General features: G+C 43.8%; 3 protein-coding genes across 7 annotated transcripts; 2 read left to right on the top strand and 1 right to left on the bottom strand.

Annotated features, from left to right (window-relative positions):
• Nucleotides 1-54001: 54001 nt before the first annotated feature.
• On the bottom strand, nt 54002-63678 carry CKAP4 (cytoskeleton associated protein 4). The gene is made up of 2 exons (XM_039230482.1): nt 63053-63678; nt 54002-56493 (listed from the first exon to the last, which is right to left on the bottom strand). The coding sequence occupies exons 1-2, from the start codon at nt 63491-63493 to the stop codon at nt 55171-55173; spliced, it is 1764 nt and encodes a 587-aa protein (XP_039086413.1). The 5' UTR covers nt 63494-63678; the 3' UTR covers nt 54002-55170.
• Nucleotides 63679-100728: 37050 nt separating this feature from the next.
• On the top strand, nt 100729-139798 carry TCP11L2 (t-complex 11 like 2). 4 transcript variants are annotated; one of them, XM_039230466.1, is made up of 12 exons: nt 100729-100864; nt 102010-102183; nt 109049-109144; nt 109353-109544; nt 113763-113898; nt 117722-117842; nt 119367-119587; nt 121926-122062; nt 130643-130830; nt 131040-131221; nt 132936-133108; nt 137991-139798. In XM_039230466.1, the coding sequence occupies exons 4-12, from the start codon at nt 109388-109390 to the stop codon at nt 138233-138235; spliced, it is 1560 nt and encodes a 519-aa protein (XP_039086397.1). In that variant the 5' UTR covers nt 100729-100864; nt 102010-102183; nt 109049-109144; nt 109353-109387; the 3' UTR covers nt 138236-139798. The 4 variants fall into 4 exon arrangements, with proteins under 4 accessions (XP_039086397.1, XP_039086396.1, XP_039086395.1 ...); XM_039230465.1 differs by lacking the exon at nt 102010-102183 and having other exon boundaries at nt 109052-109144; XM_039230464.1 differs by lacking the exon at nt 102010-102183.
• A 7600-nt stretch (nt 139799-147398) lies between these two features.
• On the top strand, nt 147399-249900 carry POLR3B (RNA polymerase III subunit B). 2 transcript variants are annotated; one of them, XM_039230476.1, is made up of 28 exons: nt 147399-147685; nt 150601-150633; nt 153396-153452; nt 153646-153710; nt 156380-156455; nt 159039-159139; nt 161659-161750; nt 162925-163042; nt 165479-165587; nt 173470-173592; nt 178299-178418; nt 180207-180341; nt 188383-188544; nt 191270-191470; nt 193431-193593; nt 194751-194904; nt 197878-197952; nt 198749-198847; nt 203179-203306; nt 211801-212010; nt 214699-214857; nt 216464-216581; nt 218417-218559; nt 236452-236555; nt 237122-237288; nt 241122-241235; nt 244060-244233; nt 249285-249900. In XM_039230476.1, the coding sequence occupies exons 1-28, from the start codon at nt 147614-147616 to the stop codon at nt 249412-249414; spliced, it is 3402 nt and encodes a 1133-aa protein (XP_039086407.1). In that variant the 5' UTR covers nt 147399-147613; the 3' UTR covers nt 249415-249900. The 2 variants fall into 2 exon arrangements, with proteins under 2 accessions (XP_039086407.1, XP_039086408.1); XM_039230477.1 differs by lacking the exon at nt 147399-147685 and adding an exon at nt 148976-150040.
• Nucleotides 249901-263643: the final 13743 nt, after the last annotated feature.

Here is a 263643-nt window from a genome sequence, read left to right as displayed (position 1 = left end):
AAAAAATTTTTAAATAACAAATGTGAAAGAATGAACCAAACAAGGAAAATGTAGCATGCTTCATTCTGTCTTTCTGATAACATCGCAGATGGTTAAGCTATTGCATTATTATGTCCAATTCACAGATGAACAATGTGAGGCCTAGATCATCCACAGAATTTTGTAATTCAAGCCAAGGTTTTCAATTTTGGCTTCCGTTTGGGCCTCTGTTTCCAGATCAATTAAACAGGTATAATTGTCGAACCCATCTTACTGGGTTGTAAAAGGCATCCAATGAGAGGAGGCAATGTAAAAACACTCTTTTTGTGGCTGTTAAGTGTAAAGGTTCACTCTCCGAGGAATGTACTTTAATAAGATGCAGATTACCTGTTTCACTTTAGCCAGAAGGATGAAATTCCAATTGTAGAATTAGATAAGCTTGAGAAGTGTCGATGTAGGTGGAGAACTGTCTGTCAGTTTTGCAAATAAGTGGCATATGGCGTTGATGACTAGAATAAGGTGACCTTGTCCTCTGAGGGTGTTTTCCCGGATTTGTGGAGTCCAGCACCGACTGTGGCTCTGGCCTATTGAGTGAAACCTACAGATGATATTATTACAGAGACAGCATTCTCCACAAAGTCTGCACCCCTTTAACAGAAGTATGTGGCATAGTCCCCATTTACAAGCACTGTGTCAGAGCCACTGGGATCTAAGGCTACATACAGTGAGTTGTGTTTCCTTCACTCTGCTGGCCTTGTCGTAAGTAGAAAGCCATCAGAGTCCACTTTTTAGACCACACACACACACACACACACACACACACACACACACGGACTATTTAACAAAAAAAGATCTTCCAATATAAAATTATCTAAACTGACTATACTAAACCTTCCTATTAATGTACATGCATATATTCCTTTGGGATAAAAGGCTTAATCAGTGCCTTAACATCCAGGGAGGTACCTGTCAGAATCACTCACCTGTAGGAATAAATGGATGTTTTCGCACACGCCTCACTAGCTGTCTCCACCATCACCATGGGTTGGATGCAATATAAGTGTTCTCATCAGAGCATGATCTAGAGCCTCTGGCCAAAGGCCTTCAGAGTTACTTAGGGCAGTGGGGAAGGAGTGCAGAGGCCACAGGACGGCCAACCAATGTCGTCTAAGAAAGCTCGGTTCCTGGCAGTGAGGAGCTCCCTTTCCGATTGGTTTCCCTAGGGGTGTTGCTGTTCACACTCTCTCTCTGATTGGCTACATGCAAATAAGCAAACCCTAATTTGTTGATCCTAGAGATACTGATTAGCGCTGGCTGTGCTTTCCCCACCCATCTCTCTGCCTTGTATGTTGGTGTATAAATTAAGCTACATTAATATGCTGATGCTAAAATGATGCTGGTCCTTGCTGGGAGGAAGCAGCCCTCAGGTGCTGATGTCGGATCCAGAACTGGGACTTCCAGTTGAAAGCATACATGGACACATACTCCACACACCCTGTAGTAGGTGTTCAATAAGCATTTATTCTCTTTCCTGGTTTGATTTGCTCTCCCCCTTCACCCCCGACCCTGTGGTTGGTTCCCTTCCTTTGTACTTCCTACCATCATTGGCCTTTCCATTTTGTGGAATTATCTGTTCATCTATTTGTTCTTCTCCCTAGACTGTGAGCTTGTCGACCACAGGACCTGGGTCTCTTTTTCAATGTGTGCCACTAATGCTGTGACACAGTTGGTACTAAGTAAATTTTGAACTGAGCTGAGCTGAAGCCCAAGAGTGTAACTATAAAGCAATGAGACTGGTGTTTTAAAAATGCATAAATCCAAAATTAATGGTGTCCATATCAGAGTGGTCACCATTAAGAGGGCGTACACTTGCTGTACTTGTTGGAGGAAGAGGCTTCTTAGCGTGTGGCCCATGTTTTTGAACAGCCTTAGTGAAGGTGCACCTTCCTCCGATAATGGGAGGGTTTCCATGAGAACGCATTTAGTGACAAGGGAAAAAGTAAAAACAAGAAAACATGACCTAAGCAATGAAGACATGTTATTATCTTTCATGACAAGAAAGCCAGAGGTAAATCATTCCAAGGTTGGCTCAGCAGTACAACAAAGACATCAAGAACACAGGCTCCTACTGGTGATATATGGACGTGTTAAATGACCATATTGAACACCCGAAACTAATATAGCTGTCTGTTAATTAGCTTGAATTAAAATAAAAACTTAAAAATTAAAAAAAGGAATCCAGGCTTTTTCTATTCTTCTCTACCATTCCTAACTTGTTGGCTGTTTTTAAATTCTAAGGGTTATTATCTACCTCATGGTCACAAATGGTTGCCATGGTTCCAGACATCGCATCCTCATACTACTGCTTGCAAAGAAAGGAAGAAGGGGTGGGGTGTGAACTCTTTCAGGGCAAAGAAGAAGTTCCCTTCACATGTCTTTCTCTCCCTTTATAGGAGGTGAAAATACTTCCAAGCACACCCTATCAACCAGAGTTGGTTCCATAGTTACACTTAGCTGCAAAGCAGTCTAGGGAAGCAAATACCTGGCATATTCAGTCTCCATTGCAGGAGGCAAGGAAGGAGAAAGGAGGTGGGGGATGGCTGCTAGGGAGGCAACCAAGAAAGGTTCTCAAAGACTTGATTTCCATTAGATGTCAAAATTCAGTTAAAGCTCAACCCAGGGAATCAAATGGTTAACCTTAAGGAGGAACTGTAAGTACCAATAACCTGTCAAACATATAGACCAACTTAGGATTAAGTATTTCCATACATTGTCTAATTAATCTTCATAACACCCTTGAGTGACCTTGAGCCCACTGTTGTCAGCTCCATTTTATCAGATGGAACTGAGATCCAGAAAGTTTGAATTACTCACCCCAAGTCACACAAATAATAAATGATGAATTCTTGACTCAAGTTATGTCAAGATAACTCATAGGAAGGTTCATACCGTTAACATTATGCTTGACAGTTTACAAAGCTTTCCTACATACCAGGTCATTTGATTCCCAGAACAACTTGTTGCGGTTAAGAAATATTATGCTGTAGGAGAGTGTTTAGTTTTTCCAACCATTCCACTTCTCTTCATTCATGGTGGTAGAACTCATGGTTTTTAACCTGGTACATGGCACCCCAGAATAAAGATTGTATTTCCCAGCCTTCTCTGCAGGCCAGTTGGCCACATAGGTTCTAGAGAATGGGATGTGAGTAAAAGAGATACAGGCAGCTTTGGGGTCATGCTTTTAGAGAGAATGGAGTCCTACCCCTTCCACTGTCTTGAAAATGAATCAGGTAATGAGTCATAATGAACCACCTGGAAGATGAAACTACAGGTGGTAGTCACCAAATAAAGGCAGGTCAGCCAGCTAGTGCTGCAGCGGTGGTCTCTCTTCCCTTTACTGCTTATAACCGAGCTGCTACACAAGAAATATTTATCTTGTTTCTATCTTATGTAAGTCACTGCATTTGGGGTCTCTGTTAAGCAAGTGAGTCTGTATTCTAAGATATTCCTCTAGATGAATAGATGAATTTTGGTGTAACTATCCTGCTTATAGCAGGATACCTTACCCATATGATTGTTCCTCAATGATGTTTATGCTCAATAACCCTCATTTCATGGCCATGGGAGTGGACAAAAACCCAAGGAAGACCAATCAAAGCCTCTCTTCTAGTTATCTGAAATGAGTGCTTAGTGATTCTCGATCAGTCTGGGATGATTACTTGAATAGAGAAGATGTAAACTCACGAGCAATGAGGTAGCCACCTTCTGCACGATATATGGACCAAAGCACAGCAAGTCAGTCTACAGACAAAGAAGGAAGCATATGGGCAGAGACAAGCTGTGTGATCCCAGATGAATTTTACACTCCTGGTCTCCTTCTAAGGCCCAGCTGTATCTCTTTCTTAAGTTCTGTAAAGCATCTCTGTATCCTTACAATAATTCCTCCTTTTGCTTCTATAGTTCCAGTAGGTTTTCATTACTTGTCCAGAGAATTCTACAGAACGCCATGAGGCCAGTAACACGAACCAAGTGGTAGAACAGAGACCCACACTTACCTTCTCTAATTCTGGGTCCAGTGGTCTTCCTATAGCAAACCTATTATTTAGTAGCTTGACTCCGAAAACTGGTCTCACTTCTCTTCTCCTTCCCCCTTTTCAATAGGCACATCCAGGTAGGACAGTGTTCAGGACCTAAATTCCAATTTGGACCTGGCCCCACTAAGATCCCCTCCCCCCTACCTTACTTAAAGTAGGAGCAAGGTCTCAGCTTTCTCTCTGCTTTTCAGACCTTTTGTAATTACTCAGGTGGATGAGTTAAAGTTCAAATTGTATTCACACCGCTGTCCTAAATAACCCTTCAATAATTCACATTTCCTTCAGTCTCACTCCAAAGACCTTGACCACTGCCGCCTGTCCTCCTTAGATTGTCCCTTCCCTGCTCTCCAGCCTTGAATCCCATTGTGTTGCTCTAGTCTCCCTGAACTACTTGTGGCTTCCTGTCCTTGCCCATGCTCTTCTTCCCACTTAGTGGTCAAGGGATGTCAGCCAATTACACACTTTTAGTCGTCAGCTTTTCCTGCGGTGACAAACAACCCCCCAAATCTCCGGGACTTACAACAAGGAAGGTTTGTCTCTTGTGTCTGTGCTTCCCTGTCTTCTGTGGCTCTGCTGGACACAGCTGGGCTCAGCCCCCAAGCTTCAGGCCAGGTTCAAGTCTGCTGCACCTGTCTTTTCATCGCAGGACCCAGGCTGAAAGAGGAGTATGACGGCTATGTTGATCCCACGACAGAGGCAGATGCTCAGGAGGCCAAGTCAAACAGTAGCACATGTCAAGTCCTGGACCAGATGTGACAGACATCACCCTGCTCCATTGTGTTGGCCAGTGCAAGTCACACTGGGGCCGGGGGGGTGGGGGGAGGCAAACGTCATTGAGGGAGGGGTGTGTACATTTCCCATGGAGAAGTGGAGGGACAGTGAAGAGCCGATAGTTAAAAACGCCGTCTGCTGGGCCACTTCTCATGTCTATGTGTGATCAAGAGAGGTTTCCCTCATCTCTTGGGAAAGAAGACTATTGAAAAGCCACTTCCTCCCTCCACAATCCCTAGCTGTCTGAATGGAGACACGGGAAGATGGGCCGTGTCTCATGTGGGGTTTCTCCCGGGGAACCCGTGTGCCTGCATACTACTCAAGTTATTTTTCTCCTCTCCTCCTGCCCTGGGATAAACCCACCAGGGCAGGACTTAGCCCCTGAAAAAAGATGAGTAAGCCAGTCTATTGGAGTAGCCAAAGGAGCGGGAACGGCACACCAGCCTCAACCCCACGCCGAGGTCTCTAGTTCTAGTTCGGTATGAAACTGATCTCACCTCTACATGATTTCTGATTGCTGTGTTCATTTCTCAGTGCACAATATGGGGTGGGGGGAGTGAGTAAGGTCTGACCAAGCCCCCAACACCAAGAGTGCTGTGACCTCTCCCAGGACCCCATCTAACATCTACTAATTATGAATAATAATAATCACAGCTCACACTCATATAAGGCTTATTATGTGCTGGTCATTGTTAGAAGAGCTTTTCAAACATGAGTTCGTTTAAAACCCATGCAAACACTATAAGGTGGGCACTACTTTTAACATCCACATGTTAAAGAGGAGGGAACTGAGGTACAGAGAGGTCAAGTGACTTACCCAAGGTCACACAGCTATATCAGTGCTGCATTTCAATGTGGGCGAAATGGCTGGAAACCACGACCATAACTATTCCACTTACTGTCTCTAGCTCTGCTACATCTGACCCCGCTTCCAGGCTGGATGAGGGAAGCCCACATCTTACTGCTGTTTGCAATATCCCCCACAACTACCATTACCACACTGACCACACTATTAGAATGACCCACTTATGAGTCTGTCTTCCCTCTTGGCTCTGAGATACTTGAGGGCAAGAATGGCATCTTATTCCTACCATGATATTCTCTGCCTAATAAGATGCTTTTATGTATTTATGCAACATTTTCATGACTAATGGCAAGCACTGTGCTGAGTGCTAGCTCATTATTTCTCCCATTCACGTAATGTCCCAGATGATAGCAAACTTGTGCAGTTAGAAAGGTAGATTGTTTTGGGGGGGTGGGGGGAAGGTCTGCAATCATTCCCCTTCTTGAATCTGGGCTGACTAAGATTTTCTTTGGCCAATAAACTACAGTAGAAGTGCTGTCCAGCTAGTTCCAAGCTTGGACCTCAAGGGGTCTTGTCCACTTTCATTCTCCCGGGGCTTTGGGCCACAGGAACAAGCCTGGGCCAGCCTGCTGGAGGATGGGAGGCTGCATGGAGCAGACACGAGCCAACCCAGCTGATGCCATTGTAGACCAGTCGGCACCCAGGCCATCTTGGAGACGACCACTGATGCATGAGCCAGCAGCTGTGAGCCCCACCTGCCCGGAGAAGCAAAACCACCAGTAACACACAGTCTCATGAGCTAAATAAATGGCTGGTGTTTAAAGCCACACAGGTTAGAGTCACTGTTAGGCAAATACAAACGGGGACCCTGGTGTGCACAGGATGGTGGTGAAAGGTGCAGTAACCACACACAGACCCTGTTAAGGATAATATGGGGCAACAACCAGACCACCTGCTGCCCTTGGCAATTAGGTCAAAGACCCCAGTTCTGTCCCTTCCTTTTGTCTCTCCCGCCAAAGATAGTCACGTGTTCTGCAAGATGAGAAAGGACCACAATGGTTCCGAACGCTCTGTGAAAAGGAGTCAAACAAGCAAACAGGTCTTTCATTCCCATCTCCGAGGATTTTAATGCACTAGCTCTCAAACCCTCCGATAAATCCTGCTCTACCAAGAAGAGATTATTGTGTATTGCAGAATTAGAGCATCTCAAAGGAATGTTCAATGAATAAAACGAAGTGCCAGGAAAGCCTCTTATGTAATTCAAAGGGAATGAAGCCAGCCCCTCTGGAAGTGACTTGGATCTTGGAGAGGACGCTTATCTGTTTTCCTGGTTAGTGATGAAGGAGTCAGCATTTGTAGCAAGGGATGAGAACTTTGCTATTTTCGTGCAAAGTCCTGGCTCCTCTGCCCCAAAGCTTTTGAATTTTCACCTAATGGGCTCTATCTCAATAAACTCAGATAGCTCTGACCACTCTGGGAGGGAGGGGCTGTCTTTTTTTATTAGCTTCTTAAATGCTCTGCTGCTTTTGTGTAACCTGCCTGCTGCCTGAAGATGCATTTCTAGGAGTGTGAGTAGTAGGGCAGAGACAAGCCTCTCCTGGGAATAGCCTTTGTTGTTCATTCATTGAAAAAACACTCCAGCATGCTGGCACTTTGGTAGGTCCTGGAAATAGAACAATGCAAAGGCAGAGGACCCGCCTTCCAGAAAAAGGAGATGGAGAAGGAAGACAGAAAAGTAGAGAAGACGTTTTTTGTTTTTTTTTTTTTTGAGAGAGAAAGAGAGAGAGAGCAAGCAGGAGAGGGGCAGAGAGAGAATGGGAGAGAGAGAATCCCAAGCAGGCTCTGCACTGTAAGTGCAGATCCCTGTGCGGGGCTCAAACTCATGAACCATGGGATCATGACCTAAGCCAAAATCAAGAGTTGGACGTTTAACCAACTGAGCCTCCCAGGCGCCCCCCCCCCATTTAAATCATTTTTAAGCGCACTGTTCAGTGGCATGAAGTCCATTCACAATGCTGTGCAATCATGACTCCCGTCCATCTCCAGAACTTTTTCATCCTCCCCTCCCAGAACTGTGTTCCCCTCACACACGGATTCTCTGTTCCCGTGTCCTCCCTCAGCCCCTGGCAGCCATCATTCTGCTTTCTGTCTGTATGAATTTGACTCCTCTAACTACCTGATATAAGAGGAGCCAACCAATATCGGTCCCTTCACGACTGGCTTATTTCACTTAGCATAATGCCTTCAAGGCTCATCCATGTTGTACCTCCTGCAGAGTTTCACTCCTTTTCCAGGCTGAATAATACTCCAGGGCATGTGCCCACCACATGGTGTTCACCCATTCATCCATCAGTGGACACCACTAGCTCCCACTTTGGGCTACTGCAGATAACGCTACTCTGCACCTGAGTGTGCAAATATCTCTTTGTGTTTCTGCTTTCATTTCTTTGGGGCATGAACCCAGAAACGGGATGGCTGGATCCACGGGGTCACTATGTTTAATTTTTGGAGGAACCGCGTGAGTGCACGGTGGTACATTCCCATCAGCAGTGCATAAGCGTTCCATTTTCTCCACGTCCTCACTAACACTTATTTTTTAGATATTTTTAAAATAATAGTCATCCTACTACTGGGGAGAGGGTGATAGCTCATTGTGGTTTTGATGCGCAGTCTCCTAATGATTAGTGATGCTGAGCATTTTCTCATATGCTCATTGGCCATTTGTGTATCTTCTTTGGAGATACGTCTATGCAGGGCCCCTGGCTTTGTTTTCCATGACCATATACTGCTCTCGTGACCATATGTTTTGTGCCAGGCATTCTAGCAAGTTTCTCAGGTGTGTTATGGTATGTAACCTCACTGCAAGCAAATTTGAGAATATTATTCCCATTTTCCAGGTGAGAAAGCAGGCTGTCTTCAAGACCTGCAAAGTGGCAGGGAGAAATGTGAGAAGGGCCTGGCTAATCTCACTGAGCCGCCCTGCATTTCCGGCAGCAGAGGCCTACGTGAAGGCAGGGGCTGGTGCCCACCTGGCCCTGGGAGCTCTGTGTGTCTCACACATTCCCTGTGCTTCTCTGTCACATCTCCCCCCCCTCCTCTTACTTCCTTCCCTTCCCTGGTCTCTCCTTTCTGATCCTGAGCCACTAAATGTCTCCTGCCTGCCAGCCAAGATCTGATAAATTCTTAGCACCTCAATGAGAACAGCTCCCTTCCCAGGAGGATTTTTCATTTTCAAAGGCATAAATTAGAAGCAAAGTGCCCAGAAAGACCCTTTGGAGGGTCACCCCCGGAGATCTGACTGGAAAAGTGGAATCTAACCTGGGGTGAGCCAACCAGACTATAGCCCCCACCCCATAACCCAGTGACTGGCTCTTCTTATTTTTTTTTCCCCATAAAGTGATATGATGCAACTACTCCTTTGTTCTTAATACAATTCGACAAACTGAGCACCTACTATGTGCCAGGCACTGTTCCAAACAACTTACACAGATTCACTCATCTAAGCCTCCCAACCACCACTTTGAGACATTGAGAGATGGGGAAACTGAGTGTCCGAGAGGTCAGATAACTAACTCAGACTCCCACCACTGTGAAGTGGTCCAGACCCGATCCCAGCTCCTGTGCACTGGATCCAAAGCCTGCACTTAGCTCCTGCTTCACACTGCCTAAAGTATTCTCCTACAGGAATTTAGAGACAGATATACATGCTAGATACATGGATGGATGGATGGATGGATGGATGGATGGATGGAGAGACAGACAGGCAGTTGAGTGAGGGCAAGGGAAAGGTTCTTCTCCATCCTTGACTTTTACTTACTCGTTAAGTGGCTGTACTATCAAAATCAGCCTCCTGCAGCTCCTCACCCACCCCTCCCCTGGAAAGCAAGTCTCGATTGTCTGTTCCTTTGCACCTCTCACCACCACCAATCCATTGTGTTCTTTCTCTGGGAAAGAATCCCAGTGGTGCTGACCCCTGTAGGCTACACCACCAGGGCGCCCTGGACCTCTGGCTTTCAGAGGGTACAGCCAATGGAAGGACCAGCAAGGGCCAGAGGGTGCACTATTGCTGGCAATTTCTACATCCTCCTACGGCCATGCATCCTGCTCTGTAGCCCCCACTAAGGCTACAGCCTCTCTGAATGGAATCCCTCTCTCCTCCTGGCATCCTTAGGGGACACACGTCCTTCAGCCATTGCTGGCCTCAAAGTGCCACACACTGTGTATTTGTTCCTTCGCCCTGCCCACACCTCTGTGATGTTCCCTTCTCTGCATTTAGACCTTCCCTACCAGCTCCGCAGACTGTCTTAAGATGTTCAGAGAGCAGGTAGGGGAGAGGACTGTATTTGCTGGATCCTATAAGCACATGCACAAACATATACATATATAGACACATGCACACAAACGCACATGTGTGCTACGCAGTGCACATGCGTGCAGACATGTGCACATGTATATACATACAGACGTACACATGCACACGTGTCATATGAGTGCACATATATACATGTGTACAAACCCATGTGCACCCGTGTGCATGCGTGTGCACATGCACATTTATGTGCACATGCATGCATGCACACACACCCTCAAATACCAGGAGAACACAGCCCAGATGCTCACAGTGGTTTTCTCTGGGCAACAGGATTATAAGTGGTTGTTTTGTTTTTTATTGGTGCATTTCTGGGTTTTCTATGATATTCATGACTCTCAAATTTTGTGTGTTCTCTCCGTTTTCAAAGAAATGCTGATCCATGGGTGAGAAGGCAGAGCCAGTGGTGGGGGAGGCAGCTGTAACCACATTTATGGGGCAGAGTTCTTGTTTCACCTGCAGTCACACTGGTGGGGGAGGACTCTCCCGCCTTTGCAAAGACCCCCCTCCCTCAAGCCTTCCTGTGGCCATCACGGAGCTCTGAGCCCACCTCTGCTTTCTCACCAAGGCTACCTTGAGGCTTTGAGATTAGGAAAGGCCCTTAAGAGCCCTTCCATGTCTCTGAAATGACCAGAAGTGTCATCTAGCCCTCTGCCTAGAACCTTGTCCCCCTGGAGTCTCTGCACTCGGTGTGAAGCCTCCCCAGGCCCTGATTTCTATCTGTGGGACCAGGGCAGAGGCCAGGCCTGCAGAGCTCAGAGGCCCGCATGGGGGTCGTGCCGTGAGAAAAATGTGTGTCCCACAAACCAGGTCCTCACTTCCTTATTCTCCTTGTCATCCCACCCCCACCCCCGCACGAGCTCCATCCAATCCTCTCTCAGGACCTGCCCTGAGATCTGAGACACTCCCAAGCAACAATAGCAGGTCAGATGGAAAAATATTTGTTAACATTTTAAACAGAGGAGTTCTAGAAAGGCCTCTCGTGGAGGCATTTCAGGCAGTGGTCAGGGCAGCCCGTTGAGCAACTGAGGGTGTCACGCTGCCCCTGCACCAGAACATGACCAGCTTTCGATTGCATTTCAAAGTAGGGCCAACCCAGGTCAGCCAGGTCACTGCCCACGGCCGCCTCCGAGGGGCGGGTAATCTAACAAGGATGTAGCAGTGCCAGAGGGAGGAAGCAGTTATTGAGATGTCAAATTGGGTTAAGGTAATAGTCCAGCCCTCTGCTCCGCTCCCCAGCCCTGAGAAACCTCTGAGGTAGCTGTAGTGCACAGACTCCATGGATGGTAAACAGACCCAAGCCCAGAAATTTAAAATTCCTATGTTCTGCACCTAGCCGGCTCCCAATCTGCTGTGTGATGTTAAGCAAAATTCTAAACCTCTCTGAGCCTTGTGACATGGCTATCAATACAAAGAGGTTGGATTGGGTGGCTCTAAGGTCTCCTCCAGCTCCAATATGCTATGATGTCCTGCCCTTCTCTCCCCACTCCCTTTCCCTCACACAGACACACACACACACACCCCAGTCCCAAAGAACAAATCCAAGGCAGAGGCAGCGTTTGGATCAACTCAGCCCAGAGAATTCTGGGAACCGCAATAAACCTGCAGCTCGCATTTGGCCAACTCTCTTAGGGACTGAAAGAGCTTCTCTTCCCAAGTCAACCAAAGGTCCAGGCCCAGATAAAAGGACTGCTCCACGCTCAGCTAGTTGAGTTGCTCAGCCCGCGTCCAGGATTAACCAAGGCTCCTCACTGATGCTCCGGTTTCAAAACAAAGCTTTGAAAGAGAACTGCATTCATTGGAAAATCCCCCAGTAACAAGGCCCCCGGGAGCATTCTGGGAACACCATCTGTCAGGCATCATTCCCACAACCTGTGACCAGAGCAGCCTTTCAGTGTCAATACCAATCATGATCATCACATATCATGTGTTTAGACAGTGGTACTGACCTGTAAAGCCCTTCATCTGGGCTCAATTTGGCCGCGTACAACTCTCTGACGTAGGCAAAGTGAGGGACTTTCAAATACCTTGTCCTGTGTTAGAGATGAGGACATTGAAGCCCGGAAGGTAACAGAGGTGGAAAGAGAGATAGTCAGAGCTGGAACGAAGTCTCCTCGGCAAAGTTCAATGAGTTTCCACACGCTAGCGCATCCCAAATGCCCCCTGCAGACGGCTGTGCGCCTGGCTGTACCACAGCCATCTGGGCACCCCCACAGTGATGTTAGAGGGCTTGGATGTTACCCCAAACCTGTAGTTTTCGTTTTCCCTAGTGATGCACAGATTTGGGGACCACTGCCCACCATGCCACGTGCAAAGAATCTGGGAATCCTGGAAACTCCAGGCTTAGAAGGACCATCAGTTCTCACTGAGGGCACTCGCCTGCCCGCCGCAGATTGTCTCTCTGCAGCGTCCACCACCGCTGAGGATACAGGTTGTGATGCAGTGACAGAGACCACCTATAGTCACAGCTTGAATAAAAGGGCAGCTTCTTTCTCACATGACACTTCAGGGCTGATAGGGCAGCTCCTCAGGGTTGGGGACACAGGACGCTTCTGCTTGGATTTTTAGGGTGTATTGCAGTTTGGGCACCCCAGGGAGCACACTCCAAGGTGGAGGTTAGCAAGCACAATCCATACCTGTGGAAAGAGTACAGGCTGGACTGAGCAGACAGAGGAGTTGGGCTGTGATAGAGTCACAGCCAAGGCTTCAGCCAACGCCTTGGGGACCCCTGAAGCTGTGATGTCCTTTCAGGGTTTTTCACGCTGAGGCAAGGGGACCAGGCCTTGATACACACACAAGGACTTGTCATTGGATGCTGGCTGCCCATGGGAAAGGGTATGACCTTGGGCCAGAAGACTCCCTTCAGCTCAGGGCAATTTTCAGCATTGGCTGATAGCTGAGGGCAGGCAGCTATGGGAATGAGCCTTTCGTTCCTAAAAGGTAATCTGAGCCTCACATCACAGTTTTTTTCACCTCTATTTTTCAGGAAAAAGATGAAAATATATTTGACTGTCTCTCTATGACTCCAGTGAGTCACACTAAGATCTCTGCACATGTTTCTCAGAAATATGTATTTTGTGTCATTAACACAAGTGGAGCATATAATACTTGGAATATTACTATAAATAATAGTCATTCAATTACTGCACCATTCTTGTTGCTTAATACTAATTTTAAATTGCTAACAGGGACCCATTAAAGCCACGTCAATTGAAATTTTGAAATTATGATCTAATATCATCCTTTTGATAGTAGTTTCCCCAGGGCACTTCATAAAAATACCACCTCCCCAGGGGTGCCTGGGTGGCTCAGTCAGCTGAGAGTCCGACCCTTGGTTTTGGCTCATGTCATGATCTCAGGGTTGTGGGATTGAGCTCCGTATCAGGCTCCATGATGAACATGGAGCCTACTTGGGATTATCTCTCTCCCTCTCTCTCTCTCTGTCCCCTGCTTCTAAAATAAAATAAAAATAAATAAATAAACATACTTATTAAAAATACCACCTCCCCCTTCAAAGCAGATTTCCATGTGTGGATGAATCTCTCTGGTCTACCCCAACCCAAGCTGGGAGATCTCTTAGACAGATAGAAAACAAAGTCATGTCCCAAGCTGAAGACTGACAGTGGTGTGGCAATAGCCAAATGTTGTTCCAGGCTGATACAAAAGGTCAGGAGAACAATCTTTGAGTGGTTCCAACATCTCCTTGTGTCCAGAAGCTTCTGTTTTGTTGCTTAATTTGAAGGATTAAAAAGCTGTGCCCAGTCTAGATAATGAATGCACCCTGGATTTCTGGGAGCTCCTAATACTCTCAGTGTGCACTCCAAGGGGCCTCACCCCAATCAGCGTCATCAGTGTTTCCACCAAAAAAGAAGTTCTCTCCCCAAATGGAATTCTCATATCAGCTATTAGGATACAAGCTTTCCGCAAGGTTTTTACTACCACTTTACCCAGGCAGCCTCCACTGCCTCAAGCAAAGCTCTATAAAGGTGCTGGAAACAGTTCAGTGGCTGAAACCACGAACATCAAGGCCAACTTAGATTGTCTGGTGGTCAGGAAGAACACATCTCTCCCCACCTCCAAGACTTCCCATCATACAAGGGTCTGACAAAGGCACTGCTTTGTTTGGATAAAGTCCTATTCTGTCAGTTATCTTGTGCTGAGGGGTGCAAAGAAACAAGTTGGAAATTCAGTGCAGACTGGAGGCCAGGGTACCCTTGGTTCCTGGCGGGGGCGGGGGGGGGGGTCTGGTTGTGACTTGAGTTGGGGCTGGGATTGAAGTAGGAAGGAGGTGGAGAGCCAACAGACAAAGTACCAAGACAGGCTCAAAACATACTTTTTTTTTTTTTTTTTTTTTAATTTATTTCTAGGAGAGAGAGAGAGACACGGCGTGAGCAGGGGAGGGTCAGAGAGAGAGAGAGAGGGAGACACAGACTCTGAAACAGGCTCCAGGCTCTGAGCTGGCAGTCAGCACAGAGCCCGATGTGGGGCTCGAACCCACCAACCGCGAGATCGACCTAAGTGAAAGTCCAACGCTTAACCGACTAAGCCACCCAGGCGCCCCTCAAAACATACTTTAAACTAGGACCCAGGGAGGATCTGTGTGCAAATCAGAGCATACTAGCCTTTGTGGAAGTTTGGGAAGGAAACATGACCTTCCCATGTCCTCATACACCTTTCAAATAACGGTGATTGCATCACTCATTCCTTAACATTCAGAGAAGCAATAATTGCCTCATGGGCAATACTGCTGGTGGCAACATTGTGCCCCCTCTGGAGTCAGATGGACCTGAGTGTGAATACTGGCTGTGGCTCTTATTACCTATGTGTCTTGGGCAAATTGTGTAACCTTCTGAGCCTCAGTTTCCTCATATGTTAAAAAAAAAATGGGGGTAGTAATACCTCCCTCAAAGGACTGCTGTATGGATGAAATGAAATCATGAATCAAGGCACAGTACCACACATATTTGCTTTTCATGAGGCAACCTAAGATCCTCCCACTGAATCCCCTTTTTGCTTAAGCGGCTCCCTGATGCCCAATCTAAGGCATCCATTCCTTCGGGTCTCCCTCAACTCGCCAATTCCTCTCCCTCCCTCTGGTTATGGGCATCCTGGTTCTTCCTTCTGCAGATGACAATGTGAGATTTAGAGAGCTCCGGACATGTGTCTGGTAAGCATTAGGGTGAGGACTCAAACCTCAGTCAGTCTGTCTCCCTGAGGCATGAGCATGGATCCAGGAGGCAGAAGAACGTGGGTGGAGGGATAGTGCTGTCAGTCACCAGCCAGCTGGCCCAGGCCAGTCACTTAGTCACTGAGTATCCCACCTGCTCTGTAAAATGGGAATCATAACACGTCTTCCCCCACCCTCCGGGGTTCTGGATAAAATACCAGATGTGAATGCACTTTTGAATGGCCAAGCACACTGTACAGACCCTGGCCATTATTCATTCATAGATCTTTCTATATCTTTGCCTGCCTCATGGGATTAGATTTGAGATAGGAACCATGTCTACTCGAATGCCCCCCAAAGCACTTGGAAGTCTGCTGGCCCTTGGAAAATGTTAAATAATTTCAAGTTGAGAAATCGCAAACACATTTCTTTTTCTAAACCAGAGGATGCAGATTTCACAAGGAAAATAAATATGTTAAGAAGTTACTCAACTTCTTAACTCACGTTCCCAGCTGTTCTTTGGAAACACTGTGGATGGCATTTGGGGTGATTAACAAAGAAGAAATAATTTATGTGATTGTCTATGTGCTGTTTCTTAGAGTAGCTATTAAAAACACAACTGAAGAGCATGTGTTTTTCCATTCTCTGGAAAGCAAGAAATATAGAGCTGTTTTTACTCAAACTTTTCCAAAGCAAATCACCTTTTGTGATGGAAAATGTTGCCCTAAGGAGAGAAATTTTCAGAAAAATTATGAGTGAGTGAAAGAAAACAGCACCAAAGAGAAGCCCTACTTAATGAGAACAAGAACCTTGCTTAGCAGGCCTGACTCTGTTTGCAGCCTGTGTTACTCATCTGTCTCTCATCTGCATGAGTGCTGAAGTCACACAGACCTGGGTTCAAATCCAGCTGTGCTTGTTGTTAGCTGAGCAGCCTGGGATATATCATCACCTCGCTAAGCCCCGGTGTCCTCAACTGTAAAATGGGGATGAAATACTTTTCTCACAGGCTTCTGGAACGATTAAGTGAGGTTATGTATTTAAAGTACCCACCATGTTGGGGCACCTGGGTGGTTCAGTTGGTTAAGCGTTTGACCTTGGTTCAGGTTGTGATCTCATAGTTGGTGAGTTTGAGCCTCGTGTTGGGCTCTGTGCTGACAGCTTGGAGCCTGGAGTCTGCTTTGGACTCTCCCTCTCTCTCTTTCTCTCTCTCTCTCACTCTCTCTCTCTTTCTCTCTCTCTCTCTCTCAAAAATAAATAAACCTTAAAAAAAATTTTTTTTTAGTACCCACCCTGTTGTAAACTTTGAATACTGCGCTGTTTCTCTAGCTGTTCCAAAGGTGCATTATCCCAGTGAACAAATAACGCCTCTCTGTAAAGCACCTCCTGGGTCTAGGGAGCATGCTCTTTCTAGAGGTGCTTACTAGAATATTCTAGACATCAAAACTGAGACTTTTGGTCTCTCATCCTACTATCTAACCAAACAGGGATTGGATATAGAAAGGTAAAGTTTTTTCTCTCATTTTTATTGTCCAAAACAACAGTGCCAAGTATAAAAGAAAGATGGGAATGAAGCCCCATCTAAACATGTTACCAGCACCTACAATGCATAAGGTGCAAATGTGGGAAGAAGAAGGAGGAAGGGGGAAGTGGACTGGGAAAGAAGGGAAAAGAGAATCTCGACTTTCTCTGTAATTTTTAAAAATCTAATTCATATAAAAATATTTAAAGCAAATAAGATAAAATGTTAATAGCAATCAAGTGATAGGTACACAGATGTTTGTTATCATATTCTTTGTACCTTTTCTGTATTATTCACTGCCAAAATTATTTCCAACTACACAAATTATCCATTGTAACCATAATAGGTTTTTAATGTAAAGAACTTCACCAGGAGTGCCTGGATGGCTCAGTCAGTTCAGTGTCAGACTTTTGGTTTGGGTGCAGGTCACCATTCATGGGTTTGAGCCCTGCATTGAGCTCCAAGCTGGCAGCACGGAGCCTGCTTGGGATTTTCTCGCTTACTCTCTCTGCACCTCCCCCAATTTCTCTCTCTGTCTTTCTCTTAAAATAAGTAAATATACTTAAAAAAAATAATAACTTCACCAGTATCCTGACTTCTCTAACAACTAATGTCATTTATATCCTGGTGTCGTGAGTGTGTGTGTGTGTGTGTGTGTGTGTGTGTGTGCGTGTGCGCGCGTGTTACTTGTCTTTATGCACGGGCATAGCTATTTTACAGAGTGTAACATATAATCCATTTCCACTTAGGGATAGGCAAGGATGGCAGAGTAGCAGCCCTGGTGGGGAGTGGGGGTTGGGAAGGGTTCATTGGGCAATTTGCTTAACATACATGAAAGAGCAGAAACCCGATTGTTCTTGTTACAAGCATCCTGGCACCTATTGTCTCAAGTGCAGACAGTCTCAAGGGTTTTTGATGTTGTTTTACCAACCTGGTCCTTAAATATGTAAGTTCTGCATCACAGTGTACCATCTTCCTGCTTTAGCTCATCATTGGTCATTGATCTATTGATTCATGCTAGAATCTAGACATCTGTTGAGCACCTCTACATACCTGGCCCTGTGCTAGGCTCCAAGAAAGCGAATGGGTCAAGCCAGGTGGTCCCCCTCCAGTAACTCAAGGACAAATGTGAGAGTCAGACAGATAAGCAGCTCATGAGAGGTTATGCAAGGTGACGAGATGCAGGATGGAGAGAAGCAGCGGAATCACTGGAAATGAGGGGTCACTCCCCAGGACGGGGATAGCTGGATGAAGTCTTGAAAGGAAAGTAAGGGTTTGCTCACATTTCAACCTTGGGAGATCACTTTATATTTTTAAATCCAGATGTTTTGGCTTATCCTTCAAAAATCTGAAGATCTGGCAGGACCGGGAAAGAGCCCCATGGGGCAAACATCAGCTGGACATGAGCAGAGGGCTGTGAGCCTGAGCAGAGGAGACTGTGAGGTGAAGGAACTCGGTGGCCAAACCTCATCAAGCCTCACTGGCACCATCTGTGCAGGGACCTTCACACACCCCTTTGGATTCTCACAGCTTCAAGAGAAAGGGTGCGTTGGCTCCTCCAGGCAGAGGAGACTTGATTCAGAGAGGCTCTTTCAGGACAGAGACAGAATTCTGAGTGCACTCTCTGATAATACGTCCAGGGCCCCCGCCTTCAGGCCTCCAGCCAGAGCCCTTCTCTAGGCCGGAGGAATCTGCCTAATGGGGGAGATGTTGGGTGCCAAAGGGGGCCACCCTGGGAGATAGCTTAGGAAGACAGAGAAGCTGGTTCTCTTTCGAGTATGCCCCGTGGCCCACTTCCTTCTCTGTAACCTCATAGAGAGGTGTGCCTGGGTAAACAGAGAGACAGAAGAGGCTCGTTAAGCCATTCCCAGGCCCAAAGTGAAAAAGAGATGACAGCTGAGAAGGATAATCAAAGAGGCCTTGACCTATTCTTGGTGAAAAGCTATGAATGTCTGAAATGTTCCTAGACTCAAACACAATAACAGGATATGTATTGTGGTGGGGGCTGGGGGTGGTTCAGTACTATGTACCATGCCTCATTTCAGCACTTACCACTGGATCCTTATAGTCCTCCTGGGAAGGAGACTTTCTACCCATGTTTTAGAGATGGGAAACCACAACTCTGAGAGAGTATGTGATTTATCCAGGACCATCCAGCTACTGACAGATGGAGCTGGAATATGGGCCCTGGTTGTCGGACTCAGATGCCTATGATTTTTCCACTAACCATAGTCAACTGCTTCCAACTTCTGGGAACCTAGCCTAAGAGGATAATCGCAAATTCAGAAAAAAAAAAACCTTTGTTATGTATATAAGTGTTCACACCAGGACTATGTATACTATTACAAAAATGGACACAAGCTAAGTGCCCAACAGTTCATATAGTGCCCTGCCCAGCCTGGGCCTCAGCAAACATCTTTCAATTGAGCAAAAAGAAAATAGTTAAAGTATGAGTCATCAGTCTTGATGCAGTATTAGACGCCCTTTACTAAGTGCACTTAAGAAGAATCTGTGATGTAGGGCGACTGAGTGGCTCAGTCGGTTGCATGTCCAACTCTTGAATTTGGCTCAGGTCATGATGGCAGGGTCGTGGGATCAAACCCCTGGTCAGGCTTTGCGTAGAATATGAAGCCTGCTTAAGATTCTCTCTCTCTCTTCCTCTGTCCCTCTTCCCCACTCAGGCTCCTTGCTCTGTCTCTCTCAAAAATAAAAATAAAGTATTTTTTCTCCACATCCTCGCTGGTGAGGATGTGGAGAAACGGGCACCCTCCTACACTGTTGGTGGGAATGTAAACTGGTACAGCCCCTCTGGAAAACAGTGTGGAGGTTCCTCAGGAAACTAACAATAGAACTCCCTTATGACCCAGCAATAGCACTGCTAGGAATTTACCCAAGGGATACAGAAATGCTGAGGCATAGGAGCACATGTACCCCAATGTTCATAGCAGCACTCTCCACAATAGCTAAAACATGGAAAGAGCCTAAGTGTCCATCAACAGATGAATGGATCAAGAAGATGTGGTTTATCTATACCATGGAATACTACATGGCAATGAGAAACAATGAAATCTGGCCATGTGTAGCAACATGGATGGACCTTGAGGGTGTTATGCTGAGCGAAATAAGTCAGGCAGAGAAGGACAAATATCATATGTTTGCACGTATAGGAGGATTAGGAGGAACTTGACGGAGGAACAAGGGGGAGAAGAAGGGCGGAAATGGTGGGGGAAAGAGAGAGAGGCAAACCATGAGAGACTCTTGAATGCTGACAAAAACTGAGGACTGATGGATGTGGGGGGGAGGGGGGGATGGGCATGGAGGAGGGCACTTTGGGGATGAGCACTGAGTGTTATGTAGAAACTAATTTGACAATAAACTATTTGTAAAAAAAAAAAAAAAGCAATACCAAAAAAAAAAAAAGACAAAAGGTTATCTGCAAAAAAAAAAAAATAATAAAGTATTTTTTTTTAAAAAGGAGAGTTTGTGATAATATCTTAAGTGCTTTTCATAGTTACAGAAAATAGCAGGATACACAATTATCTGTATTCTATGGTCCCAAAAAGACAAAAAGGACACGGGAAAATATGAGATAAGGGCTTCAGTCTCTGTCCTTGGCTCTTAGTTTTAGACTAATGAGGATTTCATTTTCTTCTTCTTTCCCTATTTTCCAGATTTTCAGTTGTGAGTATGGATCACTTTTATAATAAGGAGGGAACACCAAAGTGCTATTTCAAAGGAAACCTGACTTCCAGGATTCCCATCTCAGGCAACGAGGACGTGGGACTAGAGCATGCTGGGAAAACTGGGAAACTGGCCCTGCCAAATGGTGGGTCCAAAAGTCAGGTCCGGAGGGAAGGCAGCCCCTCTGGGACTAAGGCTCAAAGGAGAAAGCAGAGTGGACAAGGGAGAAGAATGTGTTTGGTGAGATGGATGTTTGCGGTGAGAAAGGGCATGGGGTTGGACAAGTGTGGGCAGCTGCAGTAACACACACAGTAGGTGGACAGGCATTGACGGAGGACCTACCTTGTGCTCCTGTTTTCTTATCGAGCATTTCATATGGACAGAGCACTGTTCATTCACCTTATCTCACGTAACGCTCTGGACAGAGCACTGTTCATTCACCTTATCTCACATAACGCTCACTAACGAGTCTGCACACAGGTTAAGAAGGTAACTGATACTGGGGCACCTGGGTGGCTCAGTCGGTTAAGTGCCAGACTCAGTTTCGGCTCAGGTCTTGATCTCAGGGTTCATGGGATCGAGCCCTGCATCTGGCTCCATGCTGGCAGCTCAGAGCCTGCTTGGGATTCTCTCTCCCCCTCTCTCTTTCTACTCCTCCCCCACTCATGCATTCTATCTCTCTCAAAATAAATAAACTTTAAAAACAATTTTTTAAAAAGGTAACTGATATGAAACCACTGAAGAGGTGGGAAACACCTGAGAGTTGATTGGCACCAGGGATTTCTAGAACTAACTGCATCACAAACTCTGGGACAATACGTTTTAAAAGTAGGTGATGTCATTTGGCCACTCTGCTAGCAAAGTGGCCAGGCTGAGACTCAAACCTTTGTGTGACCACTATGCCACATGGTCTTTGCAAGGTGTGGCATAGGAGCTGCGGCGAGCACTGATTCCCTGAGGCTGTTGTCAAAGGAAGCCTCCACCCCTGATAACCCCCAGACCCAGCCCCTCAAGCCTGATCTCACCAGCAGTCCTGAGTTTTTACTGTATTTATGTACCCTTCCACATATGATAAGCTCATGGCTGTGGAATATGAGAGTCAGAAGACTCTAATGCTTAACTAAGCACTTCTTAAACTTAGAGATGACTTAGTTCAAACCTCTCTTTGACAAATGAAGACAATGACACCCAGGGAGATAAAAAGGACTTGCCCAAGGTCACACAGCCATGCCCTAAGTCTGTCTTCACTCCACTGGGACTAGAACATGAATAATTTGGCTTCAAGCCCACTTTCTATTTTTCCCTTTCCGCACTAAATTTTCCCCAGTTCCATTTCATTCTTCTAAGGAGAATCAGCAGTCTCAAATAAGCGAGAAAGCAAGCTTTTATTTTTGTTCCCTAAATATTTTATTTCCAATTTTCAAGCGATTATTGCAAATGACAATAATATTAAGTTATTAAAGCAACCCCATGTAAAATGAAAAAGTCACTTCTCAGAAACCGATTCCAAAGTCATTTTTCTGAAATTAGAAGAACAAAACAAAACAAAACAAAGACTAGAACAAGGCAGGAATATCACAATCAATCCAAACTAAACACATATAAGGTCCAGGGCCAAGCCAAAGGAGGCTGAAGTAGCCAATTTCTTTCAATTACCCCCATTTTCCATCCCCTAATTTAAATGAAGACTGTCATTTTATTGGCTTGTCGCCCTTTAGGATATTTGACCCTGTTCATTTATTCAGTTGTTTCCCTATCTCCAACACTGTAGAGGAAAGCAGATGGCCCGGCTAACTCACGTGTTCCCCTGGGCTCCTCTGTTTATATCTCTGCCAAGGAGCTTCTCATTCCTCTATTTGATTACTTTTCACTTTCCAACATCCCTAAAATCCAACTTCTACCTACCACTCCAAGAGCATAAACTTTTGAGTCAGTCTGAACTTGGGTTTTAAGCCCAGCAAGACCATAAAGTACCTGGGTAGCCTTGAATATTTGAGCTCTCTGAGCCTCTGTTTTCCAGCCTATAAAACGGGGTTATAAACTTAAACGCAACTTCTGTGAAAAAGAAATAAGATTATGTGTGTAAAGTAACTAGCACATTGTAAGTGCTCGCTCAGTAAATGCCAGTTTTATCCCACACACCTCTTTGTGTGACACACTTATCAATCAACCCTTTAGCTTGGGAAACCTTCCTGGTTAAAACCACAAAAGATTCCAGGTACTTAAAGACTCAGAGGACACAAAGGGGAAATAGTTACCGAAAAATAAATGGAAAAGTAAAGTTTTCCCTTAAAAAGGAATCAGAATTAGTAAACCTAAGAAACATGAACAGAAATGGAATTGGACAAGAGCCCAGTGAATGGCCCCCAGAAAGAAATCAATATCTCTTGCTTAACTAAGCATTTCCTAAACTTCTTTGGCCACAGAAACTTTTGACAAGTAATACCTATTAATTCCCAAAGAACCTACATTTTCTTAACACGCGTTTGGAACTGGTGTTCATTATTTTAAAACTATTAATAGCCATCACTGGTCAAGTTGACTTCTCCAGGTTAGGTGTTTCAACGACTTCATCTCCACTCACAGTACATGAGAGCCGTTGTCTGTAAGGGGGGGAGGGCAGTCACTAAGGAGTCACCAGCATCAGCAGGCAGTAAGGGAGAATCTGTCCCCAAGTCTGACCAACTCTGAAGCCCATGACCTTTCTCCATAACCGTATGCCCTCCCAATTTTATCTGATTTCTACCGCCTTCTCCCTAAATGGAGCGACAGCTAGTTCTTTCTCCTTAAGTTCCGTTGACTCAAAATTTTACCCAATCCCCACAATGTAAAATGTTCAAAAGTTCTCCTTTAGTGAGCAAGTACGTGCTGTGAGCTCACAAGGCACTGTCCAGGCTTCACTTGCCTCTAGAAAATTCTTTCACAGAATATCTCACAGGATGCAACTCTGGCAATGCTTCATTGGAGTCTCCATCAGAAGCCAGAGAAGATGCGGAATTCTGGTTGTTTTAGCACAGTTGGAGTCTTGATTTTTCTTTATTTGTGTGAGTGAAGTCGAAGTCAGGGACCAGGTTCTTACACAGCTCCATTTCCGGTCATGAGTGCTGCACATCCCTGAGCAAATCCTCAAAACTCCTCTCAAGGCTTCTAACGTGCCAGCTGGGAAATAAACAGGGTATTCTAGAAAGCTAACCCCTGGCATCCCCAACAAGCACTTAGGCAATGAGATCACCTGAGTTTATTTCATAGAGACTTAGGTTCTAAAGTTCAACTGCTTGAATTGGAATTCAAGCTCAACCACTTACTGTGTGACCTTGGACAAGTTACTTAAACTCTCTGTTCCTCAGTTTCATCATCTTTCAAATGGGGTTCAATCACAAAACCTACTTTGAAGGATAAAGCAATGGGAACAATGACTGGCACACTAAGTGCTTGATAATTGCTATCATTATTAGCCTGAGCCTTGTTACAAAGTGCTGCCCAAGATGTTATGAATTCCCAAATGCCCCCTTCCTGGACAGAGCCGACCTGCTGCCCAAAAGTTCTGTTCCCTTCTCCCCTTTTCTCCCCACTCCTCCTCTCCATTCCTCCTCACTCCCCCCCCAAACCCTCCCAACTCTGAGTCTGAATCCCTTCAAGAGGAGTTTCTGAAGAGTCTAAATAGAAGCTTCCCTACCTGAGGGGTAGAGAGGCCAACCTCCCACAGCTCGACTGGGCCCACAGTGACCAGTTGGGCCACACAAGGTCAGGGGCAACAGCAGGGTCATCCGAGAGACTGAACGGGTCACCGGCCCATTCATGAACACCTGGTCCCTGCCTGTTCTCAAGCCTTGGGGCCTCGGGCCTGCTGCAAGGTCAGAGCTCTCCTGCTCCGCTGGGCTCGGCCACCAGGACCTCACAGCACCTGGCTGCCCCCAGCTACCTCCGGAAGGGGCTCACAGTAAAAGGGGGTTCAGTGCTGCATCTGGACCAGGGAGGAGCTGGAGGAAGGGGGGGATGGGCGATGGGAAGGGCAACTGTTAAACGCGCTAGGGATTTCTGCCAGGAACAGACTCTTTGCAGGATGATAATGCACAGGCGCTGGGAAGGGAAACAGGTGAGCTCAAACAAAGCCACACCACTGTGCCACCTACGTGTCCCTGTGTCCCCTAGTCTGCCTGCGCCTCGGTTCCCTGGGACGATAAAATGAAACAATATATGGAATACTCTTAGAAGGATAGTAAGCTGGCGATAAATCTTAACTATTTTTTATCAACCATTACTTGTTTATTCCTCACAACAATCCTCTTAGATACTACCATTTCCATTTCCCCAGTGAGAAAACCAAGGTTCACAGAGCCCATAAGCTTTGGAGGCTGGGTTCAAATGCAGCTCTGCCCCCGCAAGTCCACGATGTAGCAATGCCACCACCCACCCCAGGGCGCCACACTGCCCCCTCTACACACATTCTCCTCCGGTGCAGACCAAAAGCTCTAAAGTTTGTCAGTGCAGCCAGTATCTGGGATGTGCGGGGCACCGACCACGGGGTCAGGGATGCAGTGGGAAGGAAACGACATCGTGTCTACCCTGGTGGCATTTAGGGTCTGTGACCGAGACACAAACCGATCGAACCAAAAGAAGCGAAGGCGTCATCATTCCAACACGGCACGAACACTCCAGAGCTTTGCCACCTGATGTGGTGGTCGCCTGCCACGTGTGGCTATTGAACTTCAACTTTGAACTAATTAAGGCTGAGCAAAATGAATGATTCTGTTCTTCAGTCCCGGGAGCCAGGAGTCCGACAAGCAATGTGGCCAGTGGCTACCCGGCTGGACCGCAGTATCAGGGAGCTTTCTCATCCTCACGGGGTCTTCTGTCGGAGAGCATTGCTCGAGAGGAAAGGAGCCAAAACTCTGAGCTCTGGGAGCTCAGACGCGAACAGCCACCCTGGGGAAGAGGCATGGAGCTGGAAATGAAGGATGAGGGGGAATCCAGGGGTGAAGAAGGTTGGGGAAGGTGCGGGAGAGCAAGCTAGATGGGGGGAAGAGCACCCATAAAAGCCTGTGCCAAGGGAACCAGGAGACTAGGGTGCAAAGAGAGGAAGGCCAGTGGTTGAGATCAGTAGCTCCCAGGGGCTGGCTGCCTGGGTTTGAATCCCAGCTCTAAGTCTTCCTAGCTGCATGCTCTTGGACAAGTGACTTGACTTCTCTGTGCCTTCCTTTCCTCACCTGCAAAGCAAAGGATAATAACAATACTTCCTTCCCAGGGTTGTCCTGAGGATTGAAAGAGCCTGGCACGTGTTTAGCGCTGTTGTTTACGTGTTTGCTGTGATGATGATGATGATGATGATGATGATGATGATTCCCGGCACAAGATGAGGTTGGTGAGGTAGGCAGGAGTCAGGCTGTGCAGGCTTGCAGGCCACAGGAAGAATGTGGGTCTGTATCCTATAAGCAAGGGGAAGCCTGAAGGGTTTTTTAAAAATAATTTTTAAATGTTTATTCATTTTTTTGAGGGAGAGAGAGATACAGACAGACAGAGACAGTGGGGGAGGAACTGACAGGGGAAGAGAGAGAGAATCCCAAGCAGGCTCCACACTGTCAGTGCAGAGCCCATCACAGGGCTTAAACCAACCAACCAAGAGATCACGACCCGAGCTGAAACCAAGAGTCTGATGCTAAACTGACTGAGCCCCCCAGACGCCCCCAGCCTGAAGGGTTTTAAACAGAGGGCAGAGGATGACTGTGGGCCACGAAGAATCCCAGCCCATCCGAATGTGGCAGCGGCCACCACCCAACCCCGACCGACAGAGGAATGTGGGACAGTACCTCTAGGCCTTGCCATTTCCCGCAAGAGGCTGGAAATCCAGGTTTGTGTATGTAAAATGCCCTCACTTTTTAAAAGCAGGCCTCTTACTCTCAATGTTTTAAATGTCTTGAGGGACAAACCACCCACCTGCTGGGACCTCTGGTCTACCCACTATCTGCAGATCCCCAGACTTCAATAAGCCAAAGTCTATAACTGAAGCCACATCACCTGGTGAGCCAGCTGGCTCCAGGAAGGAACCAATGGATTGCCTCGAAAAAAAGTGGCCCCTCAGAAGAGTCGCCAAATGAAATCTGAACCAAACTGCTACACGGCGGGGCTAGAGGCTCTTGGGGCCTGAATATAAAGGGCCCAGTGGTAAAAGTGTGCACTAACGGCACAGCCTTTTTATTTTCATTTTTTAACCTTTTGGTAAAAAAAAAAAAAAGAAAATATATGAAAGCCAATATTCTCTACTCTCTGAGGTTGTTAATGTTTGATCAGCCCTTCCACTGAGTTCTTCCATGCTTCCCTTCAAAAAATATACGGAGCAGGTGTTCATTTGGGAGGTCGGTGGTCCATGTCATTTCCTGGTGCCTGGTTAAAAAACAAAACCACCTAATCAGGACATGGCACAGGGTGGGAGAAAGGGAGAGCGTAAAAAGGAAAGACTGGTGTAATGAAGAAAAACTCGAATGAAAGCCTCAGGCCTGAGCAAGAATTGGGTGTTTTAGGTTCTCACCCTGGAGAGCTTAACCTTCAGAAGGATAAAAATCTGATGGTCCCTAGCATCTTATTAAGTCCCTCCCTCCCTGTGCAATCCCTCAGTCAGGAAAGCAAGATGGGCATTGGGTTCCTCAGGGAACAGTTTTTGAACATCAGGATTAGGGCGGAGTTACTAACCTGGGCTCTGTAGATTGATGTTAGAGGCTCCTTGGCCTTGGACGAGAAAAAAAAAATTATCCAGATTTTCACTAACCTCTAACTGAAACGAAGCATGCCTTTCTATTACGAGCACAGGTGACAAACCGCAGTGGCATTAGCAGGACCTGTGACCTTTCCACAAACTGCAATCACAGATATTCTCATATCACATTTCATTTGTGGCACAAACCTTGAAAGAACATCTATGTGCATCATTCCAGCAAAGCCATGGTCGTGATTAGACTTGCTGCTGGATCTTGTTATGAAATGCATTAATAAAGAAGCACGCATATGACTATATCACTACTTCATTTTTTAAACATAAGTTCCAAAGCATAAAAGGATTAACAGCCTCTGGACTAGGTGATGCAGGTGTGATCTTTTGAAGGCCTGGTTGCTTAAATTTATTTGTTCACTTATTTATTTGTTTGCTTGTTTTTTAAAGGTTATTTATTTATTTTGAGATAGAGAGAGCACAAGCAGGAGAAAGGCAAAGAGAAGGAGAGACAGAATCCCGAGGAGGCTCCACACCATGAGCATGGAGCCCAGTGTGGGGCTGGAACCCACAAGCCCCGAGATCATGACCTGAGCCAAGATCAACAGTCGGATGCCTAACCAACTGAGCCACCCAGGCACACCTTAAATTTAAAGGGCATGAATTTAAAGGGCAGGCAAAGGACAGGGATAAGGGAAAGGCATCTCAAGCTAGGGAACAGCATTTGGAAGAGCACATGTTTTTCAGATGCTGTAAATATTTGGTGGGGAGAGTGGAGGGGTCAAGAGGTGGAGAGTGTGACTAGAAGCCCCTTTGGCTTGGGTCTCACCATCATAGAGGGCCCCAAATTCAGGCTTCTGATCCTAATCATCAAATGAGATTGTATGACCTTTGAACTTTTCATTCATGTGTTGAAAGTGTTAATTAACCAAAACATTTAAAAACGTACCCCAATATGAGTGCACCTGCATGGCTCAGTCAGTTAAGTACCCGACTTTGGCTCAGGTCATGATCTCACAGTTCGTGAGTTCAAGCCCCTCATTGGGCTCTGTGCTGTCGGCTCAGAGTCTGGACCCTGCCTTAGATTCTGTGTCTCCCTCTTTCTCTGCACCTCCCCCTCTTGTGTTCTGTCTCTCTCTGTCTCAAAAAGGAATAAACGGTAAAAAAAAAAAAAATTAACTAAAAAAAACGTACAGTTCTCCCAACCCTGTTTTGACATGTCCTCGTTTTTCTTCAAGGCACCTCTCTTAACCTCTGAGGGAATGAAGGTGGCCAAGAGCGAAGGATTTACTAGAGGTGGGTAAGAAGATGAAGTCAGCAAAGTGAGCAAGGGCCAGATGAAATAGTGGGATTTGAGCCTGAAGATAACAGGATGTTTCTCTTGTTTTGTTTTGTTTTTTTAAGTTTTTTTTGTTTGTTTTAATGTCACACAAGTGACATAAGTAGTATACCACTCATTTGCTGACTTCCTTGCGAACATACAACCCCTTTCTCCTTGCAATACTAGCTCAGATTTCTTTTGGAGAACGATCCCTCTACAAATCTTAGAGATGGGGAGAAGGCCATGTGATCCAGACCTGGCCAATCAGAAGGTCACAGAATCCCTAAGCCACAGTGACTGACTTATATGTAAGCCTATCACAATAACTCATCCCTCTGGTCTTATAGGGATCATTTCAGGGATGGGTACTCACCCAAGATGGTACAGTTGGAGTAAATCTTGGGATTGCTGGCAAAAGAGTCCTTTACTAGGCTGGATTGGATCTAGGTTTAAGCCTAGAGTAGGTAGCTCACGTGGTGATCTTGCTACCATAGAAAGACCGAGAATGAAGCCAAAAATAGGAAAGCACAGTCAGGAGACAGACAGAGGTGGGATTCTGGTGATAACACTTGCACCTCTGAATAAAGCTGGGCCAAATCTATTCTGAACTTCTCAGTTAAATTAATTAATCAACTCCTTTTGTTTGTGTCTTTGTTTTGATCTTGTGCTGGTTGGGTTGGGTTTTCTGGAAACTGCAACCAAGAGAGTCCTAAGGGATATAATCAGACCTGATTTGAGAATGGACATGCCATCTTCTGGGAGAGGAGTGATCAAGGTCATCCTGCATTGGATGTGAGAGAACCCAGAACTTCAAAGTTGGAGACTACTAATCCACTTTTCCTGGGTCAGGCTGCAGTAACAGATGGCCCCAGCTTCCAATGACCTACAACAACAATTTACTTCCCACATTACTTGTAGACTGTAGGCTGAGTCTGGCTCTGTGGCTCAGCTCCAAGTTACTTCCCCATTCAAGGATCCGGGCTGGGGAGTAGCTCCTAACTTAGCTTCATGGCAGAAAGTCACAGAACAGTAACTGAACCACACAGTGGTTCTTAAAGCTTCTCCCCAATGGGGTCATATCTGTCATGGCCATACTCCACTGGCCAAAGCAAGTTATGGCCAATTCCAGTATCAATGGAAGAAGAACTGGATACCATGTGGCAATGAGTAGAGATGTGCAATCCTCTTACGAGAAAAGCAGTGACTAACCGGAACAATAATAGGATCCACTGTCAAGACTTTGGGGGTGGTTTAATTCAAGCACCTCATTTCATAGAGAGGAAACTGAGGCCCGGATTAGGTAAGTAGCTCACTCACAGTCACGTGGGTCACCAGTGGCAGAGAATGGATGAGGATCCTGGTCTCCTGGCTCCCAGATACAGCTCTCCCCTGGCCCCCGGCTGGTCTTCTGAAGTTCCACTTTGGCAAGTGCAGAGAGATTGTCCACAGTACCATCTGCCTGCCTCCATCCACTCACACGGTATATCTCCCAGCTCAGAGAGCTGGATGATAGTCAGGGCAAAAGAGAAAGTTCTCCAGAATCTTTCTTTGAGCTTGTTTCTCCCTGGCGTCCAGTAAGAACAAAAAGCTGGTTGGCAGTGATCGAACAGAGCCTTGGAAGCAAATGCAAGAAATTATGATTCTGCAACATGTTTGGATTTTGATTTGGAATTGGGGATTTGGGATTCCTTCCTTTTATTCTGATACTTTTTACCAGCTTCTAATCCCACAGAGAAGAATAAAAAATAATGGTTAACCGGATATCTAGAAGGTATCAGACACTAATAGATCTGGCACATATGTAACTTTTGTTACATCATGATTTCTCTGGCAATTTGGAATATTTAAAAATATTTCTCAAATGCTTCTCTTCCCTCTCTAGCCCCTTTTTAAACACTCCTGAGAATACACAAAATATAAAAGAAGCCTTGTTATTATGTGGGACTACTATCTAGGCTTTTGATCTGCCAAATATTCCGTAAAATATATTCCAAACTCTTACTATATGAACTGATTACAGACACAAAGAATTTTGGAGAAGTCACGGTCTGCAAAACCCACTCACCTTGGTGCAATTGGCTCTGAGCTTCAGATCTGGGTAGGACATTTCGGTTTGTGTTTAGCCTCCCACTGTCCTGAGATTCCACTGGACCCAGTGACCTGCATCCTGTCCCTGAACTATTCCCAGTAGGAATTCCCTCAGTGGAGTGAGGGGGCCTTCTATACCCCAGGCTCAATGTAGGAGCCAGGCAGGAGCTTTAACCAGCCTCCCTAGCAGGACCTCTAAGTCTCTGATCCAGAAAGACAGGGTGGACTAGACTGCCAGTAGTGGCTGCTATCACCACTGAGGAAATGGATGAACTCGATACTCTTCACTGGCCCTCACTGTACCTTCTCCCCTAATTCCCTCTTCCTACCCTCGTCCCTGTGCCTCTCAATTCCTTTTTCCCAGAGTCGCCATGGCTTCTCCAAGGGGCTCTCTTTACCAGATTTCTTCATTACCTCATACATTAGCTTATCCGACCCTCCAGATAAACTCTGTGTGACAGATGCTGTCATCTTCATTATGCAGAGGAGAAAAGTGAGCCTCAGAAAAGAAGATTATCGATTTTGGACACGTGCCTGTGGAGCCAGCATTTGAAACCACATCTGCCAGACTCCAAAGCCACAGATGCTGAAATCCTGTCATTCCCCAATATGATAGAGCACCCACCATGTCCAAGGCCCGTGTGGGACTGGAAATAAATGGTGGATAAGAAGAAGCCCTCGTGTAGCTTATTCAAAATTCACTCAACAAATATTGTCTGAGCTCCCTCCATGTGCCTAAGCCACAGTGGTTTATAATCTATTAGTAAATGCAGAAAAATTCACATGTCACTGGCAGTGTAATTTGCTAAGTGCTACAGTACTGGTGAATAAGGGGTAGGTGAGAACAGAGAGGGTGTGTGAGAGACACAGTATCTCCTACTTGTCTAGTACTGGTTTTGACAAACCTTGGGGCCTACCCAACCCCTCTCTCTTTATCTAATCATCCCCTTACTTAATAGCTCATCAAAAACAGGGACCTGCAGGGATTTATGATATACTGCCCTTTGTCCTGTTCTTTGCAGCTCTAAGAGAAATGCATTGGAGTAGTGCCTTAGGCCAGAATCCATTTTCATCCAAGCAGACACACGTATACTTGCAGTTTAGTAATGAGGGGGTGCTTGGAGAAAGCCCAAGACGGTTCTGGAGAAGTCCAGAACTGGTTCTGCAGTCCATTACTGATGGTGAGTGAGAAATGAGGTCAGCTCCCTAACAGCACGGCCTGGGAGAAGCAGCGAAATACCACAGACCCCCCATTCTCTGTGGTCCCCAGGACATGCATCTAAAAATAGACATACAATACCACTGGATCTGCTGTAGATTTCACCACTGCTGGCCCAGCACAAAATGTTTGGCTGAGGCCAAGGCAGGATGCGATGCAAACCAGCCGGGAAGCTGAGCATGACCAAGATCAACATTCACCAGGACAACAGCAATCCCCCTGTCCATCAGGCCTTGACCATGAAGCTAAGTCACCCACTGCCCTAAGTCCTTGTTTAACTCGCTCTGCAACTTACAGAAAACTTGCTGTGCACGCCAGGGACTTTCTAAAGCATTTTATATCAAGGACACTGGGGCAGAGGTATTTTGTGGAAGTTTTCCCTGAGAACTAGAAAATTAGTGAGAAATGTCCATGATTCCAGTGGAAGGGGAAACATAACTGCAGGCGTGGGAGGTGGGTGGGATGGGATAAGCAAACATTTTAAAGAGAAAATAATTACAAACACATAAGAGAGAGAAAGGGCATGGCCCGGGCTAGAAATGTGCAAGAAAAGAAAATGAAAACAAGGAAAGATTTGGCATTATACGTGTGGGTTTAAAACCAATTGTAATGTTGGCAACTCTGCTCTACTGGCAGATGACTATTTCTGTAATTTATGAGATAGTATTTACTGAGTAGGTAGCATGTACCAGAAGCTGCTCTCCAACCTCTCATCCAGTTAAGTTTCTCTCCACGGTGGACTTGGGACTGGCTCGGCTCGGGAGCTGCAGTGGAGGAGGTGATTGTGTGCTCCTTTGCTGGTTCTTGTCTTTCTCCCTAGCTCACTGTCCTTCTTTGCACCCCTTGGAAATGGGGTGTGGGGTGGAGGAGAGCAAGGGACAAGGAGCTCAGGAATCACTAGGCAGAGATGGGAAGGGTAAAGAGGTGAGGAATTATGGAGCCAGGGTCATGTCTCCTAGTCGAATTCTTACCAAACTCTGGTTCTTTTCCCCCAAGGATTTCCCCCCACTCCCTTCTGCCATTGATAGAATTGGGCTCCTGCAATTCCCTGATGATGGCCATGCCTCCTGCTGCTGACCTCTCATGCCCTGCCTTCCACTTTCTATCCTATTCACACATTCTTTGTCAGGGTCACCTTATATCTTGCAAGGGATCTCTTGGAAGGGGATTCCTTTCAAAATGACCCAAGTCTGGGTCTCCTTCTTGGGACCATATCCTGGCCCCCATTGCCATTGGTAGGACCATTCCTACCAGTGTGTGGTCCATCTTTCTATCTTTCTCAGAGAGGCAGCTCCAGTTGGCCTCTCTCTAGACCCTCCAGGCATGAGTTGTACACCAGTCATTGAATCCTTTCAATGCCAGGGATTTTTCCAACTGATTCTCAGAAGTCCTCTTCATCTAGCTTGGAGGGAGGGAAGAGAGGCGCGCCCCTCCCTTCCCCCACTCTGACTATGTACTCTCCAGCGTCTCTCCATCTGATCCTCCCCATTGTCTTCCATGTGGGTGATAATCTAAGAATTCTTTTCAATAAAAACTGATTTCACAATCCCTTAGCATGCACTACACAGATGGTCTCAATTTTTAGGGTTTTGCCAAAACACCAAAAGTCAAACTTCACATCCTGTGAATTATGAATTCAGGGTACCAAGGGAACATAACAGTAAAGGCATTTGGGGCCAGCCCACTTTCCCCACTCCTGAGGTAAAGTACCAAGTCCCTGCTTTTCTAGAGCCTTTCCAGAGGGCAAATGAGTAGTTCCCTTTGCTATGGCTCACAATTCACCCATCTCACTTCACCATACAGAGTATATTTGATACTATACACATCTCAACAGTGTACTTCTGTCCCATGGAGGTAGTCTAGGACATCTCTAGAATGATGAGGATGTTGCCAAGGATAGTGATGATGTCAATTAACAATAATGATAATGATTGGGGTGAAGGAGGAAAGAGAAATTATTGGTTTATACCTCTTATCTTTTTTATTAATAGACTGTCCAGCCTTCTAGATCCAACTCAAAAATCTATCGCTTCCATCAATCCCATTCCAAAGATGTGACATATTTTATTGAGTACTTTCTGTGTGTTAAACAGAAAGCCAGCCTCCAAGGTAATCTCCAGTTATCTTTGCCTTCTGGCATTCACACCTTTGTGCAGTCTCTTTCCTCACTGAATACGACTGACCTATGTTACCAAAAGAATATTGTAGAAATGATCGGGTGTGACATCTGAGGCTAAGTCATTTAAAGAAAAAAAAACCCTACAATTTCCCCTTGGCTATCTCTTTGAACATTCACTCATTAGAAAGCCAGCTGCCATGTTGTGAAGAGCACCCACCCAGGCAGCCTTCTGGAGAGGTCCATGTGGTGAAGAATGGAGGCCTCTTGCCCACAGCCACGCTGACTGCCGGCCATGTGCACGAGCCTTCTGAGAACTGGGCCCCCCAGCTTCAGCTCAGCCTTCACGTGACTGCAGTCCCAGCTAACTCTTTGACTTTAACCTCATGAGAGACCCTGAGCCAGAATGAGAGGCTCTTTGTGGCCACGGTAAACAGCTCCCCAAGTCCTTACTCACAGACACTGTGTAAGATAATAAATGCTCGTTGTTGTTTTAAGCTGATAAGTTTTGGGGAGATCTGTGGCATAGCAAGAGAGAAACAATATAATATGATGGCTAAAAGCAGAGCCTGCATTTACAGGGCGTGCACTCCAATCTCACCTATATTAATCATGACTGTGATTTTTTAAAAAAGTTTTTAGTTTATTTTTGACACAGAGAGAGAGACAGTGTGAGCAGAGGAGGGTCAGAGAGAGAGGGAAATACAGAATCTGAAACAGGCTCCAGGCTCTGAGCAGTCAGCTCAGAGCCCGACGCAGGGCTCGAACCCACAAACCGAGATCATGACCTGAGCTGAAGTCAGACGCTCAACGGACTGAGCCACCCAGGTGCCCCATGACTGTGATTTTTGAACAAATCATTCAGTGTGAATGAGCCTCAGTTGCCTCATCTGAAAAGTAAGGGAAAATGATAATTGCTTCATAAACTTTTGAGAAGATCAGATTAAGTGTGCCTGTAGCACAGTCAGCCTAGGGACTGGCATAAAGAAGGCCCCAAATAAACATTAGCTACTATTGTTAAACTCCTCAAAAGCTTTCCTGACGGCCCACATAAAATGAGCCCTGCCTTCAGAAAGGGAATGAGGATGGAGAAGGCAATGACTGAGCATGAGTGACTATACTGGGGACCCGACATGTATTGTCATGGTTGATCTTTGCTCAGTCCTTGGGGTAAGGGACTTGCAGATGAGGCAGGTAAGTCATGTTCAACCTAGTTTTTTGCCACGTGTGGCTTGTCCAGCAGATGGATGACAAACGTCCATTTGCATGAGGGACCAGGGAGCCCTAAGGAACTATGCCACCTTAAGGGAGCAGAACTTTAGCCAATTAGAGATAATCATAAATCCTTTGATACTCCACCCACTGAGAGGTGGGATCTATTTCGCGTCCCCTGGTCTGTGACTGTTTTTGACAAGTAGAGTGTGGTAGAAGCGACACTGCCCCGATTCTAGATCTAGCCCCTGAAGAGGACTCACAACTTCTTCTTTGGTCTCTTGGAGCCTCCAGATCAGAGCAGCCATCAAACAACTGCCACCTAGTGCTTCTGGTTAATACCAAGAGAGCAGCAGAATCGCCCAGGAGAACTGTGGCCAAATACCTCTGCACAAATTTATGAGATATAATAAAATATTGTTGTTTTAAGCCACTAAGTTTTGAGGTAGTGTAGTTTGCAGCATAAGATAGATGTGGGATGTCTGGAGTCCACTTATTCCAAAGCGCTTATTGATGAAATTCAGGGAGTCTATAAATTTGGAGAAGAAAAAATTACATCTTTATTTACACAACCTATAGCTCAAATATAGCATCATATTTTTATTTAGAATGTAGACAGCAAACTACAGAAGGTATCAGCTGCCATCTATGAATTTGACACTGAGAAGGGATTTATGGGCTTTTTCCAACAGCCAAATGGGTTCATGGAGCATGCACATGTGCACATGCATGCACACAGGTGTGCACACACACACACACACACACACCACACAGTTTAAGAATGTTGGAAGAAAAAGGAGAAACACACAAGCGAGAACCCAGGGCAATGGACCAGTGTTACGTGGAGAACAAGGAGTCTGAGCATGAGACTCTATTCCCAAACTGTCTCTGACTCAATCCCGAGCCCTGGAATCAGGGAGGCTGCATCAAAAGTGGACCAAGGGGCCACTTTACTGAAATAACAGTGAGACTGAGTCCAAGGTGGCCCTGACACAGCAGCTCGAGTCATTAAGTAGACAAGTCATCAAGAGCCAGGGAAGAGAGGACAGTATGGTCAACATCATCAGATCCCTGAAAAGGATTCTGTGAATACAGGCTTGAGTCTTCTTGGGGGCTATTCAGAAATAGTTGGGGATAATCATGAACCCATCTATAGTTTCACCAAGTATAAGGGGGGAAAGAGTAGAGATGTTTGTGGGGCACAGCTTGGTGATACCATTTTCCCCCGTGTTGAAATGGCTTTGAAACCATGGCTTGTAAGGCATAGGCAAAATGATCACCGTTTGGCAGGGACTCAAGAAGAGTCAGAACAGAAGAGATCGTGGTGGTCAGTGGCAAAATGAGATTCAGACTCCGGAGTCCACATTATTCCAGCACAGTTGGTCGAGTGTCTCCTCCCGTCACTCCTTCTCAAGGCTTCTTGGTCTTCCTAACACATCTTGAGTTCCCAAACACCTGTGTTGCTGCTACGTTGTCCCCTCTGCTGATCATTCTCCCTCGGTCCCTCCTACCCCTGATCACACTCCCAAAAATCCTTTCCCTCATTCCATCAGAAGAGTTAACTCTTCTTTTCTCTATGTTTCCATAACCCTTCATTCAGTGTAGACTATCACATTGTGAGATTTGACCTCTGTCTCCCTGCTAAATTACTAATAGAATTATTAATAACAATAGCCAACATTTACCAAACTCTTACGAGGTTCTATTCCAAAGACTTAATATTTAGGTCATTTAATAACAGCCCTACAAGAAAGGCACTACTATTATCCCTATTTTTCAGACATAGAAACTAAAACAGAGAGTTAGACCAGCTTTCCCAAAGACACCCAGCCACAAGAGAGCATATCTGGGATTTGAGCCCGTGTCTGCCTCACTCCCCACCTCACATTCTTCACCACTAGGTTATAAGGCAGAGATCATGTCATATCGTTCTCTGCTTTCTCTGCACCCAACACAGGATCTGGCCCTCAGTGTAGACTCAGTAAGTAATTGCTGGAGGAATGATGGCATAAACACATCATCTTTGTTTGTGTACTGCTTCTGCCAGCTCTGGGTCTGGTGCCTAGAGCATGGGAACGTGCCACTGGTGTTTGTTGACTGACTGATCAACCAAATAAGCTGGTTTTCTGCTCTGTGCCTTGTGACAGCGGGGCAGGGATACAGAAATGAAATCATCTGTCCAGACAAGAATTGTCAGAACTCTGGATTCTGAAGTCTCTGTTCTTTCCTGGGGTCATCGCCACCAAAAATACTTTTGACAGACCTAACGAGGGGCACTGGGCAGCTCAGTTAGTTAAGCGTCCAACACTTGATTTTGCCTCAGGTCATGATCTCGCTATTTGTGAGTTTGAGCCCTCCATTGGGCTCTGGCTGACAGTGGGGAGCCTGCTTGGGATTCTCTCCCTCTCTCTCTTCCCCTCCCCCACTTGTTTTCTCTCTCTCTCCCTCTCCCCCTCGCCTCAAAATAAATAAACTTTATTTTAAAAAAGGAAAAGAAAAGGAACGGAGAGAAAAGAAAAAAAAGAAAAGAAAAGAAAAGAAAAGAAAAGGAAGGGAAGGAGAGGGGAGGGGAGGGGAGGGGAAAGGAGGGGAGGAGAGGAAAAAGGAAAGGAAAGGAAAGGAAAGCCTAACCGAACCCAAACCCCCTGCCAAGTTCTTGGACTGACTCCCTGATATACTGGGGAGCCCAGTAAGCAGAACAAGAAGCAACTGAACGTGTAGCCTGTGGCATTCATGCTACACTTATTTTCCAAACCAGACCCAGAGGCCTGGTCTCGAAGCAAGCCAAAACTCATAAAAAGCAGGCTTAGCGTTCTCAAGCCACTACTTCAATGAAACAATAATCATAATGAGCTGACTGCTTCTAGGCCATTATTTATGAGCCCCTGGGCCAGCCAGGCTATTTCGGTGTAAACCCTTTCAGGTGTCACAGGTGACAGGGAAAGATGAGGTGTGAAGACAGATTGAAAAGGAGGCCCATTCACCTCTTCTGGCTTTGCTGGAGGTGCGGGCCCCAGCCAGAGCCACATGGCAGCCCACTTTTCCTAACCTGTTTTTAATCACTCATTGAGGTCCTGGGAGCACCTTTTTACCTGCCAGGTGCACAGCTGAAGCGGGTGCAGGGAGAGGTGGGGAGAGGTCCAGAGGAGAGAGAATGTCAGGGTGTGCAATTCAAGTTTATTTTGAAATAAAACGAGATAAGCCATGAAGTTAAATTAAATAATGGCTACAAAAGGCCCATCCCAGGACCTGGCACACCACTGAATGCTAAGAAGCTATGAGTTCCCCTTCCTTCTGCTAATCACAGAGACACTGGCTCTGGAAAGGCCTGCTCCGGGAACGTGCCTAGCACACGGCAAAAGACACACTGCCTTACTTTCCCAGTCAGGGTCAACCTTCAGCCAGTATGTCCAGTAAGACCATATCAGTTTCCCACAGTAAGTCTCCATCCCAGTTGGGTCACGCTTGTGCTTACTGGTTCTGACATATTTTGAACATCACAACTGGTTTTCAAATATATATATTTGAGTCCCTACCATGTGTCAGAACCCAGTCAAACAGCAGTGAAAGACTGGGTGGAAAAAAAAATTGAAAATGTTTTCTCTCAGGGTGTCTGGGTGGCTCAGTTGGTTAACCATCTGACTTCAGCTCAGGTCATGATCTCGTGGTTCATGGGTTCGAGCCCTGCGTCGGGCTCTGTGCTGACAGCTCAGAGCCTGGAGCCTGCTTCAGATTCTGTGTCTCCCTCTCTCTGCACCTCCCCTGATTACACCCTGTCTCTTCTCTCCCTCTCTCAAAAATAAATAATCATTTAAAAAAAGTTTGTAAATGTCTTCTCTCCATATGGCACTTACATTCCAACGTGAGGGACAAACAAAATAGTGTAATATGTCATTGGTGAGATGGTGACAAATGTTGTGAAGAAAAAGTAGAAAAGGCATAGCAAGTACACGAGTGCCATGTTGGCAGTTTTTCTTAAAATATGTACATGGAAAGAGAAGTGAGCAAATCATAAGAACTCAGCTCAACAGATTTCCTTAAAGTGAACCTACCCATGTAGCCTGCACCCAGATGAAGGCATAGAACAAGACCGGGGAGGTGTGGGGTTCCTTCTGGTGGTCAGAGTCTACTTCCCTGCGATGTGGGAGCCACGAGGGATGCTGAGTGCATATGTCCAGCCTCTAACATTTAGAGGCCACAGCCTCTAACATTTAAGGTGAGTGACCTGACACGCTAGCAGGTAGTGCAATCTCTAGCAGAGGGGAGAAGTATAAACACAGGGCTTTATTACTCAGGGGCCAAGGGTCACTGAACCTTCAATAGACCAGAGCCGGATGTCACGGAAACTGAACCGGGAGCTTCAGAATCACAGCTCCCCAGGACACCCCGAGCCTGAAGAAGGTCAAGGAATCTAATGATCTTTCCAACAAATGCCCCTTATGCTTTCCACCCTTACTCAGGACCAGAAGATTTTGTCTCGACCAGATTCAGCCCAGCGGAAAACGGGACCAGCCACAGGAATTTAGCATAGTCGTGGCTATTTCACATCCAACATGAAAAGCGCTAGGAAATGCAAAACACGACAGCTTCTTTCCAACCAACTCCGGCAAAAGTGCGTTCATCCTGTGCTATGACCCGTGTCATTGTTGGGTTCGTGTGTTTCTCTTTTTTCTCCATAAACAATGTAACTTGCCCTTGCTTTTGAGAAAGTTCCTTGGAGAAAGTGCCAAAAGAAAAGGGAAGGGGCCTTCTCGGGATCTCTCCCTGTGGTTTAAAACTGCTAGGCTCCAGGTTTTTCTGCAGAAAAGTTCATAAACATTCTGCCACGCAGAAGGCTCTTGCCTTCGGCATTGACTTTGGCATCCAGGCGGGTCACCGGGGGGCACCTGCTGAAGGCAGCCCTCTCTTGCCCTCAGCAGAAGCTGAAGCTGTATGCAGAAGGGACTAGGGGGGGCCCCGGCAGGTGTGCAGGGCAGAAATGAGGTCTGGGGGTGGGGGCTGCGGGACCCCTCGGGCTTAATAGGACACACCTGTTGGAAACAGCCTCACACGGGAGCCGTCCAGTCAGCCGCGTACTTCTGGAAGACCATGGGCTTTGCAAACGTGGACCAAGAAAGAGTGATCACAAAGAAGACGAGAGTCTAGTGTGAGGAGAAGGGAGGGTGGGTTGGTGGAAGTGGGTGAAAAGGAAAAAAAGGAAGGGAAAAAGGAGAGAGAGGGAAAGGAAGAAAGGGATGGAGGGAGAAGGAAAGAGAGAGAAACCACTAATGAAGGGATGATACATATTATTTTTCAGAATGTATGGCTGGAAAAAAAGACTCACCCCCCTCCCCCACTCCCAAACTCTGATATCTTCTGAGGGATTCAGTGGTCTGTGTAGCTCAAAGTCTTCTCTTTTCTAGGACACTGGGGTGGGACAGCCAGCCCCCCTCTTCCTAGCTCACCCTCCACTGCACACTCCAGGCTCGGTTGGGAACCCCCTCAAAGCTGCTGCCCAGCCTCCTGCCTCTAACTACTAAAATGTGCCCACCCTCGGCAGAGGCTGACCAGAGCCCACCGTAGCAAGCTGCTGGGTCAACCGACAGTGTGAAATGCCCGGTAGGCGATTCGGGACTCAGCTAGCTTGTAGCTGATGGGTAGCTGGGGAGGAAGGCTTGAAAGGAACATTTGAAGGTAATGGAACTGGTGATCCTTGGCTTGGGTGGGTCACAGAAAAGGCAAAAGGAAAAAGTGTGGAGAAAAAGAGAATGTTGTGATGTTCTCGTAAGGAGAAGAAAGAGATGGCCGAAGGAAGGGCTAGGTACAGAGCCTTTACAAAAAAAGATTTCCTGGCTTTATCGTTCCCGTCTTCATTCTGGAAAACATGGGGGAAAATGAAGAAGATGAGAGCGATTCATAATCCTGCCATCAAGAGGTGTGTTTTAAACTTTATTGAGTATAATTGACACGCATAAAGGGCATGTTTAAAGTGTACTATTCTACTGTACGTCTACACCCGCAAAACCACCACCACAATCATGCAGTGATCAGTTTTGTCAATCCACAGAGTTTTCTCTTACCCTGTTACAACCCCTCCCTTCCATTCCCTTCATACTCTATCTCCTGTGTTGACTTATTGGCTATAATTTGACTCTTGGTGGTGTGATTTTAGCGGATGCTCTAGGGTTCTTAACATACATCTTGAACGTACCACAGTCTCCCTCCTGGGAATGTTTTTTACATACATTAGCCTTTGTAATATGCATGTATGTATATGTTCAATAAATCTTTAACCAGAGCATAGGAGAGCCAAGTACTGTAACAGTGCTGAGGATACAGTGCTCACCAAAACACACATGACATATTCTAGGAAATACACCAGGTGAACAAATAACTTTATGATTACCATAGTTCTGGGGCTCCTGGGCAGCTCAGTCAGTTAACCATTCGACTTCAGCTCAGGTCACGATCTCACGGCTTGTGAGTTCAAGTCCTGCATAGGGCTCTGTGCTAACAGCTTGGAGCCTGGAGCCTGCTTCGGATTCTGTGTCTCCCTCTCTCTCTGCCCCTCCCCCACTTGTGTGCGCTCACTCTCTCGCTCTCTCTCTCAAAAATAAATAAACATTAAAAAAAAATTTGTAATTATCACAGTTCATCAGATCTAAGATGGCGTTACTCATAAGTTACACCATTATTTTACATACCACTCAAAAAGAGGGATGCTTGGGTGGCTCAGTGGGTCAAGCATCTGACTTTTGCTCAGGTGTAGATCTCGAAGTTTGTGAGTTTGAGCCCCACATCGGGCTGGTCTGCTGTCAGCACCAAGCCTGCTTCAGATCTTCTGTCTCCCTTTCTCTCTGCTCTTCTCCCTTCTCCAAAATAAATAAACATGAAAGAAAGAAAGAAAGAAAGAAAGAAAGAAAGAAAGAAAGAAAGAAAGAAAGAAAGAAAGAAAGAGTGTAAGAGTATAAGAGAGAGAGAGAGAGGGAGGGAGGGAGAGAGAGAGAGAGAGAGAGAGATTCATTCCAGCATGAATTTAGGACTCCGGTGTGATTTAGGACTTTACCCTCAAAGCAGCACAAGGCACTGTAGGTTTTAAGAGAGATTCAATTTGTCTTGTTAAAACATTGCTCTGGCTTCTGGGTGAAGGATGAATTGGGAGAAGCAACTTACAAGGGTCAGGAGGCAATTACAAGGGTCAGGGTGAAAGAAGGTGGTGGTTTGGACCATAATCATGGCGGCAGAACACAGGAAAATTTCCTGGGAGCTATTAAGTAAGATGCATCAGTCGGATTTGGTGACTGGATGTGGACGGTAAGGGGAAGAAAGGTGTAAGATCCCATGCTTCTGACATGAGAAACTAAGTAGATGGAGAAGCCATGTACTCTGACACAGTACCTGGAGAAAGAGAAGGTTTCAGAGGAGTAGATGACGAGCTCATCTGAAGCACAGTGAATTTAATGAGATTGTACTTTTCAAGGGTCTTGGCTGCAATCAATACAATAGCCAACACAATCAACCCTTCTGGCTTGGAAGGGTATCTGGTGGCTCACCACTTCATCAGAAAGACTGGAGATGCAGTCACTGAAAATATTCAGACAAGAGAGAAGCAAAATTCATGTGAAAACATCCTGTTGTGGATCCTGCCAGGGACGTCATGACCCCAGGACATTCCTCACCTCAACCTGGACACTCAATTTCTTCACCATCGATGTAAATAACCCCTGATTATCTCTGTACCTCAAAGACGTACAGCTCTACATAAAAAGCTTGTGACTGACCGAGAATATCTGTGCCTCTTCCACCAAATCGAAAGCGTATTCCGATGATGGGGAGTCTGCTGTGAGGGCTTTAGTCAACAGGTAGAAATATCGAGTACACGTTTCTGTTGGAGAGAACTCAGGAGAGAGGTCGGGGCTGGAGATAAACCCGTAGCGTCCTTGGCTTTGGGAAGGGGCATGTTGAGCTCAAGAACAGGCGGCCTCCCCCAGGGAGACAGACCAAGGGGAGAGGACTGCCCATGACCGAGCCTTGACCAGGGTCTGGTCAAGGAAGAGAGGCCCACACAGACCCCAGAAGGGAGTGGCCAGAAGTCTGAAGTCCCATGGACACCAAGGGAGGGAGTGGGCATCTGTAGTAAACACAGGCATGAGGTCAAAGGAGAAGAGGACAGAAAAATCTCGGATCTTGGAAGTCTTGGCGACTTCAGCAGAAAGCACTGTGACAGCAAGGAGGGGAATTCAGGCAGAGGGGAGCGAAGAGGGCAGAAAAGAAGACAAGCCTGGGTGACTCATTCAAGAATTTTGCGTGTGTCTCAGAGGTAAGAGATGAGATGGGCCCTGGAAGACTTTTTTTCTCTTTTTTTGCCTTTCCTGAACAGGAGCGAGATGATCATGTTCAAGACTTGACTGGATGGGCCAGGAGAGAAGAAGCCTCAGGAGAGGAGGGGGGAGATGGAGAGTATCTCATTCTGGGTGGTCAGGGTCATTGACTCAACAATTACTACTGACCGCTGAGCTGCGTGCTCACGCAGGAGAGCACAGCGGTCCAGAACACAGACCCTGGAATGTTCAGATCTTGACTCTGCCCTGACTAGCTAAGTGACCTTGATTAAGTCCTGTAACCTCCACACCTCACTCTTCTCAGCTGTAAAATGAGACTAAAAATAGCACATAGTTCACACATTTGTTGTACAAAGAAACGAGTTAGGGGGCATCTGTCCAGCTCAGTTGGTAGAGCGTGCAATTCTTGATCTCAGGGTAGTGAGTTTGAGCCCCATGTTGGGTGTAGAGATAAAACTAATGTCTTTAGTTAGCTAACTAAGATTTAAATTAAAAATAAAGAAAAAGAAAATCAAATCTTTTTTTTTTAAAAAAAAGAAAGAAATGAGTTAAAGCGCAAAAACAAGAACACCAGTAAAAATGTAATAAGCATGTGTTATGTGCTTAGTATATAGTTGTTTCAGACAGGTGGGTAAACTCAGCCCCTACTCCCCACCTGAGCCTGACACAGAAGTGAAGATAATAATTTTTTTAATGTACTTCCCTTCTGGGATTTTCCCCCCTCTGGATACATTAGTTTCTATAATGTAGACATGAATGCAGTATTTCAAAAATCTGTATCAGGTGCCTACTTATAATGTGCTAAGCACTTTAATCCTCCCAAATACTATGAGGTGGGTCCTATTATAATCCCTCCCATTTTACAGGTGAGGAACAGAGGCCACAAGAAGTTAGGTAACTTACCCTGAGTCACACACCCAGACAGGGGAGCTCCAGAGTCTGTGTGTCTAGCCACTGGGCTACCCTACATCCCCCCCCCCCCCCAGTAGCTCTAGAAAGTCCAAGGGTAGTAACAGAGAGTGAGGCAAGATGTCCACAGCCAACAGAGGCAGGGATAGTCTGGAGAATGGGAGGCAGGTAGGAGACTCCCAAACAAGGCTCACCTACCCAGATTTACACTTTCACAGCTGGTTTTTGGGTGAGGCTGGCAGCATTAGAGGCCAATAGAGATACATAAAACCAAACCACCAAAAATACCCATTCATCTCTTAGTGACAAGCTAGGCCCCTAGCGCTCTTTTAAGACACAATCTCACTGTCCCTGGCTCCTGGGACATCCACTCTAATGACTCCAACAGAAAAAGACCCTGCCCAAAGCCTGTGGGGACCCCCAGGACTCTGATGAGGCTTCCAAAGCATAACAAGTCATGTCCGTGGGAGCTGGGCTGAGCCAGAAAGGGGTTTGCCTGGGGGCTTCATGTTGTATTCCTGCCAAGGGGCACCCCGAAGACCACAGGCTGTGCGTCAAGCCATTTCTGGAAGGAATTTCCATCAAGAAAAAAATAGACTCTGCTATTACAAAATGTAGAGATGGGCAAACCACCAGTGTGTAACTCTAATGGCTTCTTTGGGATTATGCATTCACTCCAACAAGGACCTGAGCAGACTATAATGCTGGATTCCAAACTATATGGTGTGGTTTGACATACAGCCCATCCAGAGCAGGTGACCCCTAAGAGTTTAAGGCTCCTGTTTCAAGGCTCCCCCTCCCCACCCCTGCTGGATTCTCTTAGAGAGATCTGAGCCGTTGCAGAAGAAAAGTCCCAGCTGCACACACCACCACCCCAACTCTCATTCCTTTCTCACCCTCCCCCTCTCCCCCACTTCTGGTTTCTGCCTTACATACACCTATTTGGAGTTCTTGGTCAATTCACTCCAATTCTCTCCCGACTGGATCGCACAACCTTAGAGCTAGAAAGGACCATGAGGAAAAGTGGGGCCAAGCTTTTTTCGCACATCACTGCTACTTCCCAGCAGAGTCTGTACTAGAACACCCAGCTCCCGGGACCGTTTCTCCTCTGTCCTCTGCGCTACACTGCCCCCTTCTGGCAGTGGAGGGAAATTGCCTTTTTGGTCTGTGTCTCATTTTCATGGCTGTCTGGATGCTCTGACCTGCCTCCGCGGGGCGGACCTTCCCTGCAGAGTGACTCCAGGGCTTGAGGCTCTAGGCTGTGCCTCTCTTGGCAAATCTCACTCACTCTCTCTTGCACCCTCCTTACCTCAGGGAGCCCAGTTCCTCCCTGCGAAGGATGCGAGGAAGACAGACATCCGTGCAAGGGGGTGAGAAAGGACAGTGGAGCCGGGGGCCCGGCTAAGGAGAGGAGCTACCCTGGGCCTTAGTTCTTGGTTAGAAGTCCCTCTGTTCTTGGCGGGAGAAATGATACTGCACGATGACAGAACCCAGAGATCTCGTCTGATAGAAAACTGTGAAGTCACAGGCCTTCAAAGAGATTCACAAAGAGCCCAAAGCTTCCATTTCTCAGCATCAGGATTTCTATTCATTCATCTCATACGCTGCAAAGATCAAAACTCCAAATGCGTTTGACAGCCAGACAACTGTCCTCAATGGATGCAGATGCAGCTCTGTGTGCACGGTGGGAATGGTGAGAATCTACAAGACACAGGCCCACCTGAAGGTGCCCAGACTCCAATTCTAAACACTCATTTTACTAGCCAGCTATAGGCAGGCTCAGGTCACCAACCTCATAGTTTCTACCAACTGCCTTCCAGTCAGTTTTAAGTGATATTTCCTGAGCGCCGTATCATGTGGCAGGCACTGCTCTGAGCACCTTAGCTGGTAGTAACTATTTGAGGCAGGTGTTATCATTAGTATCATCCCCGTTTATAATGGAAAACTGAGGCATGGAGCGCTTCATTACCTTTCCCTATGCCAGACTGAACGTGGTATGGCTAGGATTTGGACTCAGTCTAGCTCCAGAACTCCACCTAACCACCAGTATTATATACACAGTTAAAGTATATGGAGTTGTATCCTTGGACATTATGGGGTGCCGATTTTATCTCTCTAGAAAAGGGAGTGTAATTTTTAGTGGACAGAGAGATAAACAAATGTGAATCCCGGTCCTACTGACTGTGTGACCTCAGGCCAAGTTAATGAAGCTTTCTTAGCTGTATTGACTGATCAGCAAATCAGAGATGGCCATTATTGCTACCTAAACTAATTGCCAGGAGTAAGTGAGATACTATGTGTTCAACCTGACTCATGATATAAAACACGGATACACGACTATGGGTGGCTACTACTTATGTTAACCACTAAGCACACAACACTGGGCTGAGCCGCGCTAAGGGTCAGTGCCTGCCTTTCTGAACTAGCTGGGCATGGGAAGGATAAAGGCCCTTCTACTAACAAAAGAGTCCAATTAGGGGCGCCTGGGCGGCTTAGTCGGTTAAGCGTCCGACTTTCGCTTAGGTCATGATCTCGCGGTTCGTGGGTTCGAGCCCCGCGTCGGGCTCTGTGCTGAGTGCCAGCTCAGAGCCTGGAGCCTGTTTCAGAGTCTGTGACTCCCTCTCTCTCTGACCCTCCCCTGCTCATGCTGTCTCTCTCTCTCTCTCTCTCCTAGAAATAAAAAAAAAAAAACATTAAAAAAAAGAGTCCAATTAATAAAATCCTTTATCATTATCTAAGTTTTCAGAGGGACCTCATTAGAGGGAGAGTGTACCTATTAGAAGGGTGTTTATGTCATATAATAATACATTCGTTGGTCTTTTAAGTAGTGTGTTTTCTTGGTATGCTTCAACGGTACGACTGGATTTATCCCTCCTTTCTGAAACACAATAGCTAAAAAAAACTTTTTTTTTAAATAAATCGTTCCTGTAATCCTAATTTAGACACCAGATGGCGCTAAATTCTCGTTTCAAGCGGCATCTCTGGTTCTCACAGCCACCAGAACTACTGATTTGGGCGACTCCCCAGCTGAAAGTTGAAGAGTTTGAACTACCTCCGATTCCTGGCATCCAGGCAACAGTCGGTATGAGGTTATACAAGATGTCAGCCCAGCCTGGCAACTCTCCCCAGCAACAAATCTAACAAGTCACTTGCCCCATCCCAGTAAGAAAGGAAAAATTTGAGCACCTGTGAGTGCCAGGACCATCCCAGCAAATGAGAAAGAAAGTGCTATGTTCCCGAGTTTTTAAGAGTGACCTGTGTTCCTGAGTTCTAAGCAGGATGGTAAGCATCTTAAAGCCCGCCAGATGCACCCGGTCGCTAACAGGCATTTCAACAGAACATTACCAGGTATTTAAACACAGGCCACGGTTTCCCCATCGCTAGTTGCCCAACAGGTATTGCCCCTGGGTGTAGACGACCACAAGCTAGGCCCCTCCTCTTCCACCCAGAATGCAGTTCACAGCCTGCAGGAGCTCAGCTGTCCTGATCCTTTGCTGGCTCTGGGCATTTGGGAAATTTGCTTAGCTTGGGAAGGAGCCTAAACAAATACTGGGAAAGAAGAGAAGGAAGTAAGCCCTGTCTTCTCGTTAGTTTGTGAGCAGGCGGGGGTGGGGAAGGGAGCAAGGTCCTCTCTCTGAGATTCAGTCTCCCCATCTGTAAAATAAGGGAGTTGGATTGAAACTGCTTTTCAAAGACCCGCCACACGGCTATTTAGCTATCACTGTTATGAAAAGGAATGAACAAGGCTGAAATATCGCACTTCATGAAGTATACGGAGGTCATCGCCTGTGTTCTGATCTATCCTATTTTAGACAATAAAAATGTGACTTTTCCAGGCAGAGAAGGAAAGATAACCATATGTTTGCACTTATAGGTGGTTTAGGAGGAACTTAACGGAGGACCATAGGGGAGAAGAAGGGGAAAAATAGTTGGGGAGAGGGAGGGAGGCAAACCATGAGAGACTCTTGAATGCTGAGAACAAACTGAGGGCTGANAGGGGAAAAATAGTTGGGGAGAGGGAGGGAGGCAAACCATGAGAGACTCTTGAATGCTGAGAACAAACTGAGGGCTGAGGGGGGTGGGGGGAGGGGAGGGGGGAGATGGGCATGGAGGAGGGCACTTGTAGGGATGAGCCCTGGGTGTTATATGGAAACCAACTTGACAATAAACTATTTTTCTACTGTATTTCTCCCCCTCCCTTTTAAAAGGCTTTAATTACAAAATATTTCTGGCATACAAAAACAAATCAAGAAAATGAGGAGATGGTAGTAGGTATATGAGTGCTCACTGGACAATTCTTTCAACTTTTCTGTTGGAATTTTCATAATAAAATGTTGAGAGGAAAGGCACTAAGAATAATATCATGAACATAAATGCCCAAGTAGCCCCTAGAAGTCAAATTACTGGAGTTTGGATATTCTGTGTCCTGGTCATTTGTGGATACTTTTACTATACTATTACTTTTATTACTTTACAGGGTTTTTTTTTTTTTTTTTACAGGGTTTTTAAATTCTATATGCAAGTTTTCGTACCATAAGCAGTGTTATTCTGTCCATTCTTTACATGGCTACATGTCACCTTCTGTACATATGAAAGGTGGTACCACAGTAGGGGATTCTGTGTAGTAAAAAACATGGCCTGTGGAGCTTCAGGCACAGATGGATCCAGGTGTTCAAAGTATGTCATCAGGAACCTGTCTGTTACCGTGTCTACGCTCTGCTTTCTTCTATACTGGCTTCATTCTCAGTGGTCTCTCCCTAGTGGTGCTGGGCTTATGTCCTGCCAGCTTGGCAGCCCCAATGGACAGAGGGCACCCCTCTCTAGAAAGTTCCAGTAGTAGTCAACAGGTCAGATGATGACATATATCCACCCTGAACAAATCAGACTAGGAAAACGGGATTTTTCATTGGCCAAAACCGGGTCATGTGCTTGTGATGGTCATTCTCCTCAGAGCCAAATGGACTCAGTGTGGGGTAGAGGTGATTCTCGCAAGAAAACTAGGGGAATTATTACCAGTCAAAGGATGACCAGATGCTGGGCAGACCACAACCACGGGGGCAGGCCTTCGTCAGTCCCTCCCACATGCACATGTCATGCTGCATGTGATCATATACCATGTCCCCCGTTCGGCTGGGAACCTCATCTTTCATCCCGCCTCCCAGAGCAGATGCAGCTGGTGCACAGTTCATAATGGTCACTCGTGGAATCAGTCCCTGGACCAAACACAGTTTGAGGAGGGGCAAGGGCATTCGAAACCTCTGCCTCTCTGGCTTTCGTCTTGTCTCCTGTGGACCCAGCCTGAGAGATGAGCGGAAGAACATGCCCACCGTGCCACACCCTCCCCTTTCTCTCCGTCGCCCAGCAGCAAGATGGAGATCCCAGAACGCACTGTCCAGTTCAAAACCCTATGTGTACGCAAACATCTGCTGTTTGTGGAACACCTATGTGCCACATAATTTTCTATGTGCAACAGGGGAAAGATTTGCCAGAATAGGAATGTGCCCAGCCTTCTGTGAATATACTAAGGACAGGTGTACATTTTAATAGGGTGGACTTTATGGTATGTGAATTATATCTTAATAAACTTGATGTGTTTAAGGAACACCAAGTGATAGACGGCATGATTCCATTTATATGAAACTCATAAATGGGCAAAAGCAGCCCATGGTGACAGCAGCCAGAATAGTAGCTGTCTTTGGGGGTTAATGAATGCTGGACACAGGAAGTCTCTGAAGTGCTGGAAATGTTGTATTTCTTGATCTGGTGGTTCGTATGTGATGTGACGTGTGGAGAGCTTCATTCAGCTGTGTACTTCAGACGCGCACGCCAGAAAGTGCCCGAAAGCACGCATGTTGTACCTCAGTGAAAAGTAAACTCCCCCAAATGCTGGGTGCTTTTAAGCGGAGAAAAGAAGCCAGTCTACAGCAGTTCAGAGCACAGGTTTTTAACTTAGACCACTGGGTTCTAAATCTGTTTACCTACCGGCTGTAACTAGTAAGTATCTGGAACAAGATACTTAACCTCTCTGTGCCTCAGTTTCTCCACCTGAAAAATGGGGATAACGATACCTTCACTAATGACTGCTGTAAAACTGAATGAGTTTGTCCTTACCTACCCTCAGAACGGTGGTTCTGAGTAAGTACTCAATAAATGTTCGTTATTTTTATTGTTACTGATGTGGGCGAAGCACAGTGATATCGCAGTGGGCACAGAGATAAAAGATACAACCTGTTCATCCATGGAGTACAACATCCAGTGGGAAGACGGGCAAAAAGCAGTCATAATGCAAAGGGAGGAGCCCTTTCATAGCAGGAGCCTGGGATGTATGAGCTTGTAGGAAGATCTCCCCAGTTCAGCCTGTGTTCAGGTTCAGGGTGGTAGGGAGCTCTGAGGAGAAGGCAGAAGAATGTGCAAAGGCACCGAGGTGAGGAATGGTTCAGTTGATCAGTCCACCTGCCAGCAGAGGACATGGAAGATGAAGCTGAGTGGCAGGGAGAGAGCAGTCAGAAAGCTCGTTTGGAGCTGGGATTTTCCCCTGAAGCCAAAGAGAAGACATTGGAGGATTTAGCAGAGAAAGGTCATCGGCAGATTTGCTTTTGAGAAAGATCACACTGGTCACCCATGGAGAATTCCTTGAATGGGAGTCAGGCTAGAGACAGAGAGGCCACTTGAGCTGCTTCTGTCCCTCAGGACACATACTGCAATTTGCACACTTATATCCATTTCCTTTCATATTTGCTGCTGGTTTCCTCCCAACTAGACCATGAGAACCCTGAAAGCAGGAAGCCTATCTTTTTTTTTTTTTTTTTTTGAGAGAGAGAGACAGAGAGAGACAAAGAGCAAGTGGGAGAAGGGCAGAGAGAGAGGGAGACAGAATCCCAGAATCCCAAGCAGGCTCCATGCTGTCAACACAGATCATGACCTGAGCCAAGTCAGGAGTCAGATACTTAACCGACTGAGCCACCCGGGTGCCCCAGAAGCCTATCTGTCTTGTTCTCAGCCATCTCCTTGGTGTCTGGCAGAGCCGTGCTCTCCGAAGGCTGCTGAATGAATGCTGAGTGCACACCCCATGTTCCTGTTCCTAGTTAGTAGGCAGGGGCGCTGATTCAGACACCATCCGGTGGTGGAGTGGAGAGAAGCTAGAAGCGGGATGAGGCAGCTGTGTGAGGGCTGCAACAGGAGTGGACACGGAGAGGTGGGGAAACAGGGATCCCCTGAGCTTCTGGCTCAAGTAATGGCGGGAGCAGTGACCCCATTTACTCCTGGGGGAGATCATGACTTCTGTTTGGACCCCATGAGATGTCTGGTGGTGGGGCGGGGGGGGGGGGAGGGTGCCCAAATATTATGGGAAAAACAGATCGATAGCTTGGAGGCATGCTTTGAGGAGGACATGGGGTGACTTCAAAATATTTAGCGACTGATAAAGCATGGGTGCCCACTCATCAGAAGTAACACTGGCCATGGGGCTGGTCTTTCAGGACCCTGCTGTGCCAGGGTGTTAACCTGTTCATTGCTGGACTGTGTGTCTAGTGGTCCCTGGAGAGAGAATTGAGAGCCCAGGGTCACAGCTATTTACCAAGCAGCACAGAGCTACTTTAATCTTTTCACTCCGGGTGTGACGGCGCCCGAGCAAGCCCCCGAGCTCTCGCCACGTACCGGGTGCCGTGCTAGGCCATGCCCTCTCCTCCCGTTCTGCTGTCACAGCCACCCTGTGAGTCCTCCTCTCCAGCCTCGGGGATCCGTGTGCTGATAGTCTTGCCTGGGGAATTTCACCGCAGCCTCTTATCCTGGTGTGGGAGCACCTGCAGTCTAATCAATGCCTTGAATAATTTGTGCTGCTGTTCCCTGTACAAAGCGCCGGGCAGCCGGTTTGCTGCCGGACCTTTACCCCTGGAAGTGCTCCAAGAGACTTCCCACAGGCCTGTGGGAAACCCATTTTAACCATTCCAGCTGAACCCAGGCAGCACCAGGCAAGCCCCCTCTGTGCCCCATCATACCTGCTTAGCACCTGTGATTCCCTGGCGTGTCTACCAGTTTACATGACCATCGCCCCCATCGAGCTGTAGGCCCCTAGGCCTCTGGGCCCAGATCTGGACAAGAATCCCGTCACGTGTGTCCTGAATTCACATAGTGAAACGTCTGGCTGTAGGGTCCGTAATGTTCCCTGAATGAAGGAATTGGGGGGGCGGGGGGCACATGAGCACCACTGATCTGTGATTGTTGTCTGGGGTAAAATCTGCCTCTAGCTGCCCCACCATCATGGGTACATGAATTTGTAATACATTCTTTTTATTTTCACCACCTGAATTTAAATTTGGTCACTTCTCTGACCCTGTGAAGAGGTTTTCTACTACAATATTAAAGAAGCATCTGTAAACCACTCTGTGGTCTGAGATTAAAGACTGAAGAAATGATGGCAAGAGGAAGATCAAGAAAATGCCTGATACAAGAGATCAACCTGAAAAGAAGCCAGAATTTAATTTTCTCCATGCATGGAAGTTCAGCACCCTCCCCAAATGAGGGCAAAACTGGCCATTAAACTGGTTATACCTAGTAACTCTTTCATTTTAAAATAAAATCACAAACTGGGGTGCTGGGGTGCCTTAGTCAGTTGAGTGCCCAATTCTTTACTTCAGCTCAGGTCACGATCCCAGGGTCATGGATGGAGCCCTGCGTCAGGCTCTGCACTGAGCATAGAGCCTGCCTAAGATTCTCTCTCTCCCTCTACCACTCATGCGGTCTCTAAAAAATATAATTATTAATTGATCTAATTACAAATTATTTCTAACACCAATAAAGGGTCCATCCTGACTTGCAAACTGCTTTGGAAAAACATCAGCTAGGAGTTGATGCCTTAGGACGCTGACTCGGGGACCCAGAATGACTGACAAAGGAGTTCAGGGACCTCCAGCCAGAAAGGAAGACAAGAGACCACATGGGCACTCAGGTCCTCATCTCCCTCTGCGTCCTGGGTGGGAAAGGAGCCCCTGCAGCCTCTGGTTCTGAAACAGCAGCAGCAGGTGCTGCACTGGTGCTGGTGGGGGTGGCGTTCGCTGTCACAGGTTAAGAGCAGGACTGGGCTCAAATCCCAGCCTTACCACTTCTAGCTAACGTTATTACATGATGCTTCCCAGCCTGCTGCTCCTCTGGCAAACAGGGAATGATACTGCCTGTGTCTGGGGAATATCAGGAGGAAGCTGCAGGGACCTAAGGGTCTGGCATGAAGCACAGCTCACAGGTGCTCAATAAACAGCATCTGATATCAGGTGGGAGGTGGGAGGTGGGGGGCAACCTGGGAAGGAAACCTGGGCTGAAGGTCACGAAGACGGTCTGAGACAGTGGGTGTCAGGCCTGGCTGCACTTTACAATCAGCCGGGAGCCTTGGAAATGCTAGTGCCAACCCTCTTTACACCGGTTGAATCAGAATCCCCGGGGAGGTGTGGGGGTGGGGTGGGGGGCAGGCAGGAACTTGGTCTCACGGTCCCAGAAGATTCTATCAGGGAGTCAGGGTTGAGGCTCTCTGCTGTGACTAAGAGTTGAGTCAAGCAATGACCTACAACCAAACCTGCTAACAGTCCATCAAAAGTATGTCCCCCAGGCCTAAAAGCGAAGCACTCTTGGTTCCAGAATTAAAGCAAAGTCTAAAAACTGAAAACTTCCCTATCTTTCTAGTCTAATTAATATTTCGGAATTGCTAAATCTTCAGAAAGCAACCACTCCAGAAAAGTCGTAACAAAGCTCAAGTGTTTATTAAGAATTAAAAATACTGTAAATAAGCCATACAGTTCATTTCACAGTAAACTAAACAAACCTTTTTTTCTCTTAATTTTCCTTTTTTTTTTGTTCTTTTTTTTCTTTTTCCTTTTTTGAAGGGCAAGACAGCCATTAAAGAACAGTACAGCTCGAAGGTAAAGAGAAACAGCAAAAAACTACAGAGAACGCACATTCCTCACTGACTGATGGGGGCCTGCCCTGAGGGCAAACCTCTTCATGGACACCATGGTCAAATAAAAACTCTTGGCCTCCATTCCCTGGGGAGAGAGCTCACGCTTTTGTGGACACATTTCCTGAAAGAATCCAAGGAGTCCCCTTTCTCGGGATTTGCAACCTATGCGTTATTTGGGGACCCTACCAAGGGGTGACACAGGCTGGTCACACGGGGACTCCATGGGGTGCTGTGCCTTCACATTCAGAACCACCTGGATTCTTTGCATAGTTACCTTGGAGATCACAGGATGATTCAGGAATGGAAAAGACACCCCACGCCATCGGAGGTGACCGTCAAGTCAAGCAGCTGGTTCTTTTCAACCTAAAGCCCGAGACGCTTGCTCCCCACCTGATGGAGAGCTGACACTTGTGAATTTTAGCTAGTTTAAAGTGGAAGACGAGAAGTGAGTGACAGCTCATTAAACTTCGGCCAGAAGTATTTAAGAAAAAAAAAAAAGGAGTAAAACTAATTTTCCTTAAAGACAATTAGAAAAAAAAGTGCCTCCTCCCCCCACATTTTTCCTTGAAATCTGCCGGCCAGGCAGGGTTTTCTGAGGTTACAGTTAATCTGCTTCTGTTAATCCTCAGTCGGAGCCATTCTTCTCGGACATGAGACACATCCCTTGTAAAAGGTGCCCCTGATTTGCAGGGGCCTGGCCTTCAGCCAACCAACCAAAAGCAGAAGCAGAAAATTTGAGAAACCAATGGCGTGTGGTAATAATCGTAAATAAATTAAGTGGGCACAAGAATATAAAATGCCTTGGTGTTCGGGCCGGGGGCGGTGGGGTGTCCACTGCTTTATCAGAGGGGACAAGAACGTGGGGGGAAGGAGATGCGCAGGAGAAAACAACACATTTTTTGGTCATGAGAAACTGGACTTTAAATCTGCGCCCTGCACACGCGATTCACTCAGACTTTTTCATGAATCTTTTCCACTTTCACAAACAACCTATCCAGGTCATTCCTCAGGTCATCTAGCAAGCCCCTGGCTGATTCCAAGTTGTTCTCGTTGGTTTCTATTTTCACCGAGTAGGCGACCAAGCTGTCCACGGCAGTCCTGAGCATCCTCAAGTCCGACTCCAGCTGGCTGACGGAGGCTCTGAGGTTCTCTAGAGAAGAGAGTCTGTCCAGGAAGTCCTGAGGAGGCGAGGGAGCCGCCCGGGCCGGGTCCTGCCCCAGCAGCGTGTGGACCTGCTCCTGCACCTTCTGGAGAGCCTCCACGGTGCTGGGGAGCTCGCCCAGGCTTCTCTTCAGCTCCTCCACGTCGCCGTAGAGCGAGAGCTGGGCCTCGCCCAGGCTCCTCACCGTGGCGGCCAGGCCACCCGCGGCATCCTCCGCGGGGCCCAGGCCCGCCACGCGCTCCTGCAGGGCGCCCAGGCGCCGCTCCTGCTCCTCGCTCTTGGCCAGCAGGGCCTCCAGGCTCTCGCTGTGCCGCGCGGAGGCCGCCTGCACGGCGTCCACTCCCTCTTCCACGGTTTGGAGCCTCGAGTCCAATCCCTGACTCTTTTCCTGGAGCGCCTGGAAGGCATCAGAGTTTCTGTAAGCCCCTTCTTCCGGCCTGAGGGCCTCGGTCTCCAGGCGGCGCAGCTCCTCCTGGAGTCTCCTGACCTCCTCGGGGAGGTGGGAGGTGGCCCCCTCTGCCTGGAGAACCTTCTCCGTGAGGGCCTGCAAGGTGAGGTGCTCCGAATTGGCCGCCTCCTGGAATTTCTGCTGCTCCTGTTTGAGGCTCACCAGCTCCTTGACCTCCGTGTAGACGTCAGACTCCAAGGTCTGGAGGGTGCTTCTCAAGGCCTCAATGTCCTTTTCTCTGGACTTCACCGAGGACTGGGTTTCCTTCACAACTTCCTTCAAGGCTTTCAGATCCTGCTTGTACCCCTCGGAGTCTTCCAGGGAGGCGACCTTCGCCTTCACATCGTTGATTTCCTTCTGGCTCCTCTTCTGGACGTCAGTGAAGATGGCGATGTTGTCATTGATGGACTTGGTGAGCTCTGTCAGCCTTTCCTCCACCGTGTTCTCAAGAGACGTGAAGTCCCGCTCCCGGGCATCCTTCACCACGTGGATGCCATCAGAGAGGTCTTTGAGGATCTCATTCTGGAGCTTCTGCAGAACTTCACTGATCCGGTTGATCTCACTCTCCCCTTGCTTCACAGCTTTCTCCGTGAGATCTTGTTTATGCTGGGAGCTCCTCAAGATGGACTCAAAAGTTCCGAAGGTGGCTTGAAGAGACTGCACCTGCAACCAAAATCCAGATGTTACCTACTGAGAAGAGCTGGGAAGTTCTAGGCAACACGGCTATATTTCTTTTTGTCTGCGCAGTTTCCAGGACCCTCTTCTTACAGAACAGAATGATAACTGTCCTTGGAGAAACTTCCTTCCACACAGAGTCTACATGGTTTGGAGGCCAACCTGAAGGCCCCTTCCAAGTGCTCCAGGGGTGGTTTGTAACCAGTCTGACCAACCGGCACTTTCCGTCTACATACCCCTCCGTCCCTTCCAAAGCCACAGTGATTAGCCCAGGGATGGGCACGTGGCCTAAGGCAGGCCAGCAAGTCAATTCCACGACTTCTGCTAAAACTACTAGTAAAGAGGGGAGCCTGCGTGGCTCGGTCAGTTAAGCGTCTGACGCTTGATTTTGGCTCAGGTCATGATCTCATAGTTTGTGTGACTGAGCCTGTCAGGCTCTGCACTGACAGTGCAAAGCCTGTTTGGGATTCATTCTCTCCCTCTCTCTGCTCTGCCCCAACTCTCGCACAGTCTCTCTCAAAATAAATAAATGAACTTAAAAAATTGGTAAAGAAAGCCTTTTTCCACAGGGATTGAGAGCTCTAGGAGGAGGGAAGCCTGGAGAGCCTCAAACTGCACACGAAGTACGCCGTCTATTGGGTCAAAAGAGGCAGAACAGAGACATGGCAAGATCAAGTTCTGAAGACACAATCTGAATCTCTGGGTACAGTTATACCTTTAGGAATCTGCTTTTGAACTTTTTAGTTTAAGCCAATAAGTTCTCTCTCTCTCTCTTTCCCTCCTCCCCTACCCCTTTAGGCCACTTAGGCTGAGTTTCTGGCTCTTGAAACTGCAAGTCTTGCAACTTGTCACAGGAAAAAAGCTGAGGCACAGGGGAGACGCTGGGCTGGGAGGCAAGAGACGAAGGTATGGGCACCTTCTAGTTGGGTGGCCCTGACCAAGTCGCTGTCCTTACCTGAAAATAGGACGGGGGGGGGGGGGGGGGGGGGGGGGGGCAGGAGATCCCTCAACATTCTCGGGCTTTCTGAGCACATTATGATCCCATGTGCCATGACACACTCATTTGAAACAAATTCTCCCCTAAACAAGGTCTGACCTGGGAGCCACTCCAGGGAGCGGTTTGATGTGCCGAGGCTGACAGTGAAAGGACCACTGGCCTGGGCTTCGTCCCGACGTGGTGCCACCCACAACACTTTCTTGCAAAAAAGAAAAAAAGGGGAATCTGAGTCTCTCGAGTCTCGAGTTCTAACCACCAGTTCACAGGAAACGTGCAAGAGGGAAACTCGCTAGGAGGATGCAATCAGCCAAACCCACAATGTGGAAAATTCTACACAACAGATCAGCGGGCCCTTCAAGAATTAAATGGCAGTTTTAAAGGGGGAAAGACAGGAAACTATTGCACATTAAAAGAACTTCAAGAGATTTATCAACCAAACATATTGTATGGCCTTGTCTGGATCCTGATTCAAGCAAAGCAAGACGTTTTTGAGAGAGCCAGGGAAATCGGATTTTGAACTGGGAATCAGATGAGCGTCAAGAATTACTGGTAACTTTGTTAGGGGTAATAAGCTGTGCTCTGCCAAGAGGAAAGGGAAGAGAAGAAGCTTCTATCTGTTGGAAATAAATGCTAAGATACTCTGGGGGCACTAACGAGTCAGTCAAAATTAGATCCTGGTTCCACATCCAGTGCATCTGCCGGAGCCACGTGGGCCCTTCGGAGGGCCGAGACCTGAGCCGCCAGCTTCTTCTGTGCCCACCGGAGGTGCCCACCAGAGCTTCTGAGTCAGGACACGACAGCCTTTCCGCCCAGCCTACGGTCATTCAGCAGACCTGGGCTGCTTCCCAACGCCGAGGGCATCTGAGAACAAGAGAGCCCAGGTGGACACCCCCAAGGGGCGGAAGAGAAGGCTTCAGAGTCACACTGCTCTGACCCCAGCCCAAAAAGGACAAAACAAAATGGGAGGGAAGGGGAGGGGAAGAAATGAAACAAGAAGAGCAGAAGAATGAGCATTACTGCAACTGGGGTTCATCGTGTTGATCTCTTCTGTTTATGCCTAAATACCTCCATGATTAGAAGTTAAAAAATAAAAAAGAAGGGGCCTCTGGAAGCAGACTGCCTCTGTTCAAAGCTCAGCTTGGACACTTCCTAGCAGTGTGATATTGGGCAAGCTACTTAGCACATCTGTGCCTTGGTTTCCTCAGCTGCTGGAAGGGAACAAAAACAGTCCCTGACTCATAGGCTCGTCTCTCAAGGATTAAGGAAATTGACATACATAACAATTCAATTGTGCCCGACACATAGTAAATGATCCACCAACAGCAGAAATGGTCTTCATTATTGTTTAATCTTTCTTCTGGAAGGAGCTCAGAAGTCTGGAGATCCTGAGACCATCCTTAGCCCAATGTCAAAGGGGAACACTACAGAAATGAGAACAGGATGCCTGGGCTCTAGTTACAGCCCCCTTATAACCAGCTCTGTGCGCACGAGTCAGTCACACTCACTTTCCAGGTCCCGAGCTCCTCGCGTATTAACAACTAGGTTTCTAAAGTCCCTTGTGGCTTCCAGCAGTCTGTGATTTTAAGACAGATGAGAATAAGGTTCTCGGGGACTCCAAAATACTAGACAATTTCCCTGAGTGACACAGGACACTTTGAGAAGGTACGGGAGAGAGCTCACCTCTGAAGCTAGTTATTCAGTCACAGTACCTGCCTGCTCTGCACTGTGCTCGGGAGCGGCCCCAGGGGCGGGTGAGCGCAGTACCTGCGACACGGCAGGTGTTCGTGCAGCGTTTCCTGAATGCATCAGGAATTAAGTTAATTAACTGAGCAGAGCCTGATGAAGAAGGAGCTGGTCCATTTCGCCTCTGATCCCTGTCACCTCTAACCTGGGCTGACTCTTTGCAAATGGCTAGAAAGGGGACTAGATCAGAAATCATGGAGGAAGCTAAACGCCCCAACGCTATAAAAAAGAACACAGAAATCGCCCCCCTCCGGATGGTGCTGTGTGCTGTTCATCTTTACATGCAAAGACCTCATTACAACCAACAGGCAATGGATGCATCTGTTTCCCCAACACATGTGGGGTGCCCACTACATGGTGGGCAAGATACCAGCGAAAAACAACGGCTAGAACAGGATCCCTGCACTCACGGGGCTCACCGCACGCACGAGGGGAGACCGTGGCAGCTGACGTTCAACAAGGCACTTACCGTGTGCCAAAAATCATGCAAAGTGCTTCCGAGACGCCATCTCATTACACCCTCGTAATGCTCTCCTGAGTTGGTGGCTGCCACTGATCTCCAGTTCACAAATAAGGAGGCTGGGAAGTGGTCATGCTGAGCCTCAAAATCCCGGAATGTGTGACTTCACAACCCAACCTCTTAACCTCTAGGGATGAGCTGGAGCAGAGGCATGTTCAAAGTGCTCTGAGGGCCTAGATGCTGCCTATGCCAGGAGCCCGGACTCCTCCAGAGTCAGAATCAGAAAACAAACACAACCAGAGAACTTGCTCTTCTACGAACAGCCGCTCCTCTCATTCAGCTGTCCCTCCGAGGCTGCTCCTACAAGCACTTTACGCCACCCTGCATCCGCCGGGGCAGCAGGGGCCCTTCAGGGCCTCAGACTGAACTGCCAACATCTTGAAGCCCGCACACACTGTGCCCGCTCAATTGTCCACCGAAGGACAGACCAGCTTCTCTGCCCAGGCTCCAGTCATCCAGCAGGGCATCTGCAGACGGAGCGCAGGCAGGTACCCACTCTACCCAGAGCCTGCTTCAGCTGCTGCGACTCCAGTCCCAGTTCCAAACTTAGGGTCTGCGTGTGATGCAGACCCTGAATGGGAGCACAGCCGCTCTAGGCCCAGGGGCCCATGTGTGAAACAGTGCTAATAAATGGGAGCTGCCTCAGAGGGTAGCTGGGAAGCACTTAAAAGGCTGCCTAGCCCACAATGGGGGCACCCGGGTGGCTCAGTAGGTTAAGCGTCTGATTCTTGGGTTCAGTCAAGGCACCATGTCACGGTTCCCAGTGCGGAGCCTTCTGCCTGCTTGGAATTCTCTCTCCCTCTCTCTGCTCCTCCCCCACTTGCACTCTCTCTCTCAAAATAAATAAATAAACTTGAAAATAAAAATGAATGCCTACCCCATAATGAATAGTACTTATGAATAATAATATTGTAGGTCTATGTTCCCGCAAAGAACCAAACCCCACTCCACACTGAGCATCATACAAAGTTAAAAAGGGGCTCGAACTCAGGTTGTCAGAGAAGCCGGCACTACTCTCTCTTCAGAGCAAAATAACTTCTTCACTGGTCACCTCAGAGGTGCAGACAGAAATGGCCACACACCATGACAAATTCTAATGCTGTTCTGGGCACGTTCTGAGTTCCACGTCACTGGAAGCAGCATTAGCTGAAGACCTACTATGAGCCTGGCAAGGCATGGGAAAGACAACAAAATGAGCAGTACTTGGGAGTGTTCCACGGAGCTGACTGCAGGATGAACCCTAGCCCTGCCACTTACTAGCCATGAAAACTTGCATTACTCTGCCTCCGTGGGTCTCACTCTCCTCATCTGTGAAAAGGGAGTATAGTAGTGCTTACCTCTTAGAGCTGCTGTGAGTCAAAAGACAGGGGTATACAATAAATACGAGGCATTACGTGACAGCTGGAATACACCGCTAAATGAAGAAGAAAGGTCACTATCTCAATGGTCTATGGCCAGGTGCGTTCTTAAAACTCTGGACAGAGCCCTCCCCTCCCTGTGTTGATGACAACATTGAGCCCCAAAGTGGAAAGTAATCTGCTTACAGTTTTGATAAGAGGAGAGGTGGGAGCCAGAAAGGAGGGAAAGAGAGAGAGGCAGAGAGAATAAAGCCCGATTTCTTCGACATCGATTCAAGACCTCAACTTCATGTGGGCCTCAGCTTCAATCTCCCGTCTTGCTACAGGCCGGGTAGCTCTGCTGTCCCCACACACTCAAGATAGCCCCCGTTCCTGTGTGTCTTCTTTCATTTCTTGTCTCAACAGTTACCGACCACCAGCTATCTAGACTGGCACCACCCCGGCCATGGGGTACAGGCCAAGACAAACTCAACATGCCCTCTCCTCTGAACTTTCGCAGCAGTGACCCTCAACTGAAACCCGTCTGAGCTGCTTCGCAAATCGAATGTGTGTCTTTTCCACCTCTGTACCCCCCACAGGGCCAACACGCAGCCCTATCACTATCAGACTTCAATAAGTATCGTGATGGATCGTAAGTGGGTGGATGAAAGAGAGGAAACAAAGGGTAGTGATTAGACTCCAGCAGTTTGTCTACTTCTTAAGAATGATTTGACATTCAGGATAGGCAAAGCAGCGCTGCCTACTTCCATCCCTTCGAAAAGTCACCTCCCTTGGCCTGCAGCACTGAGCAGGCTGACTCATTCCAGTTGCTCTGCCAGTCTTAAGAAGAAATTCCTAGTCCTGCATACTCCACAAAAGTCGATAGAAACTTGGCAGGGCAGGCAGCATGCTGGGAAAAGGAGGCAGCAGTTCCGGGCTCAGAAGTGGTGGCGGGATTTTTTGTTTCGATCATACAACCAACTTTCATTGATGACATTAGTGGAGCACGGTGGAGGAGGTATGAGGCCGAGGGAGCTGCACTTGGTGGGGAAAAACACGGACAGGCTGGAACGTCAGAAGCTTTGGGGTGAAAGTTGGGTCCATCCACACCTGAGAGAGGCCTCCGTGGACCCCCAAGTGGGCAGTGGCCTAGACATTCACACGCAGCTTGCCACTCACCAGCCGGGATCTTTATCAATTCACTTCATCTCTCTAAACCTCAACTTTCTGGTCTGGAAAATGGGAGTCAAAACTGCTAGTCCTCCCTCCCCGCCAGGGTTGCTATGATGATTAGATAATGAGTAAACCCTCTTAACATCATGCGAATGTGCCTTGTGATATTACTCACCAGTACCCTCTAGTATTGGGGGCCTTTCCTTTCCTCTAAAACTGGTATATGCTACTTCAAAGGCCCACATGGGGACACTAGTCCACTACAAGGCCAGGGGCCTGATGGCATGTAATATTTCATTTGAACTTCGCAAATGAGTATGATTACTTGCTTTTCCTTCCCCGGGGTCTGGATCTATTCAAACCTGGCTCCCACGGGGTGAGCCCAGGTGCGGCCTTGCCCGAGGCTCCCAGGGATGCGCTGGTGTCCCTTCCCACCTCCTTTTCAGACAACTCTGCCCATTCAGCGGTTTCTAATCCAGAAAGAATGGGCTCCCCAGAGCCTGGAGGCTTCCTTACAGGTCACCGCTAATGCCCTGTGACAGGCCCTTGGCCCACCCTCGTTCGCCGGCCTGACCATCCTCGCTGCGGCCCATCCCTCGGGGCCCATTCCTCCGCGGCCATTAACAAAGAGGGTCTGGGGACCGCCCGGGAACTGGGGGCCCGGGGACGCGGTATCCCCGGGCGGGGCCGGCCGTGGAGAGGGCCCCGCTCGGGCACCGAGGCCTGGGCAGAGCCAGGGGCCCGGCCGTGGCGCGGGGGGGGGGCCGGGGTACCCACCTTCTGCTCGACGCCCTGCAAGCCCTGGCCCAGCTCCTCCCTCTGCCGGGAGAAGTCCTGGTGGCCGCGCCGGACCTGCTGGACCTCCTCCAGGACGTGGTGGACACACCAGCCCGAGAAGGCGGCCGCCGCCACCAGGGCGAGGTAGAAGAGAAAGTTGAGCGCCCGGCCGAGCTTGCGCGAGCAGGACGCCGAGGACGAGGCGGCGGCGGCGGCGGCGGCGGACTTGCCGCCGCGGTGGCCGCCCTTGCCGTGCGCCTGGTTCTGCGGATGCTGCGGCGGGTGCTGCTGCGGGTGCGGCGCGGGCGGCGGCGGCTGCTGCGGCGCCGGCGGCGGCTTCTTCGCCACGTCATCCGCGCCGCCCGACGGGTGGGCGCCCTTCTCCGAGGGGCTCGCGGCGCCGTGGCCGCCCTTGGAGCCCCTTTGTTTGGCCGAGGGCATGGCGGGCGCGGCGGCGGGTGAGGCCGCGGACTGCGAGGCGAGAGAGCGCGGCGCGCGGCCCGGGAAACTTCCTCGGGCTCCCCCGGGGCTGGGCGAGCGGCACGCGGGCGCTGCTGGCGTCGGAGCGGCCGAGAGAGAGCCGGCGGGCGGGCGCGCGAGAAAGGAGGCCGGACGAGGGAGGAAGGAGGAGGGGGCCTGCCGCCGCCGCCGCCGCCGCCGCCGCGGCGCCGACCCCGCCTCCCGGGAAGGGAGGCCGGGAGAGCCGAGCCGGGAGAGCCTGCCACGCACGCGGGGGCCGGCGCGGCCCCTCCCCCTGCCGCCACGACCCCAAGGAGGGGGGGCCGAGCGGGGGACGGCGCGGCGGGGGGCGTTGCGGCGGGGTCCACGCGGCCGGGGGGGGGGTGTCTACGAGGCCCCGGGAGGGAGGGCCGAGGCGAGGGTGGTGGCCGGACGCGGTCTGGAGCGGCTGGTGAGGGGGTCGGAGTGGCGAGGGTGTCCCGGAGGGGTCTACGGAGGCCGGGGCAGGCGACTGAAGTGGCCGAGGGAGGGAGGGCAGCTGGCCTGGGTCGGCTGAGGCGGGGACGGGGAATCGAGGTGGCCAAAGCGGGGAGCGCAGGGCTGGGTCGACCGGCGGCCGAGACTGGCTACTGAGCGGGGGCCACGAAGGCCCCAGCGATAGGCGGTTAAAGTGAGGGTGGCCATGCGGGTCGGCGGGAGGAGAGCCGGGGATGAGCTTTTGCCTTGGGCCGAGTTCGAGTCCCCCTTGCTTCGACCTGTTCAGAGAGACGAAATGAAGGGGGGTGGGGGGGGCGCGCCTGAGAGCCTGGCCTCTGGGAGTGGGAGTAAGGAGGTGGGAACCGACGACTCCCGAACTTTACCCCCGAGAGTTGGGGAAACCCCCCCCCCCCCCCCCCCCCCCCCCCATCGCATCCTCTAAGCCCGCCATGGGGTTGGGCCTTGACTCTTTCCTGGGCATTGAAGGCGGAGGCAGAAGGAGCTGTCGAGAAACCAGTTGGCTCCGCAGAGGCATGTTTAAGGAGAGTTAGCAAAGATTCTTGGACTGCGGGAAGTCTATTCAGGGAAACATCCCACTTGGCATCCCACTTAGCCTGGTCAGTCCATGTCCATGCTGTTTACGTTTCTTCTGAAGCCCTTTCAACCCCCGTGTTCTCTCCATGGCCCTGCTACGGACAGGTTCTGTGCTGTGCCCTGGGAAACCGGCAGGGAGGCAAATGGGGGCTCGTACCCCTACTCTGGGAGAAGGAAATAAAACACAGCGCTGCATTTATCAAGTTAAATATGTTCTTAAAACCTCACCAAAAACAAACAAACAAACAAAAAATCTTGTAAGGTAAGATTATTCTACCCATTTTATAGGAAGGAAACTGAGCCCCCACCCCAACTGATTGGATCAAGATCACATGGCTGTGATTTGAACCTTGATCTCTTTCTTCCAGAGCCTCTGCTGCTTTGGGGTGGGAAGGAAAGGCGAGGGGGCAGGGAAGTTAAGCAGCTTGCCTGCTCTCGCTGAGGCTCCCTGGTGCTGGAGCAGGGACAGAACTCCACTGCTTTCCCCCTGAACCTGGTGTCTGGTGTGTGCCTGGCACTGGGTGTGCCCGACAGGGTGCTGCAGGAACACCTTTTCTTTTGCCCATTTTGTTTCTAAAATGACATTCCTTGTCATTAAGGCCTAGTTCAAATGCCACTTCTTTCACGATGCCTTCCCTATAACACCACCTCCCATGACACTTAGAGACAGCAAAACATTGCAATAAGAGGCATTATATAATTATATATAATCATATAGTTCAATATAACAAACCTTTGTTATATATATATGTTATGTGTGTGTGTGTGCGTGTGTGTGTGTGTGTGTGTGTGTTATATAACATATATAGTTCACTACAACAAACCTGTATGCAGGGTCCCCTCTGTGCCGGACAGATGTCTACAAACTAATAGTCTCCCCTCCTTGAGGGCAAGAAGCAACCATTGCTTCTATTTCTCTTCGTATCTCACCATATAAGGTGCTTTTAAAACTCTAGTGAACCAATGAACACATGGGCCTGCCCTCAAGGGGCCTAAATTGCATTTGAAGGAAGGTACAGAAACATTTCGAGGCCCAAATTGTGTACTTGAAAAAATAAATGTAAAGGGAGCTTTGGAAAGCATATTATGGGGCTGTAGGTACATGGGGGAATCTTCTGGGACAGAGAGGTCTAGGCAAAGCTGAGAAGAATGGATTTGCATAGGAGGAGATCAGGGATGATATTTCTGTGGCAGAAATGGGGTGAGCCCAGGACTCCGATCTGATATGAAGAGAGTGTGTCACAATAGGGAAGAAGAAGAGTTGGGTGGAAGCAGAGGTCAGTAGAAGCCAGGCGGGCAGGGAGAAGAGGCATATTAGTGTGGGAGGCCCGAGTAAATTACAGCAGGTTCTGAACTAGAAATATAATCATCTGCCCCAGACAGAGGAGCACCCACTCCAGCTAAAAACAAGGAGTAATAGTAGGAGTCTCCTAGTTCAAAAGAGCACATGACCTAGGAGGAAGGAAAGGAGATAGCAGAGACTTACTCATCAGAAGGTGCTAGAAAAGCCTTGTTTAAAAACTGTTCGGCTGAGTTCAGCTTGTGTTTAAAAATCTCTAGGATGCAAAAAAGCAATCCTCCTCCTCCAAGCAGTCATCCATTAGGGCAGGGAAATGATAACCCTCGAAGGAGATCTGGGGGCCCAGCCCCACCTTGGCCTGGGAGGCTGGAGCACTGCCCTTTTGACCTTAGTAGTGCCACCTGGAAGAACTTGACCTTGAGAAGTGTACTTACCCTTCTCTGTGGATTTCAAGGTCAGCTCTTTGCATCTCTAAAGACCTTTCTTATTCTGTTAATTTTGTTCCTAGAGAAAAATAGGCATCTGATATCAGAAATAGTTATTTATATATTTTTTTAAAGTTGATACAGCCCAGCTGGGGCGCCTGGGTGGCTTAGTCGGTTAAGCGTCCGACTTTCGCTCAGGTCATGATCTCGCGGTTCGTGGGTTCGGGCCCCGTGTCGGGCTCTGTGCTGACTGCCAGCTCGGAGCCTGGAGCCTGTTTCAGTCTGTGACTCCCTCTCTCTCTGACCCTCCCCTGCTCACGCTGTCTCTCTCTCTCTCTCTCCTAGAAATAAAAACCTTAAAAAAAAAAATTAAAAAAAAAATAAAAATAAAGTTTAAAAAGAGTGGGGAGGGCAAGGATCTGGATAGATATTTGTCCAGAGAAGTCATACCACTGGCCAACAGGTACATAAGAAGATGTTCAATATCATTAGTCNCTCTCTCTCTCTCCTAGAAATAAATAAAAATATTAAAAAAAAAAAAAAGTTGATACAGCCCTTAGGCCAGAAAGCATGGAAGGTTTCTCAATTTTCTGCCTCTACAGAGCACCAGAAGCAAAGTGGGTGGGGGAGGGGAGTGTTACTATTTTCAATGTTTCCCTCTTCACCCTTTCCTCTGGGAGGCAATGAAGTATAATAGTTAAGACACACAGGCTCTGAGGGGCACCTGGGTGGCTCAGCCAGTTGAGCATCCAACTCTTGATTTCAGCTCAGGTCATGATCACCCAGTTTACGGGTTCGAGCCCTGCATGGGGCTCTGCGCTGGCAGCATGGAGCCTGCTTAGGATTCTCTCTCCTTCTCTCTCTAGCCTTCCCCTGCTCACCGTCTATCTCGAAATAAATAAATACACTTAAAAAAGACACAGGCTCTGAAATAGACTGACTTGGTTTCAAATCAGCTCCATGACTGACTGGAGAGTGTGACCTCTCTGAACCTCTGTGTCTTCATCTGTGAGAGGTGGGCAATCAGAACTATCTCACCAGGTTGCTGTGAGGGTTAAATGAGAGACACCGTATGATACTGGGCACATAGCAGAGCTCAGTGACTAGAGGGTAGTTAATACAGCTTGCAGTGTCACTGAGCAAAAGTAGACCTGTACAGAGCTTCTATGTGTAGATTTCAACCATTTTCTTTCATCATTATTTCTTGGCACCCCCCAGCACCCAGCATATGTGGCTTACAGACCACAGGCTCTGATGTGTTTGACTTGAGAAAGCAGGCAGTGTTTTCCTCTGAAACGTGGTTCCACTGCGGTGTTTGGCTACACCCAGAGATCAGTGTGTAGTCATGGAAGTGCATCTTTTAGGGCCAGAAAGCAGCAGCGGTTCTTGGAGATTTCCATTCTCCTACCCCGTTTTCTGAATCAGCACAGCATGCATCTAAAGGAAGTCTCCCTTCTCCTTTGCCTTCTGATTTTTTTACCTCTATCCCTTGTCCTCTTCTTTCCCCTCGAAGCATATTGGATGGTCAAGAACGTGGGTGGGAAGAGGAGGAGGAGCTGGAGACATCTCTTCCTTTCCCCCAGCCTGTGCAAAGACACTTCAGAACGCCCTCAGACTGCACGGACCATAGCTTATAAGGTAGAGATTTGTAGGCCTGCAGCGCTCTTAGTTTTCTGCATTTTGGTTGGGATGCCTAAGTAGAAAGCCCCTAGCACTTCCTGTTGATTGCCTCTTGGTTCCAGGTTGACTAGAAGCCCCGGAGGCTAGGACAGGCACCTGAATGCCCTGCAAATAGGGCGTGTGTTAGAGGTGGTGGCCTCGTGTGTAGTCGGCTCTGGAGTGCTAGGACACAGCCTCTGTGGTTCCCACCCCCAGGAGTTCCCCAACTCCAAGCGCTATAGCTCCATGCAGCAGGGGAATTCTTTCTGGGAGCTCACAGCACCGTACGTGGCTTCTGGACCACAGGCTTCACCTCAGTGAGTCCCAGTTTTTATGGAACACAACCATAGTACCTACCTTAGAGACACACAATGTGAACATTAAGTTGATTTTCTCCTCCACCCCTGCTGCACTCAGTCTTCCTCATCCCAGCAGTAACATCCATCCAGTTGTTCAGGAATCATTCCTTGACTCCTTTGTCTCTCACCCATCCCCTCTCCCAACATCCAATGCAGTATATTAGCAAACCTTATTGGCTTTACCTTCAAAATCTATCTAGCGCCTCCCACTTCTTGCCACATGTGCCATTGCCACTGATCCAAGTCGCCACCAACTCGCACTGGCCTCCCTGCTGAAGTATTTGCTGCCCGTGGTCTGTTTTCAAACCGAAAGCCAGAGCAGACCCTGAAAATATAAGCCGGGTCATGTCACACCTCCCTCTAAAACCTCCCAATGACCTTTCAAGTCAGAGTAAAAGGCAGAGTTTTTACAATGACCTCCATAGCCCCATGATATGGCTGCTGCTGCGTCTCTGATGTGAACCCCTCTTAACCCCTAGATCCCTGACATACAGCCACACCAGCCTCTTTATCGCCCCTCAGTAGGCCAGGTATGTTCCTACTTTGGGGCCTTTGTAATTTTAGTTCCTATGTCGGATGAACTTGACCTCCAAGTATCCCCATGGTGGTGTCCTCCACTTCCTCAATTCAAATGTCACCTGTAGGTGAGCTCATCCTTGACCATCTCATAGAAAATAACAGCTGCCCAAACGAAGACACTGTTTATCCATCTTCCCTGTTTTTCTCTGACAAACTACATATTTGCCTATTTATGTATTTATTACTGTCTGCCTCTTCTTACTAGAGTGTGAGTCCCGTGCATGAAAACTTGATTTAGTTAACTCTTGTATCCCCTATTACCTAGAATACAATGTCTGGCACATAGTAGGGGCTCAATAAATGTTATGAGTTTCATAAGAGTAAAATCCTCTATGTAGGGCCTTTCCTTTCATAAGAAGACCACGAGGAGGGACAGTGGAGGGGAGGAACCCAGTGAGGAATGACCTCCTAGAATGTCGATAGCATTATGGTGATCTCAGGAATGATGGAGGGTGTGGTGGTGATGATGGCAATGAGGATAAGAATGACAGAGAGGGCGATTGCTGACACCGTTAGGCTGCAGGGGACCTGCCATATCACAGCAAGTTCACAGCAACATTTACTGATCACTTACTGTGTGCCAGGCGTTATGCCAGGGGCTTAACATGTGTGCCCACCTTCCCTCCTCAGTGAGCCTTTCATGGAGCGGCCACAGTAGCACTGATCCACCTTACCAGTGAGGGTGGGCAACTTGTACAAGGTGACACAACTTGAGAATGTGAGAGTCGAGGCTAGGATTTGAGAGCTCACATTCCTACTTAGCACATGAGTGTATAGACAGAAAAGGAAACGAACCTAGTCTGATGGAGTAATTTATCCAAGGCCTTCTGCTCAAATCCAGATGTTTAATAAGCATGATGAACCTTGAACTGGGAAGGAGAGGACAGGGTTCTATCACTGGTAATTCACGTTCACAACTACTTCTTCCCACCATGCTGCTGATAGATGTGTTTCACCCTTTAGGTGTGCCATAGGGGAAAAAAATAAAAATAAGAATAAAATAAATAAAAAGTATATATCTATCTATCTATATATCATATATAGATAGATATATAAATAGATATCATATATCATATATATCATACTTATATATGATATATGATATATAGATATATAGATATATAAATCCTTCACAATATGACCCTTGCTTCTCTCCCTAGCCTCATTTCTCCCTCAAATCCCTTTCTACTCTCTGTACCCAGACTGAGCTTCCCTATAGTTGCCATAATTTGTCATATTCTCTAAGGAACTTAGCTTTTCCTTTTCCTGTGCCCCCCAATCTGCATAAGATGTCACTCCCTAGTGCTCCCCCAATTACTGGACAGTCATAGCACCTACCATGATGTATTGTGATTGCCTGTTTTATGCTGTCATCCACACTAGAGCTTTCAGGACAGAGACTAATCTGTTCCTTTTCTTATCCCTAGTGCCTGGCGGTTTGCCTGGATTGTAGGAGGCACTCAAAACATGCTGGATGAATAATTGCGTGGATATGACAGTATGTAACGTACAATGCCTTCTGATTCTCAGCATCCTGCACTGTCAGAGTACCCACTCTTCAGGGGGTGAAATGTTGGGAGGGTCTCAAAGTTTTGAAAGTTTAGTAGAAGTGGGTAATGTGTGGAAATGCAATGTTTTATGATAGGTTCAGACAGCATGTTACAAACGTGTGTTGCTAATTTAGCCAGATAAATATAAGAGGCATGTGGCTATGGTGGATTCCTAAGTAAACAGGATAGAAGAGTTGCTGTAAAAACTCAGCCCTGCAGAAAACATTTTCATATTTTCATTCCTGCCCCAGCCTTGCTCAAGAATCTCCCAAATCTCCTTATCATAGTCAAAGCACAGGATGGGGGTGGGGGGAGGATGAGGGTGTGGAAAGAGGGAACCTCCCTCCCACCTAGGATTCTATTCAACCCACCTCTCCCTGCTCTACAGCCACCTCCAAGCCTTTGTTCTTTGTTCAAGCTCTTCTCCCCAGCCTTCCACTCTGGAAGTCCCAGCAGCCTCCTTCTAGGAAAATCTAGTCCCTGACCACCTATCCCCTGCCCCCATCAGTCCCTCCATCATGTGGGCTCCTCAGAACGAGAGAGAGTGGTAAGGATTGGTTTTGATCCTGTCTGGAAGATATACTTGGTTGTGTGGTGCTGGAAAGTTACCTAACTTGTCCTCAGTTTCCTCATTTATAGAATAAATGAGATGAATACTTAGCAGGATTCATGGGAGATAACAAATATAAAAAGACCATTACAACTATAAGCTTCGTATACATAATTATCATTCGTGTGTGCCAACTAAATAAAGCCAGCCCTTCTATAATTCAGAGCCTAGCTGGATATTTTCAGCGATAGAAAAAAAAATAAAATAAAATAGTATCCATACACTGTGGCTTATAGTACCAATGGCCTAGGGTTGTGGTAAGATTTCAGTGAAATAATATCCCTAAAGCACCCAGCATGCTCTGTTTCAGAAAATGGAGATTATTATGTAATTAGTGTAATATCCTATTCCCACCAGGCCCTGGCTCTCTAGAGGGCAAAACCTTGTCTGCCTCATTTCACCACACCATCCTTAATGCTATTGTTGCATGGGTAACTGACCCAGAAAGTATTATTTTCTTCTAATTGATGCGTTGAACAAATTTGAGCATCTGACCTAGGCAAGGGGGCTACAGCAGTGATGAAGCAGTTCAAAATCCCTATCCTTGAGCTTTTATGCCAGCAAGGGAGACCAGGTAATAGCACGTCAGAAAAATACAGTATGCTAGATGGTGCTAAGGGGGGGAAAAGTAAAGTGGAGAAGGGGAAGCAGAAGGGCTGTGGGACTGGGGTTGCTATTTTAGATCAGTTGGTCAAAGAGATCTCACTGAGAAGATGACATTGACATAAAGACCTAAGGGAAGTAAGGGAGCCAGCCACACAAATATCTGGAAGAAGAGCCTTTCCGGTAGAGAAAAAAAAGTGATTGCAAAGGCCCTGAGGTTCATCTGAGGAGTAGAGAGGAGGCCAGGGTAGCTGGCGTGAGTGAGTAGTTCATCCAGCAAGTATTTATGGAGCTCCTACTCTTTAGGGAATAAATGAGCACAACGTCTGGCACATAGTCAGCTCTTAGCACATGTTACTGTTTTCATCATTGTCATTATCACTCTTATCTCTGGATCTCTCCCACCATCACCACATGTAGGATCCAGCCGCAAACCTGACATCTAATAAGAGCTCAGTAACTGCCTGGTGAACTGAATCTCACTGTCCTATGTAGGCTGGGTCCCTAACCATTAACACCCAGTTATCCCTTGAAATGTAACTGTACTAGAGGCTTATTGTTTCCTTACATTGGCCTTTTGCCCTGAAAATCCTTAGGTCTTAAAATGATATCAGAACTGTATGTAAATACAGTATTATATTGCTTTAGTTGAATTCCTTAACCCTGAAAATGGTAGAGAGGGGAGTCCAGCAGCTGAGATTCTGTGACTTCTTATAAGCCTTGGGCCACCTCATTTTGTAGGGACCCCTTAGGGAAACAACATGTTCTGGGCTTATCAGCTTTGGGCTACCACGTGGGACTCAGCAGCGAGGACTAGGAGCCTGCTGTTTACAACCTAGATGAGCCTCAGGAAAGATTTCACCTAGATGGGGGTGGATGAGAATGAGGCCACTAGGTGCTCACCAGGAAGCTTTCAAAGACAATGATAATCACAGTAATTCAGGAGGCCTGTCCAGTACGTGGAAGAGATTGAGTCAGTAATGAACTAATGAACTCCCCTCTGAACCTCTGTCAGCCAGGAGATTTCAAGTCTCTGGAAAAGCCAGATCCTTAATAACTTAAAGCCCTCTTGCTCCAATAAGCCTATGTCCTGTTCTTTCTTCAAGCAAAAGAAATACCACCCTTCTTTTTACCTATTTGTCAGAAGTGAAGGCAAAGCCGACAAGCACTCAAAGAAACCTTCAATTCAGTTGCAGCATGACTTTGGTGCATTCATCTCCCATCCACCCACCCAGAAGCTCAAGACCTTCCACCATCCAGAAACATCCAAGACCCTACCTTAAAAGCCTGGGCTGTTGGGGGTATGACCAGTGTACTGAGCAGAATCACCCTTCTTCCACTGTCACAATGTCACCTCTTATTCCTAAGCACACCCTCCTCATGGGCAGGCTGGCCTCTCTCTCTCCCTCTCTCTCTCTCCCCTCGCTGGTACCATGCAGGTTTCTTTTCTTTTTTTTTTTTTTATGCTTATATTTATTTATTTTGAGAGAGAGAGAAAGCTAGCAGGGGAGGGAGGGACAGAGAGAGAGGGAGAGAGAATCCCAAACAGGCTCCACACCATCACTGACACAGGGCTCAATCCCAGGGATCATGACCTGAGCTGAAATCAAGAGTCTGCCACTTAAGCCACTGAACCACCCAGGTGCCCCACCATGCAAGTTTCTATCTTCTAGAATGAATAAGTTTGTTCCTGCTTTCCACCTACGAAATCTGCTCTTCCAGGAAGAGAGCACTGGCTTAAGAGTAAGAAAGACATTCTCATTTTAGAGAAAAGTAAGACCTGAGCCCAGTGTGTTTCAATGATTGGCTTAAAGTCACACAGTTTATTCCTATCAAGAGTCAGGGTTTGAGACAAGTACTTCTGATTCCAAACTCTTTTCCTCCCCCCCCCCCATCCTCACTGTCTCTTGGATGGGTGACCTCCAAAGAATACTGATTAGCATTCTAATTAGCATTCCTCCAAGGAGTACTAATTAGCACCCAAAAATAAATATTTGGTGTTAACTTGTAGACAGGGCAGCATGGAAAACTGGTTTTAAGTGAGTACTATGTAGAGGCCAGCTCCAAAGTACTTGTCAAACAGAAGTGGTGTCAATAAATATTTGTCAGATCGCTGAATGAATGCCAATGGTGGATCTTCAGAGAAGTAATGGCATGTTCCATTCTGGAGAAAGGAGATTCTTTGCTCTGTAAACAGATTTGCATGAGAATTTTCTTTCATAAAAGTGACTCTGCCTCCATTATTTTCATAAAAGCCGTCCTTGGTTTACAAACTAAGCTGCCTAGGAGCAGGGTTTATCTTTGCTGCTGAGCCAAGGTGGCCAACAGAGAAGCTAGATTTTGCCAAGTTTATGAAGGCAAGGCCTTTGTGAAGTTCAAAGCTTCTCTCCGTTTCTTTAAGGAAGGAGGGTTTCTTTCCAAAAAGGTACAGCCTCTGGGAAGGCTTCTGAAATGTCTGGAACTAAAGGCCACTTGGACCTCCCTTTGTTTCTCATCCTTACATGTATTTGCATGTTTTCTCTAGAAATATCTTGCATCAGTTCATCCCCAAGGCGGCCATGAAGCAGGCCTGTCGTGGGCCAAAGGCTCGGTCAAGAAGAAGAAAGGAGAATTAATTAAAATGTCAGGTGCTGAGCCAGGCATTTTATACTTGATTTCCCACTGATTCATCACCATCTTTTGAGGTAATTGTTAGGTTTGTTTAGGACAGAAAATTAAGACTCAGAGAAGACCAGTGATCTGCCCCAATCACAGAGCCTGCAAATGGCATAAATGGGATTAAAACCTACATCTTCCTGAGTCCAGAGTACATGCTCCTTCTACACTCTCTCAGGGGCTTCCTGGACCTACAGTTCAATTGAGCTTGGCATTGACACCTCCCTCAGTCTGCTCCCTACTTACCTAACTAGATTTATCCTCCACAGTTTCCAACATCAGCAGTGCCTAGGAAGCTTTTTAAAAAAAAAATAGGTAAACCCTGGTCTTCTATCAACCTACCAGTGGAAGAGCCCAGACATGGGTACTTCTTTAAAGCTGCCCAGTCAACAGGCATGTCCATCCCTGGTTAAGAACCACTGCAATATATGGACCCTTTATTCCGGAAGAACTCTACCCCACCCCCATTTATGCCCATACTTCCGCCTTCCTCACCATTTTCCACAGATTCCCTAACCTGAGCAAATCCAGTGTCCCTTCAGCAACCCCCACCTCACCTCTCCAGTGATCAAAATTCACTCTGTCATCTTTACAAATCAACGGAGAAGGGAAGACTTCAGTCAGTCCAATGTTGGCAAAAAAACGACCCATTTAGATACTCAGCTCACCCACACACTATGATAAATTACAAATAAATCATTCAGTACAAAAGTTTCAAGCCTAGGAAAACAGGAAGTAAATAAAATGAATGTTATCTTAAAATGTGGGTCGGGGAAATGGAATTGTAAGCATGGGAGAAAAAGTTTTTATTAGAGGGAAAGTAGATCCGATTTAACTATGTAAAAATGTAAAACTACCTATTAAAGAAGAAGGAAAGCATACGGGAGGAATGTTTGCTGTAAATATGACAAACAAAAGTTAGGGATATTATTTTATAAAAATAATACAAATAGGACAAGAGCTCTGAGGATGGAAAACTCTCTTGTTTGGTCTTGTATCCTCTGCGTCTGTAGACACTTGGCCTATAGTAAGGTTGTGGGATATTTTTTTACCCCAATGCCCAGGGTTTCTTGTCTCACTGCTTCGAAGAATGAAGAGGAGGACACAGAATAAAATGAGCTGTAGGCAAAAGTTTATTAGAGTATACGAAAGAATAGTACGATGGGGCGCCTGGGCGGCTCAGTCGGTTAAGCGTCCGACTTTCGCATGATCTCGCGGTTCGTGGGTTCGAGCCCCGCGTCGGGCTCTGTGCTGCCTGCCAGCTCGGAGCCTGGAGCCTGTTTCAGTCTGTGCCTCCCTCTCTCTCTGACCCTCCCCTGCTCACGCAGTCTCTCTCTCTCTCTCCTAGAAATAAATAAAAATATTAAAAAAAAAAAAAAGAAAGAAAGAAAGAATAGTATGAAAAGTCTCTTTGCAGAAAGGGTTCATTCAAAGGTGAATACCTGGGGCACCAGGCAAGGGACCTTGTTTTATAAGGTCTGGTCAGCCCTCCCTTCCCTTCCCCCTCGTTCCTTCTCAGGCCCTACTCTTATTGGCTGGATAGCTCTAAGTGCTGGGTTGTCCATTCCTGATTGGCTCGATTCCGTTGTATGAGGGGTGGTCTATGGCCATATCATTCCTTGTGGGTCACCCGTTTTATGGTCTACTTATTTTTAGTTAGGTCTTTCGTCAAATTCCAGAGGGAAACTTGGAGAGGGAGTAGGTGGTATCTGTTACATTCTTCAGAGGAACCTTACGTCAGAAGGGGTTTGGCCTAGTCAGATGCTCCCAGTGTTGTTCCAAAATAAGTGCTTTTCCTTACCCGGTGACCTCAGGTTCTAAGCTTTCCCTCTCTGCCTACTGAATCCCATCTTTTCCTATCATACTAATACTTGTTGAAGAAGAGATTTTTTTTAAACCTGAAAATCTCAGGAGATTAAGTGACAAAAAAGACATAAAAATCAGTCACCAAAGAAGAAATATGATTATTCAACACATGGAAACATATTGCAAACCTCACTTGGGATATGAGAAATAGAAGTATTTAAAGTACTGGTGGGTTATTGGTTTTGTCTAAGAAATTAGCTGAGTCTACGGCCATACCACCCTGAACGCGCCCGATCTCGTCTGATCTCGGAAGCTAAGCAGGGTCGGGCCTGGTTAGAAATTAGCTGAGATTTTTTTTTAACTATAAAATATAATGCTAAGGTGGGTAGGGTGAAACAGCTGTTTCATGCTGTCATTGATTCAGCCACTTTGAAGACTCGTAGAAACGGGAAACCAGGTTCTGGTAGTATCTGATAGTATCAAGATGGTCACTGTAGTGGTTTTGTCTGACTAGAAACTCAACCTCCCCCTTCTGACAGACCCCAGGATCCCCAGAAAATGCACCTATCCTGGTCAACCTTCCCTGGGATTCTTCAAACCAGCCCTGTCTGGAAGGGAAGCCTTTCCCCTCTGGACATGGACATGATTGAGGACATGATTCTGGAAGCTGCCAGAAGTCATGTCTCTTGTAATATGGAGGGAGTATATTCGTAGAAGAAAAAAGAGAATAAGTTGGTCTGCAGAGAATCCTGTTAGCGTTAGTCTCCCTGGTCCTGCCCTTCCTGAGGTCATTTTCTGTGTCTGGGCTCTTCTCGCAGGTTAATGACCTGAGTCTGTCATCTCTCCCACCCTTAGTGTACCAGAGTAGGCTCCTTCTGGCTTTCAAGAGCCTATTGTTAACTTCTCAGAAACTCGGTGAACTGGTTGTTAACCAGTTAGAGCCTGAAGTCAGCCCCTGGTAGAAGTATTTACTCTATAGCCATGGAGTGTTTCTAGCCCATGGAAATCTGAAAACACTGCAGATCAGGGCTTCTAACCACCCCACCCCCTGCCTAGCCCCACCCAAGAGCCAGTTTTTAAACATTTACCAGCACATCCCTTTCCTGGGCTGGATTTCTGTCACTAGCGGTCCAGAGAATGTGGGACATTGCAGCCAGAGATGCTGGGACCCAAATCCCACCTGAGACTTTTATCTCCAGTTTACAAATGGAAACCCCTCCCCAGTCGGTCCCCACCAGAGACAAAAGCCACAGGGAGCTTTATTTTTAGCTGGGCTTTAGGCTGTGCATGCAGCTGTTCTGCAAGGTCACAACTAGACACTTAGGATATTGGGTAAGCCATTTTGCAAGCAAAGGTGACACAGTGCGTATCTATCCACGCTGGCTGAGATGCAGCCACAGAGAAAGAGATCCCAAGAGAAAGTATATTTGCCTCTGAACCCAGCAAGGAGCCTGGGAAGGAGCCAGGGAAGATCCCAAGCCTACTTGCCATAGGGAAGAGAAGAGAGCTGAATGAATGAATGAATGAATGAATGATGTCCAGAACTCCTCCTGGAGTTCATGCTCTGGGGTAAGCTTTTCTCTCGGGCTACATTCAACAGAATGACTCAAAAAAAAAAAAAAAAAGAGAAACTATCTCCATCTCCAGACTTCTTTCTGCTCACCCTGTGAGCTTTGAAAAAGCATTGATCCCTTCTGCATCAGTGACTTCATTTCTAAAAATTGTTTCTAAAGAAGTAATACAAAATAGAGGAATGGTTTTATGTACAGACTTGTTTATTACTGAATTATTTAGAATGGGGGAGTAGGGGAGAAAAGCCTAAAATCCACACAAATGTCTAACAATAGGAAAATGATTAAGTAAATTACAATACGCCGTTAGAATGTATCACAGTCATTAAAAATGTTTTGAGGGATTATAATAATATGAAAAAAACTTACATTAACTAAATAAAAAATTAGGATTTGAATTTTATGTTCAGAATGACTGGCAATAGAAAAAGAGAAAAGGCCAAACTAAGCTGTGCATTGACTGAAAACTGGAAAGATGTACTCTAAAGCGTTAACTGTGGTTTTCTTCTTTGGGTAGTGAAACTATCAAAGGTTGTTAGTTCTGCTTTTCTTTGTATTTTCCAAGCTATGTTTAATAAACTTACATACAAGTGGATACCGCTTAGTATTTCTCAGTGTTTACCTTGTACCAGGCCCAATACAAAGCACATTTCATAGGTTATTTTATTTAAATCTCCCAGCAATCCTCTTGGGTGAGTACTTTCATTATGTCCAATTTACAAATGAAGAAACTGAGGCTCAGACAACTTCAGTACCTTGCTCAAAGTCACACAGCTGATAGCCAGGTTTCGAGCTTGGTCTGCTTGATTTCAGAGCCAAAGCATCGTATCCAGCCCACTCTCCTCAATAAGAGAAGAAAATAGGTAAATAATTTACATATAACTATTTATAGAAATATAGATATTAAACTTCTTTTAGCAGTAGATCCATTCTTCAAGGCTAATTCAAGGCTGACCTCCTTTGTGAGAATTTCTACTTCCTGTCACTAAGCTCTTACACTGATGTTTGCTCCCTCCTTTACTGTTTTTTTTTTTAATATTTTTATTTATTTCTAGGAGAGAGAGAGAGAGCGTGAGCAGGGGAGGGTCAGAGAGAGAGGGAGATACAGACTCTGAAATAGGCTCCAGGCTCCGAGCTGGCAGTCAGCACAGAGCCCGACGCGGGGCTCGAACCCACGAACCGCGAGATCATGACCTAAGCGAAAGTCGGACACTTAACCGACTAAGCCACCCAGGCACCTGCTCCCTCCTTTGCTCTTATGCTGTCCTACATTGTTGGCAGTCTTTCCGTATATAGTATTTACACCTCAGGTAGACCAGAAAGCCAGAGTTAAGGAAAAGCATCTTCTCATTCTCGTTCTTTTCCCCCTTTCTTACCTCTCCTTTGTTTTGCACCATACACGTATCTGTGATCCCTCTACACAGTAAGATCAAACCAGCTAGGACTCCCAAATTCATGTCTAATGGGAAGTTGGAAAGCCTTGCCCAAGATTTTTGCTTACTTTTGTAAGTAAGTTACTTTGCTATGACTGCTGCTACCTCCAACTCCTGGTTCCACTGACCCAGTTCATTCAGAAAATGGTCTCACCTTGCTGTCCCTGACCCAGATGGACACTCAACCCCTTCCTCCGTTTCTACAGTGAACCCGCACTACAGGCCCATCTGAACATGTTGACTTTAGCAAGGATGTTGGAGGGCAAGGACAGGCTTACACTGTTGCAACTCAAACAACTTTACCATGAACGTTAAACATCCCTGTGAAAGCAAAACAAAACAAAACGCTTTGGCTGCCAGGCCCTGGAAAAGTATTGTTTATTGGCTGCTTTGCTCTATGAGTATCTCACTTAATCCTCTCCCTTCCTCCCCATTGCTTTCCTACCCCACCCTCACTCCACGCCCAACTCCACACTCCTCTCTCTATAGTGCACAGCTATCCTGCTCACTCAGGCCCCGAGCTGCAGGCTCTGCTCCACCTTTCCAGCTGCCCCACTGAACAAAAGGACCTTTCACTGAAACCAAATCCCCTCTTCTTGGACTGTTGTGTTGGTGAACGGCAAACATTTTATCCTGTATTACTTCACATATATAAATTTCACTGAGAATCTGCTCTGTGCCAGATGCCGAAGATACACGAAATTGGAAAAATACACAAGCAATAATCCTTAAGAACCTAATCATTAAGTTCCTTAAGAACTCACAGCTTATAGAACAGGTAACCACCATATCAGACCATAGGTGCTATAACTGAAGAAGAGGCAAAGGACCATGGGTCTCCAGGGGGTGGATCGTCCTGTAAATTTGGGCCTCTTAAAGAAGCAAGGGCCAGACATGCAGGAGTCTTGAGTTCTGAGTTTTTTTCTCTAGCCCTGGGTTCAGCTGGCGTTCCTCACATTTCCCTTCGAAAAGCTTCTCTTGGTCTGCGAAGGTTCTTTCCATTGCGTTACACAATATACAGCAATGTATGACTGACACTAATCCAATAGCCCTAACTTGACCATAGCTCTTATTTGAAATGTGCAGCACATTAGCCCTGCACCACCCGTGCCCCACCCTGCAGGGCACCATGGGCACCTGCAAGACCACCTGGTGGTTTGAGCAACAGAGGATATTGAGGGTTCTCCAAAGAAAGTCAACACGCACTAAATGTTCAATCAAGTCCGTTTTCAACCCAAGTTTCCTGTTTCCTGTTTCCCCCCGCTTTCAGAACCAAATGCAAACCAGAGCTCTTCTTTCAGACTCTTGAAAAGTAAATGGGGACAACGGAGGGCTGATGATCTCTGTTATCACAAAGGATGTTGCCTGTCTCGACACTGGCTTCAACAGTTCCTTTACAAATTACTGTGACTGTGCTTTATTTGAGCCTTTGCTTGAATTTTGAGCGTTGAACATCTGGTTGTCAAGAGACTCAAGCTGCTCATCACAGAAGTTCTAATATTTGTAGAACCCGTGGTACACGCTATTTCTTGTGCATGCACATTACAGTATCAGGCTTAATCCTCATAATGAACTTATGCGATAAGTGACATGTCTTTTTTTTTTTTAACTGAAGCTTTCAGAATTTTCCCAAGAACATAGGACTGATAAATAGAAGGGCTATGAGTTTTGAAGCCCAATTCATTTGAGTCTAAACTCATGGTGTCGCTCAAATGCATTCATCAATGGAAATAAGAATCATAATGTTTTTGAGGACTTTTCCTAGTATTGAAACTGGAAACCAAATATGTCATCCTTTAAGGATATAATCAGGATTTGCATTTACCCTAGCATAATATACTGCTATTGAGTTTAAAGTTCAAGTTGTAATTATTGTATATTGGGTTGAGAGATTTTAAATTTTTTTTTAATTATAAAAGAAATGTATTCTCATTGTAAAATTTAAAACTTTATGAAGTGGGGCACCTGGGTGGCTTAGTTGGTTAAACATCCAACTTCTGCTCAGGTCATGATCTCATGTTTCATGAGTTCAAGCCCCAAGTCGGGCTCTGTGCTGACAGCTCAGAGCCTGGAGCCTGCTTCAGATTCTGTGTCTCCCTCTCTCCCTGCCCCTCTCCTGCTCATACTCTGTCTCTGTCTGTCTGTCTCTCTCTCTCTTTCTCTCAAAAAAAAAAAAAACTTTAAGAAGATAAAGTGAAATATAAATGTCAGTAGCCTACAAAAATTTGAATAAACACTTCACCAAAGGAGATCTACAAATAGCAAATAAGTATATAAAAAATGTACAGTGTTAATCATTAAAGAAATGAAACTTTAAGCCATCCATTAGAAGAGCTAAAATTTGAAAGTCTGATCATGCCAGATACTGGCAAAGATATAGACAAACAGCAATGCTCATACAGTGCTGGTGGGATGTAAAAAGGTGCAACCACTTCGGAAACCAACTTTGCAGGTTCTTAAAAAATTAAACATTCACCTACCATATAACCTAGGCAGTCCACTCCTATATGTTAATAGAAGGGAAATGAAAGCATATGCAAACACAAAGACTGGTATACAAATGTTCTTAGTGGTTTTTGTTTGTTTTCTGGGTTTTCTTTATAATAGCCCCAAGCTATTAATAATCCAAATGTCCATCAGCAGATGAATGATAAGCAAATTGTGAAACATCCATACAATGTAATGCTATTGAGTAATTAAAAGGAATTGTCGATACACTTAATGTGGATAAATCTCTAATTTTGTTCAATGAAAGAAGCAAGACCAAAAACAAGACATATTGCATGATTCCATTTATGTAAAATTCTGGGAAATGCAGACCTTTAGTGACAGAAAGGAGATCAGTGGTTTCCTGGGGACAGGGAACAGGGAAGAATGGCAGGGAGGGCTTACAAAGGGGTGTGAGGAAACTTTTGATGGCAATGAATATAGTCACTATTTGGATTGCGGTGTTGGCTTCATAGGTGTATACGTATGTCAAAACATTAAATTGTACATTTTAAACATGTGCAGCTCATTGTATGCCAATTATACTTCAATAAAATGGTTACACACACGTGCACACACACACACACTCACAATTAATAGCCCCCAAACCTTCTCTTGAAATTTCCACTAATATCAATATTTTCATCATTTTTCTAGAAATTTGCACAGCAAGATCATATTATACACTATTTTACAACTTGCTTTTTTCACTTGGACATTTTTTTTCACGTGAGTATTTATGAAGCTACCTCATTCCTTAAATGGCTTCTCAGTAATCCGGTACATGGATGTTTTGTGATCTTATACAGGTTCTCGATCTGTGGACGTTTAAGTGATTTCCAGCTTTTTCTAAAGATTTTTTTTAAATCAATAAAGTTATTTCCAGAGTCGTGAACACCTGACTTAGAAGCTTCCTGTTCTTGAAAACAGTCTCTCGCTGGTGGTTTCTCGTGCTCCACCCCACCAGCCAGCAACCAAGCTGTTCTGGCCTGCTTTCTCCACCTGGTGGACAGAGTAGGAACTGGGCAACCTTTATTACTTCTCCTGCGTGAGTGGTTCTCCTGGACTCCAGCTTGCCCTTCTGAAATCCATCTTGTCCTGAATGCCACAGTGATCTTTATTAAAACAAATCTGTTTCTCTTAGTCTCCTCAGGAAAACTCATCAACTAAAATTAGCCTGAGCCCCTTGTTGGAGCATACAAAGTGTTACCACTCTGGCCCCTGCCCAGCTTTTCAGCCTCAATTTCAGTATCTCCCCTCCTGGTGCTTTGTACTCCGGAAATACATAATCAGCTGTGGTTCTCTAACTACACTAGCACTGCTTTCTACATCCATGTGTTTGTACCTGCTGTTTGCTTTCCCGGGAGTGCCACTGTGCTGTCTCCTATTCAACGGTTGCTTGGAAAACTCCTTTTCACCTTCAAGACCTACTTAACGAGTCCCTCACTTCTCTGCAGTCTTTTCTGTTTCCTCGACAAGAAATTGATCACTTCTTCCAACTTTGCCTGGTATATACATCCAATTCCATGCCTATAACATTTGATTGTAATCACCTATTTTTATCTTTGCCTCCTGCACCAAACTGGCTCCCTCACTCACTTTGAGAACCACAACTGATCTCTTGATGATTGTTGTGCACAGAATAACAACCCCCCCGCATCTTTCATGGTGCACAGAACAAAGGAAGGGAGGCTTCATAAGCAGACACTAATAAAATGAACGGACCAAAGGGCATGGTGCCGAGTCTTCTTTTTCTCATAAATGTAGAGCCTGCCAAAGTTGGGTTGCTATTGTTCAGGACAAAAAGTCCAGAGGCTGAGACCAGTCAGAGGGACCACACACTCTTTACTCTTTACCAAATACATTGTCAAGTGATATCCGCCACTTGGTTAAGCCTGAAGATCACTGGAACTATCCTGAACCTGGCATTCCGCATTCAGCACTTGGGGAACAAACAATGGGGTATGGTTTGCAGTTTACAGCCTTGTGCCTTTGTTGCCACAGGGAAACAGTTCCAATAAATGCAGTTCCCTGACTTTTCTTTCTTATGTCTCCAGGAGAGAAACTATGGGGCCATCATGACCCTCCTTGTGTCTCATTTGGGATCCAAAGGAAGATATTTCTTTTCTTTTACTCATTCATTCAACAAATACTTATTTAGTGCATCCATGGGTTTCAGGTACCATTCTGGGCTTTTAAGATACGTAATACATATCTTATTAAGAAACGTAATAAACAATGATCCCTGCCCTCTTGCAGCTTAATTCTTTTTTTTTTTTTAATGTTTTATTTATTTCTAGGAGAGAGAGACAGAGACAGCATGAGCAGGGGAGGGTCAGAGAGAGAGGGAGTCACAGACTCTGAAACAGGCTCCAGGCTCTGAGCCGGCAGTCAGCACAGAGCCCGACGCGGGGCTCGAACCCACGAACCGCGAGATCATGACCCAAGCAAAAGTCGGACGCTTAACTGACTAAGCCACCCAGGCGCCCCTCTTGCAGCTTAATTCTAATGGAAGAAGAAAGACAATACTGAAAACATAATAAGTAAGTGCATTTCATAGTGCACTGGAAGTTAAGTGTTGGGGGAATAGAAAGAGTCAAGCAGGTCACGGGGTACTGCCTATGAAGCTACTGATATCAAAATGTGCAAGCAAACAGAGTACCTCTGGATGTCCTGTATGGGAGATGATTGCCTCACTGCGTAAGCTCATTTCAGCAGTATTTCTGTTCCTCAAAGCTGAAAGCATCCTAACTAAACTGAAGTAGCCACTGTGGTATGCCTTCCTTAAGAAGAATGATCTTCCACAAGTCCTGCCTGTTTCCTGGACACGGGAAAAGAATTACAAGGAGATGCCAGAGTCTCAGGTTCCATTTGGGGATTTTCCTGAGGGTCTCCAATGACCCTAGGTTCTTACTCATTCAATTGTGTCCATCCCAGTTGATCTTTTTGCTGCAAGACATGGAAGTCAGAGAGCTGCACCTCAAAGTATATACCCCCAGGACAAGATCCAAGATCCAAGATTCACACTCATTTGCTATTCCGAGGCATGCTCCATCCATAGGGACCAGGCCACCAGCCAGGGCCCCAGGACGGCCAGCACCATCTCCAGCCTGAATAATTGTCACAGCCTCTTAGCTGGTGTCCCTGCTTCCCTCTTGCCCACCCATGCTTGGTTATCCTCACAACAGCCAGCATGGTTCTTTTAAAACATATGCCACAACCTATTACTTCTCTCTAGTCGCTTCTTACCACCTACCGGCTGTGTGTGATCTGGCCTGGATTAGCTTCAATCTCATGTCCCACCCCTTACCTCTTCCTTACCAGCCACTGTTCCTTAAGTATGCCAGCATGCTTCCATCTCAGGCCCTTTGCACTTGCTCTTCCCCCTACCTAGAACATTCTTTCTTCAGACACCTGCAGGGTTATGCCCTCACCTCCTTCAGATTTCTGCTCAAGTATAAGTTTAGCACTAAGCCCTTGCCTGACCAAGCTCCCTAAAATAGCATGCCACACCTGTCTGTCCATCTCCTTGCCCTGCTTCACTTTTCACCATAGCACTGGTCACACTTGAAATTATCATATGGATCCATTTATTTCTGGGCTCCCTCCCTCTGCTTACTAAAATAGGAGCTCCTTGAGGAGAAGGACTTTGCCTACCTCGTTCACTGCTCGGTTCTCCAGATACCAACAGTGCCTGGCACACAGTAGGTGCTCCATAAAAATTTGTTGAATGAATTAATGATAACTTCCCTGACTCTACCTCACTCAGTGGCCAAGTAGTACATTCACATAAAGACACACATCCCTTTAAAGCCTCTTCTTCCTTTCCACTCCTCTTCTGATTCTTTTATTTTTAGGAAAGCCTGCCTCCCATCTTCTGTTTTCATTCTCTTGAAGAAAAAAAAAAAAAAATATATATATATATATATATATATATATCTCCTTTCAAGAGTCAAGTCTGATTAGAATCTGATTAGTGCTACAGTTACTGGGTTGCACTCTGACAACTGTCTCCTGGAGACCAAGCTGTGTGGGAACTGATAAAGACAGACCTCGTGAGGCCCAAAGCATGAACAGCCAAGAGTCTATACAAGGTCAGGGAGAGAGGCTGACTTCCATCAGCATGGAGCCTAATACACGGTTCAGAAGCTTCGGAAGCATCCAGAGGTTGTCTATCTGGCATGGATCCTGGCTGTCCTATGGCTTAGAGGCAGACGTGTCCAACGATCTCTGTGAGTAACGGATATAGACAGGAATCTGAAGAGGAGAGGACAAGCGGGGTTAGTGCCATGCAGTTTTTGTAAACTCAGAGGCACATTTAGCTGCTCAGGAATACCTGGGTAATGCTTTAAAGAAGATTCATTTCCAGCAACATCGATGGTAGGTCCCCATGCTGCCATAATTTAAGAACAAGAAGGAAGTGTGGCATCATTTTCCACTCCCAATCTTATGAGTGCTTGCACTCCAGGCCTATACCTTAAAAAAAAAAAAAAAAAAAGTGCAGAGCTGGAGATCAGAGCTAGATATAAAAACAAACCAGATAAACCAATGTTCAAAATCACGGAAAAGGTCAAGAAGTCTTTAGTAAATATACCCCCAAATTCTGCTATTACTTCCTCATTTTTCTTTCCTTAAATTAGCTTTTTCCTTCAAACATCAGCATGCTTGAGAAGCTGTTTCAAAATGTATAATCATTTTTTTAATTTTTATTTAATTGCTGGCATTGGTTTTTTTTTTTCATTATAAGCAACTGCCATTTTGAAGACATTATTGCTTGAATAGTATTTTGTGAGTCACCTAAGGAACTTTAACTAGATATTCTTGCAAAGTAGCCATTGAAAATTTTTGGAACATCACCGGTTTATAAATCAAAAGTGCTCAACAGGAAGTTGTTTGTTTGAGCACTGATATTTACTATGAGCAGAATGGTCTTGGTTAATCTGTTTGCTGCGGCCCAGAAACTTCTGCTTTTGGAAAAGAGAAAGTCAGAGAAGATGTCTGAAAGGATGGGCTGAAGGGTGACCCTTGTCTGTTTGGAACAATAGCATCAATCCTCTCCAGGAAAGTGGTTATTAGTTGGACAGTAGCCATGATAAAGACCATTAATTCTGACTGATGGCATCTGGTGAATTAAGAGCATTTTATGCTCTTTCAGCATTTGGAAGTATCTCTCCCAACTACTCCACACTGCTTCAAACCAAGTATTACCTAGTCAGTAGAAAACTAGCAAATTGGCAAAATATGCACAGGAGTGTGTGTGCACGTGCATGTGTTTGTGCATGTGTGTTGAGGGAGGCAGGCTTATTTATTTCATTATCCTTCCTTGAAAGCCTGCTGTGGCCAAAGTGGTGCTGGAAGAACTGTCTGTGGAAGGGTGGGGAGTGGTAATAAAAGTTAAACTTGGGGACGCCTGGGTGGCTCAGTCAGTAAAGTGTCCAACTTCAGCTCAGGTCATGATCTCGGGTCTGTGAGTTCAAGCCCCATGATCTTGGGCCTGTGAGTTCGAGCTCCATGCCCCATGTGCTGACAGCCCAGAGCCTGGAGCCTGCTTCCAATTTTGTGTCTCCCTCTCTTTCTGCCCCTCCCCTGTTTGTGCTCTGTCAAGAATAAATTAATATTAAAAAATTTTTTAATAAAAAAAAGTCAAACTTGGTCCCTACTTTCAAGACAGGAAAGTACTACTACTTCAGAGGGGAAAAGAACATGAATAGGAATAAACTCATAAAGGATGTTCTAAGTAACACTTAAGGTCACTTTCACACCTGAGATTTTATTATTCTGTTCTGTTTACCTGTCAACAGATAGGTATTCAGGTCACCTAAGGGAAATTGAAACAGAGGTTCACCGGGCAGAACAAAAAAGGTGTAATTACTTCCAAGTGTGGGGCTGTAAAAGGTTATAATGCAGATGGCATCTAAGCTGAATCTTAAATGGTGAGTAGAAATTTGGGAGGTTAATTTGTGGACTCAATGGCACTGCAAGGAAAGGGTAGTGTATAGAAGCATGGCCACAAATTGAAGGACCTGGGTGGTTTAATGTCCCTAAAGCATTAGTGGGGTTTGTGGTAGTTTTAAAATGTGTCTACAGGGATGCATGGGTGGCTCAGTAGGTTAAGCATTGGACTCTTGACTTTGGCTCAGGTCATGATCTTAGGGTTTGTGAGCCCTATATCAGGATTTGCACTGATAGTGCAGAGCCTGCTTGTGATTCTACCTCCCTCTCTCCAAGCCCCTCCCCTGCTTGCTCTCTATCTCTCTCTCAAAATAAAAATAAATAAATAAATAAAATATGTCTACAAATTTTTTGAAGCCCTTCCCCCAAAGGGCAGTTCTAAGCATGTTATATATTATATATTATATATACTATGTTATATGTTATATATACTGTAAAAGTGAAGGCATATAATATAGCCATATTATTATATATTCTATATATTTGTATATCATATATAATAAATTAAGGTATATAATATATTACACATAATAAATGATGTATTTATGTTTATAAATATATATATAAATATATCACTTATTTTATATGCTACATATAATAAATGAAACTATATATAAAATTATATGTGTGTGTGTGTGTGTGTGTGTGTGTGTGTGTAAAATAGGTGAAGGTAAAGTCAACTATTCCAAATAACAGCTTACATCTTACTGTCATAAAGTCCAAGTGGGTATTTCTGATCAGAAGACAGCCAGGGACCCAGATTCCTTCCCTCTTGTGATTCCTCTCTTCTAAGACTTCCACATTATCTGCACAATCCATGGATGGGAGAGTGGTGTTTAAAAGTCAGTCTGGGGGCACCTCAATGGCTCAGTCAGTTAAGTGTTCAACTTCAGCTCAGGTCATGATCTTGCACTCCGTGAGTTCGAGCCCTGTATCGGGCTCTGTGCTGACAGCTCAGAGCCTGGAGCCTGTTTCAGATTCTGTGGCTCCCTCTCTCTCTGACCCTCCCCCACTCACACTCTGTCTCTCTCTGTCTTTCAAAAATGAATAAATGTTAAAAAATAAATAAATAAATAAGAGCCAGTGTAGAAAGTGGCACAAATCACTCCCCTGCATTCTATTGGCCAGAACTCAGTCACAAGCCAATACCTAGCCGTAAGAGAGGCTGTGAACCAAGGGGAAGAGAAAATGTATATCACAGCTTGTCAGTCTCTGGCATATTTTCATATTACCTACATTTCATTTTGTTTTTGCAGGATTTCTGAGTAGCTAGGTATTGTTATTTCTATTTTATAGATAGTGTAACTCAGACTCTAAAAGATTAAGCAGCCTGCCTAAAATCATCTAAATAGATAGACTACAATTCAAATGTAGATTTACGTTAATAAATCCAGACTCTTTTATGCTAATTTCTCCCACTCTTGATATTCTCTAAAGGAAATATTTTGATTTTTATGTCTTTATAAATAGTTACAACTATTTGAAACACTGCTTGATCAAACATCAGTTTTCACAAAGTTCTGTGTAGTCCTAACTTGGCCTTAAACTTTCTTGGTTTGCCTAAGATTTATTTCAGCTTATCCTAGCTCCAGAAAATCTATATATCTAGATTTTCCTTAAAACCTCTACATTCAGCATTAATGTAGCTTTTTCTTCTTTGATGAGACAACCAGATTTTTTCCAATTTAAACAGATAATGGAATACACTTCCTTCTTCAATTTCACAATTAGCTCTCTGATCCCTCTGATTACCTTGAATATTTCCTGGTTTTATTTTTCTTTTTTTAAAGTTTATTTATTTATTTTGAAAGAGAAAGGGGAGAGAGAGAGAGAGAGAGAGCAAGAGAGAGAGAACGAGCGAGCATGGGAGGGACAGAGAAAGGGAGAGAATCCCACACAGGTTCAACGCTGTCAGTGCAGAGCCGAATATGGGGCTTGATTGCACAACCTGTGAGATAATGGCCTGAGCCAAAGTCAAGAGCGGAAGCTTAACCAACTGAGCCACCCAAGCACCCCAAATATGTCCTGGTTTTCAAGCAAAGTAAAAAGAAGAACAGTTATAAAGTTTATCAGAGATAATTTTCCTCCTAATTACTGATCTCTCATCAACTAGCTTTCTGCCCTCCCAACCAATATTTAGAAGTTTTGCCTATAAGATCATCTCATCAATCACTATGCACAGCACTGAATGCCTGCTATGGGACATGCACTGTGTAAGAGATTATAGACTGATGTAAAGATAGATTATTATCTGACAGAAGATTTGGGGCAAATATCAGCATAACTTACTGCAGGCTTCAGTGAACCACAGAAGTACCTCCTGTTCTCTTAACATCTGAAGAGAGGTGCATTTGGATGAGGGCACAGCTGAATGTGCTTCAGAAGAAGAACCCCCATCCCTGACTCTTGTGGAGCAAACATGGCAATGACCGTACTCAGAAGACACAGGGTGGTCTCAGCCATGGCCACCAGGCAGTCTGTGAGTAGGATGTATCTGTGGAGAGGACCACCAATAAACACGAGTAGCCCAGGCAGACCTAAAGTACTAATGAGTTTGAGCACAACCCCTCCTGCTCGTGAAGAACACCTCAAATACCAATCGGTTCACAGTCAAGCAACATGGGATGAGCACCCCAGTACAGTAACTGGATATTCAAACTTCCTGTCTCCATACTTATGAAGATGGATTGGAGGGGCACCTGGATGACTCAGTCAGTTGAACGTCCGACTCTTGATTCCAGCTCAGGTCATGATATCATGGTTCGTGAGTTCGAGCCCCGCATAGGACTCTGTACTGACAGCATAGAACCCACTTGGGATTCTCTCTCCCTCTCTTTCTGTCCCTCCCATCCTTGCTCTCTATTTCTCTCAAAATAAACAAAAATAAACTTAAAAAAAAAGATGAATTGGATACAGTCCTTAAACATAAGAAGTGCCAGTCTAAAATGAGCGACTTTCATGTAATCAAATCATTACAGGGCATATGTGATTGATACATGCTTTAAAAGCTTGCCTGAAGTCTATTTTTCCATCTAGTAGTGTTTAGCAGATTTCTCAGGTGACAATATTGCTAACGTCTGGCCCTGAGTTTTCTTCATGGAGATAGCAGAAATGCCTAAAGGGCCAGTGAATCATGCAAATGAGTGAAGTCGGCCACATGAGAGCCCAAGGGTGTGTGGCATGCAAATTATGACAAAATGTATCTGTGGGCTGAAATCCACTCCTTACAATGCCCTCTACACCAAGCTTACTTTTTTCAGTTCTGGGCCCCTGCAGAAATTCTCAGCCTGTCTGCCTAGATCTAGAAAACGCAGTGAACTTCTCATCTCATTTAGCAGGAATGATGAACTTCCCAGTCTGCATGTGGCACCAAAGTAAGCCATTTACTGCCATTTTTGAAAACTGTAAAAACACCCCTGAAATAGTTTAAACTAATCCAGATTTTTGGCTAAGCAATGCCAAGTTTCTCTCACGTCAGTTAGGCTGACTTCAACCACATTTTTCTACAATAAAGTTAACTCAAATTCTGGGTCTATGGGCTTGCATCTAATCCACTGAGTAAACTTGAGAACTTTTTTTTTAAAAATTTTTTTATTGTGTATTTATTTTTGAGAGAGACAGAGACAGACTGTGAGTGAGGGAGGGGCAGAGAGTGAGAGAGAAAGAGAGAGGGAGACAGATTCCAAAGCAGGCTCCAGGCTCTGAGCTGTCAGCTCAGAGCCCACAGCACAGATGTGGGGCTCAAACTCACGACCTGTGAAATCATGATCCTAGCTGATGTCTGACGCTTAGCCGACTGAGCTACCCAGGCACCCCATCTTGAGGACTTCTTATCCCTGTCCTTCCTTAGATACCACTTTTTCTGGGAAGCACTGCCTGGTCCTTGGGTCTGCACTGTATGCTCCCCCATGGCAGCCTAGATTGATCTCTATTTGTGAAGGGACAATTTTCCAAAAGTTAAAAACATGACTATAAAATAGCACAAGCATAAGGTTTAAAAGGGTATTCATTTTATTAATTAAAGGGGTAGCCAGTAAAATGATAAAATGCATTTAAGGAGCAGTTGAGCAACAGAGGTTTATATAACTCACCACAAAGGCATTTAAAAAAAAAAATCTTAGAAGAAGATAACTGGTTTAGGTACCAAGTTGGCTAATGTCTTACAAGGCAATAAACAGTAACCCCTAGGGTTATCTCTTCTATGGAACAGAAATCATTTCATTCTTATTGGTAATAGACAAGAATCATCTGTGTTGTTATCATTTTCAATAAGTTAACGTCTTCTTTTCTAAAACTGTAAAATATCTGAACCAATAGTAACTAGAAATTCCAAAAAAGGTGCACAGTTCTAGCAAATCAGTTAATCCTTGAATGGGTCTGCCATGCTGTGCTGCACAACACTATATTAAAAGGACAGCCAATAATCCATTTTGGCTATTTCTTTTTAAAAAAATTTCTTTAACATTTATTTAGTTTTGAGAGACAGAACACAAATGGGGGAGGGGCAGAGAGAGAGGGAGACACAGAATCTGAAGCAGGCTCCAGGCTCTGAGCTGTCAGCACAGAGCCTGACTCAGAGTTAGAACTCACAGTGAGATCATGACCTGAACTAAAGTTGGATGCTTAACCAACTGAGCCACCCAGGCGTCCCCTGTTTTGCCTATTTCTAAGTTTTTGGACAACGTTTCGATATATATATCCACATCTGGGGCGAATTGTTCTTAATATAATATAGTGTATATTATTATTAGCTAATAATAATAATAATTGCTAACCTTTACTGAGCACCAACTGTATCGGGCACATGCATTTTCTCATGTGCTTAATAATAAGGAAAAGTATCACTACTCACCTATTTTACAGATGAAACTGAAGCTTAGCCAAATTAACTTGCCCCAAATCACTCAGCGTGTGAAGAGTAGGCATTAGAACCCAAGTCTGCCTATTCAGTTCGATATCTGTGCTCTTAGCCACTCATAGCATTCGTCACATAGCAGTAAAATAGTCCACTTATCTACCTGTCTTCTCTCTGGACTGTGAGTTCTGGAAGAGCAAAGATCATGGTTTCTTGCACATAATGAGCACTCAATAAGTATTTCTCAAAATTAAGTTAGACATGTAAATCCAGAGAATCAGATTCCAGTTCTAATACACTTTTTATTAGCTCTTTTTCACCCTTCTCTTGTAATTAAAATATCAGTTACAGTCCTTATTTTCACCTTTTATTCTCATCGGTAATAATGTCCAGAACAATGGTGAGGGTAAGGTGCTTAACCAAAATTGTCTTTATTCATGTATAAAATTGTTTATAGGGGCGCCTGGGTGGCTTAGTTGGTTAAGCGTCTGACTTTCACTTAGGTCATGATCTCGCGGTTCGTGGGTTCGAGCCCCGCGTCGGGCTCTGTGCTGACTGCCAGCTCGGAGCCTGGAGCCTGTTTCAGTCTGTGACTCCCTCTCTCTCTGAGCCTCCCCTGCTCATGCTGTCTCTCTCTCTCTCTCTCTCCTAGAAATAAATAAAACATTTAAAAATTTTTTTAAAAAATTGTTTATAAAATAAGCATTTGTTGAGTGCCTCCTACATGCCAGGCTTTGACTAGGCATGGTAAGAATTGCTCCCCCACTAAAATGCAGCTTTATGAAATAGAATCGTGTCTTTTTCATTTAATTCTTTTTTTTTAATCTCCAGTACCTGGCAAAGAGCCTAGGACATATTAGGCACTTAATCAGTAGTTGCCGATTGAATGACTGAGTAAGTGTTGAATGAGGGATTACTGCAAGCCCTAGGCATCTTCCTGGGGTATTTTTTGAGTGTCCCAATTAGCAAATATCAATCTAGAATGTAGGTCTCCTAATAAAATGCCATTAGACGTTAACTTTTAAAAAATATAATGAGCCTTTCTTACCCTTAATGAAATTTACCAAACTGGTCATCTGGTTATTTCTCTGCTTGCTCAGAGTTCCTTTCTCTTCCCTTCCCCTGCTCTGCTGTCTGTTGTGGGAGGGGGTGGGCGTGGGGATCCTGGATACCCCATTTCCCAGCCTCCTTTGCTAACTGGCTTCAGGCTAGGTTTGGCTAATGGGTGGCCCTGGAGGGAGATAGGGTGAGAAGAAGGGAGAGGCCCCTACTCCCAACCCTCCTTGTCTTCCCCTCAAGGCTCAACCTCAACCGCCACCCCTTTGAGGAAACCTCTCCAGTGGTGGCTTATTTCCTCTAGGGTTTTATCTTCTCCTCAGTCCCTCCTTCTGTGATCTCACCTCCCACTGGGCAGTCCCAACTCCCAGGCTCTGCTTTTGTCCCTTTGCTCCTTTAGCTCTAGGGATGGAAGTAACTTCTCACTGATTCTATAATATGGGTTGTTTCATCATCCCATAAAAGGACTTTTAGCTCTTCCTGTGTATAATTTCTTCTACTTATTGAATTCCCTCAGCTGAGCTAAGTAGACTAGACTTGTTTTTCTGAATGGATGCTGACTTACTGGCCTAATGAGTAGGGAATAGCAATATTCACATTGATATATAGATATTGGGTGATTTGTTAGGCTCCCTCATTAGCTAAGTAAATGGCTCCTGTACCACCAACTTGGTGGATTCAAATTAGTTCCTTGGCGTAATTTTAAATGATCACATGTCTCATACCTTTAAGTTGCCCAGGACCAATAAAAACTTTCAATATTATATCAGCAAATCACAAGAGTATAATAATAGTAGCTATAGTTTATTGATCCATACAGTGTACCTGGCACTCAACTCGTTATACATATTATCTCTTTTATTCTCCAACAAACTGTGGGGTATGTGTTCTAGTCAAGGTGCCGAGTGTCAAATAATAGACAACTACTTTGAATAAACATCTCAAATGCTCTTAGGTAGTTCATGGAGTTTAGATGAAGGCTGAAAAACCAAACTTGTGAAAGAACTAAAGGAAATCACCCATAAGACCACACCATAGAGAGGACCTGCTAAGGACTATCATTTGGGATGCTAGGCCACCAAAATGACAAATGGCCCCCACAATATCATTATCCTTATTTTATACCTGTGAAGATAGAGACATATGTATAATGAGTGCTAGAACATGGCTATAAACCCTCTGGTCTGCCTGAATCCAAAGCACTCCCTCTTTCCACCATACGACATTTGTTTTTTATATATGATTAGTTTGTACCTTAATTGATTTGCTTTTGAAAGTTCTGATCTACATAAATTTTAAAAAATGTTTAACTTACAAATATAACCATTATAGCCTTCCTTTAAATAAGTAATTCAGTTTGAGCATTAATACCCATGTGTATACACTTATGTTATACTCAGCTTTTCAGAATTTGCTGATTATGTACATGCAGGTGAACTTATAACATAAACAATGTCATGGCTGGGAATGCCTCTCAGAGAATTGGCCAGAAATGCCTTGTAATTGTTCTTTACTCGAGAATTTTCTTGTAGCAGAATTTATTTTTCTCCTTCCTCTGACTGCTTCATGTATACATATGAGAGAAACATAAACAGCTTCATATTTTAGGAGAATTGGCAGCAGTCCATTCTCCGTGCTTTCTGGAAGACACAAGCACCCTTCTAGAGTAATGGAATGTGATTATAAATACTTCGGGCACTCAGCTGATACAGCACTGGTATGCTTGTTGACATGTTGTTATGGAAATTAGATAATTATGCCACCAATGGGTAATATGTTGCATGTGACACTGCATGTGCGCATGTGTGTGTGTGCGTGTGTGTATACGTGCGTGTTTGTACAGTAGCCATGAAATGAGTTCTGGTTTCTATTCTTGACCTGCCAATTCAGTGAGTCACTGAATATCCTTTTGGTCAGTCATAAACCCTCAGTGCCCTCATATAATACCTTCCAGGAGGACACACAGGAACTCAGGTAAAAGCTACAAACATCAGAATGTTCAGGGCTCTCAATTTTTCATCCTTAGAAGGTAGTATAATTATTTAAGACTCACACCACTTTGGGAAAGAATGCCTGTCCAGTTAGCCATCAAAAGAAGAAAAGCTGTAAAGGTCACATGTTGGGGTATAATATGTATTTTAAAGGAAAGTAAACTCCATGTACCTGGACTAAGAACTGGACTTGAAAGGAAAAACCTAAAAAGTAGTAATTTTTACTTTTACAGCAGAAGTAATGCAAGCCCCTTTCTATAGTTTATTTGAAAAGTCCCATATCTTATCATGACTTTTAAAAATATGAATAAAATAAGTATTTACTGGGTGGTGTTAATAACCCACCACCACTAAGGTATATTTAAGAGGACACACAGGGGCGCCTGGGTGGCTTAGTCGGTTAAGCGTCCGACTTTCGCTCAGGTCATGATCTCACGGTTCATGGGTTCGAGCCCCGCGTCGGGCTCTGTGCTGACTGCCAGCTCAGAGCCTGGAGCCTGTTTCAGTCTGTGACTCCCTCTCTCTCTGACCCTCCCCTGCTCACGCTGTCTCTCTCTCTCCTAGAAATAAATAAAACATTAAAAAAAAATTTAAGAGGACATACAATGATAAGGGTAGAATCATCATATAGCAGAGTGGATTATAGACTAATATATGAATAAATACATTCTCAGTGTAAAAGAAATAAGCCATTGGTGTATATATAGAATACATCAGGAACATCTCCCAACTTACCTCCTAAACAGTTTGGAGGGTAACTTTCTAGTCCATTTCTATGTATTCTATAAATACAGAATATATATATATATGCTCTCTCTCATACAAGCTCTCCCTTAAGCAGAAATGATATCAACCCGATAGTCATTATTCTATAACTCATGTTTTTATGTTACACAGTCTATTTAAGGAGTCACATTCTTAATCCTTTATGTCTTCTGGGTTTTGCCTCTTATTTTAGAAGTTCTTCCTGTACCCCACTGGGTATTCCCATTTATTTTTAAAGTGGGGGCGTGAGTGTTCATCTATGATTGGACAGAAGAGGCAGGCACTTAGAGAGTGACAGCCGGCTGGCCCAGAGGTGGGGCAAAGACAGGGACTGTCTTGGCCAGGGCTCTGTGCCGATACCTCTTTGGTTTCTCATAGGTGCTCCTTAGAGCTTCACCTCTTCTTGGCCCCTCCCACTCCCTGCCCAGCCTTGTCTTCATTCCTGGTCCTCACTCTCTTTGCTTTCCAGGGGACAGCAGTGGTTTCCAGGTAAGTGGAGGGGGCCCATGGAGGGTGAAGGGCAGCAGGTGCTTACTAAAAATGCTTTTCCTTTTAGTATGTGACGGTAGAGGGTCTGGGTCTGTATCTAGATGTGAGGGTACAAGCAACTGAAATGAGAAGTAACCTCCAATTTTATGCTAATTCAGTTCAGAGAAGTCGGGGGGCGGGGGAGGTGGAACTGTTTCCGGTGCTTTGGAAACTTAATCAAGCACCAGCATTTTGAGAAGAAACTGGTCAATGATCTAAATCTCCTTTATCTTCAAGACCAAAAGAAAAAGAATGACAAAAGCCGGTGAGAAGGTGTGGTTAAATTTTGAACATTTAGTCACCAGTTTATATCAGCCAAACTGTTTTTTCTTCCTTCTACTTTCTATTGCCTTTCCCCCCAACTCTTACTGCTTTTTAGTCCTTTCTAGCACCTTAAGATGGACAGGGGAGAGAAAAAGAGATGGGATTCCATGTAATCAATTTTTCTACTGTGGTGGAGTCATATCTTATGTGAAGGGGTTAGTTTCTAAAGGGGGAGCCTAATGTCAAAATTATGTGCAGTCAAAATTATCTTTCTAGGGCCTTTGATGGGCCGTAAGACCTGGGATATACCCAGTTTTGTTTTGTTCTGTTTGCCTGTGGCATTGAAACATATTCTTCAACTGAGCACTAATTCAACTGATTCCTCAACTGAGCAGAGGAAATAATTGCTCTGCATTTGGAAACAGATGAATGGCTTTGAAAGTTATGTATTTGAGCTTTAAAATAAATGCCATGTCTATCGGAAACAAGTACCTTTCAACTCTAGACTGATGTTCCATGTGGTGAGATCAGACCAGCTATATAATTTGCAAAGTCCAGTGCAAAATGAAAATGTGGGCTCTTTATTGAAAAATTATGAAGAATTTCAAGACGGTGGCAGCATTAAACTGAGTATAGGGCTCTTCTAAGTGTAGGGGTTTCTGCATCGCCACAGTTTGAGACACCCAGGAAGCCAGCCCTGTGTCAGAAGCTTGGAACCTAATGAGAAGCTTGGAAACTGAGATCAACTCAGGAAGAGAAGCCTAAAAACTCCATGGAGAGAACAAATGGCAAGATCACTGCCAGTGTTTAAATTATTCTGTCTTGCCCTCTGCACCCTATCCTATCTGAGCACATATAGTTGAATTTACGTTATGCTCAGTCAGCACAAGATGCAGCCCACCGTACAAGTTAAATGGTTGAGACGTTGCAAGTCCATATTAAAATTGCATTTGGAGATTTTCTGATTTTTTAAGGACTCATTATAATCTAAACCTCAGATGTAAGATGTGTAAAAAGAAAATGAGTATTTCTATGTCTTCATCCAGCAATAATTTTGATCAGCCCTTAGTCATGTGCCAAAGGCAACAGAACAGATTTAGACTGTTGTGTAATTTGTAGGTGGTAAACCAACTGCATTACTATGAATTTTCTAAGTGGTTCAAAAATGAATGTTAGAAAACTCAGGTGTGAAAATAAAAATCTTACTAAAGAGGTTGCCTTTTAGACCTTTCTTCCCAGAAGGTCATGAACATAATCTAAGCAAAGAGGATTTTATTCCATGACTGTCTGAGCTCTCTGAGCAAGAATGTGATATAAGGCTCATTTTTTTAAGGGAACTGCCTAATATTTTGTAGTACTATATTTTTTTCAAAGTGTCTTTTGAAAAAGACAAGCCAGACGGAGGGCAGTTGGCGAGGTATAGGTTTCCAGATAGCAACTTATTTAACGTCAAAGTAACAGTGGATTGTGTTTCCAGGATATTTCCTCTCTGAGCTTGGGTCTCTGAGGTTACCCCTCCCTCTCCCCCTTAAGGTTCTCACTCCGGCGCATGCTGAAACTTGACTCATCTGCTTGGACAAAAAATTGCTTCCTTGTGGCTTTGAGAGTTATGTATTTGAGCTTTAAAAGAAGTGCCAAGCCTAGAGTCAGGCAGCTGGTCACCCAGGTAGACTGGACAACTTTCCTGACTCATGCTCACCTGCTCCAAGTTATGTAAAAACACAAAAACAACACTCAACAAGTGCCTGTAAAGCTAACAAAAGAAGCAAAACTGCAATGTGTCATTGTCACAGAGTCCAAAAGTTCAGGAGATGTTTTTAGTTAATCTATTGTGGAATTTTTAGGGTGGTGATTGCTATTTGGCAAGAATTGAAATTAGAGGCTTCTGTTAATCCTGACTGCTGATTCCAACAAACAATACAAACAAGAGCATGTTCACAAGAATGAATCTATGGGTGGCAATAGCATTTTCGCCTTAATCTCTTGGTTTGTATCAAGCTGTATATTTTAGAAGAAGGGAGGAGAGAGTGGCATAAGGAGACACAAATACAAAGATCAGCCAAGTTTGTTCAGAGTGATTTGCCTAATAGTTTCAGTAACTAACACTGACTAGAGCTTACCGTGTACCGCTCTAAGCACTTCACATGCTATATCTCATTCCATCCTCACCATAACCCAATGAGATAGTTATCATTGTTATCCGTTGACCAAGATCTCATGAGTAGTTAAGTCAGAGCCAGGGTTGAACCCAAAACTAGATCATGTTGTAACACTGAATAATTCCATCTAGGATAACTGGCTTTTTTTTTTTTTTTAAACATTTATCTGTTTATTTTTGGCAAAGAGGGGGAAGGGCAGAGAGCAAGGGAGAGAGAATCGAAGCAGTTTGTTTATTTGGGGGGCAGGAGGAGAAGAGAGAGAATCCCAAACAGGCTCCTTGCTGTCAGCACAGAGCTGGTCTCTGGGCTCAATCTGCTGAGATCACGACCTGAGCCAAAATCAAGAGTCAGAGCTTAGCCGCTTAGCCTTAGCCTGACTTAGCCAGGAGCCCCAAGGATAACTGGCTTTCTATCCTCCTTTAAAACATTGCCTGTCTGGTTCAGTTTTGCCTCCACAATTCGGACATGATTTCAGTACGAAATTGAAATACTTCAGCCTATGCAAAATTCACTGCATGATACTATCTCTCAAGTGTTGCCAATTTACAGAAGACACAGTGGTTTTTATGCCTCTGGTTGGGAGAAGGTTGTTTCTTTACATCCTGAAGCACACCCGGAAGTATTGAACAGCGCCCACCCTGGGACTGCTTATTTACATTAAGCGGTGTGAAACAGAGAGGTGCGGCCAAGAACTCTAGAGGAAGTGAGATGCTTTATCTTTTGCATGCACACGAAGTTTACACGTCTTCAGAGAGCCTGGATGGGGTGTGACTCCCAGAAGCTAATCTTTCTGTCCAACCATATGCAAATCTGCGCCGGTGTTTATGTGGAGGTCCAGACACAAACGTAGGTGACACGGTTGGTTGCTGACGCGCGTGGGAACGCGTTTGCCCTGTTGTCTATTGGGTTGTGTGTGCGCTGAAGGCGTGATGGCGGGCACCCAATTTAGATCGCCCAGTCCAGATGAGGGGTGTTCGAGTACAAGTTCCACCCGTGAGGGGTAGCTTGTACCATTATCCAGGCGCCCAGGACCCCAAAACAGTCCTGAGCTTCAGGGGAGGAGCCACGAGTAGAGCAGCGCGCAGCCTCGCCCCGCCCCCAATGCCCCGCCCCGCCCCGCCCCGGGCCCCCCGTCTCCGCCCCGCCCCCAGCTCCCGACAGCCCCGCCCCCAACGCCGGGAGCTCCCAGTGGCTCGGCTGCCCCAGTTCCGTAAACACTTTTCTCCCCGCCCCTAGCAGGTCTCCGGACTGCACCACTCGAAGCCCGCGGCGGGGGGGAGCCGTTTCCTTTGGCATACAAAGCACTGTCAATCCAAGCTCTCCTCGGCTCTTTCATCCGAACATGAGGAAAAATATACCGTAGTAAGTCATATGTGTCAGAACTCTGCTATCAGAGCCTGAGGTGACCTGGATTTCTCCTCTCCCGTGGTCCGTCGTCCCCCTCTCGTCAGTTACACTGCTACTCCGAGGCTGCCTCTTCAAAGTCCCTCCCGGCCCTTTAAATACTGCGTGGGGGGGCGGGGAGGTAGAGCCGGGACAGGGAGGTTGGGGGTTGTTGGACTGGTGAGCGAGTTTTTGAGGTGTTTGAGCAGTGTTCGTGAGGGGACACCCAGAGACCGCTGACACAGGCTCACTCAGCCGCCTTTCTCCTCCGCCTGTCTCCGCGCCAGACCTGGTGCGTATCTATCCCGGGGAAGGGGTAGCGGTTTCTGAGGTCCCGAGCCTGGGTGGGCAGACGGGGACATCTCGCCCCAGGGCAGCCGAGGGCCTCCCCCAACCCACCTCGGAGCTCTGTCCTGGGACTCGGGTCCCAGGGGGCGTTAAAGCCCTGCTTCTTCCTCCCCCCATCTTCTTGTTTGACCTCGAACCGCCGTCCCGCGTGGGAGCGGGGCGCGGGCACTGAGTGGCCGCGGCGGGTGTCAGGGTGGCAGCGGGCTTCGGGTCCCGGAGGCGGCGGGGTCGCGGTCGCTTGGCCGTTGTTTACATCCTGCTGGACCGGTGCCAGCGACTGCTCTGCGAACGGCTTCCCACCATCCGGGCCCCGGGAGGGGATCCCCCTTGCTTGGGACCCCGCAGCCCGTCTAGGGTGGGCGAGCCAGGTCGCGGTGGGGGCAGGGCGCGGCCCGAAGCGTGTGTTTGGGGTTTGTTGCCGGGGTTTCCCAGGCACTCTGCTCAGCCTCCGCCGTCCCCTCCCCCAAGGGTTTGTTTTGACAGGAAACGTGCTGCTGGAGGGGAGGGGTGGCTGGAAGACTCGGCTTGGGGGCTCTGCAGACTCCTGGGGCGTCCCTCTACCGTCGGTTAGGGGGAAGAGGCGGGAGATGCCAGTCAGGTCCGGGCTCGAACCGCTGGCCTCTCGGGGATGGCTTGTGCTTCCCAAAACTGCTCCTCTGGGTGGCACCCGTTGGGGGAACAGCGCGGATTGGAGGTGGCACGTGGACGAACATGGTTACGTGTTTTCGTTAGTATTAGGAAAAGCTGTTCCATTAAAGGAGCGATTTCGCAACGATCTAAAGTTTCCTTTTAAAATAAAGGTATTTAAATGCAAAAATCTAGTCGAGAGAGGTGATTGACAAATTAGGGTAGAGATGTGGAAACAGGTGTCAACAGTGGTACCCAAATGACTGAAGTTTGGGAAATAATTGTCTTAGGTGGTTGCCCTGTGACTTTAACCTTGAGAAACCAGACAAGTTGTCCTTGTCCCCAGTGGGGCCCTCAGCCCCCAAGATCCCTGCGGGTCCCATGGTCTCCAGCCCAGCCAGTGACCTTGCTCTTTGCTACCTGCAAACCGTAATCAGGTTATCTCCGTGGTTCACCCTTTAGGAGGCTCCCTGCCTGCCTTTCCCTCTTGCCTCCAGGGATTTCATACATCACTCTGGCAGCGGGTGGAGGTTTCCTCACATGCAGTGGCCCAGGGCTGAAGATACCCAGTCACGTATGGAAGCAGCTTCAATGCCATTTTGTGAGGGGTTGAGGCCCCCAGAGGAGGAATCACAGGTACTAAAACAGGCCAGCCAGGGGTGTGAGAAGTGTTTCCAAGTGTGAAAAGTGCCTAGAAATCCTTCTCTCTGATGCTGTAATGTTATGTGTTGCGTGAACATCTGTTTTCTTAGACAATGACTGGCTTGTTGGCTTTTATCTAGCTCTTTGTTGGCTCTGGTTTTTGAAGACCAGTATTCTCTAGCTGAATGGAGCAGGAACCTATCTCTCTGCTCTGTGGTTTATGCCTTGCTGCATATGAATAACTTTTCAGCGCTGCTGTCTGGGCCTGGTTCTAAAGCAGCATTTTGTAGGAGATGGAGATGTTCCACACCATCTATGATCTTTTTCCATCTGCAGAGCCCAGTCTTATTCCTCTGACTCCTTTCCCTTTACTACACATATGTGAATGCTTGTCTTGTGCATCTGATCTTGATCTGGCCTTCAAGGATGACATTCGTTAGCTATTTCGTGAAATTTCTCATTTCCACCAACCACCTTAACTGGATGGATTCTATTCCTCATTTAGGGCACTGCTGGAAAACCTGAACAGTTCACCTAAAAATGTTTTTGATACTAGTTGTAAGCAGTTAAGACTTGTGATGATACTTGGGTTTTAACTAGGGATTTTGCAGCACTTAAAGAATGGCTCCCTGATAGCAGATTTTCCTTTAGTGGAGTATTTGAGAATTATTTTGGACAATTGACGCCCTTCACGGTATAGCACTTTGAGCAGCCACCCCGGGATAAGGTCACCTCATTACCACATATGTCAGTATCCACATGGTGTTGGGTAGATCGATTTGGCAGACTGAGAGCGGAAAGAATGAAAAGCACACTAAATTTTCTCCAGCTATCCTAGGGTGGTAGAAAGTATAGGCTTTAGGTATCCATGGCCTCGATTTGAGTTGTGCCTCTGCCACTGCTATGAACCTTAGAGCAAGTAATTTAACTTCTCTGAGCCTCAGGTTCTCATATACAAAATGGGAATAATAGCAATACCTTAGCTAGCAAGGTTATAATGAAGACTCAAGGAGCTAAAACACTTAAAATGCTTATGGGGACTGGGACATAATAAGCACCCAATAACTATTAGCTCTGATTGTTATTATTTGCTATCAGTGAGCATTCAGAGAATGGAAAGGCACAATGTAAATGTTTCTTTAAGCTCTGGCCCTGTAAGTCTTTGCTAGTTTGAATTACTGGTACCTGGGAAATATGTTGAGTTAGGCACTGGGAATTGGAAAGGGAAGGCATAGCCCTTCCTATAAGCAGCTTAAAATTTAGTGGGGAGCCAGTTATGTAAACAGCAACTATAGTACTTTAAGTGACTGCATAATCGTATCATGAGCAGTGTGAGTGAGGCAGAAGGGAAGAAAAACCGAAATTGTAATATGAATAGCGGTGTGGCCTAATTTGTTCTTAAGCGGTATTTTTTGAGCTCCCCCACTATCCCAGGCAGTGTTCCTGGCTCTAGTTGGCTGATTTAGATGGAGTGGGGATATCAGGGAAAGTCACTTTGAAGTTGTAGCATTCAATTTCAAATCTGAATGACAACAAGGAGCCAATCATGTGGAGCTCAGGGAGAAGAACGTGCTGGAGGGGTTGGGGAGAGAATAGCAGGTGCAAGTGTTCCAGAATGGGGAGTTTGGCAGGTCTGAGGAACCTGAAGAAAGCCATTGTGTCTGTGGCAGGACGGGTTAGGGGGAGAGTGATACGGAAGGAGGGGGCGGGGGAGGCAGAAGCCCGATCACAGAGGAGTATAAACCATTGCCAAGAAACTTCTTAAGAAAAGAGAAACCACCTGGAGATGAGCACTTAAAAGGGATGATTTGCCTCTTCTGAAGGGCTCTGGCCTATTTCCTGTTTTATCCTCTAGGCACTGTTCAAGAAGGACATTGGGACAAGTCTGACTATCTAGAAGAGGTTTTGTGATAGAGTGGTATCTAAGTTATCCCAGCAGTGGAACAATCAAAATCTAAAAACTCCAGGAGCCCGGACTGTCCCAAATTAGACTTGAAGTTTTGGTTTAGTGCTTCTCTTTTCATCTTCTGCTTGGAAATAATTTCAAACTTACAGAAAAAGTTGTAAAAGCCATACAAAGAACTCCCTATCGTCTATCTTTTACTCATATTCACCTTTAACATTTTGTTCCATGTGCTTTATTGTTTTCTCTTTTTCCCTCTCGTTAAATTAGTTGAAAGTTGCATACATCATGGCCCTTAATTCCTACATATATAATCACAGTACATTTATCGACTTTAGTAAATTTAACATTGTCACACAGACAGTAGTTTCAAGTATTGTTACCATGCTGTCATTTGACCCAGTAATAGCATTTTTCCCCCCTCTGTACAGGAGCCAGCGTGGGATCATCTGTTATACTCAGTTGTCAAGTCTCTTTTCATCTGTAACATGTCCTCAGCCTTTCTTTGTTTTTATAATATTGACATGTTTGGAAATCATAATCTCTTTTAGTAACAATGAAATAACAGTTGGCTGTCAAGAACTTACTAGGAGCTCAAGTACTTGACATACACTATTTCAGTTAATCTTCACAGCAATTCTACGAGATAGATCTATTATTATCCCCATTTTGCAAATGGCAAACTGAAGTTCCCTCTCTCCAGTCAGTAGTCTAGGTCAAGAGTCAGGGTCAAGAACCCAGTCCACCTGACTCCAGAGCCAGTGTTCTTAACTGCTTGGACATGGACATGTGTGTTGTCACTGGTGGGTCTTCATAATCCTGGACCCGTGCAGGACCATTTGCAGATGAGTTTGCCACAAAAAGGAAATAAAGAAGTAATGTTGGTAGCATGGGACAGACTAAGGAATCAACCCCTTTCACCTCCCTCTGTGGTGGGACATAGGACTAATTTCTTCAGGTACTTGTTCCCATTCCCTCCTCTGTAAAATGTCAGTGGTCATATTGCCATTAATTCATCAATAAATATTTAAGTATCTGCTGCAACCCAGTCATTGGTCTTGGGAGGAATTCTATAATATTGAATTTATTATTATTAAATGAAGAACAATGCAATGAAAAATGTGATTATTCTCCTTGATGGTGACCCACTGTAGTGTTGGAGGCCTTGCTTGGAGTTATATGCTGTTTTCACCTGTGACTTTACCTTTGGCCCGTTGAGTAAGTCCTCCAGAGGATGAGATGTGGTGTTTCTGAAAAGTTGTGTGGTTTGATTGTAATTGCCAGTGGTGAAGTTTAAGTAGATCTGTCTGTCGGTATGAGAGGCATTACCTCTCTTAAAGAAATAGACTGGTTTTATTATCACTGTCCTGAGAATCCAAAACAGTTTTTAAAGCAGTCTAATTACCCTCAAGGCCTTTTGAGTCAAGCAGCTTTGTCCCCAGATGACTTATATGGAAACCAGAGACCAAGAAAAGTAAGAACAGATGTGAAGGAACTTGAAGAAGACCATTTACAGTGGGATGGGCCGTTTGCTTTTAGCTTTTATATTTCAGACAAGTGCAAGAGGTCTGTCCTAGGTTAAGCAGCAGTCTTATTTATGGGTAGGGGAATCTGCTTTTATCATCATGGGATAAAACAGTTCTCCCCTCTAGAGTAGTTTTTAATTCCTGAAATGATGATGACAGTAACAAGAAAAAAATGCAAATGATGCTAATAATAGCCATCATCTGTATCCAGTTTTCTTCGTGTCAGACTCTGTTCCAAGCACTCTACATATGCTGACTAAATGAAGTCTCACACCAGCCCTATGCATTTGGTGTTATTAGTATGCCTCGAGCAAACAGTAGTTTCCTTATAGAATAATAATGGACATTTGGGCTTCAAAGAAAAGTTTCTCCTTGGATGCACTAAAGCCCATTTGTGCTGTGGAGGCCGCTACCAGCCAAACAAGAGTTTCTAAACATTTTGAAGCCTTTATGTTTTCTGGTGCATCCCCCATGCCAGAAACTCCAGTGAATTGTTGGACGGAAGCACAGTTGCACATTAAGTATGTCTGCCGTAAGCACACTTAATTTCTCAGAACTTCTAGTGAAGCCTCATGGAACTCTGGGTTTATAGCATTTTAGCAATTCCTAGTCGAAAGGGGCCATATAGCCAGCCCAACCTGCTCAGAAAAATTAGGGGAAGAGAGCCGATGTGATGTGCATGAAGCCACACAGCAAATTACTGACAGGCTCAAGCCTCAGACTCTAGACTTCTAACTCCTAACCTACATCTTTTTAATTTTAACTCTTTTACTTTGCTGCCTCGTTAAACACCATTAAGGAACTTACAAAGTGTGCCGTTCGGCTGGAGTAGAAAACTGAAATGGACAGTTATAACTATTAACCTAGTTCATAAATTCCAATGGATGAAAGCTTTTATTCACCTTTACTTGGAAAAACAGCCAAAGTGAAGAAAAATTAAGAGCAGAGCATACAGAATGCAGTTGTTATGGTGGGATAACTGAAAAAATAATAAAATGGAAACCAAAATAAATAAGAGTGTGACCAGTACCAGGGAATATTGAGTCTGAAACCTACTAAAGTAGGTTTAGGTGGTAGGTTCCCTGCCCCCGTGCTTGAACTTTGGCAGTACCAGGCCTGCAAGGGTGTAGTGATATCAGTTTGCAAATGTTCTGGTTGAAGCTGTACCAGATGGGATTCAATGATTCCGATTCAGCTGACACCAAATGAATACTTGTCACACACTTGCCACTGGCGATGGACGAGACACAGTCCCTGCCTTAGTAAGGAGAGTCAGAAGTAGCCATGGGAGGAAAATAACTGTACAAGGGACCCAGCTCTGTGGTGGAGATACAGGACATGTGCTGCAGACGTACAAAGAGGAGTGTCTGTCATTCACTCTGGCCAGAGGTTAAAGGCTTCCTGAGGAAGGTAGCGTTTTCAAGAAAGGCCATCAATGAGACATAAAATATTGGCAGAGACAGGGAGAAATGTAGACAGAAGGGAAAGAATCCCATTTAGGATTGGGGTGTGGTGCAAGTGAAAGAGTTAGGGGAGACCCTTTGCTGCTGTGCTCTATTCCCTTCCCCCCAGCAGATGGGAATTAAAGCTCAAGTAGAAATGGGGCGCCTGGGTAGCTCAGTTGGTTAAGCATCCGACTTCTGCTCAGGTCATGATCTCACAGTCTGTGAGCTTGAGCCCTGCATTGGGCTCTCTGCTCTCAGCACAGAGCCTACTTTGATCCTGTCTCCCTCTCCCTGTGTCTCTTTTTCTCTCTCCCTCTCTCTGTCAAAAATAAACATTAAAAAAAAAACAGCTCAAGTAGAATCTAGTTTGCATCTGGTAAAGGAGGTTATCTCCCCACTGGAGATGCAAAGGTCCAGGCTGTCTTACAGCCTATGTTTATGGTAGTTGGCATTGGGACCGTAGGATAAGGCAACTGTCTCTACATGGTAGCTTCCTGGCGGCTTCACTCAACTCCTTGCACAGGCAGCCTCCGATGAGCGCTCTTCTGCTTGTGAAAGTGGTGGGTCAAACAAGGGCGCACTTTTACAACTGGCAGGACTGAAGAAGGTTGTTTAGGTGAGGCCAGGGGCAAGTGCCCTTGGACGTTTGACCTTTAGTAAGTCCCTCTCAGGTTCATCCCTGTCTCTGTTACCACCTAAGGGATAAAAAAAAAAAAAAAAAAAAATGGCACCATGTTTTTCAACGAAGGCTAGATTCCCCCACAGTCCCATGCAGCCTCTCCTCATGCTTCTTCAGCAGTGTCTTGTTTCCCCTTTTCTTGTGTTCGAGCCTCCAGCACACACAGTTGTAGGTGACTGGACTTGAGAGCCGGGAGAGTAGGACCCTGTCTCTTTCATTCACTGTTACCTTTCCCGGTGCTGCTGCACAGTAGACACTCAATAAATACATAAGGAATCACTGAGGAAACTGCTCAGGATGTCCACACATATTATGTGTAGCCATGGTCCCAAGTTCTTGCAGCTTTCAGAGCTCTGTATCCCTCATTGCACGGGCTGGTTCAGGTTTAAAGAAACTCCGTGAACCCTTACTATCGTCATTGTCTATTCAGGATTTGAGGTGCCTTCCTCCTCGGGCCCAGGTTTCTTCTCTGTGTCAGCTAACACCACACATACCAGAGCCAGCTCCCTCCTGGGCCTTAGCTGAGGCTGCTGGGCTAAGGCCGGGTCATCCCATGTGCCCAGGATCTTCTTTCTAGAGGGTGACTGGGCCCAAGTACCCTGCCCTTACCTGGGAAGCAATCTGATGTCCCAGAACAGCACTGGATGTAGACAGAGTCAAGGGACTGGTTTTATCATAAGTCCCCTTGTCCCTCAGTCTGTTCCCCTGACCTGTGAACCAGAATCTTTGATGGTAGTGGATCCTTAGTCAGCAGTCAAATGTAGACCCAGGGTCAGGCTTTAGTCTTTATACGATGGCAGTCTGTGGAAAAATGGAGAACATGCAGACTTGCCAACCAGAGACTTTAGTCTTCTCCTTTCCCCAAGGGGCTCACAAGGAACCAAAGAGGCTGATTTCAGAAATATTTTATTTAAAACAAAGCCATAGGAACGATAATAATAGCTAAAATTTGAGTGCCATGCTAAGTACTTTAGAGACTCTTCAATGTTGAGAACAAACTGAGGACTGATGGGTATGGGGGGAGGAGGAGGGGGGTGATGGGCATGGAGGAGGGCACTTGTGGGGATGAGCATTGGGTGTTATATGGAAACCAACTTGACAATAAACTATTAAAAAAAAGATTAACCCTATTTAATATTCAGAACTGAACCCTGTAAGTTCAGTCTTTCAGCCCAGTTTTAGTCACTAGGTAGGTGGGTAAGTGACTTCCCCAAGGTCACATGGCAAAAGACAGCACCAGCCTCTAACTTAGGTGGTCTGGCCCCAGTGCCCCATCCTCTTATACTCTTGACTTTTCATGTTTTAGCAGCCCAGGAAGAGAGAGACCGTGTGTCTTCTGTACACTTCTAAAGGATCTGTTCTTGCTGAGAGCTGCTCCACGTTCACACTGCATACGTCTTGAGTAAGTTCCCACTCTGGGCCATGGGGTCCCTTTTCCGGAAGGCGGGCTTGGTGTCCTGGCCGGGCTGCTATGGGAAAGGTGAGGTTATCTTCTGGGGCTTTCCAGAGCTGTGACACGTGTGGGCAAAGCCGTCTACGCTGGAAGAAGCATCTGTGATGCCAGTGGAAATACCACAGAGCATTGACACAGGGTCTGTTTGTCTACGCAGGTGCTGTCTTTGTACCCACACTCGAGTGACACAAGATGCCCTTCAATGGTGAGAAGCAATGTGTGGGTGAGGACCAGCCAAGCGATTCAGACTCTTCCCGGTTTTCCGAAAGCATGGCTTCACTCAGTGACTCTGAGTGCTCCAGGCAGAGTTTCACAAGCGACTCTTCCAGCAAATCCAGCTCTCCTGCTTGTAAGCTGAGGGAGGCTGGGGGGGCAGGGCCTAGGGGTGGAGAGGCGGTGGTTCTAGACATGTGTGTTAGATTTTAAAACTCATAATGAGAGCAGAGTACAGACACCCCCCCCCCTTTCTAGACATACCGTAATAGCACTGCAAAGGCAGGAGAAAGGAGCCACTGAAGTTTACAACCTGACCATTTTTATTTTCATTACCATCCCTGATCTGCTTTGGTTTGTCTATAAATCAGGTCCATAAACCCCACCTGTCTTTTCTCTTAAGCAGTAGAAAGCCACTCCCTCTTGAGATCACTTCTTGGGCCACATTCAAGGATAAATTCAAATTGGTCTTCTCTGATCATTGCCCATTTAAATGAAAGGAAACATGCCCCAATTCAAGGGTCAGGCAGGAAGTGAAATAATCTAAAAGGTTTCCTGCTGATTTCAAAAACTGTTGTGCAAATCGCCCCAGAAAAGTGCTCGCGAGGAGAATTACTACACTAGGGGCAGAAGAAAGAGTTTAGAAAGTGGCCATAGTGAGAGAGACGTCTTTTTCCTTTATTGTGTGTGAAACCTAAAGGTTGTCAAGCAAGTGTTTTTTTCTTTTTTAGCTTTTTATTAAAAAAATTTTTTTATAGTTTATTTATTTTTGAGACAGAGAGACGCAGAGTGCAAGTTGGGGAGGGGTAGAGAGAGAGAGGGAGACACAGAATCTGATACAGGCTCCAGGCTCTGAGCTGTCAGCAAAGAGCCCAACGCAGGGCTTGAACCCATGAACTGCGAGATCATGACCTGAGCCGAAGTCGGACACCTAACTGACTGAGCCACCCAGGCACCCCTTTTTTTAGTTTTTTAATTGACATTTTGTATAGGAAATGTAGCACCTTAAACAAAGGAAATGCAGAAAGAAACAACTGGTGTTTAATATAATCAAATCCCCACTTCAAAAAGTTTGTTCATTTAAGTATTTAAATTTGTGCAATCTCATTTTTATTTTTATTTATTTTTACTTTTTTACTTTTTTTTTTTTTTTTTACAAATAGTTTATTGTCAAGTTGGTTTTCATATAACACCCAGTGCTCATCCCCACAAGTGCCCTCCTCCATGCCCATCTCCCCTCTCCCCCCCACACCCATCAGTCTTCAGTTTGTTCTCAGCATTCAAGAGTCTCTCATGGTTTGCCTCTCTCCCTTTCCCCCACCATTTCCGCCCTTCTTCTCCCCCATGGTCGTCCGTTAAGTTTCTCCTAATCCTCCTATACGTGCAAACATGATATTTGTCCTTCTCTGCCTGACTTATTTCGCTCAGCATAACACCCTCAAGTTCCATCCATGTTGCCACACATGGCCAGATTTCATTCTTTCTCATTGCCGTGTAGTATTCCATCGTATAGATAAACCACATCTTCTTGATCCATTCGTCCGTTGATGGACACTTAGGCTCTTTCCATGTTTTGGCTATTGTTGAGAGTGCTGCTATGAACATTGGGGTACATGTGCTCCTATGCCTCAGCATTTCTGTATCCCTTGGGTAAATTCCTAGCAGTGCTATTGCTGGGTCATAGGGGAGTTCTATTGTTAGTTTCCTGAGGAACCTCCACACTGTTTTCCAGAGGGGCTGTACCAGTTTACATTCCCACCAACAGTGTAGGAGGGTGCCCGTTTCTCCACATCCTCGCCAGCATCTAGAGTTCTCTGATTTGCTCATTTTAGCCACTCTGACTGGCGTGAGGTGGTATCTCAGTGTGGTTTTGATTTGTATTTCCCTGATGAGGAGGGATGCTGAGCATCGTTTCATGTGTCTGTAGACCATCTGGATGTCCTCTTTTGAGAAGTGTCTGTTCATATCTTCTGCCCATTTCTTCACTGGTTTGTTTGTTTTTCGGGTGTGGAGTTTGGTGAGTTCCTTATAGATTTTGGATATTAACCCTTTATCTGATATGTCATTGGCAACTATCTTTTCCCATTTCGTTGGTTGCCTATTAGTTTTATGGATTGTTTCCTTTGCCATGCAGAAGCTTTTAATCTTGATGAGGTCCCAATAGTTTATTTTTGCTTTTGATTCTTTTGCTTTTGGGGATGTGTCAAGTAAGAAATTGCTGCAGTAGAGGTCAAGGAGGTTGTTTCCTGCTTTCTCCTCTAGGGTTTTGATGGTTTCCTGTCTCACGTTCAGGTCCTTTATCCATTTTGAGTTTATTTTTGTGTATGGTATGAGAAAGTGATCTAGTTTCATTCTTCTGCATGTTGCTGTCTAGTTCTCCCAGCACCATCTGTTAAAGAGGCTGTCTTTTTTCCATTGAATACTCTTTCCTGCTTTGTCAAAGATTAGTTGGCTGTATACTTTTGGGTCCACTTCTGAGTTCTCAATTCTGTTGCATTGGTCTATGTGTCTGTTTTTGTGCCAATACCATACTGTCTTGATGATGACAGCTTTGTAGTAGAGGCTAAAGTCTGGGATGGTGATGCCTCCCGTTTTGGTTTTCTTCTTCAATATTACTTTGGCTATTCAGGGTCTTTTGTGGTCCCATACAAATTTTAGGATAGTCTGTTCTAGTTTTGAGAAGTATGCTGGTGCAGTTTTGATTGGGATTGCATTGAATGTGTTGTGCAATCTCATTTTTAAAACATGAGGAAAATACATGAGTACAGAGAAAAGATTTTGCGTATAGTGTCACCCAAAGGTGACAGCTGGCGGCACTTTGTCACATTCATTTTTCACTTTGACATGTGTATATGTAGGTGTAGACTGTTTTCACTTAGAATTATAATGAAAATGTTTACCCACGAGGATATACTTTTAAAACATTAAGGGCGCCTGGGTGGCTCAGTCAGTTAAGCGTCTGACTCTTAATCTCAGCTCCGGTCATGATCTCACAGTTCATGGGATTGAGCCCCACGTCGGGCTCAGCATTGAGCATGGAGACTGCTTAAATTCTGTCTCCCTCTGCCCCTCTCCTCTGCTTACTGTCTCTAAAATTAAAAAAAAATAGTTAAAAAACCTTTAAAACTACTTCATCAAATGAATATACCACTAATTTATTTAACCATTGATTTGTCATTGGACATTTAGTTAATTTCCTCTCTCTTTTTTTGGGGGGGGGGCTCTGTTACAAATAGTGCTTTATGCTGTATAAAGCCTTTCCAGGAATTCCTTTGGATATAATTGGATTATTGGACCTCAGAGTACAGATATTTTTTAAAAGTTTCTTAATAAGCCAGAGAATTGAGAAAAGAACTCGATAGCAGTCACCCACCTTTCTGCACTTTTTCCATTTTTTTTATATTATATATATAGGGTTGATGCCTCTAACAGGGAACCTAGGCATCTGGACAAGGGACTGTAATAATTCCCTATATCACCATTTTTCCCTCTTCTTCGCCCTCTCTTCCATATGGTCTTCTTCTTTCTCCTCCTCTCCTTTTAAAAATTATTTTAGGTAGCAAAATTTTGCCAGTCAGTACTGTTGTTTGAGGTAATGATTTTTTATTAATTGAAGAGTCCCAATTGTGATTTTTAAAAGACATTTATTAGAACAATTTTCTAGAATAATCTTTAGAAATAATCAGAATAATTATTTACTACTTCTGACTGAAAAATAGATTATCAAGTTTACCCAATTAATTTTAATTATCTGCATTTATTGAGTTCTTGCTATGTTCTTCTTTACTTAAATTATCTTATTTAATCACTTCAAGGCAGCCCTATGAAGTAGTATGTTATACCTTAGTAAAGTCAAATGATAACTACCAAATGGCAAAAATTGGAACCAAACCCAAACATTATGCTATACTGCCTATCCTTTTAGAAGTTATAGTTCTAAGAAATCAGTTGTGTTATTCTGAGTGTGCTTAAATTAATGAGCTATGAATTACAGGGGCGCCTGGGTGGCTCAGTCGGTTAAGCGTCCGACTTCAGCTCAGGTCATGATCTCACGGCTCGTGGGTTCGAGCCCCGTGTTGGGCTCTGTGCGGACAGCTCAGAGCCTAGAGACTGCTTCTGTTAATAAGATAGTCTCTCAAACATATGAGAATTTTTCATCATTAGAGTAACTGAAACTATCAAAGGAGATCTTCTATTGTTGAAGTCTTAAGTAGTAAGTAAGCAGAGGAATCTGCCCAGTTTGGTATGTCTTCTTACTTGTAAGGCCCTGCATGTGTATGTTGCATCTGGAGCCTTCATTGGATGACAGCTTTTCCTCCGTGACATGAACTGGATTTTTTTGTTTTTCTTTCAGCAACAAGCCCTCCCAGGGTAGTAACATTTGATGAAGTGATGGCTGCCACAAGGAACTTATCAAACATGACGCTTGCTCATGAAATTGCTGTAAATGAGAACTTTCAATTAAAACAAGATGGCCTCCCTGAGAACAGGTAACCCAGAGACACTTACGTGTGAACCGAGCTGCAGATTCTCACACACTCGCTCACACACACACACACACACACACACACACACACACGTACACACGTTCACACTGATTCCTAGAAGTCTTGTAAATATCCACTGGGAGTAAACATTGGTTAGTTCTCTAACAAGGTCTTATACTTGTTTTTAAAACCATTCCTCTAGGGTACGTGTTACCCATAATCTTTAGAGCTCACTGTGTGTGTCACTTCCTGTGGAAAGCTTTTCCTGACACTCCTGAACATACTAGACCACATTAGATCCCCTTCCTAAAGACTCCTGTTGCCCCCGCTGTCTCCCTTTGTTAAGAAGACTTTATGTTCAGTGTCTTTCTCTCCCATGTGACCAAAACGCCATCAATGGAGGAACTATGTCTATATAGTTTGCTGCTCTATTCCTATTTCCTAGCAGAATGCGTGACATATAGTACATGCTCAAGAAATGTTTGCAGACTGACTTTAAAAAAACCTGATATTCAGGTTGTGAAAGATAAATGTAGCTGAGTTGCCAAAGTGCAAAGAACAGGTGATCCAGAAGCATCTGGATGTAGGAATCACAACCTCATGGGCACCCCTGGTTAACCTCAGCCCCTGCTCCCTCCTCAAAACCCAGGGACCCCTACTTAGAGCCACACCCTATATTCTACCTCAGCCTCTCTGACTTAGTTGGCTCCTAAAACCCCTGGGACAAAGAAGAGAAAGGGCTTGAGGCCATAACTACAGGTAAATCATCTTTAGATGCAAAGTTAGTTCATGAATAATGGCAGTAAATCTTCAACCTCACAGTATCATTTATAAATTCAGAGACATTCCTTCAATCGATTACGACAGCATATATTTGATTCTGTTTAGAGCTTTTATGCTTATTTGTTTTAAAGCAAGAAAATAGCAAACATCATAATTTTCCTTCTCTAAAATGTAGATTGTAGCCCTCCTGCTCCTGGGGATATTATTCATAATCATCACTAATATTTTTTAAGATTACTGGCCAAAATAGGTAACAGGTATATCTGTTTGGTTTTCTATGGTAACTACATTTCACCACGATCCTTCATACCAGCTCTCCTGCTACACCCCTAGGCCAGGCCACTGTCATTCTCTAACTCTTTCAGTCCTAATGAGTTGCCCTGTCTCCATTCTTGGCGCCCCCTAGTCCGTCCTCTCCATTCATGCGCTAGCTGGAGTGATCATTCTAAAAGTTACTCAGAGAAGGTCATTTCTTAGCCTAAAATCCTTCAGTGGCTTTCTATTACACTTAGAATAAGAAACCCAAACTACTACAAACCCTGTCGTATGGCAGTGAGGCCCATACGTGTCTTTTACTCCTGTCCCTCCTGCTTGCTGTACATCCGCCAAACTGGCTTCCTTGCTGACCTCGAGTACACCAGCTCAATCCCGTCCCAGGGACTCTGTCCTTCTTCTTCCTTCTTTCTCAGTGTGGTCCCCTAGATTTTCACCAGCTGCTTTTTTTTTCTCCTGATTCAAGTCTCAACTCAAAGGTCACTGTACCAGAGAAGCATTCTTCAACGTCCCAGTGAAGTCAGCACCTTCTCCATCACTATGTACCACACTGTCTTATTCTGTCCTCCTCACGGTTCTAAAATTGCCTTATTCATTTTTAATGTGTTTTGTTTTTATCTTTCTGTCCCTGCTAACAATAAGCTTTTTGAGAGCAGACAGCTTTCTTTTTTACTACACTAACCACAGCACCTAAAACAGGGCCAGGTACATGTTGGATGCTGTATAAACATTTATTGACTGACTAATAAAAATGAGTGTTTGAAGTTAACAATGTGGGAGTATTTGTGCTTTAAATTCAAAAGTTATGAATACAGACCAGAGCAAATGCAGTTTAGGATCAGACAGACTCTGGATTTGAATCCTGGCTCTGCTGAGACCATTTCTGAGTTTCACATTCCCCAAGGATGTGATGGGGACTAAAACACAAATGCGTGCTCCTGGGCATTCGAGCGCCTGGAATATAAGCATTATGATACTATGAGAAATAGGAATGCTCTTTTCTTCCTTTCCTGCCTTAGCTGGAAAATGCAAGCAAGGAAAGCGAAATGCAAATTTAGGACAGTTAGTTTTATTTAAAAATGAAATAGCATATTATGAGCTGTTGATTTTTCAGATGACTTTCCACAAGTGGCCCGGTTGTTACTTTTTAGAATATGGCTGACTCAAATTTTACCAAATATTGTCTTTGGGGGGAAAGACTTGGCAAAATATGTCTAATTTCTGATGCCTAGTAAGAATGCTTGTAAATGATGTGATTGATCTCATCCCCCCCACCCCCTGCCCATCCTCCAGAAAATTAAAACGCTAAAAAGTATCTTTCAGCCTTTAGGAAACCTTTCATTTAAACTCCGATGTCCCTGCAGGAGCCATGAAGTTATAGCTCATTCTTGGTCGATCCATTCAAGCCACATACATAAGGCTTGTAAAGTCACGAGTGAAAGCCCATCCCAGCAGTGTTTGCCTTTCTTATTGTTCTGTAGTTGCTCAGGGGGGTCAACATGGGAAATAGCATTTATGTTGAGTAAACCTAGTCAGGCAAGAGAATAAGTGTTAACATTTAAAGTTGCTGAGTAGACCATAGCATCTGCAGTTATGGAAGCAGTTTTAACTTACACTGCTCAGAAAGCTAATTTCAATTTCTCATAGCATTATTGTATGTTTAGCTATTTATACTCCAAAAAGAAAAATTAGGAGATGCATGTAACTATCAAATTATTAATTCGTTTACCATGCATTCATCAAACGCTCACTGTATGCCAGGTACTGTGCTAGGTACAGTGGCAGGTACTTAGAAGGAGAAGTTACGGCCTCTGCCTGGGAGAGATGTGTGCCCCCTATAGCGAAAGGAGACACATAAGTACAGAGCAGGGAAATATGTGCTTTTCTTAAACCTGTTGCCAAATGGTGTAGGAGTTCAGGAGGGATGCGTACTTAAATGTATATCTGTTGTAGGGCACTGCCATTAGGGGGGAGACCAAGTGGCCATCTCTTCTCCCATGAGCTCTTCCTAGGAAGGTTCTATTTCAGCAGCTTGGTCTGGCTAGCTGTGAATGGGACATCTAGGCTGCGGGTGGCAGCCTTTCCCATGCGTACTTCCTTGGGGCCAATCTGTTCTATTCCGTGCAAGGAAACTCCAGCTATTGAGGAAAGAGCCACGTTGCCATCTCAAACCAAACATGTAGAACACGTCTAAACATCTAAAGAGGAGCTGCGTAAATTATGGCCTCTCCCAAAGATAGAATTTTAAGAACTTCTTGAAAGCTATAGCAAGAAGGCATTTTTAGAGTCTAGGGGAAACTCTTAGAACAGAATATTAAATGGGGCGCCTGGGTGGCTTAGTCGGTTAAGCGTCCAACTTTCGCTTAGGTCATGATCTCGCGGTTCATGGGTTCGGGCCCCGCGTCGGGCTCTGTGCTGACGGCCAGCTCAGAGCCTGGAGCCTATTTCAGAGTCTGTATCTCCCTCTCTCTCTGACCCTCCCCTGCTCACACTCTCTCTCTCTCTCTCTCCTAGAAGTAAATAAAAATATTAAAAAAAAAGAACAGAATATTAAATGACACAAGTATATAATGTACCTATTGATGATTCTCAATTGTGTAAAAACATGCATCGGACACAGGAAATATGTTAAAAGATTGAAATGAGATTATGGGCGATTTTCATTCTCTGGGGGTTTTCTTTCTGCATTTTATAAGATTTCTACAATGAGCACATTTATAATCAGGAAAAATAATGCTTATTTTTTAAAACACTTGTTTCCTTCCTGCAGCTTGGCGAGTCGAGTGAAGCACATTGTCCACCAGGCCTTCTGGGATGTCTTGCAGTCAGAACTGAATGCGGAGCCTCCCGAGTATGAACATGCCATCAAACTGTTTGAAGAAATCAGAGAGGTAAGTTGATGCTGTCTGTATTAATGAGTAGTTTTTTCCCCTAAAGACTATTTTCATGTCCTCCAAAGAGTGTTGGAGATTTTCTTTCTCCCTTTCTTTCTTTCTTTCTTTCTCCCTCTCCCTCTCCCTCTCCCTCTCCCTCTCCCTCTCTTTCTTTCTTTCTTTCTTTTTGCGCGAGAGAGACAGCGTGAGCAGCGGAGGGTCAGAGAGAGATGGAGACACAGAATCTGAAGTAGGCTCCAGGCTCTGAGCTGGCTGTCAGCACAGAGCCTGATGCGGGGCTCAAACCCACGAACCATGAGATCGTGACCTGAGCCAAAGTCGTAAGCTCAACCAACTGAGCTACCCAGGTACCCCGAGTGTTGGAGATTCTTTTTGGAAACTGGAGTAAGTCCGGTCACTGGAAGGGTGTTTTCCAAATTACACTTCCTGGGGTGGGGTGGAGGCAAGGGAGCTCAGGCAGTGGAGGGAGCACAGGGCAATGCTTAGCACGCAGAGTGGTGGTCAGAGCAGTTAAGAGCACAGACCAGGACCTAGAAACTGGGTTTAGCGATGGCTTTTCCCTCCTTAAGTCTTAGTGTCCCAAGATATGATATGATATGACATATGATATGATATGACATGATAGTTTTCATGAACATTCACAAAGCCCTTGCTCTATACCATACACTGGATTATTCATTTATCGTTACCATAATGCTGTGAGGTAGTTACCACTGTTACTGAATAAAAAGGAACCGAGCTTCCTCACTTTCCCACGGTTTCCCAACTTTGAGGGGTGGAGAGGGATTTGAACTGAAACACTCTGGCTCAGAGCCTGAGCTCCTGACCGTGTGCTGTGTGTACAATCACAGTGTCTGCTGTGTGGTGAATACTCAGGATAGGTTGCTTATAGGATATATAATAAATATTTTATGTGTAAAATATACTAATGTAGTCCCTGGGGTGTTTCCATTTGCTCTTCTTTAATTTTTTTTTTTTAATGTTTATTTATTTTTGAGAGAGAGAGAGAGAGCGAGTGGGAGAGGCGCAGAGAGAGGGAGACACAGAATCCAAGGCAGGTTCCAGGCTCTGAGCTGTCAGCACAGAGCCTGATGCAGGGCTCAAACTGTGAGATCATGACCTGAGCTGAAGTTAGTTGGACGCTTAACAGACTGAGCCACCCAGATGCCCTCCATTTGGTCTTCTTTTGGAGCCATGATCTGCAACTTATTCTTTCTTTACATGGTTTATTTGTAAACTTTTTGAAGTTATCCCAGTAATACTGCTTCCTTGCCAATTGCTCTTATTCTGAAAGTTTCAGTAACTTCCCATGAGTAGTGGTAGGTACCTTCTTTAATACAGAAGGTAGAGTTGAAACACTGGAATGCTCCTCTGACCCACCACCAGTCAGTGTAAACTTCGGTGGCATTCAGGGCATTAAAATATGGACAAAGAGCTTGGTCATCTAGACATTGAAATAAAAAATGACAACCCTTATTCATGTAAGAATGCCAGTGACTTTTCTTTCCTTTTCCTGTGTAGATTCTCCTCTCTTTTCTGACTCCTGGCAGCAACCGGCTTCGCAACCAGATCTGTGAAGTTTTAGACACAGACCTAATTAGACAGCAGGCTGAGCACAGTGCTGTTGACATTCAGGGTCTGGCCAACTACGTCATCAGTACAATGGGAAAGCTCTGTGCTCCCGTGCGAGATGATGACATCAGAGAGCTGAAGGTTACCAACGACATCGTGGAGGTGTTGAGGTTAGCACTTTTGCTGCTTGCATTTCCTTTCTTTTTTTGTTCATCTATTTATTTATTTTTGAGAGAGAGAGAGAGAGAGAGCACAAGCTGGGGAGAAGGAGGGGAAAACAGAGAATCTGAAGCAGGCTCCAGGCTCACGAGTTATCAGCATGGAGCCCAACCTGGGGCTCGAACTCACGAACTGTGAGATCATGACTTGAGCCAAAGGCGGATGCTCAACCGATTGAGCCACCCAGGCACTCACTGCTTGCATTTTCTGAGAGTACCTTTGAGTTCATTCAAAAGGGATGGGGATTGAGGAACACAGAATAATAACTGGTCTCCCAAAGGAATCCTTGACCCTAGAAGAAAATCAGAGAAGCAAGGAGCAAGTCAGTCATTTACTGCGTACATAGAGTTTTCAGACAGGACGACCTAACGAAGTTGTTAGTTGGTGTGTGGTGGGCCCTGGGGATGGAGTGAGGAAAAAAATATAGCCTCTGACCCCAGGGAGCTCACAGTCTAATGAGAAGACAGACCTTGAACAAGGAATTGCAGTCGTGGTATGTGCTATGGGAGGGGATGTACTGGGGATTAATAGAGCTTCTAGCAGAAGGACCTAATCCAGTCAAGGATCCAGGAAGACGTCTTTATGAGTTAGGGTAATGGTAGCTACTATGACACATACACCCTCAGTTCTGGGTGATTTAACCAGTATAAGTTTCTCACTCATGTCACAGTCTGAATCAGGGGTTCTTGGTCAGGCAGCCTTCCCCATGTTATTTGGGGACCCAGGCTCCCTCCTTCCTTGGCCCCACCATTGCCCAAGGCCCTTGGAGTCCTGTACATTCAGCTAGTGAAAGGGAGAGAGATCCTGGGGAAGACATCTCCAGTGTTTAACCACCTCAGCCCAGAAGAGACACATTCCACTGACTGTAACCAGTCTCAGGGTCGCACCTAGTTGGTTGCTGTCTGGAAATACATTTCCCTAGCCTCAAATATACACTGTGGAAAAAGAGCACAGACCCTTGGTGGGTCAGCTAACCATCTCAGCCCCTGCTTCCCTGAGGAAATGAGGTACACTTTAAAATTGTAAGGATCTAATTCTGGCTGTGTAAACAATAACTTATTTGTGATCCCAGAGGAAAGGGGAGTCTGTAATAGTTTTCACATATGAGAGAAACTTTTCTCCCCAACCCCTCCTTTTTTGTGAATACAGCCACAGTGAAAATTAAGTTTTAGTGTTGGAAAGGTGGGAGAAAGAAATTGGTCTGTATATAGCAGGTAACTTGCTTTACTCACTTGGGCAAGTTGATAACCTCTCAAAGTCACACTTTTCCCCATCTGTAAAATGGGCTGCACGTGTCCATAGAGTTGTCTTCGGCTCTGGCATACAGTGACTCTTCAGTTGCAGAATCCATGTTTTGAATCATCTTCTTACCCATGTGTGGTGTCAGATCTGTGTTCTTCATCTTGGCCATATATTGAGCACCCCCTGGGTACCACTGTTCCCTCCATTGTGCCTTCACTCTCTCATTGACCCTCTACAACTTCCCTCCAAGACTGGTCTTGCCTCTTCTTGCACAGGTGAGGAAACTTGCACAGAGAGATTGAGTAACCTGTGCCTGGCCACAGAGCTGGTCAGCTGCAAGGCTGCATTTGAGCCCAGGTGTGCCCAATTCGAAACTGAAGTATTTTTTTCCCCGTTCCTTGCTTCCCTGTTCTTTTTCTTCTTTTCCCTCCCCCCCCCCCCCCCCCCCCCCCCCCCCCCTTAGGAGTAGAAACCAAGTACACTATGTACAGACTCCTTAAAATTTTAGGGCTTTCCAATGCAAATTCCTTCTTGAATCTTTGTCTCATTGTTTATGCTTCTTAGTGACTACCAGTTTCCTGCTGGGTGTAATGGATCAGGTGGAGATATTGTATTTGCTAAAGCAAATACTCTTGAGGTCTATGAAGAATACATTTAGAATGCATGTGTACCTTGCCAGTGGCAGTTGGAATTTGAAAACCATTTGGGGGCTGTTTATATTTTCCAACCTGTAAAATAAATCACAGTTAATGAATTTCAGCTTAATTTCTTTCTTTTTATTTTTAATGTTTTTTTAATTTATTTCTGAGAGAGAGAGAGACGGCACAAGCAGGGGAGGGTCAGAGAGAGAGGGAGACACAGAACCCGAAACAGGCCTCAGGCTCTGAGCTTGCTGTCAGCACAGAGCCTGATGCGGAGCTTGAACCCACAAATCATGAGATCATGACCTGAGCTGAAGTCGGACGCTTAACCGACTGAGCCACCCAGGTGCCCCTCAGCTTAATTTCTTAATCACCTCTCTAACTATTTTAACTCTACAACTTTTAGACAAATATTTCATGTTCTGGACCTCATGAAAATGGACATGGTCAATTTTACAATTAGGAGTCTTAGACCACATCTTCAACGCCAGTTGGTGGATTATGAGAGAACCAAGTTCCAAGAAATTTTGGAAGAAACTCCGAGTAAGTACAATATAATGTGTACATATTGAAACTAAGCGGAAATAAGATGTTATATTTTGGTACCTTAAGGAGTGTCACTAAAGAATTTTGACTTTTTTTTTAACTTCTAAACTCGATCACAAAGTTATGGCTGTTTGCTGTGTCCCAAGAACTGGGCCAAGCACTATTCATTTCTTCATACATTAAAAAATATATATATTTATTGAGCACTTGCTGTGCCCCCGACAGACACTGCTTAGTTGCCGTGGATACTGACGTGAGGAAAACAGTGCTGTGACCCCTGCAGAGCTGACATTCTAAGAGGCATGACAGGCAAACAAACATGTATTGTCAGATGTGTTAAGTGCTGTGAAGAAAAGCAATAGGAAAAGGGCAGACGGCAATGGGGCAGGCGTGGGGGGAGTGGTGTTTTTTAGGACAAGGTGAACTGGAAAGATCTCTTTAAGAAGGAAGAAAGCAGAGTTTGCAAAGGGAAGAGGAAGGGGCATATGAAGGTGTGAGAGAAGAACATTCCAGCCACAGGGAGCTGCAAGGACAAAGGCGCTGAAGCAGAAGCGTGTGCATGAGGTTGGACAGACACACCCCAGACAGTGTGGCCGGAGTAGAGCAGGCAGGGAGAGAGTGGGAGGAGACGAGGCCGAGAGGTAGACAAAGGCAGGTCATACAGAGCCTTGCTAGGAAATGAGAGTTTTGACATTTATAGTAGCTACAGCTGTTTTAAATTTGGAATGGGCCTCTCTATTACTAACAGTACTCAGTGCCACCTATCATTTTGTTGAGCACTTACTATATGCTGAGTCCTTACTGTGTGCTTTCATTTTGTTGAGCACTTATTATATGCTGAGTCCTTACTGTGTGCCCAACACTCTGATTAGCCCACTCAAGCCTCACAATAGCTCTATGAAACTGGTACTATTATCACTCACTGTTTATAAATGAAGAAATTGAGGTTAAGGTTCTTGCCCGAGGTTGCTGCTGAAGCCTGGATGACCCAGACATGTCCCTGCCCCAAAGCTTATACGCTCAACTGCCTCATAACACTGTCTCTCTTCAAATAAGATACTGACCGTCTGTGGGGGGGTCTCTAGCAGGGGGTGCTGGCATTGGGTGGTGGATATGACTCTTGTTGTGGAAGGACCCTTGGAAGTCACCTTGGAATCACATGAAATGAAGTTCTATGAGACTATTTGATCAGATATAAGATATTATCTAAATAAATAAAAACCTTTTCTTGCTGAGTATCTTAGAAATTACCTGTGGCCTGGCCCCATATGATTTCAGGTGACTTCCAAGGGTCCTTCCACAACAAAAATTCTGTGACTTCAGGGCTGTATTGTTTTAGCTCTAAAGGGAGAGAGATTAGTGGAAACAGAACCCTGCAGAGAACCCGAATCTGAAACCTGAACTACAGTAACTATGTTCATAGCAGGGTTTTCCTTTCCAGCGTTTTATTGGTTGGTTTCATTTGTGTGCCTTTGTACACGTGTGTGTACACACGTGTGCAAATGTCTCCATGTCCTGACTCAAGCTAGCTTGTCATTTGGAGCGAATTCCTTAATATTGGGTTGAATGACCATTTTGCTCGTCTTAAATGATTTGTTTCTGTCCTTAAAACTCAAGCTTCGTGACCTGCATTTATACTTTTCACATTGACTTGGATATTTCCAGAGATTTAAGAATAGAATATCTCCAGTTGTGCATATAGGTCATTATTTCCCAACTCTAAATATGTTCCCAGAGAAATCAAGAGTCCAGGAAGCGGCATGTATGTCAGCTGTTAATTATATCCTCAAGTCACTCTGCCAAAAGTCGGCCACTGTGCCCTAATATCAAAATAAGAGCCTCACAGGAACATGCAGAAGGACAAAAGAGTTGGGTTTTTGTGTGTACGTGATTTTTATAAAATAAGTATTGGAAAATTAATACAGAGGAGTACTCTAGATTTCTGAATTGATTCCAGAAAAGATTTTACTTTGCCAACAGGGAGAATTTATGTAATTGCCTGATGTAACGTACACCCAAGAAAGCCTTAGGCACTGATTGGGCACATGTAACATCAACAAGATCACCACCTCAGGTCCAACAACTCAATTACCTGTGGAAAGAGTAACAGACTACCCCGAGGGGGCCAGGCCACAGGTAATTCTAAGACACTCAGCAAGAAAAGATTTTTATTTATTTAGATAATATCTTATATCTGATCAAATATTCTCATAGAACTTCATTTCATGTGATTCTTTCAAAACTCCTGTGGGACATAACTATTTTTCAAAAACCCATGAAACTGCATTGTAACTGTCTTTGCCTGGCACACGAGGCATTCCGGAACTACTAACGGAACATTCCAAAGATGAGCAAACTGATGTTCGGCAGTGGCTGCCCAAACGCAAGAACTCCTAACGAGTAGTGCAGCCAGGACTGGGAGCCAGGCCTCCCACATCCAAGCCAAGATTCAACCAAGCTGCTGCTTTGGCTGCTTGCTTTGGATTTTTCACTTTTGTGTTATATCAATGGGGTTGTATGGCAAGCAACAAACACTAACTCTGGCTGATTCAGCAAAAAAAGGAAGTGAATGGAAGGATGGAGTCAGTTCACAAAAAGCTAAAATACCTGAGCCTGAGCAAGGCCAGAAACCCAGAGAGCATCAGGAATCTGGGCAGAAAAAAGTAAGGGAAAGTTCCCAGCTCCATCATCAGAACTGTTCATTTGTGCTTTAAAATGGGCCGTCCTTGGGGCGCCTGGGTGGCTCAGTTGGTTGGGTGTCCGGTTTCAGCTCACATCATGATCTGATGGTTTGTGGGTTTGAGCCCCCAAGTCAGCCTCTGTGCTGAGCCTGAAGGCTGCTTCAGATTTTGTGTCTCCCTCTCTCTCTGCCTCTCCCCTGTTCACACTCTGTGTCTCACTCTCTCTCAAAAAAAAACATTAAAAAAATAAATAAATAAAATGACCCATCCTTGAATGCTATAGTCACCCTTCAGGTACCAGGAAGGTCTGATGGGCATGTGATTCAACCAGGCCAACCCAAGGGGTTGGGGGCTTTCCTGGTCAGGGGCCTGTTAACTGATATTCACAAAAGAAAGCATGGAAAGAGGAAAAATGATTTCTCAAAGAAATCAGTACCAAGGGACACCTGGTTGTCTCAGTCTGTAGAGCATGTGACTCTTGATCTGGAGGTTGTGAGTTCGAGCCACATGTTGGGTGTGGAACCTACTTAGAAAGAAATCAGTACCAAAAGAAAGGAGATGAGGTGTTGCTAGGCATAAGAGAGCAGGTGTCCTGGATAAGGGAACTATATTCCTCTAACTGAAAATTGGGGTAGTATGTCTGAATATTTTCCAGAATATTGAAAAGGGGAGCCATCTTTGCATAATACCGGGGGCTCCCATTCACATAATCCACACCATTGTCTTAGTTTATGTGAATACTGCCTGCTCAGAATTATACCAGCTGTCCCCCAGATCCAGGATGTAGAGTTGCTGCCTTTTTAGGGGTCACTCAGAGTTCAAGCTTAGGTACCAGATTTCATGCTTAGCTACCATATTAGAAGGCAGCAGAGATGGGAATTGTATTCCTTGAAGAATCTATATATGATTACCCTTGATACATTCATCTTGGAGGCTCAAATACTAAACTCATTCATACTAAATGGGGAAATTTTACCGGGCATTCCCTTGACTGCTATTTGTAATATTAAATAACACAATCAGTGGCTCTTACATAATATAAATATTTGTGTGTGTGTTTAGTGTTGATGAAGTATTATGCGACTTCAGCCTTCACTTGCCCGGGTTAGATTCAGTGACTTAGTTGGCAAACCCATAACCTATATCTCCCTCTTTTAAACGTCATTGGTGTATGCTATTCATGCAATAAAAGTGCCCACTTTAAGCGAGTAGTTCTGAGTTTTGACCAAAGAATATGCCCCTGTAACTACAGCTACAAGCAAGATATAAAGCATTTCTGTCACCCCAAAAAGAACCCTCTTGAGCCTTGTGGTCAGCCTCCCCCATCAAGGTAAACACTGATCAAATTTTTGTTATTGTAGATTAGCTTTGCCTCTTTTAGAACTTCATATTAAATGGAACAACACTCTGTGTTCGCTTTTTTGTCCAACTTCTTTTACTAAATGTAAGATGTTTGGGATTCGTCCATGTTGTGTATGTATCAATAGTTTGTATTACTGAGAAGTATCCTATTATATGATTGTCGCATACTTTGTCCATTTACCTGTTAATGGACATTTACCTTGTTTCTGGCCCTAGGTTGCTATGAATAAAGCTGCTGTGAACATTTGTGTACCAGTCTATGTATGTGCACATGTTTCTAGTTCTCTTGTATAAACACTTAGGAGTGGAATGGCTGGGTCATTATGTTAAATATATGGTTAACTTTATAAGAAACTAGTAGTTGTTTTCCAAAGTAGTTGTACTGTTTTATACTCACCATCAATGTATGAGAGTTCCAACTGCTTTACATTCTCACCAACACTAGTTATTACCAGTCTCTTAAAGTTTACCCTTTATAGAGGGTGTGAAAGTAGTATCTCCCTGTGGTTCTAACATACATTTCACTGATGATGAATGATGTTGAGCATCTTTTCATATGCAAAGTAGCCATTTATCTTCTTATGTGAAGTGTCCATTCAGAGCTTTTGCCCTGTTTTTAAATTGGGTTGTCTTCTTACTGAATTGAAGAGCTCTCAATATATTCTGGAAACAAATCCTTTATCAGATTTATGTATTGTGAAAATTTCCCCCCATCTGTGTCTTGCCTTTTTCATTTTCTTAACACTAACCTTTGCAAAAGAGAAGTTTTTAATTTTGATGAACTCCAAATTATAAATTTTTATTTTATTTCTGAATTTAACAGTGTGTCTACAAAATCTTTATATATCCCAAGGTCATGAAGATTTTCTTAAATGTTTTATTCTAGAAGTTCTATAGTTTTAGGCCTAGGAACCATATGCTTATACAACCATCATCAGTATTTAATTCCAAAAGATTTTCACCACCTTATGAAGAAACCCCATACTTATAACCAGCTTCCCATTCCTGCCTCCCTTTGCCTTTGACAACCACTGATCTATTTTCTGTTTCTACTCTTTATGGATTTGCCAATTACGGGCATTTCATATAAATCGAATCATGCAATGTGTGGCTTTTCTGTGTCTGACTTCTCTCAGTATAATATATTCAAGATTTACCCATGTAGGGGTGCCTGGGTGGCTCAATCGGTTAAGTGTCCAACTTCGACTCAGGTCATGATCTCACGGTTCGTGGGTTCGAGCCCTGCATCAGGCTCTGTGCTGACAGCTTGCTCAGAGACTGGACCCTGCTTTAAATTCTGTATCTCCCTCTCTCTCTGACCCTCCCCTGCTCCCGCTGTCTCTGTCTCTCTCTCTCTCAGAAATAAATAAAACATTAAAAACAATTTTTTAAAAGACTTACCCATGTTGTAACTGCCTGCAAATAAAGACAGTTTTACTTCTTTTTAAAAATCTGTGTGTCTTTTATTCCTTTTCCTTGCCTTATTGCACTGACTAGGACGTCCAATCAGATGATCAATAGTAGTCATGAGAGAGGGCATTCTTGCTGTTCTAGGGGAAGAATGTTCATTGTTTGACTCTTAAGTATGATATTAGCTGCAGCTTCTCACAGATGTTCTTTTCTGTATTGAGAAAGCTCTATTTCTAGTTTGCCGAGAATTTTTAAATAGGTCACGTGTTAAATTTGGTCACATGCTTTTCTGGTATACTGAAGTGATCATTTTTTTCTCCTTTATTCTGTTAATGTGCTGAATTACAGTGATTTATGTTTTTCTTTTTTTTTTTTTAAGCTTATTTATTTATTTTGAGAGAGACCAAGACAGTGTGAGTTGGGGAGGGGCAGAGAGAGAATCCCAAGCAGGCTCAATGCAGAGCCTGATGCAGGGCTTGAACTCACAAAACTGTGATATCATGACCTAAGCCAAAACCAAGACACTCAACCAACTGAGCCACCTAGATGCCCCAATATTTTTCTAATGGTAAACCAACCTTACAATCCTGAGATGTTTATCCCACCCCTTATTCATGGTATATTACTTTGCTAATACTTTACCTAATTAATGCCTTAAGGATTTTTTGCATCTATATTTTTAGAAAGAGATCATTCTGTAATTTTCTTGTAATGCCTTTGCCTGGTTTTGGTATCAGGACAAAGCTGGCCTCATAAAATGAATTGAGAAGTGTTCCCTTTTCTGCTTTCTGAGTTTACAAGAAACACCTTGCACTGTTGACATCCAGTAAACATTTTACTGGATGACGGTGGGGAAGGAAAGATAGCTTCAGGCCTATAGGACCAATCAATTTGTCAGTCAGAAGGAGACTATTTGGGCCATATCCTAAGCCCATGGTTCCTTCCAGAGATGGTGAAATAAATTGGAAACCTACCAGGTCTCTCATGCCAGCTACAGAGAGGAGAGGTTTTTGAGCACCCACTATGTGACAAGTACCACCGGGAAGATATCTGAGTAGTTTCCACAGCAACGGGTCTCCCAAAACAGAGCCACATTCCACACACCTATCAAGTTGTGGTATGAATTAAGGGAAAGAGAAATAAAAAATACAGATCATAGGTTGGACTCAGTGATCTCACTAGTAAGATGAAATTGAGATGAAGGCACATGAAACATTTAATGACAATTAAAAAAAAAACAAGCTGGTTTTCAGTTCAGCTGTTTAAGAGAAATGACAGCCAGATGAAAAATTCAAAGATGGGTGCTCCAAGAAGGGAGAGAGAAGAATGAGTCCATGCGACCAAGAAAGGCTTCCCACAGGAAGAGATCTGGGCTAGACCAGTAAGGACTGGCAGGATTTAGATTTAGAGAACCAAGGATAGTTTCAGGGAGGGGAGGGTTAGGCCAAGCCTCTCTGGCAGGAAACCAGGAGCATGTATTGATGGGGAGGAAAGTCAGGTGCTGTGTCTCCAGATACTGGGAAATTCTTGGGTAAATGTGCCTGTAAAGCCATTGCTTGTTCTTGTGTTTCTCCTTCCTAGTAGACCAAGAACTTCTTCCATGCAGGGAACATGTTTACCCTTAGCACTTAGTATGGTACCTAGTGTATGCTCAGTTATCATTGAATAAATGAGTGAATGGAGAGAATTACTGCCCACGTGAAAACCAAGTGTCTCATGGGGTTGACCTTCTTTGGAGCTACATAGTGTTCAGTGTACTGGCTTGTGGGAGTGCTAACTCAGCAGATCCCTCCGAGGAAAACTGATGTTTCACTCTAAACCTGTGCTTTTTCTGTTTTACCAGTCCTACTCAATTCTGGCTGTGGACTAGGATCACCTGGAGTGTTTAAACACAGATGCCTGAACCCCGTCTCAGGCTGATTAAGTCATAATCTCCAGGAGCTCTGCCCAAGATCTTTTTTTCTTTTTAAAGCTCCCCAGGTGATTCTAAAATCAGCCACTATTGAGAACCGCTATGGTACACTGTTGCTTTTGTTTGAGATAACTAAATGGGCTTTTAAATGTGTCAGCTGTAAATGATTAAGAGTGCAGTATAAATGCTTATTAGTGCTGCATTATAATTATATCCATGAAGATTTCCTCTACCCCCTCCCTCCCCCATTGGATATCTTTTAAATAAAAGACTACAAGTCTTTTACATCCTTATGAAAAGAATTTGAAAAACCAAGAACAATATTTGCCCACTGAGGAGAAACAAAGTTGTGAAATTCTGGCGTGGTGTTACTCCAGTGTAGCAAACAGAGCTGTTCATAAATTACCCCCGTTCAGGCTCTGGGTCTGAGGAAGAATTTCAGGGTCATTATTCTTTATTTCATTCTCTGATGCTTTTAAATAAAAATCTGCACCTGTGTTCATACTGCATTTTTTTTTTTAGCAGTTTCCACCTTATAAATTCTACTAAATATACAGTGTTAAAAGGAATGTGGTATAAAAAGCCAATCTTTTCTACTGGGAAACCTTAGAACTGAGTTGAAAGTAAAGTGCATGCATGTGCATTTTGGGAAAGGCATAGCTCTGAATCAGACACTCAGGGGGTCCAGGACCCAAACATGTTTAATAATCAATGCCTTTAGTCTAACTACCTTCTCTGCACAAAATTCAAAGTTGAGTGTGAGCTGGCTCCTGCCTACCCATCCAATGCCACCTGCTACCACTCTCTTCCCCCTGGTTTTCTATGGATCAGTGATACAGATTTGCCTGTAGCATCCAGAAGGTGCTATATCTTGTCTCTTTTCTGGGATTTTGTATGGGCCACTCGCCTATCCTGGAGTGACAGCTCTGTCCTCTGTCCGTCATGTACCTTGAGGCATCAGTCACAGAGCTCTTCCTTAGAGTCTGTCCTGGACAACCTCTGCTCTTCACTTCCATGTGCCTTCTAGCATTTATTAGATCTGCTGTAATTGTCTGTTCACGGTTCTGTCTCCCCATCTGGGCTCGAAGCTCCTTAAAGGGTGTGCCTGTCTTCTCATTCATGCCCAGCTCCTGTCATGACATCTGTCATGTAGAATGCACACACGGAGGATCTATCAGCCGTGGGACAAACATGTGGCCTTTTCACTTTCAGATGCTCTTGATCAAACTACAGAATGGATAAAAGAATCTGTAAATGAAGAAATACTTTCTCTTTCTGAGACGGCTTTAACACCTGGGGCTGAAAATAGCTCTAAGCCAAGCCTGAGCCCTACTCTGGTGCTAAATAACAGTTATTTAAAACTGTTGCAGTGGGATTATCAGAAGAAAGAATTACCGGAGGTGAGTGATTTTTTTCTTCCCTCAAGTTTTCCAGTATTTCAATTCTTCAGTTCTATCAGTGTATCAGCTAGTCTGTCTAGTGTTGCGTGTGGTTTAATGACTTTCCTGAAAGCAGATGAAATGGGAATTTGGATGTAACATTGTTTGTTTTATATTTTCATGGTATTGAGCTTCCCTTTCTATTTTTACATTTAAAATAAACATGCTAGACACTCATGACAGATGGAGCACGTCTTCAGGAACTGACAGAAAAGCTGAATCAGTTGAAAATTATTGCCTGCCTGTCCCTAATTACCAACAATATGGTGGGTGCTCTTACAGAAGGCCTTCCCGAGCTTGCAAACAGGTTAAAAAGGATTTCAGCTGTTCTACTTGAAGGCATGAACAAAGAGTAAGTTCCAAGTGTTTTTATCTGCTCATCCTCGTATTAAGGCCCTGCATGTATTTCAGAGATCGTGAATAACCCTGGATGTCTGCGTGTGGTATTCAGGACTGCACTTTAGAGAAGCTTATCTTCCAACTTCTTTTTCTAGAATTTCTTTTAATATCTCTGAAGGTGTAGATGTCCTTTCATAGGGAAGGGAGAAGTCTTTTCCGTGACAAGTGCCAGGGTGAGTGTCCTGTTTCCACTTGGGATGGGCATGGACAAGAGCTCTTCTTTGCCAGTCCTGTGGAACCCAAGGCCTCTAAGGAAAAGAAACCTCTGGGCTTGCAGCTGGTCTTACCTTAACATTTCCCCACACTGGGTAACTTACCCTCCAGAAATTTGTTTTTTATTAGAGAACCCACAATGCTGCCGAGGTATTAATATAAAGCAAATAGCAAATAGCAAAGTGGTTACAGAGAAGACAGGCTTCAGGTCAGACAGACCAGGGTTTAAGTCCCAGCTCTGCTGTTGACTTGTTAGGTACCCTCGAACAAGTTCCCAAATGGCTCTGAGCCTCATTTTCTCATTTGCAAAAAGAGATAGTTGTGCCTACTTACAAATGTGGGACATTAAGATGGTTCCTTGTGAAGCACTTAATGCAGGTATGGAGTGCTCGGTCCGTGTTCACTTTTAATGACTTGTTAATTATCTCCTGTGTACATTCATGCTCTGCCTCTCTGATCACTTTGTTTTGTTAAATCCCTCACCTCCACCCCCGTTCTCTCACCCTTTAATTCCAAGTTTGCACATGGTTATCTTGAAGACCATTTCTAGGGGCACCTCAGTGGCTCAGTTGTTTGAGCATCCAACTCTTGATTTCAGCTCAGGTCATGATCTCATGGTTGTGAGGGGATTCTCTCTCCCCTTCTCCCTCTGCCCTTGCCCTGCTGGTATTCTCTCATGCGCGTGCTCTCTCTCTCTCTCTCTTAAAAATATTTTTAAAATGACCATTTCTGGACAGCAAGAGACCATTTTCAATCATCATTCCCCAATAGTGTGGACCCAATGCATGCCCTTTCTCATTACCTCTTTTTTCTTACCTTTTAAGTAACCCCCTTCCAATTACTTTTCACGATTTTCTGGACCCTATGTATTTGGGATTTTTGATTGGTTACTTGAAAGTAAAAATAGGAAGGAGCTTCTTATCTTTGACCATGAAAGGTCAAGAATTTTAGGTAATTTGTCATTATGATGTTAACCTCTGAATATTTTCATTTCTTGTTTTTGATTGGCTTTATAGATTCACTGTTCAGGCATGGACAAAGGAATTGATTTTACCTCATTGCATAAACATAGATTTAACAACAACACATCTATAAATAAATCCATGCAGACCAAAGGGTTTAGTCTAAAGAGTAAATAGGTATTTTCTTTTCCTTTCCAATGGTCCTGCATGAAAATAAGGATGCAGACTTTCTTTCCAGGACCACACTTTTTGACTGCTTTCCTAACTAAACACTACCTACAGAATTGGGTGCTTTAACCATTTAAAAAATCTGCTACATATGAAATTTGGTGTTTAGAAGAGTTGCTATATTCTAAGTTCATGCTAATGGAGGTACTTATTTGTGTAAATGAAAAGTGATAGACATTTGAAACAAGTTAGTATGTTAAAAAAATAAATAAAAACTGATGAACAGAAAAGCTGTTACTGATGCAATTTTGTTTTGTTTTTTAGGACCTTTAACTTGAAGGAAGTCCTGAATTCTATCGGTGTTCAGACTTGTGTTGAGGTTAACAAGGCCCTGGTGGAGAGAGGTTTATCCATTTTAAATGCTGAGGTCCAAGCTAATCTTATAGGTCAATTTTCAAGCGTTGAAGAGGAGAATAATCCTATCTGGTCCTTGATTGGTGGGTCCTCGTGTTTTTATTGGTTTCTGCTTCGATTCCAATTTACTTTATGGTTTTGACTAGTGTCAAGTATCCATTACATTTTAGGCTCAAACAGATTACCTGTTCCTTTGGAAGAATAAATATTAAAAATATAAAGAAAGAATCTGTACTTTGAAAGGTTTGGGACTCATCACTTCTTCTCTGTGTATATGTAATGGGTGGGGCAGGGGCGGGGGGTTATAGAATGTTCCTGGGCCTTCTATCTTACTATCCAGCCAATAGATTTTTTTTTTTGATGTTTTATTTATTTCTGAGAGAGACAGCATGAGCAGGGGAGGGTCAGAGAGAGAAGGAGACACAGAATCTGAAACAGACTCCAGGCTCTGAGCTGGCTGTCAGCACAGAGCCCGACGCAGGGCTCGAACCCATGAGATCATGACCTGAGCCAAAGTTGGACGCTTAACCAACTGAGCCACCCAGGCGCCCTAGCCAATAGATTTTTTTGAAGAAAGTAACATAACACTACCAGTAGTGTTAAAATCCTAGATCAATGCAACAATCGAAACCAGCTGGCAATATGTTCACAGGAAAGAGGTACCAGTTCTCCTGTGAGCTTTGCTCAGCAAGTGACTAACTTGGTGTCAGGTTGTGTTGGTGAGTTGAGAAAATGGAGAATGCATCAGTTAGGACTCTTTCTGTTTACCTGTGACAGAAGTGAACCAGCTTAGGCAAAAAGTGTCGCTGGCACTAGTTTCCCCACCTCCGTCCCTCAGCACTGCCCGCCTTTGGGCTGGCTGTCTTCACAGATAGACTCTTTCCATCCAGGCAAGACACCTTCAGCTCTAGCCTGCATCTTTCCACCTCGAAGTCCAGTGAAAAACAAGGTGTTGGCTTCCCTGTGAACTCAAAGAATGACCCCAGAACTGAGTCTCGTTAGCTCCACTTGGCCTGACTATAGGTCGTGTCACGTTCTTGAATCCGTCATGGTTTCAGAGGGGAGGAACTTGAGCCCGAGACGTGTGTTCAGTTCCTGGAACCAGAGTGAGTCCACTTTCCTTACAATACCTGGTCTGAGAGTAAGGAAGAGATGATTTCCCCCAAACGGAATCCGGGTGCCGTGGCCATAAGGAGGGGGGAAGGGTGATGTGGGGCACAAGGCAAGTGTCTGCTACCGAGAGTGAGGAACAAAGACCTGAAAGAGGAAAAGAGCATAGAATGGGAACGTACTAACATTCTAGGACTAATCTGCAAGTTTTCAAAGTATAACACTGACTTCCCTAAGAACACAAATACTTGTTATTATTTATTTGAGGCTCTCACATAGTTTCTCTCACCCTTACTCCCTGGGGACATGGAATGCTAGAGCTCTAGGCCCCATAAAGCTCAAGGCTTCAGCCCCTCCCCAGAAAGGAGCAGTGCGGGTGAGCAGAACTATGTGCTACTGGGAGGTGACCGTGGATGACAGTGACAGACACAGTGCAGCTGCAGCCACCTGTGGCTGAGCCCTTCCCTGATGACTTGTGTCTGTCCTCATAGCCCATGGTGTCCAGCAGAACAGCCAATGCCTGGGAGATTGTGTTCCCGGGAGGAAGGGGGCAGACTGTCTGCAGTCTGCCACATGCCCCAAGCCCCCACCGGTGTGCAGGCCTCGTGAGGGTGGGATGTGTGTCTCTTCTCTGCTGTATCCCTGTACCAGGCTGGACCCACAGATGACATTTCATAAATACAGGTGACCCTTGAACAACACACATTTGATTTTCTTTGATAAATACAGTACAGTACTAGAAATGTATTTTCTTCCCCTTAGGATTTTCTTAACATTTTCTTCACTCTAGCTTATTTTATTGTAAGAATACAGTATATAATATATATACGAAATATATGTTAGTCAACTGTTATCAGTAAAGCTTCTGGCCAACAGTAGGCTATTAGTAGGCTTTTGGAGACTCAAAAGTTAGAAGCAGATTTTTGACTCTGCGATGGGGGAGGGCCAGTGCCCTTCACCCCCATATTGTTCAAGGATCTGTCTGTGTTTGTGGAAGGGGTGAGGGCCCTGGGGACTGAGACTGGGTGAGTGTCTCTCCGGGAACCAGCTGGTTGCAGACCAGGGACTCTCAACGACACAGTCTTCCTCTGGACTCACATTCTTAACTACTCGTGGAGGGCACTCCAGTCAGAACTGGAGCCCTGCTACTGATTGGCATGATGGCCAAAGCCTCCAAGTGTCCCCTGTGCCCTTGCTTCAGATAAGGGAAGTTCTTGCAATTTCAGAAGGGAGAGGGAAGCTGTGATGCCCTAGCTGGATGGCCCCACCCCATGGTGGCCTCTTAAAATCCAGTAAAGCACCTTTTTTTTTTTTCACTCAGCTCTCCCCAGTCCAACTTTCCTGCTCTTTTGCAAATTGAAAGCATTTTTTAACCGCAAAGTATCGTTGCCTAGCTACTCAAGTGACTCACTTCAACATCTCTCCTTCGATTCTGGAAGCCAAGGGCACGCCTTTGGCAGGGACTCGGTTTGGCTGCTCCTAACTGGACAGACGCTTCTGTCATTTTAGTCTTGGCCTAAAAACTGACTCGTTCACAGAGGAGACAGAGCCACTTGTCAGCATAATAACAGTTTTGAAAGAGTCTTATTCTTTGAACAATCTTTCAGGAAGGTGTTCGGACTGGATCTGTGATGAAAACAGACCTGGGCTTCTAAGAGTTAGGCAACCAGTCTAACAGGAAATTTAATTCACTCTTAATTTCCTGCCTGCAGAAGAGTTGGAGTGAATTAAGCACTCAGAGGAATCCCGGGGACATAAGAAGGACCAGTTAACCATGGATTCCCTCCCCTCTTCCCAGTACCAGTAGTCTGCCCTCCTTTGTTCTTGAGGGATGCGCTGTTTATTTACAACAGGATACAACTCCCACTGTGTTCTTAGCCTTTTAAAAAGATAATTAGAAAAGTTTTCTTTCAAGCCAGATTTTTTCAAGTGTGTATGGAAACCAGATAAAAATTATTTATAGATTGCCTGCCATGTAGGCTATTTGCATGCTTGGAGCCATTTCTGGTTTTTTTTGAAAGTAATTTTCAATTGTACAAGTGATGCACACATGAATGATTTCTTCTTGACAAATTACAGGTCAGGCCAAGTCCTCTTTGATTGCTTTCGCCCACCCGGGGTCCTCCGTGACTCTATTGTTTTCAACTGGGTGTATTCATCTTTTAGGAGCTTTTTCATTCCATTCTCACCTCAATTCAGTCAGCATCTGTGATGTGCCTGCCACGTGCCAGACCAGGGATATAAAGACCCCTCACCCTCAGAGAGCTCTAGAACTCAGAGAGCTCTAAGAAGGGAGAGAGACACACGTTCTCAAGTCATAGTAATCTAGCATGATTATCTGACAAATGTTAGGGAAAGCTACAGAAAGGAGGTAACTTTAGCCTTGGTGTTGAAGGATGCTTTGGCCTTTGGGCAAAGATGAGGAGAGAGAGAAGAGCATTCTAGTAAGGGAAGACAGTTCTGGCTAAGACAAGGACATGGGGACATTGGAACTTAGAGTTCTAGGTCAGATCTGGTTGCAATATGTGACTTTTGGGAGAATTGTTTGGAGATAAGAGTTTCATTCATACCATCATTGTCCATATTCGATGGACTGTGTTCTCCTTAGCAAACTTTTCTTCGTGAAGTTTCTGTTTCCAAGGCCAAAAAAAGTCCTTGGGGCAGCATGGCCTGTGGCGGATCTGGTTTGTGTGGTACTAATTGCCTGATACTGTTGCAGCGCAATTTATTTATGCATTTGCATCCTTCTGTAAAGTCACCTCACATGCAAATGCATTGAAGCATGGATTAGGAGGGCAGAGAAGATGGCCAACTGGAGTGCCAGATAGGGCAGCCGCTCCTCAGTGCCTCCAGACTGTTGGCCACAGGTGGGGTAACTGTTTAACTTACTGTCCAAACCAGGACACTTTTTAGAGCACGCTTGTTAATTATTACAGGACAACAGGTGTAAACTTTGACTGTTCTGGGAAATCCTGGAAGTGTGGTCCCCCTGTCATGTGGTATTTTGGGCCCCCAAGTTTGCCTGATCTCTAGATCTTCTAGAGGAACCAGAAGTTTGGATTTTTATGTGAAATCTCCTGATTTTAAATGGTTTCTATTCAAAAAAGAAAACAACACTGTGGGGGGCCAAGCTGGCAGTGCTAGTTTAAAACACAGCTGTTGTGTCCATAACTAAAATTATGGACATTAAGTACTTAGTTCTTGTAAAAGAGGTCCTGTCTTGCTCCAAGTGTTCTACATTTTTTGTCAGTTAGCCACTGCTGCATAACAAACCACTTCAAACTCCATAGCTTAAAAAAACACAAATAGCGTTGCTCACAGGTCTGTGGGACAACTGAGTAGGTCATCTGGTCTTGCTGGACTTGCACCGGCATATGCAGTCAGCTGGGGCTTGGGTAGGGTGCTCTGCTGATCTTGGCTGGACTCTCTCAGTGTTGCCAGCTTGTTGGGTCTAGGCTAGCCTAGGATGGCCTCAGATGGAATAGCTGGGCTTCCTTCGATGTGGTCTTTCATCCAGCCCTAGCTTGTTCACATGCAGAGGTGAGTGGAGAGAGCAGATGTGGACCATGGCTCTTGGGGCCTCTGCTTGGAACTAGCATACCGGCACTTGTACCGCATTCTCTACCAGCCAGAACAATCCATAAGGCCTCCCCAGTTCAAGACATGGGGAAATAGTCTCCAGCCTTCCATGGGAAGAGCTGCAAAGCCAACTTGTAAAGGGCATCGATACAGGGAGGGCAAAATATTGGGAATATTAATTGCAACTCACCTACCATAATGAGTGTTCTCATTTCTTTTTAAAAACTCATCTTCTTTAATGAAAGGTCAGATCAAGATTATTTTCTTTTTCTCCAGATAAACGAATCCACCTGTATATGAAAAGCCTACTTGGTCTTCCAAGTCTTCAAAAAGGCATGCCTCCCGTGCCAGGAGGCCTTGCAGTCATTCAGCAGGAGCTAGAAGTGGTAGGCTCTCAATATGCAAACATTGTGAATCTCAACAAGCAAGTGTATGGACCATTTTATGCAAATATACTTCGGAAGCTGCTCTTCAGTGAGGAAGCCATGGGAAAGGCAGATGCTTCATCTTCTACTAACTAAAGAGGAACTGACATTGGATGCGAGGTTGGAAATCTAGCACTTTGGTAGCCAGTCTGTTTCTACCAGTGGCATTACAGATGCTGCACATTCTCAGCCCTGTTTGTGGTGCAGTGTTAGCCTGAATTTGTGTAACCCAGTGATATTTGCTTTGCAGAAGACATGCACATCATAGAGACCCTATTCATGCATCGTTTTCAAGTTCAAAAGAGATGTTTTTTAATGGAAAGAAAGCAATTTATAATTAATTATATGACCTACATAATACTTGTAAATGTTTTCTTAAGCATTTATATTATGGCTTGTTCATTCAGCCCTTAAGGAGTTATATTTCCTCAGTCGTCACTGTCAAGTCTAATGATTTTAAATTTTGTTACAACTTCTTAAAAGGGTTGAAAGCCATGAGAATAGCCAAGGCGATTGATGTTCTGAATAAATGATGTGAAGTAAGCATAATTGTATTTGAAATGTAGGATTAAATGTTATTAATGTGTAAGAGAAACTTACATATAAGTCCAGAGATGTACCAAATCACATTTTATATTACCAATTGTCAGTATTTGTCTAGAATTTGAATTTACTAAGAATATTTTAAAGCTATGTACACATTTTAGTAAAACCTCTATTGTTCATTTAGTGAAAATAGAAAAAAAAAATCCCTTCTAATATTTTATTCTAGATGTTGGTTTCTGTCTGTAACTTACCCTACTCTCTGAGAGAAACAAGTTTTGCACAAATATCTTAGTGAATGTCCTTACATTTCTCAGGCCATTGGTAAGGTTTATGTAAGATTTTAATATTTTTATGTAAGGCAGGAGTGGTTTGAACTAATTTATCTGGAATAAGAAGGGAAGTTAACAATAAATGAGATCCCCAGGAGATTCCTATTGTCAGTGAAGTTCACGTGTGAAAATGAAATAGTTGAAGTTTGGATTTTTTGAACCGTATAGATAAATTGTTAGCAAATGCCTCCTGTGCTGATTAGATTCTTACCCAGTTATGACCAAGGTGCCCTTCTAAGTGTCATCGTCATTTGACATTCTTGAGCATTAAGTCAAAACTTTGCCAAGCTGGCACTGGTTGTCACTGGGATTTTGGAGAAATCTGCTTGTCTGGGAATTACGTACTTCTTCTAAAATGTTAAGGGAGCCACTACAGTCTGGGCAGACTCCATCTAGAAAGTAGGAGGTAAAAAGGAGTGAGGATTCCTTTCTCCTTACCTCCTTTCCCTCCCTATGACCACCATTATGGTGCTACTTAGTTGTTTGGTAAAGTTCTAGGAAATGATTGTGTGAATAAACTATTTCCAATCTTTACATTTTGGAGGGATCTGCCAAAACTTGAGGAAATTTTGAAAGTCTTTTTTCTCCCCCCTCACAATGACCAGTATATAAATCTGCCATTCTACCTGTCTAAGCAGCTGTGTATGAGTAGAATTTTCCTCAAGAGCACATCACTAGTCTTACCCATTTCCCCCATGTCCCCTTCCTGTATTTCTCTTCTGCCCATGTTTTCCTGTGCTTAGAAACCATAAGGTGCTGGAAAAACTTTTTTTTTTTTCATTTTCTCTTAAGTTGAAGTAGTTTTCAACTGTGTTCACTTTGGAGCATGGGTGGCAGGGGGTTCTGACATGGAAAAGTACTATGTAGTGTGATTTTTTTGTTGCTTTCTGAGGTAAACCGCATACTTCACAGGAAGACCAGGTGGTGTACTTTCTTATTATCAGATTGGAATCCAGCTGGTATTCTTGTATACTTGATTACACGGCAGTTTCCAGCAGGAAAACAATGTGCGGACATTTTTTAAAAATGCATTTAAAATGAAGGGCATTCTGCTGCTTGTTTTTTTTTTTTTTTTCTTTTTTCTTTTTTTAAGTCCCAAGGTAAATCTCAATGTCTCAAGTCTGGATTTAGTCAACTACATTTATTAGGATTGTAAAAGCATATCCCTTAGCATGTTGGGTTTTTGTGGGGTGGGTTTTTTTTTTGTTTTTTTTTTTTTTTTGGTTTTACTTAAATGTTTACTTCTACTTTTGAGGTTTTCTTAAAATGGTCTTGTTTTGTAATGTCAGTTTTATTAAACACCCTATACATATGTTCCTTCTGCTAAAACATGTATTGTGTGCACTAGTTAAATTTTAAAACATTAAAAATTATTTCAAGATAGCCAGTGTCTCTTTGTCTTTTTGTAATTTTTTTTTATTTTTTGAGAGAGAGAGAGAATGAGTGGGGGAGGGGCAGAGAACAAGGGGACAGAGGATCTGAAGTGGGCACTGTGTGGACAGCAGAGAGCCCAATGCAGGGCTCAAACTCACAAACTGTGAGATCATGACCTGAGTCGAAGTCTGAGCCACCCAGGCACGCTTTTTGTTTTCTAAACCACCTTTGGGTAGTTCAGGGCTGGAATACTGCACAGTCTTTATTGTGGTTCTTCTAGAATGATTCTTCTGGTGATTGTCAGAGCCTTACAGAGATCAGGTCATGTTCACTTAGTGAGTCAGCAAATACATACTAGGCATATACTATATGCTCAAAAGTATCCTAGGTGTTGTGGTACCCAGATGACTAGATAGACACTGTCCTCAGGAAGCTTATAATCTAGGAAGCAGGAAAAACTTGTGAACAAAGTATAATAAAGACTAGAAAACAAGTACATACAGTGCTAAAGCAAATACCATCAAATTCTATTTTATGGAGATCATTCTTGAGCTACAACAGGACCCATCAGGAATTGCCAGGAGGCTAAGAAAGGGGTAGGCACAATAGGCCAAGTTCATGGTGAGTATGGTGGTATGGAGAAATGGAAAGCCAACGACCAGCATATGGTAGAAGAGTGGGAGTGAGGAGAGGTGAAACGAGAGAGGTAAAAAGGTTCTTGGATGTTATGCTAAAATTTGTGGGGTTTGTCCTGAAATAGATAAAGAATCAGAATCTTTTGAAATAAGAGAGGTTATATTTTAGAAATTATGTATTTGGAAATTATGTTTTGGAAAGATTACCCTGGCAAAGAACACCCGCTGTTGGTGCTGGAATATTCCTCTGTGTGGAGTGTGTATACATATATGCACTCACACATGAACACATGGGATAAACAACGGAAATGGACCCAGGTCAGCTGAAGCAGAAAGGGAGCTTATAGCATAGGTATTAAATACCTCATGGAATCTTCTTAATCTGGGGAATCAGGCTTGGAAAATGGGTAGGAACCAGGGCAATTTGAGCTGCAGGACTCCGGCCAAGCTGGATGCAGTCCTATGGCTTCAGAAATTGATTTCTCAACTGTCCTTCCTTCTTCACCTATTTGCTCAAGGTTCAAAGTACCTGGAATGAACAAGCTGTTAGAAGAATTTAGGCCAAGTGCCCAGGCTTAGATTTGCAGGAGATGGAATGAATGAGTAGCTGACCCTTAGACTCCCATGGTCCCACCAAGGTCACCCAACTAGAGACTGCAAATGGAAGAGGGTTGTTGATGAGCAGAGAGAGAAAAAAAAATCCACAAAGTATACATTTGTAAGGTCTTTAAAATTTGAATCTGAGAAATGTGTGTGACCACCCACCCAATCCAGCATTGCCTCTGAGAATAATGCTAAAAGATGATTCAAGGAAGGGCAGAGGCATGTGAAGTCAACCATTACTGGTGTGTGTGTGTGTAGATGAACTGCTGAACAAATAGCTTCCAGGTCTCAGTGGCCTCATATACCCACATTTCTCAAATTATAGTTTAAAGCAGGGGATAGGGTGGTGTGCTGGGAGGAGGTGCTACTCCATTCAGTAGTAGAAGAAGCCCAACTTCCTACTGTCCTGTGACTGCTGTCTCCTAAGCTCTTCAAAGTCTCCATTTCCCTCAGCAGATAGGGAAAGAAAAGGATTACCCACTTTCACTCATTGTTCATTGGCCAGAACTCAATCATGTGGCCTCATCTCACTGCAAGGGAGGCAAGATTATGGGTCAAGAAAGAAGAGGCTGATATATGGGTAAGCAATAGCAGTCTCTACCGCTGGTCCCTCTAGCTTTCTTAAATAAGCCCCATGAACCTTCTTTTCGTGAAAATAGGTTTAAAACCATGTGCCTGCTTTGATCTTTTAATAGTAGTTCTCCAGAGAGCCACGTTGAGAGGATTTTGAAGCCAGATCCATGGTGAGCAGTAAAGAGTTCTGTGTCTGGTTGGCAAGTATGCCATGGGTGTAGAGTGTGCGATCTTTGTGCAACATATTTTTATTTCTAACTCAAACCCTTCTCGAGACTAAAGTTCAGCCTGTTCCACCTCTGGGGATGTTAAGTTCCAAAATTTTCTACTCATGGTTTAGTAAAAGTAGCATGGGACTGAGAGTCACAAGCCTGGAGTTTGAATTCACTTCCTTTACTTAACAGCTCTCTGAACTCAAGCCAGTGTTTTAAATCTCCTTGAGCCTCTGTTTCCTACCCTACCTCTCAAAAGATGTTGTGAGAATCAAATGAGATAATGTATTCAAAATCATCTGCAAATTCTAAAGCATAATGTAGTCAGAATACATTAAAATAACTGTAATTTATTAGTCCTAAATCTCTTTCAAGCTTCAGGAGGTTTTAGTATTGTGAGATGTGATGGTCAAGTACATAAGTACATAAGAACAGAAATTGTCATTCCTCATCAGAACCATGGTTCATTAAGCCCAAGATTGTCATTGGCAGAGAAACACAAGGGTATGTAGAAGGCTGCAGTTATTGTCCTTAGTGTCAACTGCAAAGGAAAGTGACAAACCCAACATGTTCTTATTTTATTTAGTCACTTATGACTTTATCCCCCACAATTAATCTGACCTTTTAGAGAGGACGTTTATATCACCGACTTGTGTCTTCTAGTTCTCTATTTCTGGGGTGAAGCTTTATCTTTTTCATTTCTAAGCTTACTATGTTAGCATCTTTCAGATTTCAAGGAAAAGGAACCAAGGGATTTATTGCAAGGCTTTAAAAAGAAAGAAAACACAAGAATCTGTCTCAACAGCTGCGCTCGTAGGCTTGATGGAGAATCTGAACGTAATTCTTTATTTTTTTATTATTTCGAGAGTGTGAGCGAGAGAGAGAGACAGACAGACAGACAGACAATCCCACACCCCTGGGATCATGACCTGAGCTGAAATCAAGAATTTGACGCTCAACTGACTGAGCTACCCAGGTGCCCCTAGTTCTTTTTTTCTTTCAGGATAAAATAATAATAGCCACTGAGCACTTACCATATGGCAAGGAGCACCCCAAGCACTTTATACACATGATCTCCTATAACTGCATGACACCCTGGAGGGAAGCTTTATCTTTATTTCTGTAGATGCAAATGAAGCTCAGATTAGCTACAGAAGTTGTCCAAGGTTACAGAGCTGGTGGTTGTCTTTAAACCCACCAAAGAGTCTAACCCTGGAATGTGTGCTCTTAAACTATTTGCTATATTGGTTTCCTTAAGTCACCCAATCAAAAACATTTCTCACTGTCGTGATGCTACCAAATGCTTCCTTGGTATTTTGCTTCTCTGCTTTTTTCTGTGGCTGCCCTCCCTTTTGGTACCTCTCAATAACATCCCAGGAGAGAAGTGATTGGGTCTAATTGCCATTAGTCAGTACAGACATTCATCTACCCGACTCTCCTGCGTTGGGTCAGATTCTCATGCATGACAAGCCACCTTGGCTCCCCTACATGGCTGGCTTTGGCAGGTTCCTGGCCCAATCAGTTCTCAGAGCATGGTTGGGTCCCATGACACAATGCAAGGCTTTTCAGGGAAGGGCTTTGTGGGCATGTCAGGTAGCAAGAGGTTTCAGACCATCCACCCTTGCTCAAAATGCAAGCTGTTTTTTTCTGATTACAGTAGTTAGAGACTTCAGTCCATGTCCCCCCCCCCCCCCACCTTGCTGTTTATGAAGTGATAGGCTTCACAGAATCCCTCTTTGCCCTTGCCTTTTCAGACTGAAAAGCCCATATTCTTTCTCCAACATTGTTCTGGCCTTTTCTAGTTCTGTTATGAATTTATTCAAGTTTGGAAACCAGGATCACACATGTTTTCTCCCAGTCTGGATGCATCGAGGTTTTGAAGAAGAGAAGATAATCCTTTTTTGTTTATAGTATCTTCATGTTGAAGCCTCTCAGAATAAGGTCTTATTTTTTTAACGTGGCATAAAGGCTAATAATGGCCTAGCCCCAATGGATCTTTCTAGTGTCACCTACAGACACTTCCTTGTAGACAAGCCCTATGGAGGACCACCTCAATTGCCAGAATATGGTTTTTGTGTAAAGTCTTCATGCTATTGCTCATGCTGTTTTTCTCTGCTTGAAATATCTTCTGCCACCCATCCATCCAGTGTGCTATTATGATAGAGCAGTTGAAAGCATCTTAGATAATTATGGATTTAAATTCCAGCTCTGCTTGGCAAATTTCTTAATCCCTATGAGCCTTAGTCTCTTCGCCTGTCAGGTGGAGATAATCATACTTACCTCCCTGCAGTTGATCATTAAATCAGAGAATGCACATGAAGTGGTTATTCCAATGCCTGGCAAAGAGTAAATGCTCAGTAAATGGAAGTTCAGCTTGGACACCTCTGCTTTCCCCTTTCTTTTTCTGTCCTTTAACCAATGCCCCCATTTCCCTACCCACTTGTCCACGGCATCAGTCACCTTCTCATCTGGCTACCGCAACATTTTATACTTAAGTGATAGTGCAGTATTCCAAGGTGTCAGCCATTTTTCCCTTTGTGATTTCCCTTCCCCAAATGCCAGCCTTCTATTCAGACCATGAATTTTTTTTGCACTAATATCTCAGAAAAAGGATGTGACAGCAGAAAACAGAGAAGTCAGTAGACTGTTCCTGGATTTTTGGTTTTTAAATTCAGTTCTTTAGGGAATCAGAAAGAAGTCACAGGTTGACCTGAGGGTAAGTGCTAATATCTGGTGGGGGCGAAAGAAGGGAAGCAGGTGTAATAAGGGAAGGATTGCAAGGATTGTAGCAGCTGTGGCCTAAGCGCCCCAACACCACTCAGTATCAGCTAATTGTTGCCATTGCAGGTCTCTGGGTTCACTGTTACCTGATCCATCCCTTCAAGAGAAAACAGGAGCACCGGGGTGGTTCAGTCTGTTAAGTGTCCGACTTCAGCTCAGGTCATGATCTTACGGTATATGAGTTTGAGCCCCGCGTCAGGCTCTGTGCTGACAGCTCAGAGCCTGGAGCCTGCTTTGGATTCTGTGTCTCCCTCTCTCTCTGCCTCTCCCCCACTCACACTCTGTCTCTCTCTCTCTCTCTCTCAAAAATAAATAAACATTAAGAAGTTTAAAAAAAAGAAACATTTTAAAAAGCAAGCTTTTTAAAAAATGAAATGAAATATCAAATTTATTAACATTTATTCTGTTATTTTCTTTCAAGCGATTTATTCAACAAAAATTTATTCAGGGGCATCACCTGGGAACTTACTGTAAATGCAAATTTGCAAGCCCTGGTCCAAACCTGCCTAATATGAAAATTGAGATTGTTTTAACAAGCCCTCCAGGTGATTCAGATGCATGCTAAAATTGGAAAATCACTATGAGAATGGAAAGCCAAGAGGACTTTGGAGCAGTAAGCCAATACATCTGGGCCAAACTTGAGATCCGTGCCATCTAAAATCACTTCATAGTCCTTTCCAGCCTAGATTCTAAATAGGTTGCTCTCTGGTAATTCACAAGGATGATACAAAAGTTAATGTGTCCCTTTAGGTTAAAAGTGTAAGATCTTCAAGAATGGGGTTAATTTTTAATTAACCTTTTTAATTTTTCTTTCTCTTCTCCTACTTTCAGATTTCAGCGCAATGCTTAGAAAATACAGGCACTGAAATTTACTTGAAGCAGGTAATTTAGATATTAACCTCACGCACGAGTTACACAGTCACAATGAGAAAATGGCATACGTGTATTTACAACTTTTCATAATTTACTGTGGCAAAATACACAGAAATTTAACCATTATAACCATTCTTTTAAAGCTTTATTTATTTTTGAGAGACAGGGTGAGAGTGAGTGAGCTTGTAGAGTAGGAGCAGAGAGAGAGGAAGAGAAAATCCCAAGCAGGCTCCACGCTGCCAGCAAGGCGTCTGACATGGGGCTTGAATTCAGGAACAGGGATTTCATTACCTGAGCCGAAATCAAGAGTCAGAAGCTCAACTGACTGAGCCACCCAGGTGCTCCCCATTATAACCAATTTTAAGCGTGCAGTCCAGTGTCCTTAAGTACATTCATGATGTCGCACAACCATTACCGCTGCTCAATTCCATAATTTTTGCATCTTTCCAAACTGAAACCGTGTACCAATTAAACAATAGTTGACATCTTGCCTTGTTCTCTTCCAATGGGAGTTTTTCCTATCGATCTGTATGACTTTATTCTAAAGTATGGCTACCAATCCTTTGTCTTCTTCCAACTTGTGTTTTTAAAGGGCTTTATGTATGGTAAATTTTTAAAAATCTGTTCAGAAAATTCTGGAATTTTCATGGAATAAAACTGTGGTTATGATTATGTTATCAAATCTATGAATATTTTTCATTAGGATTTCTGTGTTGCTGTTCTTGAAGGCTTTCAGAACCTCAATCTTTTGAATATATTCTTATATTTTCTTCTAAAGTTTTAACATTTATTCATTTAATCCATAAAGATTTACTTAGATTTTTTTTTTCTAAATGGCTAATCAGCTGCTCCACCATCATTTTTTGGATAACTTGTCTTTGCCTACTGATTTGCAATGTCATATTTTCAAACTAAATTTCTCCATATCCTAGTATTTTTTCCCAGATCTTCTCTCTAGTCCTTCGAGAATATAAGTGTTAATTACTGTCCTGTTATGCTCAATTCTCCAGTGAGTTAAATCCTCCTCACTTTAGGTAATTTTGATGGTTGTATAATATTCCAACACATGCACGTCCCATAATTTTTTAACCAACCCCCTACTACTAAGCATTTGTTAAATTTCCTATTTTTCCATATTATACAACGTGTAGTTTTGGATTGGATTAAATAAAATCGCTGCCACGGTGGCTCAGGTTGTGAAAATTACCCATTTACCCTTTTCTTTGAATTGTTTAAACAATTAGAACCAATAAGCTCTATTGGTCTCAATTATGAGATAACTGGCATTGAACCGCTCCGCTGGTCTCCGACAGAGACTTCCAAGCGACACCAGGGGGCGCAGTTTCCCAGCTCCGCCTCAGCCACATCCGGGTTCCACCGCAGGTTCGGGCCGGGAGGAGGCGGAACGTTTCTATCACGACACCAAGTAACCTGCGCGGTGGGGACCGTATAGGCCTCCGCGCACCGCTCTTCACTGGTGCTGCAGTTTGGGGAAGCCAAGGCGGGCGTGGCGGTCCTGCTTGCTTCCTTCGTCGGGAGCAGCGCAGCATGGACGTGCTTGCGGAAGAGTTTGGGAACCTGACCCCGGAGCAGCTGGCTGCACCCATCTCTACTGTAGAGGTGAGGGCCGGGCACGCGGAGAGCGGAAGGGGCCGGGAGCGTCCGCGGGAGGCGTTGCCCCCGGAGGAGGGGGGCGGGCGGCGGCTTCTGCGCATGCTTAGGACGAAGGAGCGGGTCTCTTCCGGAGCGGGCCGCCGCGTGCACGTGCACGGCCGAGCGCTGAGGAGCGGGGGAGCCGCGCGCACTCGCTGCCTGGGGCCGGGGTCCCCGGTCCCTTTCGGCGTCCATGTGTGTCAGTCAGCGGGCTGGGGCCCCTTCATTGTGTGCGTGTCAGGACAGGATTGGCCCTCGCGCCCACCTGGTGGGACCTAGTGCACTCTCGCGGGGTAGAGAAGACACCGAGGTCCAGGGAGCCTTAGGCCACCTTCGTGTGGGCTCCCGCATTTGCTGCTGGTGGTGAAACCAAATCGTCTGGATGCCGGGCTAGTAATCCTTTTAACCCGGAATTCAAGTTTGGACTTCAGGAGTATTTTACACGGCCTGAAAGCTTTCTCAGAACGTTTTGAGTGAAAAAAGAAATTGTGTATTTTGGGGCGTAACCCCGTACCTTTCATGAGATAATCATAAGTTAGGGACAACTGCGCCGCCGTGAGCTGCCTGAAGTTCAGCTGTGGACGTAGTTTTATTTTCTGGAAAGGCAATGTAATCCCTCTGGGCCTCAGTCTTTACTGGCCTGGAGTGGGGGGAGTGGAGGAATCGTCAAGGGAAAGCTTTCAGGTAGAGGGAACAGGATACTTAAATCTCGGTAGGTGGGATGGTTGGACAGACCGCCTGATGTTTCCGAGAAACTACTAGAGTGAAGGAAAGTGGAGGAAGAGAGATGAAAAATAGGTCGGTGAGGGTCTTGATTATGAAACGTTTTGACCTTTCACACACCTCTGAAGGAGCTGTGAGATGCTATTGAAGGGAGTAAGCTGGACAGTGACATGGTCAGGGAAATCTATTGGGTTGCAATTATTTCTTATATATTTGACAGGTTAATGAAGTTAATTTTGATTATATCAGATTCAATACATGAATGCCTGCAATAAATACACTGATGATCATCAGGCAATACTGGATTTTTCACGGGGCACCTGGGTGGCCTGGTTGGTTAAGTGTTTGACCTCACCCAGGCCGTGATCTCAGACTTGTGGATTCAAGCCCCATGTCCAGCTCTGTGCTGACAGTACAGAGCCTGTAGCGTGCTTCAGATTCTGTATTTCTCTCTGTCTCTCCCCTGCTGTCTGTCTGTCTGTCTGTCTCTCTCTCTCACAAAAATATTGAAACATTTTTTTTAAAAAAAGTTAATATTAAGAGCCAGCATTTACTGACCACTTGCTCTGTGGCAGGCTCATAGGTAACATGGGTTGCGTTATTAATTTTCTGAAATAAGCACTATTTTCACCCCATTTTGCTAATGAAAGACTTTTGAAGCCCAGAGAGGCTATGTAATGAATCCAGTGCCAGAAAGCTCTTAAGTAGCTGATCTGGATTTTGGACTCTGCCAGTCTGATTTTAGTCTTCATCCTTAAAATGAAGAGACTGCTTCTCCAAAGACAGGAAGGAATAAGCTTAAAGAATTTGTAAATTTTACCTGACTTCGCAGAGCTTTGAAGGGACCAGAATCAAAGTTCCAGGCTGCTTCTGATTCAGGAGTAATTCCTGATCATTCCTTTTCCTGATCCACTTTGTCTAATCCACCATCACATCTTTAGGCTCCTGCCTAGTAAATCCATTCAAGTCTGAAGCTTCATTACTGCTCTTCTCCAAGCAGGAACCACTGCCCTGTCCTCTCTTACTTCCTAGACTGCTGACTGGTCTCACTCCAACCTGATCTCTGCTCTGTAGCCAGAGTCAGTTTAAATGATCATGTCGCTCCTTTGGTTAAAATTCTTCAGTCTCTGCCCTGTGCTCTTAGGGCAAAATCTAACATCTTGACCATCTGTTTGCTTCTCCGGCCACTTTTCCCACCACCTCCCCTGTCCTGCCCTGAGATCTTTCTACTCTACTCTGGATTTGTCTCTCATTCCTCATTGTAGATTTACATACAATAAAGTGCAGATACCAAGTGTTCAGTTACATTTGTTTTGACAGTTATGTATACTCAAATAACTACCACTCAGTATAAGATCTAGAACATTTCTGTCGCCCTTCAAAGTTCCCTTGTGAACGCTTTTCAGTTTATTCCCCCAAGCACCTTTATTTAGGTGCTTTATTTAGGACAGAGAAAAGGTGGGGAGAATGGAGAATGAATGAATCCCAAACAGGCTTCATGCCCAGCACAGAGCCCAACACGGCTTGATCCCCCAAGACCCTAGGATCATGACCTGGGCCGAAATCAAGAATAGTATGCCCACTGACTGAATTACCCAGGTACCTTTTGATTTCTGTCCTCATAGATTAGCTTTGCCTGACTCCCTTCCCTTTTTTTTTTTTTTAGTAGACTTAATTTTTTTTTCTTTAGAGTAGTTTCAGGACCATGGCAAAATTGAAAGGAAGTTACAGATCTATATATTCCACAGATCCCCTGCTCCCACATCTCCTCTTTCTTGAGAAATGTTTTTTTACCTTCTCCAGGTAGTTTGCTTCCCTCCCTGAGCACTCCTTGCCACCTTTTTTTTTTTGCTGGACCGGCCTTCTGCTCAGGAGGAGTCACGAGAATAAAAGTATGAAGAGTGCTTGGATCATCAAGAGATTAAAGTATATTCTGCTTAAGAAATCTGTGTGTGTATACATACATTTGTATGCACGTGCGCACACATATATGATTTCCGTAAAAGTGGTTAACATTTTAAAATTGTTCTTTTCATTTTGGTTTATTTTCTTTTACTTTCTGTGGTAAAGTAAGTCATTTTTGGCATATTAAAATAACTTCTTGTAAAAATACTGTGATTGCTGGCACAGGGTTTTGATATTTTTGTTTTGGTTCACAGGAAAAATGGAGGCTGCTTCCAGCATTTTTAAAGGTAATTGTTTAACTTTTAATAATAGTGGTTTGTTTTCAGATGAAAAGAGTCAAATTCCTCTTTTTTAAAAGATTAAATGTTTATCAGCAACTAATAATTTTTGACTTTGCACAACGATGTAATTTGTTATATTCTAGAAATACAGGGAATTAGACTATGTCTAAGGTGCTGGTTGGGAGAGTGGTAATATAATTTTAGAGATAGTATGTAGTATGTGCAGTAGCAAAGTGGTGTTGGCAAAAGTGGTGATGTTCCAGGTGGTCAGAGAAGGTCTCCCAAAGGAGGTGAGACATAAACCACATCTCAGGACAGGATTTAAGCAAGCTGAAAGGTATAATACCGAGAACATGCCTTGATAAAAGTGCTGAAGGAGACCTTCCATATCTGTAGGGACCAATGACCAGTCTGTTTGACTGGAATGGATGTGTGGATAGTCACAGGGACTACTGAGTATAAGGTTAGTCTAGGATTTAATTCAGTTTTCAAGGGCTTATGCTAAGAAATAAGTGGTACCACAGTGATAGATCACTTGACACCCACTAGGATGGCAGTGATTAAAAAGAAAGGTAACATGTTGATGAGCATGTGGGGAACTTGGAAGTCTCCTGGTGGGAATGTAAAATGTTGCAACTGCTTTGGACAACAGCCTGGCAGGTCCTCAAATGGCTAAACAGAATTACCATGAGATCTAGCAATTTTCCGTATTTACTCAAGAGAAATGATAACACATGTTCACACAAAAACCTATACACAAATGTTCATAGTAGCCAAAAAGTGGACACAACCCAAACGACCCTCAACTGATGGATGGGTAAATAATATGGTTTACCCATGCAATGGACTGTTACTTTATTTGGCCATGAGAAATCAAGTGCTGATATACTACAGCGTGGATGGGTGCTGAAAGCATGCTAAATGAAAGAATGGAGGCTTGAAAAATGAGTAGAGTCTTCTCTGACTTAGTTCTGTGTTACAGGCAGAAGGGAGAATGCTAAGGGAGTTACAGGGGAAGCTGTCAGGCCCAGAGTTCTGACCAGATTTGAAAGCCATGCTAAGGACTTTGGCTTCTCTTTAACAGCAACAGGAAGCTATTTGAGAGGTTTTAAGAAGAGTGACCAGGAATGAAATAAAGTGGTAATAGGGTCAAGGGAAGGCTTTTTTTTTTTTTTTTAGTTATAACTTTTTTTTTTTTTTTTTTTTAAGAAACTATATCTAAGCAGAGGAGAAAGGGCGGTATTTATGATTCAAAAAAGAGAACACAACTGGTGGCACAAAGTCCAAGAAGAGATTGAGGGTTCAATAGAGAATAAGACTGGTTATTTCATTCATTCATTCATTCAAAGCTGGGATTCTCCTTTGCTTGGAACACCTTGAAATCTATTCATCTAGGAATAAAGGTACGAGGATTTTAGTACATAACTAAAGACGGGAACACCAAGCTTATGAGGCTGCCAGTGCTGTTGGCCAACATAATCAAGACTCTATCAAGACTCTGTTCTTGGGGTGGGGTGACAACAGTGAAGGGGGACAAACATACTTAGTTTTGTACAAGTACCAAATTGGGGGTGTTTGCCTTGATAGCATTTTTCTGTGAAGATAAAAATTACCTTTTGTGTTTTAGTTGACGAGTCTGTAAGGTGGCTTTGATTTTTTTAATAGTGGTGGTGTAACATCACGAGTGAGGGAGGCAGGAACCCGCGGTGTGCTGGGCAGACTGTTGAGAACATTGTCCGTGAGTTCAGGGTGCCTGTGTTAGAAGGAACACTGACCAACCGGAGCACATGCCCGGGAGCAGGCCATCTGCTGTGATGGGTCCAGAAGGTGGGCATGTAAGACATAGTTGAATAGTTCCTGTTTGCCTGGACATCACATCATGAAGAGGAGATAGAGTAAATCAACAGACTGTTGAGAGCAGTAAATAAACAGACTTTCTCTCCAGAAGGACAGTTAAATCCAAGGACTGGAAACTGGAATTTTTCCCCCAAGGACTGCTTCTAAAAAAAAAATTTTTTTTTGACATTTATTTATTTTTGAGAGAGTGAGACAGAGCATGAGTGGGGGAGGGGCAGAGAGAGAGGGAGACACAGAATCCAAAGCAGGCTCCAGGCTCTGAGCTGTCAGCACAGAGCCTGATGTGGGGCTCGAACCCACAAACTGTGAGGTCACGACCTGAGCTGAAGTTAGACACTTAACCAGCTGAGCCCCCCAGGCGCCCCAGGACTGCTTCTAAATGGGATGGTTTCTTTGTAAGCCAGTGAAATCCCAAAAAGGAAGTGTAATTAAAGCAAAGGCTCTGTAATTATGTGTTAGGAATGTTCTAGCACTGCTGAACTCATTGTGCTTGGAGATTAATATTTTTAAAAAATAATATATATGGTCTTTTTAAATTCTAACATTTTAGAGTCTGTTAACGTTTCAGTGTTTTCGATAGCAGGACACGTCGTATCTCTGCAAATTCAAAGTAGGCAGAGAAAATCTTGCCTTATTTGTTAGCTTATGGGGAGTCATTAGGTATGTTCAATACTCCTATCCTGAATTCCACGTGTTGGGTTGATTCCCAAGGAGGAAAATTTAAGAGTGTATTAGTTGGATAGAGGAGAAATGGAATGAGGACACATATGAGTTAAGTTCTACTAAGTGAAATTTACGTTTTTTTCCCCCTCTCTTCGGTTTTGAGAAAAATCTGAAGATCATCTGTGGTTAGTCAGTGACATAGGATGTTGTTTTGTCAGTAACCTGCTTTTTATTTTTTGTGCATTTAGGTGAAAGGCCTTGTGAAACAGCATATAGATTCATTCAACTATTTCATCAACGTGGAGGTAAGCAGCAGGGCCTAGAAGCAGAGAGAGGGGTGCCTGGCTGACTCAGTTGGTGGAGCATGCGACTCTTGATCTCAGGGTCATGAGTTGGAGCCCCACATTGGATGTGGAGCCTACTTAAAAAAGAAAAAAAAGTAGAGAGGAGAATTGATGGAAGCTGGAGATGTTCCTAATGGTGTTCTTTTCACTACAGATAAAGAAGATAATGAAAGCCAATGAAAAGGTTACAAGTGATGCTGACCCCATGTGGTACTTGAAGTAAGGAATCAACTATTCTTGATTTGCTACTTTGATTACGTCTAACATTTTTTAAAGTAAATGTGGTTGTTAACTCTATGAAAATAACTCTCCTTATCTGCTTAGTAAGAAGGTAATTATCAAGCGCTTGATTTTTAATCAGTAAGCTAATTATAACAAGTAGAGTAATGGTTGAAAAGTACTGAAACTATTAGGTTTAAACATCTTATAGAACAATTTTGAACTTCAAGAAAAGTTACTGAAGATGGGGCGCCTGGGTGGCTCAGTTGGTTAAGTGTCCGACTTCGGCTTACATCATGATCTCACGGTTCATGGGTTCGAGCCCCACGTCAGGCTCTGTGCTGACAGCTAGCTCAGAGCCTGGAGCCTATCTTCACATTCTGTGTTTCCCTCTCTCTGACCCTCCCCGGCTCACACTGTCTCTCGCTCTCGCACGTGCTCGCTCTCTCTCTCTCTCTCTCAGAAAAAAATAAAAAACATTAAAAATTACTGAAGATTACTTCTCAGTGACAGAGTTCCAGGTTCTCCTTCGTGCAGCCTCTGCTAATGTTAACATCGTACAGAAACATACCATAATGAGCAGACCCAAGAGGTTGGCACTGATGATAATACCATCAACTAATCCGCATGTCTTATTTCAAGTTTTCCCACTCAGGTCTTTTTTCAGGCCCTGGATGCCGTCCAGAGCCCTACGTGACCATTAGTTCTCAGGTCTCCTTAGTCCCTCCCAGCCTGTGACCGTTCCTCACGCTTCCTTGGTCTTTTATCACCTTGTCACTTTTGAAGAATTCTGATCCATCGTTTTGTAGGAAGCCCTTCAATCTGAGTTTGTATGGTGTTTGCTCATGATTTGATTGGGTTGTGCATTTTTGGCACAGAAGTAACATTTTGTGCCATTCTCACGGCGTATCAGGGTACAGGTGTCGGTGTATTTTACTATTGGTGGTTTTAACTTTGTTCCCTTGATTGAGGTGGTATATGTGGGTTGGTCCACTGCAAAGTTACAATTTTTCCTTTTGTAATGAGTACCTTAGGGGGAGACCCTTTGATTGATACTTGCAAATACCTACTAACTGTCGCCTGCAAGGACGGCTCTCATAACAGTTCTGTGTGTTTGCCTGTTGCTGAGGCTTTCTTGCCGTCATTCCTTAATCCAGTAATACTGGAATTCTGTTGTAAGGAAGAGCTTTTTCTTCCCTTTATTTATCTCTCTAACTTTATCATATGAATATGAACTCCTTTATATTTAAATTTATGGATCATAATCCAGCAGTATCATTTTATTACTTAACTCGTCCCAGCTTTGGCCATGAGAGAGGCTTCGGGTTGACTGCCATGACCTTCTGGCACACTGCCGCTCTGTTTCAAGCACTCCTTTACTTTCTGGCACCATGAGATGTGGTTGATCTGGTATTTTCCCTGTCCTAACCTGGAATCCACTATTTTTCCAAGGAGCCTTAGTCCCTTTTTTTTTTTTTTTTTTTGGACAATCATATTTAAAAACCAGGGTAGGGATACTAAAGCCTTGGTAGGCAGAGTAAGGAAATATATGTATATATACTAACCTATACATCAACACATCAGTTTTTCTATAGCCTACTCATTTACATGTATTTTAAAAACCCAGTGTACGGACACCTCCTATTTCAGTCCACCTCTACAGGTCTCATTCTAACTAACCTCTTTCCTTATTTGTAACTTCTGTGCCTCAACCTGGCTCTCATTGTCCACTCTGTTTTTACTTTATTCAGTCCTAGAATATATATAGTTTGAAAATAGCTCATTCATACCTCTGTGAGAATAAAGTTAGAGTACGATATCTGTATATTGCTTTTTTGTCTTTATCTTTACAACATCCAAGCAACATACTGTTTCTAAAGCAGCTTAGATTTGTTGTTTCCTTTCCCACCTTCTTAGGTCAGTTTCTTATCCATTGGTAACGCCAGAAGGTTTGTATGCCATTTTGGGTCCCCTTCTGCATCCTGGTAGATTTTAATTATGCATGTAACTTTTTGAGTATGTGAAACATGGTGTTAAGTGTGAGAGCTATAGAAAAAAGTATTTTCAGGAAATTGTCACTTCCCTTCCAGTTCTTTTCCACCCTATTGCCAGACTCCCAGTAGGTAACCAGTCTCCTTAGTTTCTGTTTTCTTCCTATGTTTCTTTTGCCATAATGAGCTTATAACAGATGGTTCCTGACTAGCAGTGCTTCGGCATAACAATTTTTCAACTTTATGATGGTGTGAAAGTTGTATGCATTCAGTAGAAGTTGTACTTTGAATTTTCTACTTAATCTTTTCAACTTATGTTGGGTTTATTGGGCTGTTAGCCTGATTGTAAGTCAAGGAAAGGCTGTATCTTTTTTTTCCTCTTATAACTTCTTCTTTCTTACATGATTAGTAACTCTTTTTCATTAAATAATCATCTTTAGGAAGCTGTCTTTCCAGTATTTTTTAAAAGTAATTTCTTTAAAAGTATTTTGATAGTATTTACTCCTTTGTAGAACTATACATACTACCATTTCAAGATCTCTAATTATAATTTTTAATTTATCATTCTTAGCAAGGTAAGTATTTGTCAAAGTGTAATCCTTGCATTTGGGAGGAAAATAGCTTGTTTACATGTTCGTTGAAAAAGTATAATTGGTAATGGAATAATTTCCTTTTCAGATATCTTAATATCTATGTCGGGCTTCCTGATGTTGAAGAAAGCTTCAATGTAACTAGGCCAGTATCCCCCCATGAGGTAATTATCTACCTTACTACGATTGAACTTGTTTGCCTTAACTCAGGGTTTGTGCCCTTAATATATGCTCTTGAAATGACTTTAAAAAAGGGAAAAAAATTTCTTATGAGATAAAGGTAACCAAAATAGCACTTGTATTATGCTATATTAGGAGACAATTCTGCACTATTTAATTTGTCATTTACTCCAAGTTAACCTGTGCTGTTATTTAAGTGTGCCTCCGGTTCATGTCCTGTTCTGAGCTTTTGAGCAGCTGCCCTCATTCTCTGCCCCAGCCAGCCACTTGTGCCTGGTACTGTGGGCTGTCCATCTGCACAGGTGACTGAGCATATGTTTTGAGGGTCAGCAGGTATTGTGTTAGGCAGAGGAGACCAAGGACCGGGGCTCACAGACCATTAGAAGAAATGGGTTGGAAGGAAATTTATATATCTGGATTTTAGCAGAGCTACAGGGCTCTGGAACAGGTCTATTGGCTTTTAACACATTCTAGATTCTTCTTGAAATTCTTCTACTTAGTGTCTATAATTGGGAATTGGTTCAGGAAAGAAAATTATTTTTGTAGATTTATCTAGTTTGTGTTGATGTAGAAGCAATTAGGGAAGGTAGCAGGGGAATCTTTATTAAACAGGTAAGTTGTTAGAAAGTTAGGGTTGTTGTCTGATCATCGTTAAATAGGAAGTACAGTCAAGTAACCAGACATTTCACACAGGTAAATTTTGGTGTTACTTAATCACTGAGTTTCAAGTGTCAGTTGAACATGTATTTTGTGCCTCAGCATTGAGAGATCTACAAAAGAAATGAGACCCTCTCCTTCCTCAGGGAGCTCATATGCTCGTGGAGAGAGTAAACTAACAAAATACGTCAAACAAACACCAGGGCTTGCACACTTGCCAGCCTAGAAGGATAGGGAAGGTACAGTAAGTGAAGTGTTGAAGTTTGGAATGTTGGAAAATGTGTGCACCAGTTTGGTTTTCCCTGTTTCCCCATTCCTTCTCCATTTGCTGGAGTTTTCCATTTTTTTAAGAAGTAGTTAGCCAATTAGCAAATTCCAAGTCTCTTCTGAATTAGATCACTGAGTGTGAGAAGAGAGAAGACAAAGAAGTTTGAAGTAGTTCAAGAAGCCAGAGGCCGCAGTTGTCATAATTATTCTTCCTGATGTTGGAGAAACAATACGAGCATCATTGCAGTTAGACAGGGCACAAGCTTCTTGGAGGGATTTTGATCCTTGGAGAAATGGGGAGAGTCAGAGAGCAGGTGGGTGGGCAGTCAGGGGACCCACAGCAGGAGTGGTGGGGGGTCACTGCTGCAGACCCCCAGCGCCGCCCACTCCTGTGATAACAGAGGCTGAGGGGGCAGAGGGAGCTCACGGGAGTAGTTTGGGGCCTGTGGAGAGGGTCCTCGTGTTTACCACATCTGTCGAACTTCATTTCCACTTCAAGGAGAGGACTTTGTTAAAACACACAAATGTTTACCTATCATGATGTTACATTAGATTTTTTAATAAAAATGGGATTCTGTCTGTAAGGTAGCCCATACCAGGTACTATTCTAAAAATATGTACTTATACTCTTGGGACTTAAGATGCTTCTCATTCCCATTGCACATAGGAGGAGCCAAGATGCAGAACTGCAGTGACAGGGCCAGTGCTGGGGCAGAGGCAGCGGGGTGTACACTCTGCCTCCAGGCCACACTGCCTTCGGCGTGGCCTGAAGGAGGCAGCGGAATCTAATTAATATAAAATAAGCAATTTTTTATTCATCAGTAGTAGGAGTATCTAATATTTCAGATTGCAGGCACTGGGAAAGAAAGGCAGGAAAAGTTTAAACCTAACTGCCTTTGGTTCAGTTGAAGCCAGAGAGAGGATTCAGTACCATGAATTTCTATGGTTGATGTTAAGAGAGGTCTTCTTTTCAAGAGTATAATCCACCTGAGGACCATCAGTAAAACAGGAAAGTTGTTGAAGATTTTGGTGGGGTTTGCTGTGTCTGATCATGACTCAGGTAAGGGCATCATTTAGCGAGTCATCACCTCATTCAGCTAAGGCACACACCAGTAATTTCTAAAGTTCCCCAAATGATTCAGAAATTGTAATATGATGCGATGAATTATTTGTGTTCTATAAGATACCACTTGTTAAGGAGTTTTCATGATTCAGTTTATTTGGTGAATAAAAGGAAGTACAGTTTATATCTTTTAGTTTCTGGATGTGTATACTTTAGATATTATATCGTTTGTTAAGCACACTGATTACTTTCCATGGACCCAGTTTTCAAAGAAGGGTGTCATTGTTTCAAAGATGAGGGACAGACCGGTGATGGCGTCAGATAGAAGAAAGTCAGCACCAGATTTATTGTTCCATTTCTAGGCTGGTAAGGCAGCGATGCTGTGGGGATGTCTGGATCAGTGGCCAGCATCATTCCTCCTGGAGAAGGCAGGCTCCTCACTCCCAGTGCTCTCAAGGCAGCACATGGAACAGCTCAGTTCAGCATAGGCCATACTTCTACTAGAGGTAGAGCTCTTGGATGCTTCAGGACCGCTTCTTTTCCAGGAACGGGGAACATTGAGTGTCTGATTCTTTTTCAGTGCCGGCTGCGGGACATGACATACTCTGCCCCCATCACAGTGGATATTGAATATACCCGAGGCAGCCAGAGGATCATCCGTAATGCCTTACCCATTGGCAGGTAAGAAATGACGTCTGAGTTAGAGCCACACTGCCCTCATTCTAGCCCTATGGGGTGACCTTAAGCAGGTGCTACAGTTCCATTTTCCCCATTTCCTCATGTGAAAAATGTGGGAAGTGGTGCCTACTTCATGAGAGTCTTTTCTGGGGATCTAGTGAGTCAGCCCAGACAGAGTGCTTGAGCAGTGTCCAGTGCAATGCTGTGGTTATTGTTTTTAACTGTGAGATCTTTTCTGTAAAGCTAAGGAAAATACTTCCATTTCCTCCTGAAATCCAGACTGTTGGGGAACCGTTAGATAAGATAGCATTTCAGTGAACTCCCCTGGGCTGGTCTTTGTGGTGGATTCATGTGTATTTTAAGGTTGGGTTTTCTTGGAATTTTAGCAGTTCCTGGTATAGTAGTATTTAAGGGAGAAGTTACTGATTTGCCTAAAACAGGCTGGAAATGATAGATTACATCTGCTAGCATTGTTGCAGTCTGCTTTTCCTAACTAGGGAATATACAGACTCACCTGTAGAAATGGACAAAACCCACAATATTGGGAATTTGATAATGGTGTTGGACTTTAAACCTAGTGCAAATAATTCCTGCCCAAGTGTTTTATTCACCCTTCAGAAGTGCTAAGGGCTTGATAAATGTCCGCGGGTTCAGAGAATATGCACTAGCTGCTGGTCACTTGTCATACACTCCGCTGGGTAGTCTGGTAAATAGAAGATACGTAGGTACAACTCCTGTTGGCTGTCTTCATTCCCAGCTGCCCTGGGAGGTAGGCTTGAATAACTGCGGTACCATTTGGTAAGTGCTGTTACAGGTTCAGAGTGATGGAAACATACAGGTTTAACAAATCCTTCCCCTATAGTGTCCTAATGGAAGGATGCTCTTTGTATTGCTTCTGTCCTCATTCTTCAGTCAGGGAAATAAGTTGGGATATTAGAATATCCATCTTTGTTTTAACAGGACTGTGGATCAGTTTTAAGACCTTCTCCCTTTCTCATACATGGACCATAGTGTGTCCAGTTAAATCTTGGATCATTAATAAATTATTACCCAGATTGAATACTGTGAAGGGAAGACCAGAGAGACAGGAGCAAAGCATAACTAGTACAATTTAGGATTTAAATCACAGTTAAGAGGAGGCAGGGAAGGGCATGCATATAACTAGTATTTGGTGAACACCTGCCATGTGCAGACTCGGGGTAGATGATAGCATTTGTTATATTCCTTAAAGTGACCTTTGTGAATTAGAGTGCTCGTATGTTCCATGCACTATCTACATTACAGACATTACCTTGTGTAAGTGTTGTGTGCGCTCTGTTTGAGCTAAAAAGATTTCCATTTAATCCAAGTACTGTTCCTAACTTGGTAACAAATTAAATAGCAGATGAGAACATTTGCTGCAAAGTCAAAGCCCCCCCTCAACTCCCCCAGTCTCCTTCCCAACCTTTGACCATTTCTCTTATTCTGGTGGCCACCCCAGCCAGGTCTTTAAATGGTATGTTTATACCTTTATTTCTTGGTACATCAGCGTTAGATACGATTTATTAAAGAGTCTGAATTTCTCTGTTTTTGCCTGAAAATATCCTTACATGGACCTCCTTCTGAATGAGGACTTCACAGAACGCACAAATTAGCTTGATGGGGACTTGGGGGCACTCTGCACGTGCCCCTCCGCTCTCCTCTAATTACAGGTGTGCGGCCATTTGTCCAGTCACCTCCCCTTGTTGGCAAGCGGCCTTTCTTCTCTCTGGCTTTTAAATCTTTGATGATTGTATCTTGACTGCCGTGTGTTTTGATGTGACGTTCCTTTTATGTATTCTGAGTAGATAGGATTGTGTGGGTTTATGGCGTTCATACGTTTTTGAAAGTCCGTAGCCGCTACACTCTCTTTGAATAGGACATCGTGCCCATTGTGTGTGTTTTCCATCCAGAATCTGATTAGATGTCTGTGAGACCTTTTCACTCTGTCCTTCCCTGTCTGTTATACTCGCTCATACATTCCTTCTCTTTGTCTTTCTGAAACATGTTCTCAATAATTTCTTCAGCTCGCTCTCTTTTTTTTTTTTTTTTTTTAATTCAATACTTCTGTCTGCAGCAGTGGCAGATCTATTATTTGGCCTATTCATAGATTTTTAAATTGATATTTTTCACATAGAAGTCTTGTGTAGTTCTTTCTTAAGATTGCCTGGTAAGTCCTGATAGTCTTGTTTCTTGCATTATGATTCATTGTGGTATTTCTACGTAACAAATGAGGGTTCCCCCATGTTGACCATGAATGAAGACCTGCTGCCGTTCTGAAGACCACCAAAATCTGTGTGCCAAGTTCAAGGAAAACCAGCATTGGAGTTTTTGTTACCTGAATGAGAAGAGCACTGTACCTGAGGAAATACTTCATTTCACTTGGCTCTTAATGTAACTACCCCTCCTGTGCCTTTTCTAAAAAGTCATAGACAAATGCAGACCCCTTGGTGACATTTTGCCACTGACCATCTTTATGTGATATTATCTTTTATTTTCCACAGAATGCCCATAATGCTGCGCAGTTCAAACTGTGTTCTAACAGGGAAGACGCCTGCAGAGTTTGCCAAACTGAACGAATGTCCTTTAGATCCAGGTATGTGTGGTTCCTGGATTGCTCGCCCCTGCCCCCAGTCCTTTGTTGGACTTTCTTTTGCTTTAACATTTTTTTCTCAAAAACAATACCTACCTCTCTGCTTTATAATAACCTTGGACAAAACTCTGTTCACAAAACGTCTGGAAATTTGGCTTCAACTTTATTCTTTAAGTCGACATTTTTAAAAGGTATACTGCTTCCTCTTTTATTTCAGGTTTAAAACTTTAACACTCCAAGAGGTGATTTATTGTTATGGTTTATCAGACTTTGTCTCTACTCCCTGGTTTCTTTTGGTATGCCTAGAAATTAAAGAATAATCTTATGAACTTACTTATTTAGCTAGTTGGAAAAAAGTTCACTTCAGGCTATTTTAAATGCAGTAAAGGGGCAAAAACCAAAAGTCTTTTGTTAAAAATTAAAATATATATATATATGTTTATACTTATTTCTAGGCAGTTTATTTTGTAAAGTTTCAAGCTTAATACGTAACAGAAAAAATACTTAATTCCTTAATTCATGTTTCACATTGAATGTTTCACATTGTAGTTGTTTTACTCTATTCCTTTAAAGTTACACTGGTGTAGAATCACGGAAGATTTTGGAAAGAGGTTAACAAAGAACATGACTTTCCTAGACTGTAACAGAGTGTTGCATAAGTTAAATATATTGCTTTTTTTGTTTATATTCTGAAATTAAAATGAAGTCCACTTTATCTTATTCTGAATTACATGCATTAAAAGCTATGATAATGTTTTATGGGTTTTGTTGAGTATAGGAATTTTAGGAAACATAATCCTGGTCTACTGTTGTCACTGATATGTTAGAAAAGTTAGGGCAGTTTTGAATTTATATTGAAGATTGTTGGTTATTTCTGTGCTTAAGAAATTTGAAGACTGATTCATTTAACATGGTGTTTATTCATTTACTTCTTGTGTCTGTCAGGTGCTGATGGTATGTACGCCAGTAAGATCTGTTCCCTGGCCTCAAGTTTATTTTCTTGTTGCACATTTTTATAAAATCATTTGCTGATACGGTTATCAATTCATAAAACAGTTATCAGCAAGCCCCTTCTAACTAAGTGTTGGTCAGCGCCATGGAGCAGGAGATCACGGTCGTTACAAATCACACTGTCAAATGAATAGGTGGTGAAACTTTCCTTGTTTGCTTTTGGCAGGTGGCTACTTCATTGTTAAAGGAGTAGAAAAAGTGATTCTTATCCAAGAGCAGCTATCAAAGAATAGGATCATTGTGGAGGCTGACAGGAAAGGGGCAGTTGGTGCTTCAGTTACCAGGTACGGAACAGAGATGGTATTAACGGAATTATCAGTATTTCTTAACATCACATGATTGTCTTTCAGGACAGAGGTAGCCAGTTATGTCTGATAACAGACAGCAAAGTACTTATCTAACTGTTCAATTTATTGTGTGAGGCTGTAAGCACGGTGTATTGATTTAAATTTAGTGATGAAAAGTGTGTGAGACCTTGGTCGGAAAGCAACTAGTTATTTTATTCAAGTTGAGTTTTGTTTCAGTAAAGGAATTTTGAAAAAAGTAATATAAAGCCACTCTTCAGTTTTTCGTGTTGTTTTTAGTCTTTGATCATTTTACGTGTGTATTCCTATATTGAATATAATCAGATTATTTTATATTTAATATTTTATGGATTCTGTCATGGACTTAACATCTTACTGTTAGTTTTCTTAACTGGCCTCTTTCACAGCGTACTCCTTTTTCTACAACAGCATCTCTTGTATTCCTATAATTTCTTTTTGCCGATTTATTATCATAGGTATCTTGAAATTTGTAAATTAATGAATTCTGGGAATAAAAAAAATCGTAGCATAGTTGTGGTGTCCATATACAATAGAGTTTGTCTTCTGATGACCTGTCATGAACTGCTTCACTCAGACTTTAAAAATTTCACTTTCTGATGGAGGGACAGCCAACAATAATGGCCATTTATTGAGTAGTTAGTAGGAGCCAAGCAGAGGTACCAGTGCTCTACCTTTTTTGTCCCCTCAGCCCTCCAAGTTAAGTGGCATTCTCTCCATTTTACTGCTGAGTAATAGGCCTTGGGCTTGGGGTCCAACTGATCAGAAGAGGTAGCCAGCATTTTAACCCAGATCTAATAATTCTGCAATCCATGTCTTCCTATTTTACACAACTTTTTGGAGCCGGGGAATTGGTATTTGAATCCCAAAGGTGTTCAGTAGCTATGAGGGACTTGGGTGGGTAGTTACACATCTTCTCTAAGCCTTTGTTTCCTCATATGTGATTTGGAGACACACGTTAAAGCTAAGTGTTAGAATGGAGGACAGTGTAAGTGCCGTGAGGATGTAGCATAACATGCAGGGTATGTAGCAGGCGGATCAGTAGGAGTTACTCTTGTGGCTAATTAAGCTTGGAACTGTTTTTGGTTTTTTTTTTTTTTTTGATGTTTATTTTTGAGAGAGAGAGAGAGAGAGAGAGAGAGCAAGCTGGGAGGGGCAGAGGGACAGGGAGACATAGAAGCTGAAGCAGCTCCAGGCTCTGAGCTGTCAGCACAGAGCCCAGTGCGGGGCTCAACCCTGCAAACTGCAAGATCACAGTCTTAGCCAAAGTCGGACACTTAACCAGCTGAGCCACCCAGGTGCCCCTGGTTTTGGTTTTTAAAATTTTTTTAAGTTAATTAATTAATTTTAAGAAAGCAGTCACTCCCTTTCTCTCACTTAAAATCATACAAGGTAAGAGAAAGGGACGGAAAACCCAACTTACTGGCTACCTTATTTTTTATTTTATTTATTTCATTTTTTTAATGTTTTTTACTTATTTCTGAGAGAGAGAGAGAGACAGAGACAGCGTGAACAGGGGAGGGTCAGAGAGAGAGGGAGACACAGAGTCTGAAGCAGGCTCCAGGCTCTGAGCTGTCAGCACAGAGCCCGATGTGGGTCTCAAACCCACGAACCGTGAGATGATGACCTGAGTTGAAGTCAGACGCCCAACTGACTGAGGCACCCAGGCGCCCCATTTATTTTTTAAGTTTATTTATTTTGAGAGAGAGAGCGTGCATGCATGTGAGTGAGTGAAGGACAAAAAAGGAAGGAGAGGGGAAGGGTGAGAGAATCCCAAGCAGGCCCTTTACTGTCAGCACAGAACCCAGCACGGAGCTCAAACCCAGGAACCATGAGGTCATGACCTGAGCCAAAACCAAGAGTCAGATGCTTAACCGACTGAGCCACCCAGGTGCCCCAGAAATGTTTTTGAATCCATTTAGAATTTTGTAGCTAATAGAGATACCAATAAAAGCAGATTTCTTAGTTTCTTTTGGCTTCAACGTATAGTAAGAGTGTAGACATATTTTATTGAATTGTTAATTTAAACACTCCTAGTTATAGGGCCTCATTTTGAGCTTTATCTTTGGAGATGTATAAAATGCTCATGAATATACTCCACACCGAATCAAAGCAGTTCAGGTGGAATCGAAGTGAAGTAGATCAGAATGAATTGGTGAGTGTCACTCATTGACCCACAAAACTTCCACCGTAATCTCAAAGCTAAAGGGACATTGTAGTGATTTTAAATATTCGTGGAAGTGACAAGTTGTACATCTTTAAAAGGCATCTGTTAGGAAGGACCTTATAGATCGTTATTGATTGGTGAACGTTATTGATGAATGATCATTGCTGTTGCATGTGACTAGCCTGAAACCAGGCCAGGACGTAGTTCAACCAACTTTTGTTTCCTTGTAGCTCCACCCATGAGAAAAAGAGCAGAACCAATATGGCTGTGAAACAAGGTCGATTTTATTTGCGACACAATACTTTGTCAGAGGATATTCCCATTGTAATCATATTTAAGGTAAGGCTGCAGGTACCTACTGGAAATTGTAAGGAGTCTTTCTCTGGTTTGTTTTCATAATGTGATTAGAAATTTGGAGGGTAAGGAGTTTTAGGAATAGAAAGATTTGTGGCATAGATAAGTTATAGGTATGTAATGTATTTTAAATTGAAAGCTACTAAGATCGGGATTCGGATATTAAAAATTGTTATTTTTTACTAGCTACAAAATAAAAAAGTCTAAGGTACAAAACGTTATATAGTGAAAAATAAACCTTCCACCCACCTGTACCTAACCACCTAGTTGCTCTACCCAGGGACACCACTGTTCCTGGTTTCTTGTGCATCTTTCTGAAGATAGTCTATGCCTGTATCAGCACATGAGTACACAGGAGGGTTTTGTTCTGGTTTTTTTACATTCATTGTGCATCCTTTTTCACTTAGCTTGTTTTCTTTTTTGTAACTTCTATCTTGGAGATTGTGTGACATGAGTAGTTGAAACAGACCTACCACCTTCTTTTTGATGAACTATCCCACTACGGCTGCACAGTAGTTTACTTACTCATCCCTTTGTCAGTGGATACACACATCTCTTGCTCTTACAGAACTGCTGTAACAGGGGCAGGGCTATCTGTAGGCTGAATTCCTCGCAGTGGACTTTTCTTTGGGGTTTTTTTTTGTTTTGTTTGTTTTTTAGTGTTTATTTTTGAAAGAGAGTATGTGCATGTGGGAAGGGCAGAGAGAGGGAAAGGGGGACAGAGGAGCGGGCTCCACTTCTCACAGCAGAGAGCCTGATGGTGGGGCTGGAACCCACAAACTGTGACATCACAACCTGAGCCGAAGTCGGGTGCTTAACCAGTTGAACCATCCAGGCAACCCCCAAGTTTGTTTTTTTGTGGACTTGGGGAGTCTGGTGTGTTTCTACATAAATACGAATCTTTAAAATTGATTTTTTTCAGCTTGTTTATGAACTGGTGACTTAAAACCCAAAAGATATTTTCACTCAGAAATTATGTTTAAATGGTACATACTTGTTAGATGACCGCACAGCGGCCCATTTAACCTGCTCTGGGACCTAAATGTTCCCCACATTTTATGAACGCTTGTAGCATTAGTCATTAAGCAAAATGCAATAACACCGTTATGCGATATACTTGACCCTCAGCATTTGTGAATTTTGCACTTGCCAGTTCTCCTACTTGCTAAAATTTAGTTGCGACCCTGAAATCATCATTAGTGGTTTTACAGTTATTCACGGATATGCACAGGCTCAGAGCAGTGACAAATTTGGAGTCCCCAAGCTCTACGTTCCCAGCTGAGGTCGAAGAAGGTGACAGTCTGCCTTCTTGTTTCTGCTCTCAAGCTGTAAGCAGGTGCCCTTACAGTGGTCTGTTTGGTGCCATGTTTTTTCACACTTTTGTGGTTTTTTGGGGGGGATTTTGCTGTTTAAAATGGCCCCCAGGCCTGGGACTGACGTGCTGTCTAGCTTTTCAAAGCGCAGGAAGGCTGTGATGTGCCTTATGGAGAAAATACATGTGTCAGATAAGCTTCGTTCAGGCATGAGTTAAGTGCTCTTGGCCATGAATTCAGTGCTGATGAGTCAACAACGTACATTAAGTAAGGCGTCCTTAACCAGAAAGCCACGTCAAACTAGGTTCTGTACTGAGGGTTGGAAGAAAATGTAACCAGAGGCCTGCAGGACACAAGTGCATTTCCCGTTGGAGCAGCGCTTCAGTATCCTTTCATTCAGGGTTTGCGGCGACTCCGGAGAGCACAGCAGCCCAGGAGACTCGTGCCCGGCTGTGCATGGGCCAGAAGTGAATCCTGACTAGGGGCCACAAGGGGAGAAAATAGGAAGAGAGCCTCTGAGATGGCGGTAACTAAGCTGGATAAAAAGGAAAAGCATTTGAGTAAAAGCCTCAGTGGAGTAAGAGAGAAGGACTTGAACTTGTTCTGTTGGACTTGTGACCCACGATGGCACAGGAGGCGGGGGAGCACGGGCCTTTTCCTGTCAAGCTCATGTTGGGCGCTGGAGGGGTTCCTGGGCCACTCCTGGATATTGAGTACATGTAGATCAGCCAGGTTCTACATTCAGGAAATAACTCAAGAAATAACTGCATTCTGGATTCAATTACATGCAGAAGGGTGCAGGGGATTTTTTTTTTTTTTAATGTTTTGTGCAACTTAATGTGTTTGTAAGTTCTCTGAGATGCTGCCATTTATTTTCCTTTCAGGATGGTGGTGATTGACAGTGATGGTGGTGATCACAATAGCAGTGTCAGGATATTGGTGGGGAGGGCAGAGAGAAGTCTTAAATGTGCTTTTTATTATTTTTCTTCAAGGTTTATATTTCTAAAGCACGGAAGTAATTTTGGCTTTTCTTGTAAGGATCCCCTAGTACCTGTAGCAGTGTCTTATGTCTGTAGTGGTGGTTAGTGGGTAACTGTAGAATTACGTCTCCAGTAGAGGGCAGTGTGTTCCCATGCATCCAAAGGACTTTTATGGAATTTTTAGAGGCTTAAAGATGCATAGGACTGCTTTCCTTAGACCAAAAATTATACATTGATTCTAATGCACATAGTCTATCATTCACATGGAAAATACATCACTTGACACGTGGACACATTAAAATCAGAAAAACTTTTTTGGCTGGGTAACAAAATTTCAATAAGACTGTTTCTTTCAATTTCGTTTAATATTATGTTGCAAATGTGTACATGTATTTAGAACCAACTTAAACCATTTTTAGAATTGGGCTATAAATTAACAATATGCATCTTTATGTAACATGTAGTTGAGATTATAAAACAGTCTCTGAATTGTACAAATTTAGAAAGCCACTGAGAAGTAGACTTCCATTTTCAGATATATTTTTTTCCAGGCCCTTTTTCCTTTGCTTTCGTAATATACACATGGATTTTATTTTAGTTTTTTTCCTTCACTTACTAGTGAATTGGGTATAGCTTTTCGTATCTGTAAGTACAGATCTACATCATCATTTCTGGCAGATGTTGTACAGAAGTCTCACGTGGGTGGGATAATCTATTTAACCAGTTTTCTATATGATGACATTCAAGTGCCATTTTTTTCCACCAAGTGTTCACTCTTCTACACAGCCGTGGGTGCTCTTCCACATACATGTTTGTGCATGTTGCTGAGTACTTTGTGGGACTTAATTCCTGGGAGTGGAATTATATTTGTTTGTTTTTAAAAGCTCGGTGCATGTTGCCAAACTTTCCTCCTGAAACATAACCATTTATTCTAATCAGCCGTATGTAAGGTTTGAAACAACCATTTAAAAGTTTTCAGTTTAAATAAACTACATTAGTCGCAGATAGTCACGTTTTATGGTCTCCTGCTAGAGGGATGTTTTAAACAGCCTGGTGGAACCTTGTTTATAACTTCTAAGGCTTTTCCATCTGGGGAGCAGCTCGGACTGTGGAAGAGCTTAGCACCAGACGGGCTGCATTCCAGCTTCTCCGCTTATTAGCTGTGTGACCTCAGACAGACTTCCCTGTCTCCTGGAGTCTTGGATAACTCCCCTATAAAGTGAAGATTTCACCTGAGAGGGCTGTTGTGAAGAGCTGAGGAGATCGCATATATTTTGAAAAATGGATGGCCTAGAAGGAAGATACTGCTTCTCTTGCCTTCGCTCCCCTTACACAGGAGCAAAGTAAACTGGGCGACCAGGAAAGTCACATCATTTCTCTTTTTGTGTTGTGTGGCCCTAACACAGACCTTGACAGTCATTAGGACTTGATGGTTGTTGATTGTAACCAACAATTGGCTAAAAGTGACAGAAGCGGCAGGGTTCCCAGGTCCCACGCTGGGGCTGAATATGACGCTAAAGCTTTCAAGGCCTAGATCAGCCTTATTTATGGACCTGAATCACTACAAAGGTTCTCCTGCCCATGAATCTTTCCCGCTTTACATTTTGTATTCCCAAGTATTCAGCAGTTGCACTGCGATGGCCTCTGTAGTCTGAAAGTTTTTACAGAAAAGAAGATCAGATTTCAAGGGAGCTGGGCATTGTTTCTTGGAAACCAACTTGCATTAAAATTGTTGATCTCTGAAGAGGAAAAAACTGCAGAGTTAAAGAGAGCCATCAGTTCTTTTATTATCTGCTAAGACCACTTTGAGTAATAATAGATTGATTTCTGTCTAAAGAAAGATTAGAGATTTCTGAATGTTAGGTATTTGAAGAACTTAATCCCTTTTCCCTCTTTCACCTGATCTATTTCAGCATATCACAGTCAGCGGTCAGGCTTTTCTCTTCTGCTCATTAGTGTGTTCTCTCTCTCTCTTTAAAAGTCACACTTGTAGCCACACTTCGTGGCTATCCAAGAGATTTCACGCTGCTTTTTAAAGAGCATAACCCCTTATTTTTGTTGCATCTTATTGCTCATGGCCAGACTGGGTGACCTTCTGCTGAAACGTCACCCAGTCTGTAGTGACTCTGTAGAGATACTACTCAGAAGTAGTATCTCTGCTACTTCTTCATAAGGTTATTATGTAGCATTTATTTCTGACTTATTAGGTGAAACGATTTCAGATATCTGGAGTACAAAGAGTTCTGTATAAGCTAGTTTTCAGATGTCTAAATTAGGTCTCTAAAGCAAAATGGTTGGGTATTTTGCTATTGTTTCCGTAGCGGTATGCCGTTTATTTGTAGCTGTCACATCCCAAGGGTAAACAGTCACAAAATCAGTTTGGTCTTTGGAGCTAGAGTGCTTTTGATGATAGCTTGAGTTAATCACCTTGTGGTTCAGAGACCCAGTGTAGGAAGAGTTTAGTCCTTGTAGAGCAGAGCTTTGCCACTGATGATTCTTTCTGCACATATGGTGTCATTTACCATGTGCTTGGCATATCTTCACTTCATGGCTTAGAAATATTTGGAGGGCCTAAGCGATCTGTTTAGATCCATGTTAGAACACTTGATAATTTTATGCAGTTTTCAAATCACTGCTTTAGATTCAGCCTTGGGACAACTCGAAGCAGAAATCCGTATGTCAAATGAGGAAGGACTTTTTCATTATTATTAAACACCAAAATAGGCAATGAAATCTATGGTCTTTCCCCTTTGGAGATTGCTGAACTAAAGATTAAGTATTAAAATGATCCAGGTAGCCTCAGTTGAGAAGGCTTAGATGTTGACATGCCTAAAGAATGGGGGCAGATCCAGAAAGCTACTGCCAGTTCCGTTCAAAGATTTCTGTTTCTGTCCCAGTGAGACATTTGGATGTGCTCGGTTTGGCAACTGCCCGTATATGTAGCTCTCTTAGTGTTTGCACTTTTTTCTGAGAGGGAAGTATATTGGTTACACAGTTTTATTAGCAAAGATTTTAGAGAAGGGTGATTGAATTCTACTGCAGACTAGTTGCCCTAGTATTATTTTTCTTTTATTTTTATTCCATTGAAACCCATGTAACAGTCTTTAAAACAAAAAATGTTTTTATCTTAGGGAGCAAGCGCGTGCGCGAGAGAGAGAGCGAGCGAGCGAGTGCGAGCATGTGAGTGCAGGGGAGGAGGGGAGAGACCATCCCAAGCAAGCTCCACGCTGTCAGCGTGGAGCCTGATGCAAGGCTCAGTCTCCTAAACTGTGAGATCATGACCTGAGCTGAAACCAAGAGTCAGACGCTCAATCTACTGAGCCACCCAGACGCCCCAGAACCCATAGAGTATTCTTATGAGATTGACAAGTAAAAGTTAATTTATATTAGCTTTTCAGAGAGAAATATTCTCTTCTGATATCTCTGGCTGGCTTTCTGCAGACCAAGAAAAAAACGTAGACAGTTGTATGTGCTTGCCATCCCCGTCAGAGTAGATACACTCAGTGCTTGTTCAAAGGATAATCTAGGGTGGTTGTGTTTTCACTTGTTTTAAAAATTAGAAGTGATCGTTTTTAGGATTTCTCACCTTTAATCCATGTAGTGCTAAGTGTTTTAACGAATTTATGTAATTTTTAAACAGTGGAGTTTATGCCTAGCATCCATATGAACAAATGCACCATATTAAATTAGAGATAAAAAGACATGAAAATTAAAGTATAAAAAAGAGATTTGTGTCCTGAGAGTATCTTTATTGTTCACTGAACAAAAACATTTTTGGACAAAACAAGTTATACATTTAAAAAGGGTTTTTTGTTTTGTTTTGTTTTAAGTGTCAATAGTGAATCTAATTCCAAAAGTTGGTCTGTTAGTTTTTGTGCTGTGTAGCAAATTCAGCACAATTTCTGTTGGTCAGACTCGGGGGTCGCTTGGCCGGGTGGCTCCAGCTCAGGGTTTTTCATGAATCAAGATGTCAGCCAGGGCTGAAGTCATCTGAAGGCTGGACTGGGGCGGAGGGTCTCCCTTCATGGTGCCTCCTCCACGAGGCAGCTGCCTCCTCCCCACCTGCCCTTTCCATAGATGGCTCAGGTGTCCTCCTGACGACGCCACTGGCTTCCCCAGAGGAGCACTCTAAGAGAAGGAGCAAGCCAGAGGCCGCAGTGTTGTTTGTAACCAGGGCTCCAGAGCTGTCCTCTCTGGCTTCCACCTTTTTTTCTGAAGAAGCTAGTCATTAAGTTTAGCCTTCACCCGAAGAGGAGAATTAGTCTTTACCTTTCGTAGAGAGTGTCAAAGAAATCGGCGAACCTTTTCCACACTGCTACAGTTTGCCTAAAAGGGGAGACAGAGCATATGTTTAGCTCCCCCCACAAAAGCTTCAGAAATTGCAGTAAGTTACACCTGCTCCTAAAGTACCCAGATCGAATGTCTAGATTAGAGAGTAGTCAGAGTCAGATGGAGGACTGTACAATTTTGAGTCCTCTTACAGAAATGAAGACCTGATGTGGACAGAGTGACAGGACAGTTAGCGGTTCTCAGGTCTGTCTGTGACCGTGCTTTAGGACGGACACCTCAGATCTCTTGACCTAGAGAGGTGCCCTGTCTGTTGTACTCTGGCTCATGTTCTCGATGTTCCTGACTGCAACTTGAGATTCAGTTTTCCTTTTCTCCCTTGTGTGTAGAGCTGGAAACCAGAGCCTCAAAACCTAACTGGACAGTTGTTCCTGGTTCTGTTTTCTCTGCTTAACTCAAGGAAGAATTTTAATGCAAACATAACGTTCCCCCTGACTTCTAAGAAGCAGAATCTTTCTCTGCCAGGGGAGGTTTAGTGAGATTATGCTCTATTTCTTGATCTGGCAAAATTCCAGGCAAGTGTGTAAAGGAGTGAGCCTTACAGCCATATGGAATCTACAAAGACCTGTGTTGCCGGCTGCCACCTTGAAGCACTTAGGAGAAGTGGGTTTCTTAAACCTCCTGAGTGTGTTTTTAGGTTTTTTTTTTAAACCACTTTTTAAAACCTGCATAAAGTATGGCTTGATATCTCCAGAATAGTGAGGTAAAACATCCTTTACGAAAAATTCTTTGAGCCTAAATGTGAACGATTTGAGAGTTCTCAGAAAAATTAGTCTTATGACAAAACTAATTGGGGTTCTGTTTGTTTTCATCAATGTGTATTTTCTGATTACTGCCTTTTGGCTGTTTTTGGGGTTTTTTGTTTTGTTTTGTTTTTTGTCTTAGTTTTCAGTTTGCTTTTGTAATTGTGACCAGTGTCTCTAGTATACCTTCCTACCTCCTTTATTCACGATGAAACTCCTAGGATATTTAAACATTTTAGAAGACGACACCCATGCAAAAAAAAGTGCTTGAGAATGTTTGTTTTCATCTTCCGAATCGAAATTTCTGTTTCAGGTTCTTCTGCAGCTTGCGCGATGGCTGCCAATGCCAGATGGCACCGTTTCTGAGAAAAGAGCTAGCTTTTGCTTAGAAGTAATACCCACAAACAATGCCGAATTAGCATAAGCAAATGTCAGTGAGTTAACACAAAGCCAACACTCTTTCTATCTTTTCTTTCCTTCCTAGGCCATGGGTGTTGAGAGTGACCAGGAAATTGTGCAGATGATTGGGACAGAGGAGCACGTGATGGCTGCATTTGGGCCCAGTCTGGAAGAGTGCCAGAAAGCTCAGATTTTCACACAGATGCAGGTGTGTCTTTTCATGTTGTCCTTTGCTATGAAAGGGAATTGGAGATTTAATGCTGCCCATGGATAAAGCATCGGATGCAGTGACTTCTTAGGGTATAGGTGTGGGAGGGTGCTGGGAAGGACCAGTAGAGAAGCTTCTTCGACTCATGCTTTAAGAATTGGAGGAAGGAGTTTGCCTTGACAGATTATCGGCCTGTGGTGTCTAACTTGGAAGGGGGATATATGGCTAAGGGGCTTTTGTTCTGATATAATAGCAAGTGCACTTTTTTCACTTATTTGCCCAAGTGATACGTTTTTGAATTATAACTCGAGTGCAGAAGACTTTTTTTTCCCTCTCCGCTCTCCTCAGTTTCACTTTTATTCCCTACTTCTACTTGCTTTTAGTGTCCAGTTGTGGTCTCAGTCCCTTTTTCTGAATTACAGTATCATCAGCAAGAAAATCCAAGATCAGAAACCCTTTACCAGTACAGAGGTTTCATCGACCTGGGAAGGAACTCCTAGTTGGAACCTAGGGATTTTAGGACAACAGTCAAAGATGAAGACAGGGAGATACATATGCTAAACATGTAAAATGAATTGTATTTCCTGCCCTTGTGACAGGGAGCTCTGATAGCCACACTGAGCATGTTTAGTCCTACATTTGTAAAGTACTTTGCTAAGTGTAAAGTGGTGGTCTTCCTCATGGCCATCCTGCGGGTAGGGATTCCCTGCTATAGAAGCACTGTAGACAGTCCTTATTTATCCATATGTGCATTGTCTATTCTGTGGGTTACTTTCAACAAGTGTGTGTGTGTATATCCAGAGCACACATCAGTAGGGATTATTATCACTGCCTTCCTCTTTTTATGCAGTTAAGTAATAGTCAACTCTAGTTATTGGGCACACGACATCAGGAGAAGTTGTTTGGATCTAGAAGGTTCTATCTTTGGTCCTTATTGAAAACGAAATATTTTGTGATTCTGAATCTTTGTTTCCAACTGGAATTGTGTTGCCCAAGGGTTCCAAGAACATGAAGAGGAAATGTTAAGAAACACCCAGGAGTTGGCTCAGTGTGAGGAGACACACTCATTCCTTTAAAGCTATGTAGGGCTTAGAAAAAGCAGTTTACCTTAATGATACCTCAGTGGATTCAGTGAGGTCTGTGAATATTCATTTTATAACACATAGCATCATTGTTGCTCAGAGAACCCTGTAACATCGCATGGTAAAGCTTGTGTGAGAAGGCTAAATAGTGGGTGAGAAAACCATTTATTTTTCTTAAATAGGTGCTTACAGAAAGTGTTAGCTGAGAGAAGTTTAGTTAAACATAAGGGGACTATACAAACAGGAGGTGTAAGGTTGACATGGCTTGTACTCTTTGTGCTGGATTAGACCATTGATTAATTATTTGCAACCAATAAGAAGCTATAGAGACACGTATAATCCAGAATGGTTGGTAAGTTGAACATGAGTTTGGGCACTGTGGCTATTTAATGTTATTCTAAGTGAACGTGGAGCAGATACACAGTATATTCTTCTATAATAGAATTTTCAACAACATGGCACTCAGTGGATTGCTAAACACCCCCATTGTGTTTGCGTTTAATGCCTCCCATCTCAGTCTCTCCTCCATTCCTTCTGCCCACAAAGCGTTTTGCTGGACCTTGGTAGTGGACATTTCCTATCATCCTTGTCAGGGGCTGTGGTATAGAGAGAAGAAATTATTAGCCTTTTGGAGCATAGGATGCACTTGGGGATTTCATCTTGGCCCGTGCATGACCAGATTGGGCTCTTACCCCAGCCCTCACACTGCAAACCCTTGGCAACATTATTAGTTGTTTTAGGGGAAAGCTGACTTTTGCTACATCAGAAGGGATACTAGGCTCCCCTGTGTTCCTCTGTTTTTTCCTCAAAAAGTGAAGGATTTTTTGCCTCTTTCCCAAGGGAACTGGAAGACCAAAATTTAATGAGGACAGCTCAGTTTAGGGAAGACTGAACTGCCTGTCTCTTGGCGGTTCCCACTGACTGTGGGCTTGCTTTCATTAGTTATTCGGTCCCCACTTACTGCTAGGTCCCTGCAACAAGGCTTGCCACAGTCTTAGTTTATCATCTCCTCGAACGGATGTTTAACTGAGAAGATCCTGGGTCTGATGTCCTGATCTTACCACAGAGGTTCCATTCAGTTCCTGGCCCTGAACTAGTCATTAGGAATCAAAGAAAAAGATGACACAATGTCTAGTCGGAGAGACCTACCCATAAATAGACAATTAAAATATGGTGTGGTCTGAACTGGTAGGAAAGCACTTAGTTCTTTATCCATAAGGAATTCAAATAGTACAGAAAACAGAATGGGGTTAGGAAGGCTGCAGAGAGGAAATGATACCTGAACTAGGTTTTGAAGCACAGAAAAGCAATTTCCCAGGCATGTAACTGGGGACAGGAATTTCAAGATAAAGAATCAGGAATCCTAGCTCTTCCTTGTCACTGAAAGACAATTTAAAAAAACAAAAATGCATTTATTTGTTGCTACAAAATAATAAGAACCACATGGTCTTCTTCTTAAAGAACTTTTTATTACAGAACTTCAACAGATACCAAGTATACAGATTAGTATTATGAATCCTCATGTGCCCATCACGCAGCTTCAATAATTACAAACACTTTGCCATTCTTGTTTCATCTGAATATCTGCCTACTCCTCACCTGTTATTTGTTTAGTTTTTAATACTTCATTTTTATAAAGAATTTATGTATGCTAAAATGTACAAGTCTTAATTGCACAATTTTGCATACTTTAAGATGTAGAATATTTTTCCATTACCCCAGGAAGTTCCTTCATGACCCGTCTTAGCTACTTTTCACCTCCTCCTCTGATCTTCTTCCCCACTGTCTGATCTTTCACCACAGATTAATTTTGCCTGTTCTAGAACTTTATATGTGAAATTATGCTGTATATGCTTTTCTGTGTCCGGTTTCTTTTGCTAAGCGTACTGTCTGATATTTATCCAAGTTCCTTTTTGTATCATTTATCCACGCAGTTCCTTTTTATTACCAAATAGTATTCCATTGTGAATATACCACAGTTCATTTTTTCCTGTTGATGGACACCTGGTTGTTTCACTCAGTGTTATGAATAAAGCTGCTGTAAACATTCCTGTGCAAGCCTTTGCCTGGACAGTTCAGCATTTCTCTTGGATAAGTACCTACAAATAGGATTGTTGGATCAAAGAGTCATTGTGAACGTAACTTACTCTAAAGTTGGAACTGCCACACCTTTTCCCAAAGCAGTTGTACCATCTTGCAGTCCCACCCCAGTGTGTGAGAGTTCTGATGACTGCACGCCCTCACCAACATTTGGTCTTGTCTGCCTTTTTAATTTTAACCATTCTGCTAGATGTTGAGTGATATCTGTACCTTTGTGGTTTTAATATGTGTTTCCCTGATGACTAATGATGTTGAACACTTTTTCATGGACCTCCTGACTGACTTTCTTGGTGAAGTATCTGTCCAAATCTTTTGCTTGTTTTCCTTGTGGAGTTGTCTTTAGTGTTGAACTTCAGAGTCCCTTTAAAAAAAAAAATCCTGGACATAAATCCCTTATGTATCATAAGGTTTTTTTTGGTTTGTCTTATGGTTATTGATTTCTGTCCCGTGTGAAGAAATTTTGCCTACTCCAAGGGCAAGAATATATTCTCCTGTGGTTTTTTTTTTTTTTTTTTTCTGGAAACCTTATGGTTCAAGTTTTTATGTTTCTGTCTAAAATCCACTTAAACTAATAATTTTTTTTATTTGGTGTGAGGTAGAGGTCAAACTTAATTTTTTACTTTGTAGATACTTACTTGTTTCAATACCATTTGTGGAAGAGATTTTCCCTTGCTGATTGAATTGCTTTGGCACTTCTGTCAAAAATCATCTGACCATAAAAGCATGGGTTTATTTCTGGATGTGTTTTCTTCCGTTGATCCATTTGTCCTTATGCCAGTGTCACATTGCCTTTAGTGCCATCGCTTTCTAATCAAAAGCAGGTAATGTAAATCTTCCAACTTTTCTTTTTCAAGAGCGCTTTAGCTATTCTAGGTCTTTTGCATTTCCATGTAAGTTTTAGAATCAATAGATTTTTGGTTTTTAAAAAACCTGCCACAGGTGTAATTGCCAGAAACAATCATGATGTACCTATTGGTCAGTTTGGAGAGAATTTTAATAGTAAGGCATCTTAGCACTATTAAGCCTTCTCAGTCCATGAAAATTACATAATCCTCCATTTACTTAGTTTTTATTTTCTCCCAGCAGTACCCTGTAGCTCTCTCGATAGAGGTCTTAATATGGTGTACTTCCTTTCTGAGGGAAAAGAAGTACAGCTCCGGAATGTTAACTGTGGACAGTGGTTCTCTCTGGACGCAGTATTGAGGGCTGCTTCATACGTACAATGTGCATGTGTATACACGTGTAATCTGTTCATTTATATGTTCTAAATTTCCTACAGTGATCGTGTATCAATTTTGTAGTAAGAAAACAAACTATAAAATAAGGGAACCAGTGTATTGGGCAGCACATAATGCTCTTTGTCATTGATCTGTGACAAATGTTGATTTTTGACCAAGCCTCATGCAGCATCGTTTGTAACCAGGATCCTTGTCTTTTTGCTTATAGTGTCATGTATGGGCTGGTGTTTAATAAATTACCCTCCAGTGGTGTCATTCAAACATCATTATATTCTGTTTTTTATAGGCATTAAAGTATATAGGGAACAAAGTAAGGAGGCAAAGGATGTGGGGAGGTGGACCAAAGAAGACCAAAATAGAAGAGGCAAGAGAGCTCCTGGCTTCTACCATCCTGACGCACGTCCCAGTGAGTAGCCTAAACACATGTGAGCTGTGCTCATAGTGGGCTCTCTGTGTTTAAGAATTGTGAATACAAGTTTACATTAATCTGGTCTGTAAGAAAAGAGAGACTCTATAAAGGACTGGACTGCCCCATGGAAATCCTCTCCCATTTTCAGTGGTTTATGTGTACTTTGAGAATGTTAGCTGTATCCCATCATTATCATCACGTTTACTCTCTCGTGGTTCTTCTTTCAACCTAAAATTAAAGTTTTTTGTATTTATACCTATATTAGTGCTGCTACTAGATTTCAAGGTTTTGAAGGGCAGAGATAGTGTTAGATGTTTTTATTTATATGTATAAATAAAGTATATTATGTTTTATGTTATATATATTTCATATATATGAAAATTTAAAAAACATATATATATATGTTTTCACATATTTTTGAGAGCAGAGAAACAGAATGTGAATGGGGAAGGGGCAGAGAAAGGGGGAGATAAAGAATCCAAAGCCGGCTCCAGGCTCTGAGCTGTCAGCACAGAGCCTGACATGGGGCTCCAACTCACTACCCATGAGATCATAACCTGAGCTGAAGTTGGACGCTTGACCGGCTGAGCCACCCAGGCACCCCGATGGTATTAGATGTTTTTAAATGAGAAGAGCTTATTGGGCCTTGCTCATTTACTCTTTTTATTGTAAAATACATAACAAAATTTACCATTTTTAAGTGTACAGTTCTGTAGCATTAAGTGCACTCTCACTGTTGTGCTACTGTTATCACCATAGATACTTTTTAAAATACTGGATGGATTATTTTCAGACCTTTAATTTAATTTTATTTTATCTTATGTTAGTTTATCTTATTTTTTATATATTTTGAATATTTTCTATTCCTTAAGATTTTCTCAGTAACATTTTTTTTCTCTTGTAAGAATACAGTATTAACAATCAGAATATGTGTTGGCTGCTTATGTTATCAGTAAGGCTTCTGATAAACAGTAGGCTATTAATAGTTAAGTTTTGGGGGAGGTAAAAGTTGTACATGGATTTTCAACTGTGCAAAGAGTCGCTGCCCCTCATGGCCTTTTAAAGGCCAACTGTATTTACTTTTTTATTAATCTACCATTAAACAGAGTTTGGCCATGAGGGATGTGAGCAAGAGTGATCATTCCTCTCCGTTTAATATAATGTTACTCTTTCTAAGTGATAGAATTATTTATTAGACATTCTTGCTAACCAAATACTGTAGTCTGGTTTATAATGAGTATATGTATTATTCACGAATGATGTAATCTAGGGTTGCATACTCTCCCTTCAGGAGAGTCAGGGATCATAAAGGAAAGTCAGGATCTATGGAAGTGGAGAGTGACCACCGAAACACATTCAGATTGGGTTTTCTTATTTTAAAACACCTTGTTGGCTAAGTAACATACAGATCTCTGGTTCTGCTGTTTGTAAGTGGACTAATTCAAAGAATTAAAAAAATTCTTAATATCAAAGCTGGGTCTCAGTAGAATTTTAAACTCTGGATGACCATTTAAGAGTCAAGACAGCCACAGTGAGTGTCTCTGGCTCCCCAGTGCTTTTCCAGGCAGCCTCTCTGTCTCCAGCAGAGATGGTCTCTTGGACTGCCTCAGAGCCTCAGGGCCCAGAGAAAGGAAGTGATAACTATGAGTCCATGGGCCAGCCCAGGGAAGGTGGTGGGCTCCACCTCTTTAGGGAGTGGCATGAAATGTATGGGGAAGGAAGGAGGGAGTTGATAATGGCTAATGTGCATCCTCTCAGAAATTTTCTCTGACTCCTGATTTACAGGTTAAAGAATTCAATTTCCGAGCGAAATGCATCTACACTGCAGTGATGGTGCGAAGAGTGATTCTGGCCCAAGGAGATAACAAAGTGGACGACAGAGACTATTATGGTAACAAGCGACTGGAGTTGGCAGGACAGGTGATTTAATTACTTTATGTCTGCAGGCCTGAGCTTCAGGTGTTGGTATGGGGTTCAAGGTTTTTCAAAGCATGAATGCTTACTCAGAATCCCGGTATTAAATAAACGTGGAGCCTCTCTGGCCGAGGTGGGGTATAAGGGCTTATTTCACTACCTGCTCACCCTTCCCCCATGTCTCCTTTGTGGGATTCATGAAAGTTTGCTCTGGCACAAAGTGTAGGCTCTAGCAGGGTCCCTGATGATCTGGCCCCATTGCATCTTTCCATCCCTGTCTCATGCCAGGGCAGGCCACTTACGTCTTCCCAGGCACTCTGATGCTCTTTCATCCTTCCATGCCTTTGAGTTATGCCTTCTGCCTAAGTTGCTCCTTCCCCATCTCCTTTTACCCTCCCTCTAGTGAGGAGCTGCTACCCATTCTTCATTCTTGGAGTCTCCCTCTTTGAAATCTCTGTGAACCCCAGGAGAAGTTAATTGCTCTGTCTTCCAAATGCCAATAACACTTTTGTTCAGATCTTTATGTATATGCTAAAATATACATAATTCTTTCCCCCCTAGACATAGTATGCTCATTGAGGACAAGAATGCGTTATATTCATCTCTCTAATCCCCCTGTAAAGTACTAGGCACCAGAGATGCATTGGTGAGTGACACTCAGGTGACACCTGCTCTCAAGAGTGCATTTTGGTAGGGGAGACAGTGAATAAGTAAACAGCAAAGAAATGAGATAATATTAAACAGTCATGTGTTTAAAGAAAACTCCAAACAGGCTAATGTTAGCGAGTTGGGGTGTTGGTGGAGGAAAGCATGTTACTTTAGTCAGCATGATCAGGAAAGATCTCTTTGAAAAAAGTGATGTATATTTTAAGCTGAGTCCTCAGACCTGCCTCTGAGACTGGAATGAGAGGAAGCCAGTCTCATGCAACCTCGAGAACTGCATTCCAGCAATAGCTCCTTGCAAATGTGCACATCCCTGCTTAGCTGCAGCACCAGGGGTTTGGAGGAGGGTCAGGGCAGCTGGGGTGGTGCGTGAGCTAGGGCATGGGAAGGTGCAGAGGACTCTGGAGAACTAGCCTGTGGGCCGTGGAAGGGGGTTTGGATTTAGTTTTCCATGCAGTGGAAAACCACTGGAGAATTATAATCAGGGAAGTGACATGATCTGATTTTTATTTTAGAAAGAGCTGATTTGGAGACGAACAGGCCAGGAATGAACCAGTTAGGAGGCTGTGACTGAATTCCATCTGACAGATGATGGTGGCTAGGATAACATATACTACAACTAAAACTTAAAACTAGGATTAAAAAATGACAGCAGTTTTAAGTTTTGGAAGAAGGTTAGTGTCTGGACTACTGAGGAAGTTCTATGTGGTTCATGGCTGTGCTAGCAGGTGGGTTTTCCACTACCTTCAAACCGACCTCTGTTCAGAGTATCATGGGTCTCCCCACCACCATCATGAGTCCCAGTTTTTACAGTTTTTTAATTGGAAAAAAATCATGCTGTTAAATGTGTCCATTAAAAATTGTTGATTGTTTAGAAGCATAAGGAATGGAGTCAGGAGAGGAGAGACTATCCTGTTGCTTAAAAAATTAGAATTAAAAAGAGGGTTCCTGTGTGCAAGAAAACATTGCTTTATAAACAATGTAAAGACATAAAAGGCATTGTGTTGGCAAAAATGTGTAAAAACAATAGCTGCTAATTTCACACCCCGTGGGATGAGGGAGTATAAATGTGCTTCAGCTTTAGATAACAGAGCTGGATCCACTGGCCAAGTGGGTTCACAGAGCTTTCCCTCAGTCTCTCTGCCACCAGAGGGCTGGCAGGCCAGCCGCCAGTAGAGGTGTTAGCAAAACCTACCGATTTCAGGCTTAATCTTTTCACCTACCTTTTCTTTTTCGGTAATGTGTTCATTATTTGCTGAGCATTACTCTATTCTTTGTCTGCAAATTTTTTGTTTCTAATGCAGCTCGCTTTGTATGGGTGAGATATGGAACGGCACCAAAAATCCGGCACCCTGGAAAGCCAGGGATTTCCACCCTGTGACAAAAGAATGCCGTCTTGACTTCAGAGATTGCCTAATCCCAGCTGTTCTGATAATGTAATTAAGGCTGCCTAATGTCTTTAATTTTGCAACCAGTTTGTGTGAAAAGGAGAATTTGGCACTCTGAAGGCTTAACACTAAATAGCAATCTCAAGGCACCTAATTAGAATTCTCTGACATTAAGCTAATTGGTGAAACTGTATTTCAGCAGCTTAACTTCTTTATTAATTTTTTTTTAGCATTTTCATTGAAAATCAATTGATGAGCTGTCAGCATTTTTTCCTTAAATATAATTTGCTCCTTAGTGTTCGTGTCGCAATTTGGCTGGAAAGCCTAATACTAGCCGTGAAAGGTGTTGAATATTATCACCGTTTCATCTCTTTTAATCATTTTACTCTTGACCTAAATAATGTGGTTTATTGTGTGACTTGGCCTTGTAGTTTCCTACTGCCCTGTGAATTGGAGAACGTGATTTCTCTTAAACCGAAAATCTAGAGGTGGAGAGATTTAATGAGGCAGTAGTTCTGTGGAGTGTGTTCTTACGTTATACTTGTTTGGGACGAGAGGCGTTTCCTTGCGTTTGAATTGGGGGGCTACGGCAAATTCAGCTGGGATCTAAGAAACTTTGTCATAATTTGAGACACAAAAGTCTAAGTGTAAAGGACTAATTAAAATAGAGCTGAGCCTTTGTGGTTTAGGTTAAGGGCATTTGCTTCTGTTCAGGAGGCTTATTCAAGTTCCTTTTGCCAGTTTCCACAGGAAGTTTCTGCAATGGGCCTCTTCATCCCGTTCACCCCTCTGCACCTGCTTCCATTCCCATATTCTTTCCATGAGTGAAGCTGCTGGGTCTGAGTGGAAGAAAGGATTAAGCTCTCAGAGGAGGAAGTTTTCTTTTTAGAACACTTCTGACCTGGTACATTCAAGTCCAAGGGCCTGGCTTTTCTCTCTACAAAGTTGATTTTAGTAAAAAAGTGAAAGGACATATCGTAACTTAAAGGAGAAAAGTATAAAATCACATTCCACTTTGGAAATTCCTCAGTAGTAAGTAGCTCGAGGAGAAAACTCATTTGCTTTGAATATCTTCTTCAAAAGCTTCTTCTAGAACCTACCTATGGATTATAAACATTCAAGAATATAGTCAGTATGGAACTTAGATAATCTTTAGCTTACATGGTTTCGCTGAGTTTAGAGTTCTCCTTTCAGTAAATAATGCCCCCATGATGTTACTTTAATGTTTTTTTTTTTTAGGTCACTTAGATTACAAAGACATCAAGCTTTTTTCTTTCTCTGTAAAGGGAAAAAAATGCCTACCAAAGGGGGGGGGCGGGGACTAGCGCAATTAATTGTACAGAGGAACTTAAGTGTTTGTAATATCTATTATATTTGATTATTGAAGAAGTGTATCTGCTGTTTATTTGTAGTGAGCCACCTGTTTAGTTTCGGGAACTTTTTATAGATGGCATTCTGGTTATCTGTTGCTGTGTTGCATCCTCTCCCAAAACGGTGGCTTAAATTAACAACCATTTCATTACACCTCACAATTCTATGGGTGAGGAATTCAGGCAGGATTTAGCTGTTTGACTCTTCTGTTTTGCATGGCGTTGATGGAGGTCAGTTGGTGGTATTCTGCTAAAGGGTGTGGGAAGGGCTGGAAGACGGTCTTGGCTAACACCTGACCTTTCCAGTGTTGTGGCATCTGAGTGGCTCAGGGCTCAAAACAAATGTTTCCTGTGAACAGAACAGAACCGGTGCAGCCTTAATGACCGTAGTCTTCAGCTCGGTCTGAAGACTTTATTTATGCTTTATTGGAAAAAGCAGTTTCAACCTCCACCCAGATTTGGGGCAGGGGGAGGACTTGGGCCACACTTCTCAATGTGTAGTTCTAGGGTCACCCAGAGATTGAGGCTCAGTTGACATACATGATCGGGGGTTTCCTCCCTGTGGTTCTGTGATTTTTCCCCTTTCCAGCTATTGTGGTAGCTCAGATCTTTTTCCTCTGGGTTTTCAATCCAGCAAGACTGGGTCTCTGAGTTTTGACTTCTCAGTGTAACTTGTACCCTTTTTACCAATGTGGACTCCCCTTAGTTGAAAAGCTTTAAAAATGGGAAATGCACCCAGTGCCATTCACTTTTGAGACATGTTGGCTTTCCTCCAGTTTCTGCCTGTTTTTAGACAGCCTCCAATGACCTCAGATAGTTTTAATATTTTGTCCAGATTTTATAACTGTTATCAGCAGGTGAGTCTTATCTGATAGGAGCTTCTCTACCAATTCTGGAAACAGAGCCATCCATGTCTGTTCTTATGACTTCCTATTACATCCCATTGACCTGGTTTCTGTGGTTATACTATTTCAGATAGTTACCATGGCTTAATATCATATATTTTTTATTATGTAATTTTTAACATGAAAATAAAAATTAAAATGTTACATAAATATAAGTTTTGAAGGGTCCAAATAAAATCAACACCCTCAGAGCCACTCTCTGACTTAAGTAATTCTTAATAATCAACCATTATTCAGTAAATAATGTCTATATAATGCCCCCATGACGTTACTTTAATGTTTTTTTTAGGTCACTTAGATTACAAAGACATCAAGCTTTTTTCTTTCTCTGTAAAGGAAAAAAAATGCCATTGTACAGTTTGCTGTTATATCCTATCTGGAAGAATATGACTAGTTGTATCTATATTTGGTGCCATGAGCATTGATCACTGAAAATTTGATCCCATGGTGTCACGAGAATTGATCATTGGGATCTTTCTCTCATGTGAGAGAAAGTCCAAGGAAATATCCAGTATTTGGGACCCTGATTCATTTGTGAAGTACACAATCAACTTTTCTCCTGATGGTTTTATTGAACAGCTGATGATGATCTATTTAATTATCCATTGTTTAATTAGGGCATGCAAACTAGTGATACTCTTTCTGCTTTTTTTAGCTAGAATTTTTCAATAAAAAATACTTTTCATTATCATCTCTTTGGATACCCTGAGACATAATTTATATGGAAAATGCAGAATAAATGCTTGCTAGATTTTTTTTTTTTAGCTAGTTTACAGAATATTGATTTAGCTTTCTAGTTATCTCCCCAGATAAAGGGTTTTTGGGTTTTTTTCTATCATCATAAACTTAGAAATTTTAACCTAAATGTTAGAATTACTGTCTCCATTAAAAAATAAAAGTCTGCTAGTTTTTTTTTTTATTGAGGTTGCATTTGAATTTGTAGATTTGGGGGAGAATCAACATCTATACAGAGTCTTCTAATCCACGAACATAGTATATCTCTGCTATTGAGATTCTCTTTAATGACTCAACTTTTTGTATACTGACTTTGTATCTTCCAAACTTGGTAAACTCACTGGTTGTAGTAGGGTTGGTTTTTTTTTTTTTTTTTTAAGACTCTGGGATTTTTTTTTTTTATGTGGATATAAGTAGTATCTATAAGTAATAACAGTTTTCCTTTCCAACACTTACATTTTTTTTTCTTGCCCTACTGCACTGAATGGTACTGCCAATACAGTGTTAAATAGGAGTGATAAGAATGGGCATTCTTTCCTATTCCCCAATTTTATAAAGCAAAGCTCTCAGTTTCCTGTCCTTCCCAGTGGTATCTGGCCCCTGCCCTGTATGAGTACAGAATCCTTGACCTAGGCATGTTTCCTACTCTTCTCCCAGGGAAAGATGGTTTGGCTTCTCTTCCTCTTTCCTCTGGCCTTGTACCTTTTCCTGGAATTGGTGACCAGAGGGTTTACAGGCCTTCCTCCAGCGGTAGACTGCTGTTGCTTGTCACCAGATGCAAGGCTTATGGTGGGACCAGGGTTGCTTTCCTCTCCACTGTTAGGGACGGATGGCTTTTGCTTCTGTCCCTTTGCATGGAACTATTGGCCGGAGAGTTTCCTGACTCTTCACCAGTGACTTAAAGATTTTGCTTCATGTGAGAGAAAGTCCAGGGAAATTGGATTTTATTGCTTGTTCCAATGAAGGAGTCTTTCTCTGGTCTTTTGCTTTACTTCAGTCTTCCATGAGCACTCCACGGCAAAGAACTTGTGAGTACAGATCCTCTTGTGTCTGAGGCTCTGAAAGAGTCTAAGCTTCCATGGTAGCCCACATTTGGCTTGTTGGAAGTCCTTAAAATTTTGACTGATTTCTTCTATGGCAGACATCTCTGTCATGTGTCCCATCTGTCTTTGGAGAGACTGTCACCCTTTGTATTCAGCTCATCTGGATACCTTGCAGCCTTACCTCTCTGTTGGACCCCGGAAATGTATGATTCTGTAGTTGATTTATCTCTTTTTGTTATTAGAGTGGAAAGGATGTTGTCTTGTGGCTTTCTACATCCTACTGGATGTGGAATTTGCAAATCTTTCTTAAGCTCTCCACTCCCTCCTAATCCTAGCTTTCCTTCCACCTCTGCTATTCATCTGTTTCATGAAATCATTCATTAATCCTGTTTTCCAATAATCTTAGGTAAGGGATTAAACACTTTGATTTTTTTTTTCTCTAGCATTGGCTGAACCATCGTGTTTCAGACTTTACTTTGGTCTCTGCTGCCTTTACATCCTTCCTTCTCTGCTTATGTAGATTTATGCCCAGACCACTGGTCTGAGGATTGGTGTGAGTCTGTGGTCCAGTTTCACTGGTCTGGAGAGGGGAATGAGTAAGGATGGGTGGTGTGACTTTTATCAAGCAAACTGTATTTACTTTTTTGTATTTTTCTCCTGAGATTATTTGCTCTGTCATTTTTTGATGTTAAAATGTCCTTTTGAAAATGAGATGATATCAGAGTAAATGGGTATTATTTTATAACCTTTTTATTGAGAAATATTACAGAAACATGCATAAAACATAAATTTCAGTGTAATAAGTTGTTGTAAAACACTTTTGTAAATAGCACTCAGATTGAAAAATTTTCAACACTTTAGAAATTCCCCACCCCCAACATATCCATACTTGATTGAAATCACCCCCCTCCAAGGTAAGACCCTTAGCCTGATTTTTATGGTATTCACATCCTTGCTTTTCTGTAGTTTTGCCATCGAATTCTAGTTCAGTTTTGCTGGTTTTGAACTTTATGTAAATGGGATCATACTATATATATGTTATTTTGCGTGTGTCTTCTTTCACTCAGTATTATACTTTTAGGATCCAGCCATGACTTTGTGGTTATTTTTTTTATTCATTTTCATTGCTTTATAGTGTTCCATTATTTTGAGTATGCTTCAGTTTGTCTACATATTATTTGTATGGCTTTCAGTTTTTAGCTCATACAAATAATGCTGTGAATATCTCTTGTTCTGGTACACATTTCTATAGGCCAGTGATTCTCAAGATGCCCTTCCCCCACCAGCAGCTCTGGCATCTCCTGGGAACTTGTTAGAAATGCAAATTCTTGGACCTATTGAATTAGAAACTGTAGGGGTGGGGCCAGCAATTTGTGTTTTAACAATCCTTGAGCATGATTACCATGCATGCAGAAGTTCAAGAAGCACTGCTGTGGGAGTGTACCTAGGGAGGAACTGCGGGGTTTAGGGAAGACTAGATTAGTGGCAAACTGTCCTCCAAGTAGTTGTAGCAATTTACATTTTTACCAGGGATAAAGGAGAGGTCCAAAAGGCACCACATTTTTTTGGTGTTGTGAGACTGTTTAATGGTAATTATTCTCTCCCCACCTCCCTTTTGGGTTTTAATTATCTTTATCTGTAAAATTAAAACTTAGGTCACTGGTCAGTGAAATCTAAAAGTCTGGAAGTGACTGGTCTAAATGAAATATATCTGAGTGCAGAAATCCCATGATCATTTTTACTCTTCCTCCCAGTGCCTAGCATAGTGATAAAGCGCATGGAAAAGTACATATTTATCAAGTTGAAATTTAAAATATTTTTTCATTGGTTAACAGTTTCTCCATCTTTTTTTTAAAAAATGGTTTAATAATGTCCTAAAGTTTATCAGACAGACTAGTAAGGCATTTTGAAAGTTCACCATATACTTTTTTTTTTTTTTTTAGCTTTTATCACTTCTTTTTGAAGATTTATTCAAAAAATTTAATTCTGAAATGAAGAAGATTGCAGACCAGGTGATTCCTAAGCAAAGAGCTGCCCAGTTCGATGTTGTGAAACACATGCGTCAGGACCAGATCACCAATGGCATGGTGAATGCCATTTCCACAGTAAGTCTCCATTCGTTTGTTGAGGCTTTTGTAACTTATTTATACCTCTGTTCCGTGGAATGGAAATTAAAAGTACTTTGGGGAAGCTAGGTGAAAAAATAACGTTTATATTTAGAAGATGTTTATAAATCACACATTTTCTACCTTGAAAGACAGTCCGCAGTTTAAGTGTTATCACTAGGAATCTTGTTACTGTATAACTTTATTGTCAAATTATAGTCACTCTTCTATAAGGCAGTAAGAAACCAGACATTCTTACGTAGAGGAAAAATCTTTTAGTTTAACTGGGAATAGCCCTTCTTTTAAAGAATACTTCTTCCCCTTGTTTTCTCTAATAAAACTGACATATTGCAAGTAGGCTTATTAATGGCAGCATTTTGTCCAAAGCAATAGAAAATGCTTGATTTCATTGTAGGTTTATGTTCCTCATAGGGCTATCAGCTGTTCCTCATGTGAGTGATGAATTCAGGCCTCGGCAGCTGCTGTGTATTCAGGGCCCCGGCTGTTCATAAAGGGTTATCAGATAGGTCTTTTGCTCCCTTTCTTAAAGCCTAACGACTATAGGTCTATCTGATGAAGTCTAGTTGTGTTTTGTATGCCAGACATAAAATTAGTTTTATAGATGGGAGTTTGCCCCGACAAAAGGATAGTGTGCTAGAACACGTTGATTCCCTTAACAATGAAAGAATTAGTGGCAGACTTGCTGCTGTTCTTGTCTTTAGAAACTAGCTAGTGGGTCTGCGTGAACAGCCTTTGCAGTGACAGCTATATCTAACTTGACGCGAGCTGAGCCTTTGTGCCTGTTTAGGCACGTTAAACTCTTGTGGCCCAAGCTTGTGTGAAAGTAGATTCCCTGGACATTTGAAGAGAAGCCTCCAAAGAGCACTTGAACGCACGTCAGTCAGAATTACTTTTCCTCGCTTTCTGACCCATGATTTTCAGGTCATGATAGCTTTATGGAGTAGTTCTTCAGCCCCTTAGTGACACTGCTTTACCTCCCGGAGAAGCCGGCTTATTTGAAAAAGGCTTGTTGTAGGTGTACCCCAATCTGTAGGCGGCCAGAAAAACTTCTGTGTTCTCTTCTAAAATCCTGTGTTACCGTTAATGGAATATTTTCAGCAAATGCGTTTTCTCAGAGGAGCAGTTTTAGGCTCCTTGTCTGTTCCTCTCGTCTCCCTTCTTGTATTACTCCTGCAGAAGTCCAGAACACATCCTCTGTGGGACACCTTGGCTTCACTCCCCATCATCTACTTCCCGTTTGTCAGCAGCTGCTGCCTTATGTTAGCTCTGTGCGGAATCTTTATTTACCTTCCTCACACCTACTCTCTGGACATCAGTCCGTTTGCTAGGTTCACCCTCATTCAGAGCAGAAAAGGAGTTAACTGATGAAGCATTGTAGAAAGTTCACTTGTGGAAGAAATGTGTTTGCTCTGTTTCTTTGCTTTGTAAAATGCACAGTTTCTTCCTAGAATTTAGCTCTTTTATCAAGAACTCAGGTTTCTGCAGTGATCTTTACTGTAATAACAATTAAACATTAGCTTGTGAGGGAATTCCCCCAGAGTCACATATTTTAATTCAAACAGATCATCTTATCTCCTTCTGAAACTCTAGCAGGTTTTCTCCCATAAGGGTTTTTAGCTTGGGATCCATGAGTCCCCCCTGTAAGTGAAATGTTTTAAAATTTTGTGTTCATGGTCCTACATGAACATGTTTTTCCCAGGAGAACAGACACCGCTTTCATCAGATTCTCAAAAGAAAAATGAAGACCCACCATTCAGCAGATGTAGTCCTTTCTTTTGAATCAGAAAGATTATTGAATCAGTATTTTTTTTTTTACATTTTCTACTTTACTTTTCTACGCATACTGTTTTCTACTGCTATTTCATGTTAGCATGAATTGAAAATTTATTGCTAACCTTCATCTTTAAATTATCTTTCAGAATATTTAGTGTATATATTTATTTGATACAACTATAAGGTGATATATTTAATATATCCCTTCTTGTAATGCAGTATATTCAATGCAAAGGAGATAAACTAACTTTAACGTTGAAGACTTAAAAAAATAATAATGTTCAAGATGTGTTTCCCATGAATCTATTTTAAGATTGACATGACAGCCACAGAGGAAACGTAATATTTTTTCATATGAATATATATGAAGTTTTCAGCCTTGATTAAGAAGCCTACAGTTTATTCATTATCCCTGATAACTGCTATTGGAGTCATTTTTCTGATCCTTTTCTGTTGGTATATTTTCCTCTAATTAAGACAAATTTTGGAAGACATCCAAATAATGGCACATTCCAACATGAAATTATCTCTGCACTTCCAGCTACTTTTACCTTAAAATATGTGTAGAAATTGCTAGTGTTCTGTTAATTAGCTTATTGCTTCCCGTGGAAGTCTCTGCTGGAACTGGCTTGCTCAGGATATAATTAGTTCTTCAGACAATAACTCCTATGACATGGTAAGGCTGATCCATCACAGCATTCTGGCCTGGTTGCTAGACATAGGTGATATTCATTAAATCCCTAGAGAAATCCTAGGGAGTGACCAGGCCAGATTTTCATTTTAATTATGATACTTTGATTCCTGAATATGCACCGTGGCTCTGATTTCACAAATAGTTCTTGTGATGAACTTCTCAGAGTGGCTGAAAAGTCTCAGGCAGCATACAAACGGATCAGGGGTGGTCTTTTTATTTTATTTTTTTCCTCTACAGGGAAATTGGTCTCTAAAGAGATTTAAAATGGACCGCCAGGGTGTGACTCAAGTGCTGTCTCGCTTGTCATATATATCTGCGCTGGGCATGATGACAAGAATCTCTTCTCAATTTGAAAAAACAAGGAAAGTGAGTGGTCCTCGATCCCTCCAGCCATCTCAGTGGGGAATGCTCTGTCCTTCAGACACTCCTGAAGGAGAGGTAAGGGACCCAACGAGTCTCTGCTGTGTCAGAGGGTAGTATCTGTTGGTGGTGTTCTGACTCTGCCCCTGTTCCCCCATATCCTTTTGTTGAGCTCAGTCACTCTTTGTCAGAGAAAACATTGACGCAGCCTGTCAGGATGACCTCAGTGTCGTTCTGAAAACAGTACCTATGGAGGCATTTGATTTAGTACCTCACCTAAATAGATACATGGTCCCAATTTCCTTGCTTGTCTTAGCTTACTCCAAGAGCCAAACCATGCAATGAAGAAGGGATAAGAAGGTGAGGGGACATTGGGAGACCCATCACCTTTATTCACGAGAATCTCTTTTTAAACAGCTCCTTATTTTCCTCAGGTGTGCTTGGTGGGCATCAGGCTTGCGGGGCCAGCTGACGGGGAGCACAGAACCAAGCAGATTAAATAGGTGTGCCCCCACAGCCTCCCCATTTCTGTGTCATGGCCCTTTCTCCCTCAGACTGACTGTTGTTGGTTTCCCCCGATTCTGTTTGCTGTGAACTGTGAACTTCCAGAGGAAGGAACCTCATTAGGTTCACATTCTGTCACGAGCTGCTAGCATAGAGTCTCTTCCACGGTAGAGGCCCCTTAGATATATGCTGAATGAATAAACACGTTATTTATGACATGTAAAAGGTGTAAGTTCCAAAGTGTAGGGATTTGTTATGACTCGGAAGAGGTGAAAATAGAAGACCATGCGGAGTTACGATTTTTTTTAGAAAATTATCATTTGTTTCCTAATTTATCTTAAACCGTATAGAAATGCACACTAAAACTATGCAGCTTGTCATATTTGCATAACTTCTTGAGCTTTGGAGCACTGAATTTTCCAGTGATGGCTTCAGCTAACGTTAGTGAAGGACCTGTTTTGTGCATCACTACAGCAGATGGTTTTGAAGAATCGAAAACACCATCTTTACACATCCCATGTCGCAAGTGTGTTTTGTTTTGTTTTTCTATTTGCTGTGTTATGTCCTTGTTCATATTTTATCTTAGATTTTTTGGGGGTTTGTGTAAAAATTCAAAAATATTTTATTTCTTTTTTGAAGAATCTTCAGATGTACACAAAAGTTGCAAAATTGGTACAAAGAATTTGCATAACCCCTCACCTAGATTGCTCAGTTATCAACCTCATGAAGTTAACATTGATAACAGTATTGTAATCTATAGGTTATAGAATAGATTACAGATTACAGAATCTGTACCTTATTCAAGTATTACCACTCATCCCACCAGTGTCTTTTTGCTGACCAGGGATCACACCCTGCTTTCAGTTGCCACATCTCCTTAATCTCTAATCTGGAAGAGTTCTTGCATCTTGTCTTTGCCTTTTATGACCAAGCAGCTTTATAGAGTGCTGGGCATTTACTTTGTTGACTCTCTCATTTCAGGCCAAAAGCTTTATATTTTCATGTACCCACATCTATCAGTGTTTCCCTTTACTGTTTTGTTTTTAAGTTTGTTTATTTTGAGACAGAGAGAAAGACCCTGTGGGAGGGGCAGAGAGAGAGGGAGAGAGAGAGAGAATCCCAAGCAGGCTCCATCCATACTGTCAGCACAGAGCCTGATGTGGGGCTTAACCTCATGAACTATGAGATAATGACCTGCACTGAAACCAAGAGTTGGATGCTTCGCCCACTAAGTCACGCAGGCGCCCTATCCTTTACTGTTTTTACACAGCATCCTCTTAATGACTGTGATGATCCGTTGTCTGGGAATAACAACTTCTGTAATCAGTTTTTTTTTGAGGAAGCATTAATGATGCCATCATTACTTGTCATTTTAAGTGGTACTGTGCTGAGCGCTTCCTCTCTATATACGTTTTTAATGCATCCCCTACTGCGTTATGTTGCCACCAGCAAAGCGGTGAGCTATTTTCAGACACAAACAGTACTTTGTGTTACTAATGGTCATGCTTAGAAATGACTGTCCTTTGTTTTTTAGGCATGTGGTTTGGTTAAAAACTTGGCCCTCATGACACACATCACAACTGACATGGAAGATGGACCCATTGTTAAATTAGCCAGTAACCTGGGAGTAGAAGATGTGAATTTACTATGTGGGGAAGAGCTCTCTTATCCAAATGTGTTTCTGGTGTTTCTCAATGGTGAGTGTATCATGGAGACCTGTTGATCCTGCTCAGTCTCTGGGTGGGGAGTAGGAAAGAAGCCATTATTACCCAGGTATTGAAAGGACAAATGTACTTCAGTTCTGGGCCCGGGGGGCCTTAATTTAAAGGTAGAAAGATGGTAACAGAAACAGTTTACCCCCCCGGCCAGGTCATCAGGTTCTGAGAGAATCCCACGGCAAGAGCTAAGGGTAACATTGCCGAGACTGCCTACGTCCGGCCCTTTCACACCTGCCGCTTAGCCAAAGTGGAAAAGGCTCAACATGGCATCTTTAAGTTCTAGTTAAATATACGAGACCTTCTGCAGAAACAGATCGGCCCTGACAGCAGGTTGACTTCTGTTCAGCCACTCAGTGATGGATTGTGAGCAGCCTGTCAGGAGAGGTTCCTTTCTTTTCTGCTCGTGCTCCACTTGCTTCTTTCATCCCCTTCTGAGTCCTCCAGAGCCTCAGCAGCAAGCATGCCTCATCCTTGTGATTTGGTGGTCTGGGTACCTGTCCCATCACACGCCCTGCAGGCTCATCCTGGCCACCTAGCTCCCATGCTTTTCTCCCCTTTCCTTCTGTTCTGGGGCCTTAGTCCTTCACTGTCTGGGTAGGTGAGAAGCAAAACAGGGCTGTTCAGTACATCCCAGCAGCCGATGCTGAGAGAGCTCTTCCTCTGCAGTGTCGCCCGGGACCTGTGTGCATCCTCACGCTGACCCAGGGTGCAGCGTCCATCCTCCTCATTTCACAGATGATGAATACGGGAAGAGCGGTTACTAGGTGCTGGGCAGAGCTCCAAGTGCTTTATGTGGGATCAAGTTCACATCGCATAATCCTCACATCAACCCTTTGGAAGTGATAGAGCCAGTGTTTGAACCCAGGGGGTCTAGACCCGAGTTCATGCCCTCAGCATGGTGCTGACCAGGGAGGAAAATGAGGCTAACTTTTGCTACTTCATCTGGCAGGGAGCGTAGCTGCCCTGAACTGCTCTGCTGTGCTGCTTTCCTGCAGCCTGTGGACCGGCTGCCCGAGTCAGTAACAGAATTTTCAAATGATTACTCGGTGCTGCTAATCATCTGTATCATGTAGATACTTTAAATCCATATAGATCTTTTTGTGGTGCCTGTTGTAAATATTTTTCTTTCTGCTCAGGTAACATCCTAGGTGTCATTCGGGACCATAAGAAGCTAGTGAACACATTTCGACTGATGCGAAGAGCAGGATATGTCAATGAATTTGTTTCCATCTCGACAAATCTCACAGATCGATGTGTCTATATTTCCTCTGATGGGGGAAGGCTGTGCAGGTATAAGTTGCTAAAAAGAGTTTTTTAAGTTTACTTCTGAAAGAAATACACTTGTTTGTATTTATGAATCTACTTTAACCTGTTTCATTGTTGAGATGAGCTTAATTCAGTTAGCAGACCCCTGATGAATATGCATCTGGGTACTGAGAATTCAAAGATTAATGGGCATCAGTCTCTGCCCTCAGAGAGCTCAGTGTGTGGGCAAAGGCAGAAATAAATACTAATAACAACCAAGCATGCTAATAATATGCTAGCTCGCCGTTACTTAGTATCTTAGTAGATGTACTATGTGTAAGGGTTTAAAACTGCATTCAGCCCTGTAGGTTGGATTATTGTTTTCATTTAACCAATGAGGAACTGAGTTTTAAGGAAGACTAGGTAACTTACCCAAAGCTAGATGGTGGCAGAGTCGGTTTTTTACTTGAAAGTCCTCACAATTCATTTGACTCCAATAATCCTGATTTTTACCCAGTATATTCTGTTGCAATGAACTGAACTTCAAAGCAGAGTGGGGTTGTGTTCCTTGGATGTAGGAGGAAAGGAGAAAGGCTGAGGAATGGCAAGAATGGCATGAGGAAGTAACATTAGGCTCAGTAGAAAGTAGGTGTCTTACTCAGCACATCTTAAGGGCCTGTTCTGCATGGGTACTGGCCAGGAGGTGGGGGTACAGAGACGACTGTGACAGGGTTTCTGGTCTTTGGGGGATATTCAGGGACATCAGCTGAGGATGTTACCTTGTTCGTAAGCCTCTGTGTGTTTTACTGTAGTTCTTTGTGGACCTCAGGTAGGGTTAGGGCACAGGTTAGTGAGCCAGCAGTGGTTGGAGGGGTGGGAAGAGCTTGGGCTTGGAGGTATGTCACAGCTGAGACTGGGCTGCCGTTGTCTGTCTAGCATCCACGTTCTTACAGTTACCTTCCTCATTTTCCTTTGGAGACTGCTCCTCCCTCTTCTCGGGACATTCTGTCAGGTGCCGTCTCCTGCTCAGCCAGAGGCCAGGCACATGACCCAGGTAGACCAGTCACACTCTTTCCTCAGAGGATTTGAATCCCAAAGAGAATACAGCTCAAGGAAGAAGAGGTTGGAATTGATTCATCTGACAGCAAGCAGTACATGCAAGAGACTGCGTTTACTCCTCCTGTTCTGGATCCTTGGGGTCTGTTGTAAGGCTGGGCATTTCACCTTTATTTATTTTTTCTAATTTTAGAGTATGAGGGACAGAGAGAAGGGCAGAGAGGGAGAAAGGGGGAGAGAGAAAGAATATCTTAAGCAAGCACCACGCTCAGTGTGGAGCTTGACATGGGGCTTGATCCCATGACCCTGGGATCTCAACCTGAGCCAAATCCAGAGTTGGACGCTCAACCAACTGAGCCACCCAGGCAACACTTATCTAGGGATTCTTAATCCTTCTAGTAAATTCCTTTCAATATTTTTGTTTGTTTTAGTAAGTTCCATTTTTGCTTAAATGAGCCAGAATTGGTTTCTGTTCTTTGAACCAAAGAACCCTAGGCGATGACATACCTGAGTTTGAATACTGACTTCCCACTCACTGATTTGTGTGGCTGTGACTTTATTACTTTCCTTGGCTGACAAAATGTAAATAATAATAATGCCTCCCTAGGGTTATCCCGAGAACTGACTGATGGAAGGTATGGTAAGTGCCTGGTAGGTGCCAGGCTCACGTTAGGTGTTTATTTGTCACTATTAACATATTCGTCGAGTGGGGAAAACTACAACATTTTCTTGGGTCACTCTGAGGAGTTTTCTCTTTCCTTACGTGCAGTATATTAGGAAATAGTCTAAAAGAAACTTTTATAGAGTCTACTCACTATTTGTCGAGTGAGTAGAAAGTGAGGGAGCCAAGTGTGAGCCTTGCTCCCCGCGCCCGCGCCCGCCCTCACTCGGGAGTCTCTCCGCCTGAGCCCTGGGCAGCCCTCGAATGAGGCGCCAGTGTCTCCACTTCCCTCCCCAGAAGCCAGGATTTTGAGGTGATGTTGATTTCCATGAAAAGCTCACTCAGTTCATTTTTCAGCGACTTGTGTTCCCCTTTTGTAATTGTGCAGCTCTTCTTCTTAACTGTTTAAAAGCGCTCATTAGCCCTGCAGTAGTTATTTGGACTTTCGGGTAGAGCGCACAAGTGTCTGGTGGTGGCTCGCTCCCCTCTGTAAGAGCTGCTTATCCAAACAGCGACAGCCCTTGACGTTTCGGTGCTGCATGCCATCCTTTGTGTCAGTGTCTCCTCGTGGTGGCGAAGCCCTTGGAGGCAAATCACCACTGACAGTTACAGGTTAATCTACCAGAACGTGGAAACCAAGAGCTCTCTCCACCTTACACCCTTTCTCTCATTAAAAAGCTTTGTTCTCTCCAAACGTGTAGCCCCTCTTTCAGTTCACGTGTAGCTTTAGGTAACCTCCCGACATAGTCCAGTGATGTCTGTCCAGGATGAAGCCACTCCAAACAGCTGATGTTCATCAGGCCTTCACTACAGAATGCCATTTTTGTCCTCAGTGACAGTTCTCTGCCTGCCAACTTGTTGGGTAGTAGATCACATATGTCTCTATGAAATCTTAGGAAATGCCTTTGGTCTGATGCATCTACACAGTTTTTAAGAATAAGACATTAAAGATTTTGTTTCATTTTTAAATCTTACTGAGTATCACTTTTGTGTTGCCGTTTCATTTAAAGTCAAGTATTTCCTAAGATACTTGGGGAAAATACTGTGTATGTATGTGTGTGCACATGCACATATACACACATGGGCTGGAGTGTGTGGGTCTGTGTATCTATATGTGGGAGAGAGAAAATAGGCCTGTGTGTACTCACACATGCAGAGACTACCCGGTGTCCTCAGGCAGTCCAGACATCAGTTTGACTATGTCTCCAGCTTCCTTCATTTTACTGTAGTAAACTTACTTGCTGACTTAATTCTTCTTTTGAACTACTATGAATTTGCTGTTTGTTTTTTTTCCATTCCAGGCCGTACATAATTGTTAAGAAAGAGAAGCCTGCAGTCACGAATAAGCATATGGAAGAGCTGGCTCAGGGGTATAGGTAAGTGGCCAAAAGCTAAACTTAAATCTCCTTGATACTTATTTATATGATTTAATCAGCAATGGTGTTTGAGCTTTTAAGAAAAGTTAATGTTTTCATTTTTAGTCTCTTAATTCCTCTCTACTAAATGTATCAGCCTTTTTTTTTTTTTTTTTAATCTTTACTTCTTTTTAAGAGGATGAGGGGTGGGGATCAGAGCATGAGCACAGGAGGGGCAGAGAGAGAGACACACACACAGAATCGGAATCAGGCTCCAGACTCTGAGCTATCAGCACAGAGCCCAACGTGGGGCTCAACCTTATGGACTGAGAGATCATGACCTCAGCCAAAGTCTGACACACTCACCCGATAAAGCCATCCAGGTGTTGCACGTATCAGCCTTTTAAAAACCTATTCTTCTCTATGTGACCTTACTTAGACTTTGTGAAACATTAGCAGTTTATATCATGAAGACCACAGAGTGTTGGTGTAAATTAGCACACTCTGAAGTAACAGAGGGATGTGTTGATTTATACACAGTGGGTCTCTCAACACAGAAGCTTTTCAAAGTCATAGGAGATATTTTCAGAAGTGGGGGCCAGATGGACCAGTGTCATAGATGTTTTACTGTTTTTATTCTGTGGTGTGATCATGTCATCCAAGAATAACAGGTCCCGAGCATCCCAATCTAGTGACACTTCCTGGGAGGGAAAGGTGCTTTGGACGTAAGTGAAAGCGAGTATCCTCCATTATCACATGGACAGCACACTGCATGAAATACTGCTTAGTAATGTGCATGTCCCCAATATTTTCCCAGGAATTTTGAAGATTTCTTACACGAGAGTCTGGTTGAATATTTAGATGTGAATGAAGAAAATGACTGTAACATCGCACTCTATGAACATACAATTAATAAGTAAGTGGGATCCATAACAGCTGTAATTAAAACCTGTTCTGATTATAGAAAGCGCTTTCTTTTCATTTCATCTTTTCTGTGTGTTCCGCCTTAGCAGGCATTGTTAGAAGCATACTGTCCTATAGTAAAGCACTGCCCACCCTCTATCCCACCGGAGGACTATCCCACAACTGCTCACGGTCTTTAGATTTCATTATCTTTTCTATTCATTTTACACTTAGTGTTTATTTTTTGAAAGGAATTGTTCTCTGATTTTGATATTTGATTACTGTCAAATTTGAACGAAGGGATGATCAGGCTGTGTTAAAGGTGGATTCTCCCTTCTAGAGAGGGCATCTGAATTCTTGTCAGCGAGGGGTTCCGTACGTTATATGTTTTAAGGGTGTCTCTAAACTTATGTGCTGTGTAAACAAAACATGGTACTGTGTTCACAGTGTCTCAAGAATAGTGATATTTTTAGAAGCATCTGTTCTATTTGGAGTACATTAGAGGACATTTATAGAACTTCCTGTCTGATGCCCGTGACTGATAGTACTGCTTACCTGAAACTGGAATTTTCTCAGTTATATTGTTAAATCGTTAGGAGTTTAATACTGCCACCTGATAACTATGTCTTCGGTCAAGAAAGTACTTTTCTGTTTTCTGCCACTAGATGAAATGTACCACTCCATTTTTGTCTTATTGTAATTTAGTAAATAATGCTTTCAGTCAGAATCTTTATTCCTTAAAGGCATGACTGTCTCAAAGTACTATTTTTATACTCATTTGGAGACTGAGTGGATATAAAGGAGAACTGTTGTGTAGTAACCCTGGAGATAGCAACCCGTTTTGTTGTTACTCAGCCTTGACTGCTCTCCTCAGTGCCCACATCCAGTGCCTTAGCTCATCCTGTCGACCTCTGACGTATACCCGGGGTCTGACCTCTTTTCCCCACCTCCACCTATCACGCCAGTCCAGGCCGCTGCCTGGTCGCCTGTCTGGGGACTTGCAAAAGGCGCCTGACTCTTTTGCACTAGCTCCCACACAGTCTATTATTAATAGATGAGAGTGGTCTTTTCCCGACTCTTCTTAGGCCCCCAGTGGCTTTCCCTCTCCCCTGGAAGTCCTTGCAGAGGCTTCAAGTGCCTGCCCCACCTGGTGCCTGCAGTATCCTTTCCCCGCACTCCTCCCTCACTCTGTTTGACCACACCGGCCTCTTCACCCCGTAGGCGTGCTTCTGCCTCAGTACCTTGGCACTGGCTGTTCCCTCACCTGGAACACTCACGTCCTGCATGGCTCACTCTTTCACCTCCTCCAGGTCTTCACTTGGGTGTCACCTTCTCCACGCTTTTTCCTGCTGACGCCATTTACAGTAGACACCTCTCCTCTGTGCACACCCCTCTTCACTGCTTTGTTCTTCTGGTGCTTACTACCTTATAAATAAAATCTATAAAATGTGTATTGATTTATCTGTATTATTTATCTTTCCACTAGAAGCTTCACAAAGGCAGGGATTTTTCTCTGTTCGCTGTTATAAAGGAATGCAGCCATTAGTATCAGTACCACCCAATCACCAAGCTGACCCATACATCAAATTCATTTTATTCTAAAAATAGGAAAAAATTGGTATTCTGTAATTCATACTTACGATCTTTTTTTAAATGTAGACATGCATAAAGTAAAAAGAATGAATCGCCTTCCTCCCCATCCCGCTGAACTCCCAGCCTCCAGATGTAATCCGTGCTGATGGTTTAATGTACTTAGATTTTTTCCTAAGTGAACACGAGCATAACTACACAGTCTCTCACAGTGCATGAGGCCAAGGCAACATACTATAAATTTAAACCTGATTTTAAACTTAACATCATTATCAGCTTCATCATTGTGGGCATTTTTTACATCAGCATATGTTTATATAGATATATTTAATTTCTTTATATTACATTGTCTGACTACACATAAACAGTTTATTTAACCTGTTGATGAACATTTAGGCCGTTTTCTGATTTTTCTGCTGTAGCAAACAACAGGTTACTGAATCTTAATTTGAGCTAAATTTAAGGCTCTTATGCACATTGAATGGAATGTCTACTTCCTGTCCAGGACAGGAGATTATGGTGGTTATAATCTTGAATAACAGTGTTTTTGTTCTATAGAAATCAAAATCAGAGCATTTGGACTTTGAATAATTATTGGAATCTACATGATCTTAGGTATATTGTCATGGAAAAAAGAAGAAAATTAGGTCTTTACCTTCTTCATTTTCTATATAGCTTCAATCTGTATAGTTTTTATTTATGTGAAGAAATTGGCCCATATTGTCAAATTGGCTAGTATTTAAACAAAACCGTATATTTAAAGCAGACTCTCACTCTAAGCCATAAAATGTCATTATAAGCAATTTTTCTTTTAAATAAAACAAAACAAAACGTAGAGCCCTTTCCCTCTCTGTCGACAAAGGCCTAACGTATCTGAGAGGATTGGGGTTCTGCTAGGTCATAAGGTCAAAACTGCATCCTTCAAACCAAGAGCCTCGTGCAAAGCATTCTCTCCAACCAAACTAGGGACCTAATTCATATGTATATTAGGAGGGAAAAGCAATGAATGACTGGGTAAGTGGGAGATCTTTTGCCATGTGCATTGCAACTAATTTTCCACAGTGGGTTGGCTTATCTTGGAAATCTTCACAGGTACTATAAACCATTGACTTTTTTTTCATAGTTTATTTTTTGAGAGAGGGAGAGAGCAGGGGAGGGGCACAGAGAGAGAGAATCCCAAGCAGGTGCTACACTGTCAGTGCAGAGCTCGACGTGGGGCTCGAACTCATGAACTGAGAGATCATGACCTGAGCTGAAATCAAGAGTCAGATGCTTAACCAACTGAGCCACCCAGGTGCCCCAACCATTGAAATGATTAAAACTGTGTCTTAGAAATGCTTGAGGAAGGAACAAAGGACCAGCAGAGACCATAGACTTGGCTGTGATGTCTGTTACTTTCAGCAAGACCCAGAAACAGTCTGGCTGCCCTTTCTCTAAAATACCCGAGCTTCTGTATCATTTAGCCAAAACTGGAATTTTTGCAAAAATATGTTAGAAAAGTAACCAACATTCTAACCCTACTAGATAAAGTCTTCCTTTGTGTCCAGTACCTACAGCTCAGCTGTCCAATAAAAATGTCATGCAAGCCCATATATCTATGTTTTCCAGTAAGCACTCTGAAAAAGAAACAGGTGAAGTTAATTATAATAACTTAATTTGACCCAGTATATTTAAAATATTGTCATATCAACATGTAATCAGTATAAAAATATTGAGATTTTATATATTTTTTTCCTGTTAAGTCTTCAAAATCTGGTGTGCACTTAATGCACATCTCAGTTCGAAGGCTAATTGTTCATTGGAAATACCTGACCTGGTTTCATAATATTTGCATTTGAAAAAGTAGATTCACTAGTGGAAGTTGTTAACAGACCTAACTCAGAGGTTTTGAATAACTGAACTGAGTTGTTTAAATTTGAGTTTTTACAATGTAAAGTGATTGAAATGAACTAAAACCAAAAATTCTGTTCCTTAATTATACTAATCTAACTGAACCAGCACTGAACAGCCATACTTACCTGGTGGCTGTGGTGCTGGTCCCCTTAGGTCTTAAAGTAATTATTCTTCAGTGGGATATATTTCTCTTGAAAATGGCATACAGCTGTGTCATTGATACAAGTTGGAAAAGTGCAGAAAAGCAACCCACTCAGCCATGTGGACATTTTTGGTATTGCATTTTGATATGCCCAATATAGTAATTTGTTTTTAAGGGCTATTGTCAATAATATGTAATAATGTTTTACTTTTTACAGGGATATTCTGTACTACCTCCCTTCTCTTGTATTTCTATAAGTAATAAGTTTCTGTTACTCAAGAAAAGAATTCATTTTATTATTTTATTTTTATCATTTTTACTAGCAGCAAATATTGAGGTTTTATATAAACTACATATATTTGTATATAAAATTTTATACATATTTATATAAACTTCTAAATTTTATTATCTAGGTTCTTCAGGGACTTTTTTTTATTTTGAGAGAGAGGGAACAAGCAGGGGAGCAGGGTGGGGGGGGGGAGAGAGAGAGAGAGAGAGAGAGAATCTCAAGCAGGCCCAGTGTTTAGTGCAGAGCCCAATGCAGGGCTCAATCCCACGATCCCAGGATCATGACCTGAGCTGAAATCAAGAGTCAGATGCTGAACTGACTGAGCCACCCAGGCACCCCCATTGGGCCCTTGATAATAATATTTTTATACCCTTTAAGAGCTCTTTATTCTAGCCCTTGGTGTCTTAGATGTCTAATTTTTCATTAACAGAGATACCACCCACTTGGAGATTGAGCCCTTCACTCTTCTTGGCGTTTGTGCTGGCCTCATCCCATATCCTCATCATAACCAGTCCCCAAGAAACACATACCAGTGTGCCATGGGGAAACAAGCCATGGGTAAGATTTCCTTCTTGAATTTGGTTGTAAATACTTGGGTAAAAGACTTAAATCTTAATCCTTACTTCACTATTATGAAATGTTTGGCTAAGTCAGACATCGCTGATTCCTGAGGGTTATCTGTGAACTCTTCGGGGCTTACAGGTGTCCTGCCATGTCTGAAGCATAAACAGAAAAAAAAAGCCTCCCTGAACTTGTTACTTTGACCAAACAAGGAGGTATATGATAAATGTCACAGACTGACAAGGCGGTAAACATGAAGAGAAAAGCTGTATAAAGTGTAAGTTGTGAACCAGGAGAAATGGAAGAAAGAGCTGAAAAACACAAGGTTGAGGGAAGAGAGCCGAAGATGCACAGTGTATATTAGAATGTGCTAGTGAGGGTCAGAGTGACCATCGTGGAACCCATTACATCCTTACCCTTGCTCCTGTAGCTTCTGAAACATCAGTTCGTGTCATGCCGATTTCTGAATTCGTTTTCTTCTATTTTTTTTTCCCCTCTCTCCTCCATGCATCTATTAATTTATCTGCTATCCATCCATAACACTTGTTGAGCATCACGTGTAGACCAGACGGTGAGTCTGGAACCCGAACACGGAGAGGTGAGACAGAGCCCTGGCCTCAAGGAGTGCACAGTCTAGTAGGAGAGCCCAACAAGAGCAACTAACTTAAGACACGTGATAAGTGCTGGGGTGGACCAACAGCTGGAATCTTAGGGAATGAGAGCTGAAAAGTCACCTGAGGTTGGAGAGTAGGTTGTTTCCAAAGAATAGAACTGAACCGAGTCTTAAAAGACCCTGAGTATTTTTCACAGACATGGAAATAGAAGCAAGCACTGCAGGGGGGATCTTGGTGCCTTGGTATGGGTGTTTGGCCTAACGGGTGTGGTGGCATCATGGAGACGTGCCATGTGTTAAGGACTTTGGGTTTTATATTGAAGGTGATATGGTGACACTACCAGGACAAAACAAGAAAAAGTTTTGTTTATAAACTTTTTCTGAAATATTTCTTAAAATTTATTTTAAAATGTTTTTTAACTCCTAATAAGTTTAATAAGTTCTATTTTCATATGTGTCTGTGACATCAGTATGTTGTGTCATTTCTGGTTTAAAGTATGATACAAGGAGCTTCGTGAAAAAAAATAACAAAAAACAGAAAGGTTTTGGCATTGCCTTTGGGTAACCACCAGAGAGCATTTAGCTTCTCCGTTACCAGCACGCTGCAACTGACTGTAGCTTGACAATTAAGGAATCCTACATCTCATCCCAGATAGAGAGTGGATATTTCTTTTCAAGTTTTTATATTACGTTTTGGTTGGCAAAACATGTTGTCCTGCAACCATTTACCTGAATGATGTAATGCCTGGACAGTTCAGAATAATTCCCAGTGGGAAAATCTAAGCCGCGGCTCATCAATTTCGCCTTTCCCATTCATCCTCAGCAGCCACGTAGGCTGATTTCCCGCTTGTGCTTGTGACTTGCTAACAAGTTGAAATATACAGTACTGAACCTTGTGTGTCATGAAAGGGCTATCACTTCTATTGGGTTTACCAAACCATTTTGTTTCATGATGTGAATCCTGGCTGAAACAATACACCTTTTGTGTAGAACCTTCAGCAGAATTAACGGAAGACTAATCACTTCATCGCTAATGCCACTCTTTGCTTGTGTTTGAAGATTGAAACAGAAAGGGCTACGAATCTATCTCCACTTGGTGAATCTTTTTTTTTTTTTTTAAATAAAGAGACTTGAAGGAAAGAAATAATATTTTTATTTTTGTAACTCCTCTCCCTACAAAAAAAAAAAAAAAGCCTTTATTTTGTGGCCATGAGTATATGCAACGTTTGGTTAGTTACCACACACAGTTAAGCAGGATCAGTGTGTACAGAAAGCCAATTCAGTGTCTGTAGAGTTCTTTTGTAGTTTTCTGTGTGAAGGTTTTTTTTCTCGTTTTGTTTTGAGTGTCATTTGCAATTCATTGTCTGTGTTTTCTGAGGTTGGTGTATTCAGCTGCTCTGACCCTGGGTCCTGCACATTTAGCTCCTTGGATACAATCCTCTGACGTTACTGCTGACGCTAGGAAGACAAAAGCCACTGAATATCTTAAGTAATAAAAAAAAAAAAACCTTTGTTACTGTTTGTTATTATAAAACACCTGACTGGGAAGAAAAGCATCAAGATAAAAGTACATTCAAAGTTGGCACATTACAGGACCACGTTTCTCTTTGGACGCTGAAATAGCTGCAGAAGTACCGAGCAAGGTCTAGATGAAAACTCACAAAAGCAACAAGGCCAGCAGAGGGAGAAGACCCACAGCAGAGACCCAGGTCTGTAAAGCAGACCTAGGCTAGCACTTTGAGTCGGACTTCTCAGAGTCATTTTAATTCCATGCAGTCTCAGCTGCTGGTAACTAAAAGTCGTGCTATCCCATTTTAAGTAGGAGCCATTGCTGAAGACTGTATACACCTCAGAGGTTCTGTGTGAATGTTCTAAAGTAATGTCTTAGTGCTGTTTGTTTGTTAGTCCATCTGGAAAGTGGAAGACGGTAGCCGAGAATTAACACAGTACATATCCTAGCCAACCTGGAAGATTTGCTGTCTACTTTTCACTACCAGCTGCCTGTCCCCAGTGAACAGAGTGAGAAAATGAGAGAAAGTCATTTTTCTGTCACTACCAAGGAGAGCAAGACGAGCACAAAGCACAAGACTGAAAGCCCTACCTTGTACGTAAGAGAGAGCTTGCTTTAGTCAACGTGAAACCCCAGCAGAGGTGTTTCTTAAACCTAAGCCTCTTTAAGTTGTTAATAAAGTATGGGTCTCCACACACCATCTTATTGTGCTACTAAGAAAGACTTAACCTTCCGTGGATATGGCTCTGTTGTGACAAGGCTCAGAGCAAGAAACCAGGTAGATGTGTGTGGAAATGACGAGGTCTCCGGGTCACTCAGCACCCCAAGTGAAGGCTGTGGGTTGGAGCTGCATCATACCTATGCCCTGGCACCAGACGCCAGTCCACAGGAGCCACGATCTTATATCCTGCCCATTTCATTAGTTGGCAGTCTGCTAGTGTAACACTTTCTCCTGGTTAAGGATCTTTTAGTCACTATCAGCTCAGTTAATGAATATGCATCTCACACCTCCCCTAGTCTCTTCCCAGCCCTCCTGTACCTCCACATTGCTGGGACTTTTTTTTTTTTTTTTTTTTTTTTTAAACCCAGGAGGTAATGCAGCTCCTGTTTTTGTTTTTGTTTTCAATAGATGCTGTTCCAAAGCAGATAGCTCCTTCTCTTGTATTCCCCATTTTATAGTAGAGTGGGACATCTTAGAAGTAGCCTAGAAGATTTTGGGATCATAGAAATACATAATATACAAAGATCCTCGTAAAATTTTGTTTCATTCTGCATCATCATCTACATTTCATTCAACTTTGCTTTAGTTTTTTTTTTTTTTTTTAACAATATTTATTCTTTATCCATTTGGTGGGTACAGAATGAAAAGGTGTCTTGACCAAATTATCCCTGACAGTTATATTTTAGAATTTCGCTGTTGGTTCAAAAACATTTTTTTTAAACCCTTGTCAGTAGTTCAGATGTAAGATTGTATGACATTTCCCGAGACTAGAAAGCTAATAATGAATACTTAATGGAGATAAAATTAAACCATCGTTCAGTTTGTAGGGTTAGCATTGGAGGCAGAAAGGGTGATAGTGCAGGGTCAAGGGAGGTATGTTTGTGTTACTACCAATATTAATAGTGTTGTTAATGAATGTTGCCACTTACTGACCACTCAGATGATTTATACGCAGTTCTTTTAATCATAATAATCATGTCAGATATAATACATACCTTTTTTCTGACAAGGAAACAGAATCCCACTTTGGTTGAGTAACTTATAAAAGGTTACAATACATCTTCTGTGTAATGCTATGCTATCTATAAAACTTACTAAAATTCTTCTTAGTTGAAACTATTTTATTTCCTCACTTTTTCTTCTTCACTGTGGACCGTGATCAAGATGGTTGCCCTGCTAGACTGTAGGATAGAAGCACCTTCAGGACAAGACCATGTCCGTGTTATTTATTACTGTATCCTTGGTGCCTAGCATAGTGCCAGTCAATAGGTATAGTAAGTACTTAACAAATGTTTAAACAACAAATGAATGAATCTCTGAGCACATTAAAGTTTTTAAGAAATCAGGTGCAGGTTTTTGAGAAGAATCTTTGAAAAGAAGAATTAAGTTGGAAAGCTTATACAACCTGATTTTGAAATTTACTCTAAAACCACAGCAATGACGATAGTATGATATTGACATATGGGTGGACATAATAGATCAATGGAACAGAGTCAAGAATCCAGAAATAGACCCACACTTTTGTGGGCATTCAGTTTTCAGTGAGTGTGTTAGGACAATTCCAGGGAAAGGAAAGTCTTCTCAACAAAATAAAATTTCTGTATGTGTATCTGTATAGAAATAAGTGAACATCAACTCCTACCTCATACCTACAAAAAATTAACACAAATGGATCGTGGCCCAAAATGTAGGAGCTAAACCCATAAAATATATAGAAAGAAACATAGGCAAAAGTATTCTTGACTTTGTTTTTTAATTTCGTTTAATTTATGTTTATTTTTGAAGGTGAGAGGGACAGAGTGTGAGCTGGGGAGGGGCAGAGAGAGAGGGAGACACAGAATCCGAACCAGGCTTCAGGCTCTGAGCTGTCAGCACAGAGCCCAATGTGGGGGCTCAAATGCACGAGCCATGAGTTCATGACCTGAGCCAAAGTCGGACACTTAACCAACTGACCCACCCAAGCACCCCAAAAATCTTCATGACTTTGAATGACCTCTGATTTCTTAGAGCTCAAGAAGTGCAGGCTATGAAAAAGAAAAAACATAATTTGGACTTTCTCAAAAGTAAACTTCTGCTCTCTGAAAGACCTTAATCCACAAAATGGGAGCAAGAATTTGCAATATGTGTATGTATAATATCTGATAAAGGATTTGTATCTGGTACATATAAAGAAGTCTTCAATGATCAGACAACTCTGTTAAAAGATAGCAAAAACAAAAACCAGACACTTCACAAAGGGTAATAGGATTGACCAGTAAGCTCATGAACGTATGTTCATTGTTTTCAGTCATCGGGTAAATGTAAATAAAACTGAAACATCATCACACGCTCATTAGAACAACTAAAATGGAAGAGACAGATTAAGTGCCACTGAGGATGCAGAGCAGCTAAGAAGCACAAAGGGTGCTGGCGTGAACACAAAATGGCATGATATTTGGGACATTCTTAAGCAGTTTTTTAGGTTAACTTTACCAAAGCCCACTGCTCTGTATTTGCCCAAGAGAAGTGAACAAAGTCTTGTGCGTGAACGTTCATAGCAGCTTTACACAAGTGCTCCAAACTGGAAACAACTCCGGTGCCCATCAGCCCGTGAATGGATAAATAAGCTGTTTATAGGTGCAGCGGAATACTTCTCAGCAGTAACGAAGAGTGGACTATGTTCCAGCCGTGTGGGTGGATCTCAGAATCATTCTGCTAAGTGAAAGCAGCAGCCAAAGAGTGGCCATACTGCATGATTCCATTTATATAAAATTTTAGAAAGTGTGAGCTGTAATGATAAACAGAGCAGTGTTTGCCTGGGGTCAGGGACAGGGAGGGATTTTTTGGGAGTGTCGGAAGTGTTCTAGATCCTGATTGCGGTGGTGATTTTACAGAGGCATGAATCTGTCAGAACTCCTCAATGTGTACACTTTAAATGGTAAAACTTGTTTTTAATAACGTTCTCAAATAAAGAGAAACTGAGCAAAGAAGGACAGAAAACATAGTTAAATGCATTAAACTTTATTTTTTTCTGTATACATTTCCTAAGATTCTCCTAAGCTACATTGTATCTTTACCAACCTTTTTTCATCCCACCTTAAAACATGTCCTCACTGTTTTAACCTACACGTACATACCTTGCTGTGCCAACCTGCAACTTAAGAAAATTATGATCAAGAAAATATGATTTTGTAAGAAAGACTACGTCCTGGGTAGTAAGGAAATGAGACTGGAGTTAGAGCAAAATGGGACAGTGGGAGGGAGAACCCAGCTTCTGGTCTCCTTGTGTTAGTTATTATGTGTACGCAATGCCCTTTTTAAGGAAGCTGAAAACAGTCAGAGGCATCCTATTTTGAGCCTGTGCTTCACCCAGACCAATCTTTTAATTTCTGCATGACATTTTCTCAAAAATCTTGCTTATTGACAAAATAGTCCTCAGGATTTTTATAAAAATTATAAAGTATGATGGCATTTTGAAGTTTTATGATACAGAAGTCATAGTTTATTAATCCTGTTTTAACCAATACACCCATCAGTGCTGTTAAAAATGTATATACATGTGTGCTCCTACAAGTTCTTCAAAAAGCCTTGAAGGAAAATTTCTAATGAGATCATAAGCACCAGACATTTGCTAAACCATTTTGCTGTTCATCCATTCAGTGGTCAGGTCAGTTGTAATGCCTGAGAATTACATTCTGGGCCTGGTAGCACAATTTATAGTGGGATCTCCTCTCTTTCACCATTGTTTGGAGGTGCAGCCATTAATGCCTTCCCTGCTGCATAATAATGCTTGTCTCAGGTTTCAGAAGACGGTCTGGCAGCCTGGTGGGGCATTGCCTGAACCCTTGTCTCAAGCTGGGTGGAGGATACAATTGGAGCTGAAATCTCGACATAAATTTTAAACGATCTCATGTAAAAGGACAAACTTATTGTCAGTGAACTTTACCACGATCCAGGCAACAGTGATTTTATTTCTAAAACAGTGATCTATTACCAGGTATCCTGCCCAGTTTATTAGTTGGCACTAAAATAACATAAATTAATTGGCAATTTATAGTGTAAACTCAACAAAAAGTTCATGAGATTCAGCTTAGCTATGGTTTTTCAGCTAATCTTGATAGGTTTTCTAGAGATTGACGTACAAATATTTATCAAAAAAATATAATGCAATTCAGTTTCGTTTACTGACATTTATTGAGCCGCTATAGTGAGCCCTGCAGATTTCATTATTTCTTTCAATAGTAATTGTCAAGGAGCACCATATCATTTTTACTGCCTGAAGAGGTTCTTTTCATCCCTGAATTGAAATCACCATTGATTTCATGACATGAGTACAGATGAAAAGGTGAAAGAAATAAATGATGAGTCCTGATATCTGTTCATCTTAGAGCTTAATTCCATGGAATGGCACATCGGCATATTGGGGCATGTGGGTGTTGAGGGTGTGTCCCTATGGAAGCCTGTGCAAGAGAAAAAGAAACTTAAGGCTACCTTCTTAGCCCCTCAAGGGAGAAGAAGAGATACCTGCGAGAAGTTAAGAGGCTCAGTAACTCACACATATGTTCAGGAGTAGGGCAAATATGAGTCCCCATTTTAAGGTCTCTGAGTGGGAGCAACTATATATTCACAAGGCCATTGGAGCGAAACCCTTTTTTGGTGCAAGCCTGAACCCTAGTTAACTAACCGCTATAGGGAAAAGGGACAAAGAATAACATCCTAATTTCACTTCCAGTTGACAGCAACACCTTCCGAGATCCCAGCAGGTAGAAGGGCTGATTGCTAAGGACAGAAAAGCGTATACCTGATTGGACAAGACCTTGGATTTCTTAGGGGAAGGGACCACTGTGCTTTCCCCATTTTATCTCCAGTGTTGGGCCCAGAGTAGGTGTGTGTTCATTGCTTAGCAAATGAAGAGTTAAGCTAATGGGTAAATCCACTCTTCTCTGCTTTGACTTTCATCCTTTTCATTCCTTTCTTTTCCTCTCTTTTCTCTGTTTCATTTAGAACTTTTCTAATGGTTGATTCTTATGAAATGTATCCTTGCCTGTCAGCACTCAGCAGTGGTTTCTAATTACCTTCCCACCTCAGCAGCTGCAACTCTATCCATAAGATACTAAAACTGAGTATAGGAGTGTGGATTTACCTGTCAAATTAACGAGTGGAGACTGGTTCCTCAAAATGGGGTCCTCAAACAATCCAGAAAGTTGACATTATTTAGGTTAGTATACCTCGAGTGTGATTCTTCTGATTCTTTCTCTTTGTAGGACTTTTTTTTTTTTTTTTTAAGATTTATTTTTGAGGAGGCTGGGGCAGAGAACAGAAGAGCTGAAGCAGGCTCCCCTCTGACAGCACTGAGCCCGACGGAGGCTTGAACCCATGAACCACAAGATCATGACCCAAGTGGAAGTCAGACGCTCGATCAGCTGAGCCACCCAGGCGCCCATGCAAATGTTTCCTCTTTGTAGGACTTTTAACCTTACTGAGAAAAATTGTTTTTAAAAGTCATTAGCCACTATAAGGGTGTTATTGCTTTTGAAATGTTTAACCTGAAGGTTTTCTTCATTTTAATTAGTGAAGTTAATATCTTTTTTTAAATCCTGGTACACATGGCTACTTAATTATTTGACATAATAGAATGTGCACTTTGTTTTCTCTAATGTCAATTAAGGTACCATTGGATACAACCAGCGCAACCGAATCGATACTCTCATGTATCTGCTAGCATATCCACAAAAACCCATGGTTAAAACAAAGACCATTGAGTTGATAGAATTTGAGAAACTGCCAGCTGGACAGAATGCAACAGTTGCAGTGATGAGTTACAGCGGCTATGATATTGAAGACGCCCTTGTTTTAAACAAGGCTTCCTTGGACAGAGGTAAGTGGGTCTACAGAGCTCTGATAGTGTGCAGAATTTGGTATAATAACGGCAATCCGTTAAAAACCACCTCATGTCAAAATGTTAATGCCAGTTTCAAGTGACTTGAATTTTAAAACATATAAACAGGAGGTAGTTAGGTTTCAGTGTTGACTTTTTTAATGAATATTCCATAGAGGTAATTTGTTAAATGTATTTTTGTTGTTATTTTACTTTACTGGTGACTTGAGAGAGTTCCTCAATAGAAAACATGCAAGAATTTGCTTATTCCTTGCAAGAGTTAGAATAAATGAAATGTGGTTTTTAAATATATCTACTTAGTCAACAACAAACTGAGAAGGCAATAGCAATATTTCTGTGTTAAAGGGTATTTTTTGTAATTGTCTCAACCCCACATAATGTTAGACCTTTTTATTACCAAAATGCCAAAAGTTAAAAATACACATGCACAAACCCCCGACTTACCAGTTTCTATGCAATCCTTTTGTCAGTTTTTTGACAGTTTACTTTCGCAAGTCACCACTTCATGGTTTGTTAGCTGTCACCTGACCTGAAGTCTGACTCCTCTCTTCATAATCTCTCTCTTTTTCCTCCCTGGCATGCCCACTCTGCCTTCCCCTTCACTCTCTGTAGTTGCTAGGCAGCCATAATAGTACTCCTAGACATGTGTCTTTGGCATTAATGTTGGCTGCACTTAATTTATGCCTCTTTTTTTTTCCTCCAAATGACAACAGCCATGCTTTAAAACTAGATGTTTTCCTTTCTGATTAACTGGTAACGTTTATGTGGAAATCCGAAGACTTTGTGATATCTGTCAGAAACTCCGCAACACAATTTAATGATCTGAGTTTACTGTCCTCTAGCTCTTAAGCTATCACCTGTAAATAAAATGCCCATTTACACTTAGAGGAAAGCGCCTCTTGATTTCAGTCTGCACAGATTCCCACTGCACTCTACCACGTTGCAGTTAATGGCCAGTGTACAGAATTTTAAGATCATGTAATGTTTCCAAAGCAGCTGGCTCACCGAGCGGAGTTTATGATGGCCATACACAATTTACCAAGAGCCATAATGACTAAGACCTTTCTTGAAGACACACTAACATCTTTATCTCCCGTCCAGATGTCAAAATTTGTTATTTCATCTCATAGTCACCTTTGTATTTTAAAAATTAGAGCACTGAGGCTTTAGTTAGAAATCCATTTTTTCCTGATTTTCTAAACCCACATTCTTAAATTTCTTGTTAAGAGTTCTGTCTTTGGTGGAGAATCGTTAAGTGAAGGATTTTACAACCATGCATTTATTTCATCTGTAACAGCTGACATTTAATCCTGAGATGTCTCCCTATTTAAGTGAACTCTGACATGGCTCAGTATATCCTAGGGCGATTAAGAGAGAGAATCCAATTTAGAATAACTACTTGGCCAGAGGGAGAAAAGAAAAGAAATGCAGTCACAGAAACTTGGGCAAATCTACAGCAGATGAATCTTCTTGTGGGATTCAGTGCTGGAAGCTTTTGCTCCACCTAAAAGTTTCCTTCTGTTCCTTTTGCTTATCTTTTTTTTTCTTATGTTTTATTTATTTTTGAGAGAGAGAGAGAGAGAGCAAATCTACAGCAGATGAATCTTCTTGTGGGATTCAGTGCTGGAAGCTTTTGCTCCACCTAAAAGTTTCCTTCTGTTCCTTTTGCTTATCTTTTTTTTTCTTATGTTTTATTTATTTTTGAGAGAGAGAGAGAGAGAGAGAACGTGAGCAGGAGAGGGACAGAAAGAGTGGGAGACACAGAATCTGAAGACAGCCTCCAGGCTCTGAGCTAGCGATTAGCACATAGCCCGACGCAGGGCTCGAACCCACAAACCGCGAGATCATGACCTGAGCCGGACGCTTAACCGACTGAGCCACCCAGGCGCCCCATTGCTTATCTTTCATAGTGTTTATTTAGATTGTTAGTTGGTCTCAGGACTTTTCCCTCATTCACTAAATAAATGTGATCCAAAAGTGTAATCACAGCAACTCTCATCTTCAGGGCACAGGCAAACAATTTCTCCTGTTAAAAAATTATTTGATTGCAGCTACTTTTCATTTTCTCTCCTCTCTGGGGAAAATTAATCTTTTTGTGTCTTTGTTTGGGACTTCCTCTGAATGCCAAAATTAGAAAAAGGGAAACTTTTCAGAGAAGGTTAACAGAAGTTATGCACCAGAAGGATGTGAGGGAAGAATCTTTGTTGATCAGTAGACATGTGTTTCCATGCTTCCACCCAAATGGCTGGGGGGTGACCTTGGCCCCGTGATTTCCCTGGACCTCATTTTATAGCACTTGTAACACTGTACATAGAGCAGTTAAGCCGGGTGGTCTCTGGGGCCCTCTCTGGTTCCCACAGTCTGTGACTCTGTTCCCTGAAAGAATCACAGTGATGCTCCGATTTCTCTTGCCTTCCTCCAGCATGACCAGGTGTGTTCCGTGCTGAGACAAGGTTGTACAGGTTCCGGTGTCTATGTGGACAGGAAGTGTTGAAGAGCTTCTGAGCCAGTTCTTTGGATTATCGGGTTGTTATTTGGCCCGTCCCAGATGATCCTAATGTAGAACAAGTTGCGAGGGGATGAATGGGTGGGTCATTCAGTAACACAAGTATGTGTTTTCTTATAGTTGTATTGGTGGTACTGATCCCCAGTTTGGTTTCATTTTAGGCTTTGGGCGTTGCCTTGTATATAAAAATGCTAAATGTACATTGAAGCGCTATACCAATCAGACTTTTGATAAAGTGATGGGGCCAATGTTGGACGCTGCTACAAGAAAACCCATCTGGCGACACGAAATTTTAGATGCAGACGGTATTTGTTCTCCAGGTAAGAGCCCTTTTTAAAAACTATTTAAGTGTATACTCTTTGAAATATGAAAGTTATACAGCAGTATTTCTGAACATTTTTAAACAGGGAAGAAAAAAATGACAACAAAACCACTTTCCTAACTTAAAGTGTGGTCATTTTTGATGAGTTTCCCTTCTAGTCTATTTTTCTGTGCATATATTTTTAGATAGTAGTAGTTCTATTCTAGCCATACTTTTCTACCTGAAGTTTTAAAGCACAGAAAAGCCACTTTAAGGAAATGTTTAAAATAAAATGTTTTCAAAGTGTAGATGCCATGTCCCTGCACCTATACCAGTATTTCATCATTTGTGCATTTAACATACAGACTGACTTGAGACTCTTCCCCTAAAAAGTGTGACTCTGTGGTAATTACAAACTTGCAGTGAATGTGTTACTCCTGTGTCCCACAGCCCTGCCCTTGTGAGTCTTACAGGCTAGTGTGGGAGACTGACATTGACCAGAGGATCACACGTAAACATGTCACCTCATAGCCAGCTTAAGGAGTCCTGTAAAGGGCTGTGAGGGCATTCGATAGCAAAAGGATCTGACCTAGGCAGAAGCACAGGGTGGCCTTCCCTCAGGAAGGGCGCTGAGATCTGGAGGGTGAATGGGGAGGGGAGTGTGTCCTGAGCAGCGGTGTCCTGCAGCCATAGATAGTTAAAGGTTCTGAAAGGCCAGCATGGCTCAGCTGGGGAGAGTACAGGGGGAGGGCAATAAACATGAATCTAGAGAGCGGAAGAGCAGGAGGGAGGGGCGGGCCCAGACACAGGCCTTGCAGCCACGCTGTTTTCGTCGTGATCCTAAAAGCAACTTGCAGTCAGGTATGCATTTGAAATGATCATTCTGACTGCAGCGTGATGAGATGAGTAGAAAGGGGCGAAAACAGCTAGAGCTCTGGCCCCAGAGCAGGTGAGCGGGGCCGTGGTGAGCGGAGAGCTGAGCTGTCGGGGGGGACACCGCTGGGAGGGAAGTCCACTGGCTTGTCATGATGGCGCACGGGTGGTGGTGCTGCATCTGCTGTGGTGCCCACAGCCACGCGGCATGTGGCGTCCTCTCCTTCTTGCTGCATATCTTTTTCGGAGAATTTCGCTTGCTGGTAACTGGGGTTATGTGATGGAGAGAGAGTGCTGTGACAGTAGTCGGCCGTGGAGCTTACCAGGAAAAGATGCAAAGAAAGGTGAGACTAGCAGGAAGATCAAAGAAATATTTTGATTTCCTCAGTGTCCCAAGTTGAGTTGCCAGTGGCTGAGTACTGGGTGAAATAACTACTAATAACAATAAGTGGCCCAGACTTGTTCTAACACCTTAAGAGATACATAAAATTGTCATTTGTTGACGTGAAGTTTCTCTGGTTAATTTGGTTCTCTAAACCAGTTTCTTGATTTTTTTTACACACTGATTTTTCAGATGGGCTGGCACAATTACTAACGAGCCCTGTTGAACTCTGGCTCATGCTGTATAGACTTTTTCCTTCCTTGTCTGCATTTCATGGACCAATCTAAGCACATGGTTCCATGCCCCAGTAATGTGTGCATTTCACAGATGTGGTAACAATTGGGCTATAACACCCTTCTCTTTTTCTTAGGTGAGAAGGTAGAAAACAAACAAGTGCTTGTAAATAAGTCCATGCCCACAGTAACTCAGATTCCTCTGGAAGGAAGTAATGTGCCGCAGCAGCCACAGTACAAGGATGTGCCCATCACGTATGTATCAGTTTCGCCTCGGAAATACCTAGAGAGATTCAAAAAAGGAGAGCTGGGGGAAATTAGAAGTTAGCTCTTAGAGGGTTAGAGAATAGAAATTACAGTTGGGGGTAGTAATAGTCATCATGAAGACAGCATGGCGTGGAAGATAAAACCAAGCTGTGGAATCAACTAGGCCTTCCAACCTGGGTTTGAGTTATGGGCCAAGTACACAGGGCTTCCAGGCAGAGGGAACAGTGACGTGAAGGCCCCCTGGGCAGAAAAGCACCTGGATTTGGAGGCCCAATGCAGCCTGCTGGGGCTAGGTTGTCCAGTCCTTGGGAGTTCTTTCTGTAGAGGGTGATAGGATCAGATGTGTGTTAAATAAGTAAATTAAACACACCGGCCACAGTCTGGCATCACCACTGTCCTGGACTATGGCTGGATTTCATACTGGTCGTGTTGTGTGTTACTGTACATGGATGAAGTACTCAAACCTTGGCCTCAGGTTTTTCATCTGTGCAATGAAAGAGTTACACTCATTAATCTCCAGATGTGTCAAAACAGTGAAATGAGAGACTTCATGAGTTGAGCCGTGAGCCACTGATAGCAGCCACACTCTGACATAAAAACAAAACTGGAAGAAGTAACAAGATGCTCGATCTAACCAGGGTGAACGGAGTTACCTGAACTCTGAGGTGGGGGGGGGGGTCAGGGGTGACACGGAGAGCTGGGTTTCTGGCCCTGGACGGCAGTTCCACAAACCTGTTCTGGCCCACAGCTGAGGCCCGCTCCGGGCCAGCCACCATGCCACTTGCACTGGAGACACAGCTGAAGTGAGCCATGACCCTTCCCTGAAAGGAGCCACACGTAGTTAGTGGAGACCTGCACAGAAAAAGAAGTCCAGTGAATATCCTGATCATAGTGGCTTCATTGAGAACTTTCCCCATACCGATTATGTTTGTGGGCACTTTACAGTGTTAGTTCAGTTGTTCTGGCCACCACCCCATGAGCTGGGCGCTCTTGATAGCCTTGTGTAAAAGACACAGGAACTGAGGCACAGAGAGGTGAAGTAACTTACCAAGGTCACACAGCTACAAGTAGCAGTCTGTCTTCAGAGCCCAGCTCCTGCCCTCTGTGCTAAATGCTGCAGTGCTGTGGGTGCCGTGGGTTTGTGGAATGAGTGGGAGTGTGGAGGAGAAAGTGGGCTCTCCACTTAGGGGAGAGGTCAGGGCCCTTGTCCTGAATCTTAAAGAACAAAAAGCTGTTTTAGGATGACAAAGGTGGTTATGCTAGCTGGTTTTCATCCCACCCTGGAGGAAGAGATCTTTTTTCCTCTTCGGAACTCACGCCCCATCCCCCCCACCCCGGGTTCTTCATTTAATCTAGGCTTTTAGGGACCTGACTGTCATTCCCTCTTCAGTCCCTTCCATGTCTTCAGCCAGCTTTCTGTCGAGTCCTTCCCCACAGGCTAGAAAGTGTGCTCCCATATTTCTTATCTTGAAAAGAAAACGAAACCTTGCTCGGGGCTCTGCGATCCCTCCCGGCTGCCAAGCATCCCGTTTCTTTGTCCGCCATGAGAGAGTAGCGTGGGAATGCTGTGTGCGGCGTGGGTTAGGTTGCCTCACGCCTGCCTCACAATGTTCAGTAAAGGTTAGCCATCTCAGACGAGGACTGGAAGAGGGAAGTGGTGACCTTTGAACTTAAAGTTGAAAAAATGAAAGGCACGTTTCAGAGTCCAAAATGGCAATGTCAGAGCATTCTGTGGTTGATCTTAGGTAAAATATGTCCTGTGGGTGACAGGTTCACAAAAGGCAATTTGAAAATTCTGTTTTAGTGACTTCCTCTTAATTTAGCTACAAAGGGGCAACGGATTCATACATTGAAAAAGTGATGATCTCTTCAAATGCTGAAGATGCTTTTCTGATCAAAATGCTGCTGAGGCAGACGAGGCGTCCAGAGATTGGAGACAAGTTCAGCAGCCGCCACGGGCAAAAAGGTAAATTGTGTCGCTCCTCAGTTTGTTTACAAAACTGAAAATAGGATTTGTTAACCACATATATAAGAAATGTTGTGTAACTTTCCCTGTTTTAAAAAAAAAATTGTGTGGGAAAAATTATTACGTTGTTAGCCAAATTTATGCTGGTTTTATTTCTTCAGTTTTCTTGTTTTTACTTTAATAGCATTGAGAAATGTACCATAGGATTGCTTCTCTTTACCATTTATTTCATTTTTTTTTGCAGCTGCTCCACCCAGAATTATAATTGCGCATATATTCTAGACGATGTACCTAATAGGGTATAGGCAGCCGTTCAGAAAATAAATGGCAGCACCTCTTTTTTAAATTTATTACACTGTCTGTTGGGCCATAGCATCGTGGGGTGTCAGCACGAGAATACTCGTCAGAATGATCTGCCCCTGTGTTTAACAGGGAGCAGCCAGTCGGAGGTACCCGGCTGGGGGGCCTTGGAGCTGAATTAGAACCCGGGTCTCCGGCCCTCCCCGTCTGCTGCACGGTGGTCCCTCACCTGGACGCTTTTGTCCACCTGATCCCCTTGGTGGTTATGCTGAGTCTTCATGTGTTTGTGGCTTTGTGGTGTCTTGTTTTTTTAGCTGCAAGAAACGTAGCAGTGTGTCACCACTGATTAACTTGTTTCCAGTAGGGTCTCTCTTACATACGTATATCCATCCATGGTGTTTCAGAGTGGAACGCTGGCCCTGGTGGCTGGGTTTTGGCCGTGTCTGCCACTTACCGAGTTGAAGGACAGCAGCAGCTGCTAACACTTCGGTAGCACTAACTGTGCCGGGCAGGGTCCTCAGCACTTCACACACACACACTCACTCACCGGCTTCTCTCTCACAGTCCTGGGAGGTCGGTGCTGTTCTTGTAGATGAGGAAACAGAGGCACAGTGACATGAGTAGCTTGTCCAGTGTCCCCCATTGGTAGTGGAACTGGTTTTTGAACCCTAGCAGCCTGGCTCCAGAGTCCATGCTCCTGACTGACAGCTCTGCTGTCCTGAGTGTTAAGCAGTTGGCATGGTGCCTGGCACACAGCGAGTGCTCAGGAGGAGAGAGAAGTGACCACTGACGTTGGCTGTTTTGCATTCTGCTCTCCAACTTTGTGTCTCCTCTTTACTCATAAATTCCTAGTGCGATGGCCTCGTGGTTTTAATTGATTGATTTCAAGATAATGGCATTTTACATTCTTGCTGATTTCAACATTTGCCACGCAAGTATGTAAGATTACAGTTTGTTTAGTCAAAGAATATTACAGTTCGTTTAGTCAGCCTTAGTTGTCATTCCTTCGATCAGTGAGACTGTTCCAGCCTGAGATACTATTTTTCATTCAGCTGACAGACACAAGATTATTTTAGCCTGTCGCTATTTTATTTAAAAAAATGATTTTATCCATGTGAATTTGACACTTCTAATTCATATAGTTTCCTAAAATGCTAACTCTTAATACCTTTTGAGCATCTGTAAACATTTCTTGAGATTCTAGTGTTTTCCAGTAATTAGCAGTGAAAATCAAGTTCTCTATATTGAAACTATTTCTCCCTCTCTCTTGGTCTAGACAATTTCTGAGATATACCACTAAGTCATATAAGTCATTCTGGGGTAAACATAATCTTATTAAAGCCTCTGTTTTACTTGACCTATTCCCTGGACTGGGACAAAGCTTGAAAATCATAAAATATTGGCACTGGACACTTTATAAGAATGCACACTATAAGAGAAGGTCTCCATTTTCTGAATCAGTTTACAAACTTCAGATGTCCCAAATCCTCGTGTTTTATTCCACCAGAGTGTTGTGCGAAGAGTGGAAGGCTGGCAAACATCACATTGATTATCCACTGTGTCCTAACTCCACTAAACTTCTCGAGGACACGGATCACGTTCTTAAGTTAGAGCCAGTCTTGTGGAGGGTACCTAATAGGTAGGTGGTAATGGTTAAATATATGAATGAATCCAAGGTAGGAAAATGAAAAGAGACAGATTCCATACTCTTGATGGATTATCTATAGATAATATGTAAGTATGTGTGTGTATAGTATAGACAAAGCAGTACGTTTGAAAATGAGAAACATACTTGATTAGTAAGCTCCTATAAACACAGACCTCTACACATACAGGTAACGACAGTGAGCTTTGTGCTGTGACATTTTTTCAAACTAATAATATGATTGGGATAATGTTCATTGACAGAAGTGGTTTCCAGCCTGCAGAGATGTGAAACCGCAGATTTTGGAAATCGGTTGAATCTTAGCGGGGCCTGACTTGTACATCTCTGTGAAGCAGAAAGAAGCCCTCCCGGGGTTAGGTGACCTTTCACTTAGTGAGGAGTTTATCTTGCTAGTGTTCTTTTCCAGATGGTTTCTAATCCAGGATGAAAACCTTCTGATGAGCCCAGATTCCCTTGATATTCCCTTGTCTTATAGCTTCTTTAGATTTATTGAAAAGATCAGGTGAAAATAGGCAAACAAAAAATAGGTAGTTTAAACCTTCAGAGAGTAGTGGAAGGCATGATATAGAACCTTTAACATCATTTTTGTTTAAGTCTAGTTTTTTAATCAATAATAATTGCACATGGTTTAAAAGGTCAAATAGTACAAAAAAGGGGGGGTTTGAACTGAAAAGCATACCTTCCCTGCCTTTTCTCCAATTCCACTTCCCAGAAGCAATTTCTTCTCATTTTTATTTTCATATTTTGAAATAATATTTTCAAATATTTTTAAAGTTTATTTATTTTGAGAGAGTGGGGGGTGGGGCAGAGAGAGAAGGAGAGAGAAAATCCCAATCAGGCTCCGTGCTATCAGTGCAGAGCCCAGTGCAGGGCTTGAACACATGAACCACAAGATAATGACCTGAGCCAAAGTTGGATGCTTAACCGACTGAGCCACCCAAATAATATTTTTATTATTATTATTTGCTCCTCGAAATAATATTTTTAAACAGCTATTTATATTCATTCATCCATTTTCGATATTACCCATTGATTTTCTGTTATGATAGATAGGAGGAGCCGGCACTTGGCTGCCTCTCTCTCACTCCCCACCTCCGTTCCCTGCACAGATTTATCATGTTAGGCTACTTGCTTAGATTGTATTATTATGACTATATAAATGTTGTTCACCCTCAAACCAAGTAGTTGAGGACATTTTCTTTATCGTATAACTTTATTTTTTCAGAAGTTAATAATCTGGTTTTTTTTTAATTTGCTTAATTCTCTTATTCCTGTTTCCATTCTTCTATACCATTAATAGTCTTTTAACACCATTTTCTACAAGATGAGTAGCCTGTTAGGACCATTTTTCTCCCCGGAAGACCTCCTCTGTAGCGCCCCCATTCTTCCTGCTCCGAACTGTGGTGGTTTTCCTCTGAGATTTCTAGCCAGTGTCTTAAGAGCTGATCACCACAGCAGTTTTGGGCAGAACCCGGCTCAGTTGGGGCTGTAAGCCACCTCGTCTCGTGTGCTTCAGAAATGTTTTCAAGAAAAGGAAGGAAGCATTCTGTGCTAGTTTGCTATAATCCCATACCACAGACTGAGGACTTACATTGACTCACAGTTCTGGAAGCTGAAGTCCGAGGTCAAGGTATTGGCAGGTTTGGTTTCTCCTGAGACCCCTTTCCATGGCTTGCAGGTGGCCACTGTGTCCCTGTACCCTCACAGCACCTTTTCTCTGTACATCTACATCCTCACGTCTCTCCCTCTTCTTACAAGGACACCAGCCATATTGGATGAGGGTCCATCCCATGATCTTATTTTTATTTAACCTTAATTATCTCTGTAAAGACCCTGTCTCTCAGTAGGATCACATGCTGAGGTGTCCTGTGTGATCTGGGGGACATAGTCTGTTACACACTCTAGAGCTGTGCTCAGTGGTAATCATTTATGAAATTCCCATGCGAGCCCCTGTTTCTTGGCTCATCCCGTCATCCCCACCACGGTGGAATAGTCTGTTCATTAAATTACTGAGAAAGGATAGCAAGAAGTAAATTTTGTAAGATCATATATATCTGAACATGCTGTATCCTCATAGTTGATTTATATTCTGGTTGATTATAGAATTCTAGATTGAAAAATCCTTTTCTCTAAGGATCCTGACAACATTGCTGTATTATTGTCTAGTTTCCATGTCACATTATTCTTCCTGATCTGTGTGTATGTGTGTGCGTGTGTGTGCATGTGTGTGTGCACAGGTGTACTGTTTCTCTCTTTTCTTTCCTCACATCCCTTTCCCCTGAAGATTTTACTGTCTTCTTCTGTTCTTGGAATTCTGAAATTTTCATTCCTTGTCCTAGGAAATCAGGTATTTTCTTATTCTGGAAGTTCACGTTCCTTCAATTTTCAGACATTTTCTTATTTTGTTGATAATCTCCCTTCATCATTTTCCTTGTACCTTACTTGTCCATTTCCTTCTCTTCTTGTTTTTCTTCCTAGGATTTGATTGACTTTATTTTCCAGATTTGTTTTAATGTTTATTTATTTTTGAGAGACAGACAGAGCATGAGCAGGGAAGGGGCAGAGAGAGTGACACAGAATCTGAAGCAGGCTCCAGGCTCTGAGCTGACGCCACAGAGCCCAACATGGGGCTCAAATCTGCAAACCGCAAGATCATGACCTGAGCCAAAATCAGATGCCCAACTTACTAGGCCACCCAAGTGCTCCAATTTTCCAGATTTTTTTAACCTATTATATTTTAATTTCTAATTAAAAATATTAACTTATAACCTTTTTGTAGCCACGAGTATATATTTTTTGTATTATATTCATTTTTAGTTTTAGTTGTTTGGCTCTTTTTTTTTTTTCCCTCTTCAGCTGTCTTCTATTCCTAATTGTTTGTACTCCTTGAGAGGTTTTTTTCCTCCTCCTGACTTGTTGGGAGATTTTCTCTAATACCTGATATGCCCATGAACCCTAAAAAGCAGCTAGAAGCTTTATGGCCCAGGAATAGAATTTGTTGACTGGTGGACATCACTGTAGGGGATCAGGCAGTGAGCCGTGGTTCTTGCTGGTGCCAGTGTCTGCATATTATGAGCTTTCTAACTTTTGCTGAAAAGTTGGAGCTGGGAGTGAGGGTCAGGACAGTACTAAAGACTACCAGCTGACCTTCGGGGAGCCAGATAGGGGCAGGGGCCTGGAGCCCACTGTTCAGCGCACACTTTCATTTAGCTTCTCTATATCAGGCTACTACCTCACCCCACCATCTGCTGTGCCAGCTGCCTTGGGGTGCCAGGTCATTGGGTTCAGTTTCTCAAAGAAGGGTTGGGGGGAAAGTGTGATTTCCTGGTTGTTTGGGGTGGGGAGTAGAAAGGGGCACCCAGGTGGCTCAGTCGGTTAAGGGTCTGACTTTGGCTCAGGTCATGAACTCCCATTTCAGGAGTTCTAGCCCTGCATCAAACTCTGCTGACAGCTCAGAGCCTGGAGCCTGCTTCCGATTCTGTGTCTGTCTGTCTGTCTGTCTCTCTCTCTCTCTCTCTCTCTGCCCCTCCCCAGCTTGCACTCTGTGTCCGTCTGTCTGTCTGTCTGTCTCTCTCTCTCATAAATAAATAAATAAATAAATAACTTAAAAATTTTTTAAAAAGTCAGGAGCTGATGACTTCTTAAGTAGACATTTATTTTTACAAATATTTATTAAAGTATCTTCTAAATGGTGCTGTTCTAAGCCCTGGTAACAAGCAGTGAACAAAATGGACAAAATTGCAGTGCTTGTGGGTCTTCCATTCTTATGGGCAAGAGAGGTAATGATAAGTGTTGAGATAAAACAAAAGGGGACAATAGGAAGCATGTGGGGGGAAGGCATGTCTTTAGGAGTTGAAATTTTAGGTAAAATGGCTAGGGTGCTGCACCTTATTGAAAAGATGGCAGTGGGGAAGTACGGGAGCAGACCCACCTTAGCCAAAGAGCATGGGGGGGGGGAGGGGTAGATGGTGAAGACCTGAGGCTGGAGGCGTGTCAGGAGGGCTGGAGGCCTGTGTGGCTGGAGCTGAGCTAGTAAGCCCAGGAGGGCAGTCAGCCACGCTGTGAACTTTGGCTTTTCCTCCAAGTGAAGTGGACAGCTGCTGGAGGAGTCTGAGCAATGAGGACTGTGACCTGACTTACTCTGACCACAGTGACGAAAACATTCTGTAGGGGGCAAGGGAAGGCATGGTACCAGCCGAATGCTACTACAGTAGCCCAGGCAGGGCTGGTGTGAGTGGGGAAAGCATGATGATGGGGAAATGGTGAGGAGGGGTCACTTAGAACACCTTTTAAATTCCAGCACCCACCGGAATTGTTGATGGGTGCAGTGACTGAGCCCCACACCTCATCCTGCTCTTCACAGTACTTTTTGTCTCTGTTTCCAGAGCCTTCCAAGGAGTCGGGGTGAGGGCTGAGCCAGTTTGCCACTCCATACTTCTCCGCAGGTACTTAGGTTTGCCTTGGTCCTTGTGTTCAACCATCTACTGCTCTTTACTCATCAGCTCTCACAACAGAATTATTAGCCCTTGCCTATTGTTTTTCTTAAAGGTCTGTACCTTAATTTTTGTCAACTCTTATGTTGGGTTTAGAGAGGGCATGGAGGTAAACAGATGTGTTCCACCTGCCATGTTGACTGGAAACCGTGTGTCTGGTATGTGAGAATGCTTGACACAAGAGTGCTTGGTGTCCTTGGTTTTTTTCACTGCACCGTATAGAACTAAAGTTAAGTGCTTGTTTCAGCAGCACATATGCTATAGAACTGGGCACTTGAATCATTTCTAAGATTGAAAACCAACGTAAAAATGCTCAAAGCTCACATACTCAGAATTATGACATAAATGTAAGAGTCATTGGAGGGATAGTGATTGCATTCTCTTAACTCTTAATTATCTGCGAATAGCTTATCTTTTGCCTGGGTCATTACTGTAGTCCGAAAGCCCTGAGGCATGAGTGAGCTGGTGTATTCAAGGGACAGAATGAAGTCCGTTGTGGCCAGGGAAGCCTGAGGAGAGAGCACAGGGGAGAGAGCTGGGAGGGCCACGCCCCGTAGGAACTTGTTCCCCTTGTGCCGGGAGCTGGTGGGGCTGCTGGGTGGTGAACAGAAGAAAGGCTCAAGGAGATCTGACCGCCAGTCTCAGAGGTCACCGTGAATTCCTATGGAGAGCGAATTGAGGAGAGCGAGGAGGGAAGCGTGGTGACTGGTGGTGTTCCGGGCAGAGAGGATGGCGATGTGCACTCAGGAGGAGCACCTGGCGAATGGCGGGAAGTGACAGACTCCGAGTGTGCTCTGCAGGTCCAGCCAGTGAGACTTGCTGGTGGCTGAGGTTTTGGGAGAGGAAGGGTGGGAACTGAAGGAGAGGATGAGGTCAGAGCAACTGCTGATGTTTACCAAGCAGCAGGACTGGGGACGAGGTGTTCAGAGATAGTCAGGGCTCCAGAGTTTGGGCCTCAGGTCTGAAACATTCAGGAGGCTCTAGTGAAGATGGTAGGTGTGTACTTGGGAGAGGTTAAGGCTAGAAATAAAATTTGGGAGTCATTTGCATGTAAATTTGTAGAACCTTTTAACTTCTGCCTATTAATAATTTATAAGCAGGGGCGCCTGGGTGGCTTAGTTGGTTAAGCGTCCGACTTTCGCTTAGGTCATGATCTCACGGTTCGTGGGTTCAAGCCCCGCNAACTTAACTGAATTAAAACAGCATGATGGCTGTTTTCGTGGTAGAGTTCAAGTGACACAATCCTGCTGAAGTTGTGATTTTTGTTATCACATCTTTAGGATGTGACCTAATTACTTACTACATAATAACTGTCCTATTACTTATTAAAAGCCTGTGCCTGGGGCGCCTGGGTTTAGTCGTTTAAGTGTCCGACTTTCTCTTAGGTCATGATCTCGCGGTTCGTGGGTTCGAGCCCTGCGTCGGGCTCAGTGCTGACTGCCAGCTCAGAGCCTGGAGCCTGTTTCAGTCTGTGACTCCCTCTCTCTCTGACCCTCCCCTGCTCACGCTCTCTCTCTCCTAGAAATAAATAAAACATTAAAAAATAATAATAATAACTTATAAGCATTTTCATTCCCCCCTTTAACCTTTACAGATCGAATCGGTATTGTTACCACTCTATAGAACCAGAAAAGTGGAGACTCAGGCAAGTAGCTTGCCTCATACATCTCAGTGCTGGCAGAGCCAGGATTTGAATCCAGGTGTTGGATCTGGGTGCATTTCCCATTCTGTTAAATCTGGCTGAAGGTGGCTCTTGTGTCTTCTGATACCCCACTACCACTCTGCTCCCAGGATTGCCATGCTCTCTGGGAACTCCCCTGGGAGAGACAACCTTTTCTTGAAACTGAAACCTAGTATATCTCCTATCTTTTGTGTATCTCCTCCTTAAGGTGGTCGTTTTCTCAAAATTCCCCTTCTTGGATAAGCAGGTTTACATGGCTCTCCTCTACCACCAGTCTGGAGTGAATACTGTCCCCACATACTTTATTCCAGAAATGTCTGCCAAACCCCCATATTAAGACATCCTCCTAGCATAAAGCTGTATTTTTCAGGAATCGCTTCCTTTGTAGCATCAACTCATTGGAAAACACTGTCCCTCTTTCCTTCTTTAATCAGTCCTTGGGCCAGGCTCTCATGGCCTTGGTAAAACTGTATCGAGAATTTGAGCAGATCTGAAAGGAAGTAAAGTGTTGAGCCCCCAATTTTGACCATCCTCCTGATTCCTCTGGCTAGCTGTGACAGAGCCTGCAAAGAGGGGAGCTGGGGGGCAGCGAGGACAGCGAGCTGGTTTGGAACATTTACATGCAGCGGGCACACCTGGCGGTGTCTGTGAGGAGCCGTGTGGCCCAGGGAGGAGGGGGGCAGGAGGTGTAAAACAGCCTGATGCTGGCGAGTGAGACGTCATGAGCGGGATGGAGAAGGCAGTCCACAGCCTCAGCTTTGCTCATCTGTCATTGTCATGGAACGAGCTGACAGCGGTTCCGTAGTATGTGAATCTTCAGGGCACGTGTTGCGCCATGATTCCTGCAGTGATTTTTTCCTTTCTGGCCCAGACACCTGCCAGGGTAAGAGCAGTGTCAGCTGGACTCCCTTTTCACTATTAGCAGGTAGGGTTGGAAACTGTATCTCTTCCTTTGTAGGGTCACCTGCAAACTGACTTGTGTCTTCTGTATGAGAAAATGGAAAGATCCATTTGATTTAATGTATCTTTGTGCCCATTTCTTTTTTCCTCCTGCATTTAGAGCATTGTATTTATTTTTAGTGTTCAGAAAGCAGTGTGACTCTGCAGATTGCCCGATTTTTGTCCTTTGTTAGTAGTTAACTTTTACAAAGCTGTCGTTGTTTTAGCCAGGATTCTTTCGGTACACATGTACCGAATGTGTCGATCGCATTTCCACCCCTAATGCTTCCTGTAATTTCTTCTCCGACAATTAGAGGAGACTTAAAAATCTAGATTCACAGAATATGAGTGTCTATGCTGCTTGCGCCTGATCAGTTCACAGATGGTGGGGTAATGAGTAGCTAAATGAGACCAGTGTGCAGCGGAGGCTGTGCCGTCCTAGCAGGCCGTGTGTCGTAACTGAAGAGGACAGAGCGGGCGCTGAGCTGCGGCAGGAGCGTCCACGCCCGGTGGTCAGCTGGGACTCCGCACCAGCGCTGTGCAATCAGCAGACGGTGAGATAGCTGGGCATAGAAGGTCCACTGAAGAATCAGAGTGTGTGAGCAGGAGCCGTTAAAAATGCGACAGCTTCAGCAAAGCGGGTCGCCTTCTGTGACCTCAGGGTTGGAGGAGCCCTAAGCAGAGAGCCATGTGTGGAAGAAGAAGTATTTCACGAAGGCAGAGGGGCCAGGATTCACTCACAGCCCAGTCTTTAGATAAAGGAGCTCCAGTAGTCTTCTAATGAGAAATTCAAAGAATGTTAATGAAGTACAGCCCTCCTTTGGGTCTTTGTGGGGCCTGTTACGTGTCTCCTCACTAAATGCCACTGAGTCAGCACCCCCTCCCCAAGACCTGGGTCTTGAATCAGGAAGCTCTAGAACAGTTCATCCTTTGCTAGAATGCAAAATACTTCATACACCAAAGTCTGGAATTTGTTGTATTTGTCTACAAAGGAAGGAAAGTTTTGTTTAGTCTGTTTTAATCTCAACTGGGAAGGAGTTTTAAAACCCCGAAGTTCTGTTCTCTTTTCCAAGTATTCTAGACTTCTATGTACCTTAGAAGGACTTGTATGATAGAGGCAGAGTGATGCTTGCATGGGACAAAATAGAGTAGAACATGGTTCTGGAATGTTCTTTATGTTTTCTCATCATATTCTTCATCAGTAGAGTTGCCGATAGAAAAACACATTCACATATAATACGATCAGTCATATTTGAAACAAGACATTTTATTAAACTCAAAATGACCTATTTAAGCCTCTTGAACTTTGGTATATAGAGGTTTTATATGAAGCGAACTCATCAAAGGCAGACTTTGTATCTTGAGCTTTATGTTTTCTGATGGCTACTGCATTTTTTTAGAAGGAGAGGGGCGCCTAGGTGGCTCAGTCGGTTGAGTGTCCAATTTCAGCTCAGGCTCATGGGTTTGAGGCCTGCATTTGGGCTCTGTGCAGACAGCTCAGAGCCTGGGGTCTGCTTCCGATTCTGTGTGTCCCTTTCTCTCTGCCCCTCCCCTGCTTACGTGCTGTCTGTCTCTCTCTCTCTCAAAAATAAACAAACTGTTAAAAAAAATTAAAAAGAAAGGATAAGCAGATTTCCCGCTTAAAAAAAAATTAACAAAGTATCTGTTAGCCTAGGGAATTTGCAGGTTGAGTACCCTTTCAGTGTACAGGCAAACCAAACTATTATATTTCCAGATTTCCACCTACTTTTGCTGCCTTTCACAACAAGGGAGGAAAAAGTGGACTCCTTTGATGTGGGGGGGGGGGGGGGGAAGCAATATATCACTTCCCTGAAAGAACATTTCTCAGTCTCTCATGTGAAAAAGGATTAGCACCTCCAACAAAGGTCCCGTAGATCACAGAATTGGGCAGCAATACCAAATAGTATTCCTGAGGAGAGGAAAAACTGTATTTGAGCAAGAGTGTTTGTCCTGGCAAACAGAAGCTTTTTAATAACTGCAAATCTGAGATAATGGCCTGCGCTCCTCAGAATCTCCCCCTAAATCCTCAGACAGCCAGTTTAAACAGAGCAAAGCCAACCTTTGTTTTAAAATAGAAGTATAGTCTTCTCAAAATACAGTGTTTTCATGGACTGGCTCGGAGTATCTTTGGTTCATAAGGATCACCTATTTACAGATATAGTGGTTTGGAAGGTTCCTCTGTGACCCTGTCTTGTCAGCAACGGTTTTACAAGGCCACTTGCTTCTCTGTTTTGCATTAGTAAAAGTTATTCAACAACTTGCTGAATTAATGTATTAAGATTTTGGTTGAATGTTTACTAGAAGAAAAGAAAAACTACCGTGACTTCCCAAGCACATTACAGAATCCTTAAATGGTTAGGAGAAAGAGGCTGTGGAAAGTAAGAAAGCATCAATTTTTGTGTGGCAGAAAGGCTGAGAGGAAAGTTCGTTGGTTAAACAGGCTTCAGTTAAAAACTTTGCTTTTTCCAGGTCTTAATTTATTTCCTTTTTCTGGATTCTGTTTTCTCATACCAGATAGCAAAAACACTCTGATTGAAAATAATAATAATAGTACCTTGTACACATGTAGCACTTGAGGCCACCTAAAATCCTCTCTGCTAGACTGAAGCTTCAAAGTCTGGATGTCTTTGGCTCCCTACTTCGCTTGATCCTGCTTGAATGAAAGATTCTAAGTGGGAGGGGAGAAGGGGACTGAAGGAGCTAACAGTGTGAGCCCCCAAATGAGTTGTAGGATGCCAAGTGACCCTTCAGAATTTCGGTCCGAAAACAGATTCTGAGAACTCTTATGTTAGAAATCAGGATTATTTTGTCCACATGGACCCTTTAACTGTAAGAAGATTTTATTTAATTTACGTTCTTAAGAACAAATTTGTGTCTTGGGTAGCTAGCTAGTAACCCTCTGACCTTTCAGTAAATATCCAACTAAAGCTTTGAAATTAGGGTGTTTAGTGCTTTATGGCCCAGAATAAAAATCTCCAATTCTGTTTCCAAATAGTGTAGCCTCAACACATTTTATTAAGCTCTTGACACATTCAGCCGTGTGTATTTTGTAAAGTTCCTATGGTTATTGTTTTACAATAGCTGCTTCCAGAAGCATTGTAAGGGTTTCAATTAATCAGCCCTTTGTGTGCTTCAGACTATGCAAATTTATCACATCAAACCATTCAACTGCTCATGGGAAAGCCGTGTAAAAACTGTATTGTCTTCTAGCGCCTCCTCTCATTTAGAGTGATGTTTTAATAAGAAAGCTAATCAAGTTTTCTTATGCATTATTTATCTGTTAACATGTAAGGAAGAGCCGAATTAAAATTATGTCAACTGGGATATGGCAAGAGCTGTGATAGATCTGGAAGTGATTCAGCGGCAAAACAAAGCTAATATGATTCAACAGTTTTTGTCGCCTCCCCTCCCTCTGGGGATTATTTAAGGTGGTGGTGTGAAAAATAAAAGAAGGTTAATTCAGTAACTGGAAAGGAGGGAAGGAAGAAAGGAGGAACCACCTGTGTTGGCCTTTACATTTTGATTTAAGGATTTACATTTCTGAATATGTAGAGTCTTACGGAGATGAGTTTATTCAAAGCAAAAACATGATTTACTTGATACAAATGGTCAAACTGGAATGCACCCCAGGGCCTGTGAGTCGTGAAGTTGGTAGGGGACCCCATCCTGATAATGTGAGATGGTCTCAACGGCGGCCGGCCTGAGTGAGCTTCTCTTGGGCCCCTTCATCCAGTTCATGCCACTGCAACTGCTCCTTCTATTGATTAGGCTGGTCTCCTGTGCTCTGCTAGTTTGCTTCCTGCTGAGAGTAATTAGGTTTCTTATATAATAATAATTCCTCGTATTTAGATGCTGCCTTTCTCCAAGGACCTTAAAGTACCTCTCAGACATTAGCTCATCTTTTCTTCTAACACAATTGCCTCATGAGATGGGTGCTAATTATTCCCATTACAAAGACCAAACAACCAAGGCACACCATAAAGTGGTGCTTTCCCTCCCACAGGAACACAGTATGACTTGAACCTCATAGAGTCGAATGAAGGTCCCCCGATTCCTTGATATTCTGCCTTAGATCTGAGAGTCCAGGGGTGATGAGCCCTCTGCAGATGGAACCTCCTTGCCCCCCAAATCTGTGAATCTCATTACTACTGGGCTTGGCAGAGCAGTCACCCCTACTAAACACCAGCACTTGTCTTACACTGGGACTGACAGGGAAAACTCACAGCAGCACTTGGCCCTTCCTTCGTGCAGAGAGCATTAAACTCTTGCAGAATAAATAGCTTGTCGAAGAGGTAACTACCTGCAGAAGGTCAAAGGAGATCATTTTAGCCTCTGATTAGTATTATTTCAGCAGAACCCACCACCCAATATGCTCTGCATCATATAGAGCGTGCAAATGTCACCAGCTGAATTGTATAAATGTTTTCGCTTTCAGTATTCAGTCACTAACATCTGTACAGGACAACTGTCAGGTGGAGTTGAGTCCTGAGCCCCCTTCTGCCACCTCTGGCACAGCCCTCGTCCCAGCGCATATGCTTGGTGACTGAGGAGAGGGTTCTCTTTCTTCACTCAGGAAAGGAAGGGTCCTGAGGTATCAGCATCAGAGTGGCCTACATCATCCAAAAATGCTTACACAGAGACGGTAGACTTGCCAGGTAAAAATTAAAACACTCTGTCGGTTGAGTGTCCAACTCTTCATTTTGGCTCAGGTCATGGTCTCAGGGTTGTGGGATTGAGTGCCACTTACATGCACATGCTGCCTCTCTCCTCTCTCTCAAATCAAAAGAAAAATTTTTTTTAAAACAATTAAAAAGTGAAGCAGAGTGTGATATTCAGATGAGACCTGGCTATCAGCAAAATAGAAAACCATTTGCCAGTCCGTTCTCAACACACTGAAGTCACATCAAAAACAGCCCTCGGGGTGCCTGGGTGGCTCAGTTGGTTAAGTGTCTGACTTGATTTCAACTCAGGTTGTGATCTGACGGTTTGTGAGTTCAAGCCCCACATCGGGCTCTATGCTGATGGTTTGGAGCCTGCCTGTTATTCTCGCTCTTTCCCCTCTTTCTCTGCCCCTTCAGCACTCGCTTGCTCGTTCGCTGTCTCTCAAAATAAACTTAAAAAAAAAAAAGCAGCTCTTGAATCAAAGGTGTCATTACAGTTTTCTCCTGCCAGTTCTATTCCCTTTCCTATCTTGACATGTTACTAGAATGCTTTTATTTTTCCTTATCTTTTGTTTTGTCTTTTTATTTTTTTTCTATTAAAAACAGTGCATTACACTAAAACTAGTTAAAAAAAAAAAAAAGCCAAAAATGACTGTGAACAAGTCATTTGCTGTTTATAATTAGAAATACTTTCTAAGAATGATTCATTGGATTAACTGAACTTTCACTGGGCAAACCTATTCTTAAAATGATTTATATGTTCTGCGAGGCTACGGAAATAGAAATAACAAATTGGCGTAAGACCCTCCAGTGCCTAGGGGGTGACACACAGGCAACTGTGACAGTGGGCCCCCAGGTTTGCCTTTCCCACGTGGCTTGGGGGGTCAGACTTGTGGATTTAGACTCCCTAACTTCTTCACCTTTACAATTTGAAATTAATATTGATGTTGATGGAATAATGCATTATCGATGGGGTATCTGCGGATCTATTGTGCTCTGACTTTGTGTGTTCTAGTTTCTCCCTGTTACCTATTTTCATCTCCTAAAAGGTCTGGAGTTGTAGTCTAGGGTCTACTTCCCAGTTGGCCCCTGTAAGTCCGTTACATGTTCCGGGTCCTGTTAAACTGATGTATTTGCATTTCACTGCCAGGAGGTTGTGCTATATAAACAATGGGGTTGAGACACCAGCGTGAATCAGGGGATGAAATTTTATTTTAAAATCTGAAATGCTGTGTAAGCATTTAAGGTAGGAATCGGTAATTGTTTCAACAACAGCTTCCATTAGATATGGTTTATTTGTCGTCCATCGTCTTTTCAAGGATCCGGGGGAGTGTTAACACACTGGAGCCGACTGCATATCATTTACATTTTTAAACCGACATTAAAGGAAAGTGACCATAACTTCTTAAGAGTTCTAAATTTTGGGAGGGATTTTTCTGCCTCCATCCTCAGAGAAAATAGTTTTAATGTTTCATTTGAAAATAAGAAAAGAAACCTCCCTTTGCTTTGATGAAGCTTTGGAATGATTCTGAAACCAAGAAATACCTTTTTAAAAAAAAGAAAAGTGTGGTTCTAAGCCTGCGAGCTCTCTTCTCCCCACCCCTAATGAATTCCGTAAAATACAAACTTTTAAAAATCATCTGTCTCATTTGAGATTCAAGATCATCAAATTCTGTCTAAATATTTTGTTTTAACTTCTAAGCTCATTATGGTTTCTTTGTGTTAACTTGTATTAAAATCTGTCAGCTATGACTGGTCTCATAAGCACAGTCAGCGGACCAGAATAAGTTAATTATTTACTTGTGTCACTAGTGCTCTTCATCTAATGAAATGCACAGCTGTGTTAGATCTGCAGTTGGATGTGTAGCTTCCATTGTTCCGCGAGTCAGCAGAGGGTAGAAGCCCCAGTGATGGAGAGCCCTCAGTTCTTTCTGCTGTTCTGGCTTTCTGTGTCGATTTCATGGATCTTTTATCATTCACTTTCACACAAAACAAACAACACAGGGCTGTCTGCTATGGGAACCATCTTGGCATATAAAAGGGTTTTTCAGAGCCTAAAGTAATTTTAAGTTAGCTAAGATTTAATTTTTGGCTTACAGGTGCCCTTGATTCGGATGTGGCCAAAGCAGTTCCTATAATGGAGTGAAAAAAAATCCCAAAGTTAACTTACATGTGTTTTTAAATGCAACGTCAAAAAGGGGCTGATATAATTACTTCCCAAAAAGGAAAACCACACTACATTTTAATTAGGTTTCAAGCAAAGTTATTAGAGATTCTGATTTCAGGGGAAGGAGCATTGCTTTCACTTTCATAGCAAAGTTAGGTTGGCTTGATTAAACATGTCAACTAAAACTAAAAATACAAAATGCAAATTACCTCTCTCCTTACCCTCCCCCCATATAAGTATTCCCTGCTTCCTTGGAGCTGCTGCCCTCCTTCCCCTCACTCCCACCTTCCCGTGTGGGGGGGTGGACGCCGCCTTCCCCCTGTGCACTGCTACTGAAGGGTGCCGAGATCTTCCTTTGGTTTTGTTTTGAAGGGATATAGCCAAAGCCTCCACCTCCTCACCAGCCAAAGTGACATTCTCCCCAGAGCACGTCCCCGGACCGGCCTCTGCAGGAATTGCCGTTTTTAACATTTTGTTCACTGCTACACAATGTTGTTGTCGGTGCACCTAGATTTACAATTTGATCTCTTTCAGAGTAGATTTCCCAGTAGCCCTAGTGTTTGTTAGATAATTTCAGTGTGGACAAGATGGATTTTGGGAGGGAAGAAAGAAGGAGCCACACACTCTGCTTGATTTAAATTCTAAGACCTTGTAGTTGAGTTTGAACTGAACTGAATGATTGTTCCTGTTCTTCCTGTAGGAAAGCATACGTTCTTTATAATAATAAACAGTACCATTTCAACCAAAAAGTCAATTATGGTACATACATACATAATCTAGAATTCAACACCATGAACCTAATTACCATATTGTTGGCAGCCACTGGAAATCGGAATATTAATAACCGATATTGAAAGCACATGGCTTTCTTTTTCTTTAGCCTCTAGCTCTTGGTGATTAGAACACATCACAAAAATTTTATTTCAAAATAGTTGCAGTAATTATATAGAAATCAAACTGAGGAATGAAGAATTTCTTGAGAGCAGTTTCTCTGCAGTCAGTGTACACGGTTGATAACTTTATATACAAGGGAAAAGGAATTTTATCTTTGTAAACGTAAAAGGATTTTATTTCTCCATCCAGTGCCATTGTACACTAGTTTTCCAATTATAAATTATGTAGGTTGCGGTTAACAATCTAACTGATGCCCCATCCCTCCTACCAAGAAAATGAAATCAGAGGGATTAAGCAACAAAATCCTTTACAGGTCGGAATAATAAGAGAGTAATAAAAATACAGTTAATTTAAGGGACCATCAGTAGTGTGCATGGGAGCTGGTAGGTTTTTGTTCTACTCTGTTTTCATTCCTAGAATTAGTTTCTGACTCCAGTCTTTTCTTCCAAGAGTAATCTGGCATTTAATTTTCTTGTTCAACTTTACGGCGTCAATCAAAGGTCACTTTCCTAATGTGTTATAAGCGATAGGAATTAGAATGCCTTAGGGCAGTATAGGCTCAGCCAGGGAAGCCCTGGCAAAAACCAGCCCCACCAGCCAGCGCTCTGGTTGCCCTGTTAGCAAATCAGCCTCACACGGATCCTCCTTGTCACAGTTTTTTAAAACCATAGTGTGGACACACCTGTCGTTCAGGTGGTTCTGCGTGTGACAGGAGTGGGTTTCCTGTGATTGGGCTACGGTGCAGAGCAGATCACAGACTAGCTGACAATGAGTGAAATCGCCACAAAGCCATCGTTCTTGGGCCTCCGTGGCGCGAGAGGTCGGGCGGGGCCTCCTGACAGCAGCAGCCGCTGTCATGCCAGCAGGCCAGCCCACAGTCTACAACGCTCTCTAGGGGACAGCCGTTTTCGGATTGTGTACCTGGCAGGATTGTTGGAAATTGCCTTTGTGACTCTTGATGGAGACCGTGGACACCACAATAGAGATCACAGCGGGGAGATCCCCGTTAAGTACGGTGGTCTCTTTTCTGCCGGTGTCTGTTACATGGCGGAGATCTTCTGTCCCCCCAGGTGTTTGCGGCTTGATCGTCCCTCAGGAAGACATGCCATTTTGTGACTCTGGCATCTGCCCGGACATCATCATGAACCCACACGGCTTCCCATCACGAATGACGGTCAGTATGTTTTTCAGAGGTACCGCTTTTCAGGAAGAAGGCAGGCTGTGGGTTCGTGGAGAGTGTTGGCCATGGGGGCCTGCACATTCTTTTTAGAAAGGGCCCTTTGACCCTTTTGCCAAATGAAGAGGTTCCTAGGTCCTGACAGTGCTAGGCTACTCTTTAGAGAAGTGTAGAAGTGTCTGCCCTTCCCTTCGACAGCAGTCTTCCCCTCATCCCACCCCACACCGTGCCCCTCAGCAAAAAGAACCTCTTGGGTTGACCCTACCGCGTCTCCCTTCCATGGTTACTGCTTTGCAATCCTGGCTCTGCCACTTACTGGCTGTGTGACGTGGGAAAGCTGCTCAGCCTCTCTGTGCTTCCGTTTCCTCATCCATACAGTGAGGGAAAGAATAGTGCTCATCTCTTGGGGCTCTGGGGGCATAATCTTGGATCCCACGTGTCGCACAGAAAGAGAGCGAGGACTTTGCTGCTGTCTCACAGCTGTTTAGGGAAGGAGCTGCAGCTAAACAGACAGGAGTCCTGTGCCCCAGGAAGGTGCCCACTTAGGTTGTTGGACCCCACAGGTGGGCAAGCTGATCGAGCTGCTGGCCGGCAAGGCTGGCGTGTTGGACGGCAGGTTCCACTATGGCACCGCATTTGGAGGCAGTAAAGTGAAGGACGTGTGTGAGGACCTCGTTCGCCATGGTTATAACTACCTCGGGAAAGACTACGTTACATCTGGCATCACAGGGTAAGTGCGCTTTTAAGACACTTTAAAGGAAAGTGTGATTTTATTAGGATAAGAGATCAGAGCCCTTGTGGTATACTTTATGAGAAGCTTTACTCTTTTAAGAAATTGGACATAAAAACTGATTTTGCGATGGAGGTGTTAGCTAAAGCCTTAGTGCTGATCAGTTTGCAGTATGTAAGTGGGTCAGATCAACATGTTGCTCATTTTGAACTTGCTCAGAGCGTAAGAAGTCAGTTGTATCTCAATAAAATGGTGCCGAGGGGAGGAAATCCAAATTCAGAAAAGTGACTGATTAAGGAGTGCTGTTCTTCCTGGTTAGGCGATCATTTAAAAAGTAGAAAAGAGTTCATTTACCAAAATAGGATATCTGTACAACTTTTCATGGTGTACAATGCAAAACCTCGTAGCTACTGAACTTTCTCTGCATTAATAGGATGAATATCAGATAATTAGTGCTCTGCAGCCTGAGGCCTGGCATTTCTCTATTCATTCACTGACCTGTGAAACATGTAACATGTGCTGGTACTAAGTATGTAATGGTAAACAAAATAAACAGGGTCCTTGAACTAGGGAGCTGACCACTCAAGTTTGTTACTAGACTTACTGAAAAAATAAGACACAAGATAACTTCTTAACAGGACCTACCCTGACTTCTTAATTTAAAACTACACCCCATGGGGCGCCTGGGTGGCTTAGTCTGTTAAGCGTCCGACTTTGGCTTAGGTCATAATCTTGCGGTTCGTGGGTTCAAGCCCCGCGTCGGGCTCTGTGCTGACTGCCAGCTTGGAGCTTGGAGCCTATTTCAGAGTCTGTATCTCCCTCTCTCTCTGACCCTCCCCAGCTCACGCTGTGTCTCTCTCTCTCTCTCTCTCATAGAAATAAATAAAAATAGTAAAAAAAAAAAAAAAGAAAAAAGAAAACTACACCCCAGTATATTGCCCATGTCCTACCTGATTTTTCTCTGTACCGTTCATCATTATCAGATACCCCATGTGATAATGCTGCCTAGTACTGCCGCCTCCTCCGTGAGAGCAAGTCTTATCTGTTTTGTTGACTGCTTTATTTCCAGTGTCTGCACACAGTGGGCACTCCATAAATATTTGCTCAATAAAGGAACGAGAACAAATCAGTACAAATAGCTCTCACCAAAATGAAGGGAAAGAATGGGTTAGGAGAGGTCTCTGAGGAGGTGGGTGTTTCACCAGATACAGAGGATGAGAAGAGTAGACCATGTGAAGAGTGTTTCACGCAGAGGAGAAGTGGGTTTGACATTTCCAAGGGGCAGACCTCCGCTCACCTGAGGTGAGGCCGCAGAAGGGAAAGCACTTTCTCATGAGCCGGGCACTGGTTCCTCCTGTTCCCCAGGGAGAAACAGGACAGGCTCTGGAAGCTTGACTCACATGGTTTTAAAGGATCAAATCAGTTACTTAAGTTAAGACACACATTGTGTTTTATGCCAGATAAGACTCTGGGACATGGTGTTTATACCGCTTTTCTGAGGCTTCACCCCACTTGAACACAAGTGAAACTGGCCGTGAAAGTGTGTGTAAGGACCCAGGGCTTGATTTAGCGCTGCATGTAGACCAGCCAGATGGGATTACAATGGTCGGAATCTGTATCTTTTAAAAATATCAGTGCTTTCTACAATGATCTATCCAACTGTGATAACATAGATTTCCCTAGGCATATCGTGCCTGAGACACAGGAAAAGAATAATGGTCAATTTCCAAAGTGATTCAGCGAAGTAGCTGACATCTATTTCAAAAATCACAGTTGTCATGGAGAAAACCGATGGTCTCAGTCTTTGCTCCTCATCCAGAAATAATGCAGAAGTTGACCGGAAAGTGTGCAGAACCAATGAGTGGATTTGATGGACCTTCTGAACATCATTTTACTAAAGGATTTGGGTGGGTTATTCTCTGCGTATGATGGATTGTTTCAGGTTCCGACTGCACCTCTGCCACGCCCCCACTGGTGTTTTCCTGTGTCTGCCCTTCATCTCAGCGGCAGAGTTTGAGAAGCATTAGTTTAGCTTGTTAGTTGAAAGTTCCCCGAAGGGCTCGCAAACACATTCACCCACGAGCTTCACCCCCTCACCACATCCTTGAGCATAACTAGGAAGGAGAATTGCACACGGCTCTCTTCAGTTGGGGATGGAGTGGCACTGGGTGACAGAGTTCCATAAATTCTACCACGAGCAGCCGTGCTGTGAAGGTTTGGAACCTTGATTATCAGAGCTGGAAAGAACCTTGGTCTGACCCCCTTGTACTAGGAAGACTGAGATAAAGAGGTCATGTAATGACTGGGTGACAGAGCTAGGACAGGAGCGGTATCTCTGGACACCGTGTCCATTGTGCCCTGCACCCCACTCTGTGTCTTCCAAGAATCTGGCTGTCCTTAAGCCAGTGAGGTGGCTGGACAGCTAGAAGGTGGTGGAAGACAGGCCAAGCAGGAAGGGCCAAGTGCTCTGATGTGTCTCTACCGCATAGCTTTTGCTCTCGCCACTCCCACGTCATGCCATGGCCCACGTGTACTGGGTTCGAGATGGGCCGGTGTGGCAGGGAGAGCCTGGATTTGCTGCATCCCACTCCTCAGCTCCTATAAACTTCTCAGACCCTCTGTGCCTGTGTCTTCATCTTAAAAATAAGGATGACAGTACCATCCTCCCTGGGTGGCATATGAAGTAAAGGGCACAAAACTCCCTTTCTTTTGAGGAAGTTCTGAGGCAGTTCAAATTGTTTAAGAGGCTTTAATCCCCTGCCTGCTGTTGCTCCAAACTGAAGAAAAAAGGTTTCTTCTGTTAAAGCACTGAAATATTCACCAACTTTTACTACAGTCTTTCAAAAGATGCATTCAGTTAGCTGTCTTAACAGACATTTCCTGAGCACTAGTTATGTGCCAGACAGGGTCAGTAGTGCTGGAGCCACAGTGGCAGAGAGACAGAGTGCTTATCCTGCATTTACTTCAGGCGGGGAAGACAGGAAATAATCGGGGGAATAGTAATGCGGATTATAATACCAAGTGGTGATTAGTGCTCTGAAGAAAACAAAGCAGAAGTAAGCGTTGAGAGAGTGTGGAGGCCCGGTGATGAGGTGAGAGCAGGACTCCTCTTTAGATAAGGTGGTGAGGGAAAGGAAAGTATCTGAGGAGGTGAATTGCTTGACAGCCATGTGAATACCTGGTGGAAGAATGTTTTAGGCAAAGAAAGTGTAAGTCCAAAGGCCCTGAGGCGGACAGGCTTCCTACATTTGAGGAACAATGAAGAGGCCAGTGTTATTGGAGTGGAATGCGCAACGGGGAAAGGGAACAGGAAAGGAGTCCGAGGTGGGCAAGAACCAGATGATGTTAGACCTTATTGCTCTGCTACAAAATTTGGATGATACAAATTCTGAGTGTGGTAGGAAACCATTGGTATATAGAGCAGAATGACCTGCTGTGATTGACGCTTTAGAAGGAATCGCTCTGGCCTGTCCGTGAAAAGCGGGTTGTTCAGGGGTATGAGCGGAAGCAGGGACTGTGTGCAAGAGTCCAGGCAATAAGGGCAGCGGCCTGATGAGGGCGAGGACGGTGAAGGAGGGACCTTCCTCTACATACTTTTTCACAGTCTGTTTAAGGTTTTATTTCTTAATTAAACAGTGTGTCTTCTAAGTATCCACGGTATTTTTATATTTTCAGATCTTCCCTTTTTATTCAGCACATGCTGAAAATCATTCTCTCCCATTCATAAACCTGGTCGGAAACAAATGAGGCCGTGCCAGCGAGGGATCCTGGAAAAGGCTGTCTGTTAGCCCAAACTTGGTTCCTTAGCCCCAAACTCTGCTCTTTCCTTTCAGCGAGCCCTTAGAAGCATACATCTATTTTGGCCCGGTGTACTATCAGAAACTGAAGCACATGGTGCTGGACAAGATGCATGCCCGGGCCCGGGGACCGCGAGCCGTTCTTACCAGGTAAGAGAAAAGGCGTGTACGAAAAGAATTTATAATGCAGTTGAGTCTACCCTGCTTTGCCCAGATATAGCAATAAGCTGACTCCGTGAAGTTTCTCTTTCTCTGAGATGTCAAAATTTGTAGTTCTGGGCGTCAGCAAAAATCATAGATGTCCAGTCAGCATGAAAAAACAGCAGCCGCCTAGAAAATCATTTCATAGTCTCAAGAGCAGACGCATCGTAGGCCTGCCCAGCAGCCACCTATCACAGTCATCGACTGTGTACCTGTTTGCAAACGTGGTCTTATTCAAAAATGTTTGGATATAAGAATGTAGACACACTTACACACACCACCACTTACACACCCACCACGGATACACATGTGGACACACCTGTGAGTTGCCGTTTATACACAGAAAACACATATATACTTTGTTTGGGAGCCCAAGCCACAATTCATTTCTTAAAACTTCTGTTATTGGGGCATAAGGCACCTGCACTGGCCTTCTCATTCGAATAAGCTCCGGGAGGCCCACCTGTGCCCCATTCACCAGCACATTCTCAATGCCAAGCACAGTGTCTGTGTGTGGATGAATGGGTGTGATTGTTGGAAAGGAAATAGCAGGTCCTGTTTCACGTGCTCTTAGTACTTAGTTCTTAGTACTACATCACATGTGCTTAGTACTAGTTGGAGAAGCATAGTCCACGACAGTGATTCTCAACCACAAGCAAGGTTGCCTCCCAGGGGACATTTGACACTGTCTGAAGACATCTTGGGATGTCACAGCTGGGTGAGACAGGAAACTACTGGCATCCAGTGGGTGGAGGCCAGGAATACTGCTACATGCCCAGCAATGCACAGGGCAGCTCCCACCACAAAGAATTATCCAGCTCAGCATGGTGCTCATGCCGAGGTCGAGGAACCCCGGGCCCAGAGAGGGAACACAGGCCTTGAGGCCAGAGACACAGGGATGTGAACTCACCTCCGCCTATGGTTCTGCCGTGAGCCTCCAACACACCATGTAGCTTCTCGCAGCTTCAGTTTTTCTCCTACATGAAGTGATGACACGGATGCCCACTTCATGGTGTGTGGTGAATGTCAGATGTTTGAGTATGGCATATGTACATAGTGCCCATCCATGGGGGATGCTCAACAAATATCCTGTTTCCTGCCTGTCTTCACTGAGCACGGCTTAGATGTTACACTGGGGGCAGGGTTGGGGATGAAGCAGCTAATGTGTGAGTTTACTTTTTTAGACCAAGGGAGAGGGGTAGAGTACTCAATCCCGTGACCATTTAAAACCAAGCAGATGCACATACCTGCTGAAATGATAGACATACGTGTGCCCAGAATTACAGAGGAGGGGAGAGAAGTTGAGATTCTCAGGACACCAGTGACCCAGCAGGGAGACCCTGCTTGAGTTGGGTGTATTTCTCCCCTGCGCACAGTCCCTGCAGAACCCCCATTTCAGTTATAACTTCCAAGAACTAGTCCAGAGTAACAGGTGTCAAAACAGTTCCTGCTTTGTTGTGTAAAAAACTTAACTACTTTAGTACTTTAGTGCATTGTGTGGGAAGACTGCCGGAGGCATTTACCCACACATAGTCCCTTACCTCAGCTTGGTTTAAATTCACGTTCTGGGTTCTGCCCATGTGTGATCAGGCCACCTTCCCTTACCCAGTGGCCAGGGAGAGAGGGACCCTTCTACCCCAGGTGTCCTGTCCTCAGGTAAAGACATACATAAGTTGTGCTCAGTGAGGAAGTTTCTACTATAGTGTGCTCATTTAGACTATTTGTAAGTTTTTTATATCTAAATGTCTTTCAACAAATAATCTACAACTTAAATCTAGTTCCTAATGTAACCTTTAGCAACAACAAAAAGGTAAGATTTCAGCACGCGTTGGCTGCTGCTCTGTTTACCTTTCTCACTCTTTGGGAAATTGGCAGCGACAGCAAAGAGCAAAAGATCCTGTGGGATAGAGCAGATGAGAGTTTGTGGTCCGCTCCTGCTCAAGGAGTGTCACCCCAAATCAGGCAGCCAGGGAGCTCGCTTTTTCCTCCTTAAATGTTGCATCATCCCGGCCTGGGTGGCGTTGCCTGTGTGATTTCAGAATCCCTGATTTTAACCTTTTTAAAGTATTCCCAAGCACAGCAGATACACCAGCCACAGGGAATCCATTCAGGGGACTCCTGGCTCCCAGCCAGACTGCCCCCTCCGAGGAGGAGGGGGACACGTTCATGCCTGTAGTCGTGGGGGAACTTCCCATCTGGCTCAGGCTCTGTCCTTCCACGTGATTCCTCATCCAGTCCAAACTTTATAAAAATCCATTTGCTTCATTCCATGTTTGTTTCTTAATAACGTGGAGCTTCTCCCTGGAGCCCTGCCGTTAACTTCTAGGGACCCGGGTTTCTTCCACAGTCTGTTCTGCTTAGTTTCTCCACTTTGAAATAACAGAACTGAAATATCCCTGAAAAGACTCAAAAGACCGTCTTCCTGCCTTGGGGACTGTGCTGTCCTAATAATGATGATATCGTGATGACAGTAGTAATATATATATGATTATATATTAATTTATTGTGTCATACAATATTACACAATTATTTTTATTATCACTCCTAATAATAACAGTAGGAATCCCTAGTATTACGTCTCCTCTCCTTTAAGGCTCTTTGGGAGCCTTAGATTTTACACTTTGCAAATGTGGCTGAGCCGCCTGCTCCAGGTCACCCTCCTGGGAAATGATTTGGACCCGGGTGAGCCCTTCTCTGAAACCGCGTGCTCTTAGCCAGCGTGTGATGCTCTGTTTAACCTAAAAATGACACGTTTGTCTAACTTGTTTCAAAGGCAGCCCACCGAAGGTCGATCTCGTGATGGTGGCCTGCGTCTTGGAGAGATGGAACGTGACTGTTTAATCGGTTATGGAGCCAGCATGCTTTTACTAGAGAGACTAATGATTTCAAGTGATGCCTTTGAGGTTGATGTGTGTGGGCAGTGTGGACTTCTGGGGTATTCCGGCTGGTAAGTGGATACCATATGTCTCTCACATCACACCCCTTGCTCTTAAATCACAGCTCCAGAACGGACCCTGGAGCACACCCACATATTCCCCGACCTTCCCCATCCATGCATTCCTAGAACTGGGGATTTTATATGTACCTGTTTAGTTTGTCTGCCCCATGTTCTGCTTTCTACACCACTGGAGTTTAAGTACCCAAGGAGTATAGACTTTGTTTTCTTTTCAGTATCATCAGGAACACCTTTTTGTTTTAAGTTTGCTTATTTTTTTGAGAGAGAGAGAGAGATGGGGAGGGGCAGACAGAGAGGGAGGGAATCCCAAGCAGGCTCCGCACCATCAGCACAGAGCCCAATGTGGAGTTCAAACTACGAACTGTGAGATCATGACCTGAGCTGAAATCGAGAGTCAGACGCCACCCAAGGTGCCCCTCAAACACCTTTTGTGACACTGTTCACCTGTAAAAAAATCCTAGCAGATTCACTGTTAGGCATGAGAATTATAACATTTTGTAACTAGAAACTTTTTTTATTTTTTAAGATTTATTTATTTTTGAGAGAGTGCAAGTGGGGAGGGGGCAGAGAGAGAAGAAGACAGAAGATTCAAAGCAGGCCCTGCACTGACAGCAGAGAGCTCCATTATGGGACTCACACTCATGAGCCGTGAGATCAGGACTTGAGCTGAAGTTAGATGCTCAACCTGCTGAGCCACCCAGGTGCCCCTGTAACTAGAAACATTTTAGAGAATGTATGTCGAATGGCCTTATTCAACTTCAGACCCAAATAGCCCCATATATTGCTCCAGATCATACAGAGGTGGGACAGGGACCCTGACCCTTGCTATGCTCTCTGGGTAGCAAACTGCTTTACGCTTGGACTGTGAACTCCACGATGACAGCAACTAGGTCTGTCTCAGTCATTCATCCAACAGTTAGAGGCTGCTAAGCCCCAGGCACTGTCTAGGCCCCAGAATACAGGGGTGAATAAGACCAGTGAATGGCTGCTCAGAGGAACTTATCTTCTAGTTCATTCTAACTGCATTCTGTCTTGTTTACGCCTCGTCCAGCCTGGGCCTGGTGGTTGCTTAGTGAAAAACAGTTGCTAAATGATAACTGACCCTGCATATGGAGGATTGCGAATAGGCAAATGATGTAAATCCTGAAGTTTGTCACTTCTGTGCAGAGTTCAGTACACAAAGGCCAGCGTAAAAGATGAAGCTATGTATTTTTGGCCTTTCTTCCTCGTAAAGGTTCCACTCTCCCACCAAGGAACAACTGCTGTGTTTCAGGCTAGTCCCAAACCAGAGCCCCGACTTACCCTGTAGGCAGGAGGGTCTGTAGCTTGCCAGCCTCGGCTTGCTTTTCTGTCAGAGACCAGGTCCCACAAGGTCCGAAGCAGATGCTACAGGGACAGGAGACAGTCTTTACTCCCTCACCACCCCTCCCCTGCACTCCCAGAGCCCCTTCTCCCTAGGGAGGTGCCTTCTCCTGGTAGATAGAATTGGGCCCAGATGAGATCCTTGCCAAGTTTGAGGGATACCTGGGCCACCTTTTCCCCACTGAGTCTCCCCTCAAAGCGGGCACTTCTTGCTATCCTAAGCCTCCAGTCTCTCAGTTATTCTGAATAAAGCCAATCAAGAGTGAGGGGCATCTTAGGACATGGTGTATGCACCTTGCTAGGCTCATGACAGAACCTTTTAGCCAGTTATTTAATGGTTTTTGGTGTAGAAGAGTTGATGAGACTTGTCTGAAGAAATCAATTCATTTAAAACAAACAAGAGGTGGCATTTGCGGCTCATTCCTTTCCTGAGGGTGCCGAAATGGGTGACATTATTGTTCTAAGCATAATCCTGGCTCGCTCTTATACCTGTGACAGGAGTGAGGGGTTGTCTCAATTCTGAGATGTCTGTTCATCTTCTGAAATGCATATGAAATTTGCTTTTTATTGTCCTGGCTGTGTAACAACAGCCACGCAAGTGTAATAGGAAGATGCTTGGGACCAATTCCACTGAAATCTTCAGATGTAGCACAAGGATTTTTAAGTAGTTTACCTTGAAAGGGTGGTACAGAAGAGTCATTTTATTAATAATAGGGATCATGAAACTTGAAAAAAGAATTTCCAGGGCACCTGGGTGGCTCAGTTGGTTAAGCATCCGACTTTTGATTTTGGCTCAGATCATGATCTCGCAGTTCGTAGGATCGAGCCCCACACGGGGCTCTGCAGTGACAGCGCGAGGCCTGCTTGGGATTCTCTTTCTCCCTCTCCCTTTGCCCCTCCCCCGCTCACTCATTTGATCTTTCTCTCAAATGGTAAAGAAATTTCCTTCCCTTTTCCATCCTCCCTGCATTTTTTTCCTGTGCCTCCCACCTGAGAGAGAGAGCGAGCAAGCGCAGTAGACCAGATTTACTCACATACTTCGAAAGCCTTCCTGTCTCTTTCTCTGAATATTCAGGGAAACTAATGAAAGCAATCATTGATCCCAATATTATTCTGTTAAATTCTTCTTTCCTGCTTCATTTTCTGTCTCATCTAGAGATCATGTGATGACAGTGCCTGATTTCGAAGCTCCTGTGTTCCTTGTGTATTTTAATAGCAATCCTTTGAAAAGGAGCTAAATCAGGTTACACGCCTCAAGGTCTTTCCTGTAATTAAACAGACCTGGATGTGCTGTGTGTCTGATTTTGAGTGGCCCGCCTGTCCCCTTGTTGCCAACAGAAAAAAATCCTAACCCAGTGTGGTCGTCTAGCAGCGTCCGCCTGTGCCGCGCTGGCAGAGGAGCATAATGATGCCGTGGCTTTGCCATCATTACCTGCCCGGGCGGGCGGGGGGAGGGGGGCACGGCGTGTGTGGGAGGAAGTCGCTCTTTAATGAACAGCACAATGGAGGCTGAGTAATTAGAGCAGTTCAGAACCTCGAAACTGGCCTTTTGTCAGTGATTTGCACATTAGTAAGGCATTGCTATGGGGATGTTTACAGCCAGACTTTTCTGCAGAAGACATGATGGGCATAAGTCACAAAAGAGAGGTCTGGAAGGAAAACCGCGGAGAAAAGAAAATCCCTATTAAGATAATTAGCTCATAGAGGACATTTTGCTGGACGGTCATTTCTCCTGTGAAGCCACATCCACCTCCTCCTCCTGCTGCCTTTGCCCTAAGAAGTCAGTTTATGTAATTGTTGTTGTGTCAGGTTTCTTCCCTTTGAAATTGTTCAGACGCAGGGTAAGATAATTTAATAGCTTTTAATTTATACATGTGCATAAATATATGCACTTATATATGCATATACACATATGCATAGGAGCATTTTAAGTGATGGAGAAATATTTAATAATAGAGGTTAGTGTGTTTTCTGGATTATGAGCCAGCAAGTACGGAAATTTTGAATAGATACGCCTGGGTTGAAGTCACAGAGTGACATGGACAGAGTCAGCAAGAAGTTGCTCCAGTTAAATCCATTTCTCCAATTTAATTAAAGCATCAACATGATTCCTGAGTAAATGAGGTCAACCAGCCACATTAAAAACATAGCTCTTAAACAATGATGTATTTGGGGCACCTGGGTGGCTCGGTCACTTAAGCAAGCGCTTGGCTCAGGTCATGGTCTCCGCGGCTTTGTTCGAGCCCCACATGAGGCTTTGCAGTGGCAGCGCAGAGCCTGCTTGGGGTGTTCTCTCTCTTCCTCTCTGCCCCTCCCCAACCTGTGCTGTCTCTGTCTCAAAATAAACTTTAAAAAAAATAATGTATCAAGAAAATCTTTAGAAAAAAAATCTTGTTACATATGACTTTGGGAGCTTCACATATTTACTGAAACCCATCTGAGGACCTCCTGGTAAGCAGGCTGTTAAGCAGACTTCTTTTTTGACTCCACAGTGTGTCCTGGACACCTTTATATTTCAACAGGTATGGGTCTACATCATCATTTTTAACGGCTGCTCAGTATGGTTCTGTATAAATGTCCTATAACTACAAACCAATTTCCTTTGGGACATTTGAGCAGTCTCCTGCTTTGTGCTGTTATACATCGTGAGCATTCGCAGGCACTCATCTTTGTCACTTTGTGATTAATCAAATAATATGCACATTTACATTTTCACTCGTATTGCCTTACCACCCTCCACAGTGGCCTTTGCTGCTCACGTTGGAGTCCCCTCCAGTGCTCAGTCAGCACTGAATCCTCTAAGCCTCGGTCTGTATTCCTCTTGCACTCATTTACCTACCCTGTTGACTGCCCCCAGACCCTTGAGATACAGGATGAAGTCCTGTGTTCATCTGAAACCTCAGAGGATAGTTCACTTTCTTCCTGGGAATTCATCTTTTGTAGCCATTGATTTAAAACTTAGGTTTAGTGAACTAGCTCTTCCTGAAGGAAGAGAAGAGAAAGCCCTCTTTGGTATAGCAGGCATATTGATTAGGAGCACGGGCTGCTGTAGGCATCAAATGGGAATATGCTCACAGGGAGAGCACGTTGAAAGTACAGTAGCTTCTCCTGCTGATAGAGCCAAGCTCAAAGAATACTTGAAAAACAAATCGCATTTGATTGGACAGCACATTCCGTAGGAAAGTCTTATCTTCCCCATCACACTTCAGGTGTCACAGGGACAAATTGTCATTGATCTTGCCTTGAATAGTACAGTATAAATAGATTTTTATCAAGTACATGGAGATTGAACTGATTTAAAAACCTTTCCACACAAAAAAGCCAAAATCTGAATAACTTCGAGATGGCTCAGATTTCTGGGCCTCATTCAAAACAAGTAAATAGGCAGATGTTTTGCATTTTAAAGAGAATGGTCTAGAAGCATGGTAGTAACTGATGAAACTTGCATGCTTTTACAACTGCAGGAGTGATACTTGTTTTGGTTTTTTCTTTTGCTTCTTTGGATGCTGCTTTTTGGGGGGTGGGGGCACATATCTGCACATATTTGATGGTGGGACTGAGCCCTGGCGAATAGAACTGACTGGGTGGTGGTAGCCTTTTGTAGAGAAACTTCGCGCTTCTACACGCAGGCCTTAGTTTCCGGTTCCCTTCCCTCTAACACATGCAGACTTGGGTTTCAGGTGCCATTACTGCAAGTCCTCCTGCCACGTGTCCTCCCTCCGCATCCCCTACGCCTGCAAGCTGCTCTTCCAGGAGCTGCAGTCCATGAACATCATCCCCCGGCTGAAGCTGTCCAAGTACAACGAGTGAGGCCGGAAGCGGCGCTTGCTTACGGAGGACGACGCTGTGCCCCGCGCCGTGGGAAGCAGAGGGGATTGAGGACCCTGCTCCTGCAAATTTCTTAAATGTTCTCCCTCAAAACAAACACACACACACAAAGATGGAGAAGCTTTCTTTCACTGAAGACTGACTCCACAGCCTGGAACAGTGAGCCTCGGGCCACGGGAGGGATACCACCAACATGGACCAGAGTGCAGTCTCTCGATCCTGTACTGAATTTGATTCACAAGTGGACGTGACCTAAAAGATAAACTTTTATTTGTGTTCTGGTATCTTGAAATCAACTCATTAGACTTTCCTCCTTAAAAAGAACATTTCGGGTTAAATTCCCCACAATGCCTTCCTGGCTGACAGAACTCAAGACTCTTACGACTTCTGTAGGATCTGAAGCGTGTTGGAACGGCTGGCATGGCCTCTGTCGAGAGGCCTGACAGGAGCAGTGTGTGAAGGGAGAGGACGGGGAGCTGAGAGCAGCGGACGAAGGGACGGTTTCTCACCTGCTCCTGTTGCGGGTATCTCTCCAGCTATTGAGTCTTGCCTTTAGATGCCCACACATTTTCATCGTGGTGAAAAGTAATAAATGTATTCCTACCATTAAACTTACCAAGGATGTCACCTTCTCTTGTGGACCCGATTGCTACTCTTTTGAACCTCCGTGATCATACCGTTCGATAATATTTGTCGAACACCTGAAAATAGCGCCATGGGTGCTTTGTGATTTCTTTGTGCCTTCCATTCCTGCCAGGGTGTTAGCTGTCCATTTTCTTTTTAATCTGACAACCTTCTTCATCTTTATTTCTCATCTGTTCTGAATCCCTCTGCCCTGAAGGCAGGTAGATATCTGTACTAAGGATTGTTTATAAAGTAAGTCAGAAAGGCTTTGAGGAATGGTCTAGGGCTCCAGCGCTGGCAGGTCACACTGAACCTGTTTCATAGAAGGTCAGTAAGTACCATACACCCCAGAAGCAAGTGCCAGGGTCAGAAGACGTTGCGAAGCTGGATGTAAGTTAAACTTACCCAGAACTTTTTCAGACTGGGACTCTCCAAAGGAGGGATGTGCTGGGAGCCAGCCTTGTCATTGACTTGAGAACCTAACCCACTTCGTCCACTTCACAATAAAAAAGCTCTAATTCTGGGGTAAAAATCCTAGAGGCTTCACAGTCAACGCTGAATGGGCGAGGGGCATGCAGTAGGTGAGCGAGCCTTCCTCAGCCCTCACCACATGTCTCCACTCATTTCAGGGGCTCCATAGGTGTTACAGGGGCAGAGGGCTTTGAATGCTGGGTCTTTGGTTTCCTTTCTAGTTATTAAAATCAACGGTATGCTGTACTGGATGCTGTTAAGCACCACAGCATGAAACCTGAACTGTACCCTGTGGGCCTTTTAAGGGGTTTTCTAGAGTGATTTTGACCATTCCCTATGATAGGACAACGCCACTTACCGACTTCGCCGGGGAGACCATTGCCCTCCAGTGTGTGGCACACTATTTCAGGGAACACTCGGGAGGCCAGTGTGAGAAGAGCCCCCATGTGCTCAGTACAGGCCGGACCACTGCACCATCTATCGGGCAGGCCATGGCCTCCACCTGGAGCTCAGAACCAGTGAAGGAGGCTGAGACGTCAGCTAGTCGTGGAGCACCATCCTGCAGTCGGTGCTGGGAGTTAACACAGAAGATTGCCTGTGTTTTGGAGATTTGAAAACACTTCAGAGATCTGAATGTTCCCTTTATACAGCCAAAGAAACTGAGGCACCAAGTGGCTGAGTTCCCCGGTGCCCTACCTCTAATAGGGGAACACGATGGTCCATGGGACATTTTATTCAAGGGCCACTGAATGGTTGTATTTCTTAAACAACTTTTTTCCCAAAAACAATGCCAGGCAATTCTGATCATTCTGAGGGAAATCACCTCTCCGTTTAGAAAATTCTCTATTCTCTAAGTTAACAAAGACCTAGAAAGCATGGGTTCCAAACAGAGACATCCTTAGAGGAAAAAATTGTGTCAGGTGGATATTTCAAAACATAGCAGATTTTACATTTGAATAGGTGTTTGACTGAGAAATACTGTAATTGAAAGTGGTCAGAATTGCCGAGTTAGTCCTGCTGGCCTTCTGTTTTTCTGCAGTTATTTGTAAGTTCCTTGTTTTAACAACCACCAATTAGACTTCTGTTTCCAGTAATGACAGAGTAAACCTTGACAGGCCACCCCTGAAGCCCTTTTTCCCTCGAGGCGTTGCTGTGTTGGAAGGGGCCCAATGACGAGGGGCTGAAAACCACACCAGAGCCACTAAGAGGCCACAGCCCTGACCTGAGCTCTGGCAGAGTCAAAGAGCTGGGGAGACAAAGCTGCGAGCTCAGCGTAGCCAGGACGCCAGGAGGAGAAAAGCCAAGATCCTAAATAGAAGGAGAGCTCATTGAGGTGAGCCCCAACTTCTGTACCACCTTTCCCCTTGCCTTAGTCTGCTCGGGCTGTCACAACAGAACACCACAGACTGGGTGCCTTACACATTTATTCTCTCGCCGTTCTGGAGGCCTGAAGTCCAAGATCAAGGTGCGGACAGGTTGGGTTTCTGGTGAGGACTGTACTTTCCTGGCCGCAGACAGTCACTTTCCCACTGTGTTCTCTAGTATGTGCTAAGAGAGCAAGTGAGTCCCAGTGTCTCTTCCACTCCTTGAAAGAATGCCCATCCTGTCAAATTAGGGCTCATGTGAGCTCATTTAACATTAATTACCTTCCTAAAGGCTCTATCTCCAGACCGAGTCACACGGGAATTTGGGGCTTCCACATAAGAGTTGGGGGGAGGAGGCGTGGTTCAGTCTGTAATACCCTCAAGGCATTTGCCAACTTGTAACGCACAGGTTGAAATGCTAGCATCTGTTCAAGCTGAATGTACCCAGCACTTCCACTCCCAGGTGGATGTATGCCCAGCAGAAATGTGTCTATATGTGTCATCGGTAGGCATGGTGTACCAAAATGTGTCTCATAGCATCATTTGTGAGGGCCCAAGTTTATACATAACCCTGGCCCATTGACAATAGAGTAAATTTTTGGATGTTCACACCATAGAACACTAGCCAGCAATGAAAATACTGTTACACACTATCATAGATACATCTCGACTGTCATATTGGGTAAAAAAACAAAAAAAGGTTGAACACAAAACAATACATATTGGTTCCATTTAAGTTCAGAAATTGGCAGAACTAATCTAAGATCTAAGAGGTCGTGATAACAGTTCCCTGTGCAGAGTGAGTGGCTAATGACTGGTGCAGGAAGGGGGCTTCTGGGTGCTGGTAATATATATTAACATGTATATGTTATACATACATTGGCTCGAGTGTTCTTATATATGTATATACATGAGTGTGTTTATTTTATGAAATTCATTGAGCTTTATACACTCAGGATTTTTCATTTTCCTAAATATGTTACGCTTTAAGTTATAAAAAAAGGTTCAAAACCTGTTTGTCTCTTCACTTAGCAGCTTTGTCGCCCCAGATAGAACATACTGTCTATTCTTTTAATTCTCTCATCTTCAATGTGGGAATGATAGTGGTATTGACACCTAGGGCCATTTTTAAGATTACATGAGATAGTACATCTAAGGGGCTCAACACAGTGCCTGGCACATGACAGTTGTTCACAGGTGTTTGGTATGTTCTCGTTGACGATATTCCCTTCACCGCGCTGCCGGGACTGTCCTTCCCACACCGCTTTGTCAGGAAAGAGGACAGGCAAACACTGGGCCAATTTGGAAGAGCGTGTTTGGAAACTAGGACCAAGTGTAAAAACTGTACGGTTTTTGCCAAACCTACTTGAGAAAGCCGCCGTGTTTGGTGGCGATAGGAAGGAAGGAGGGTGGGGGGATCAGAGAACGCACTTCCCCAGAACAGCCATTTACCACAGACATCAAAGTGAGGCCTGTCGTCGGCGCGGGGAGTCCCGGAATAGCTTCACGAAGCCCTCAACCAGTTCTCAAAACGCTTCCATGTGGTGAGAGTCAAGAAAAGAATTTAAAAAAAGAAGAAAAAGGCCTTGATTGGGTGCTACATAATGGGATAGTTTTCAGCTGCTCCAGAGCACTTGGGGCCAACACCTCCATTTGCAGTAATGAGTCGCATGAGCATGAGCATATCAGGGTCGGTGGCTGAGCCCGGCCCCCTCGGCCGACTGAGTAACAGAGAAGCCAGTTTCTGAGAGACCTGTAAATAATTTGTGAAGCGGATGGTCAGAAAAGTGATGGTAAAAGTAGCACCTCTTTACCATCCATATTTACTCCAGATGTGTCTTGAAAACTGTTTATTTCATTTGCTGACCAAAAGTTGGGGTTTTACTACATCAGCCCCACAAGGTTGGTGGGAAATTAAAGTCAAGCTTTAAAGAGACAGTTTTCGAATGGGAAAAACAAACAAATGGTGGCAGTCCAGGAGTATATACTGTGTGTTGCCGAAACCAAGGCACCCATCTGGATTTCAGGCTCCAGAAGCAATTAAGAGATTTGCTTCACGCACATCAGATTTATCGTGATCATGGCGGAAAAGTTTCAGAACAACCGGAAACTCGCATTTCCACTCCCAAGTCTAAGACGGCAGACCGTGGTCAAAGGAGTTCAAATATTTCTCAAGTCCAGGTAATAGCACTCGTTCCATGAGCAATAAATCTTAAGTCTGGTTGACTCCCAATCATTCACGTTAATGGGGGCAAGGAACTGTTTGAACAAGTTAAAACAGACGATAGATGCGGGTTCTTTTGTATTGGATGCTGGGGGTGAAGTTTATGTTCACAATCTTAATATAACTTGAGTGGAGGTTATATTTGCTGTGCTTTAAACAGTGGCTCCTATGAACACTGTATTTGAAAAAAGTGGAGTAAGAATGTGCTTTGTGGTTAGGTAATGATGACAGACCTCAGAGGGTCGGGTAGCCTAACAGCTGGGAGGGACTAGGCCAGTGGCTCTCAAACTGTGGCCCCTGGACCGGCAGCATCAGCATCACCTGTGAACTTATTAGAACTCTGAGTGCAACCCAGCTATCTCTTTAACAAGTCCTCCAGGTGATTCCAACCGAGGCTTGCTGTCATCAGCGACATGAGCTCTGCATCCATCCCATCCTTAGAGCCAGCCTTTGGATGTTTAGGGGTGCCAAAGAACCCACCTCTTGGGAACCAGCTTACCCGCTTCCCAGTCTTTCTTGCTGGTGGCCCACTCCTCTTTACGTGCCATGTCGTACCAGACTGTTCCTCCTGCAGGCTGTGGCCTGGAGCTTTCTGCTCTGCCTCCTCAGTTCTCCCGCCAGAGCTGCCGGCCAGCCCCACGGAGACAGCCCACCTCAAAAGTGGCCTTTCTGAAATCACTCTTAGGAGAGCTGCAAGGTCTGTATCTGTCTCGGCTGGTCATTGCCATCTGCCATGGGGTCCTCGCCTCTTCAGAAGCGAAACAGTCAACAGAGCCACCCTCCGGCTGCAAGGCTTCCTTAGGGCCTGCAGGGGTAGTCCTGTGCTGTGACCTTCCAACTCTTTTCTAGACACTGCCTACAAGAGTAAGGAGCCCCGAGAACGACTTCCCTGCTCCCCTGACAATGAATGCGTGGAGGTGTTGTCCACAGAGACAGAGCCTCTCTGCCCTGTGTTGTGCGCATGTGAACGCAACAGGCACCGCCACACCCTGGCCTGGAGCTGGGAGGCCCAGGTCCTCCCCTCATACTGCGTCTCCGTCTTCTTAGGCGTTCAGTAGGGTGTAACCTCCCTATCTGCCTCGTCCACCTCACGCAGGCCTGGGTAGGAACAGTACATACCCCATAGGTTTGCTGTGACAAGTAATGAGTTAGTTCAGGTGACAGTGCCTTAGAATAGAGGACAGGCCCCGAGGTAAACCCTCAGTAAAGGTTACCTTTCCACTCCTTACGTATGCAAACACCAAACTAAACCAGAGTTTCTCAACCTTGGCACTATTAACATTCTGGGCCGACTAATATTTTTGTGTCGGACACAGTCCCGTGGATGTCGAGCAGCACCCCTGGCCTCAACCCACTAGATGCCAGTAACAGCCCCCAGTCGTGACAATCAGAATGTCTCTAGACACTGTCAAACGTCTCCTACAGTTGAGAACCACGGAACCAGACAATGCTAACGAGAGTGGTTTAAATTGCAAAGCCGAGGAGAATAATTTCAGCTTCGATTGCATGTTTCGTTCCTGGACTGGTCCTCAGTAAACAGGCAGCTGCTGTGCTTTTGGATAACTGAGGCATTCTACTAGCAAATATTAGCATGACACAGCACAGTCTTTGTTTTTTTCTCTAATGTACCAGTTGTAAGTGGCGTATGATAAAACTGATGGCCATCACGTTAAATAAGTTTCATCTCTATTTTGAAATGTGCTTTTGTACATCTGATGATAATGTTAAAATTATTAACTAATAAGATAGTTGTAATTTCCATTTTTATCCACGTTTGCCTGATGTTTTAGATCTAACCTTTTTTTTTTTTTTTGTCGAAGACGCACCCTGATTTTCACCATTTACCCCATCAAACCAGCTTCGCGTCTGCCTACCTGCCTGCGAAGATAGTAGGGACTGTTTTCTGTCCTCTGTCTACCCCAAAGCCAAAGATTCTGCCATACTTTGAATGAGGCACTAAGCCCCTAGAAGTCAGTAGGGTGATAAGCCCCCTCACAGCAAGCTAAAGTACCAAGTGCACTTTAAGATGACAGCAGTAGGGTCCCCTGAGCAGAAATCTCAGCAGCAGCAACCATCTTTCTGAATGACTAGTCAGTTTCCTTCACTGTTCCTCTGGGTCCTGCATACCCCAAGTAGGGCTATGATCCGTCAGGACCTGAAATATATCAACGCTGGTCCAGAAAATGAAACTGAAGACTGCTAGTGATTCATTACCTGCTCTGCCTGCAGGGAGAGTTACGCTAATTACCTTGCTCCATGTCAGATGTTACAAAAGTCTGGGAGTAAATATTTATAGAGGTTGAGATAGGCACAGTTCTGAGAGTACAGATGTTGTAGGACTTTTTAAGTAGTCAGGGATGTAAATACACATTCATGTGCTTCTATTCTGTGTCTGGATACCCTTAGGCAGTTCCCAAATCATTCATGGCAGCGACTCTGCTAAACCTGAATTTGGCCTCAAATGCCAGGCTCAGCCAGCCATAACCCATCAACCAGGAGGTAAGAGCATGCCATGGTCGAAAGCAAGGACTCCTGTCAGAGTGCCTGCCTTCAAATCCTGGCCCTATCATCCACTGGCTAGATGATCTTGGACATCTTATTTAGCTTCAGTTTCCTCATCTGTGAAAAATGAGGTAATAACAGTCCCTGCTCACAGGGCTAATTGAGTCAATTCATGTGACCCACATAGTAAGTGTTCAATAAATATCATGTGTGTGCCTTTGGTTACAGTGGAGTCTGGGTGGAAGGGTGTGGTGGACTCGGAGGTAAAGTCATGGCCAGTCTTGGAAAACGAGCAGCTGATTCACCTAGTACTGGGTTAGGAGTACAGTCTCCATGTGTGAAAGAGATTCAGGGCATGCATATGGCATCGCTGGCCTTCCCATCCGGCATCCCCGCTCCCTCGAGTTACCAGATTGTGTGTATACATTTGCATTCAGCACTGTGCATTGAACCCCACGTTAACATCTCCCACATAAGAATCCGATGACCTGCGTAAGAAAGAATTTGTGTATGAAGGAATCTTTGGCTTATGTGCAAAGGAAAAAGTCTCCCTTGGAAAAATGCAGGCCTTACACATTTCGCAGACCTTCGTGTCCACAGAAACAGTCACTGGCAATTAGGCAGCCGCTGAAAGATCAGAGACAGGAGCCCGCACATGAAACAGAGGCAGCGCCTGAAGATCACCGCCTTCTATCTCTGAGTTATGGGCGGCCAAGGTTGCCTCCCCCTGGGCCCAATATGCTCTGAGCTTTTCCTGCTGTGGACAGAGGCCCCAGGGACTTTTATGCACCCCAGTTTTCATGCAGCTTACTGATCCCTTTTTCACATGAATGAAAAACGCCTTTGATTTTGAATACTCACGTCTGTTTTGTGTAACACTTAACTGATGTGCCAGAATCATTCTGTACCTTAAAGGGGGTCTTGCGCTGGGTTATTAAAATCAGTCCTTCTGTGAAGAGTCACTTTGTTCACTTAAAGGATAACCACCCTGCCTTTCTTAATGATGCTCATCTCGTTAAACCTGGATTAGAGAGGCAAGCAGACCGGCAGTCGGAACCTGGCCAGAGCCCATCGATGAGTTGGTCCACCACAGGAGAGGCTTCAAAGAAATATTATCTGCTGATCAGCTGATCTGGAGCCATCTAAGCCTTTCAGCCTTGCTTTCCTCTGGGAACCCTGCTTTAGAGCATTAATTCCAGTTAGAATCCTGATAAGCCAATAGAGATCTTGACCTGTGGGTTCACCTCATTTTTTTTTTTCAGATGGCATAATTTGCTGTTTCATTATCTGTGGAATTCTCCATCTCTAGAGAGGTCCATGGAGTTAAACCATTAATCCATTCAACCAACATTCTCTGTTTCTTCTAGGCAGAGGGCATTCTAAGTCCTGGGAATGAAGTCATGAATCAGATGCTCAAAATTGGGAGGGAAGACAGAAGCTACAGTACAAGGGGTGGGAGGTTGGGGGGAAGCTGCCATTCATAAATGTAACTTTGGCAAGTTCAACTACATGTTCAGCACTGGAAAAGAAGAGGAGAGGTGGTATTGAAGCAAGGCTGACAACTCTGCTCTCACCTCCACTCCCTGTTGAGTCTAGATCAAGTGAAGTGTATCCTGCTGTCTGTTCCTTGCCTCTCACAGTGTGGAAATCTCTGCCGTAATTAAGTCTCTAGAGTTAAGAAGACCATGGGTGCTGGTCTTTTATTTTGTACATTTTGGACCCCAAACTTAAGATACTACCTTATTGGGTCCTCGGCCAAAGAAATAGCCAACTGTTCCAGTGCTGAGTGGGTTAAGTTGTCTTAAGAGTAATTTTGACTTTATGGGGTTTTCACTTTAAATGCTTATCATAGAAGCTAACACCTCAGCAAGACTAGATTCCTCTATATAACAGCAGAAGGGAAGCCAGTCTGTGACATCATAACATGGGAGCTTCTGAGCAGTCAGGACAGCTTGCCAAGAGGAGGCGACCACCAGAGCTGGCTTTGGAAGGATGAGTGGACATTAACCAATGGAAGGAAGTCTGGGGTGGGACTGACTGGTGGGGAAGAAGAGGAAGAAGAGGATGACGACACTGATGACCGTGGGTCGAGAAAGCAAGGAACTAGAATGGACAGGACTTGGGAAGTCAGAGAAAGAAAGGAATCAAGGAGGAGCTCTGAAGTCATGGCTTGGACACCCAAGTGGGTAGTGAGCCACCAAGATGAGCGACAGCCAGAGAACCAGTGATGGTGGGGGGATGATGTGTGCCATTTGGAGCACACGGAGTTGGGTGCCTGTGAGACACTGGAGTCAGCCGTGTGGCTGGAGATGAGAGGCAGGGGCTGCCATGGCAGATTGGGAAGTCACCAGTAATGAAAGGCATTGGAATGAGTGTGACGACACCATCACCACCACCACCCCAGAAATGCACAGAGAGAAGACAGCCAGAGGTGGAACTTCAGAGACACTAACATGCGTGGATGGGCATGGAGAGAAGTAGGAGCAGCTAAACAAAGCCAAAAGCAAGTGTCCAGCAATGCAAAGAAGGGTTTTGAAGTAGGAGTGGGGATCCAGAGCGGGGCACTAGGGAAACAGGAAGAGGAAGTCTGAAGGCATGCCAGGGATCTCTAAATTGTGAGAGCAGATTCAAGGGCACAAAGGGGCTGGGCATGTGCAGAGGTGGAGGGTAAGTGGAAGATGGTGGCTTAATAGGGTGCCCTGGAGGCCCTGGTCTCCCTCCTCCTCAGTGGTCCACAGGGGCCAACCCCAAGAGAACATCCCTGGCCTCAAGAGAGCCTCTGATATGAATGTTTTAGCGCCCTTTCCCAGAGTTCTCTCCCCATCAGTCAGCCTGAAGTCCCCACCACCAGACTCCTGCAGGCAGGTCTCCTGGGAGTACGCATGAACTAATTAACTAGTGAACACCCTGATCAATGTCATCACTGATGAGATTAGCTAACTTGTCTTCTCAGGCCCCTAAGAGGATTCACAGAGATCAGGAGGAGGAGATGAGGGCACTAATTGAGGAACAAAGCAGGCTGACTTTGCTAGGGGTCTCCTTCCCCGACTCCACCCCACTGCCGCTCCTATAGCGAGGGCTCTTGGATTCCAGGATCAAAGGAGCAGGGAGGGTGGTAAGGAAAACATGGTGTCCTCCTCACAGGTTCACGGTTTTGAGTCTGACTAACTTGATCAATCTTGCTAAAGGAGGAAATTTAGATAGAGTTATGGGGTAGCCCCTTTGTATAACTTATCCCACCACCCAACCCTGCTAGTCAGGCACTATTCTCCCCCAACTTATTCCCCTCTAGCTCAATGTGATGGGAAGGATTCCTTAATACCAATTAATATTCTAGACTTTTTTCTATATATAATTACACAGATGAATGCACGTGCACACACACGTATACACAGTCTATTTTTTTTTAACTTGAATGGAAAATTCCAGATATCTGCAAGACTAGAGAAAAGAGCACATGTACCCATCACTCAGTTTCAACAGTTATTAACTCATTACTGATTTTGTATCTGTAACCCCATCCATTTCCCCCTCCTAGGTTGTTGGGAAGCAAATCATGGATTTACAAATACCATTTCACCCACAAATGTTTCAGTATGTACCACTAAAGGAGTCTTTGTTTAAAAGCCATAACCTGGGTACCGTTGTCACACTAAATAACAGGTGACAATAATCTCTTATTATCCTCAAATATCCAGTTAGTGTTCAGATTTCCCAATTGTCTCGTAAATATTTTCCACAGGTATTTGAATTGGAATCCAGATAATTTATATTAGTTAATGTTTTTTAAGTCTCTTATAATCGGTGCTGGTCCCATGTTCTTATCTCCTTTTTCATTTGCAATTTATTTGTTTAAGAGCCAGGACATCTGCTTTCTAGTTTCCCATAATGTGGACTTGGCCGATTATATTTCCTTAGTGTAGTTTAACATGTTTCTCTCTACTCTGTATCTTCTGTAACTTTGCAGTTAGATCTAAAGACGTGATTGGATTCAGGTTTGATTTTTGTGACAAGACTTACTCATAAGTGGCTCTGGTCATCCAGCTGGAGGCATGTACATCTTGTCTCTCTTTCTGTAATGTCTGCAGCCACTGATGCCCCATGCTCCATTCCTTCAGTAGAGGTTGTAAAGTGGTGATATGCTGATTCTATCACTTCTTCATTTGTTAATTAGGATACACCTGTTTAGAGGGACTCCCCTTCATCAACTGTTACGCTACCGAGAGATATATTTCATTTAGCGAAGGTTGGGTAAGTGCTTGCTTCTTTTCCTTTACCCACCAGTTCTCAAAATAATGGGTTTGTTCCCTAGCATCCTTTCAGTGAGACCAATGAGATACCACTGAGGGTACCAGTGAGCTTTGGGGGGGGGTACTATTATGAACTCACAAATTAAACATATTTCATGTGTCCCCATTCATCGCAATAATTAGCTTTCTGAGGCTCAAACTGTCCCATCTTTGACCAAAAGAAACTATTCATGTTTACCCTGAGTCCTTTTGATACAAACCCAGGAGCCCTTGAAAACTTCCTTGCCTTGAGGTATGCCATGATGTTCCAGGCTCCTGTCATACATTTCCCACCCCAGGACGTGACTCAATGATTTCTCCAAGGAGCACGATCTTCTTTTTGTGAGAAATGATATTTCAAGACCACAGTCCAGGAATGCTGATTATTACTGAGTGGGCAGTTGTTTCTAGGTCATTTTGCTGGTTAAAGCTTAGATGAGTGAGAAGGGGAAAGAGGGAGGGGAAGGATAGAAAAGGAAGGGGAGAGAGGAAGGAAGGAAGGGAGAGTATATCACAAGTAAGGTTTCTTAATTTCATCAATATTACATCTGTTTCCACACCCAAACCCCCAATTTCCAGTTCCTAACAACACCATAATCACTCACTATCCCAGAATGCCTGCACTAGAGTCTCTCACTAGCAACACCAATACTAATATGACTTCTGAAGACAGTTTAATATTGTGGTTTTACAGTCTTTATATGGTATTTGTCACTAGGGATATATAGTCAAATTACTAGTTGAACAGTAATTTAGAATTGTTCTCTGTGAGGTTTCTATACTGATGACAGATAAAGTTAGGTTCAGTTATTTCATTTCATTTTGGCTTTTGGGAATTTTTAATTTCATTCCATTTTATATAAGTCTTGAGTCTATCCCTGTTCTCTATAACAATTTAATTTTTTATGTTTGTATTTTCCTTGTTTTAAAAATATATACATATATCCTCCTCTTCCAGAAAGAGAAACATACTACATATATACTTTTCCAACTTGATTCTTTCACACATTATATCCATGCAACCCCTCCATAGTATATGGAGCAAATGGGTCTGTCAGTGGGACCAGATATTACATAGTGTTTTGCAGCTTGCCTTTTGTCACCTAGTACCCCAGGAGTGCTTCCCCCATCCCCTGAATGTCTTGGAAATACAATCAGATGCCCACTGGCTTTATGGGTAAGTCCTCATGGTAGTACCTCTCAGGCTTTTGGTTTCATCCATCAGGGAATGACTACACATACATGGTCCACCAATTTTAGGTCAAATAACACGCAAAGTTTTAACAAGTTTCGTGAACAATAAAAACAATACTTTAAACTGTTCCCACTTGTTTTAAATATGTGAAAGGGATGATATTTGCCATTTTTTACCCCAGGATTTATATGCAGCTTGATGATGAATGGCTGAAGACCAAGGTGAGTGTCTCCATGACTCTTGTTTTTTCTCAACTCTTACTTCTCACTCAGAAAATCTTAAACTCCCATGTATTCAGTAGTTCTAATTGTTCTGGATGGTCATTGTGGAAAGTGTTTCTATCACTGCCTTGATCCGCTTCAAAACTTAGCAACTTAAAACAGTAATTTATTTCTCATGATTCTGTGGGTCAGGAACCTGGGCGGGCTTGGCCAAGTCATTCTGCAGCTCCATGCCGTGTGCATCCAGCTGGTGGCTGGGCTGGGCTAGACGGCCCAAGAAGGCCTCACTCACATTCCTATAGGGGAAGTTAGGAGACAAGCGTTGGGGACAGAGGGCCCAGGTTTGAATCCCAGCCCTGCCACTTGTTACTACATGCATGGGCGATCGTGGACCATTGGGTAGATGACCAGAGTCCACTGGTCATGGATCATATTCTGAGAACTCCTGCCTCCGCATGAGTTGGTATAAGAATCCTTGGAATAGCGGAGCACCTGGGTGGCTTAGTCGGTTAAGCGTCTGACTTCAGCTCAGGTCCTGATCTCATGGCTCATGAGTTTGAGCCCTACATCAGGCTCTGTGCTGTCAGCAAAGAGCCCACTTCAGATCCTCTGTCCCCTCTCTGACTCTCTCTCTCTCTCTCAAACATAAATATACATTAAGAAAAAAAAAAAAGAGTCCTTGAAGTAGTTTGGGATTTGGGGGACAGGACAGAGGGATTTCATAAACTCCTTAAAGGTGTTTGTGACTGTAAAAACTTTGAACTGATGTAAAGAAAGCACACCTTCATTAACCATTCTGAACTGGCAACCTGGTAGAGGGTCCCTGAAAGAAGTTATACCAGAGATGATGGTTTGTGATGTAAAAGGAAGTTAAACTCGATGCTTTGGGGTCCTCTGTCTTTTTTTTTTTTTTCTTTTTGACTAAGGCCCCAAGAGGAAAGTCCTCACACATCCTCCCACAATAGAATGTCCTCACTTCCCAAGTCGGAGTGCTGGACCCTTCTATGTGGGGCACGCTGAGATGAGGAAGCCTGTTCTGTCAACTCCAGGAATCACCCACCTCTATTCACAAAGAAGGTGGAGAGATCACAGGCGAAGGATTTCTTTGGAGAGAAGAATTGGATTGTTGTGGCATTTTCCCTTCCCCTCACCTATGAGGGGTATTCAGGGAGGGAAACTCTTTCCTCCCCTCAACGCAAAAGAGAGGAACTGCAAGGGGGCCCGACAGGGGCCGGATCTGAAGCCTGACACATGCCTAAGAAAGCAAAAGTGAGGGGCGCCTGGGTGGCTCAGTCAGTTGAGTGTCCGACTTCAGCACAGG

Source organism: Hyaena hyaena, unplaced genomic scaffold (assembly GCF_003009895.1).
Source record: "Hyaena hyaena isolate Hyena2069 unplaced genomic scaffold, ASM300989v1 scaffold_46, whole genome shotgun sequence".
Taxonomy (NCBI): Eukaryota; Metazoa; Chordata; class Mammalia; order Carnivora; family Hyaenidae; genus Hyaena; species Hyaena hyaena.
The sequence above is the reverse complement of the archived record's forward strand: the minus strand, read 5'-3'. Positions and strand labels throughout refer to the sequence as shown.

Excerpts from the sequence above, each read along its gene's own strand:
- CKAP4 (XM_039230482.1), bottom strand. The coding sequence starts at position 63,493 with ATGCCCTCGGCCAAACAAAGGGGCTCCAAGGGCGGCCACGGCGCCGCG. Across the intron at positions 56,494-63,052 it reads TGCAGGGCGTCGAGCAGAAG|GTGCAGTCTCTTCAAGCCAC; the intron begins GTGGGTACCCCG and ends TTTTGGTTGCAG.
- TCP11L2 (XM_039230465.1), top strand. The coding sequence starts at position 109,388 with ATGCCCTTCAATGGTGAGAAGCAATGTGTGGGTGAGGACCAGCCAAGC. Across the intron at positions 117,843-119,366 it reads TGTTTGAAGAAATCAGAGAG|ATTCTCCTCTCTTTTCTGAC; the intron begins GTAAGTTGATGC and ends TTTCCTGTGTAG. Across the intron at positions 131,222-132,935 it reads CTTGAAGGCATGAACAAAGA|GACCTTTAACTTGAAGGAAG; the intron begins GTAAGTTCCAAG and ends TTTGTTTTTTAG.
- POLR3B (XM_039230476.1), top strand. The coding sequence starts at position 147,614 with ATGGACGTGCTTGCGGAAGAGTTTGGGAACCTGACCCCGGAGCAGCTG. Across the intron at positions 180,342-188,382 it reads GACTGGAGTTGGCAGGACAG|CTTTTATCACTTCTTTTTGA; the intron begins GTGATTTAATTA and ends TTTTTTTTTTAG. Across the intron at positions 193,594-194,750 it reads GTTTCTGGTGTTTCTCAATG|GTAACATCCTAGGTGTCATT; the intron begins GTGAGTGTATCA and ends CTTTCTGCTCAG.